General features: G+C 41.1%; 6 protein-coding genes and 1 long non-coding RNA gene across 14 annotated transcripts in view; 5 read left to right on the forward strand and 2 right to left on the reverse strand.

The window, feature by feature from the left end:
* The window catches only part of kcnk18 (potassium channel, subfamily K, member 18), a 40565-nt gene extending 16051 nt beyond the window's left edge, over positions 1 to 24514 (forward strand). Inside the window, exons 3-4 of one of the 2 annotated variants that reach the window (XM_042009630.1) lie at positions 16950 to 17510; positions 24432 to 24514. In XM_042009630.1, the coding sequence (XP_041865564.1) occupies positions 16950 to 17510; positions 24432 to 24496 (626 nt within the window). In that variant the 3' untranslated portion in view covers positions 24497 to 24514. Of the gene's footprint in view, positions 1 to 16949; positions 18117 to 24431 lie in introns of those variants that run through there. The other variant, XM_042009629.1, reaches the window with a different exon arrangement.
* A 5506-nt stretch (positions 24515 to 30020) lies between these two features.
* slc18a2 (solute carrier family 18 member 2) lies at positions 30021 to 84188 on the forward strand. Its single transcript, XM_042011199.1, has 16 exons — positions 30021 to 30084; positions 30196 to 30366; positions 37964 to 38297; positions 54269 to 54327; positions 54422 to 54505; positions 55923 to 56015; positions 56111 to 56200; positions 56336 to 56379; positions 61441 to 61501; positions 65235 to 65330; positions 67048 to 67126; positions 69023 to 69074; positions 69693 to 69756; positions 69829 to 69948; positions 71288 to 71421; positions 83129 to 84188. The coding sequence occupies exons 2-16, from the start codon at positions 30234 to 30236 to the stop codon at positions 83234 to 83236; spliced, it is 1551 nt and encodes a 516-aa protein (XP_041867133.1). The 5' UTR covers positions 30021 to 30084; positions 30196 to 30233; the 3' UTR covers positions 83237 to 84188.
* A 6912-nt stretch (positions 84189 to 91100) lies between these two features.
* LOC121655208 lies at positions 91101 to 96022 on the forward strand. The gene is made up of 3 exons (XR_006013098.1): positions 91101 to 91234; positions 92521 to 92527; positions 96011 to 96022. It is a non-coding gene; the product is annotated as an uncharacterized LOC121655208 (long non-coding RNA).
* A 4422-nt stretch (positions 96023 to 100444) lies between these two features.
* On the reverse strand, positions 100445 to 171734 carry pdzd8 (PDZ domain containing 8). Of its 4 annotated transcripts, none has more exons than XR_006013139.1 (6): positions 170712 to 171734; positions 150541 to 150666; positions 147564 to 147666; positions 106595 to 106757; positions 101782 to 106474; positions 100445 to 100461 (listed from the first exon to the last, which is right to left on the reverse strand). XR_006013139.1 is itself a non-coding variant. In XM_042009872.1 (5 exons), the coding sequence occupies exons 1-5, from the start codon at positions 171593 to 171595 to the stop codon at positions 104118 to 104120; spliced, it is 3633 nt and encodes a 1210-aa protein (XP_041865806.1). In that variant the 5' UTR covers positions 171596 to 171734; the 3' UTR covers positions 100596 to 104117. The 4 variants fall into 4 exon arrangements, 1 of the variants encoding a protein (XP_041865806.1); XR_006013141.1 differs by lacking the exon at positions 100445 to 100461 and adding an exon at positions 100596 to 101177 and having other exon boundaries at positions 102869 to 106474; XR_006013140.1 differs by lacking the exon at positions 100445 to 100461 and adding an exon at positions 100596 to 101180 and having other exon boundaries at positions 102869 to 106474.
* Positions 113571 to 115457, forward strand: LOC121655304. The gene is made up of 2 exons (XM_042009873.1): positions 113571 to 114080; positions 114292 to 115457. The coding sequence occupies exons 1-2, from the start codon at positions 113678 to 113680 to the stop codon at positions 115254 to 115256; spliced, it is 1368 nt and encodes a 455-aa protein (XP_041865807.1). The 5' UTR covers positions 113571 to 113677; the 3' UTR covers positions 115257 to 115457.
* A 34369-nt stretch (positions 171735 to 206103) lies between the features above and the next one.
* Positions 206104 to 229253, forward strand: edaradd (EDAR-associated death domain). Of its 4 annotated transcripts, none has more exons than XM_042009874.1 (7): positions 206105 to 206327; positions 212324 to 212407; positions 223158 to 223216; positions 223534 to 223576; positions 224890 to 224966; positions 227496 to 227544; positions 227766 to 229252. In XM_042009874.1, exons 1-7 carry the CDS (start codon positions 206294 to 206296, stop codon positions 228152 to 228154), a joined length of 735 nt encoding a protein of 244 aa, XP_041865808.1. In that variant the 5' UTR covers positions 206105 to 206293; the 3' UTR covers positions 228155 to 229252. The 4 variants fall into 4 exon arrangements, with proteins under 4 accessions (XP_041865810.1, XP_041865808.1, XP_041865811.1 ...); XM_042009875.1 differs by having other exon boundaries at positions 206106 to 206327; positions 224893 to 224966; positions 227766 to 229251; XM_042009876.1 differs by lacking the exon at positions 212324 to 212407 and having other exon boundaries at positions 206104 to 206327; positions 227766 to 229253.
* Positions 229254 to 234259: 5006 nt separating this feature from the next.
* si:ch211-125o16.4 (neuroblast differentiation-associated protein AHNAK) lies at positions 234260 to 244343 on the reverse strand. The gene is made up of 5 exons (XM_042011096.1): positions 244273 to 244343; positions 242648 to 242716; positions 242363 to 242483; positions 242096 to 242271; positions 234260 to 241382 (listed from the first exon to the last, which is right to left on the reverse strand). Exons 2-5 carry the CDS (start codon positions 242648 to 242650, stop codon positions 234717 to 234719), a joined length of 6966 nt encoding a protein of 2321 aa, XP_041867030.1. The 5' UTR covers positions 242651 to 242716; positions 244273 to 244343; the 3' UTR covers positions 234260 to 234716.
* Between the last annotated feature and the right edge of the window lie 23157 nt (positions 244344 to 267500).

Raw genomic sequence — 267500 nt, forward strand, 5'->3', positions numbered from 1 at the left:
GGAAATAAAGTAAGGCTGTATGTTGTTCATTTAACTTTGGCTTTATCAAAGGACAGGACTCAACCAGGACACATTATTTATGGTGAAAATCTCACTTTTGAAAGTATAAAACCAGCATGGTTTCAGCACAGGGTGGGTCAGGGGGTCCACGGTATATAGTATATGCATGAAGGGGGTCCCAGAGAAGCCACTGGTCTAGAATATGTGACATATTTTACATGGAAAGAAAATGTTTTGAAGTATTTATATCAGGAAGAATCGGTTTATGAACACCCCATGTCCACTAGGAGTGTTTCAGTTCACTGATCTACACCAATACATTGATTTAAGCAGATCTAAGCACTGATCTAAGCAGAAATCTGGATCAATCATGGATGCAGTAATCATCTATCAGACGTTCCTCATGTGGAATCATTTCTTTTCCTTTCTTCTAATAACCATAATGTCCATTTATAAATGTGGATATCAGCGGTGTGATAAATTCAGACTGAGTTTCAGGAAACTGATGAGCTGGTTATCCTGGCTGAGCTGCTCCAGACCAGGCTAACAGCTGGAGTTGTTTATCATCCCCCACTCAGAAAAATCTCCTGGAGAAATGACTTTTTGTACAGTTTTAAACCAATTTAATAATCTAGTCTGGTGATTTGCTCTTATTGATAATGCAGCTAAAACCCCTGGTCCCCATGGTAACAAGGCGATGGGACGGGACACTGAAATGAAGAGAGGAAGAGGATGTGAGGCAGTGAGAAGGGAAGGCAGGGTGGACCAGAGCAGACAGGTGCAGAGCAGCCAGATGATGGATGGCCTAGGATTTGAAAAGGATACAGAAACTTATGGGGAGCCAGTGAAGCTGTTGTAGAACAGAAGTGATGTGGGAAGAGGATGGTTTAGTGGTTATCCGGGCAGCAAAATTCTGGACCAGCTGAAGTTTATGGAGTGGTTTGTGAGGTAGACTGAAAAGAAGGTAGTCCAGTGTGGGAGGTGACCCAAGCTGTGGACATAGTGGATGGAGGGAGTGAGGGGCGGGGCGAAAGCGGTTAATGTTGAAGATGGAGACTGGAGTTATGTACTGATGTGGTGCTGTGGAGGGCGACACCCAGACTTTTAACCTGAGGGGAGGGGGGAACTGAGACAGAGAAGCTGTTAGTTGAAGGTGTGCTGATGAGAAAAGATCAAGAAATTATTTTCACATATGATTTTTTAGTTGATTTGCTTTCAAAATAAAGATCTTCAAGCTGTACACCCTCCAGTCCACTCAGCTGTCAGCTGGGACCTTGGGAGTGACTTTGTGAAAACATCACAGTTTAATGAACCCTGGTAGAAATGGCTCAGCCGGTCGTAAGGCCTACACATGACGGACACCTGTTTCTTCTCATTACAGTACCATCATTTCTACGTAACACACTTTTCATTTGAGGCACATCTTGGTGGTTCGTGAATGTTCTGCTGAAGCTGCCCCAGTAGAGGCAGAGTTATAAACAGTGCAGAGCAAAGGAAGCAGCAGCAGCTTGACAGTGTCCTCAAAGCTTCCAGATTCATCACCTGAGGGTTTGGTTCAGTTTGGTTCTTGTTGGATTTCTCTTTCTAGTGTTGTTTTTTTTTCTTTGTCTCTAGCTTTCATTTCCTGCTCTGCCGTCACACCTGGCTTCTCATTCATGGCACAGTTATTGAGATTACTAGAAGGTTTCAGTGTCCATGTTACAGGTTTATGTATGTGTTCAGGGTGAGTGTTTTTTAAGCTGCAGTGGTCAGTAAGTAACTGTACACACCTCCAGGGTGGATGGTCCTTTATAAGAGGAATCTCTAAAAATATAAAGACATGTCATGAGATAAGGTTAATCCAAAACAGACCTCTGTGTCTCTAGAAAAAAATGTCCAACAGTGTAGGAAAAAAGAAAGTAATAAATACAACAGGTAAACGAATATAAGCAAATTGAGACAGCAGAGGAATACTGAAAAATCAGTTTATGAAATTTGCCAGGTTTTTTTTTTTTTTCAGTTTCTTTGTGGCTTCCTCTTCGTTCCTCTCCTCGGCCTGACAGGTGGCTTCATCCACTGGTGGCAGAATCAGAGGGGATTCAAAGAATCTGATTGGTTCAGCCTGCTGTCAGTTAAAAAAAGAACCAATGAGCTGCTAGACAGAAAACAGAAAAGATCTAGTTTGCTGATGCACCCCAATGCTCGTAACAGTGCTCCTGGGTGTTAGTAGGATTTGTTTGTAGTTAAGTACAAATCCAAGATAAAAGATTTCGATAATTTTTTGTATTTAATGCATTTGTTCATAGGAACACTTAAGTCCTACTTACGAACTTTTTACCAAGATTGTGGCATCTATGAAAATCTTCGTATCTTGGATTTGTTGTTGGGTCAGAAGTAATCATAGAAACACTCAGGAGTACTCTTACGAACATTTGAGTACCAACATGTAAAAATGACTGTGTCGTTTTCTGATGTGTGGTTAATTAAAATGCAATAATGAAATGACAGTAAAGCTTTTGTCAGATTTGTAAAAACAACTTGGTACTTTACAAAGCATTTTTATTTTAAAATAAAATAGAAGATATTACAGATATTATCATGATAATTTCCATCAGGGAAAAATAATGTATGTTTGATTAATTTAATTCACTCAACAAGTCACAGTCAAGATGGATTTAATATCTATTGCTGGTTTAAATAAAACCGTCTGTGTAATAGACTGAACACACGTGCACACCAGATCTTTTCTGTCAGCACACAAGACGTCACTTCATAACGTCCAGGCATTACGACCATGTGGTCTCCTGCTTCCAGGATGAGAACTCCTTCATCCTGCACTGGGGCTTCATGGCATGAACCTCCACATGTAGCAGCTGGTGACTCATTTATACATGTCTTTTAATAACATTTTCCACAACAGTGTTTTTATTATGATTAGCTTTATTACAAGAGCGATATTGAAGTTCAGGAGGAATTAATGTCTTTATGACAGTCATTCCTCTTTATAGCTTGATATTCTATCACTTTGTTCATAAAGCTGCTTTTACATGATCTCCAGCTCACTGTCTGGTTGTTTATTACCAAGTTAGCACTTTACAAAATAAGGACAATCAGGTTTCAGTGCACATCTTTACTATTACTTACCTTTATTCATTCTTTGTCCTTATGTTTGTTTGCCTGTCTGTCTTACCTTTGTGGCTGCACATGCTCCTTCAGTCTCATGACCTTTTAGTGGTATTCTCATCCGTCTAAGAGGAAAGAGAAATTTTGCAGCCTACAAACACATTCATGAATCTGATGGAGACTTTTCATTAAACACTTCATAAAAACAACTTTAGAACTAATTAAATTAGATAAGAAGATATTGGTGATGAGGCCTGGTGTTAAGCTGGAAAAAAACAAAAAAAATGACCCATACAGTCTTTGTTTAGAGTACGAGAACTAGTCCACATAGTGCAATATGTGAACTGCAGTCTGTAAATTCTGACTATAACCGCTGGCATTTATCCTCATGAGCAACACCCTGTACACAGTTTGTGTGAAGTGGGGCGTCGACCCTGTTCACACTCATGTTGGTTTTGAAGTGCTCATATATTGAGCGCAGTAGAACTGAGAGAAGCGGGTGAAAAACTTTACTGCATTTAAGCATCTTTAGCAGTCGGCCATGTTGGAGCTGCTCAAAGAAAAGAATAAGAATGTCATCCTGTCAAGACGCATCCGTAATGGCCAAAAACTTACCCCCACATCTGTGGTAAGAATAAAATAAGGACATGAAGCGGAAAAATGTAAAGGTAGGGTAGGAGGTCGTTTTTCCAGCAGCATTTTTACTATATTGCTTAAAATCCCCTCTCACCCTGAGTGCAGACCAATTAAGTAAATGTTCTAACACAAAAATGAAAAGTAAAGTAGACACCTGTGGAACGGACAGGACTGAAAAACACCATCCAATCATTTGACCGATTGTTCTGAAAGACTGGTTGATGATGTGTATAAAACTCAGCTGGCCATGTGTCCCTCCTCCCTCAACCCCTCTTCGTCCACAAAATCACTGGCTCTCAGAGACTTGGAGTAGTTGTAGAGGCAACGAAGCCAGAGCCAGAGCCAGAGCCAGAGCCTTGCTAGCTTACTAACTAAAGATATGGTATAACACTAAGGGACATTGTGGCAAAAAGGGTGCCTCTATCGAGTCAGAAAAGAAGAACTGTTTAAGAGAAGGCTACTTCCAAGAAAAAAAGCTGAAGTTAGGGCCAAACAAGAGCACTCTCGAAGAGCCTTGGTGTTATGACCCCCTTTTGTCTAGGGGAAAAAGGGTCCATAACAAACCGGACCAGACTTCGTCAAAATGGTATAAATAAAAGTATTTATTAAAAACAATTAAATAAATACAGATTCCTATAACAAAATACAAATACCCGGGTTCAATAAACAAATAAAGGGTTCCTATAACACAAATATACCATGTCCTGTTACAAATAACATAAAGTGTCCCTTTTTCAAGTTTACTATACAAAAACAAAAATAACCAAAAATTACCACCTGAAACTCCTCCTATAACTTTAACTTTTAACAATGGAAAACAGGCGACCACAAAACTTCCTATAAACCAAACTTCGTGCATACGTATCAAACATAAACTGAAATATAAATAGTCTTTTCTGTAAACCACAATTTCTGTCAATTAGAAAAGCTCTCACAGATACTACAGCCACTTCTAACCCACACAGGGACAACACACGAAAGAGTCTATTCCAAGCCGGCGAACCTGTGTGCCCACGGTACACAGTCGCCCAGAAAGATGGTGAAGCTGGCTTTTATATCCATGAGGCACCGCAGAAGTGGGTCTTGAGTTGAGCAGCTCTGACGTGAAGGGGGAGATGTTCCACAGCTTGGAACACAGAGAAAGCTCTGCCGCCCCTGGGCTTGAGTTTAGCAGACGGGAGCTTCCGAAAGAGCTGAAGAGGACCTCAGAGTCCTGGCTGCAGCATGCTGGTGTAGCAGCTTTTACTGGGTCCTAAAACTAACAGGAAGCCAGTGCAAGGAGGCGAGCACAGGGGTGATGTGGTCAAGGTCTTCTTGTCCCTGTAAGCAACGAGGCAAGCAGCGTTTTGAGCTGCAGTCGGTGCAGAAAATGAATGGTCAATGCCATAATACAGAGTTGCAATAACCTAAGCTGGACATGATGAGCAGATGGAGGGACTTTTTCTAGGTCATGCTTGGGGAAATAAGGCTTTAACTTGCCAAGTAGCCTAAAAAAGGAAGAAAACGTTTTTTTAATACAGAAACTGACCTGCAGGTGGAAGTTAAAGGAGCCATCAATAATCACACCCAGATTTTTAACATGGGTTCGGCAATGCGAAGTAAGGCAGACCGAGAACACTAGCCATTTAGTGTACCAATTTAGAACTCAGAACTTCCAAAAACTACAATTTCAGTCTTTTCCTTATGTCAGGAGGAGTATGTGGTCCATCGTGTCAAAGGCTGCAGTCAGGTCTAAGAGAATCAGGACAGCAGGACTTCCAGAGTCAGTAGCTAAAAAAAATGTCATTAAAAACTCTTTTCAGTGCTGTGGAGGGACTTAAAACCACACTGAAACTTTCTAAAACTTTACTAAAATTCTAAGTGAGACTGTATTTGTATGTGCCAATTTTTTCCAAAGACTTTTGATCAAAAGGTAGTCTAGAAATCGGCCTTTATACCTTTAAATAATTTATTTATTGAGTTTGTTTTGTTTTTTTTATACTTAAATTTTTATTGTTTTTATGACAAGAAAAACAACATAAAACTTCAACAGCACAGTACAATAAAAGAGCCTCAGGACCGAGACCTCAAGATTAAGTAAGTAAGTAGGGTTTATACATACTGTATTCAATAAAATTTATACAAGTATCACCTGTAAATATAGCGCATGTAAATAACAGAACGAAAAAAAAGACCTTTAAAATCGAAGGTATAAATTGGTAGTGGGGGGGGTCATCAAGAAACTTCCTTATTCAGTCAAAAATTCTGTCCATCTTCTCCAGCTTGTCCGATACAAGTCTTTTCTCAATCTGAGTAAAAAGGTCAGTCTTTCCATCTCATGAATCTCTTTCATTATTTCAAGCCAATCGTTAACTATAGGTGGGTCGGTCTGTAACCATTTACAAGTTATTGCTTTCTTTGCTGCCACAATCATTATTTTCAAGAGGTATTTAGCACTTCCTGTTATCTCCTCTGGTACATCACGAAGATAAAGCGTTGTAAATTTCAGAGGAACCTGTTGTCCAATAATTTGCTGTGTAGTTGTCAAGATATTTTTCCAGAATGTTTGTAATCTTGGGCATCTCCAAAAGATATGATAGTGATTTGCCTCATCATCGCCACAATTTCTCCAACATGCGTCGCTCGTAGATACAAGATAAGTTTTCATTTTAGGGGTGATGAAAAAATGGACACGTCTTATTTATTGCAGTTTGTATATAAAACTACAAGCGTCACCACAAAAAGTCCATTGCTGATTAATCAACTTTGTTATCTCAGTTTTCTCTTCCCATGAATTGATATGTGAGATTCTTGTGATGATACATTACTGAGTTTCTTACCTTCTAAAATGCAGTAAGTGGTAAAAAAGCACGTCAGCTAATGGCTAATGGGTTAGCAGCAACAGGAAGCTCACAGCTCTAACAATACAAGGCACTCTGAGAGGAAAATGCCATTTACGTCACAAAAAGCTTGTTAGAGGTTTAGAAGCACATCCTCTTTAGTGTTCTTAGTTAAATGTTCACACAATCATTGTTCTCAGAAAAGTTGATTTAGACTAAAAACGTCCTGGAGGTTGAGGATTCAACATTATTTCAGCCTGAGTGAAACTACAGTATTTCTTACATTGTTGTAGTGTTGGTGTATGCTCCTACACTTCTGTTACATTCATTTACTTAGACTGAAGGTGAACAAGTGTTCTCATTATACTCAAGCTGAAAAAAATCTGTTTCCTCCTTATTCCTCCTAATTGCTTACAGGAGGTTGTAAAGAATGCTACCAGATTAGCCAGGTTAGATAAACCAAATAAACTATTTGGCTTTAACCTGTTAATCCCAGGAAAAAAAAACTAAGCTAAAAAGTAACTGAAGAATTACTCCAAAATAATAAAGTTGATATTCATGTTATTGGTGTCATCTAGAAAGCTCAGAAAAAAGATTCCCAGTGTGAAATGTTGTGGTCTGTTATGTCTGCGTAAATTACATAGAAATGTTTCTTTACCCCTGATGTGATAGAGGATAACACATCAACACAGATGCCATTGATTACCTTCAGCAACTTAGTAATTTATAAACCTTAATGTTGGACCTAGAACACACTTTGTCTGGTTTTATGAACATTAGGGTCTAAATTTTAAAAACTATTAAAAGTAACATTATTCTCCTGTTTTTGTTGCTGTTGCTGTTTAGGTATGTTATTGGGAAATTTTGTGCCTTTTTCATGCCATTTTGGCTTTCTGATTAAATATAGCTGAAGTTTCCAAAAAGATATTATACCTTATCGTTTTAGAATTTTATTGTTGGTTCCTTGAATTAGCTTAAAATTGTAAGATACACAAAAACTAACTAATTTGATGCTGAGGACAAAAAATGATCTATTGAAAACCAGATAAGTTTGGAACACTAGGCCGTCTATTTTAAATTTTCATATTTGTCCACTTTTTTTCATATTTATAGCAAGCAATTGGGATTTTTCATTTTTTTTTTTTCAGTTTTTTTTTACCATATAAAATGTGGTATTTGTAAACAAAATGACATTTAAAGGGCTCAAAAGTACAATTAATATGTGTTTTCTGATATATATCTATATATCTGATATATATATATATATATATATATATATATATATATATATATATATACTTCTTCCGGGGACTTCTTCTGGGGACTCGATCTGAATCCAAGTGGTGTTTTGATGCTGGACTTCTGTGCTCGTCATGTACTGTCCATAACGAACACCTTGTTCAGGCATAAGAGTGTCCACATGTGCACTTGGCACATGTGGACACTCTAGGCCGCAGTACGATGATCAACTTTGTAGTCGTGTCGTCGGCCGCATGTTCTGGACACTGGGGTGAAGAGAGGGGCGGAGCTTTCAACTGATCACCACCTGGTGGTGAGTTGGAAGGATGGAGCGGGAGATCAACAGGCGGATCGGTGCGGTGTCTGCAGTGATGTGGACTCTGTATCGGTATGTCCTGGTGAAGAAGGAGCTGAGCCAAAAGGCAAAGCTTTCAATTTACAGGTCGATCTACGTTCTTACCCTCACCTATGGTCACGAGCTGTGGGTAGTGACCGAAAGAACAAGATCGCGAACACAAGCGGCTGAAATGAGTTTTCTCCGCAGGGTGGCCGGGCTCTCCCTTAGAGATAGGGTGAGAAGTTTGGTGATCTGGGAGGGGCTCAAAGTAGAGCCGCTGCTCCTCCACCAGCCAGATGAGGTGGCTCGGGCATCTGGTTAGGATGTCTCATGGACGCCTCCCTGGTGAGGTGTTCCTGGCACGTCCCACCGGAAAGAGGCCCTGGAGAAGACCCAGGACATGCTGGATGGACTATGTCTCTCGGCTGGCCTGGGAACACCTCGGGATCCCTCCGGATGAGCTGGTGAATGTGGCCGGGGAGAGGGAAGTCTGTTTATATACATATATATATATATACAATGTCAGGCTGAAGTTGTTTTAAAAGACTAACTCATTTAAACTAGAAAAATATTAAGAATGAATTTTTTACAGCAGCTTTTGTCCTTTATTTTTTAAAATTCAGGAAAGGAATAAAAAGCAATTGGGCCTGACTCAGCAGGTTCCTGCTCTGCAGAAACATAGACAACAACACATAGATGGTACAATCACGCATTCTTACAGAGGGAGGAAACAATGGTCGGAGGAGACTGTGGGGCCACATCTTCGGTCACAGCAGTTACTGTTTGCCAAATGGTGGTTTTGTGTGGTTTTAAACAGTCCTGCTGATGTTCAAGGTGCTGAAATGCTGTGCAATCTTGTTCCAGGCTTTGATCAGCCCATAGAAGAAGGATCTTTGTCCATAGCAGTTCCTAAAGAGCGGTAATCGCATAAGTCCATTTGTAACTGACTGTAAATGGACTGTACTTATAAAGTGCTTTTTAGTTACAAGTTGACCACTGCACGCTTACAATGAACCAGTCTGGAGAAGGCTGGTGCAGTCTTTTGTCTCACCCCCAATTAACAAAAGTCAGTTTCCCCAAGGGTGCACAAAATGACTGACAAACACTTGTGATCGCGTGAAACAGCATCGCATGGTGAGTTCCCAAGTGTACATAGTGAGGGTTAGGTGTGTCTGAAGAGCCGATTCATCTCGCGTAGTAGGCCGATGCTTGCTTAGGTGGATGTTTTTTGCGGCGGTATGTTTATTTTTCTCTCACGTCGTGCAGAAAAACCAGATCAAAGCAAGTAGATTTTCATTCCCTCCTGCATGAGGCAAACTTATTTCTATAGCACATTTAAAATACAGCCTATTACAATAAATACAGTTAAAAGCAAAAGAGGAACAATAAGAGATTTATAAAAGCAGATACAGTAAAAGTAATAAAAATTAATAGTAAACAATTAATTAAAAATAAAAGTTTTTAAAAGATTAAGCACAGCCAAAAGAAAAATAAATTAGTTTTTAATTTAGCCTTGAATTAATTTATGGAGGCTGAGCTTTGGAGCTATTACAGAGAAAAGCACGACCCTCCCTTCAGTCTTCTAGATGCGGGAACAGAGCCGTTGATTTGTAGAGCGAAGACATCTAGTGGCAGAATGAAGGTCCTTTAAGTACAATAAGAGGTTGTTTGTAGAGACATGAATTTGTTTGTGGAGTGTGTGGGAGCACTAACATCCCATCAGTGCACTGAACACCCGGGTGATACGGTGATGACTGAGTCTGTATTATTAATGTGTCCATCACCAGCCAGAACGCTCAAGTAGCACTTTGTGTTTGTTACGAGTTGTTCTTGTTTGTGACTAAGAATCAATGAAAATTTCCGTGGATCTCATCCATTATAAAAGGTTTCTTCCTCCAGGTGCTTCTTTGTATTCACTTTCATGTTTGTTGCCTAAATAACAACTGATAAATAATTTGACCTGCACTGATGTGCGCTTGTATGTAACTAATTTCAAGTTGCATTTACTCTTTTTTTTTTAAGTAAAGGATTTACCTTTCTCTAAAAATTTCAGATTTATTTTGTTCACTTGATTTAACCATCAGTTTTATTATATTCTTTGTATTGTATTCTTTGTGTATGTATAATCTTTGGATAATATAATCTTATTATATTATCCAAAGCAAAACAGTGTGTTTTTTTTTTGTTTGTTTGTTTTGTTTTGTTTTTGTTTTTTTTGTTTGTTTGTTTGTTTTTTTGCTTTTTCTGTTTGCCTTCAGTGTTCTGAACTGTGATGCTGAAGAGCCAGATTACCAATTTAATTTACTAATGTAAATGATAACAATGAATTACATTATTATATTCGGGTGAGAGAGCAAAGAACCCCTAAACTTTCCCTGATGCATATTATGGTTAAACATGATAGCACAGGTCACAGTTAGTAAGCAACTCTTTGTGAAAAAATTAAAAGCTGTTTTAATTTCAACTCTTGTTTAATTATAATACCAAGACTTTAAAAACACAACTTGACAACCACCTTGTTGGTAAAATAAAATAAAAAAGAATCATCAGGACCCAGAGACACTCTGAGCTGTATAGTGCAAACTATGCACAACCATGAGGTTAACAGGAAACATGACTAAACAAAACCTGCCTCCAGTACACACACAATGCAAAGTAGGATCATCTGCTGACATTTAAACCTCTGACAAAAGGATTCATTAACTCCTTCAGGTGAGAGTGATCCCTATTTTATACATTAGATCCTGGGCTAATAATGAGACAGGGACATGTAGAGGGAAATTCCTCTCTTTATTTATTTATTCATATATCATTTTCCCAAAGGTGTGAAAGTAGAGTTAGCTCCAAGGGGAACTGAAGAGTTAAAGCACTAATAACTGGGGAAAATGCTGCTGCTGTCACATCAGTTTACTGGACTTTTGCTACCGTGAAAGAAACCTGTTTTCTTCTTCTAAAAATGTGGAAATTTAACAGGTTAGTCGAGACACGATAGCTTTTTTCCTTCTTTCTAACCTGTGCGTAAACAGAGCAAATTTCCACACTGGATCCAATACTGTGATATTTAGCAAAAGTTGGAGTCAAAGGAGAAACGTTTACATTCTACAGCAAATACAGTTTCCGTTAACACATCATGTGAATCAGGAGATAGCAGCTTCCTTCATTGCAGTGATCGTGTGTGTGCGTGTGTGTGTGTGTGTGTGTGTGGCTTTGTTACAGGGTTGTAAACTTTAATATGATAAAAGTTCACAACCTAATATGGTACTTCCATGCAATGTTGTGTTTCTCTTTGTAAAGAAGAGTCTGTTTAATCTCAGATTCTGCATCTCTAAGTTATTAGATGTGGTATGGAATCAGAACAGTCTCACCATCATAGCGTCAAGTGGTCACATGACTGCTTCCATCTCTGAGTCAGCACTGCCGTGGATCAGTCAGATGGCAAACCACCTTATTGATTTTATGTTCAATGACTCGTTCACCCCATCAGTGTTCTGTCTCTGGTCAGTAAAACTGAAACGTTTTCCCACAGGCCCCCAGCACCCTCCCTTCTGTTTGCCCCAGTCAGCCCAGCACCCTCCCTTCTGTTTGCCCCTGTCAGCCCAGCACCCTCCCTTCTGTTTGCCCCAGTCAGCCCAGCACCCTCCTTTCTGTTTGCCCCAGTCAGCCCAGCACCCTCCCTTCTGTTTGCCCCAGTCAGCCCAGCACCCTCCTTTCTGTTTGCCCCAGTCAGCCCAGCACCCTCCCTTCTGTTTGCCCCAGTCAGCCCAGCACCCTCCCTTCTGTTTGCCCCAGTCAGCCCAGCACCCTCCCTTCTGTTTGCCCCAGTCAGCCCAGCACCCTCCTTTCTGTTTGCCCCAGTCAGCCCAGCACCCTCCCTTCTGTTTGCCCCAGTCAGCCCAGCACCCTCCCTTCTGTTTGCCCCAGTCAGCCCAGCACCCTCCCTTCTGTTTGCCCCAGTCAGCCCAGCACCCTCCCTTCTGTTTGCCCCAGTCAGCCCAGCAACCCTCCCTTCTGTTTGCCCCAGTCAGCCCAGCACCCTCCCTTCTGTTTGCCCCAGTCAGCCCAGCACCCTCCTTTCTGTTTGCCCCAGTCAGCCCAGCACCCTCCCTTCTGTTTGCCCCAGTCAGTCCCAGCACCCTCCTTTCTGTTTGCCCCAGTCAGCCCAGCACCCTCCCTTCTGTTTGCCCCAGTCAGCCCAGCACCCTCCCTTCTGTTTGCCCCAGTCAGCCCAGCACCCTCCTTTCTGTTTGCCCCAGTCAGCCCAGCACCCTCCCTTCTGTTTGCCCCAGTCAGCCCAGCACCCTCCCTTCTGTTTGCCCCAGTCAGCCCAGCACCCTCCCTTCTGTTTGCCCCAGTCAGCCCAGCACCCTCCCTTCTGTTTGCCCCAGTCAGCTAGTGTTCTGACATCCAAAGTAGATGTTTTACAAATGTCTTCTTGATGGGGGGCTTGGGTTGGTGGGTTCGTGCTCTAGGATTGCTGCTGATGGCCCGGGTCTCTGGGCCGCCCTAGTCTGCCTCTAGCCTCCGTAGAGGTGTGGTCACATCTGCAGGATCACACTCATCTCTGATCCTCCTCATTCCTCCTCCTCTGCATGCTGACTCAGCACTGAGGTGTCCAGTTGGTTTACACACTAAGAGATGCTTTGGTTCAGGTGTGTGTGTTTCTAGTACGTTGTTGTTGTGATTCATGTTATCGGTCTGTGTCAGCTGGCGTCACACTCAGGATAGCCGCAGTCGATCGTTGGTTACATCCTCGTTGTAAACGACTCTGCGTCGCCTTTGCTGCGTTATCATTGTTGATAAAATGGGAGTCTCGTGTTGTGTGAAAGATGGCCACACTAAGTCACAAGATTAAAAAAAGGTAGAAAAGTAGCCATGAGGTTAGATTTTTTTTGGTTTCCCACTTTTAAAAAAGAGGCTTTGGACAGCAGGTTGAGGATGTAACTGAGACATCGGATGGCCTGGGTCGCAGCGGTGAGGGAAGGACATCACTTTCACCACCAGCTCCCTTCATGCTGTTTGCTCTCAGCATTTTCATAAAGGCAAGTAGGAGAGTTTTTGTTCTTGTTCTTATTGTGTAAGTAATGTTAATGAATATACTTCATTTGGCTTTTTAAAGTCACTATATTCACATTGGCTTCACTTGTAAACTAGAGGCAAAGAGGGAGGGAAATAGAAATTGGTTCAAATGTTTGTGTTTGATCAGTGTTTATTTTATTTAATCATCTTTATATAAAACGTCACAGAGTGAATGATTTTAAAGATACAGGTAAATACCAAGAGTGCTCTGTGAGATCTGATGGGATGTTAACTGGTTGGATGAAGTGGTTCAGATTGTGAAATGTAATGGAAGCATCCAGTGTTAACTAGTTTTTTAATAACAAATATGTGATTGCAGGTCAACCAGCTTAAGAAATGATGGAGGCTGGTTTAGATTGTGAACCATCCCTGCTTCTAGGACACACATCAGTTCCACCCACAAACGCTGCAGCTCTGCAGGACGAAGAAGACGATCAGCTGAGGAAAGAGACGCTGCAAGCAGCAGAGATGGAGTCCACCAAGATGCAGACCCTGGAGATCTACAGACCATGAAGAGGACACCTGATGCTGGAGAAGATGGTGATCAGCTGATCACAGAGGATAAGACACATGATGAAGATGATGACGATGATGTATGTGTACAGTCAGACAGTTGGAAGTTTTTTTTTTTATATTATTTGTGTAACAAAAATGTGCAGCTTTTTTTTTTGTTTTGTTTTTTTTTGTACATGACTTAAACATGAATAATAAAGTGTGTCAAAGGCATTTTTTAAGTATTTTGACTTTTCTTTGTCTATTAAGCACATAAATAACCAGTGTCTGTTTGATAATGAAAATAACATTAAATTTTAATTACATTAAAAACCTTGTGGAGATAAACACTGAATAGAAACATGATTGTTAACCAGATGAGAAGCTGGACAGTTCTATTTTTTCATAAAAGTTTTTATTGAAATTCTCAGTCAGAACAAACAGCAGCAGCACAACTGTAAACAGATAAAATTTCAATAAAAGAAAATAGAGAACATGCACATGTTATATAATAAAAACACTGAAGTTGTGGCCTAATATCTTCAAGTAATGTAGAGAGACAGTTTTACATCTTTGCATAGAAATTTCAACAATAACAATATAATGTGCAATTGTGGTAAAAAAAAAAAAAAAAAAACTATGTGCAAAGTTATGAACAAGAGGACCAATGAGAGCAGATCCAGAAATCTTTTTTATCTGCTGCAGGCTGTAGACCTCCATGATGATCCAGAGCTTCAGTGGAGAGTCGGTCAGGTGCTGGGAGTGCAGGACCTGTAGACACACACTGGCAGACAAACAACAACCGTTTACAACCGTGTTCAACCATTTGCTTTATTTAGCTTCATTTATAAGGACGTCTATATTATTACAGTTTCTGGTTTACAGGCTGATGCCAGACTGACGTGTTAGCTGAGTAACTATGTTGAATGAAAATGTGGGAGGATTATTAGATAATTTAAAACTTTTTCTGAGTTATGTAATAAAAATATGAAGTTGTTTCTTTTGCAACATTGTAATGCACATGAATCATTTATGCTCAGAGTTTAAATAAGTAAAGAAAATCAGACAAAACAAGTAAAGTAACCCTAACCAGCATCATAACTTCACTAACAGCAGGTGAGCTTACCTTTGCAGTGAGACTGTGTTGTCAGTCCTGCGGTGGAAATGTCGGCTAGTTAAGTCGCATGTCTGACACAGACCCATTGCTGTCTTGGTTAGTTTTTAAGGAACTCCTGATGATTGTCAGCTTAGTTTACCTGTAAAAGCTGTAGGAAATGTTGTGTTTCTGTACAGGTGTAGCAGCTGGTTGTCTGGTGTTAGGCTGGATTGAAGCTTGTTGCTTCTATCTGCTGGATCTTTCTCACTTCTTCCTTTTTTCTACTTTTCATTCATTACTCTTCATTCTTAATTCTACTCTTCATTACTCTCCTTTTTTTCTGTCCCCTCTAGTCAGGTCCAGCAAGATTACATAAATTCCATAATTCCAAATAAATAACATAAAACAATAAATTTAAATAAATAAAGAAATAAAAAATGACATTATTCAAAGAAACCTTATACCCATAAAGCTCTTAGCAAATCAAATTTGTTTGACACAACCCAGCAGCTACACCATCATTCTGCCGCCACCATGGCAGGACAGGGCAAGGTAAAAGAAAAAACAAAAAAAGAAAAAAAACTGAAGCCGTGATAGAGTTCCCTAGTTAATTCCTATTAAAAGAGGGTTGCAATAATCCAGCCGGGAGTTTATAAAAAGCATGGATTACCAATTCCATGTCACACCTTGAAAGAAAGGGTTTAACCTTTGAAAGATGTCTGAGATGAAAAAAGGATGATTTTACCACCCCACGTGGTTAACAAACCCAAGGCCTATCATTTATTTTACACCTAAGTTGGTGACAACAGACTTAAAGTATGGAGTCAGAGCTGAGAGATCAGCACAAATAAAACCACTTCAGTTTTATGTTCATTAAAATTCAAAAAGTTAAGATCCATGCATGACTTAATATTACTGAGACAGTCAAGAAGGAGTTGAGTAGAGTGACCATCAGACTGCTTGAAGGGAAGTAGATTTGACTGTCGTCAGCATATAAATGGAGTGAAATCTCGTGTTTGCGTAAAATAGTTCCCAGTGGCAAAAGGTGCAATGAAAAAAGAAGAGGCCCTAGAACAGAACCTTGTGGCACCCCCCATAGCAAGCCAGCAGTGTAGGAGATAAAAAACATCAATCCTCACACAGCTCCTGTCAGAGAGGTAGGACTTCATCCACTGCAGAGCTGAGTCTGTAATTCCCACCCATTGCTCCAGCCGAGAAACAAAATATCATGCTCTACCGTGTCAACAGCAGCGGGAAGATCTAAAACTACAAGCAGTAGTCATTAAATATACTTAAAAGAGCTGATTCTGTGCTGTGAAATACTTTAAAACCAGACGGAAATACTTCTGGAATTTTATGCTCATCCAGGAAGTCCTTCAGTTGAGTGTAAACAATCCTTTCCAATATTTTACTCAGAAAAGGTAACAAGGTAAGTTGTTACATGTCTTGTTCGAGGCTTGCAAAGAGTCAGGTTCATTCTCATTTAAAACAAGGTTCAATGTGTTATAAAGAACACGAGGATTATGTGAGTTAGCAGCAATAATATCAGAAAAATACTTATTGTTAGCAGCCTTTACTGCTCCCTGATAACAGCTCCAGCTGGCCTTGAGCATTTCAAATGAGAACTGTAGTCAATCTTTCTTCCACTTCCTTTCCAGCTTCCTGCACTCCCTTCTGATAACTCGTGTGTTGTCGTTTAACCAAGGCTTATATATATATATATATATATATATATATATATGTGTGTGTGTGTGTGTGTGTGTGTGTACATGTGTATGTATAATCAGTGATTATATATAATTAGATACAAGCCTACAAACAACTCATAGAGCAGTACATCCCAAATCATATAGTACTTATGACGTGAGCAGTGGCTGGCCTGTGGCCAGTGACAGTAACTGGCCAATTACAATCAGCTGCATGTCAGTCCAAACAATCTTGTGTACGAGGCAGCCTAAGAAGATCAAATGTAATCAACAACCAGGCAGTCAGACTGACTGCGCATCTGACTGGCCTGGTGATTGTCATAATTGTATAACCAACAACAGACAAGTCATACCTACATAACAAGTCGTACCTTACTAGCAAAAAGAGTAGTAGCGGAACCTTATTCACTGTGTTAAAATGTCTGTTTTTTTCTCTGTTGGTGCAGGATATGGGGATATCTATCCAGTTACCTCGCCTGGTAAGGTGGTGTGTGTCCTATATGCCATGGTGGGCATCCCTCTCATGCTGCTGGTAATCCTCGACGTGGGAGACTTCCTCGCTTTTCTGATGTCCAGAGCCTACATTCGGCTCCACAAGCTTTTCCAAGATTTCTGCTCCCGTACCTGGTCACCATGGAAAGCTCCAGAGAAGGTCGTGGACTCCAGCCATCAGGCCTTTGAAGATGCTACATTTGCTTTTAGCCAAGATGTAGTGATCCGTGAACCGCTCGACATCCGGCAGGTGATCAGCAGCCAGGCGGATGTTCGACACAAGTCCATGCAGCTTGAAAACAACAAAGAGATTTTTGAAAAGCTTCTTGAGAGGGAGAATTTAATCAGAAAGAGCCCGCTGCTCAGAACCCTGTCCTGTCCAGAGCTAGACCGCCTGCCTCCACCACCTAGAGGACATGCCATATGGGACTTCACCGGCTTAGGGGATGAAATGGAAACGCTGAACGTACCTTTTTTACTTATCCTCCTCATTGTATTTGCATACATCTGCTTTGGTGGGTTGATTTTGCCTCTGTGGGAAACTGAATTTACAGACTTTGACTCGTACTACTTCTGCTTCATCACGCTAACTACTATTGGTTTTGGTGATATCATGCCAAAGCACCCAAAGTACTTCATGCTTATCTCACTTTTCATCATTGTTGGCATGGCAATCATGTCCATGGCCTTTAAGCTGAGCCAAACGCGAATTGTAAGCTGTTACCGTAATTGCATTAAGTTCATCAGCAGGGGTAATGTAGAGACTGTCAGCAATGAAGAGACAAACTAAGACTTCAGAAGATTTTCAGAATTATCTTTAAAACTTGTACGAACTCAGTATCTTGGGTTTGAATCAAGGTCTCAACAGATGCCTGTTCAGCTCGACCGGTGCATTCTCTGTGCTATTTATTTTAAGCATGGGCAAAATTAAAAAGTGTGCATGTGCCAAACACTTGTAGCCATAAATGCAGGTATTACTCCAAAGAAACTCCATCAAAATGCTCAAATTCTGCATATTGACGAGTTTACTGAAGAACAGAATTATTGGACGCCTACGTGCTCTGCATATTTTAAGCTACTCTGGATAGTTTTATAAACTGATCAATGAGACGTTTGTCCAAATGAAAGGAAGTAAATGGACAGTGTGGACAGATGAGTCCATTGTTGAAGTGATTATTGCAAACAAAAAATTCATCTGTTACAGTGTCAGTGAAGTTATTGATTAAAAATCTGTTTTTATTTGTAATTGTTGCATTTTTTAAAGCAAAGATTCCAAGTAACAAAGGTTGTCGGTCTCTGTAAAAAAGTTCTCCTTCAACTACGTAGCTCAGTCAGTGGATCTAAGGACCATCAAATGATTTCATTTTTGATTGATTTTTGATTTTGATTATAGTTCAGTGAAACATTTGTCCAAATAAAAGTGAGTAAATGTATAGTTTGGACAGAGGAAGTGAGATGGCCCGGTGACCTGTCCAGGTGAACCTGCCTCTCACCTGCTAATTGCTGGGATAGACTCCAGCTTCCCCACGATTCTGAGCTGGAATAAGCGCCATAGACAATTGATGGACAGATGATTTCACAGAATTTTTGCTGACATGAAAAAATTTACACAAAGACTTAAACAAGTAGTTGTGTTGCATTAAAAAGCCAAAACCTACTAATAACAACTTGGTCACTGTTCAGGAAATACTCTGATAAAAATAAATGTTTTAATTTAATTCAGTTAATTTAGTCACCACCAATTCACAGCAAGTCATTCAAGGCACTTTTAGAACTCCAGTCCACTTCAGTTCACTTTGATCTGAATATAATTCAGCTGTAGTGGAGGTGGAGGAGTGACGCTGGCTCAGGAAGCTCAGTTCAGGTAACGCTGGTAACCAGCCTTATCTAACCTGTAGACATGAGTGGAGCTAGAGGGGTGTCTGGGGTGGCATTAGCCACCAGCAGACAGTAAACCAGAACTGGTCGCCCTACTACCACATCAAGCTCCACATGCTGTACCAAAAACAACCACCTTACTTTCTATGGACCTTTTTGAACTTGTAAATATTCCCACTTGGTGGTCCAGATCAATGTAAAGATGTTTTATTTCTTATGTCTCTCTAATGTGACCACAGTTATCACAGCCGTGTTAGAGAGGAACACAATCATTTCCTTTATTTAACCAGAGTTCATAAAGCTGCTATAATGAGGATGTTTTAAAGTCTCAATGTCAGCCAGAATCTTGTTTTAATAATTGGTTGTCTTTTAACTAGGGCTGTCAAATGATTAAAATTTTTAATCTGATCAATCACAGCTTACAAATTAATCACAATTAATCACCATTCGACACTATGCCTGAAATATGCCCAAATTTTTTACTGTATTAAACCAGAAGGAGCCAGTGCTTACGAATATTTAATGTTAACTGACCTTCACTTGGATTTTTGTTGATCACTTACTTCAGTTATAATAATTGGGTCAATATTTCATAAATTCTTAACCTTCAAAAAGGTCTTATTTGTGCGCCCCTTTACTTGGCCAGTGCCCCTACCAGACCTCCCCCCCCCCCCCCCCCCCCCCCCCCCCCCCCCCCCATATCAAAACTCTTTTAGACCTGCCCCTGCATAGCTGGAGTACAAACTAGAGCTGCACAATATATTGAAAATTTACCTTCATTGCAATATTATCATCAACAACTGCCTAAACCGCGATAATTAGTCTGCTGCATGTAGATGCTAACAGCTGCATGAAGATGCTAACAGCTGCATGAAGATGCTAACAGCTGCATGAAGATGCTAACAGCTTCAAGTAGATTCTAACAGCTGGATGTAAATGCTAACAGCTGGATGGAAATGCCTTAATTGCGAGTCCTAATTACCTTGTATCTACCTATAAGAACAGCAGCATGGACATCTGGACAGATGATGTGGACCACAGATAACAGTGGTCTACTGGTACTGATGAGGGTATTTATCTGGCGTTATCCAAATAGTTCTGTTTTTCATATCAGTCATCGTTCCATTCATGTCTAAAACTCTGCTTCATCAGACAGAAACTGCTTCAATCCACACCTTTATAATTTATCAAAATTGGTTTAAAAACATCTTCAAACTTTTACTACGCTAAAACACGCTACTAGCATTATTATAGCACAAGCTATAATGTCTGTGCGTGAGAGTTTAGCCAATGGAGCTTCATCTATGAAAACATCAAAGCAGCAGCTTCATTTTATTTATCGCAGGTCACATCGTCATTGCGACTTTCAGCAGTGGTTTCCTGAAATCATGCATTCCTAGTATAAATCCCTTCTACCACCTGTCAGCTGCTTTGTTAGAGAAGGACCTGCTCAGATTTATATCTCAGAACACGTTCATAATTTCTTTCTCTACATCCATGGCCCATAAATGATCGGACCTGTGTCTCCAACACAGCAGCTGTGATCTAGAGAACACGTCTCTTTGCTTCCTTTTGTTGTTTCATTCTCACTGGATATCTGAATCTGATCTTCATAGATGTGTTCATGGCTGTCTGATGACTAGCAGATTTTACAGCTGTGTCACTAGCAAACCTCAGTTCTGACAAGTTATGGAATAAAGGCAAACAAGCTGTTGTTATCAACATGTTTCATTCTTCAATTTCACATGACATGGATTTTATTAACTGATAAATTTAGCTTATTGCTTACTAGCGTTGCTAGCGTATCCATAAAACAACACTTTTGGGTAAATATGTGCTGGTACGAATCACAAACCGCTAGTTTCTTTCTTCTCAGCTGACCGATAAACAAGACAACAAGACAGAAAAGCCGATCAGCTGATCACCGACAGCCGGTGTGGTGATTCATGAAGCAACAGGAAAGGAGGAGGAGGAGGCAGCACAGACACATTTGTACAGAACAGCTGGAAAAGGTTCTTTTTTTTTAAATGCAGGAAAAGTGCAGGTATTGAACCCTCTCACCGGGAAAAGTGTGCGGAGAGGTCTGTTAATTCCGTTAAATATTTTAACGCAATAAATTACATAAATTAGTGGTTGCATTATTTTGACAGCCTTACTTTTAATCTTTTTTCACTCATTATTAATCTCAGATGGTGTCAGTTCTTAAAAATTAACTTTAGCCTCAGACAAAAATGTGTTCTTAAATCAGTGGATTTTTATTGATAAGCTGCTTGAATTTAAGATTTTCTGTGTGGTTTTGAGGCACATTTTAGTCTTGTATGAATTCTTTTCATTTGGTGATTTGCTCAGATTTTAGTAATATTTAGCTTCTTTCTAGTTCTGCTGTTTGTTCAGTGTTCATGACCACGTGTATATATAAAGGTGGTCTTTTTCTTAGGATAAACCTAATATCCTAATGTTCCTCCTCTGAAGTTGGAACATTTTTACAGCTTTGTTTGGCTCAGAATGAGTAGGGATATCTTATTAAAAAAGAGCTAGCCGATTTTCTAAAAATAAAATTAATTTTCTAAGATGAAATGTGTTTGATTAGATTTATTTTCTTTTTAGACAAATAAGACATGTTCTCAAAACAACACAGTACTTAATACATTATAGTTTTTTAATTGCTTTAAGTTTTTAGATTTCTTCTGTATATTTCAGAAATATTAATGTATTTTGTTTTTCAAGTCTTTAAATGTTATTTTTTGGAAAGAAAATTTCCTAGCTGTGTGTGGAACATCTGTGTTTCAATGTATATGTACAGCACATTGGTAACCATGCGTTTTAAAATGTGCTATATAGATAAAGTGGATTAGACTGGATTAAAGGAAGTTTTACTGACTACTGACTTTCGCAGTTTTAGCTCAACCAGCTGGAGATGGCACCTGAATGAGATAATTTTCTATCTGAAATCCACCATATGCTGTCTTGATGTCCTGCCAACAGGTTTTTTTCAAGAAAGGTCAGGATGCATAGCCTCAGATATTTTACAGACTTTAACCATGTCTCTGCTTTCAGGCATCTTCCCTCAGACCCTTTCCACTTCTGCAAAGCTCTCTCCGATCGATGGTCCAGCCAGATTACTTCCCCAGTCAGACATCATATACCCGTGCACATCACCTTCAGACTTAACAAACATCACTGTTCATATCCACATACTTATACTGTAGGACGTCTCCGTCCTTTTCACACAACTACTGTTACAAACCCCACATCTACAGTCTCACAACCAAACTTACCTGCATCACTCGAAACGGCTCGTTATGATGTCAAATCACTGTAAAACAAGTCTTTTCTTAATAATGATCTGATTTTAGATAATAACATTGACAGGCTCTTTTAACTGAAACTTAGCAACAATGCACCAGGCATTCTCACCGAGGCTTCCCGCCTAATTTTAAGTTTTTATTTTTTTTCAGGAGAGGTAAAAAAGGCAGTGGAACAGATTAACCTTTTAAACAGTATGGATTTTAAGTGTTTCTTTAACTGTTCAACTGTGTTAATAGGTCAGTGCCCCAAGTTCAAGTTATTCCCCTTTGTTTTTAGGAAGTTTACCCCCTCTTAGCTCGTAGTTCTTTCAATATCACAAGATTACTACTAAAAGATTACCTGATGAGCTGGAGCCAGTTAATGTCCTTTTAAACTGGATTTTAGATATAAAGTCATAGATGGCAGAGAACGTCTTACAGCTCAACCAGGACAAAACTGAAGTTTTAATCATCGGTCCTGAAGACAAGAGAGGGACATAATTTTACCTAAATTATTTTAATCCTTCTCAGTGTGGGAGAAATCTGGATGTTCTTTTCCACTCTGAGCTGGATTTTATTCCACACATTAGAAATGTAGCAAAAACAGGATTTTACCATCTTAAAAACATCACCAGCGTCTGCCCATTCCTCTCTCTGGACAGCACCGAGGTGCCGATGCTTTTATTTCTAGTAGATTAGATCACTAGAATGCCTGCTCTCTGGTCTTCCCAAAAAGAGTATTTCTAGTTTACAGTAACTTCAGAACTCCCCGGCACAAGTTCTGACGAGGACCAGGAGATTATGAAGTGTGTTTTTATATTGCTATGTTACATATGATGATTGAAGGCTCGATGTTAATATGCATAAATTGTTTTTAATATGATATGCATTTTGCGTTGCTGGTTGCATGAAAAGGGCTTTATAAATAAGGTTTGGTTTGATTTGATTTAGTAGTGAGAATGTATGTGTGTACTACTTATATATTCAGGTGGTCTGCAATACTTTACTACACTTTCTACTTGTGTTTTTTTTTGTTTTGTTTTGTTTTTTTTTTGTTTGTTTTTTGTTTCTTTTTCTTATTGCTTCTTTTTTTTTTTTTTTTTTTTTTTGGTCCTTGACTTCTTCATACACTTCCAGGAGGATTTTCTGCTAGGACGGAGAGAAGTATGTTGCCCTTGTTGCCATTAGATCAGTGATTCTGTGATAGATCCCAAGGGTCTATTAAGTAAGCCATGAGCACAAACTGATCCAGGATTGGTTTCACCTGGCTTTATTATTTATCATGGATGTCTGAATCCTAATTCTGTGCGATAGGCCTCAGGACAGGAAAGACGGGGGATTATAACAAGGATCTCACAAGGAGCTGAAATAACCAAGGGGTATCCATAGACTGGATTACTGTACTGGTCTTTTAACAGGACTTCCTAAAAAGGGTATTAAACATCTGCAGCTGATTCAGATGCTGCTGCTGGAGTTTTAACCAGGACTACACACATCACACCAGTTTGAACATCTTTACACTGGCTTGCAGTTTATACTGGTTTCCAGTCAGTCACAGAATGGATTTTAAACCCTACTGATGGTTCAAGAACGGTTTAGGCCGAGAATCCATCTGTGACATGTTCAGAGAATAGAAACCTTGCAGCGCTTTTACATTCAAAGACTCTGGTCAACTAGTCCAGACCAGAGTCCAGACCAGAGTCCAAACTAAATCCCACAGACCATGACAACATGCAACCATCAGCCAGCAGGTCTGTGGTTATTTCAGGTCGATGAGGACCTCATGCTGAATGACTTCCATCAGCTTCACACACAGAGTTTAAGATACTTAATGGACCGATTCGGCTCAAAAACTGAAATAATTAGTAACTGTGGGGTTTTTTTGTTTTGTTTTGTTTTTTATTATTATTTTATTTAATGTGTTTTTGCATCACATTTGATTAAGTCTAAAAATGAGGTTTTTGACTGTAATCTTGTACTTAATAGTATGCTCATTCACTGTTTCATTCTTAGTAAAGTGATTAAACTATCATTCAAGGTCACTAGCCTCATCTTCTTTTATTCAATATAATATTAATTTACTTATAAAGTTCTTACTTGGTGAGAAGTTATCTTATAAAACTGCTTGGTGAGCTGCTGCACTGGCATCTCACCACTAGATGGAGCTGTTTGCAAACCCTGAGGAAGTTCAGTGCAGATATTTTTGTCTCATTGCAATGTTGCAATTTTTCATGTTTATGAAGGATTTTTCTCTTTCTCTGTCAGATACAGGTTTACATACAGTTCCTTATCAGGACGGGACATTCTCTGTTAAAGCTGCACATGGAAAATTTTAAAATGCAAAGACACATCAGACATTTTACTTCACAGCATCAAGTGAGTCTAATGTTGCTTACATTGAAAGCTTAAAGCAACTATTGTTTCACTAAGGTTCACTAAACTGCAGTTACCTGGTTATATAGCTTAATTCACTTTTATTAATTCAATTCAACTCATGATAACCTCCATCAGAACCAGGAAGGAGGCCGTCTGCCTGGCCCAGTTAGGAGTGGAGAGGACAGGAAAGAGGACAGCAGAACTCTAATCCAGAGATTCCTGCGTAGAAAGAAGAAGAGAAACACGAATGAATGACAACAACGCCAGATGTTTCTACATGGAGAGTAAAGAGAGCAGAGAGGAGCCCAGTGCATCGTGGGATGTTCCCCTGCAGCCTCGGCCTATAACATCAGGACTAACAGGATGGCTGACCACCCCTTATTAGTATAAGATTTATATAAAAAAAGAGGGTTTTAAACCTGGTCAGAACGTAGAGAGGGAGTCTGCTACCTGAAGCCAAACTGGAAGCTGGTTCCACAGAGAGGGTCTGATAACTGAAGGTTCTTTCTCCCATTCTACTTGTAGAACCTCCAGGGACCACCAGTAAACCTGCAAGTCTGAGAGTGAAGCTCTGATGGAAAAATCTGGACTCTGAGATCTTTAAGATCCAATGGATCTGGGTCACTTAGAGTTTTATATGTGAGGAGGAGAATTTTAGATTCTGTTCTGGATATAACAGGAAACCGATGAAGAGAAGATAAAACTGGAGGAAATATGATCACTGATGATGATTGTCATCAGAACCGTTGCTGGCTCAGATGGAGGGTTAGTGGGAATCTCAGGTGGAAAACCCCCAGAGACGCTCCAAAGGATGTTTCAACCCCGAACCTTCCTGCTGTAATGCAGCTACTGCAGAAACCACAGTTTCATGATCTCGGAGCTCATTCTTCCATGTAAGTGCAGTACTTATGTCTGTCCACCAGGTGACACCATTTCATCATGATTAAACTGAACAACTTCTCTGTTCACTAGTCAGAAATTTCATGCGTAACCAGTATGTAGGGTATTCAAGTATAGTGGATACAGTGTAAAGTATAGTAAGTAATAAAATTAGTATAGTAGTAAAATAATGTATAAAATAGTTGTAAGAGATTTTATATGACAGAAAGAGGTAACGCTGCAACATCGAGATAGAGATGAAGATGACAGAAAACAGGCAGGCTGGGATATTAAAACAAATCAAATTAAAAATACTTTATTGATTCCCTGAGGGGAATTATAATGTTGTGGTAGGCTTTTTAGAAATATATATATATATTTTGATTGGTTTTTAAAGAAATATGTTGGCAAGTCTTATTCCTGAGGGTTATAGCATCTGGCAGGAATGACCTCCTGAACCTTTCTGTGTTCCAGCAGACCTGAAGAAGCCTCTGTCTGAACATTCTTTTGTTTCCTCACTCTGTTGTGTAGAGGATGTGAAGAATCCTCCATCATGTCCAGCAGTTTGTGCAACATTATTCTTTGGACAATAAGCTTCAGGGTCCAGATCAGTCTCCAGAACAGAACCAGAACTTCTGGATCGGTATTCAATTTCTTTAAGTGGTTGTAGCTCTCAATGCCTACTGAAATAGAACTTTAAAAAGAAAACAAGTACAACATATCTAAGGAGAGTTTCAACCTTTAGGAAGCCGAACCTCCAGTTATCGGACCTGTCTTCCTTAGCTAGGTATTTATTTTATGAGCTGGTTTATATGAACACAGTTATTGTAAATGTATCATATGATGAGTTAGTTTTAATTGGATAACAGTGAATTGGCTTGAATTGATCTTGTCTGTAAGGTGCTTTATGAAAAAGGGCAACAAGAGGTTATATAGGTAAGATATTATATTACAGCTGACTCATTTTCTGCTCAGGTAATTTTATTGGTGCAACGTCACATCAAAACCAGAAACTGATATCATTAAAGTCCTTAATCATGATCTTAGTCAGCTCAGTGTCGTGAGGCTGAATATATGAATACCATTTTTTGTTTATTTCTGTTGTTTCCATTGAAAGCCTGTGTTGCTCTGTTTAGGAGACATAAAACAACCTGGGGCAACTTCATGGGGGCAAAAGAGGAAAATTTAATAAGAGTTAATGGTACCATTTTACAATAAGGTATTTCTAATTTTACACATATGAGGAACAAACAGAGAAAACAACAGAACCGAGGATCAGCCTGATAGTTAATGCTTTGTTTACAGTCTGTCGACTGTTAACTAGAAGATTTACTGGTAACAATCCATGAATCTAAATGTGTGTCCAGATTTAAATCTGGATCAGTCATGGAATTGTTTCTATTTTCTTTGTTCTAACAGTCAAAATGTCTGATTATATTCTGACAAGGAAAACATGGATATAAAAGGTGTGATACAGTCAGACTGTACTAACCTGGTTATAATAACTAAGTAGTAAAATATTTGGTTTGAGACCATAGGAGGAAGGTAATATCCTGATTTAACGTCTACAAATACAAATTTAATCTCCATGATGTGAACATTTTAAAGCTCAACATCCAGAATGTGCTTCATTCTGGACACTTCAGGTGATTAATAGCTTACTAGAAGAGGAGGCCAATGATTTCTTCACAAGTATTACTACACCAGTTTGGTGTATATTTTAAAGTAGTTTCCTTATTATCCATCCTTTAAAAATATTGACATCCCTGTGCAGGCACAATTACTAATGTTATGGCTATTAACCTGATGTTAGCATGAAGCTACGTAGCAGTGCTAATCTAGTTCCATGCTAGCACTAGATTAGTTTAACGATAATGTGGGGAAACCAGGTCATATTTAGTTTCCAGTGAGTGTATTTAGGATCTACACATGAACTCAGTTCATCGGGATTTTCACATTAGAGCTGAAAATAAACTATAAAGATTCACAAAGAGAAGCTCAGTATCCACGTTACTTAGTGTTGACTAAGCTAGCGCTACATGGTCCAGTTTCATTTAAACAGGATGCTAGCAAGGCTGCTAGCTAGTTTTAAAGTAGCTACAGCATGAAAATGTGGAGAAATATATCCTGGAACCAGTCTGGTTTAGTAGAGGAAGATATAAGAATGAAGAGGAGTAGAAAGGAAGGACACATCAGGCACAGACACAACTAGACCCAGTACCAGCAGCCTGACAGCTCCCAACGTGCAGCTACCCATACCAGGATCCAGTCTACCACCACACAGTAGACCAAAATCGATCCCCCTACTACCACACCAGGATCAAGTCTACCACCACCAGACAGTAGACCAGAACCAATCCCCCTACTACAACACCAGGATCCAGTCAACCACCATCACCAGACAGTACACCAGAACCAATCCCCCTACTACAGCATCAGGATCCAGTCTACCACCACCACCAGACAGTACACCAGAACCAATCCCCCTACTACAGCATCAGGACCCAGTCTACCACCACCACCAGACATTAGACCAGAACCAATACCCCTACTACAGCATCAGGACCCAGTCTACCACCACCACCAGACATTAGACCAGAACCAATACCCCTACTACAACACCAGGATCCAGTCAACCACCATCACCAGACAGTACACCAGAACCGATACCCCTACTACAGCATCAGGATCCAGTCTACCACCACCACCAGACAGTACACCAGAACCGATACCCCTACTACAACACCAGGATCCAGTCAACCACCATCACCAGACAGTACACCAGAACCGATACCCCTACTACTGCATCAGGATCCAGTCTACCACCACCACCAGACAGTACACCAGAACCAATCCCCCTACTACAGCATCAGGACCCAGTCTACCACCACCACCAGACATTAGACCAGAACCAATACCCCTACTACAGCATCAGGACCCAGTCTACCACCACCACCAGACATTAGACCAGAACCAATACCCCTACTACAACACCAGGATCCAGTCAACCACCATCACCAGACAGTACACCAGAACTGATACCCCTACTACCGCATCAGGACCCAGTCTACCACCACCACCAGACTGTAGACCAGAGCCCCTCCTGCATGCCTTGTTTGTATCTTTTTGAACTTGTAAATTTTGTCCACTTGCTGATCCAGATTATTGATGTAAAGATGTTTTAATTTTCATGCTTTTCCGATGTTACCACAGTTATTAAAGCAGTGTTATAGAGGAATACAATCGATCTGGATCATATAGCTAATGGATTTGTTTTAATCGGACTATAATATGTGTTCTTTGATTTCTCAAGTGCTTTTAATACGATTCAGCCTGCTCTGCTGTGTGAGAAGCTGCAGAAATTCCAGGTGGATCCCTCCACAACCACCTGGATTTATGACTACCTCACAAACAGACCACAGTTTGTGAGACTGAAAGGTTGTGTGTCTGAGATGGTGGTCAGCTGCACTGGAACACCACAAGGGACTGTACTTTCACCATTTCTATTCACGCTGTACACCTCAGACTTCCAGTACAACTCTGAGTTCTGTCATCTGCAGAAATACTCTGATGACTCAGCAGTTGTTGGGTGTATCAGTGATGGACAAGAAGCAGAGTACAGAGAACTGGTCGGTCAGTTTGTGAAATGGTGCGGTGACAATCATCTCATCTTGAATACCAAGAAAACAAAGGAGATGATTGTTGACTTCAGGAGGAACAAGAACACACATAGAAGTGTTTCCATCATGGGAGAGGAGGTGGAGGTGGTGGAGGAATACAAGTACCTTGGAGTTCAGCTGGACAACAGACTTGAGTGGAAAAGCAACACTGAGTACATTTACAAGAAAGGTCAGAGCAGACTCTACTTCTTAAGGAAGCTGAGATCTTTTAACGTCTGCACCAAAATGTTGCAAATGTTCTACAGGTCTGTTGTTGAAAGTGCAATCAGCTTTGCAGCAATCTGCTGGGGCAGCGGCATCAGAACCAGAGACTTGAAAAGAATTAACAAACTGATCAAGAAAGCCGGTTCTGTGCTTGGAGTAACTCTGGAGCCGCTGGAGTTGATCATCAAAAAAAGAATTCTGTACAAGCTGACGAGGATAATGGAAGATCCTTCACACCCTCTACACAACGCCGTGACGAAACAACAGAGTGTGTTCAGTGGGAGGCTTGTTCAAGTCCGATGCAAGACAGAGAGATACAGAAGATCCTTCCTTCCAGCAGCTATCAGGCTGAAGAACAAAGCCCTTAATTAATTAATGTGATTGTTTTACTTTACTAAAAAAAAAAAAAAAAAAAAAAAAAAAAAAAAAAAAAAAAAAAAAAAAAATTACTACTACTACTACAATATTGAATTTCCCTTTGGGATTAATAAAGTATTTTTCATTTCATTTTTCATTTCATTCATTTCATTTCATTAATCGGACTACAGTCGTAGTCACATTATTTTGTTGCTTCCATCTCGTGACTGTCGTGTATGTTTTCCTCAGGTCTGGTGTTTAAACTGCGTTATTGTGTTGTGATGTAGGATCGCGAGGACAGGTCTGACGGGACGTAATAAAAGTGAGTGACGTCAGCAGCGGCTGGCTGGGTGGAAAGTCTTCATCTGGTCCTCCCAGTCCTGCTGCTGCTGGTGCTGCTGGTGGTCCCCGCTCATCTGAGGTAGGAGCTCCTCTAAGATCTCCCTGTTTCCTCTCAGACTCAAAACGCTCTTTATTCTCACTGGTTGAATGTTTTGTAAAATTTTGAAAGTTAACGAGCTGTCTCTGTCCAGGAGGACCGTTTTTCTGTCGCGGTGATCTTTTCGGGACTAACACCATGGGGGGACTAGATGCGCTCCGGCAGTTTAATTTGATCAAATGGCTCCGGGAAGAGGGACAGTCGAGGAAACTGATTCTCTTCATTGTTTTCGTCGCCCTGCTTCTGGATAACATGCTGCTGACTGTAGTCGGTAGGTATGCTCCCGTTTCCCTGCAAACTTTTATTCCTGCCTTTGCGCAACAAGTTGTGATCCATGTCCAGCCCCGTCCAGTCCTCCGCCTGCTGCTCAAAGATATTAAAATCAGAAGATCTGAGCAGTTTAGCGGAAGCAGGATGCCCAATATTCAGCCATACAGGCTCCACCTGACCGCACCGAGCCGGTGTTATTTTTAAAAGATTTTCCTCGTGTAAAATTAAAATTTGATGGACCAGATGTAATATCTGCGTTCAGAAACGCGTCTGATTCTGGCAAGAACTGAATATTGAAAATCCCTCAAGCCATTCATGTTCGCAGTAAGGAAAAAGAAATAAAATGTTACTCTGCATTTATTTTTAAATTTCTCTTGGACAATAGTAAGAAAACCAACATTTGTTTTAAATAAATGGCTATAATAACAGTTAATTAGTGAAAGGATCAGAACTTAAAACAGTAATGAGATGAAACACATACTTTTGATATTATATACACAAAAGTGACTTAGGCAGGTTTATTTCCACACATTTTTAATGATATCATTGTAGTCACGTTACCAAATGGTAGAGCAGGCAATTAAAGGGTTAATATGCAAATTACTAACCCAATCTTTGCTCCAGTTAATTATTACTCAGATCAGTTTATTTCTTTTGGTGACATGTGTCAAAATGTCCAAATACACCCCAGAGATATAACAGCAATAAGCTTGGAAAAAATCTTTAAGAGCCCGGATCAGCATCCCCAGTAATTTCCTGTAAATGTGTAGAAACTTTTTAGTTCAGTATTCGGTTCCCTCTGATTCAAAGTATCTGAGATATTTGAAGCGTTTTATGAAGGTGGCTTTTCTGTTTATTTGCTCCTTTCTGGTGGGTTTAAGATGTTACGTTTTACTATGATGATCATTTTAGCTTTTTAAACTTCTTTGATTATTCATTTAAGTTCCAGTATTTAAATGTTTTCTATTTTCACTAATTTGCAAATTAACAGGTTTGTTTTAGGTTGCATTGTTTCAATATGGACCAAGAAGTTAGTGAATCAGCTTTAGGAACACTTTATTCCAGCTGTGACAGACAAGAAAACATTTTTTTTTATTAAATTTCATTTCACATTTACTTTGTTTCATTCTATTCTTTTTTTATTTATTTGGATACAACAGTGCATATTAATGATTGTAGAATGTAGTGCCGCAGTCATCAGCATTAGGATCCAGTTCTCGACCCTCCTCTTTGTCATTTCACTAAAATAATTCCAGAATTAAAGAAGAACAAAAAAGAATGTTTGGCTAAAAGAGTTTAGAAAATGATTGTGCCATTGACAGTAAGAAGAAAATGAGATGAGAGAAATGACAATAAAATATATATTTATTATGCGAAGACAGTTAAAATGTTTATTTCAATCTTCAAAACATTGAAATATAAATAGATGTTTATAATTTTCTATAGAAGTTATTTTATTTTCATAGTGTAACTTCTGTTGTCAAAAGTATTATTATTATTATTATTATTATTATTATTATTATTATATATAATAATAATCAAATTAAGACCCAGTTTATCTCCAGCTTTGTGTATGAAAATATTTGCTAGCCTTAAGTTCTTTTTAATCCTTTGAACTCTGTTGAATGCGTATGATTCCTCCGTCTGTTTTACTCTGTTAAAGGGTTGTAGAGTTTTATGATACCATGAGGGCTGTCAGGGGCTGTAAGGCTGATCGTGCTGTTTCACCTGTTTCTTCCGCTGTCCTGGAACATGTTGAACCTGTGACTGTTTCTTAGATTTCTGAAATAGTTCAACATCTGAAGCCTTCATGCTGTCCAGGTGACACTTTTCCTCTCAGACTCTTGAAGAAGGTATTTTGTGCTGTAGGTTCCTGGTAGTCCTTTTAGTTAATGCCGCTGTGTTTAAATGTGCTGCTGTGCAACCTCTTCTTAAAAAAATCTAACTTGGATCCTAACGTTTTTCAAACTTTAGGCCAATTTCTAAGCTTTCTTTTCTTCTTCATTTTAGAGAAGGTGGTTTATCTTCAGTTACAGGATCATCTGGAACTACATGGACTCCATGAGAAGTTCCAGCCTGGTTTTAGGTCACGTCTCAGCACTGAAACAGCCTTCTCAGGGTTTGCAATGATTTGCTTTTAACTGTTGATTCTGGAGCTTCTGCTGTTTTAATTCTTCTTAATCTCACTGCTGCTGTTGATACGGCGGATCATGATATTTTATTACTACGTTTGCAACATTCTGTAGGTGGGAACGGCACAGTACTCAAGTGGTTCGAGTCTTGTTGGAGAAATAGGAGTTTTTCTGTATATCTTGGGCAGTTCTCTTCCTGAGAGGCCTCACTTATAAACGGGGTACTTCAAGACTCCATCTTGGGCCCTATTTTCCATTTTTGAAAACCATAATGTGTCATTTCATTGTTATGCAGATGACATCCAGCTCTATCTGCCTTTAAAATCTGCTGGAGATCAGTGTATTGCTTGCAGGACGTGAAAACATGGATGGAGATGGACTTCGTCTGTAGAAATGAAAATAAATGGAGGTCATCACTGCTGGGAAAACTGACCTGCTGACAAGATGCAGCAGTGCTGTTGGCTCTCTGGACTTATTTATCCGTCCTTTTATTAAAAATCTTTGGGTTTTACTTGATTTTGACCTCAAACGTGACAGCAGGTCAGTGCAGTACAGTCCAGTTTTTATCATTTGAGGCTTACTAGTAAAGCCACCTATCTTCCTCGTGATGCCCTAGAAAGGCACATTCACACTTTTATCTTTTCTAGACTGGACTACTGCATCTCTCTTTATTCTGGGAGTGACCAGTTTCTCCTCCTCCATCCACAGCTGGTCCAGAACTCAGCTGCCCACCTATTAACAGGGACCAGACGGTGGGGGAACATTAGTCCAGTACTGCCCTCCCTTCACTGGCTGCCTATGTTTTAGAATTTCTTTCAAATTTTACCTTTGACTTTTAAATGTTTAAATGGTCTGGCTCCTTTTTATCTGTCTGAGCTTCTGCACCACCACCGTCCTTGTAGAGCTCTGGGATTGGAAGAACAAATGCTGTTAGTAGTTCCCAGGACTGGACTCGGAGAGACAAAGCTTTTTCCTCAGCAGCCCCTAAACTCTGGAACGGTCTCCCTCTTTCTGGTCTGCCAGAACCATAAATGAAAATGTAAAGCTCTTTTAAAAATTCATCTTTTTACATTGGCTTTTAACTCCAGAGTATGATCTTTAGGCTTATTATTATTATTATTATTATTGTTATTATTATTATTATTATTATTGTTATTATTATTATTATTATTATTATTATTATTATTGTTATTATTATTATTATTATTATTGTTATTATTATTATTATTATTGTTATTGTTATTGTTATTATTATTATTATTATTATTATTATTATTATTATTGTTATTATTATTATTATTATTATTATTATTATTATTATTATTATTATTATTATTGTTATTGTTATTATTATTATTATTGTTATTATTATTATTATTATTATTGTTATTATTATTATTATTATTGTTATTGTTATTGTTATTATTATTATTATTATTATTATTATTATTATTATTATTATTGGTCCACAGCCTGGTCACCTCCCCTTCTCTTCCAACATCTCTTTTGTTCTACAACAGCTTCACTGGCTCCCCACAAGTTTCCGTGTCCTTTTCAAAATCCTACTTTTCACTTTTAAGGCCATCCATCATCTCGCTGCTCCGTACCTGTCTGCTCTGGTCCACCCTGCCTTCCCCTCTCACTCCCTCACATCCTCTTCCTCTCTTCATCTCAGTGTCCTGTCCCATCGCCTTGTTACTATGGGGACCTGGGACCTTATTTTTAGTTAGTGTAGAAACAAAAACCAGCATAAGCCATATATAGTCAACTTTGGGATTTATAAATACCAAACTTGATGGAAAAATGTTCCTACCTTCACGCAAACTCTGACCCATCTAGAAAATCTAGAAAAACGGGAACTGTGACGCCAGCGGTCCAGAATAAAATCAAGGAAATGATGTGAAATGTGAGACTTTTGTACACAATCCACTATTACCTTTCAAAACACATGTTAGATATTAAAGCTGTTTGCAGAAATGGATAGAAGCACACATTCCAAATTAATTCTCCTAAGAGCCACGCTCGAGGAAAAACAGGATGTTCAGGAAAAAGGGAGATGATATTAATAAGAAGCTCAACCACTAAAACATGTTCTGTCATTGTGAAACAAAACTTCATGTTATAAAACCATCCAGATAAATAAGGAGCCAGTCTGCTGCCAGCATGTAGCAGTCAGTGTGGAAAGTAGCTTTGGTCCTTCGTTCATAAAGGCTTTTATGTTTTACATGATTTATGTTTATGAATATTATTTCTAATCCAATATTGCCAGCTAACTGAAGTTTAAACATTTCCTTCCTCATCGTTTCTGAGAGGGTTTGATATACTTTTTTATTCTTTTTTTCTTTATCTTCTTATTTTTGCTACTTGTATGTGTTTGCATGCATCCATCTCGTAGTTTGCCTTTCCTATTAACCTTTAATACTGTTATAATTTTTTACCTTCACTTTATGTCTGGGTCAGTTTTGATCTAGATGTCCTAATAGGGACTGTTTGGAGTAAATCTTTAACTTTAGATCTATTTGGATAAGTAGTTTATCTTACAATAATAAATGTGTGATTAATCATAAAAAAAGTTTTTAGAAAGTCAGAAATACATTTTATGTTTTACATGACTTGTTTTTGGGGAAAAACATCCATCACAAAGTATCATGTTCTGTTTTTTAAAAGACAAAAACATAAAAGCCCAAATTATTTAAATATATTTTAGTACATTTGAAAATTGCTGGAAGACTTTCAACCTGTTGGAAGTTAAAATATTATTACAATAATTATTGGAAGGAGCATCTTCCTGCTCTGAAACTTTTAGGTCAGTATCAGCCTCCCCACCATGGAAGACCAGATCCAGGACTTGCTGGGTATTAAACCTGCTGCCTTTATGTCATTTACTAAAATGCATCCCAGGTGCAGATCTTACGTCTGTATCAAGGCCTCTGACCTCGGTATGACTCTGATCCTTATGGACATCACATGATGACGCCTGTGTTTCGTTGAGGTTCAAGGTTCAAGGTTCAAGATTACTTAAAACAACCATTTCCTCTGATCTGGTCAACAGTGGTCAATCTAAAATCCATCCAACCAGGTACGGATCACATTCCACCCCAAACAGCTTCAGTCTGCAAAAATTTGTAGCACCGGAATAAAATGTGTTAAATTTTGAAATATCTTAATTTTTTCAGTAATCCTGCTTTTTTTAAATGAATCTTTGAGGCTAAAATATGGTGTTTAGGATTACTGCTGTTACATGTAAAACGAGTCAAATTTGACCCTAACAGGTTTTATTCTAGTGCTTTGCCCTGGTTCTGTTCTAACCCTGAACCCAGCTGGCTCCACCAGTCTTTCATGTCTAATCTGCATTCTTCTATGTCTATTTTACATTTTTATCTTTACTTCAGAAACTTTCCCTCCGTCTCATACTGCAGATGTTGCAGGATGTTTAGTGACTCCTCTCATGAGTTCTGGACTCAGCTGAGACATTATTTACTTTTTTATTCCCATTACAATGACCGGTGTTAACAAATAAAGAAAAAAGAAAAAGGACTTAAAAAATTTTCACTTTTAAGGTTTAAGTTAAGGTTTTTTGGTGGGGGAGGGATTGTTTGTTCTCTCAATCATTGGGTCTTTTTTAGATGTAAAAATTTGGTAAATACTGTATTTTGCACTGTGTCCTTTCAACAAACAAAACCCATGAAAAAATGCAGCAGCAGCAGGTGCTGTTGATCAATGCACTGATTTATTGATCATCATCAGCGTAAGCTCCTCTGTGAAGGCAAAGTTTTCTGCTCTGCAGCATTCAGGTTTGTGTTAACACAGTGCCAAGGAGGAAAGAAATCAGGAATGATCTTAGAACTGTCTGGAGTCCGTCGTTCTACATACAGAAAGATTACAGCTGCCAGTCTTTCCAGGAGTGGACGTCCCAGCAAGATCAGTCTAGGATCAGACTGAAGATCTACATCTCAGACTCTCCAGGTCTCAGTTAGCATTTAAAATGTTAAAGTTCATGACAGGCCACTTACAAAAAGACTGAACCAAAGTGGACATGTTTGGTCACAAACACCTCATAGCAGCTGTGAGCACGGTGGTGGAGGGATGATGGTCTGAACAACTTGCAGTCATTGAGTGGACCATGAACCAGAGTCCTGCACGGGTCCAATTTTACCGACCCACACCCGCCCATACCTGATGATTACCCAAGGATATCTCCCAGTCATATCTGGACCCAACCAGACCCGTTGATGTATAACCCATGACCCGCACGTTAACACATTTTGTAACTGTAAATGCACCCCCGTCCTTCTCTTAACTGACTTAACTGTGGTTCTGTATTTCTTTAAGCTACAAAGTGATAGTGTTATTATCATTACCTTTGATCATTCCAAATTTTTTGCCAGATATTGTCCACAATATACAATAGAACTCACCACTGGCTCGTTCTCCTTTTATTTTTAAGCTTTTTGCTAGTTGCTGCACCTGTGTACTGTGTGCTGAGTGGCAGTGTGGCCTTTTTGGAGGGAAGGTCAACACACCTTGCAGGGCTTCACAAGAAAAGTGACCCTGGTGCCTGATGATTTAAATACCTGTCATGTCCATAAAAATAAAGAATGAAGAAGAAAAAAATCCCATTATCACCTGTGACTCGTGCGTGAGGCCTGGACTCTGACTGGTCCACACTGAGACCTCCTCCCCATCCAGCCAGATATTTCTAAATAAATATCCACCCAAACCCGTACCTGTGTCATTTTTTTTACCCGCAAAACAGTGTCTTTGCAGGTTGCCTGCAGGGTGCCCATTAGGGACTCCTCTGGATATCAAATTATTCTAGAGTCAGATGTGAGTCCATCTGTCTGTCAGCTGAAGTCTGGCTGAAGCTGTCTCATGCAGTAAGACTAAGATCCCAAACACAGCAGCAGGTCTACACCAGGACCACAGTGGTGACCTGGTCCAGGCGGTCTGACACCATCTGAAGCTGCAGTCTGGTCCTGGCTCAGCCTCTTCAGCTGCTTCTTCACCTGATGCAGGAATCAGACTGGCTGGAGGGGGAGGAGGTCTCAGTGTGGTTCAGTCAGAGTCCAGACCTTATCCTGACTGCAGGAACCAAACCAGCTGGAGGGGGAGGAGGTCTTAGTGTGGTCTAGTCAGAGTCCAGACCTTATCCTGACAGCAATACTGTGGTGGGACCTTCATAGATCTGTGGCGAAACCATGCTGCATACATGTTCTGCTTTGTTCTGCTTCTATTATCAGCTCTGTTCTACAGTGATATATATGATCTGATGTTGTATTTAACTAGTTTTAGGACCTGGTGAGGACCAGATGATTTGTTTTTTAGTCCTGGCAGAGAAATGTTAGAACTGAAAGAGAGTGTCTTTATTGCATAAATGAAGATTTATTTCTTTCACATGGGTACTCTTTGTGAGTCACCCTTGAACAAGCTGTAACATTTGGATTTTCCCTCCTCTTTGCCCACCAGTTCCCATTATTCCCAGCTACCTGTACAACCTGGATGAGGCAACAGACACGTCATTAAGGAACAGCAGCCTTCCACAGCAGAATCCTGCAGGACCTTTCCACACTGTCGTGTCTTTGTATGACAACTCTGTAAGATTGTCAGGCTCCAACTCCACAACCAGATCCACCAACGTGGTTCCTCCGACTCCAGGTGCAAAGCTGCTGCAGAACTCTTCCGACTGCCCCCAGTCCACCAGCAAGCTGCTCAATGAAAATGTGAAAGTAGGAATGTTGTTTGCTTCCAAAGCCACTGTGCAGCTTCTTACCAACCCCTTCATAGGACCACTCACAAACAGGTAGGTGCTGGTTTCTATCTGTGTGGAGATGTTTGAAGTTCATGTTTGTTTGTGGTTTTCTTAAACAAAACTGAACGGCGACATGTCCAGGGTATACTCTGCCTCTCGCTTGTTAACTGCTGGGATAGGCCCCAGCTCCCCTCATTGGACTAAGTGGTACAGGAAATGAATGAATGAGTTCCCTGCCTGGCTGAAAGGGTTGCTTCAGGTGGACAGCTGAAGGCTCAGGAATGTTATGTGCTCAAAACAGACAAGGTCAGCTATAAATAATGAATGACCAGGTTTTCCCACCAACAGATTTATTTTTCCGTTACTGATGGTTTGGACATTTTCTAAGACGACAGCTGGGACTGACCAGGCTAAAAGTGTCAAAGAGTGGCTGAGGGAATTTAGAGCTTAACCTCATCTTTGAGATGTTCTGTTGTACTTTCCCATCAGCAATTGGTTGGATGGTCAGAAGGTCCGCTAAATAAGATGAAGCTGATAGATTTAAAACTTTAAAAGTCAGTAATAAAATCTTAAAATCAATTTAAATACAAACAGGGAGACAGTGAAGGGATGCCAAGACCAGATTTATATGTTCATGCTCCGTCGTACCAGTTCAAAGACAAGCTGCAGCATTTTGAACTATTTGCAAATGTTACAGAAATGACTGATCCAGTTTACAACACGTCACAGTAATCCAGTCGAGGATAGAGGCAGAAAGAACTTTCTCTAAGTGTTGGAAGGCAAAGTGTGGCTAAATAACTCTAAGATGTAAAAAGCATTTTTAATAACTTCACTGACCTGCTTCTCCATCTCAAAAGAGCTTCTAAGATCCCATCCAGATTTCTCAGCTGTGTAGAGCCAAACCAGGCCACTCCAGTCTGACTTTCATCTCAGTCATCTCCAAGGCCATTTACAGACAAAATCAGTTTAAGCCAGTTCACTGAGATACAAGTTCACGTTAGTTCAATTTATAATAACCATTTTCATACAAGCCAGTTTAAAAAAATGATTACCTAGTTAAGGAAACCAACAGATTGCATCAAATTTAGCTTTTGATTCAGTCCTCCATCTGATCACTTTTTAAAACAAGTGTTACAAACATTTTCACACAGCAGCAGATAAAATCTAGTAAAAAATAAATAAAACAAAACAAAAAAACAGAAACATGCTTGTAGGGCAGCAACTCAACTAATAAATAAAATCTAAAACCCAAAGTGTCAAATAAAATCAGGAAAAGCTCTGATACGTTTTTTTAAAAGAAGAGATTCAAAAGAAAAGACCAACTCTGCTGATGTGATGTCCTCAGACAGCTCAATCTAGAGTTTAGAGTCTCACCTCTGGTCTCAGACCAAGTCTCTGGAACAAGGTAATGTTCTCTTAGGGGGTCTTAGACTTCTTACTGGTTCAAATGGTTCTGATTAAGATAGAAATCAGTTACACCTATCTGAGTTTAGTTTGAACTGAGTTGTAGAAAGTTCTGAGATATCCAGTTTTAACATGTTCTACTTGTTAAAAATCTGATCCTGCTCTGCTAAAAGGTAAATACACCTGAGTGTCATCAGCATAGAAGTGAACAGAAACGTAAAGCATGTAAAAACAAAAGGAGTCTTAAACGTAACCCCTGTGGAACACCATATTTTAACATTGAGAAACAAGACCTGTAAGTGCTGACTCCAATAGAGAACTTTTTGTTTGATAAACATGACGTGATGTGATGATTTATTTCTAAAATGAACTGGTGACCAGTAAAGACATGAAAAAACCAGTCATGTGTGATCTTCTGTTGGTTCCAGCTCAGAACCTTCTGAAGTATTTTGTAGAGTCTAAAGACGATGAACGGATTTTTGTTTTTTATTTAAACAATTAAAAATGAATTAAACCAAAGAAATTAAACATGATCATCTCCAGTTCAGAGCATTAGCCTTCTTAACCCCTTATGGCATAAATTTATATACAATTATAGAAGATTTCTGGTGAGGGTTGGACTCCGCCAAGGCTGCCCTTTGTCACCGATTCTGTTCATAACTTTTATGGACAGAATTTCTTTTTTTTTTTTTTTTTTTTTTTTTTTTTTTAACCTGTCTTGTCCAGCATCGTTGCAAACAGAATGATTGTCTGGCTGCTGTCTGGTGCTGGGCAATTTTACTCTATCAAGCAGGGATTTATACTACATGTATAAAGTCCCTCTTGATGAAAAACTTTATTAAATCAGACTCTTAATGCTGGACTCGACCGGAGGGGACAGAGAGAGAGAGAGAGAGAAAAGAAAGTAGAGAGAAGAGGGAGGGGAGAGAGAGGGACAGAAAGGGTGTGGGGAGTGCGGGTGGGGACTTGAAACATCATACAGAAGACCATGTAATCCATACTACTTACAACATATATAGCTACGATCATCCTAGCCAGTAAGTCATTACACAACTAGTTGATAATAGTAACAATAATAATAATAATAAGAGTAAGAGTAATAATAATATTAGGAACAGAAATAATTAAAAAAAGAAACAAAATATGATAATAGATATAAGTGAAACTGCTGTATTCAAGAACACGCGCAGAGAAACCTGTGTGGATGTGTTGGAGAACTCGGCCACACGGCGACGCAAAGACTGTGTAGAGACGTTCAGGAAGGAGTGACCATGCAGAGTGATCATGCAGATGCCACCTCACTTGAACAGAGGCCAGAGTCAGGCCAGCGGTCCCGAGACCCAGGCCACCAGCCCCCCCGCAGGCAACAGATCCCGACCGGTCCACAGAGACGACCACTCGCCCGCCCAGGAAGGCAGCAGCAGGAGACCCCAGCAGGAGCCGCCCCGCGGACCCAGGGCACCGGCCCCGGCGGGCCGAGGCCAGCAGTCCCCGACCCCCCCGGGCACCGGCCGCCCGGGACAGACGGGGCAGAGGGCCCGGGCCCAGGAGCGCCGGGACACCCTCCTCCCCCACAGGCCGAGGGCCAGCACGCCACCCGGGGGGACCCGGCCCGCCCAGACGGCCACCACCAGAGGCCAGCCCCACACCCCAGCGCCCAGCCGCACACCCCGAGAACCAGTCCTGCCCCCCCCCAGACCAACACACACACACACAAACACACACACTCTCCTTCCACTCCTCCATTTATCCTCCCACGCATACACCATTCAACCCTCACATACTCTGTCCTCCCACACACACACACCATCCTTCCACCATCCATCCTTCCACACACACACCATCCTTCCTCCCACACACTCACCATCCTTCCACCATACACTCTCCCACACCTATCCCATCCTCCCACACACACATCATCCCTCCACCACTCATCCTCCCACACATACACCATCCTCCCTCTCACACACCATTCATCCACCTTCACACCTCCCATACACACACACACACACACACCTTCCTTCCACTACCCATCCTCCCACACATACATCATTCTCCTACACCAAACATCCACCTTCACGTACCCCATCCTCCCACACACACACACCACCCCTCCATCACCCACTCTCCCAAACATACACCACTCCCCCACACACACACCATCCTCCCTCCCATACACCATCCATCCTCCCGCACACACACCATCCTTCCACCATCCATCCTCCCACACACTCCCCCATCCCTGCACCATACATTCTCCCACACATACCCCATTCTCCCACACATACATCATCCCTCCACCATTCATCCTCCCACACACACACCACCCCCCCTCCCACACACCACGCATCCACCCTCCCACACACCATCCCTCCACCACCCATCCCCCCACACCCACACCACTCTCCCACCCACACACCACCCCCCCCCCAACACACACACACACAAACACCATCCCCCCACCACCATCCTCCCGCCACCCCACGCCACGGGGGGACAGCCCCAGCCAGGAGGCGAGGAGACACGAGCCAGGCCCCCAACCCCCCACCCCGCCCCCCGCCCCCCACTCCCCACCCCCAAAACAGCACCTTCCCCCCAGGGCCAGCAGCCAAAACCCCCCGGGACAGCCCGCCTACGCCCCGGGCCAACGCGACAGGCCACCCGGCCCGCCCCGCCCCCGGGCCATCCATGGAGACAGGGGCGCTTGAAGACCCCATCCCCCCTCCCTCCCCCACTAGTGATGGAATATATTATGTGCTGTTTGCAATTAAAAAAAAAGAGGGTTAAAATTGGGGGGCAGTAACTGCATTGAGGAGGGGGTGGGGCCACCTGAGCAGTCCCACCCACCTGACCTCGCATGTTCCACCCCCCAAAACGTGTTTGTATGTTGCAAATGTTATTTGTGCTCAGTGACTAAGTGGAATTAAAAGCTGGGAGGCATGCTGCCGCTCGGCGAAGCAACAGGGCCACTATGATGACCCCCCTGCCCCGCCCAGCGCAACAAGCACACCTCCCACAGCCCTACCTGTGTATGTAGTGAAGAGTGGGGGAGGGGAGGGGTCAGGAGATGTAGGTCCAGAGGGGAGTAAGCCTCCCCCCTGGAAGACGACCCGCCAGTGGCTTAGGGCGCCCCCGTCCCCCGCCGGCCCCGAAGGGCGTCACAGGCCCGGAGCAGGCACCCCAACCCAGGCACGCCACGAACCCCCCCAGGGGCCAGCCACCAGCCCAAGGGGCCACTTTCCTCTTTCTGAGTGGGAGGGGGGCGAGGCAAAGGAAGGGAACCCCAGGCCCACGCCCCCAACACCCGGCCAGGGCGCCCCCCAGAGGACACGTCCTAACCCCCTGCAAACGCACACACTTTTTTTTTTTTTTTTTTTTTTTCCCCCCCCAGCCACTCACACACCTCTATACACCAACACCTCAATACGTGCACATACCTCCACACACACACTTCACGCACATACCTATAAACACACACACCGGTGCCCACATACACACACACTCTCATACCCCTCCATACACATACACCACTACACACGCACTCACATACATACCTGCATATACACACAAGCACCTCCATACATACTCACGCCTCCACCCACTCCTTCACTCCTCCACACATACCTCGACCTCCACGTGCACACACTCATATATACACACTTTCACACACACCCACACACACATCCCACATAGACCTCCACACACACACCCGCACCCCACTCACACACACATACACGCACACACCTAGACCTTCATACACACCCACACACACATACACGCACACACCTAGACCTTCATACACACCCACACACACATACAGCACACACATCCCTCTACACCCACCCACACACCCGCATACCTACAGACACACACACACACACACACACCCACCTATATACAAACACACCCCCACCCAGGTTCCGGGGCTGCGACCAAGCACCAGGGCACGGACCAACCCCCGGCACGGCACATCCGGACGGGCCCAGCCCCCCCCAGCAGCGGCAGACCCCCCACCCCCAGGAGAGGGGGGAGACCCGACACCCCAGAGCCCGGGGCCCCCACCCGGCCCACCCCGGGCCCGACCGGCCACCCTGCCAGGGGCCGACGGACACCGACCCAGGCACCCCGGCAGCCACCCCCCACCGCCACGAGGCAGTCCCACCCCGGGGCCCACCCAATGCCGCCCGCCCAGACCGGAACCCCCAGCCGACCCAGCAGCGGAGCAGCCGAGATCCCCACCCAGGAGACAACCGGAGACCCGAAGCCACCAGGGACCCCCCACCCATATCCACCCCCATCCCAGCGAAGCCGCAATCCTCCACCTACATTAGGTGATGTAGCCAGTCACAGGGGACCAGAGGGAATGAAAGTCATCTGATTGGTTCCTGGAGGAGGCAGACATTGTCTCAATGCTGATGTGATCTAACAGGAGATTTCTAAACTGCTGGATAGACAAATTATTCTTATCTTTCCAGTTCACAAGGATAGTTTTCTTTGCGATGCATAAGACTGCGAGGACCAAGTTTATGGAGTGTATTCCTATGTTAGTGTCACCCAGGTCGCCCAGTAGGCAAAGTGTGGGGTTTGCAGAAAAACTGGTTTTAAACCATTTTGAGAGATCTTCACACACCTTAATCCAGAACCTTTGGACAGGTGTGCAGGACCACAGCGCATGGATGTAGCTATCAGAAGTGTTCTCAGAGCAGTGTGGGCAGATATCTGATGGTGAAAGGCCCATCCTGAACATCCTGTGTCCTGTATAATGAGTTCTATGGAGAATTTTGAATTGTATTAGTTGTATATTTGAATTCTGAGTCATTTTAAACGTGTTTAAACATATTTGTGACCATCTTTTCTGATCAAAGTTATTAGATAAATCATCTTCCCATTTTGAAGTTGGGAGAGATATCCTGTCTTCTAGCTTTGCAAGTAATCTATATATTTTTGATAATAATTTTGGAGTATTAAGATTCAAGAATTCTGCTATTCTGACAGAAAGCTGCAAGTCTAACTGTACAGGGGTATACTTCTTACATATAATTGATTTTAGTTGGTGGTACTCTAAGAATTTATTGCTGTTGATTCCATACTGTGAGACAATTGTGTTGAAAGATACAAAGTTTCCATTTTCTATTATCTGTCCTAACTGTTGTATTCCTTTAGTCTTCCATTGAGTGAAGTTTATCATCTTTTTGTTCTGCAGGATGTCAGGGTTGTTCCAGATGGGTGTAAGTCTACATGGAAAGAGGGAAGATCTGGTTATCTTACAGAATTCCCACCAAGCCATTAAGGAAAAACGGATGTTAAGGCTTTTAAAGCACTTATATGGTTTAATGGTTGAGCTGATGAACGGCAGGTCAGAGATGACTAAGTCCTCACACAAAGCCTGCTCCACATCTAGCCACGGCTCATCCAGATAACTGGGTTTGAGCCACATTGAGATGTACTGCAGCCTGTTAGCTATAAAGTAGTGATTAAAGTTTGGTAGATCCAGTCCTCCTCTATCTTTAGTCTGCTGTAAGGTTTTAAGACTGATACGTGACGGCTTGTTTTTCCAAAGAAACTTGGATATGAAAGAGTCCAGAGATTTAAACCAACTGGTGGAGGGTTTAGTGGGTATCATTGAAAATAAATAATTAGCTTTAGGTAGAATCATCATCTTAATGGTGGCAACTCTCCCCATTAGTGAGATGGGTAAGCGCCTCCACCGTAAGAGATCATCTTCTATTGTTTTTAGTAGCTGAACATAGTTTAATTTTGTTAAATCTGATAATCTGGGGGAAATATTTATACCTAAATATCTAATGTTTCCTGTCTGTATTTTGATATTAGGGATGTTTTGTAGGTCACAGTTGATGGACATGGCTGTAGTCTTAGACCAGTTAATAGAATAATCAGATATTGATGAGAACTTATTAATAACTGTGATTGTCTCAGAGAGTGATGTTTGTGAGTTCTGAAGGAAAAGTAATATATCATCTGCATAAAGACTTATTTTATGTTCTATGTTTTTGCCCTGGATTCCTTTAATTTCTGTATTTTGTCTAATAGCAGCTGCTAACGGCTCTATGAAAATGGCAAAAAGTGAGGGGGAGAGTGGACAGCCCTGTCTGGTGCCTCTCTGTAAGCGAAAGCTTGGAGAAGTTTGATCGTTGGTTTTCACACATGCATTTGGGTTATTATATAATATTTTAATCCACTCTATGAAAGCAGGTCCAAACCCAAATTTGTCTAGTGTTGCAAATAGAAACTTCCAGTTTACCCTGTCGAAGGCTTTTTCTGCATCTAGAGAAATGATTGTGGATTCTAGATTATGTAAAGTAGAGTAATCTATGAGGTTAATTAGTCTACGCGTGTTAGTAGATGAATGTCGACCTTTTATAAAACCTGTCTGGTCCGGATGTATTATAAGAGGGGTTATTTTTTCTATCCTTCTGGCAAGAGCTTTACTAATTATTTTCAGGTCTACATTTATTAAAGATATGGGACGGTAACTGGATGGAAGTGTGGGGTCTTTGCCTGGTTTTAGCAATAGTGTTATATTAGCTAAGTTCATATTTTGCGGTGTTTTTTGTTTTTCCTGTATTTCTAACAACATATTATAAAATGTAGGAGCTAGCGTTGTCCAGAATTCCTTGTAAAATTCTGCTGAGTAACCATCTGGACCCGGGGCTTTATTGTTGGGCATATGTTGGAGAGCTTCGTGGAGTTCATCTACAGTAATAGGTGCATCTAAAGTTATTTTATTTTCATTTTTTAGTTTTGGTAGGTTAATGTTGTTTAAAAATTGTTCAATATGTTCATCTGTTGGATTAATCTGTGATTCATATAATGTTTTATAGAAGCTTCTAAACGTGTCATTTATCTTGTCTGGGTCATGGCTGATGTTTCCGTCTTGATCTTTAACAGAGGAGATTGTTGTTTTCTCCTTGTTTGTTTTTAGTTGATTTGCTAAAAACTTTCCAGATTTGTTACTATGTTCAAAGTTCTCCAAGCGAAGTCTTTGCACTAAAAACTGTGTTTTTTTATCTATAATTTCTTTAAGCTGCAATTTAGTTTTCCTTATATTATTCATTGTGTGCTCTTCGGGGGAAATGCGGTAAGCCTCCTCCAATGATTTAATCCTGAGTTCTAATTCTAAAACTCTTGCTGTTTCCTTCTTCTTCTTATGTGAGGAGAAGGAAATTATTTTCCCTCGCATTACTGCTTTTCCTGCTTCCCAAAGGAGACACGCTGAAGTTTCAGGCATGTCATTTTTTTCTATATAAATTGACCATTCTTTTTTAAAATAATCAATAAACTCAGGATCTTTCAATAAAGAGGTATTAAATCTCCAGCTTTTACCAATCGGTTTATTATTTTTGATTCTCAGACTGAATGAAACTGGTGCGTGATCGCTGATGCTGATTGGATGTATCTGAGTCTCTGAAATGTCGCCCATTAGTGAATTACTATTTAAAATATAATCTAGTCTAGAGAAGGAGTGGTGAACTGAAGAGAAGAAGGTGTATTCTCTTAGTTTAGGATGGTGAGAGCGCCAAGCATCGCAAAGACCAAAATCCTTCATGTACTGTTTGATAGTTTCTGACGACTGCCAGACTCGATGACTACCTGATGTGCTGCAGCGATCTTGTTCAGTCAAGACTACATTAAAATCACCAGCTAGCACTATTCTGTTATCTGAATAATTCTGGAGTGTAGCAAACAGGGAGTGGAAAAAGGAGGGATCATCTGCATTGGGGCCGTACACATTGGTAATACATAATTTGATATTACAAATAGATAATAAAGTTATCAGAAATCTGCCTTCCGGATCCACTACTGTGCTATCTATGTCAAAATTTAGTCTCTTATTAATAAGACAGAATATGGACAGAATTTCTAGGCGCAACCGAGGCGTTAAGGGGATCCGGTTTGGTGGCCTCAGGATTGGGTCTCTGCTTTTTGCGGATGATGTGGTTCTGTTGGTTTCATTGGGCCGTGATCTTCAGCTCTCACTGGAGCGATTCACAGCCGAGTGTGAAGCGGCTGGGATGAGAAGCAGCACCTCCAAATCCGACACCATAGTCCTCAGCTGGAAAAGGGTGGAGTGCTCTCTCCGGGTCGGCAATGAGGTCCTGCCCCAAGTGGAGGAGTTCATGTATCTCTGGGTCTTGTTCACGAGTAAAGGAAGGATGGAGCGGGAGATTGACAGGCAGATCAGTGTGGCATCTGCAGTGATGCAGACTCTGCATCGGTCTGTCGTGGTGAAGAAGAAGCTGAGCCAAAAGGCAAAGCTCTCGATTTCCCGGTCGATCTATGTTCCTACCCTCACCTATGGTCACAAGCTGTGGGTATGTGACCGAAAGAACCAGATCGCGAATTCAAGCAGCCAAAATGAGTTTTCTCTACAGGGTGGCCGGGCTCTCCCTTAGAGATAGGGTGAGAAGCTCGGTGATCCGGGAGGGGCTCAGAGTAGAGTCGCTGCTTCTCCGCATCGAGAGGAGCCAGATGAAGTGGCTCGGGCATCTGGTCAGGATGCCTCCTGGACGCCTCCCTGGTGAGGTGTCCCAGGTACGTCCCATCAGAAAGAGGCCCCATTGAAGACCCAGGACACACTACATCTCGCGGTTGGCCTGGGAGCACCTCGGGGTCCCTCCGGATGAGCTGGTGAATGTGGCCGAAGAGAGGGAAGTCTGGGTTTCTCTGCTTAGGCAGCTGCCCCCATGAACCGACTCCGGATAAGCGGCAGAAGATGGATGGATGGATTTAAAAGATTAAATAAATACAGTGAAGATTAAAAAAAAAAAACTTGAATAAAGTAATTACAAATTAATTTATAATTCTAATGAAATTTAATTATTTCAATTAGAAATTTAATAAATAACAAATAGATTAAGATAAATAATATTAATATAATACATAAACAAAAGTGAATAAAAACACATGAATAAGCAAAATAAACTAATTTGATAAAAATGCCAGTAGTTTGTAGCGAATTTGAGATAATAGGTATGAAGGCATTAATACTGAAATATTCTGCTGTTGAAACATCTGTTTGGAGCAACAGCATAAAGATATCAGCTGGTCATTTATTTATTTGTATGTTTGTATATTCAGACTTGTTGATCAGGTCATGTTGTCATCTATAAATTTATAAACTTGAATTAAAAGTCAAATTAATAACTTGGATTAAACCAGTGGTTCCCAAACTTTTTCCACCCCACCCCACCGCCTTCGATCCCACTACCACATGCACCCTGATGCTTACAAAGAAATGTACTAAGAAATGTGCCACAAAATAGTCTTTAGTTTCTGCTACTTCATTAACTATAGTTACAACCATATCAGTGGCAGAATGACTTATCAGTTCCTCTGCTGTAGTGTGAGGTGTTTTAAACCAGGAAACTCAGCAAACTCCTTCAGTTGAGTTGAGCTTTCAGTGAAATTGATGCTGCTTTAGTAAAAAAAAAAACTCTGCTTTAAACGACAATTGAGTAGTTTATTTCTAAAGCAATCAGTAGAATCACAAAGTAATTATTTATGTTCAGGATGAGAAGTCTCCAAGTAGTGTTGTAATTTGTTTGGCTTTACACTCTCAGATGCTAATATTTTGAGACATACAACACAATGTGGATTACCCACCATTGACCATTACCATTACCTGACCATTACCTGGTCAAGCCTGGGGCGAGACATGCCTCATCATATTTTATTCTTTTTTTTTTTTGGTAGCTGAAATCTCTGTTCTTCATTCATCATTGCTTGTCTACTGGTACTTTCACAAATTTGTCCATGTTTTTCTAGCAGTGCCCCCCAGTTTGGGAACCACTGGATTAAACCAAACTTCTGGGGGCATTGATTCAAAAAATATTCCAACATGCAAAGATTTTTTAAAAATAATAACTTTTCAAATTGAATAAATATCACCAAATTTAGTTTTTTTTTCTATCTGTTTTTCAAATTTAAAGTAAGAGGAAAACTTCAACAGTAATAGAAAATTCTTTTTTCATGTAATGATGTGTAGAAATGAGTTGTTATGTTCTACGTTTTAAGATTTACTGTTACGTCAATATTTCACCTGCTGCAGAAAAAATGTGGGAATAGATGAATATAAAATCAGTCTGGCAAATTTGCAAATTGTCAAACAACTGGTACAAAAATTCAAACACAATGAAACTGCTTATTTTTCTTTTTAATTATATAATGAATTTTCTTTGCTGTGACTGCCCAAGCATTAACACAGAGAGGAAAAGGAGGAAATCTGAGTTCACGAACACACAATCAAGTTACAATAAGGCTGCTGCAGTCATGCAACTCTCATCAAAGCCAGAGGCCCAATGTTCTTGCTGGGCTTTCTCTGAGGTTGTTATGTTTGGAAATGTTATCTTGCTTTGTTTCTGGAGGTTTTTTTTTATTTTATCTGACAGGCGTTTCTTCTGCAGATGCAGCCCGGACATCTGTTTTGTCCATGCTCCTTTCACTTCCCAGTAGATTCTCTGCAAGGAAAATTATCTTGGCTCTTATTGAAAGTGGAACATTCTAAGTAGTTGGATCTGAATATGAGGAACTTTAAAGAGGTATTTAATTAAATTCAGCTTTATTTGTATAGTTCCTTTTAAAGATAAAGTCCAATTCAATACAAATCATTAAAGTCCAGTTATAACAAATCCATAATATGATCCACATCAGTCCAATTTATAATAACTGTGCTCATATAAACCAATTAAAAAATAATGACCCAGCTAAGGAAACCAATGGATTAGATGAAATCTTCTCTTTAAATCAATCCTCAAATTTTAAGCTGCATGAGACGACGGTGGAGAGAAAAACCTCCATCAGGACCAGAACCAGGAACGAAAACCTCCATAAGAATCAGAACCAGGAAGAAAAACCTCCATCAGAACAGGAACCAGGAAGGAAAACCTCCATCAGAACAGGAACCAGGAAGATAAGCCTCCATAAGAATTAGAACCAGTAAGGAAAACCTCCATTAAAACCAGAACCAGGTACGAAAACCTCCATAAGAATCAAAACAGGAAGGAAAACCTCCATTTGAACCAGAACCAGGAACAAAAACTTCCATCAGAACCAGGAAAAAAAACATTCATAAGAATCAGAACCAGGAACGAAAACCTCCATCAGAATCAGAACCAGGAACGAAAACCTCCATTAGGACCAGAACCAGCAAGGAAAACCTCCATCAGAACCAGAACCAGAAAAGAAAACCTCCATTTGAAACAGGACCAGGAAGGAAAACCTCCATCAGAACCTGAACCAGAAAAGAAAACCTCCATTTGAAACAGGACCAGGAAGGAAAACCTCCATCAGAACCTGAACCAGAAAAGAAAACCTCCATTTGAAACAGGACCAGGAAGGAAAACCTCCATTAGGACCAGAACCAGGAATGAAAACCTCCATCAGAATCAGAACCAGGAACGAAAACCTCCATTAGGACCAGAACCAGGAAGGAAAACCTCCATCAGAACCAGAACCAGGAAGGAAAACCTCCATCAGAACCAGAAAAGAAAACTTCCATTTGAAACAGGACCAGGATGGAAAACCTCCATCAGAACCAAAACCAAAAAAGAAAACCTCCATTTGAAACAGGACCAGGATGGAAAACCTCCATCAGAACCTGAACCAGGAAGGAAAACCTCCATCAGAATCAAAACCAGGAAGGAAAACCTCCATCAGAGCCAGAACCAGAAAAGAAAACCTCCATTTGAAACAGAACCAGGAAGGAAAACCTCTATCAGGACTAGGAAGGACCATCTTACTGGACAGGTTAGGGGTGGAGAGGACAGGAAAGAGGGGTCAAAAAGCAGAATAACTAACCCAGGGATTTATTTTACTTGTTAAACTGTGATTTGTGTGTGAAATCATTGAATGAAGGCATACTTGACATGGTGTTATGTGTGATGTTTTCACCCATTTACAAAATGTTTTCAGAAGTCCTGAATTTCAGATTTGAGTCCAACAGAATGCAATACAATATCTTCTAAGAAAGAAGAAGAGAAACACAAATTAATGACAACAACGTCAGATATTTCTACATGGAGAGTAAAGAGAGCAGAGATCCCATGGAAGGAACCCAAAAAAAGTTGGTTAGTTTGGGTCGGATATTAGGGTACCCTTCCCAGTTTTTGCATGTGGAAACGCAAAAGAATTTGTCCTGTCCCGTACCCTTTGGTGGAAACAAGGTTTAAAAGTTTCATATGTGAGGAGAAGAATTTTAAATTCCATTCTGGATTTAACACGTAGCCAGTGAGGTAAAATAAAACTGGAGGAAAATGATCTCTGATGATAATTCTCATCAGAGGTTGATGATGCATTATTGTGATGCTGCAACAAATGTCACGGACAAAGCAAAATAATTTGTCAGAGGAAATTATTGATTGATACCATGAAGCAGAAAGATGAAGAGCAGCACTACATCAGTGTGAGAGGTTTCTTCAGAGGCTGCAGAAGCTTCCGGTTAGCCCAGGGTCAAAATTATGGTTCAGATTTCCTTTTATGTTTAGAGAAAACAGGATAACATTTAAGCTCTTATCTATGGCAACATCCAGCCCAAATTGAACAGAAAGACTCCCTGTGACAGACTCCCTGTTGGAGAAGAGAAAATCAAATGCTGCACATGGTAAACATATCAGCTGGATGTTATTTTGAGGGTTTAATGTCATGGCAGATACAACAGATCTAATCCAACTGAATTAAGTAGAGCAGAATTCCTGATTATGTGTGCTATGCATGTGCGTATGTCTGGTGGTGCGTGGATAACGGCACACTCGGTGAGTCACTCACATTTCAGCCATGTGTATGCGTGCAACAGGCTATGACATTAAATAAAAATCACCAAAATCTCAACTAAGCCAGGCATAAAGATGGGAGCAGTGGTCAATGGTAAAATGTGCGCAGAGAGTTTTTCTGACTTTGAATTTTTGAGTAATCTCTGAGTTCAGGATCAGTTTAGCTTGCTATGTGTGGATTTCAGCATTAGGAGCAAAAATATATTTTTACTTTAATGGATCAACAGAAAATTTACATTACAAAAGAGATGCTTAAATTAATGAAGCCAGCTCAGTATGACTGACAGCTTTCTGCTCTTACAGCTGGTAACTTTCACATTGCTGTAATGCTGTGTGGATGTAATCTGATTACTTTGTCAGCAGAAAAATGTTGACAGAGTAACTCATGGAGTGTTTAGCTACTAAAGACCAGTTCAGTCAGGACCACTTTCATCAAAACATGATGATTACCGTCTGTGGTTGTGATCATTTGTATTTGGTGGTTTTCCTTGACCTCCATGCTGGAACGGGGACCGCCTGAGGACAGAGAGAGTAGCAGCAAAGGTCCCTCCAGAGCACAGATGTGACACTGATTAAGTCAGACATAGTTTACAAAGGAGGAGCTGGGCTTGAGATGACCAGGCCTGAAACAGGGCACACTGTAAATGCAAGAAACAGCTGGTTGTTCAGTTGATGTTCTCCGGGTCTACCAGGAAGGCTGGAAAATTAAAAAAGGACTTTAAGCCTCCAAAATGATCACACACCAATGTTTGCATGTATTGACAGTGGAATTCCTGAAATAAGAGAAACCGTGAAAAAATTTACTCACCATCCACTATATCAGCTCCACCTGTTCCACTTCCTGTTAACCAGCCAATCACATGGCAGCATGTAGACGCATTGAAGACGACCTGCTGAATCTCAAACTGAGCATCAGAATGAGGAAGAAAGGAGATTTAAGAGACTTTGAACGTGGCATAGTTGCTGGTCTGAGTATTTACTGGAATTATTTACCCACAACCATCTCCAGGGTTTCCAGAGAATGTTCTGAAGAAGAGAAAATATCCACAGCAGCAGTTGTCTGGACCAGGATGCAGCAGAAGACACACCGGGTTCCTCCTGCCAGCTAAGAACAGGAAACTGAGGCTACAATTCACACACACTCACCAACACTGGACAATAGAAGATGGAGAAACGTTGCTGGTCTGATGAGTCTCCATTTCAGCTCCACATTCAGATGCTCGACTCAGAATCTGCTGGAAACATCATGAAAACATGGATCCATCCTGCCTTGGATCAACGCTTCAGGCTGCTGTAACAGGCCGACGTAGCCATGTCATCTGCATATTTAATCATTTAACACGAAGAGCCAGTTCGTTTGTGAAAAGAGAAAAGAGGAAGGGTGAAAGAATGAGAGCAAGGTTCATTAATCCTTGAGGGAGAATTTAATGTGAATGTTATTTTAAAAAGAAAAGATCCTTTTCAAATATATCTGAGACATTGTAGGGAAGAGGGAGGGAGTGACTGCATTTATTTCTAACCAGTATTTAGTGTCTCAGATGGGCACTCATACATGCTGGAACTGAACGCAGAGCTGTTATTGTCTGTTAGTCACCTTTACTCCTCACAGAGGACAAAGCAAGGCAAGTGAAGCATGCCGAGTTTCCACCGGAGCAGCTCCTCTCTGCAGCCTGCTCTGTACGCTAGAAACTATAAATGGTGAAAGACAAATTCTCCTTTTTGAAAAATTCCCTGCTTTGAAAGCTGAAATGTGGCTTGATTTTGTATATCTGCCTAAAATGTGATTGTTCTTCATACTGAGGAATGTGATGTCTGTCTTTTCCTTCTCAGAATAGGATATCAGCTTCCCATATTCGCTGGCTTCTGTATCATGTTTATCTCCACTATCAGTAAGTTGCATCAGATCTGTACTGATCAGCAGGAATTCCAGATGAGGGCCTGATGAGTCTTCCTCATATTTTTGTTGTTTTTGCTGTTGTAAAGTGTTCGCCTTCTCGTCGAGCTACACGCTGCTGTTCCTGGCCAGATCGCTTCAAGGCGTGGGCTCCTCCTGCTCATCCGTGGCCGGTACTGTTTCTGTTCCTCCGTAATGCACCATGCATGTTCACCAGCCAGGATCTAAATGTGTTAGCATGTCCTGTTACTGATATTGGAGGAGTTTGGCTCATTGAAGGGCATTATTTTAAAACCAGGGATGTCAAACTTAATTTAGTTAAGGGGCCACATACATTGCAATTTTTTTCTCTACTGAGCCAGACCAGTAAAATAACAGCATAATAAACTATAAAATAGGACAAACTCCTAATTTTTCCCCTTGTTTTAGTACACAGTAGTATACGTACTTCATAAAGATGTTTACATTTAATGAACAATCTGAATTTCTGGAGAAATTCAACTTAAATTTCAACAATATGTTGCCTCAATTACACATTTACATAGTTCATTTTATTTATTATATAGTTATTTTAATTATTTTATTTTATGCATTTTTAAATTTAAATATTATATATTTTAATAAATTACATTTATAGTTTATATTTTTATTTGCTTATTTTATTTTATTTATTTTCTTAATTTACATATTTAACTTCTTTTACTATACATTTACACAGTTCCTGCATTACAACTTACAGATTTCCAAAATCACATATTTTGCTGCATCAGATTCACCGTCAGCTCATATTTTCCATCACATGGTAACATGTCCCAGTGTCAGCCCCTGATCTGTTGTTGATCTTCTACTGGGAGTAAAAGATGAGTTGATTAGATTTGGAATTCATTGCTTTATGTTTTTAATCACATTTTATGAAGTGTCCCAACTTTCGTTTTCGAGTCGGGGTTGTAGTCTCTCATCATGTAAAGTCTGCACCGGCTTCCTACTCACTTCTTCCAGCTCAATAGAAATAGAAATGTATTCACATTCTGTACATACATCTATAGATACTTCTATTTTGCTAATATTTTTACTCCTAATTTAAAGCCTTACTTCTTATTGTTACATAGCTTATTTTTCTGTTGCAGTGTGGGGAGTGATTCAGTTTACACTTCACTGCATATTGTGTGTATAATAAAGCATGTAACAAATAAACAGCTTGAACGAAAAGCAGGAAGAATCACACGTATTTCTCCATCTTCTGCTGATAATGCTAAAAAAGATAGCAAGCTTCTCCTCATCCGGCTGAACTGACCACATCTGGATTTTTCAGGAACAGGGTGTGCAGTCTTATTTAACTCCTGATTAACGTCACCAGTAAAGACGCCACAAATATCAGATCTTGCCCCAGGCTTTGTCTGACCACAACAGACTTCAGAGATAAGGACACCAAACAAACACCAGAGGCTTCCTCACACTTACATGAGGTTTGCTCCTCAACCTTCTAAATGACAGTTAAAACGGGACAACTTTCCACTTCTACACACTGTGTTTTCATTTTCACATGTAGCTTTGCCTGTGTGTATTACACATACACTGTGTTTTTTTTAGGAATGGGAATGCTTGCGAGCGTGTACACAGATGATGAGGAGAGAGGTCACGCCATTGGGATTGCTTTGGGAGGTCTGGCATTAGGAGTGTTGGGTACATAAGCTTTATTCAGATGCTTCAATAAATCTTTATTTATGGTAATGTTACACATTTAAACCACAGAATTTATAGATAAATGTCTTCCACAGTTGGACCCCCTTTCGGCAGTGTGATGTACGACTTTGTTGGGAAAACGGCTCCTTTCCTTATCCTGGCTTTCCTTGCTCTGTTTGATGGAGGTACGGTTGATTTTTCTTTCACCCAAACCAGCTATTTTTACTGTAGAACAGAGAGAATAACACCTGACATGCTCTAACATGGATGTTTATCCAGATATCTGATGCTCACATTAAGCTGCCTCTTTCTTGTGACAGCTCTGCAGCTCTTTGTGCTTCAACCCACCAAAGTGGAACCAGAGGTGAGTGTGTTTGCTCCATGGCAATTTCCTAATCATTACCTCACTTCATTAAAATGACCTTTACAGCAACGGAACAATTTAAAGATTGTTTTCAGAGTATTTATTAATGAAACACATGGGGTGCAGAGAAGGACTAAACATGGTATTCATGCAGCCAAACACCAGAATTTGGATAAAAAGTAAATGGACCAAACAATATGAGAAATATTTCAGAATGAGATGAAGTTTAAGGATAAAAAGCATTAAGATAAAAATGTAAATTAATAAAGAGGAGAAAAAAAATCCAGCTCCAAATAGAGAAACAAAAATTTACCAAATTCAGTAATTTTAAGCCATTTTTACAGACAAAGTCTTATTCTTTATAGTCTAATTATAATCCAGTTAACACCAATCCATCATATGATCCACATTAGTTCAATTTAAGGAAGGAAAACCTCCATCAGAACCAGAACCACGAAGGAAAACCTCCATCAGAACCAGAACCAGGGAGGAAAACCTCCATCAGAACCAGAACCAGGAAGAAAAACCTCCATCAGACCAGGAACCAGGAAGATAAGCCTCCATCAGAACAGGAACCAGGAAGGAAAACCTCCATCAGAACCAGATCCAGGAAGGATGGCCATCTTCCTGGACCGGTTGGGGACAGGAAAGAGGGTTGAACCAGCAGCAAAACTCTAATCCAGGGATTCCTGCTGAGAAAGAAGAGAAACACGAATGAATGAACAACAGCAATGTCAGATGTTTCTACATGAAGAGTAAAGAGAGGAGCCCAGTGCATCATGGGACGTCCCCCAGCAGCCTTGGCCTATAGCAGCAGGACTAAAGGATGGATCAGGGTCACCAAGCCAGACCTGCTATAAGATTTATCTGGAAAGAAAGTTTGAAGATGAGCTGAAGTTAGACAAAGGGTTTAGATGAAGACCTATCAAGGAAAGTCTCCATCAGGAAAATGCATCATATTCAGAGATCAGCTGTTAAACAGTCACTGATGAGCAGACTCAGGTATCTGAACCTCTCCATCAGGATCTTGTAGAAGCTGCAGGTGCACTTCTCCATCAGGATCTTCTAGAAGCTGCAGGTGAACCTCTCCATCAGGATCTTCTAGAAGCTAGAGTTGTACATAAAACTGTGTCTGGACCTCGTTCAACCAATGATCACAAATCACCGTTTGTAGTGAAATACATGAAGTTCATGTTTTATTTGCTGCTATGATACACTGGATGGACCAGATGGATGAAGGTCTAGATAGACCGGATGGATGGAGGTCTAGATGGAACAGATGGATGGAGGCGTGGATGGGCCAGTTGGGTGGAGGTCTAGATGGACCAGATGGATAGAGGTCTAGATGGACCAGATAGATAGAGGTCTGGATTGACCGGATGGATGGAGCTCTAGATGGACCAGATGGATGGAGGTCTAAATGGACCAGATGGATGGAGTTCTGTATGGACCAGATGAATGGAGGTCTAGATGGACCAGATAGATAGAGGTCTGGATTGACCAGATGGATGGAGCTCTAGATGGACCAGATAGATAGAGATGTGGATGGACCAGATGGATGGAGGTCTGGATGGAGTTCTAGATGAACCAGATGGATGGAATTCTAGATGGACCAGATGCATGGAGTTCTAGATGGGCCAGATGGATGGAGGTCTAGATGGACCAGATGGATGGAGTTCTAGATGGACCAGATGGATGGAGTTCTAGATGGACCAGATGGATGGAGTTCTAGATGGACCAGATGGGTGGAGTTCTAGATGGGCCAGATGGATGGAGGTCTAGATGGACCAGATGGATGGAGGTCTAGATGGACCAGATGGATGGAGGTCTGGATGGACCAGATGGATGGAGTTCTGTATGGACCAGATGAATGGAGGTCTAGATGGACCAGATAGATAGAGGTCTGGATTGACCAGATGGATTGAGGTCTAGATGGACCAGATGGATGGAGGTCTGGATGGACCAGATGGATAGAGGTGTGGATGGAGTTCTAGATGAACCAGATGGATGGAGTTCTAGATGGACCAGATGGATGGAGTTCTAGATGGACCAGATGGATGGAGGTCTAGATGGACCAGATGGATGGAGGTCTGGATGGACCAGATGGATAGAGGTGTGGATGGGCCAGTTGGATAGAGGTCCAGATGGACCAGATGGATAGAGATGTGGATGTGCCAGTTGGATAGAGGTCTGGATTGACCAGATGGATGGAGGTCTAGATGGACCAGATAGATAGAGGTCTGGATTGACCAGATGGATGGAGCTCTAGATGGACCAGATAGATAGAGATGTGGATGGACCAGATGGATGGAGGTCTGGACGGAGTTCTACATGAACCAGATGGATGGAGTTCTAGATGGACCAGATGGATGGAGTTCTAGATGGGCCAGATGGATGGAGGTCTAGATGGACCAGATGGATGGAGGTCTAGATGGACCAGATGGATGGAGGTCTGGATGGACCAGATGGATAGAGGTGTGGATGGAGTTCTAGATGAACCAGATGGATGGAGTTCTAGATGGACCAGATGGATGGAGTTCTAGATGGACCAGATGGATGGAGGTCTAGATGGACCAGATGGATGGAGGTCTAGATGGACCAGATGGATGGAGGTCTGGATGGACCAGATGGATAGAGGTGTGGATGGGCCAGTTGGATAGAGGTCCAGATGGACCAGATGGATAGAGATGTGGATGTGCCAGTTGGATAGAGGTCTGGATTGACCAGATGGATGGATGTCTAGTTGGACCAGATGGATGGAGGTCTAGATGGACCAGATTGATGGAGGTCTGGATTGACCAGATAGATGGAGTTCTGGATGGACCAGATGGATGGCGGTCTGGATGGACCAGATGGATGGAGGTCTAGTTGGACCAGATGGATGGAGGTCTGGATGGACCAGATGGATGGAGTTCTAGATGGGCCAGATGGATGGAGGTCTAGATGGACCAAATGGATGGAGGTCTAGATGGACCAGATGGATGGAGGTATGGATGGACCAGATGGATAGAGGTGTGGATGGAGTTCTAGATGAACCAGATGGATGGAGTTCTAGATGGACCAGATGGATGGAGGTCTAAATGGACCAGATGGATGGAGTTCTGTATGGACCAGATGAATGGAGGTCTAGATGGACCAGATAGATAGAGGTCTGGATTGACCAGATGGATGGAGCTCTAGATGGACCAGATAGATAGAGATGTGGATGGACCAAGTGGATGGAGGTCTGGATGGAGATCTAGATGAACCAGATGGATGGAGTTCTAGATGGACCAGATGGATGGAGTTCTAGATGGGCCAGATGGATGGAGGTCTAGATGGACCAGATGGATGGAGGTCTGGATGGACCAGATGGATAGAGGTGTGGATGGAGTTCTAGATGAACCAGATGGATGGAGTTCTAGATGGACCAGATGGATAGAGTTCTAGATGGACCAGATGGATGGAGGTCTAGATGGACCAGATGGATGGAGGTCTAGATGGACCAGATGGATGGAGGTCTGGATGGACCAGATGGATAGAGGTGTGGATGGGCCAGTTGGATAGAGGTCCAGATGGACCAGATGGATAGAGATGTGGATTGACCAGATGGATGGAGGTCTAGCTGGACCAGATGGATGGAGGTCTAGATGGACCAGATGGATGGAGGTCTGGATGGACCAGATGGATGGAGGTCTAGATGGACCAGATGGATAGAGGTCTAGATGGACCAGATGGATAGAGATGTGGATGTGCCAGTTGGATAGAAGTCTGGATTGACCAGATGGATGGAGTTCTAGATGGACCAGATGGATGGAGGTCTAGATGGACCAGATAGATGGAGGTCTAGATGGACCAGATGGATGGATGTCTAGTTGGACCAGATGGATGGAGGTCTAGATGGACCAGATTGATGGAGGTCTGGATGGACCAGATGGATGGAGGTCTAGATGGACCAGATGGATGGAGATCTGGATGGACCAGATGGATGGATGTCTAGTTGGACCAGATGGATGGAGGTCTAGATGGACCAGATTGATGGAGGTCTGGATTGACCAGATAGATGGAGTTCTGGATGGACCAGATGGATGGATGTCTAGTTGGACCAGATGGATGGAGGTCTGGATGGACCAGATGGATGGAGGTCTAGATGGACCAGATGGATGGAGTTTAGGATGGACCATATAGACAGACCTGCAAAAAGGCAACTTTGGGAGGAGATTCTGGTCTCCTCAGTAAGATCCAGGCAGAAACTCTCTATGAACTTCCAGGTTTTGTGATGAGCGAGATGTTGAGGTGATCTCAGAAGGTATCCATGGTAACATGGAACTGGATCTAGAAGCCTGTTAGTTTTTAGTAAAATGATCTCCTACATAGTAAAAGGACAGCTCAACATTTGGAGTTCTTTACAACCTGTAAAATGTTTGTAAACTGTTCTGGAGAATAATCTAGAGCTCTGGATTTAGATAAAAAGAGCTTTTCTTCAATAATATCCATATTATAGTATATAGTTTTTGTATCTCAACAATGGGCCCTTAGGCCCAGTGTGGAGATGCCTTTTTTATCCTCTCCAGCTACATCTTACTCCCCCTAATGTTACCTTTCACCTATATCTAAGACAAGGAGCGCTGTAGAAATGGCTGCTCCGTCAGTATGCCTGTTCTGTTTGTGTCATCATATGTTGTTTTGTCTAGTCTTGGATGGGTTGTACTGAAAACATGAATTTCCCTGCAAAGGGATTAATAAAGTATTTTTCATTCATTTCATTTCATTATTATATGACCTAATATAATTCTTTATTATTTCTAAAAATCATATTCATTGTTATTTACGTTTGATTATTGAGAGTAATGACCAAAAACAGCAGATGCAGAATCATTTGGAACATGGTCTCCTTTTAGACTGAAAGACTTTTTTTTTCCCTGAACAGGTCTTTTTGGGAGCTATTAAAAACATATTTTTCTTTCCAACATGCAGATATTCCACTGATTCTCCTGACCAGTGGATTTTTTTTTCATTTCTTGGAACAAAATAAATTTAAAGTGTTTTCCATAGAATAACTGTCTCATTCCTTCCACACAGAGTCAGACGGGGACCCCTCTGCTGACCCTCATGAAGGATCCCTACATCCTCATCGCAGCCGGTAAGCAGAAGTGACCAGAGGTGATGCCAGACTCTGTGGTGGAGCTTCTGTCACATAGTGCTTCTTTTGATGGTGCTGGGGAAACAGCAGACAGAGATCTAGTTTTTGGTCTCAGCCAGACAAGAAGCTGGCAGCTGATTGGCTGGTTACATGGCTTCTAACAGTGTTGTGAATGCTGGATGTTGAGCTCCTGCTGTGTCTCACCTTTACACACAAATCCGCAGCTTTAAAACTCTTCCTGAAAGGGCTAAATGTGAGAACAATGTTAACCCCAGTCTTCCTGGAGATCAACTCTCATTTAGTTTACTTTGATTTACTTTAATCGCCAATATCATTTAGGTTTTCTTTAAGGAGTGGGATTTTAATGCGTTAACTACGATTAATTAATTACAAAAAAATTTAATGTGTTAAAAAAATTAACACGTTTAATCACAGTTTGCGTTTCAAACTTTGCGGAACGTTTGTCAGTGCACGATTTCCTGGTACACCGATTACAGTGATGCACACATCAGAGCTCGGCTTACAGTGTTGCCAGCTTCGGACCCATGTAGCGACTATTTTAATAAAGCGACTAGCGACGAATCTAGCGACTTTTTCTGGCGTTGTTGGAAGCTTTTGGAGACTGACGTGCAGCATCACATCCCGGCTTCCCGCTGCAGTCAGATCTGTTAGTTGAAGTATTTGACACTTGAACTTTAGGTCAGTTCAAGCCTGGCCAGGAAATTTTGCCTTTATTTTTTACTTTTCTGAATTAAAATGCAATTAAATGCATTTTCCAGACATTAGTAAAACTTGAATTTACAATATAAATGTTGTATATTTTAGATTCAGTTGTCCACTAAAATCCATTTAAATTTAAAAAACTTTGCTTTAGGGGCAAAATTTGTTATGAGATTAAAATCTGGGTAATCAAGATTAAGTAATCATAAAGCCTGTAATTAATTAGATTTTTTTAATCAAGTCCCACCTGTAGTTTTTATTTATTGACAAAACTGCTCAGTGTCACATTTTTGTTTATTTTATTTTATTTTTTTACTATTTTTGGCCACAAGTGTTGGGTTTTTAGTGATCGTGTTTTCATCAGAGAAAAAAATGTTATTAACAAAAGCTATGGAAAAAAACTATTAGTGGATTAAATTAATGCTGCATTCAGATGCAGAAATAGGAGCCATCATACAGCTGACGTATGTACTGCAACGCTGTAGATGACTGTTAGCTTGTTTGTCTTGTCTCAGTGAAAGTGTCAGTAACATCTGCAAGTCTGGTCATCCAGATGTTGTCACTGTGCAGCAGCTATGTGCACTTTAGTAGGAGTAAAATCTTCCTGACAGACGGGTGTAACTCCAGCACACATTACAAATCTCTTCCACATGAACGCTGTCAAGCCTCAGAGTGGTATCGCTGTGTCTTCTTCTCCCTCAGCAACACAGAGATGAGAGAAGAGACACATCATGTCTCATGACTCAGTCATGACATGTGACAGTTCAGAACTCAGGTCTTTGGCAACAAGTGATTCCCTGTGTAGCATGCAATGTGTCCGGATCACTTACAGAGTCGCATCCCATTCAAGCAAAATGAGTCCACTTTTAAAGCAGACACTTTGAAGGTAAATCCAAACTTCAGATTATTATCTGGATGTTTTCTGTCTGCTCTTACTTACCCTTACCAGCTGCTGCATGAGCAGCAGGAGCCGCCGCACCACTTACATTTTCACCAGTGGTTTCTCAGGTGGAGCATATCTCTCTTTCTGTCCGTCAACTTTTTGATCAGTAACAAAACTTTCTATTTTGGCTCATAAGAATGTCCATATAGTTGTCATTATAATGCAGTGACCTCAGTAGCTGGCTGTTGAGGATCAGAGCTGCAGTGTTTAGCAGGAATATCAGTATCTGATTGCTACAGAGTCCTGAAAAAAGTAAATGATGCTGTTTCATTCATTTGTCTTTGTTACGACGGCTCGGTTAGAGAAAGGGGACGCAACATAAAAAAAAGATGCCCAGATGGAAGGTGAAGAATTCCAGGTAGTTGGTGAAATAACAAGGAAACAATGAAACCAAAAGTATTATCTACAAAAAAAACCTTCAAGGCTCTAATACTAGACCTCACCTAAAGGTCAGTACAATTTCCAAAATCACAAAACCCCAGAGTCTCTACAAAGAGGGAAAGCTGCCTAACAGAACACAGCTGCCACTGACTGAAGGGATTGACTGCCCTATTATCTTTGGAGAGAAGTCTCAGTAGCAGCAATTGGTCCAGAGGGCAGCAAACCAGGGAGCAGGTGAGGAAGTTGTGGCAGAGTGCAGCCAATCCCAGCCAGGTGATGACACCTGGTCAAGATGGATCAATCAGTTGCACATGTGACAGCTGCAGCCGTCTTATTTATTTTACAAACTATCTTCTTTTAAAATAATATTGGAGTGTGCATCCTTGTATCTTGGATCAGTCGGTGACCTAATAGGCTCTAAACTGGACTGGCAGCAACCACCTGCATCTGGATGTCACCAAGACCAGAGAGATGGTGATAGACTTCTGGAGGAAGAGGACTCTTCTACCTCCACTGAATAACCTTGGGAAGGAGGTGGAGGTTGTTGAGACCTACAAGTACCTGGAAGGGACCATGGACCACAGACTGGACTGGAAATCCAACACAGATGCTGTGTACAGGAAGGAGACCAGCAGCTTTACTTCTGGAGATGGCTCAGATGCTTCAGTGTCTGCAGCAAATAGCTGGAGATCTTTTACCAGCCTGTCGTCTCCAGTGAGCTTTTCTTTGCTGCTGTGTGCTGGGGAAGCAGCATTGGAGCAGCAACATCAGCAGCCTGAACAACCTTAGAAAGAAGGCTGGAACTGTGGTGGAGAGGAGGTGCTGAACAAACTGGTCTCCATCATGGAGAACCCCAACCTTCCTCTCCACCACACACTGGTCAGACAGCGGAGCTCCTTCTCTACTCTCTACCAGACTGAGACAGAGTCACCTCTGGCAGACAGGGAACAGCCTGGATAGTCAACCGGTTCTACCTGCTGCTTTTCTTTACTTACCATTTTATTCTTCTCTGGGTTTGCATATTGTTTATTGCATCTGTTTGTTTTTGCACATCCTTATTTAAAATGTATATTTTATTTTCATACTTATTATCTTTTACTCTGTTGATTTATATATTTTGTTCTATTTTTATGTAGATCTCTATGTTTTGTTTGCGCTCTCGTGTTTGTCATTGCTTGCCTCAATGCAAAATCTATCTGTCTGTCTGTCTGTCTGTCTGTCTGTCTATCTATCTATCTATCTATCTATCTATCTATCTATCTATCTATCTATCTATCTATCTATCTATCTATCTATCTGTCTGTCTGTCTGTCTGTCTGTCTGTCTGTCTGTCTGTCTATATATGCAAACAATGTATCTGCAGGTATGAGTTGAAAAAACTCAGGTTGAATCAGAGGAAACATCTGACTCTCTTTGTCTTGGATGTCATGAGGTTGGTCCTTGTGGTCCTGAGAGTTTGGGGTTAAACAAACGTTGGCTGGCTTTGATATTGCTGTGTATGTCTGTGTATGAGCAAGCATTTTCCACTACATCATTACAAGCCAAGTGACCCTCAGAGAAAGAAAGCTGTGTTTGTATGTGTGCTCATAAGCAGGCGGTTTGGAGGCTGGAAGAATAACACACAAGGACCACAGAACAAAACCACCTTAATTAACACTGTAAGCACTTATCTTTAATCTTCATCCCCAGGTGCCATTTGTTTTGGAAATATGGCTATTGCCATGATGGAGCCAACGCTGCCGATCTGGATGATGGAGACCATGTGTGCCAGGAAATGGCAGCTAGGTATTTACAAAGCCCTGAACAACACAAAGAGAACACACATGACATACACCACATGTAAACATGCATGCAAAGAGGAAGTCCTGCACTAACACATGCATGACCAGATGCATGAAGTCAGAGTCCTGGGATTTATTCATTATGTCTCTAAGTAGGAAAAATTATTCTTTAGGTAAAATACAAGGATCTAGATAAAACCATTGTGGCAAAAAAAAAAAAACAACTAAAAAACAACAACAACATCAACAACAAAAATCATAACTGTTTTATATAAAATAAGCAAACGATATCTTGATTGGCTGTTTGGATATGATGGCTACATGCAACACACCCATAAACCAGGAAAAATTTTAATACATAAATTCACATATATGTTTAAAATAGCATATATATATATTGAAGTTTGGGATTTTTTCCACAACCTGTTAAAATTACATCAGAAGATGTTCTATCCCTTTGCCTATCAGTTTTTTTTTTTTTTTTCCTTAATGGGACTGATATAAATGTACACTTCTAATTGTTATTTCTGTCCTTTTGTAAATGTACTATGCATGTCATTAGAAATAAGTTATATACTCTGAGTGCAACTATGTCAAGGATTTGTTGTCTTAATAAAAGTTCAAAAAAAAAAAAAATTACATCAGAAGGAGTTTGTTCAAAAATCCACTTTTAAAGAAAGGCAGAAAACACCAGAGACTGAGTAGAATTGACAATTCTTTGTTTAGCTAGCAAAAAGAAAGCAATACATATCTCTTAAGAGGAGGTCTGTCTTAGCATTAGCTGCTGGGCTCTAGTACAGAAGTGCAGAGTCCTCAGGTTCAGCCAGAAAGACCCGCCTACCTAAGTTATCCTCCTCATTTTTATACTGATACAATGCATGTGGCTATGTGCGTGCATGTTGTGCACATTCATGCGAATGTGTTTTTTTGCAAGGTGTGTTGCTCCTCTTCGTCACTTTTTCTTTCCAGGCTATTTCTCCCACAGTCAGGCGTCCTCTTTGGGTGAGATCTGTAAAACAATTTTGATCCTCCCCATTTTCTGCATATTTCTCTATCACACTGTCTAAATTATCTTCTCGGTGGCTTCTCCCTTGCTGTTCACCCAGAACAGTTTCAAGGTCCCTTGTTTTTTTTCCCAGTATAGTGAATGTTGGATTCAGTAACCCTGTATGAGTTTGTGTCCTGCTTATGTGAATACACTGTCTGTAAGCTATGTTAATAATTAAGCTGTTTCACCTCAGCAGCACTATAATAATGTAGCTCTATTAATTAAAAGCAGAGCCTAATAAATGTCACTAGAATACAAGGATAAATTGTAAATGAGTAAATGAATCAAAATGTTTATAAAAATATTTACAACAATATATATATATATATATATACTTTAGGTTTAATGGAAAAATGTGTCCAAGCTTTTGACTTCTAGTTTATGTCGATGTAGACATTAAAAGTAAACCATATGACGTTATTCTTTCCAACTTTCTTTGCTTTGCTATTATTGCTTTGTTATTACTTTTCCCCTGCATGCTGTTGTATATGAAGTCTGGGTCAGATAAAAAGAATGAGAGGAGAACAGGATATTGGAGTGTCACATGCTGGCAGGTAGAAAGCAGTCTTCATTACTGACAATGTACAGCAGCTCAGTGATGAGGCGCTGATAAAAATCTGCTTATCTTACAAATCCTTCCCACACTTTTATTCTCTCTTCTCTTACTGTTCAGGCATCGCTTTCTTACCAGCATCCATCTCCTACCTTATTGGAACCAACATCTTCGGCACATTGGCACACAAGATGGGGAGGTAGGGAGGGAAATTATCCTTATCTTCCTGGTCCTGTTGTCCCACTGTGGATGTGGTATCTGTTTCCGCTCCTGTAAATGAATTTTCAGGGGGTTTAGATGTGTGTGGCTGGCCTTCTCGAAGCCTGGATGATTCAGGGTACTGATAAGTTCAGAAGGAACGCGCCTTCCCTCTGAATGGAAAGTCTTTTTGTTGTTGTCATCAACTGCAACTTTATTAACTAAGATCACAAACTAAACCCTTTTATTGTTAGAAAAAGTTCATTTACAAGGTTTACCAGGATAAACTGTCAACTATTAAAAAAAGGTTGTTAAAACTTTTGGAAATGCTGTTTTAATGCTACGAAATTACTTAAAACCAGCATAAAACTTTTTTGAATCCTGATTAAAATCAAAGTAAGAACAAGTTTTCCCAAGACCTTTAAAAGAGGTAGTTTAGAAATGTTTCAAATGGTTGTGGTGGAGCATCAGAGGAGAAAGTATGAGAGCAGCTATGCACAATACCACAGAAGCAGCACAGAGATGGTTGTGGCTGAAGAGAGGAGCGTGGTAGCATGGTAAACTGGTAATGTGATAACGTGGTAGCATGGTAATCTGGTAGTGTGGTAACATAGTTGCATGGTAGCATGGTAGCGTTGTAGCATGGTAACCTGGTAGTGTGGTAACGTAGTTGCATGGTAGCATGGTAGCATCGTAGCATGGTAACCTGGTAGTGTGATAACATGGTAGCATCGTAGCATGGTAACCTGGTAGTGTGATAACATGGTAGCGTTGTAGCATGGTAATCTGGTAGTGTGGTAACGTAGTTGCATGGTGGCATGGTAGCATAGTTGCATGGTGCCATGATGGCATGGTAGTGTGGTAGCATGGTAGTATGGTAACCTAGTAGCAAGATAACTTAATAGCATGGTTGCATGGTAGCATAGTAGTGTGTTAACCTAATAGCATGGTAGCATGGTGGCCTGGTAGTGTGGTAGTGTGGTAGCATGAAAGCCTGGTAGCATGGTGGTGTGGTAGCCTTGTAGTGTGGTAGCATAGTAACATGGTAAACTGGTAGCATGATAAAATGGTAGTCTTATAACATGGTAGTATGGTAGCCTGGTAGTGTGGTAGCAGAGTAGTGTGTTAGCAGAGTAGCATGGTAGCATGGTAGTGTGGTACCCTTGTAGCGTGGTAGCATAGTAGCATGGTAAACTGGTAGCATGGTAGCTTCATAAGCTTCATAACATGGTAGCTTCATAACATGGTAGCGTGGTAGCATGGCAGCTGAGTAGCGTGGTAGCTTGGAAGCATGGTAACATGGTGGTGTGGTACTGTGGTACCATGGTAGCCATCTGGTAACAAGCTGGGGCCTGATCTGCCCTAGGTGGGGTGCCTAGAAGAGGAGTGTATGATTTTGAATGATCCGAAATACTCAATTTAATTCAGTTTATTGCAGTTTTATTTATAAAGCACTAATTTACAACAAAGTTATCTCAAGTCACTTTACAAATACAGTCCAATTCAATTCAATTCAATTTATTGTCCAGTTCTAATCCATTCTATGATCCGTATTAGTCCAATTTGTAATGACTGTGTTCATATAAGCCAATTCATGAAAGTAATTATGCAGCTATGTCAGTGAATCCAGGAGCATCACTGCTGATATGTTAGATAAAGGTGCTCAGCACTTCACCGTCTTCATCCAGGATGTCTGACCTAAACAATGATTCTCACTGATATATTTATAATATTGTTGCACACCTTATTTGATCATTTTCTATCCAAATATTATCCCAACTGTAAGGATTTAAAGGAATAATTGACTTGAATCATCAGACAAATTCCTTTAACTTCATGCTGGGATGATTAAAGATGATTGGAATGTAAGTGTTTTAACTTCTTTTCTCTCTTCCAGATGGCTTTGTGCTCTCATTGGGATGGTGGTTGTTGGATTCAGTGTGATATGTGTAAGTATGATAGAGCTGCAACATTAGTGTGATTCAGATGTTAATCTGTGGAAAAGTGGATCAGCTGTAGGTTACTAAACATTAAAACAGCTGAAATTCTCCTGTTTAACAGATCTGGTCTTAAGTTTATTTACACTCATCTTGGTCACACATTTCATGGCAATGCTGTGCTTCCAGTGACTCATATAAACTGTGGGAGGATGTAACATTGTCTTTGGCTATGTCTTTGAAAAAGCTAAGGAAAACAATTTGCTTCTCAAGTTTCTATGTTTTTTTGTTTTTTTAAAGATTTTCTGAAACCTTTTATGTAAAACACAAACGCAGGACAATATAAAAATATTTGTGCAAAACACATTCATATTGTCCAAGTCATTTCCCCGTGGTCATGCAAAGCAGGATATTTGACGTGAAGTACATCTCATTAGCTTTATATTATTAGATTTTCATCTTTGTTTATCTTCATCAGTCCTTAAGCATACTGTATGAGTAGATCTATAATATGGAGCTCTGTGTGTATCATCTGTCCCAGCAGTAAGCTGACCTCTATCACCATGTGTGAACTTTATGGTAAAATTAAATAAAAGCATTAAAATTGGCTAAATACTTTGTCTGCTTTAGGTGCCATTTGCCAGCGACATCTATGGCCTGATTCTTCCAAATTTTGGAGTTGGTTTTGCTATCGGTAAGTCTGGTAAACTAATGTTTTCTGCTATGTGTGTGCAGTATTACCATTAATGATACCTGTGTGTTGCAGGCATGGTGGATTCCTCAATGATGCCTATAATGGGATATTTGGTGGACCTGCGACACGTGTCTGTTTATGGCAGTGTTTATGCCATTGCTGATGTAGCTTTCTGCATGGGATTTGCTTTAGGTAAGCAGAAACCAAAGACACAAAACCTGTTTAGTTACAGATCATAACATTCAAGTAGGAAGTGAATATGAACAGATCAGGTAGGTATTCAGACACAGTCCTGCAGTGGTTTTTCACATTTAACTGGCAAGACTTTCTCTCTTTAGATCAATGATGGGAGTAACGCCATTAAAATAAATACCTTTACTTTTTCCAGTAACGGGTAATCAAACTAATTACTCTTTCCACTGTTACAACGTTGTTACTGTAGATAAAACATTACTGACAGCGTGTTACTATTGTAAGATGAGATTCATTTTTGTTTTGTGGTGAACATATGTTCGGACCATATTGTGCTATTGCTACAGTGGAGGGGAGGCGGAGTGATACGGCTGAAACTAGAGAATACTATCAATGTAGAAGATGTTGTGCCGTGTTGTGCTGTGACCAGGTGCAAACTAAGTGGGTCCACACCATTTATCGTAGCATTTTCACTCTAAGAGCCTGACGTGACATATTTGTTACATACAGTTTCTGAGACATTTTGCTTCAATTTATGGTATAAACTTTGCTCAAAATCCTGTTGAACACAATCTGATACTTGTCTTCTGTCCCCTAATAGATACCCAGAAGCAGAAAACCACATTATAATATTTTTAATATATCACATGGTAGATATCCCCCCAAAAAAATACAAATTTTTTTGTTACATTTTGTTAAAGGGCCGAAAGAAAAACCTCATATTAAAAAAATTTGGACTTTTCTTAACATTTCTTCATGGGTCGGGCCTTAAAGGGTTAAACTGGGTGATTAGTCGGATCCAACAGGGTGAAGAGAATAACATCTATAGACTTACTTTTACTAATTCTGACCAGTGTCATTGACATAAATGAGATGCTAACTGCTCACTTTCGCGACCACTTCAATCATTTTGTGATCTTGAGGAAACAAAGCTTGTTATCATGTCATAATTAGTTGCAATATGTTTTTTTTTTTATCTCAGGTATTTTTAATGGCAATAGAAAATGTAATTTATCATGTGAAAACCAGCTTTGTGATCTGGAGATAACAGCATCAAAAGTAAAAAATTGCACAGATGACTGCTCTTGGCTTCTGTGCGCTGTCCATTGCATGTATATGTGTCCTGCACAGTTCTGCTTCCAAAAGGGTCACATGACATACTCACTCAAGTCTATAGAAACCAATTAGCTGATGACTGCTTGGGCTGAGCATGTATTTATGTAGTGGAGTAAACAAAAAAAAAATTACCACTAATAATTTATCTTGTCAGAGCTAAACTATGATGCCAAATGCTGCCTTCAGCCATATCAACAGCCTGATCTATCATTTCCTGTTGCAGGTCCATCCATTGGAGGATCCATAGCTGAGAGCATTGGCTTCCCGTGGTTGATGACCATCATTGGAATCGTGGATATTTTCTTTGCTCCTCTCTGCATCTTCCTCAGGAATCCACCAGGACAAGAAGAGAAAATTGTAAGATTGATAACACTTGTGAAGACAATAAACCACATCTTCCATATGCACACATAAACATGGAGGCTCGGGCAGGAAAGCTGATCAAATATACTGCCTGGCCAAAGAAAAGGTTGCCACCAGGATTTATCAAAGTAAATAGGTAGAAGCTTCCTATTGGATCATTCCTACAGGGTGATTGTCTTTCAGCTGCAACAAGTTATTTAACCCTCACTGATGCAATGAGCAGCTTCTCATTTCCTAAAAAAAAACATGTACAAAAGATGTTAGTCTGTTGCAGAAGGGTCAGATCATTGGCATCAAGCAGATAAAATATCTAAGGAGATGCAGAAACTACTAAAACTGGGTTTAAAACTGTCCAACCATTATTTGACTGGAATCGCCTTCCAGGAAGAAGTGTGGTCAGTAAAACTCAGGGCAACTCCCGATGGACTGGGCCTTAAGTGGCCTGATACACCTGCTTTTAAAAGAAAAGAAAGTCACAATGTTCTACATCGGTTCAGCTAATCAGCCTGCCTGGTGTTGGCATCCACCCACAGACTAAACCATTAGTTCTTATCAGCTGTCACTTAAAGGCTAATGCCATTTGGTAAGTAGCCTGATCAAGATTTTTTAAGATTAATCAACGAGAGCAATGCAAACGGAAGCGGAGAGGAAGAGGAACAAGGTTGTGATATTTTCAGTCCACACTCGCAGCCGCAACAGACTGGTTAATAAATGTGTGATACAGGTAAGATGGCTGGAAGCAAGCAGCAGATTTATATCTGAGCACCACATGATGAGCACTAGTTAAAATTTTTTACTAATCTTTTTATGTAGCTGTAATAATGACCCCGGTACTACTTCCTGTAATAATGACCCCAGTACTACTTCCTGTAATAATGACCCCAGTACTACTTGCTTTAATAATGACCCCACTACTACTTGCTGTAATAATGACCCCGGTACTACTTTCTGTAATAATGACCCCTGTACTACTTCCTTTAATAATGACCCCGGTTCTACTTCCTGTAATAATGACCCCAGTACTACTTCCTGTTATAATGACCCCAGTACTACTTCCTTTAATAATGACCCCGGTACTACTTCCTGTAATAATGACCCCGGTACTACTTCCTGTAATAATGACCCCAGTACTACTTCCTTTAATAATGACCCCGGTTCTACTTCCTGTAATAATGACCCCAGTACTACTTCCTGTTATAATGACCCCAGTACTACTTCCTTTAATAATGACCCCGGTACTACTTCCTGTAATAATGACCCCAGTACTACTTCCTGTAATAATGACCCCAGTACTACTTCCTTTAATAATGACCCCACTACTACTTGCTGTAATAATGACCCCGGTACTACTTTCTGTAATAATGACCCCTGTACTACTTCCTTTAATAATGACCCCAGTACTACTTGCTGTAATAATGACCCCGGTACTACTTTCTGTAATAATGACCCCTGTACTACTTCCTTTAATAATGACCCCAGTACTACTTGCTGTAATAATGACCCCAGTACTACTTTCTGTAATAATGACCCCAGTACTACTTCCTGTAATAATGACCCCAGTACTACTTTCTGTAATAATGACCCCAGTACTACGTGCTGTAATAATGACCCCGGTACTACTTTCTGTAATAATGACCCCTGTACTACTTCCTGTAATAATGACCCCTGTACTACTTCCTGTAATAATGACCCCAGTACTACTTCCTGTAATAATGACCCTGGTACTACTTCCTGTAATAATGACCCCACTACTACTTCCTGTAATAATGACCCCACTACTACTTCCTGTAATAATGACCCCGGTACTACTTTCTGTAATAATGACCCCTGTACTACATCATCTAATAATGACCCCTGTACTACTTCCTGTAATAATGACCTCTGTACTACTTCCTGTAATAATAATCCCGGTACTACTTCCTGTAATGATGACCCCGGTACTACTTGCTGTAATAATGACCCCACTACTACTTCCTGTAATAATGACCCCACTACTACTTCCTGTAATAATGACCCCTGTACTACTTGCTGTAATAATGACCCCTGTACTACTTCCTGTAATAATGACCCCAGTACTACTTGCTTTAATAAGGACCCCTGTACTAATTCCTGTAATAATGACCCCTGTACTACTTCCTGTAATAATGACCCCTGTACTACGTCCTGTAATAAGGACCCCGGTACTGCTTCCTGTAATAATGACCCCAGTACTACTTCCTTTAATAATGACCCCAGTACTACTTGCTGTAATAATGACCCCGGTACTACTTTCTGTAATAATGACCCCTGTACTACTTCCTGTAATAATGACCCCAGTACTACTTTCGGTAATAATGACCCCAGTTCTACTTCCTTTAATAATGACCCAAGTACTACTTGCTGTAATAATGACCCCGGTACTACTTTCTGTAATAATGACCCCTGTACTACTTCCTGTAATAATGACCCCAGTACTACGTGCTGTAATAATGACCCCTGTACTACTTGCTGTAATAATGACCCCTGTACTACTTCATGTAATAATGACCCCAGTACTACTTGCTTTAATAATGACCCCTGTACTACTTCCTGTAATAATGACCCCTGTACTACTTCCTGTAATAATGACCCCTGTACTACTTCCTGTAATAATAATCCCGGTACTACTTCCTGTAATAATGACCCCGGTACTACTTGCTGTAATAATGACCCCAGTACTACTTCCTGTAATAATGACCCTGGTACTACTTCCTGTAATAATGACCCCGGTACTACTTCCTGTAATAATGACCCCTGTACTACTTGCTGTAATAATGACCCCTGTACTACTTCCTGTAATAATGACCCCTGTACTACTTCCTGTAATAATGACCCCTGTACTACTTCCTGTAATAATAATCCCGGTACTACTTCCTGTAATAATGACCCCAGTACTACTTCCTGTAATAATGACCCTGGTACTACTTCCTGTAATAATGACCCCACTACTACTTCCTGTAATAATGATCCCGGTACTACTTCCTGTAATAATGACCCCAGTACTACTTCCTGTCATAATGACCCCTGTACTACTTGCTGTAATAATGACCCCTGTACTACTTCATGTAATAATGACCCCAGTACTACTTGCTTTAATAATGACCCCTGTACTACTTCCTGTAATAATGACCCCTGTACTACTTCCTGTAATAATGACCCCTGTACTACTTCCTGTAATAATAATCCCGGTACTACTTCCTGTAATAATGACCCCGGTACTACTTGCTGTAATAATGACACCAGTACTACTTCTTGTAATAATGACCCTGGTACTACTTCCTGTAATAATGACCCCTGTACTACTTCCTGTAATAATGACCCCACTACTACTTCCTGTAATAATGACCCCGGTACTACTTCCTGTAATAATGACCCCGGTACTACTTCCTGTAATAATGACCCCGGTACTACTTGCTGTAATAATGACCCCAGTACTACTTCCTGTAATAATGACCCTGGTACTACTTCCTGTAATAATGACCCCAGTACTACTTTCGGTAATAATGACCCCAGTTCTACTTCCTTTAATAATGACCCAAGTACTACTTGCTGTAATAATGACCCCGGTACTACTTTCTGTAATAATGACCCCTGTACTACTTCCTGTAATAATGACCCCAGTACTACGTGCTGTAATAATGACCCCTGTACTACTTGCTGTAATAATGACCCCTGTACTACTTCATGTAATAATGACCCCAGTACTACTTGCTTTAATAATGACCCCTGTACTACTTCCTGTAATAATGACCCCTGTACTACTTCCTGTAATAATGACCCCTGTACTACTTCCTGTAATAATAATCCCGGTACTACTTCCTGTAATAATGACCCCGGTACTACTTGCTGTAATAATGACCCCAGTACTACTTCCTGTAATAATGACCCTGGTACTACTTCCTGTAATAATGACCCCTGTACTACTTCCTGTAATAATGACCCCACTACTACTTCCTGTAATAATGACCCCGGTACTACTTCCTTTAATAATGACTCCGGTACTACTTCCTGTAATAATGACCCCTGTACTACTTCCTGTAATAATGACCCCTGTACTACTTCCTGTAATAATAATCCCGGTACTACTTCCTGTAATAATGACCCCAGTACTACTTCCTGTAATAATGACCCTGGTACTACTTCCTGTAATAATGACCCCACTACTACTTCCTGTAATAATGATCCCGGTACTACTTCCTGTAATAATGACCCCAGTACTACTTCCTGTAATAATGACCCCTGTACTACTTGCTGTAATAATGACCCCTGTACTACTTCATGTAATAATGACCCCAGTACTACTTGCTTTAATAATGACCCCTGTACTACTTCCTGTAATAATGACCCCTGTACTACTTCCTGTAATAATGACCCCTGTACTACTTCCTGTAATAATAATCCCGGTACTACTTCCTGTAATAATGACCCCGGTACTACTTGCTGTAATAATGACCCCAGTACTACTTCCTGTAATAATGACCCTGGTACTACTTCCTGTAATAATGACCCCTGTACTACTTCCTGTAATAATGACCCCTGTACTACTTGCTGTAATAATGAGCCCAGTACTACTTGATGTAATAATGACCCCTGTACTACTTCCTGTAATAATGATCCCTGTACTACTTCCTGTAATAATGACCCCTGTACTAATGCTGCAATAATGACCCCTGTACTACTTCCTGTAATAATGACCCCTGTACTACTTCCTGTAATAATAATCCCGGTACTACTTCCTGTAATAATGACCCCAGTACTACTTCCTGTAATAATGACCCTGGTACTACTTCCTGTAATAATGACCCCACTACTACTTCCTGTAATAATGATCCCGGTACTACTTCCTGTAATAATGACCCCAGTACTACTTCCTGTAATAATGACCCCTGTACTACTTGCTGTAATAATGACCCCTGTACTACTTCATGTAATAATGACCCCAGTACTACTTGCTTTAATAATGACCCCTGTACTACTTCCTGTAATAATGACCCCTGTACTACTTCCTGTAATAATGACCCCTGTACTACTTCCTGTAATAATAATCCCGGTACTACTTCCTGTAATAATGACCCCGGTACTACTTGCTGTAATAATGACCCCAGTACTACTTCCTGTAATAATGACCCTGGTACTACTTCCTGTAATAATGACCCCTGTACTACTTCCTGTAATAATGACCCCTGTACTACTTGCTGTAATAATGAGCCCAGTACTACTTGATGTAATAATGACCCCTGTACTACTTCCTGTAATAATGATCCCTGTACTACTTCCTGTAATAATGACCCCTGTACTAATGCTGCAATAATGACCCCTGTACTACTTCCTGTAATAATGACCCCGATACTACTTCCTGTAATAATGACCCCAGTACTACCTTTAATAATGACCCCGGTACTACTTGATGTGATGATGACCCCGGTACTACTTGCTATAATAATGACACCGGTACTACTTGATGTAATGATGACCCCGGTACTACTGCTCTAATGACGACCCCAGAACTACGTCCTATAACAATGACCCCGGTACTACTTGATGTAATAATAACCCCGATACTACTGCTGTAATGACGACCCCAGAACTACATGATGTAATCATGACCCCAGTACTACTTGCTGTAATAATGACCCCGGTACTACTTCCTGTAATAATGACCCCTGTACTACTTCCTGTAATAATGACCCCAGTACTACTTGCTGTAATAATGACCCCTGTACAACTTCCTGTAATAATGACCCCAGTACTACTTGCTGTAATAATGACCCCGGTACTACTTGATGTAATGATGACCCCGGAATTACTGCTGTAATGACAACCCCAAACTACTTCCTATAATAATGACCCCGGTACTACTTGATGTAATAATGACCCCAGTACTACTTGATGTAATGATGACCCCGGTACTACTGCTGTAATAATGACCCCGGTACTACTTCCTGTAATAATGACCCCTGTACTACTTCCTGTAATAATGACCCCTGTACTACTTGCTGTAATAATGACCCCTGTACTACTTCCTGTAATAATGACCCCGGTACTACTTGATGTAATGATGACCCCGGTACTACTTCCTGTAATAATGACCCCAGTACTACTTGCTGTAATGATGACCTCGGTACTACTTGCTATAAAAATGACCCCAGTACTACTTGATGTAATAATGACCCCGGTACTACTTCCTGTAATAATGACCCCGGAACTACTTGATGTAATAATGACCCTGGTAGTACTTGATGTAATAATGACCCCTGTACTACTTCCTGTAATAATGATCCCTGTACTACTTCCTGTAATAATGACCCCTGTACTAATGCTGCAATAATAACCCCTGTACTACTTCCTGTAATAATGACCCCGATACTACTTCCTGTAATAATGACCCCAGTACTACCTTTAATAATGACCCCGGTACTACTTGATGTGATGATGACCCCGGTACTACTTGCTATAATAATGACACCGGTACTACTTGATGTAATGATGACCCCGGTACTACTGCTGTAATGACGACCCCAGAACTACGTCCTATAACAATGACCCCGGTACTACTTGATGTAATAATAACCCCGATACTACTGCTGTAATGACGACCCCAGAACTACATGATGTAATAATGACCCCGGTACTACTTGATGTAATAATGACCCCGGTACAACTTCCTGTAATAATGACCCCAGTACTACTTGCTCTAATGATGACCCCGGTACTACTTGATGTAATGATGACCCCGGAACTACTGCTGTAATGACAACCCCAAACTACTTCCTATAATAATGACCCCGGTACTACTTCCTGTAATAATGACCCCAGTACTACTTGATGTAATGATGACCCCAGTACTACTGCTGTAATAATGACCCCGGTACTACTTCCTGTAATAATGACCCCTGTACTACTTCCTGTAATAATGACCCCTGTACTACTTCCTGTAATAAATGACCCCTGTACTATTTCCTGTAATAATAATCCCGGTACTACTTCCTGTAATAATGACCCCGGTACTACTTGTTGTAATAATGACCCATGTACTACTTCCTGTAATAACGACCCCAGTACTACTTGCTGTAATAATGACCCCGGTACTACTTCCTGTAATAATGACCCCTGTACTACTTCCTGTAATAATGACCCCAGTACTACTTGCTGTAATAATGACCCCTGTACAACTTCCTGTAATAATGACCGCGGTACTACTTGCTGTAATAATGACCCCGGTACTACTTGATGTAATGATGACCCCGGAATTACTGCTGTAATGACAACCCCAAACTACTTCCTATAATAATGACCCCGGTACTACTCGATGTAATAATGACCCCAGTACTACTTGATGTAATGATGACCCCGGTACTACTGCTGTAATAATGACCCCGGTACTACTTCCTGTAATAATGACCCCTGTACTACTTCCTGTAATAATGACCCCTGTACTACTTGCTGTAATAATGACCCCTGTACTACTTCCTGTAATAATAATCCCGGTACTACTTGCTGTAATAATGACCCCGGTACTACTTCCTGTAATAATGACCCCTGTACTACTTCCTGTAATAACGACCCCAGTACTACTTGCTGTAATAATGACCCCGGTACTACTTCCTGTAATAATGACCCCTGTACTACTTGCTGTAATAATGATCCCTGTACTACTTCCTGTAATAATGACCCCAGTACTACTTCCTGTAATAATCATCCCGGTACTACTTGATGTGATGATGACCCCGGTACTACTTGCTGTAATAATGACCCCAGTACTACTTCCTGTAATAATGACCCCGGTACTACTTCCTGTAATAATGACCCCACTACTACTTCCTGTAATAATGACCCCGGTACTACTTGATGTAATGATGACCCCGGTACTACTTCCTGTAATAATGACCCCAGTACTACTTGCTGTAATGATGACCTCGGTACTACTTGCTATAAAAATGACCCCAGTACTACTTGATGTAATAATGACCCCGGTACTACTTCCTGTAATAATGACCCCGGAACTACTTGATGTAATAATGACCCTGGTAGTACTTTATGTAATGATGACCCCGGTACTACTGCTGTAATGACGACCCCAGTACTACTTGCTGTAATAATGACTCCGGCAGTATTTGCTGTAATTATGACCCCGGTACTTCATTCTCTTGCTGCTGTGGTTTGTTGCCGTATATCTCCTATTAGCAGAAACATAAAGTTACTGGTTATTCCAACCTCAGATGTAAAGTAGGTCCTATACAGACTTTCTTGGTATCAGAGACAAAAAATTAGTAAATATAATGTTTGTGTTAAGCTGACAGGTGAATGTCGGATATGTCGGATGCTTCGTTTGTACACAGGTCCACATCTGTCCACATGAATCCACATCTGTCCTTGTCCAACTCAGTAACAGCTGTAACCTGTGCCAGTGATGGACTTTTGATTAGTTCAGGTTAAAGGCTAATGGCAGCTTGTTATTCTTGATGGTTAAATGTTGATGTTGGACGTTTTAGTTAGCAACTCCATATGGAGTGTGTGTTTGTGGATGTGTTTCTGTTTCCACAACATACCTTATTTTACTGCATGAAATATTTGGTGGGTCCTGCTGGACCAAACCTACTTTATGGATAATGCAGCAAACAGAGCAGTGCTGAGCCTGGATGAACATGAATTTCCCATAATGAACATAACGTTCCTGTGATGGATGTGATGTTCCTGTGATGGATGTGATGTTCCTGTGATGGATATGACGTACCCGTGATGGACATAACGTTCCCGTGATGGACATGAAATTTCCATGATGGAGGTGATGTTCCTGTGATGGACGTGATGTTCCTGTGATGGACATGACATACCCATGATTGACATGACGTTCCAGTGATGGACATGACATTCCCGTGATGGACATGACGTTCCAATGATGGACATGAAGTTTCTGTGATGGACATAAGGTTCCTGTGATGGGCATGACATACCAGTGATGGACATGACGTCCCCATGATGGACATGATGTAGTTCTGATGGATATGACGTCCCATGATGGACATGAAGTTACTGTGAAGAACATAACATTCCTGTGATGTACATGATGTTTCCTTGATGGACGTGACGTTCCCGTGATGGACATGACGTTCCCGTGATGGACATGACGTTCCAGTGATTGCCATGACATTCCAGTGATGGATATTACGTTCCCGTGATGGACATGACGTACCCGTGATGGACATGACGTTCCTGGGATTGACATGACGTTCCCGTGATGGACATGACGTTCACGTGATGAAGATGAAGTTTCTTTGATGGACCTGACGTTCCTGTGATGGACATGACATTCCTGCGATGGACATGACGTTCCCATGATGGACATGACGTTCCCGTGATGGACATGAAGTACCCGTGACGGACATGACGTTCCTGTGATGGACATGACGTTTCCGTGAGGGACATGACATTCCCGTGATGAACATGATGTTCCCGTGATGGACATGACGTTCCCGTGACGGACATGACGTGTCCATGATGAACATGATGTTCCCGTGATGGACATGACGTTCCCGTGACGGACATGACGTGTCCGTGATGAACATGATGTTCCCGTGATGGATATGACGTTCCCTTGATGGACATAACATTTCTGTGATGGACATGACATTCCTGTGATGGACATGAAGTTTCCATGATGGACATGACGTTCCTGTGATGGACATGAAGTTTCCATTATGGATATGACGTTCCTTTGATGGACATGAAGTTTCTATGATGGATGTGACGTTTCCGTGATGGACATGACGTTCCTGTGATGGACATGAAGTTTCCATGATGGACGTGACGTTCCCGTGATGGACATGACGTTCCAGTGATTGCCATGACATTCCAGTGATGGACATGAAGTTTCCATGATGAACGTGACGTTCCCTTGATGGACATGACGTTCCTGTGATGGACATGAAGTTTCCATGATGAACGTGACGTTGCCGTGATGGACATGACGTTCCTGTGATGGATATGAAGTTTTCATGATGGACGTGACGTTCCAGTGATTGACATGACATTCCAGTGATGGACATGATGTTCCCGTGATGGACATGAAGTTTCCATGATGAACATGACGTTCCCGTGATGGACATGACGTTCCCGTGATGGACATGACGTTCCCGTGATGGACATGACGTTCCTGTGATGGACATGATGCTCCCGTGATGGACATGACGTTTCCTTGATGGACATGACGTTTCCTTGATGGACATAACGTTCTCAGCATTACGCGGGAGCAGGAGTACTCAGGTGGTTTCATCTCCACCTCCCTGGTCCGAGTTTAAAAAATGTTGATATTTTTGTCTCCATGACCGTGTTTGCTAATGTCTGAAACGGTATGAGGACACTGATGTTTAAAGCGGACGTACCTATTTATGTACATCAAGGATGCATAAGAGGGCCTTATAAGCAACTCTTTAAGCTACAATCTAACTTTTTCTGTCAGAATTACTTTTATTTATTTATTTTTTCACATACTTTAGTTTTTTTTTAGTCTGGTTTGATAACCTGATCCATTTAGAATTACATAAGCACTTTCCATCCCATCGATCATCCAACCAGAATAAAAATGCATCCCATTAACACCTCAGCTAATCTGATCGGCCTTTATATCTGATTCAGAAGGGTGATTTAAACTTTTCATGATCAGATCAACAGAGTAAAAAAAAATCATTCTAAAGGTTTCTCTGGTGGTTGTTGTTTCTGCACATGCTTTAACCACATGGGGGTTCGGTGATGTGAGGTGTTTCAGGGAAAACCGGTAGAATTGGACTGGCGGATACAATGTTTTTGTTGGAAACTGTAAAATAGTTCAGGATTAGTGAGTGATTGATACAAAAGGCTCAAAACAACAAGTTGTTTCTGAGAAAATCTGTTTCTGAATCGGTCCACATTGCACATGTTAGAAGCATTACGAATGTATTAATTCTATCCATCATGGAAATACAATCGATCACTTTACCCAGCGTCCATGTAAACACGTCATCTGGAATCTCTGATCAGAGGAGGCTCCCCATTGTTCCCCTCAGCTGTTAGCCGCCTGCCTTCTGATTGGACAGTTTGAGTCATTATGCAGTCATCCAAAAATCGTCATTTCAACTTCAGTTTTGCAGGCAGTTTTTCATGTTTTTTACAACCATGCAGATCTTTTTCTGGTAGCAAAACTTGATTTACAAAATGAAATTATTTTCAAACATTAATTTACAACTGTAAAATCCTTATGGCTTTTATTGAGTCCAAAGATTTGTCTCCCTCAGCATTCCTTCCTCTTTGAACCCATTGAGTTCTGTTTTTTACCCCTCAGTTCATCTCCTCTTCTATTTCCCACTATCTGTATTTTTATCTTTTTTTCTGGGTCATTTCATGAGTTTTCCACCAGAGCTACTGTGATCTATATGAGATCAACCCAGTTTAGAGAGCATGTTGGACATGAGTCAGTTGTAACAGGTCCATATTAAAAACTCAGTGTTTCTGTGTGTTTGATGTAATAACCAGTGTTAAAGTGATCATCTGACAGGGTAAGGGTATCATTAACATTCTGCTGTATATAACATATGCAGGTTTAATATGAAAGACCAAATATGTTGCTTTTTGTACATCTCATTTAAAGAAATGAGGAAAAATGTTTCAATATTAAACAAGTAAAATCTGTCTGTCTCTGTCTGAACAGGCAATCTTGATGGACACCAACTGCTCAATGAAGACCAGGTCCTATTCTACACAGGGGACGTATTACCAGGGTGAAAACATAGATCCAGACTATGACGAATATGATTAACTGGACACCACCCATGCAGGTTAACTCTTCAGAGGATCTATTTTGTTGTACAAAAAAAGAGAGAGAAAGAACACAAGAAAAAAAATCAATGAAATAAAAGCCAAGATATTTCCATGTGAATGTTCAGCGTTCAGTTGTCACTGTTCAGTGTTCTCTTTGCAGTTGTTCTGGAAAAAACCAGTTGTTCTTGATTTGTGGTTCCAAATGCATCGAGAGATATTTATAGCCAACAGCCTTATTCTATAGCGAGATGTGTCAAAAGCACTTTTTAAAAGCAGCAAGGTGCTGAACAGCGAGTATGTTTACCTGCTGGATCCTGAACACTCATCTGTCTCTGTTCATGTTTAACTTCTACCTGCTGTTCCTTCACTTCTGTCCAGAGTATTATTAGCAGAATTTAGTGTTTGGGTTGGTGAAATAATGGCTCACTGTGTGCAATTTTTCTTTTTTTAAATCCAGGAAGATTAATCCATCTAATTGCATTGATGCTTTTACATGTTCTGACTTTTGTTTTTTATTTTGATAGCACCACCAAGAAAGATTATTTAACACCTCTCATGGATGCTGATGTTCATAAACAAATAAAGAAAGCCAGCATCCTGTTTCTAGAAAATATATCAAACTCTGCTGCAGACAATTATACACAGTCTGTCACAATTACGTTGACTCTCTGCAGGCTTCTCAGCCAATTCTGTAAGACTATAAGTGTGGATATAACTATTTATACATTCTCAAAGTGCATTACGTTTGTTTTATGTCTTCTCTATCATAACAGGGTAATGTAAATGTAAATGGTTCATCACAGCTCATATATCTTCCTCTGTGTTAAACACTTCTGTTCTTCATTCCCTCAGAAGTCAAGACTGCCCAGATGGTTTGAAATGTGTCCATGAAGTGAATTTGTGTCAGTATACACTGAAATTTAACTTGAATTAAAATATAAACAATTTAATTTGTGTCTCTGAGAAGATGCAGTTATTGCTGTCATGTATTCCTGTATGTAGATTTTCCTTCTTACTGGGCTTTAATGGGCAAAACGACTCGTTCGTCAATCAAATAGTCAAAATATCTCTTTCATGTCTTTTGTTACACAAAAAGCAGAAACATAGCATTTAGTCTCCATGATGTATATATATATATATATATATATATGCCAGTTTATAGCTGCACATTGTTTATGACAGATCTGGCACATCATGGTCCTAATAACCACATTCCACATGGTGATCATTAGCACAGTAATATTAATGTGCATCCTGGTTTACTGCAACAAACTGAGTGAAATTTCTCTTTGTTGAAATAAGATAAAACTGTGGCTGTATTTATTAATAGTTCAAAAAAACCTTTAACCTCTTAAACTCACACTTTTGATCCTAAGGACAAAAATGTAACCTGTCAAAAACTGAGTAAAAATATTGTATATTATTATGGGTGGGACTTGAGCGAATTGATTGCAATTAATTACAAAAAATTAAATAAAATTTTAAAAAGTAAATCGTAGTTTGAATTCCAAATAACACAGAATGTTTGTCAACGCACAAGTTCCAGTATACTGATTAAATTGAGACAGAGCTCTGCTAAATCAGTGTTGCTAATCCATCTAGTGACTCTATTTCAAGGAAGTGACTAGCGACAAATCAAGAGACGTTTTTACCAGTCGATCTACTTTCCCACCGTCATCTATGGTCACTAACTGTGGATAGTGACCAAAAGAATGACACTGCAAATACAAGCGGCCGAAATGAGTGACCAGGCTCTCCCTTAGAGATAGGGTGAGAAGCTCGGTGATCTGGGAGGGGCTCAGAGTAGATTCGCTGCTCATCCACACCGAGAGGAGCCAGATGAAGTGGCTTGCGCATCTGGTTAGGATGCCTCCTGGACACCTCACTGGTGAGGTGTTCCAGGCATGTCCCACCGGGAGGAGGCTCTGAGAAAGACCTAGGACACGCCGGAAGGACTACATGTCTTGGCTGGGAACTCCTTTGGATCTCCCCCAGACGAACTGGTGAATGTGGCTGGGGAGAGGGAAGTCTGGGTTTCCTGCTTAAGCAGCTGCCCCTGCGACCCGACCCCGGATAAGCAGCAGAAGATGGATGGATGGGTGGATAAAATGCATTTTTCCAGACATTACTAGAGCTTGAGTTTGCAATATTAATTTCTATGTCTATCATTTAATTCAGTCATCCACTAAAATCCATTTAAATTAAAAAATGTTGCTTTTTGGGGCAAATATTGTTACAGGATTTAAACTGATTAATCAAGATTAACTAATTATAAAGCTAATCAATTAGATAAATGTTTAGTTAAGTTCCACCTCTAATAATATTTTTTCCACTTTAAAAGTCACTCTTATGAAACAAATGCAGCCTGAAATGTACATATCAAATAATAATTATAATTTGCTGTTTTTAACCCTTTAAAAGGCAAATATGGTTACAAAACTCAAACTACAAAACAGTTTTTATGGGAAAAAACAAGAAAATTCAAATATTTCTTATATAATACATTTAAATAAGTATTTGCTTATTAAAATGATTAGGTCTAGGGATAGGTCAATGGTTGGCAGCAACATTGATTTCCATGCATTTGTATTTTTTATACAGTGTTAAAAAAATCACATTTTTCATCCCAATGACAATGATAATATGTATTTAATATGCTAAAGTGTTTACCTGACCTTCAAATAATATTTTACAGACTAAAAAACAGGTTTTTGTTTTGGTACAGATCCCTGAAAAAGTAGAATGTGCTTATTTTAAGCTGTTTTTAAATTAAAGTGAGAATAATGGTGTAAAAATGAACATTTCCTCTAATATCGCTAATTCTATCCAATTACAACAAGTCAAAACGACTACATGTGGATTGTAGCTGGTAAAGGAAATTGGGGTGCCATCTCGGATCTACTAGGGACCAGTATATGGAACCGGTGTAAAGAGAAAAAGAGGTATAAATAAATAAATAAATGGTAGAAAAAGAAATGAGTGAGGTTGAGATGAAAGGGAGAGGTACAGAGGCAGAAGAGGAAAGAAAGAAAAAAAACAGAAGAAAAGACAAAGGAAGAGAAGGAGAAAAGGAAGATGGAAAAAGGTAAGAGATGGGGAGGAAGGATGCAGAAATAAGGAGAGTGTCAGGCAGAAGGATGGAAGGTTGGACTAAAAGACAGCACATGGGAGTAGGGTGGGGACAGGGACGAGAAAGGGTGAGATGGGGACAAGAAAGTGTGGGGACTGGGACAGGAAGGGGTAGGGACAGATAAGCGGCAGAAGATGGCATGGCAATGCATAGCATGGCATGAACCTTATTACATAGTATGACTCACCAAAGATGTGAAGGTCTACTTTTTATATTTTTGGCCTTTCTTGGCTGCTTCCATTAGTTTTATTTGAGAGTAATTTCCTGTACACGTCTGTGCACTCCAACGTGAAGATGACAGATTTGCAGCTCTGCCTCGACACTTTCCACACGGAGATGATTTCTCTCATTTCTCCATGCTGAGGTCATCTTTGAAAAGCTGCGTTCTGTATGCACTGCTGCAGGGAGAAGATGTAGGCCCTGACTTTCCTTGGGTTCACCAGGTGGGACGTCTTCTTTGGAAAATAGCTTCAGATACCGTTCCTCACTGTGGCAACCTTCCATTTCTGGGGAGCAGAGAATAGCTTCCACCATGCCATATTCCTCATAGAGTCCATCCATCCAGTCCATCGCAGCTGTGAGGCTGAGCTTTGATATTTTGCTGTAAATGCTGTTCACAGAGAAGTCATACCTTTCCGTCACAGATGTCTTTGCTTTTTCATAGAATTGATGAAATCAGCCTCACATTTATTTATCAAATCAGGAGTTACCTGTTGAAATCTGCTGTTCACAGCAAAGCCAAAAAAATAATAAAAATTATAATAAATTGTCCTTTAGACTACTCTCAAGTTTCCCTTTAAGTTCAGTCATCACTTTAAACACTTTAAACCTGTGTCTAGTAATTCCAGTGCTGTTTGTTACTCCATACCACTAGGGGGTGTAGTGAGAACTGAAACTATAGAAGAAAAGAGTAAGATGGTGGATGTGACACAGAGTGTGGAGTGTCTCATTAAAGAAACTTTGTTCAGCGTTGAGTAGTGTTATTTCTCAACAACACAACAATTTGGCGATGAGAGAATCTCCATTTTTCCTTCTTTTTAACGGAATTTTGCTACTGACTGAACATGGCTGCAAACGTACATCTACAGTGTTTTTACCGTGTCCTGGAAACCAGCACTGCCCTTCGACATGTGGATGCGTGTGTTCAACAACTATTTGCTTGTTATTAATGTATCTGGAAATGCCTGGCCTGACGCCCGTAAGAGAGCAACCTTATTCCACTGCTTAGGAACTGAGGGACAACGGATTTTCTACTTTTTAGCAGATATGGGGGACACTTTTACTTCAGCTGTTACTGCTCTAGAGAAGCACTTTTCACCCAGAGTTAACTTGGCTGTGGAACGACGCACTTTCAGGAAGTGAAGACAGGCATGACACGAGACTGTTGTATAGTATGTAGCCGCGTTACGCAACCTTGCTTCCAAATGTGGATTCGAAGATAAAACAGATTAAATGATCCTTGATCAGCTAATCGAACATGTCACTAGCTCTAGCATAAGAGAGACTTTTGCTCGAACCAAATCTGACGCTAGATAAAGCTATTACACTTGCAATTCAAATGGAATCAGCAGCTCAACAAGCTAAAGCAATAGCTGCAGATGACAGTGCTCCAGTCCAAGCTGTGCAGCCTCATCTACACCCTGCTAAAAACAAGCACAAATGAAATACTAGTCAGTGTAGCTCTCCAGCTGCTTCCAAGCCTGCCCAGAACTGCTTTAGGTGTGGCTCAAAAAAACATCTTGCTAACTTTTACAAATGTCCTGCTGCTAAGGTTACATGTAAATCATGCCACAAAGTTGGAAACTTTGCTCGTGTTTGCCATTCATCCAAGTCCTGAACGGTCCGTGAAGTACATCACCTGACCTTACTGAGCTATATCTTACAGATTCTTTGCATGCACCTAAGAAACTACAATGTGGGATTAAAATCAGTACGCCTGCTTGCCCTGCTAAAGACATTGAACTGATCATAGATACAGACTCTGCAGTATCTATCTTGCCTCATCACATCTACTCAAATTTCTTCAGCGATGCACTACTGTGCCCTCCAGAACTTCAGTTATTAATATACACAAGGAAGAAAATTTCTGTAACAGGCTGTTTACGTGCCACAGTGACTAGAGATACTGTAACCACCTCAGCTACTTTCTTTGTCGTAAAAAAGGGTACATCTTTACCTGGACGAGGCCTGATGGAAGCCTTAAACATTTGCATTGAAGGCAAAAATGTTCTTTCTCCACATGAGGTTCCTCCTGCACCTGTGATGACCACAGACTCATCACCTCCACCTTGCATCCCAGCTGCTCCTGAGATCGGCTTTGCACGTGCCTTTGTGCATAAAGGGACAATGGACCCTTTAGTCAAACCTGTTCGCTAGAAACTAGGACGTCTGCCATTTGCTGTGAAAGTTTCTGTATCCGCAGAATTAGCCCACTTAGAAAAGGCAAATGTCATTGAAAGGATCAATGCTTCACCCTGGGTTTCACCCATTGTAGAACTGTAAGGAGCAACTCAGACCTGATGGTGTGCATCCAAATCTAACTGGATGCAGATTATTTGCTGCACACTTGTGTCATGCTGTTGGGATGGCAAACCCAAAACATGAGTATACCGATAAGAGCGAAGGACACATCAAGCAGCAGAGAGGCGATCAACCCCAGCTTTCCCCCCTCACTAGACCCTCTTCTCCACATCACCCAAAGTCCTCAAAGGATGTTTCTATCCCGGACCAGACCCCAGAGACCACCATTTACCAAGAAATACAGGGCTCCCCCTCCTCTTAGATCATCTGTCCTGGCAGAGCAGGGCATGGGAGGAAGGAGGAGGTTCAGGGAGCAGCAGCAGAATTCACAACAAAGATAACATGCCATGATGATCAGGGTCCTTGCTATAGGATTCCATGTTAGTAAAATTAGGAACATGGTCAACTTGTGGGGTGAATGGATCTGATCTGTTAACTGTACCTTGTATAACTCAGAATACAACAGAGACCAGTGTAAACTTCATAAAGCTGCTGTACTTAATGTTAGATCTCTGTCCAACAAGTCATTGTTAGTTAATGACTTCATCATTTCTCACAGTTTAGATTTTCTTTTTCTGACAGAAACATGGTTAACAGAAGACACAGGTGCTACAGTTCTTAATGAAACAGCACCCCCTCATTTTAGTTTTATGAATAAATGTGGAACCGGGAGGAAAGGGGGAGGAGAAGCTGCCTTATTTAAAGATTCATTCCAGTGTAAAGAAATTTCATTTGCTGATTTTACTTCTTTTGAATATCTTGGTTTTATTTTAAGGGGCATTCCTAAAATCCTATTTCTAATCATCTACAGACGTCCAGGACACTGTGTAAATTTTATTGATGAATTTTCTGAATTATTGTCAGTTGTCTCTACTGATTTTAACCATTTCATCATAACTGGGGATTTTAACATTCACATAGATAACATGACGGATGGTAATGTCAAGGAATTTTCTTCCATATTAGATGTTTGGTTTGTGGCAACATGTAAAAGAACCGACCCACATTCGAGGTCACATTCTGGACCTGGTTATTTCAAAGTGTGTTGATATTTCTTCTGTTGTGGTCACTGACTTGGCCTTGTCTGACCATTTTTGTATTTTGTTTGATTTACTGATCACTCAGAATGTCCAACCAACCTGCTCCTCGGTTAGGAAGAGGTACATTAATGAAAGAACAAGTGCTAAGTTTGTGGAGGCCGTAGCTATGTTACCAACAACCAGAGCAGAGTCAGTTGATGGACTCCTGGATCATTTCAATCTAAAAGTCTTGAATATAATGGATGCTGTTGCACCGATAAGAATCAAGAGCAACTTGAGCAAACAGAAAACACCATGGAGAAACACCACTGTGGTTAGCAGCCTAAAAAGAGAATGCAGAAAAACTGATCGGAAATGGTGGAAAAATAAACTTCAAATTCACTATGAGCTTTACAAACAAAGCCTGCGTAACTATAACAATGAGCTGTGCAAGGCCAGAGAGCTGCATTTATCTGGAATGATTAACAGGAATGTCAACAATTCTCACACTCTGTTTGCTATGATTGAAAAACTTACTAATCCTCCTAAACAGATAAACCCAGAGCTCCTTTCCACTGAGAAATGCAACCAATTTACCAACTTTTTTAGCCAAAAAATTAAAACAATTAGACAAAATATTAATTCCACACAGTCAAACAAGAAAACTAGTCTGTGTCTAAAACCCAGAAATAATTCTGCTGTCATGTCGCAATTTAAAATGGTTGATTTAAAAGTCCTGCAAGAAACAGTTTGGCATTTGAAATCAACAACACGCACTCTGGACATGATACCATCCGACTTTTTAAAAACAGTTTTTACCTCAGTAGAAAGTGATCTCCTACTGATAGTTAACAGCTCACTGGCATCAGGCATTTTTCCCAAGTCACTAAAGATAGCTGCTATTAAGCCACTCCTAAAGAAAAGGACTCTAGATGCCTCTATAATGAACAACTATAGACCGTCTCTAACCTCTCTTTTATTTCCAAGATTATTGAGAAAGTTGTATTTCACCAGCTTAATGACTTTTTAAATGAAAGTGGAAATCTTGATAAATTTCAGTCCGGTTTCCGACCTCATCACAGCCCTGAAACAGCTCTGGTCAAAGTGTTAAATGACATTAGGTTGAATACTGGTTCTGGTCAAGTATCAGTCCTGGTTCTGCCGGATCTCAGTGCTGCGTTTGACACTGTAGATCACAGAATCCTCTTGCACAAGCTGAAAAACTACGTTGGATTTTCTGGAGCGGTCCTTCACTGATCCTGTTTAGATGGCCGGAGTTATTTAGTTACGATTGGCAGCTATGAATCTGAGTGAGTGGCCATGACTTGTGGAGTCCCCCAGGGGTCAGTCCTTGGACCTCTTCTGTTCAACTTGCATCTGCTCCCTTTGGGTCAAATATTACAGAAGTATAGCATCAATTATCACAGTTATGCAGATCCTTGCCCCTTGCCACATATGGAGGAAATCTTTACAAACCTACAAGGTGTAAAAATGTTCTCCTCAACTGATCTGGCTAATGCATACTACCATGCATTTGCCCCACCATGAGGATAGCAGAGACTTTACAGCCTTTATCACACACGAAGGCCTATTCGGATTCTGTAGGGTTCCATATGGACTAGCTTCTTCCCCTTCTGCCTTCCAGAAAATGATGGCAGGAATTCTCAAGGGCCTCCCAGGTGTCCAAAATTACCTGGACTACTTCAGAGCATGACCAAAACCTCAGTGCTGTCCTCCAGAGGCTCAGAGAAATTAGACTGGTGCTCAGTGAGGACAAATATCATTTCAGGAAACCATCCCTGCATCTCATCTGCCATGGAAAGAGACTGTTATGGATTGCCTTCACGTCTACCATGCAACACCCCATGCAACTTCTACTTCTCCTCATGAACTCTTCTATGGTAGGAAAATGCGTACCGAACTGTACATTCTTCCCTTGCCTCCAGCTGAGTCTGCTCGATATGACTTTGCACGCCGCATGGTTCATAAACGACAGCGGAACATGAAATCCTAAACCGACGCAAAACAAGGCGCACGGAAGCCGCTTTTTTGGCCAGGAGAGAGGGTGAGAATAAGAAAACCACGTCATGTGGCTAAAGCACACCCTAGGTTCACACCTCCTGAAACTGTGAGGAAACCCAAAGGCAAACATTCCTTCTTGCTTAGTGATGGAAAGATGTGGAATGCTTCGCATCTTTCCCACTTCCCTACAATGACTGAACAGAACTTAAACATCAACAGGTTTTCACACACCAGTGACACTACATCTGCTTCCAAGAAACTGCCACATGCCAGATACAAGCCCAGTTGGCACAAGGATTATGTTATTCCATAAATTTGAATGTGTTAAATCAGTGTTTCCCAATCCAGGTCCTCGGGACCCCCTGCCCGGCATGTTTTAGATGTAACCCTACTTTAACACCTGAATTCAATGAATGGCTCGTTAACAGGCTACAAAGAACTGGATGAGGAAGTTCATTAATTTGAATCAGATTTGTTGGAGTAGGACCATGTCTAAGACATGCAGGGCAGGGGGTCCCAGGAAACACTGTGTTAAATGATGGTGTACACAGTCATTTTCCAGGACTGTTAGCAAACTTTGATTTACTTAAGGTTATGTGTTAGGGCTACTGATACAGGAGACTTAATTTTGTTATATTTGGTGGTAAAGCTACATATTTTTCCTGATTCTTCTTAGTTGACATTATCTGCTAATCCTTACAATGATGTGTTCTGGTTGCTAGATTGCTCCTTGAATGCTGCACTTACAAAACTGTTAAGTTTACAAGTTAAATCATTGGTTCTTACTGTTCTGCTAATACCACTTAAGAAAGTGTATTCTTTTAAAGAGAGAGGAGATGTTGTGTCTAGTAATCCCAATGTTGTTACTCCATACCACTAGGGGATGTAGTGAGAGCTGAGACTGTAGAAGAAGAGAGTAAGATGGTGGATGTGACCAGTACGAGTGTGGAGTGTCTAATTAAAGAAACCTTGTTTGACGTTGAATAGTGTTATTACTCAACAACACTACAGTTATGCTGAATGATTTGGCCTGAAGTGCTTGAATGCAGCCTGAGAACGTGACTGAGGAAGAGGAAGGACATCTGAGACACTTCAGTGCTGTCCTCTGCAAAGCACTGCCACAAACTCTTAGGACATTCTTGGTCACCCAGGCTCTGAAAAGAGCCGATCAGGGGCTTCCAACTCTTCAGCATTTGGTGGACGTCAGCAGAGACAACCACCTAGTTATGATGTGCACTCATCCACCTCCACAAACTACCAAAACTCCTTCAGCTGTGCTCTATGGGCTGAGATGCTAAAATGGCTATATACCTTTAACACAACATTTTCAAAGCCCAGATCCAAGTAGCCGCTGCATATCTTGTGGCATTGTGCCAAATGTGTGCTAAACAGTTTCCAACAAGCACGTCATTTTGAGCTAGTTTCAGCTTCTGATAAACACTGTTGTGTTTTGCATAGTTAATTCTGGTGTTGTCTGCTGTGCATGCTAATATTTTTTGCAAATACAAACCAAATGTCTCGAGTTTTGCCAGCAGCTAATTTGTTATAGCTTCTGATGTCTCGTTACTGTCAGTGTAAAAATCAAGCAGAGCATGCTGCATGCCCCTCTCAAAGCCAAAATATCTTAACACTATGTAGAAACACTTGGTTGCACCTTTGTTTGCCGCATCAGTCACCAGCGAATAATGCAGTTTATTTTGTGTTATGTAGTCCACATGCCCCTGGATGGAGAAGGGTGCTAGGACATTTTTATGCAAAGCTGTAGCTTCAGTTTTTCCGCAGGTTTCCCCTTTGGCTATTGATGAGTCGCAGTAGAGCCACAGTCCACGCTCCTGATGCTGGATGGTCTGACAAACTTCACAAAGTTCTGCAGCACATATTTGGTCATCCTGGGGAGACGTGGCTTCACGAAAAAAAGAAATAGTGATGAGGTACCGTGCTTTGATTGTTGCTCTTGGGCTTGTCTGTGCTAGCATGTCGATCGATGGTACCTTTATCTTTGCTGCGTACGTCCACATTACACAGCGAACAGTATGCATGGCGGTCATCCTTCCTACGTGTGAAGATCCATATTATATTATATCCTTTTCTCTCTTCATCACTTCCTCTTTAAATTTGACCAGATTTCAACAAAATCCAAGCTTGCCTCAAAATTTCCCTTAAGATGACACCCCTGTCCCAGCATGCAACACCGCAAAATTTCCTTCCACAATTTCCCTCTGGGATTATTAAAGTATTTTTTGTTCATTTACTGGAATATTCTTTCCGTCTTCATGCTAAGTTAAACCAACTGTTTCAGAGTTCCAAGCTTTCAGTATCCATGTGCAGAGATTCATACATCTGATTTACGGTTCTGTTCTGCCTGGTTGGCTGGTTTTTCACTCCTCTGCTGTTATTCCCAATGTTTCTCTGGAATTCACTCATTGATTGCAAAAAAAATTATTTATTTAACCAAATCTTACAGCAAAAAACTTTTTGATCTTGTTTAGAGAGAGATAAACTCAGCAAGAGCAGAATCTGGAAGATCATTAATTATGTTTTTAATTTATAACTTAATTACTAAATCCTATAATTGGTTATTTTACATGCATATCAAGTTAAATCATCACACAGGGACTATGTTTGAGATCATATTGTATTTTTCACACCCAATTTTAGCTATAAAACTTGTAAAACTAATTCACACTCTCTGGAAAAATGAGCCACGTTAATGAAAACGGCGAAGATCCAGACGATAATCAGGTGAAATAATCTGCAATAAGATGATTTGACCTGGTAAAATGTCCTCAAATAACAAGAATCATCTTGTTGACAGGCTGGTTATGAGGTCGGTTTGGTTTTTGTTCTTTACTTAATAAAAGGACTTGAAATGAGTGTTTCTCACTTGTTTACAGCCCAGATATTTGTCATATTTCAGAAAATCTTACCAAGAGTAATTGTCTTCCTGCACTGGCTGATTATTTCACTGGATTATAATTTGAATCTTAAGTTAGGCCTTTTTCTGATGATTTTTTGCAGTGCGGTCTGTGTGCATGGTCTTCTTCGGTGCTTTGAAACCTGTTAGGAGCTTTCATGTTGTACAGAGGCAGATTACTGGACAGTAGTTGCATGGATTTGCCCCCTGGTGGGTCCCATCCATTAGTAGCTGGTTCATCTGTGGTGCTATATTCATGAAGTGGTGCAGAAAATATAAATAATACACTGTACTTGTATGTATCTATATTTTTCCTTTTCATCTATTTTTCCTTCATACTTGCAAGAACACAGAATCTTCTATTAAATGTGGTTTACTCAAAAAAGCTGCTTCTCTCTGTAAAAATGACAACACAGAAAGTAAAAACAGTGACATTTAAATTTTCAGCACCATTAACTTTTGGTGCTTTTAAAACATTAAGCACTTACAAGTATTTTGGTGTTTGTCTACATATGGTTTGATGACAGCTCATGGTGAACATTAACATGCCTTCTTTCCAGTATGGTGGCAGACATACGTTGATTGTCTGTGCTGTGTGCTGGAAGACAGCACAATGAGTCTCCATGATCGGGAAATGTGGGAGCAGACACGCTGTAATCAGCCTGTCCATCTAAACATTGGCCTTCAATTACTTTGCAGATGCTCACACAATACCTCCTTTTCCTCTGAACCAACAACCAGAAGTCTTGCGCCTGCAATGTTTAACATTTTACTATTATTATTTCTAACAAAGAAATATTAAACTAATCAAGGACAACATAATTATTTCATGGTGTGAAAAGAAGTATGATCTTTTTTGTCTACATCGTTGTTACTAAGGGAAGAGAGAAATTAGCTCATCCATGCAGTTCAGCTCTAATGACGCAATGTCGCCTTGGAGACAATTTTTCACTGGAGAGGATCAAATGATTTTTGTTTAAAAAAAAAAAAGACATCAGATAAATATATCAGTTTTGTTATGATCCACATTAGTCCAGTTTATAATAGTTTTCATATAAACCAGATCATAAAAATATGATCTAGCTAAGGAAACCAACAGATTGGACCAGATCTTCGCTTTGATCCTGAGCTGCACCAGGAGACAGTGGAGAGAAAAACCTCCATCAGAACCACAACCAGGAAGAAAAACCATCTTCTTGGAGCGGTTGGGCATGGAGAGGACAGGAAAGAGGGTGAACCAGCAGCAGAACTCTAATCCAGAGATTCCTGCTGAGAAAGAAGAGAAACACGAATGAACAACAACGTCAGATGTTTCTACATGGAAAGTAAAGAGAGCAGAGAGAAGCCCAGTACATCATGGGACGTCCCCCAGCAGAGAGGAGCCCAGTGCATCATGGGACATCCCCCAGCAGAGAGGAGCCCAGTGCATCATGGGACGTCCCCCAGCAGAGAGGAGCCCAGTGCATCATGGGACGTCCCCCAGCAGAGAGGAGCCCAGTGCATCATGGGACGTCCCCCAGCAGAGAGGAGCCCAGTGCATCATGGGACGTCCCCCAGCAGAGAGGAGCCCAGTGCATCATGGGACATCCCCCAGCAGAGAGGAGCCCAGTGCATCATGGGACGTCCCCCAGCAGAGAGGAGCCCAGTGCATCATGGGACGTCCCCCAGCAGTGAGGAGCCCAGTGCATCATGGGACGTCCCCCAGCAGAGAGGAGCCCAGTGCATCATGGGACGTCCCCCAGCAGTGAGGAGCCCAGTGCATCATGGGACGTCCCCCAGCAGAGAGGAGCCCAGTGCATTATGGGATGTCCCCAGCAGCCTCGGCCTATAGCAGCAGGAATAAAAGATGGATCAGGGTCACCAAGCCAAACCTGCTATAAGATTTATCAGGAAGGTAGAGAGGGTCTGATACCTGAAGCCAGACTGGGAGCTGGTTCCACAGAGAGGGTCTGATACCTGAAGATTCTGCCTCCCATTCTACTTGTAGAACCTCCAGGAACCACTAGTAAACCTGCGAGTCTGAGAGTGAAGCCTTGATGGGAAAATCTGGAACTCTGAGTTCTTTAAGATCCAATGGATATTGGTCACTAAGAGTTTTATATGTAAGGAGGAGAATTAAAATTTTATTCTGGATCTAATAAGAAACCAACGAAGAGAAGATAAACTGGTGGAATCTGATCTCTGATGATAGTTCTCATCAGAACCCTGGCTGCAGCATTTGATCAGATGGAAACATTTTAGAACAATAATCAGGAATAACAGTTCTCTAGTCTGGAATAAGATGGTTCTAAAAACCTGTTTTATATGCAAGCAAATCCTGTTTTCCATAGCTAGTAGCATATTATTAGCATAGTAATTAGACATAGCATAGCTAGACAGAGTCTTCCTGAGGTTCTCAGGTTCAAAGGCAGCAACCTCAGTCTATTTGAATTTAGATGGAGAAAATTCAGTCATCCAGGTCTTTATGTCTTTGTAACCTAACAAACTGATTGGTTTCATCCGGCTTCATGGAGAAGTAAATCTGAGTGTCATCTGCATAGCAATGAAAGTTTATATCATGCTGTGTAACGATATTACCGAAGGGATGCATGTTCTATTCTATTCTATTCTATTCTACAGTCATTTAGCAGACGCTTTTATCCAAAGCGACTTACATTTGAGAGGAAGAACAACACAAGCATGAATTCAAACAAGATGGGACGTCATAATTAAGTGATAGTCAGACCGCTTTTGAGTCCAGTTGGACCCAGGTGCTGTCATGTAGTGCTAGTGCAGTGCATATAATTTTTTTTTTTTTTTTTTTTTTTTTTTTTTTTTTTTTTTAGTCATTTTATTTAAATACAGGATCACGATTTCATCACACAATATCAAGTAGGTCATAAGTGCATGATTTCATCACATAATATCAACTTGGGCATAAGTGCATGATTTCATCACACAATATCATCTTGGGCATAAGTGCACACAGCTTCTTCAGTACTTGGTTGAGCCAAAAAGCTGGACAAATCTTTCTGACTCATTTAGTTAAGCTAAATGTGGAAATGCTCCTTAAACAACTGAGTCTTTAGCTTGGTCTTAAAAGTGGATACGGACTCTGCGGATCGGACGGAGTTTGGTAGATCGTTCCACCACCGGGGAACAACAGAGGAGAAGAGTCTAGCTACTGATTTTGCGCCACGTTGTGGTGGGAGCACTAGGCGTCTTTCACTGGTAGAGCGTAAGTTTCGAGAGGGAGTGTAGCTCTGGATTAAGGAGTGAAGGTAGACCGGAGCCGTTTGGGTTATTGTTTTGTAAGCCAGAAGCAGAGCTTTGAATTTGATGCGTGCTGCAACTGGAAGCCAGTGAAGAGCAATTAGCAGCGGAGTGACATGAGCTCTTTTGGGCTGGTTGAAGACCAGACGTGCTGCTGCGTTCTGGATCATCTGCAGAGGTTTAACTGAGCATGCAGGCAGGCCAGCCAGTAAGGAGTTGCAGTAGTCAATGCGTGAAATGACCAGAGCCTGGACCAGGAGCTGGGTCGTGTGTTCAGTCAGGTAGGGTCTGATCCTCCTGATGTTGTAGAGAGCAAATCGGCAAGACCGGGAAACCGAGGCAACATGGTCCTTAAAGGTCAGCTGGTTGTCTACCATGACACCAAGATTCCTGGTAGAAGATGTAGGCACTAGTGTGATTGAGTCAAGCTGCACACTTATCTGTGGTGGTAAAGAAGGACTGGCTGGGAAGACAATAAGCTCAGTCTTGGACAGATTTAGCTGAAGGTGGCGATCCTTCATCCATGCAGAGATATCAGCAAGGCATGCTGATATTCGCACTGAGACGGTTGTGTCATCAGGTGGGAAAGAAAGGAAAAGCTGAGTGTCATCTGCATAGCAGTGGTAGGAGAAACCATGAGAGCTAATGACTGCACCGAGTGAGGAGGTGGATAGGGAAAAGAGAAGAGGGCCGAGCACCGAGCCCTGAGGCACCCCTGTTGTCAGCCCATGTGATCTGGACACGCCCCCTCGCCAAGATACTTTGAATGATCTCCCTGTGAGGTAGGATGTAAACCACGAGAGGACGGATCCTGAGATGCCAAGCTCTAAGAGTTTGGAGAACAGTATATGATGGTTGACAGTGTCAAAGGCAGCCGACAGGTCCAGCAGTATAGTGTGTATATAATATATATATATATATATTGTGAGAAGAATTGGTCCAAGTACAGAACCCTGTGGAACTGCATGACTTACTCTGGTGTGTGAGGAAGACTCATCATTTACATTAACAAACTGAAATATATCAGATTACTGTGACTTAAACCAGCCTAATGCAGTTCCTTTAATCCCAACATGTTCAAGCTTCTGTAACACAATGTGGTGATCAATGGAGTAGAATGCAGCACTGAGATCTAAGACTACGTTCACACGGCAGGTCTTAAGGCTCAAATCAGACTTTTTAATGAAATCGGATTTTTTGCGTGGTCGTTCACATTATCATTTCAATGCAACCTTCATCAGACTGAAGTGTGACAATAAAAAAGGAAAAGACAACAACATATCGTTTAAACAGCAGAACTGTGATGCAACTTCTGTGACGTCAAAGTCGGCTGAAACACGGCTTGACCGTTCAGACTGAGGTTGCTTCCACACAGATGGGATATGTATCCAATCTAGGACCACATATGAAAGTGGTCTGGGTTGAACTTTAAAAAATCAGATTTGCGTCGGTCAGACTGTTATTAAAAAATCCGATATGAGTCACATATGGGCAAAAAAATCGCAATTTTGCTGTAGTGTGAATGGAGCGAGATAAGTCCAAACAGGAGTCCTTTAACTGAGGCCACGAGTTCATTGGTATGTTTCACCAGGTCTGTCTCTGGGTTACGATGAGCTCTAAATCCCAACTAAAACTCTTCAGATTATTTCTACTCAAATGGTTTAAACCATTTTCTCCAGAATTTTAGAATAAAACACCCCTGGATCAAGAGTCTTAAAAGAAATTAGGTATATATCCTGTCAATAAATATGTTGATTAGATCCAGTACAGGTGTAATAACTAGGTTAAAAAAAAAACTTCCTTAACAGTCTGGCTGGGATGGGGAAGCTTTAGATGAAGCTGTAATTCTGGTTAACTCCAATCAGAAAATAGCTTCTACAGACGTCTCTAAAGCTGCAGCATATCAGACATCATCAGTAGTGGGAAGGGTATCATGGATTTTCTCTGGTAACAAACACTAGAGAAAATGTCCCCAGACAGGACGAGTCCTGATGATGTATCTGAAAATCTAAAATTTAAAAATGGAGCAGAGCTGGACAGTTTGTGCAGCGAGACCATGCAGACTGTTAGTGGTAGATGTGCCAGTACATGGAGAACAGGCAAAATAAACATTACTTCTATGAATTCTAAGCTAATCTTTAGGTTCATCTGACCCTTATGTGAACTGGTTGGTGATCAACCAGGACCTGATGCTTTAGTTTAGGTCCACAACTCTCCATTCACCCTTTCCATGGTCATGGGAGCTGGATCCATGGGAAGAACCAGCTGACATTCAACCCATCCCACCACCCTGCAGCCCCCTGTAAACTCAGCACATTTTTATAAAAACAATCCAGAAAAAACAGTAAAATCTAAATAAAACTGAGCTAAACTTGAATCATATAGCTTCATGAAATTTGTGACGTCCAGCAGAGTCAGAGCATCATTTAATTTATTCCGTTCTTACGTGGATCTGGATCCTGCAAGGCTGCATGTGTGTTTATGAAAGACCAAGGCAGAGTTAAGGGTATTTATCTGTTCTCGTTTATTTAAGTTATGTACAATAAAGCTTCATCACAAGCCTTTCTCAAAAAACAAATTAAAAACTGTTGTACATCCTTCAAAAACACACAAAGAGAAACGAAGAGCGTTTTAACCTGCTGAAAGCCTGACGGCCGATCAGCCTGTGCAGCCTCTAAGGTTCGGGCTGGGGGAGGAGGGAGGGGTTGAAGCGCAAGTTCTTTGGAAAAGCACATCATAACAGCAGCAGCGCCCCCGAGGCCGACAGAGGGGTCCAGGAAGTGGTTTTCATTGGTCCACATCATCCTCCGGGTTACATCAGCACACAGATGCACACACAGACGACAAACGGGAGAAATCACACACATGGTCTCATTCTTCATCGTGGCTTCCTTCCCTCACATCTCCGCGCCATTCCCCCCCTCACCTGCTGCTTAAAGCATTTTATTTAGACTAGTTTTTCATTTAATCAGTTTATCAAGATGCTTGTTTTTTTTGACCAAATTGACTTTAAAAAGCGTCTCAGGCTGACCTCGTGATCTACGGATGCTGCCGTGGTGGAAATGAGCAGCCCGAGTTTCTCCTGCTGGATAAAATAAGAAATAAAACCTAAATGTGTGTTCTTACTCGTGCTTATTCTTTGTTTCAGTCATGAATAAATCAAATCTGAATCACAGACGAAGGCGTTGCTGCATCTCACTGTAGCTCATTTAACCCTCAGGCATCACTTTCATTTTCAACCTTTTCGAGTCCTCAAAGACAAAAAATGTCCACTTCCAGAAAACTGCTATAAAAATTAAACACATTTATATTTTCCTTTTTTTCCGCAAAAATCTGTTAAACAACTTAAGCTCGGCTCAGAACTACCACGGAGGATTTCAACACCAAACACAAGCTTGAACATTTGTTACTGTTGTTTTTAATGTAAAAAAAAAAGTCCCACATAAAGACGGTCTTGCACAGGTTAAAGATTAGCTGAAATATTAGCTCTGGATGGATGAATAGCTTTGGTCTTAAAATGCACTTCACATCCCACTTAAGTCATTAAGAACAAAAAATGCTCAAACTAGTACAAGTTAATATTTTTTCTGCTTTTCTTGGATGGAATCTATTGATCAACTTCAGTAATAAGAATTTTAACCCCTTTTGGATGCCAGTTTGATTACATTATGCAATATTTTAAAAACCTATTTTCCAAAAGAACTCATTTTGGTTGGCAGGGTGTTTTTTTTAAATCTGTCCTGGAAAAGTCAAACACTGTCCAAAATACTGACTTTGATGCAATAATAGTTTTGGTGTAGCATCAGTTTAAAAATGTATTATTACTAAAAAAATTCTATATCCACTTTACAGTACAGCACAAATTCATATTTCTATGTTTTTGGAATAAATCTATTGATAAACTTCAGCTGTAATAAAAAAAAAAATCACATGCTTAACAATAGTTTGAATTTGAACCCTTTAAATACCAAATTAAATGATGTTGATATGAAAAAAATGTTAAAAATTAGATATTTTCTATAAATGTAATTTTATATGGGGTGCTTTTTAAAATTCATAATTTTTGTTCTGAATGACTTTAAATTTGACTTTTAAGAAAAACTAATAACGTATCAAAGTCCATATTTTAAATGTTTGACCAATCGATATAAGATTTAAAAATCATCCTCCAGCCACCCAAAATTTGTTTTATAGAAAATAACTCGTTCTTTGTCAGGTGAAAATATAAAAAGTTAAAACCCTCAAAATCTTTGCATGTTTGGTAGTTCTGAGCCGGACTGACATTTAAGAGCTTTATGCAGCAAAACATATGAATCTGTTTTCTAGCAGTTTCTGTCCTCCGTGACTCAGGAGGGTAGTGAGTGTATTCTGCTAACCTGTTAGAAAAAATTTAATGTCAAATTTCTCAGTGAGGAGATGTTAGGAAAGAAAAACTTGTGAAGATATAGAAAACTTTACACAAATGGCCAAAAATGGGCATAGTGTAGCATACGTGTTAGAAAGTAGCCGACGGTTGGACTAAAAAGCTGCTCAGATTCTCGTGTTTGAAGCACAACGAGGCCAAAACCCTGCTTATTTCTCAGAGAATGAGTAAAGCTGTGCGCATGGCGTTCTCACCCCGGAGGAAGTGAACACAGATAAACCAGCAGAGCATCATGCAGGAACTAATCTGAAACAAGCTTCTCTGCCAAACGCAGGCGGTTGATTTGTTTAATGTTTGCTGCTCAGCGCCGACTCGTGTGTGCTTGTGAAATATGGCAGACTGGTACTGACGTCAGACAGGTGATGCTTCTCCTCTTCATACATCCCCATAACATCCTGTCCTCACATGGAGCTCGCTAAGGATGAAGAAGAACGAAAAGCAGAGTTGTGGGAGCTGCAGCAGGTTATCTGATGGATCGTGCTTCGTGGTTTTAAAGAAAGGATGAAGATGTGTGTCAAACAGCTGAATGTACACAGAACACTGAAAAAGAACATACAGTACATTCATCTGGGCAAAAGAACAACAGAAGGCATGTAATCTGAACTAAACCATTTCTCTCCGTAAAACATGGAGATCATCTTTATACAAACACATTAAATCAGCTTAAAATATATCACATGGGCTCCTGCAAACATTCATTCAGAGATTAAAAAGAAAAAAAGTCATTAATGAGCTTTTTTTTAAAAAAAAATTGCACCTATGATCACTTTTATATAGAAGCAATGTGCCAAATGAAAGTTTTCTATGTTGGAGGCGAGATCTACGCAAAAAATGGTGCTGAAACATGAATATTATAATAATTTTAAAATGACTGCGAGGAGAATGGTGCCTTACAGCCAACACAGGACAAAGAAAAACTAACCACAAACTTCTAAACACAACAAGCCAAAAGAAAGACAATCATATTAGAAACATGTCACAATTACACAAAGCTTTGTGAGCGGGGGGCTGCTTCTAAAATTTAAATATAAATATGAAAAAGTGCCTCAAACTAAAGTTATGTGTGAATATCTGCAGGGTGCATTGACTTTATATGGGTTTGTTACTCAAGAAATACTCAAAGGTTTGGGCACACCTGCTCATTCAAGATGAACCAGTAGGAGTGTCCAAACTCATAGTTTTCCTTCTTCTAAGCTCAAATTCACACAAATAGACCAAAGAAGTGTGCATATTTTCCTTCCATCAGAGTACAGACAGGTTGGGAGGTAAGGTGACTTAGATGTTTGGTGTTTTGAAGCTAAAGAAACAAACTGGAGAATAAAGACGCAGCCCCACTGAAGGCAGGAAACAGTGCAGCTTTCAAGATTCCCTTTAAAATCATGAAAATGGCATCACATTGTGCAAATCACAGAAACACAAACACATGAAGAGGCCAGTTCTTCAACCAGCCTTTCATTGTCATGTAAAAATTAAAAGAATGTGGGGCTCGAATGCTGACCTCAACATCCCCGACATTTAAAATGGACTGCTGAAATTTCAATATCAAAATCACAGAGGACTTTATTTTCTGACGGGCCGATGTAAACATCTTCTGCTGATCTAATGGAGTGCTTCCACGCAGATCTGCTCCTCAGTAATGTTATCCAGTAGCTGCACCTCTACAGGGCTGCACATGTCACTGTCATACACCTCCGTTCCCATCAGAGCTTCGTCCTCCAGGCCCTCTCCTTTGCCTTTAAAGCCTGGCTGCTCCGACGGAGACGTGCTCTCCACCGACTCCAGGTCCTCTATTCCTGCCCGGTAGTGGATCATCAGCAGGGTGAGGGCCTGGAGTCTTTCACCAGACTTGGCCAGAGCGGTGCTGATGAGAGCTTTCCGTCGAGCGTCGGTGGCCTCCCTCTCCTCCAGCAGTAGGGCATTGTTGTGCTCCAGTTCCTGGTCGATCTCCTGCTGTAGTTTGTCCAGCATCAGCTCCAGTTTCTGGGACCGCTCGTCCGTAGGCAGCCCTCGGTACAGGTCGCGGCCTATCTCCTTCACAGCGATGAACACGCTGTCATCCAGTCCGCCCTCCTTTCGCACCAGCTTACTGCTGCCCCCGCTGCTGATGGGCTGCTTGGAAGGGCTGGCACCGCTGGTGTAGGTCTCGGTATCACTGCTCTCATTGTCGGATGTGTTGGGGGTATGCTTGGGTGAGGGCTCCACAGCTCCAGGTACTGCGTCAGTGACCTGCTCAACAAGCCGAGTCTTGGGCACCTGGCGCAGATTGAGAAGGCGGGAGCTGGTGTTGATGATGTGGCGCGTTATGCCAGTGGCCCGGTTTATGGTGGATCTGGCTTCTGGGTCGGCTCCACGACGTTCAGCTGCAGCCACACACAAAGGATTTTCGGCGAGGCACTTATCCTGGCACTTCTTGTGACAAACGTAGGCGCAGATCATGCACTGAGACGCTGCCTTGGTCCAGACCTTCTTCTTGCAGTACTCACACCAGGTAGGGTTCTGGAACTGGGTGTCCTGGAAGTTGTGACGGACCTCTGGCAACTGCATGGTGCTGTAGGCCAACTCATCTCGTGTTACTGAGGAAGTAGGTTCTTTCTCCCTCTCCCTTAGATCCTCATCATGGAGGCTCCCCTCCCGCTCCCTTTCCATCAGCCCCACTGGACACTCCAACTCACCTTCAGCTAGGTAACAGAAGTTTAAGGTAGCATCTCCATAGCACAGCTTCTCGTTGAAGCCCTTGTGATTCCCAAGACTTCGTAGGGCAGTGCGGCTGACATTAGCTCTAGGTTCTGGAGGCCCCAACCTAAAGGTGCTCTGGTACTCTGCAGAAGATGTGGCCATACACTCCATGGCAACGTGCTCCAGGTGGAGGCTGACATGACCCAAGCACAACAAACTGCCAAGCTTAAAGGGATCTTTGCACCACAGGGCCACATTAAGGTACTTATGGTTACTTTCCACCTCAAACACGACAGAGGCCTTGGACCAGCGTCCTGTCTGATTGCGGAACATGGTTTCTGGGGACTCCCACAGCGTGTGGTCATCCAGACTGTCTCGTGTGCTGCAGGAGCTCTCTGAAACTTTATCCTTTGCTTGATCAGATTTGTTGCTGGTCACAGAGGAAGGACCCAGCAACTCGTCACTGGACTCTGCTGGTTTGACTGACTGCTTTGCTTCCACTTGTTTGATGCACATCTTCTCAGAAGCAGCCTTATCTTCACCGGCTCCAGCAAGAGGAACTTTTTCTGGAGATTTTTCAGAAATGCTGATGGTCGTATTCGTGGTGGGAGCAATGGTAACATTAGTAGTTGGAGCAGAATCAACGCTTTCCAAAAGACTGATTTCTGAGGGTGCTGATGTCAACCTTATCTGAGGTCTTGGTGGGACTGGGGGACGGGAGGGAGGAGGTGGAGGAGGGACGTTCGGGCGTTGCAGACCTTCACCTGGATCACTACTGGTCTTATGTGGTGAGGGTTTGGGTGATTCTTTGGGTTGGGGCTTTAGTGGTGACTGCAGACCCACAAGGTTTAACTTGCGGTTGAGGATGGGTGATATGGTACCTAGGGGCTTAGAGGCCAAGTTGGCCACAGTCCTTTTAGGGCTTTGGTTTACCGTAAGTAAGAAATCCTCCTTGGTGTCAGTAGTGTTTGTGACACTGCTGCTAGGTCCACTTGCCTGACTAGGTTTGGTGTCCACAATCAACTCCTCAAACTCAGAGTCCATGTCTTTGCTGTCGGATATATCAGAAAGGGTGGTGATAGGGGCTGGGTCTTCCTCGTAGCCTCCTGGCTGAGGAATGAAACCACCTTCCTCTAGTGGCCCAAACCCTTCCTGCAGAGTTCCAAGGTTACCTAAAGAGGAGGTGTGATGACGAACTGGTCTTTCATATTGTATCGCCACCCTGTCTCCAGCCTGCTTCAGTAGTTTGGGCACTTGAGTCGAAGACGTCACTTTAACACCTGTCACCAGAAATAAGTACAGGGCAAAATTTTGACTTAAAAAATTTTAATGTTTCTAGACTAACTTAAGAAGTTTTGAAAAAGTTGGTAAAGTCACAAAGTGTTTAAGCCACTACAGACCTCCGATAGAAATGAGGCGATCACCCTTCTGTAAGTCGGCCAAGGCAGCAGGTGAGTTGGGCGTGACTGTCTCTATGCTGACATGGACTGCATCCCCTTCGCTGGCTGGAACATGTCTGAACGTCATGCCCACATTGCCACATGGTCCTTTGATAACCTCCGTCTAAAGCAGACATGGGATAAGAGGAAACTGATTAAGACCATCATTGGCTGATAGGTTATATCATTACATTAACCCTTAAACCTCCAGGCCAATTTTTGGTCCACTTGTTTCTTTTTAATAGAAAAATACATGTAGAAGCATAACCCTTTAATGCCAGTCAGCATGCAGACATGATGTTTCCAGGACAGCTTCAGCTGTCAGATTGGGAGGTAAAATGATGTAAGATGAATGTATGAATAGATTTAGCAGCATAAAGGCCGACCAGAAGAAGAAAGCAGAATTTATTACTAACAGAACTTTGTAGAAATAACACACAGATCAACAGTGACCAAACCTTTTCTCATCTGCATCATTCTCTCAAGTCTTGGCTTTCAGGAGAAAAAATATTGTTATTGAAACAAACACACAACAGAAACTATTTCCATGTTTCCACTTTTTCCTCATTTCCAGTTATTCCTGCTACTATTTACCTGCTATCCTCACTAAACCAACTCCAGCTCAGCTGCTTTGTGGCGCCACCGTGCATCAGAAACGTCTTCTTGGCTTTATTCCAGCCATAGAGGAGCATTATTTTTCTTCTTTTCACACACACATAGAACTTTCTGCTCACTGGTTAATCTTTGGCTGCTCCTGACTGGACGTTACCGTCAATCTAAGCTCTCTGATTGGTGGAAAGTCTGACAGGAAGTGGCTTCATCACCATGTCCAGGTCTAATAAGAGGTCTCTTAGCTACATAGAAGGTAAAATGGTAAATGGTCTGTATATATAGCGCTTTTCTGTACCTGGAATGATACCCAAAGCGCTTTACATTATACATCACATTCACCCATTCACACACACATTCACACACTGAAGGCGGAAGCCGCCATTACATAGTAGTGATAGTGATGTTTTTATGGTGAAATGTGATAAATAATGCTGTTATCATGGATCAATGTGGATTTACCAGATAGAGTCTCTGAATAAAACTACTTTTAGCAGCTGGATTGTAAACCTCATGGACGGGATAGAAATGCCCGGAAAACTTCCGTATGTCACCTAAAGGGTAAAATATCCATCACATTTACCCCACAGAGCTACACACTACTGCTCCTGAGATACTGGTTGTAAAAGACCGCTAGTTCGATACTATGGTCATGTGACACTGACGTCATCGACGCTACGTGCACCGGAACTAGTTCATATAGTGCATATCCTTCTCTCGGATGCACTCGCAGCATAAAAGACTTCTTTGTTACACGTAAGTTCTGTATTGTTGTTGAATATTGCCTCGTATGTGTAACATATGTTTACTTTAGTTTGGTTTCTGACTCACCTATGTCTTTGTTTACGTTATGCTTGCTTTGCGGGGTTACTTTAGCCAATGTGTGCTTACAAGCTAACAGTGCCACGTGTGGTTGCGGGTTAATGCAAGGCTCCTCAAGAAATAATTAGCCCCCTTGGCAAGCGGAGCGAGGTAGGATATAACTGTTTCTGCAATATAAGGCATGTTTGAAACATCATATGTGTTACATCAGTCACTCAGTTTGTGTTTGTGTGACGTAAATTGTTGTAAATGTAAATATCAGAGTTGCTGCAGTTGTGTATTTGTGTTGCAATACGTAGAGGGGAATTTACATGTTTTGTTGTGAATGTGCAGAGTATTCGACCCCCCTCTGCAACTTTATTCTTAATGCGGTTTAAGAATACAACTGGGTTTATTTTATTTACTTTATTTATAGTTTTCACGGTGTCAAAGAAAGGAAGCTGGAGTCGTTCAGGCTGTTCCTGCGCACCCCAGAAGGAAACAAATAAAGTGCTACACCCGTCAGAAGCTCTCTTCTCCTTTATTGAAGCCAAGGGCCGCTACAGTGAAAACTCGACGCTACAGATCAGCCTCCCCGCTATGCACCATCATCTTCATCCACCTGTGAGTAAGGATCTTCAAACAACATCGTCCAGGCACTACAGCAGGAAGAATATTGGCTAAATGAAGACTACAACTGACTTATAGACTGTGCGTGGAAAGGGTTCATTCATCAAAAAAAAAAAAAAAAAAGAAAAATCACTCTTGGTCAGCATTAAGCGTAAGCATAATATTCTGTTAAATCAGCTGTAATTTTATTGTCATTGTTGTAAGCATTTAATATCGTAAGGCTCAGAAAATTAAGCTATAATCAATACGGTATCCTACCATAGTATTGTAAGAGTTTGTGGGTAAATTGTCCGGTTTGAGAGTATCTGCAGCATTTATCAAGTCTTCGACATATTGTATAGGTTGTTGCTAACTGTAATAAGTCGCAAGTGCAATGTTTAATTTGTGGGTTTAACATTAAGTTCAAGCCAAATACTCACACAAATCAAGTACACACACTTGAAGGACAAACACGGCAATTTAACACAATGTTATCACCTGCGGAAGAAGCAGACAAACCCATAGAAACACCACAAGTGCGATCTAGCTCCAGGGAGCGTAGTTTAACAGAGAAGGGTCAAGAGCTGCTCGAGCAGACAGTTAAGAAAGGGGAAAAGGCCTTTCTTAAGGCTTACGACTCCTGGAAGGAGCGCGCAAGGGAAACCCGGACCACGCTTAAAACCTTCTGCTCAGCCGAAGATCTCAGTACGAAACTACAGGATATCAAAACCTTAGAAACTTTAGTACACCAGCTTTATGAGCCCTTCCGACGCAACCACAATGCTACGCCGGAAATTGTTAAGAAAATGGACGCATGCACTATTCTAACAGCTGAGATCTGCGACCTTATCAACAAACGCATGGAGGACGTCGACAAAACCTTTAACGAGCAACTCGAGAAGGAAAGAATAAGGATCATCTTATGTAGGAAAGAGTATGGTTCCATATTTGGAAACACAGAAACAGTAACGGTTCGTTCAGCATTATCGCAGGATTCCGATTCTTGCTCAAGGGCTACCTCAGATTCCTCCAGCAAACGTGCAGATGCAGAAGCAGAGCTCGCAGCCAAGATAGACCAGGCGAACGCAATGCAACAGGTTCACGAACAACAAGTAAGGTTAAGTAAGATAGAAGGTGAATTAAAACTTAAAGAAGCCCAGATGCTTGCAGAAATGAAATTAAAGCTAGAAGAAGAAAGAACCAGGTTGCAACAGTTGCAGGCAGAAAAGGAAGTTAAGGTAGCAGCAGCGCGTGTAAAAGCTTACAGCTCATACAACTGCGTTGAGAACGGTGAACAACAGACTAACTATCAACCTCAAATCCCCTGCCAAAACGGCAAGAACCAAACCCCTCTAGACCCCCAAGCCGCGCCCTTTCACCCACCAAACATATCATTCGAAGTACCAAGACACGAGGAGGCGGTTAGCCTAACTCCAGATCTCTCGAGCTTGCTCATCACCAACCGTCTGCCCATCACTGAACCCGCTGTGTTCACAGGCGATCCACTGAAATTTATAGACTGGAAGATGTCATTCGTGACACTGATTGATCAGAAGTTGCTCCCCGCGTGTGAGAAAATGTTATATTTAAAGAAGTACCTTGGAGGTGAGGCACGCAAGGCAGTGGAGGGTTTTTTCTATCGAAACACAGAGGATGCCTATCGGAGCGCGTGGGAAATCCTACAGGATAGGTATGGAGGTTCATTTGTCGTCCAAAGAGCTTTCAGGGAAAGGTTAATGAAATGGCCTAAAATATTAGCAAATGACCCTGCAGCGTTAAGAGAGTTTGCAGATTTCCTACAAGGCTGCGTTGAGGCCATCCCCCACGTTAAAGGCCTAGCCATCCTGAATGATTGTGAGGAAAATCACAAACTTCTTAAGAAACTACCTGATTGGATCGTGCGTAGGTGGAGCCGTGTTGTAGTGGATGAGCTGGATAGATCACAAGAATATCCGTCCTTTACCTGTTTCACGGAGTTCCTGCAAAGGGAAGCTAAAATAGCTTGCAATCCCATTGCTTCTCCTTACCTGCTAAACAATAAACCCTCGGATGAGAGGGTTTCCAAGAAAGCCAAAGTGCTCAACACGAGTACCCAAATTAAGTCGCCCGCCTTATTAGAGACACCACCCTCGAGGCCAAGGCCACCATGTTTAGTCTGCAAAAATGAAACGCACGGCGTTGCTAAATGCCCAGCCTTTGCAGCAAAGACTGTTGACGAAAAGAAGGCCTTCATTCACGAGAACCACCTTTGCTTTGGGTGTTTAAGAAAGGGCCACACCACAAGAGACTGCAAAGGGAGACACACATGTAGTGTATGTAGTCGACGTCATCCAACCTGTTTGCACATACAGAGAAACACAGAACCTGCAAGGGCACCAAACAGTGATTCAATGGCCACAGGAGACAAGTCAAAACCCGAAGTCCCAAAGGTTATGTCTCATACCTTGACGAGACATACTTCTGCCACATCTTGCATCGTCCCAGTACTATTGTCGACCAGTGCAGAGCCTGAAAGCGAAATCCTCACTTATGCTCTACTTGATACACAGAGCGATTCCACCTTTGTCTTAGCTGACCTAATGTCTCGACTAAATGTAAACACCCAGCCGCTTCAGCTAAAGCTTAGCACAATGACAGCGGTCGACATAGTCATAGCAAGCGAAGTTGCCCACGGTTTGCAAGTTCGTGGTCTCGGCTCGGGGACCCAAATCCAACTCCACCAAGCCTACACGAGAGACTTTATCCCCGTAGACAAGTCTCACATTCCTACTAAGGAGACCGCTCTTCAGTGGTCACACCTTAAGCATTTGGCGACCAAGTTACCGCCACTACAGGACTGCGAAGTCGGTCTTCTGATCGGTTACGACCACCCAGCAGCATTAGCTCCCTTGGAGGTTATTACTGGTACCGAAAGGGAACCCTTCGCTCAAAGAACTGTGCTCGGCTGGAGTGTCATAGGATCAGTGAATCCCCATCTTGACAGACAGGAGGGCCAGAGTTTCGTGCACAGAGTCACAGTTAAGGAAATGCCAATGCCCCCAGTCACCGACGTGCTAAAGGCTCTGGAAGTAGACTTTAATGAAAGAAGGTATGAGGAGAAATATGTGTCTCAGGATGACGTTCGGTTTGTGCAGCTTCTCTCCGAAACCATAAGAGAAAGGGAAGATAGACACTATGAAATACCCTTGCCTTTTAAGGAAGACAATCCGCCACTACTGCCCAACAACAAGAGATTAGCCACCATTCGTCTTCAACATCTTAAGAAAAGGTTGAAGGCCGACAAACAGTACCACGAACACTACACAGCGTTCATGGAAGAAACTATCAGGAGAGGTGACGCTGAACTAGCCCCCTCAATATCAGGAGAAGAAACTGTGTGGTACATCCCACATCATGGGGTGTACCACCCCAAAAAACCAGACAAGTTGAGGGTTGTCTTCGATTGCTCAGCAAAGTTCAACGGCACTTCTCTTAACGACACTTTGCTGACTGGTCCAGACCTGATAAATTCCCTAGTAGGAGTTCTCTGTCGCTTTAGAAGGGAGTCTGTGGCTGTGGTATGCGACATCGAAAAGATGTTCCATCAGTTTTACGTCCCACCCAAGATGCACAACTACCTGCGGTTCCTTTGGTGGGAAGACGGCCTGTTAGAAACAGAACCCAAGGAGTACAGAATGGCAGTCCATCTTTTCGGCGCTAGCTCTTCTCCAGGTTGCGCCAATTTCGGCCTTAAATATCTGGCAAAACAACACAAGGCAGATTACCCTTCAGCATCAACATTTATCGAGAAAAACTTCTATGTTGACGACGGTCTAACCAGTGTTCCAACAGTCAGGGAGGCCATCGATTTAGTCACAGAAGCACAAGAGCTATGCAGAACAGCGGGTCTACGGCTACATAAGTTCAACTCAAACCAGAAAGAGGTTCTGTCCTGCATAGCCCCCTCAGAAAGAGCATTAGTCAGTGAACCTCTCAAATTTAGCCCAGACTCATCACTGGAGGGGCAAGTACTTGGTATCCAGTGGTCAATCGAGAGTGATACATTTAAATTCAGTGTCAACCTAAGGAATCAACCCTCAACTCGTCGGGGGATTCTTTCGGTCGTGTCCTCTCTTTACGACCCTCTGGGCTTCGTAGCTCCCTTTGTCCTGAGCGGCAAGAGCATTCTCCAAGAACTTTGTCAGAAGGGCGTTGGTTGGGATGACATTATTCCCGAGAGCTTAAACCCAAGGTGGGAGGCTTGGAGGAGTGGCCTCAAGTTGCTCGAGGAAATCAAAATACCAAGATGCTACCATCCTCCTGACTTTGGCAAAATAGTAAAGGTAGAACTGCACCACTTTTCTGACGCTTGTAACGTAGGTTATGGCGCATGTTCTTATCTCAGATACAAGAATGACAGAGGTGAAGTTCATTGCAGCCTAGCAATGGCCAAAGCAAGAGTCGCACCAACAAGGATCATGAGTATTCCGAGACTAGAACTCACAGCAGCAGTAACTGCAGCAAAGTTGAGCGTTATGCTTAAGACCGAGCTTGAGTTACAGATTGATGCAGAATTTTTTTGGACAGACTCCCAGGTAGTTTTAGCATACATCAACAACGAGGCCAGGAGATTTCACGTATTTGTGGCAAACCGAGTTCAACTCATAAGGGAGATCACCAATCCAGCTCAGTGGCACTATGTGGACACAGCTCAAAACCCAGCAGACTCAAAACCCTAGGGGCCTCAGCGCAGCAGACATTTCTTCTTCAAGTTGGTTTTCTGGGCCCAGCTTCTTAAGGGAATCCAAACCACCTTCTTTCCCAAGCTCCCCCGTGGAGCTACTTGTAGGCGACCCAGAAGTTAAATCCCTCACAACACACGCAACGCAGGTCTCTGAACAAAGTGACATTTTAAGCCGTTCAAATCAGTTTTCCAGCTGGTCTCTCTTGGTTAAAGTTATCGCAAGAATTAAGAGACTAGGAACTGAGCCACGTCCGCGCAGCAGTCTTGTAACGGTGGAAGAGCGTAGAAGAGCCGCAAAGGTGATGATCGGTTTAGTACAACAGCAAGCCTTCTCCAAAGAGATAGGTCTTCTCAAGGGAGGGGCTAGCCTTCCAAGCTCGAGCCCACTTAGTCACCTCGACCCAGTTTTAGTTGATGGGCTTTTGCGTGTTGAGGGAAGACTGTCGAGATCTACTCTCAGTCAAGAACTTAGGCACCCTATTATATTGCCAAAGGAGAGCCACATTACCAAACTAATCTTGTCCCACTATCACACAGCAACTCGACATCAGGGACACAATCAAACTCTAACAGAACTTCGAGCAAATGGGTTCTGGGCACTTGGTGGGAGCAAAGCGGTTGCCAGGTTGATACATAAATGCGTGCTATGTCGAAGGCTCCGGCGCTCTACAGAAGAACAGCGTATGTCAGAGCTCCCCAAGGAACGTTTAGAGCACATATGTCAAACTGGTCCAGCAAAGGGCCGTGTGGCTGCAGGTTTTTGTTCCAACCAAGCAGCAGCACACCAGATTTGACTGATTCAATCAACTGATCTCAGTCTTCAGACAGCTGATTGGTCAAACTGTGTGCTCTTGGCTGGCTGGAACAAAAAACCTGCAGCCACACGGCCCTTTGCTGGACCAGTTTGACATGCCTGGTTTAGAGGCTTCAGCTCCCTTTACGCACTGTGGTATGGACTGTTTTGGTCCTTTTGTGACTAGACAAGGGCGCAAGGAGTGTAAAAGATACGGTCTGATCTTTACATGTCTGTCATCGCGCGCCGTCCACATAGAAATGCTTGAAGACCTGTCCACTGATGCGTTTATAAATGGCTTGAGATGCTTCATCAGTCTACGAGGGGCTGTGTGCAAATTACGCTGTGATCAGGGCACAAACTTTACAGGAGCTAAAAGAGAGTTAAAAGAGGCGCTGAGACAATGCGATACCAAGGCCCTGGAAACGTTCTTGGCAGACAAACATTGCGAGTTCATCTTTAATGCTCCATCAGCCAGCCATGCAGGTGGGGTTTGGGAGCGCCAAATTAGAACCATTCGCAACGTCTTAAATGCTACAGCAGCTCAATGTCCAGGTAGGCTGGACGACGCCTCCCTGAGAACCCTGTTTTATGAGGCTATGGCTATAGTCAACAGTCGTCCTTTGACCGTTGATGGAATCAGTGACCCTCAGGCCCCTGAACCACTGACCCCCAATCATCTCATCCTTATGAAATCTAAGGTTGCGCTCCCTCCGCCGGGAAAGTTTGTGAAGGAAGACGTGTATGCGACCAAAAGGTGGCGTAGAGTGCAGTACCTAGCGGAGCAGTTTTGGAGTCGGTGGAAAAGGGAATACCTTATGAGTATTTCCCTTAGACAGAAGTGGCACGCACCCCGCCGTAATCTGAAATTAAATGACATAGTTATCATCAAGGAAGATGTACTTCCAAGATGCCAGTGGCAGCTGGCACGCGTGGTTGAGACCATAGAAAGCGAGGATGGGGCAATTCGTAGAGTTAAGGTGCAAGCGGGGGATCGGAAACCAGCGAAAGAAGGAGATCACACGTCGAGACACTCAATAATCGAACGGCCTATTCAGAAATTAGTAGTTCTTCTGGAAAATGAATAGTTATCAGCACTGTTTACACACGAAGCTTACATGACATTGTAAACATTGTAAGAGTGTCTATAACTAATTTACTAGACCCTGTCTTAAGGCGGTCCATTTGTTCTAAAATCATGTACGTTTTGTTTACCTTATGGTGTTATAACATGATTTGGTGGGAGTGTAAAAGACCGCTAGTTCGATACTATGGTCATGTGACACTGACGTCATCGACGCTACGTGCACCGGAACTAGTTCATATAGTGCATATCCTTCTCTCGGATGCACTCGCAGCATAAAAGACTTCTTTGTTACACGTAAGTTCTGTATTGTTGTTGAATATTGCCTCGTATGTGTAACATATGTTTACTTTAGTTTGTTTTCTGACTCACCTATGTCTTTGTTTACGTTATGCTTGCTTTGCGGGGTTACTTTAGCCAACGTGTGCTTACAAGCTAACAGTGCCACATGTGGTTGCGGGTTAATGCAAGGCTCCTCAAGAAATAATTAGCCCCCTTGGCAAGCGGAGCGAGGTAGGATATAACTGTTTCTGCAATATAAGGCATGTTTGAAACATCATATGTGTTACATCAGTCACTCAGTTTGTGTTTGTGTGACGTAAATTGTTGTAAATGTAAATATCAGAGTTGCTGCAGTTGTGTATTTGTGTTGCAATACGTAGAGGGGAATTTACATGTTTTGTTGTGAATGTGCAGAGTATTCGACCCCCCTCTGCAACTTTATTCTTAATGCGGTTTAAGAATACAACTGGGTTTATTTTATTTACTTTATTTATAGTTTTCACGGTGTCAAAGAAAGGAAGCTGGAGTCGTTCAGGCTGTTCCTGCGCACCCCAGAAGGAAACAAATAAAGTGCTACACCCGTCAGAAGCTCTCTTCTCCTTTATTGAAGCCAAGGGCCGCTACACTGGTAATATAATTGATAGCGCTCTGGGGTGCGAGGGAGTTTTAAGGGTTAATGAGTCCTTGTGTAGAACTTCACAAGCTGTGCAATCAAGTGTGTTGCAGCAGAGAAACATCTAAAACATGCAGAACAGTGGCCCTCAAGTTTCAGGTTTTATGTTACAAAACAACCTCCTTTCTTACTTATTGGCCTCAAATAATTGAGGAACATTGCTAAAGGAGCTCCAGGGTTTGTGTCACTGAATCTTGTGTTGCCTTAGCATTATCAACCTCTTCATCGCAGGTCATATTTTTCTGCCTCCTGTCTGAAATGACATCCGCAAAATAAAAGACGTTTATCTTCCCAACTACCAAGGCTGTACATATAAACCTTGTGTCAAGCCCGGCTCGTGAGAGCTTGACAAACAAGGAAGCGGGACAACGAGGGATGCCAATTATAGTATAGTTTATTAAGAAAAGGTGACCAAAGTAAATAAACGAAGCGTAACAGTGTAGCCTATGTGTATAATCTGTAGCATCAGTAGTGTATGGGAGTGTTGGTTGTGAGGAGGTGTTGTGTGGGAAAACTAAAGTGAATAAACTAATGAGTGCACAAACAAAGGAAAAGGAGTGCTGCAGGGGAGCAGGCTGGCGCGAGCAGAGAGCCCCGCAGGTGGAGAAGGCCTGGTATTTAAGCCCAAACGGGCCACGCCCCCGCCAGGTACCGCGGGAGAACCGGAGCAGCATACTGGCCACCTGAGAAACGGAGGACAGAGGCGGAGAGAAGGAGGAGGAGGCAAAACAAGAGAGAGCGGGAAGCAAAAAGTAAAGTCCCCAGAGACGGACAAAATACAGCCCGCTCTGGGGTTGTCACACTTGTCTCTACAGAAAGCTGAGACATGTGAGATTCCTACAGAAAAGTCAGAATCAAGATATGTGTTACTGTGTCAGAGTAAATTCACATTTCTAAATGCACGTTTCCATGTGTATTTGTTATGAGAGCACTTTACATAATTTAATAATCTGTGAATATTCTCAGTTTGAATGCATTTAACAAATAACTCCATGGCCTAATAAAATGCAAGTTTCAAGTTGTCTGAAGAACTAAAAAAACATTTTAAACTAGTTTTATGTTCCCTCTCATTGCATGTTCCTTATCTCTTGCGCTGAAAAAAATTAATAATCAAAAGAATGGCAATGACAGTTCTTCATGCCAGACTCGACATCTTTAGCATTTTAATGAGTCTCAAACTGAAAGTGGCAATTCTCTGGAAGAAGAAAGAGCAGCAATTACATCCCCAGCAGCTTAAATACACAGTACAGAACCAGCCACACACCCCACAGCACACCTGTTGTGATGTGGGGATGATACGTCCATCAGATGTCCATCTGCACCGTGCTGAGATCTTTATATCTTCGGTTGATGACCAACTTAATGTTAGCTTATTGCACACATTTATGAAGGGATATCTCCAGGTAGAAAAAAGCAGTAATTGGGTTTGGTGTAGAGGAGAAGGATGAAGATGAAGATGGTACAGGTGGTTTAAAAGAGAAAGTAAAGGAGGGTGAAGGTGATGTGGGTAGACGGAGACGAATGACTGTAATTTCCCAGCTGTCATTAGTTACAGTCCAGCTGGAAGGCAGAGATCGAGTTAGTGCTGGCCATGAATAAGTAGATGATCTATACGGGTTGGCATAGTGAGGAGGTGGGGGTGGTGGGAGGTCTATGGCAAAGTCCTGATTTACTCTTCTGGTTGCTGTTTCTATGAACTAAAAGATAAGTAATTCCAGTTTTCCAACCCAAGAGGCTACTGTAGCGTCAACATCAAAGTCAAATGCAAATGGTGCTGTTTTTTTTTTTCTTTTTATCAATCACAGCATGCAGAGCATGAGTGTAAAAGGACAACAGATCCTCTTCATCAGGCTTTAATTCTGATATTTATATCAGAATCCTTCAGCCTTCAGACCATGATCAGTCTTATTTTGTCTTTGTACACCACCGCAGTGGAAGACTTTTAGCTCTAATCTGAAGGGTTTCCTCAGACATTACTCTGAGTGTCTAAAGGACTGCATCCTCCACCACTTCAACTGCTTCCACAACGAGACTCATTCTGATGTAAACATTGGACTAAGATCCGCAGTTCTACTGTGGCCAGCTGGGGCAGGATCTCCGTCCCATCCCAGAGTCTTGGATCTGGAGGTGTTCATCCTCATCCCAGCTGCTGACACACCGCATCGCAGTGACATCGGGGACAGTTCCCCTGGACTAGCAGACTGAGGTGGTGGTCCCACTCTTCAAAAGGGGGACCGGAGGGTGTGCTCCAACTACAGGGGGATCACATTCCTCAGCTGGTAAGGTCTCTTCAGGGGTGCTGGAGAGGAGAGTCCGTCGGATAGTTGTACCTCGGATTGAGGAGGAGCAGTGTGGTTTTCGTCCCGGTCGCGAAACAGTGGACCAGCTCTGCACTAATTGTGTTTGAGGGGGCATGGGAGTTCGCTCAACCGGTCTACATGTGCTTTGTGGACTTGGAGAAGGTGTTCGACCGTGTCCCCCGGGGACTCCTGTAGGGGGTACTCTGGGAGTATGGAGTGCCGGACCCCCTTGTACGAGCTGTCCGGTCCCTGTACGACTGGTGACAGAGCTTGGTCCGCATTGCCGGGAGTAAATCAGAATCATTTCTGGTGAGGTTTGGACTCTGCCAAGGCTGCCCTTTGTCACTGATTCTGTTCATAACTTTTATGGACAGAATTTCTAGGTGTAGCCGAGGTGTTAAGGGGATTTGGTTTGGTGGCCTCAGGATTGGGTGTCTGAGCTGAGCCAAAAGGCAAGACTCTCGATTTACCGGTCGATCTACGTTCCTACCCTCACCTATGGCTGTGGGTAGTGACCAAAAGAACAAGATCACGGCCGAAATGAGTTTTCTCCGCAGGGTGGCAGGGCTCTCCCTTAGAGATAGGGTGAGAAGCTTGGTGATCCGGGAGGGGCTGAGAGTAGAGTCACTGCTCCTCCACATCGAGAGGAGCCAGATGAGGTGGCTCGGGCATCTGGTCAGGATGCCTCCTGGACGCCTCCCTGGTGAGGTGTTCCGGGCACATCCCACCGGAAAGTGGCCCCGGGGAAGACCCAAGACACGCTGGAGGGACTACATCTCTCGGCTGGCCTGGGATCACTCCGGAATCTCCCCAGGATGAGAGGGAAGTCTGGGTTTCCCTGCGTAGGCAGCTTCCCCTGTGACCTGACTCCAGATAAGCAGCAGAAAATGGATGGATGGATGTAGTCAGTCAAAATAGTTATTTTGTCCATTATAAAAACAAACTAAACAGAACCAAATTTTGTTGAAGTAAAAACTTTTGACGATAGGGCCGTAGTTTCAGCTCAAATGTCTCGGTTTGAATTTGGGACTGAAAAAGCTGATTTTCTTCTTTCACAAGCACCTTATGGTTTGTTGCTGTTTGATGGGAAACACCTTTAAAAGCTTCTGTCTGCAACAGGATGATGGCTTATTTAGCCATTTGAGTGGGAGCAGATGAAAGCTGAGAACAGGTGGTGAGTTTCATGGAGGACAAAGCCTGTAGTTGTGTGTATACAGCTGCACATTGGCTTCACTGTGGCCACTGTTTCCTTAATAGATTTACAAAGTGAGCAAGTCCATTCTGCTCAAGTGCAAATAGCGGCAATCTCCCTTTTAGACACACACTTACAACAGCAATGCATGCTCTGTCACAGACTCGGTGTGGACCCAATTACGACCGCACACGCAGAGTCCGGTGACAACACTGCTGAGGAAAGGGAATATTTGTCTTCACCAAAGATCCAAACCAGTTTAAAAACCAGTTTAAATATATGTAATTTTATGGACAATAAACCTGTTGAAGGAATTACTTCCAAAAAATATTTAGTTAAAATTGAATTAACCTACAAAGCATTTTAAACACAAAACCCTGTGGAGAGATCAAGCTGACTATTTGTAAACTGCATTGAGGATGAGGTTAAAAATCTGTAATTGTAAAAATCTGTTTGAAGTCAACCACTTCTGGAAGCAATCTTTGCCAGAGGCAACCACTGGTGTTGGAGGATATAGATAGGCTGCATGCATCTTTGTTCTATGGAAACGTGGAAAAGTTAGGGTTTTAACTAAGACTAACGTTTGGATAAGTTACAGTCAAACGACCCCCACAGCGCAGATGCTTTGTATGTTGTTTTTAAATGACAACAGAATTTAATTACTCCAAATGCAGAAAACAGGGCCAGTAGCAGCCAGGAGCTCTGTATGATGATCCGTTGATCAGTTTCTGTTTTTCTTTACTTTGTTTTGAACAGAATTGTTATTTCTTAGACAATATAACAAAAGTTTAACAAAAAGAAAGAAAAGCACAGATAAAGAAGCATCAAAACCTAAACCACAAAGGGAACAAAGTGGATAAGCGAGTTAATATTATCTCATTATGACGGGGTTGAGCTAGCCGAGGAATTGTCCTGTTCACAAATTCAACATTAAGCTAACTAATTGGTTTTTATACATTTTAATGTGTAATCTAACATGATTTCCCTGAGACAATGAAAGTATTTCCAGTGAGACATTGATGTATTTTCTCTGCTTAGTTTTAAAGCGGTGGAAGAATATTTACATTATTATAATCAATTATGTTCTGTTGTTAGATCGATGCAGAATCGTCCACATCCACATCATGATGCATCGTAGAAACGATTAAATTCATCACCTCTATTGCTAAAGAGAGCAATTCACTTTCACGTACCTCAGTTCTCAAAACATTTTAAAAAGTTATTTTTTCATCGACTTCATATCTTTATTGATAAGCTCAATATTATTTGCAACCAACAATATGGTTTCAGGAACAACAGGACCACTTCCTGGCACTGATGGATTTTATTGAACAAATTACTGATGCTACTGAAAAAAGGGAACACAGTGTTGCAGTGTTATTGGATTTACAGAAAGAATTCAACACTCTGGCTCCAAATTAAATTATGTAAGTTATATAATATATATAATTATATATATAATTATATATCAGGGGACTCGTCCACAACTGGCTGAGAAGCTACTTAAATAACAGGTATCAATTTAGACATATTAATAATACAGAGTATGAGTTGCTGAAGGTTACATGTGGGGTGCCACAGGGTTCTGTACTTCGACCATTGTTGTTTACATTGTTTGGAAATGATCTGTTCAGTTTCTAATTCACTAAAATGTATTATATATGTGGACGATTCAACTTTTTTTTTCTTTTTTTTTGTTGTATTGGGGACAATCTGCAGCTTCTGGATACAGTGGAACCAACAAATGATGTCTCCATGTTGGAAAAACTAGATGCATTGTATTTAAAAACTGTATAACAAATAATAAAAATATCAAAATTTGTGACATTGCCAAAGAAATTGTTCTTGAAGCCAATTTCTTAAGGGGTTATTGTTGATAATAAACTGCAAAAGTCACAAAACTTTGTCAAAAATAAAATGTTTAAAACTATAACATTGCAGAATAAAACAAAAGACCTTTATGTCAATTATATCATTCATTAATTCATTAAGAGAAACTTTCTGTTTAGTGGTGAATGTTTTGCTACCAGCTTTAGCAATAAACGCCACACAGCTCTGCTAGTTCCAGCAGAGTCCCGTGTCTGCTTCACCACTGCTGGGAAAAGTGAAGGGAGCTAACCCTGAAGCTAACTAGCTGCTGGGCAAAGAGAAGGGAGCTAACCCTGAAGCTAGCTAGCTGCTGCTAGCTGCTGGGCAAAGTGAAGGGAGCTAACCCTGAAGCTAACTAGCTGCTGGGCAAAGAGAAGGGAGCTAACCCTGAAGCTAGCTAGCTTGCTTTGTGTTCATATTTTTCTGTTAAAAGAGGGAGGCGTTATATAAGCTTTTGCTTCTGCCTATAGCCTTTTGGTTGTTTTTGTTTAGCTAGCTTACTTTTGTAAAAATTTAATATTTTTCATTTTTTGTCTGTTATTATTGTATTTGCCTCCATTGGAAAAACCAATTAACAAACATTGGTTTGTTAATTAAAATAACAAAATGTAGGACATCTGATCCAGGTCTCAAACCTGTAGCATCCACAGCTTCCATTCCTCCAGTCCTACTTCCTGTCCACGGTCATTAAACATCATGTGACAGCTACACTCAGCTGTACACGGACTAATGTTCTATAAATGACTGAAACACTGAGACAAAAACAGAAAACAGTCCAAGTTGGGAAATGTCCTGATTAAGTGAATCCGGAGTTTTACTGAGTAGAGTCACGCTAAATCTTCTCAGATAACGTGTTGACGTAAATAAAAACTACAAAGAACATTGGAACCATTTTGAGAGGTAACACGACTCAGAAATTCCTACAATGACGTAGATTCCGCTTGTTCAGCTGCGTCTCCCTGATGGACGCGCAGTTCTCAGGTTGTCATTGTTCCAGCCGACCAGTTCACCTCCCTGGGAGAGTTTAGAAACCAGGATTTCTGTGTGAGTTACAGCTGGATGAAGCAGCTTGTGTCTCAGCATTGGAATGTGGAACAGTTCATATTTACATGTCATCTCGTGGTAATCCTGCATCTGATCTTAGAAATAGATTTCTGAATTAACATTGAACAGAAGCTGGAAGATTAAATCACAATATTTATCATAAAATGGCCTTTAGATGTTCTTTTCCTGTGGTTCAGGCCTCCAAACGACCGTATAATGGGTGGACGTGGACCAAACGGTGTGAATGTGTCCTGAACAGCTTATGTTTGCAAAGTTACATCTGAACAAACCACAAGACTTCTGGAACAACCTGGTGTGATTTTCCACAGTGCTGATCACAGAGAAGGCACATGAAGATCATAACAAATCATCAGAAGCCACACAGGTGTGCTTTAAAAAAAACATTAATGTAAAATCCATTACTACTGTTTAGGTTCTCTTTTTTTCTAAACTCTTTATGTGACTGGTGATTTATTGTTGGTTTGGGGTTATTCACATGACTGCTTTTTGTCCACTATGATCATTTCTGGTTAGTGGTTCAGTGAAGAAGTAAGGTAAAAGTCCTTCCTCACCTGACTTTCAGGAGAGGTGGTGGTTGCTTAGTGCTGCTCCAAACTGCAGTTTAATTGTTGTGTAGTGGTGCTTTCTCTCAGGGCTGAGCAGCTCAGCAGCGACTGCACTAACCTTGTTAACATCGACGACGACCAGCAGCTCCTGGTTTCTTGCCTCTGAGCAAAAAAGCCAAACAAAGAGCACGACGACCTGAAGTGGCCAGATGTAAATGGAGCAATTCACCATCTATTTCAACAAAGCCAGCCACTCTTTTATCTGCACTGCCACAGAGAACAAATGAAAGGTTAATATGTTCAAATTGCAGCCATCACGGCTTTAAAGTTCTCTCCTTTAGCTCCAGGGAAAAACCCAGACAGGTTTGTCTTTGATCCCTTTAAAAACAGCTTATTTCATGCTTTCTTTTACACACTGAAGCATGATGCACTTTTATTTGACTTACATTGTTTTCTACACAAACTGAATTGTCTTATCAAAACTGGAAATGTTTCCACATAACTAAAAAAGGCAATGGATACGATTTTATTGATACCAGAACCATCACTGATGCTGCTAGTCGATCACTTGTCAATTGAACTAATTTTCTATCAGGAAGCAAGTAATCCACCAGGTTTTTAAGTTTCTAACCACAAGCAGAATCTACTTTGGTTTAATTTCTTTGTCGACGCCACACAGAATCTGAATTAAAATCTAAACCAATTACAAAATCAAGATGCAACATGTCTAAATTAGTCCACAATGATCCATGATAACAGCATTTTTTATCACATTTCATCATAAAACGATCGCTATCACTACTATGTTGCTAAGAGACCTCTATTCAGACCTAGACATGATGATGAAGCCACTTCCTGTCAGACTTTCCACCAATCAGAGAGCTTAGATTGACGGTAACGTCCAATCAGGAGCAGCCAAAGATCAACCAGTGAGCAGAAAGTTCAATGTGTGTGTGAAAAGAAGAAAAATAATGCTCCTCTATGGCTGGAATAAAGCCAAGAAGACGTTTCTGATGCACGGTTGGTCAGCCTTTATGCCACCTGTCCCATCTGTAGGTATAAAGGGCTCGGCTTATTTCCAGCTTTATTCATTAAAAACAGCCATAAAATCAAACTGCATAGATACCAATGAGAATTTTAAAGAAAAGGTTGAAGCACATTATAAAAGATAAATTTCTGAAAACAACTTGAGCTTTATCCTGTCTGCAACACTGCTTACGACTGAATGAGGTACAGAGCTAATCTTTCCAAAAAATTCTGTCTGCCTTTGAGAACCTGAGTGTATATTCAATATGCATCTTTAACCGATGCTGGTTTGGTTTTGAGAGAATAAATGAGTTTTTTAAAGTAAAACATGGTTTAAGTGAACCTTTTAAGATAGGTAAAACAGGAAATAAGGTTCACGTTTCCAACCGCGGTCATGTCCTAAATAACATTGATCTGGGCTATAATGAACATGAGAGGGTTGTGTGAATTACTGGAACCAGTCTACAGGGAAAGGCAGCCAGCTGGAGGCTGATCTGAAACTCTGACTTGACGGATAGCTGGAGAGGAGCAGTGTCTCCTGTTGCTTGGCTGAACATCCCTCTGGTCTCAGGCAGGTCTGGCAGGGTGTTTTGAGATGGAGAGGTAGGGGTTGAGCAAATTCTTTTTCCTGTCACTGCGCTGCTTGGTAATTTAATCTAATACCACATGTCAGATCGATTTGTGTATGGTTATAGGGTACAAGTCGCTGCAAGGCAGGTGAACAGCAATTCCCTGCCACATCCAATTAGCAGCCCTGGTGGTGATGGGGGTGAGGTGCACTGAAGGGTGGGGTGCATGGCCAGGATCTGCACAGGTGTTTGCATGGCCAGGCAGTACATGTTCTCAGACACAGCATCAGAAACAGGTGTTTAGTTACAGCTGGAAGTCTGAACTCTCATCCTTTAAAACAATCCCTTTACACAACTGGTTGCCAAGACAACGAGATGAGTCCAGTTTTATCACTGCAGTGTTTGAAACACAATCACACCATAAAGGTCCTCACAGCTCAATTTAACTGGGCAACTACAGGATCATCCAGGGGACCCCCACCTAAATAATCTGCAGAGGTCCTGATGCCTGGTGTAGCACAGGACACCGTGTTTTAGGTGTAGTCGGCTGGAACAATGACACTACACCTGCGCTCCTGATAGATGACAAAGTTTCTGTCTTATCAGCCTGAACTCTGTGGTAACCTGACGCTCAGAATCACTCTAATGTTTGGATGCACCAATGGACAGATGGGTCACATGGGTTTTAGGGTGGCACAAAGACGTTGTTTATCACATGGAAATTAAACCAAAAATTTGTCGAGTGGGACAAACATTTTTTTTCTTGGTTGCACCGGTGAAGCTAACATTTCTCAGATCTTGGTACAGGACTCATCTCCCTGAATATCTTGTTATTCTCTTTTTTGTCAGGCACTACGTACATCAGACACAGATTATAGACTGGTCTACCAGCTTATAGCGCTCTTGCTAATTTCCATCGCTAGTTCTTTTGGCAGGCAGTAAGAAAATTACAAATCGGTTAATTAAAAATTATGCTAATGGGGCAGCTGTAGCTCAGGAGGAAGACTACCAGTCTCGGTGGATCGATTCCCTGACTACATGCCGAAGTATCCTTGGGCAAGACACTGACTGATGTGTCTATCAGGGTATGAACGGGTGTGGTTGAGCAAAGCACTGTAACAGTAGAAGTGCTGTGTGTGTGTATGTGTGTGTGTGTCTGTGACATGTGGTGTAAAGCTGGATTTATACTCATGCAGCGTTTGTTTTAGCTTGGTTAAGCTGTCACTGCCATAGGCTCGGCGTAGCTCCACAGAGGCTCGACGCACACCTCTTCCAGACCTGACGTGCACCCCTGCTTCGCAGACGGTCGCGCAGAAGTACTCCTTTGTGATTGGTCAGTTTATGATCACAAGTTTCTGGATCTTCTCGCTGAATTTGTGTGGTAACGCCGTTTTTAAAAACAATAACCAGTGGATCGAGTTGATGAGAGGCTGATTATTATTTCTTAATTTTCTTCCACAAGATAATAAAGACACTGAACCATACTGGACGCCATTGTTGTTTTAAAAAACAGAAAATAATTAAAAGAACTCAGACCTGGTGAGTTTACCGGCCGATACCACCCCTTCTGCCACCTTCAGGTTTGGAGGAGAAACTGCAACACAACACCAAACGACGCGTTCCCCCTACGCTCGAGTACGAAAGCAAACTCGCCAGCGTCAGCTATGCCGTAAACGACCGCACGCAGACGTTGTGTAAGCATAAATCCGGCTTAAGGAGCTTTAAGTGATCAACATATAACTAGAAAAGTGCTATATAAGTACAGTACATTTAATACATCTTGATTCTTACAGCATTGGCACCCATAATGATCTCAAAAAAGCAACAGCTCCAGGAAGGTATATAATGAATAATAATAATAATAATAATAATAATAATAATAATAATAATAATAATAATAATACTAATAATAATAACAATAATAATTAATAAATAAATAAATTCATCTCGTACTGAGCTCAGGATCTTGAATCCATTTGAGATCATGTAGTGGAAGAATCAGTGATCTGATACATCACACCATGGTCCAACTAGTGATTTACACTCCTACAATACACACCACCAACAGGTACTCTGTTAATACTGAGACAAGTCCGTCAGCCAAAAATGTTCCCGTCTCCTGTGATTAACTCAATAAATGCTGGACATATGACACCGAACAGAGGACAGATACCACTGGCTCAGAACAGAAGGACCATGTCCAACTTATTCATGTTGTAGAAACAATAAATGCGGCTCAGTGTTGTTGCTATCAGGCTTTTCTTCCTCACATTTGTTTTTGCTGTGCAGTTCAATCTGAATTTTTAAGTTGCCTTATTAATCATTGGAAGCAGGTTTCAAAAGCTTTAAGAACAAAGCAGTTGTCATGGAGACAGGCAAACAAAAAGGTGTTTAGGCTAATTTGCACTTGTATGGACAGCAGCGGTGGTTTGGTCGCCCACACACTCCCCTTTCGTAGCGCTGTCATTGTCCTGCCATTGAAATGTAATGATCTGTCATGATCGTTGCATCAGCCTCGCTGATTAAATGAAAAGTATATTTTCAACGATGCGAACAAGCTCAGACGGGAGACGCAATTTCCCATTTGGCACATTATCGAGTTGGCATTTTGGACTGAGCTCCGGTGCACGTCTGTCATGCAAACACTGAGCCTTTTCTTCTCTGAACTCACCAAGTCAAGTGTCATTTTGGGACCTGGAAGACCCAATCTCATCCTAACATTTACTTATCATTCATTTAACATTTGCACATCTCTCACCTAATTTCAGCACACAAGTAAACAAGCCTCTCGTCTCTGACAGCCCATTAAAATACAGTCATTCAAATCAGCCAACAACACTCAGTCCCAGAGGACACACACAACCACATAAAAACAACCATTATTTCATTTGGCTCTTCTGAAGTCCATTAAATCCTATATATTATCATTTTGTTATAAAATCCAAAGAGATTCCGTGGTTACCGTCACTGTAAATACCAGTGACACAGCAGAGGAAAACCAGAGGCGGGCCGACGTCATGTCAGATCTTTGGAGATGGAAACAAAGGTCATTCAGACTAATTTGATAAATTCACTAACATCTCTGAGGAACATGAAGATTACACAGAATTTGTGCAACGTACTGTGTGGCCACACTGCTGGAGGTAGGAACTACATAAAGAAGAAGAAAAAAAGGCTTATTTTATATATCAGTGATTTCACACCGGCGTGGTGTTTGGCTCCGGTGGTTGTGCTTTTAATCATTTTAATGTAATTTATTATTTTATTGTGATTATGTGTTGATTATGTGTTGATGCCTTTTACTATTCTAAATATCTGTAATGTCTTTGTTTTATGTAAAGCACTTTGAATTGTCCTGTACATGAAATGTGCTATACAAATAAACTGCCTTGCCTTGCCTTGCCTTGAGCGGCTCCATGTACAGAAGCTAAAGCTACTGGGTGCATGCTGGTCCAGGTTTGAGTCCCAGCCTGATGCTCTTTGCTGCAGGTCTTTCCAGCTCTCGCTCACCCCCATTCCTGTCCAGCTGCTGTTAAATAAAGGCCACTAGAGCACGAAAAGCCATTAAAATTTCCCTACCAATTTCCTGCTATGGTGGGATGAAATAAACCAACATATTTAGAAAATATTAGTATCTGCTTCTGGATGGATGGATTGATGGCTGGATGGATGAACGGATGGACAGACTGATGGATGGATGGACGGACGAATGGACGGACAGATGGACTGATGGATGGATGGACGGACAGATGGATGGACGGGAGGATAACTCACTGCTTAGTGACGCCCTGTGTTCTAACATAAGCTTTTAAAGTAAGATAAGAGCTAAACATTTTCCTCTAAAATCAAGTCTACCAGACTATAAACCACAAAAAAAGACTAATATAAAACCTAATATGTCTTTAAATGTGATTTAAGTTACTTTTCTGTTGTTTGAAAAATATAAGAGAAAAAAAGAAATAAAATGAATAATTGGTGAACATGGAGGAAATGAAAGAACATTCCTCTGTATGATCTGTAGGAAACATTAACGTTCAGGGGAAGTGGCTAATTCAGAAAGTACTTTATACTTTATTTTCTACGTTAATCTGACCCTACCTGAGTTACTGTGTACAGGTGTGGGGGAAATCCAGGCATTTTACTTACTGATGTGAGGATTTAATCATTCTGATGTTTATTATCTAAAAGCAGATGTTCTTGTATTAGATGAAGATTATCTTCCAAACATATTCATATCCGATCCATCTCTGGTATGAAGCTGTTTGTGTAGGTGTTGTTTGCAGTAATGGTTTCTGACTTTAACTCTGTGCAGGAACTAACAGGTCATTTCTCTCCTAATGAGAAAGCAAAAGAAAAACATTCCCAACAAAAAGGGTAAAAACCTGTAATGTGGTTGTGGCGCTGGCTGTCATGCACATGGCTGCTGGTCTATTGAGTTTCCTCTGAGGTGAATTGATCAGTGGAAGAACGATTAGGAACAAACAGCTTGTGGGACCAACCTCTCATGTTTTTAATCTGCTTCTGTCCGTGCAGCCAGCTGCTGTCAAACAGAGCTGGACCAGCTCAGCAACGTGGAAACGGATGATGAATGTGTCACCTGCTACAAGTCAATGTGCATGCTGGGAAAAATGATAGTCAGTGTGCTCCTTTACATGCGCTCATTATGTGTTTGAGGTGCATGTTAACAGATTATTTTAAAAATGCTGAAACATTTACTATAATTTCCTTCTCACGTCCGACAAGCAGAAGACAGAAAGAAATTCATACGTCCATTTTTTTTATCATACACCACTCAGTTGAACCATTTTATTTCACTTTCTCACACAATTTTACATCATTAAGTATTTTTGGAGAAGGCGTTCAACCGTGTCCATCGGGGACTCCTGTGGGGCATTCTCCGGGAGTATGGAGTCCTCGTACCCCCCTGTACGAGCAGTCCGGTCCCTGTACGACCGGTGTCAGAGCTTGGTCGTTTCCAGTGAGGGCTGGACAAACTAACATATTTCATACAAAGTGATCCTTAAGATGTCCCACATGCAATATTCTTGAGTCTAGACTTAAATTAAATCTTAGATTAGATGTGATTTATTTGTACAAATGACCCCAGAAGCCAAACTTCTTAATTTCTCTAAATAATTCATCGTGATTTACGGTGCCTAAAGCTGTCTTAGGGTTTAGAAATAATACAAATGCAGATGTATCAATACATTCAGTTTTCTCTCCTAATAAATCCATCATTTTAATAAAGTATTTCTATTCTATTCTATTCTATTATTCTGAATCCATACTGACTGTGACAAACATGGCAGGCAATGACGTGTTTTTTTTTTTGTTTGTTTTTTTGGGTCTAGTTACCATATTTAAGGCCCTCTTCAGAAATCTAGATCTTTATCTGGACTTAGAAGACTGGGCAACATGATGGTACATGATGAAGGTAGTGAAATTATTTGTATTATTCCTCACACATCAGAATTAGCTATGATCAGATACCCAGACTTCCTGCCAGATTCAACAACCAAAAGGTGTTTGCAACAGATGGTCCGACCCCCACGGAGCCCTGATCTCAACACCATGGGGTCAGTCTGGGACAACAACAGACAGAAGACACAGAGACTCCCTTCCCACAAGAACTGAGGCAAGTTGGCCAACATGTCCTATGGACAAGAAGGCAATCACAAGTCTGATTATGATCAATTTTTAAAAAGAGGAGGTCATGGTACATGTAGCACGTAGTTTGCTCGTCCCCCCTCTTGTGGTGTTTGTCTCACTTCAGTGACGTGACGGTTGGATAAAATGTCACATGACCGTTCAAACATTAGATATGGATCTGATCTAGGACCATAGATGAATGGATCTGATGCTGTTCAGACTGCCATAACAGTCTGCTGGGGGACACTTTTACCTGCATTGTGAACGTAACTGGAGTGGGAATCATGTCAAAGCAAAGACAACTTGGTCAAACGTCACTACTGTCAGAGACATGTACACTCGACTTATACTTCAAAATTTATTATTATGTTCCTGATTTGGCTGTGTGACTTGTCCATTTTTATTTGGTCATTTTTGGCAAGGTCTTTGGATAAACAGGGACGGCCCCAGCCCAAAAGCCACCCACGGCCCAGGGCAGAGGCCAACGGCAAGGAGGACCGAGCCCCCGGAGGTCACGCAATGTGTCGTGTTTGCTAACATCAGTGTTGGCCTCAGACCTTTCACCTAGTTTTGTGGTTTTTAGTGGTTCATGTCTTGATGCATTTTTAAAAATATGTGTCAATTACACAAATTAATCTCTTGCATTAATGTATTAAGTTTGAAAGCACTAGGTTTTTTTTTTTTGTTTGTTTTTTTGCATTGGTATCGGCTTTGTAGTATCGGAGCACTTTTATGAATACGAGTATGAGTATATGGTATCAGATCAATACCAGATACTCTATACTGGTACTGTTACTGGTATTGGTGCATCCCTAGTTTGGACAGTGTGTTTAAAGAAGAAACAGATGAGCAAGAATAAAAACCAGTGAGCTCTGCACCAGCAGGTGCTGCTATTCAGTTATAGACTTGTCTTGGAGAGACCACCTGCTTCAGCACTGGGGGGTTAATAAAGGGCTTCCCCACTTTGGCTCAAATATCACAGACAGCTCGCTGCAGCATGCAGGAGTGTGGAAAGTCAAAGGCTTTTCAGCTCAGTGTCTCACACTGTAGATGAAAAGCTGAACAAGTTGATAATGCAGAAAATCTGCCTCCTCACAGGCAAAAACTACAGAAAATGTCATTTCAGCTGCTCTGCCACAGTTTTGTTGTTACACTAAAATGTCAATCTTTCTTGCAAAAATACACACATTTAGCTGCATTTTGGTAAAAAAAGAATTTATTAGTACTCATATTGGTACTCCGTATTGTAGTACAAACGAAAATAGCTAAAAAAATAAAAATAAAATTTTAAAAAAAGCATTCACTGAAAATAAAGGTAGAAAAGTATAATAATAATAGAAAACATACTTTTAGTTTATTAAGATGCTCATTATTTTATAAACATTTATTTTCTGTAAACTTTTCTTTATCAAGTAAAATAAGTATGTTTTAAAAATTAATGTATGTAAATCACATTACTTTAATCAATGTAAAATTGTGTTTTTACATTTCAAATTTGGAGATCGAAGTTACTAAACTAATGTCCATATTCTCGCTCTGTAGAATTAAGGATGAAAAACTGTTTCTCTATAAATAAATACCTGACTTCAGGAACTCTCTGGTATCACACCTGTCCGGTGTGAATGATTATGCAGGAACACTAATGGGATGTTTAAACATTAGAAATGTCAGGGCTAATAAGAGAAAATTAAATTAAAAGGTTTAAAATAGTAGAAATGTTCATAGAAAATCATCAACATGCATCAAGTGAAAGAAAATTACCTCCGTAAGACATTTTTATACCACAGAAAGTCATAAGATTGATTCATTTTCAGAAATGTATTAATTACTTTTATCGCTGGGGTTTGAGATTTGTATAATATATCTTTTATATAGTAATAAATGATTTTATTCTTAGCACCTGACACTCCAACCAAGCAGGATAAGAAATGAGTGTGTGGCCGGTCTGGCTTTCAAACACACGATGACTCATTGTTGTTCATGGGTGTGTGCGTGAATGTTTGTGTGTGTGTCTCCTAAACAACCGGCTGTCTTTCATCGGGTGTCGGGGGCAGATTAAAGACACAAAGACACCCTGAGTGAAACATCAAACAACCACTGTAGTGTGGATGGTGCGCAGGTGGGGAGCAGCTAAAATCCACATGTGAACCGATCTCTGAATCCAAGCCGGATCAGGCAAGTCCTCTCCGGTCCGGGGTGCGCTGCCAGTTAAACTCTGAGGTATTATATATTATTATTATCATTATTATTTCAGAGAATCATAGTCATAAATGATAAATGGGGTGACAGCTTTTACAAAGAGCACCAGGAGAGGAGACCCTCCCCCTGATGTGTCTTCACACCAGGTGTTTTACTATCTTTCCATCTCACAAGGACGAGTCCTTTTACATGACTTCATGTAGTCAATCTGTCCAGATTAGGAAACCTAACCGTTTCTTTGAGTCTGTAATGCAACAGTCAGGGCTAAAGATACCATGTGCAAGTTTGTGCATGTCAAATTGGAGCTGTGCACCTCATATAATAATCACAATTTTATGATCATGATTATTATGCTTAAATCAGTTTCCCAGCACTATAATGTGTAAAATCACCTGAATACTTCTCATGTCTATTAGTTTTATTTATTTCTATCTTTTCATGCCAAAATAAAACTAACATATAAACTAAAGTCAAGTAACTAAGAAGTCTGATTCCAGCTAAATCTCCCATGTAAAGAATAAATAAATCTTACACATTAACCCCTGATTTCTTTCAGATGGAAATGGCTACAGGTCCTCTTCCTAGACCCTAGACCTGGAAGGCTTCTTTCTGTAAACCAACCTGAGTAGAGAGTTTAGAAACAGGAAAAACATCCAGCTAGCTTTGACTTGCAGCTGTCCTTTAGCAGAATGGCTGCTGTTTGTTGGGGACAGAAATAAAACTGTCCTGGATAACATGTCCTCAACATTGTCACAGCTTAGGCTGATTATCCCAGAAACAAGATACGAAGCAGAAAACTTCTGCTATTAAAGCATGAGGCGCTCGTCTTTTAGTGCTGGAGCGCGCAGCCTATCCACAGAGCAGTGCAACGTTATAGTGAACAGCACAGGGAAATGATCCGAAACACGCAAGTCTACACTGAAGCCACGTCTCTGTCAGGAACAGAAACTCCAGCTGCTGCGAATCCAAATTATTGTGCATTTAGCTTTACTGTAGCATAAAAGCTGCTGGTTATCCTGCAGGTGGTGAAACATGTTGGATGTATTTCCTCCTCTCTCTGCAGCCTATTACAGGCTGGTGAGCCGTCCTCCACCATCACACCTCACTCATCTTTTGTCTTTAACCCAAAAACAAAATAAAAAGAAAATCCAAAAAGCATGTCTTAATCCGTTTGTAGGGAAAAACCCTTCTTCTGCCATAGTGTCCCACTCAGGCCGCCGTAGTATCTCACTCAGGCCGCCACACCTCCCCTCCATGATTTCACCGCCTTGGTTGGTCCCTTCCCCCCATCCCTCCACTCCTGGGCGGCGGGTTGAGTCTCCATATGTATGTATATATAAATATATATACATATATTAGTGCTGGGCAACGAGTAAAATTTTTAATCGCGATTATTCGCATTGTTACGTGCAAATTGTCTCTTTCCTTTAAAAGAAGGCCTACAGCTATATAAAGAAAATACAGTAAATTTTGGTTTACAAACACGACATCGGGGGTCTCCAACCTGCGACTCTAAATATGTGGCTAAAATATTTTTTAAATCTATCTTTCTTGTCATTAGGTTGGAAACCAGGCTCTTTTTTCTTTTACATCATTTTCCACTAATATCTACGTCCCTTAGAATAAAGTCTGTTTATCCTCTTTTTTATCAAGGTTTTATTTTTTTCTTCGTTTTAAAACCTAAAAATGTCTATATGTATATATAAAAATGTGGTTCTTCTAAAATAAACATCCTATGGTGGCTCTTCATTAAAATATATATTAAGTTTCCTTTTTGAAAAGTCTGGTAACATCTGCGTCTCTAAAGGAGTTTTATTTAGCTGGCTGAGGGAAAAATGTCTCTTTGGATTGGAAAGGCTGCAGACCCCTGCACTAAACACATAAACAGGTTTAGCAGCAGTTTTCTCTTTAAACACCAACAGTTAAAATATTTCTTCATATATAAAACCACATATTTATGAGAAAGAAGGATGAAATATTCAGGATTTACTAACTAAAAGGTAAAAAGTCAGCAGGATGAGTTTAAAGGTCCCATATTATACACTTTATTCCCAATCTGAGACCATTCATTAATATCTAAATGAAATATTTCCGCCATGGTATGGACAAATCGACCCTCAGTTTGAGTGCAGCGGCTTCTCTTCACCTCCCTCTTTTTAGCAGCTTCAGAAATGTGCCGTTTATGGTGGGCAGAACCCTGGTGGAGCAGCTCAGCTGTTGGCTCCGCCCATCGCATCGCCCGTCATGAGGTGATTGACAGGTTAATATATTTTCAAGCTATCAGACTAATAAGGCCGAAACGATAAAATAACTGCCAGCTCTTACCTCTCCAGCTGTGTCACGGACAGTTGGTATTGAACCTGGCTTCAGCTTCAAACGGTTGGCGAAGCCTGCTTTCCATGCCCCATGTTGTGGAAACAGTCCTCTTTGAAATGCTGGCCACAGACATGCAAAACCTTTGGAAGTTTTCCGGGTACATTTCCTCCAAAAATAAAATTAATCTACTCAGTCCTCGTGGGTTCAGTGGATGGAAGTAAAAAAAACGTTTTCGTGTTCATTTATGCAGCCACAAACAGAACAGTGCTTCTGTCGCTTAGCCATGTCCGCTAACGAGGGTTGCCGAAGAGGGAAAAACACTGGGCGCTAGGTGATTTTTAGAGGGCGGGCTTTGAGAGCCGGTAGACGGGTCCATCGCTCTGTGGGGAGTGGTTATTGTCCCTTATGACGTCATAACGTACACGCTTTCAAACAAGCTCATTTCAGCGCTTACTTCCCTAGAGGTGGAGCAGGGGGGAGAGAGAGCGCCTGAAAGAGTTTCACACTTACGGGTCTCCTACACATGCGGGGGGACCAGTATGACTGTTCCAAAACCATTAAAAAGTGAATTTTGCATAATATGGGACCTTTAAAGCTGTGAAGCTGCTTCCTTCTAAACACAGAAGGAACAATATGTGATGAATATCAGCATCAGGTGAACAGACAGAAAGCAGGATTAGAATCTCACAGCTTCTAGATGGTGAGGAGAGAGAAATATTCACAATATGCACAATAACTTCCATCCATGCACCTTCACTGCTTCATTATCCACATTTCTGGATATAAATTCTCTAAACTTTCATTCTTAGCTTGACTGTTTAGCTTCACCTCTGCACCTGCAGCCTCCGCTACCGGGAGTTAAGGGTTAACATTTCGTTTCCGGGTGTAGCGTCAGGTCTGTAGATGTAACTATAAACATGTGTGGTATCCACAGAAAGTCCAGAATCTCAGCTACCAGCTCAGTAAAACCATTTCTATCACCAACACACACAGTTAAGACAACAAACAGCTCAAAGACCAGGTACACAAAGTCTGAAAAATACATAAACACAGATGATGTTTCCCCATGAACACGAACAAACGGCTCCTCTACTGAAAGCTCACATCTCACAGATTCCACAGCTGGAAGTTTCATCTCGCTACGACCAAGATTCACCGAACCAGAGGCAGAAGAAGGCCCCCTTCTCTTCATGTTAAAAAACCCGCTCTCTCCTGATTACATCAGACGCACCGCTGCAGCAGGGAAGAGCAACATGGACGCCATGTTTGTGTCATCAAAGCCAGCGGCCAGCAAAAGAAAAATCTTATTTTTATAATTATATGAATTTGTCTTCTACCATAAACACGAATATAAACAGCCTAAACAACTCTGAGAACATGGTGCAGTATCAGGAAACTATTTCAGAAGGGAACCATTTTCACTGCTGCGCCACTAAACCTGAAGCAGAGCAGCTGTTTGAGGGGGGGACCGTTTTCACTGCTGCACCAATAAACCTGAAGCAGAGCAGTTGTTTGAGGGGGGACCGTTTTCACTGCTGCGCCACTAAACCAGAAGCAGAACAGCTGTTTGAGGGGGGACCGTTTTAACTGCTGCGCCACTAAACCTGAAGCAGAGCAGCTGTTTGAGGGGGGACCGTTTTAACTGCTGCGCCACTAAACCTGAAGCAGAGCAGCTGTTTGAGGGGGGACCGTTTTAACTGCTGCGCCACTAAACCTGAAGCAGAGCAGCTGTTTGAGGGGGGACCGTTTTAACTGCTGCGCCACTAAACCTGAAGCAGAGCAGCTGTTTGAGGGGGGACCGTTTTAACTGCTGCGCCACTAAACCTGAAGCAGAGCAGCTGTTTGAGGGGGGATCGTTTTAACTGCTGCGCCACTAAACCTGAAGCAGAACAGCTGTTTGAGGGGGAACCGTTTTAACTGCTGCGCCACTAAACCTGAAGCAGAACAGCTGTTTGAGGGGGGACCGTTTTCACTGCTGCGCCAATAAACCTGCAGCAGAACAGCTGTTTGAGGGGGGACCGTTTTAACTGCTGCGCCACTAAACCTGAAGCAGAACAGCTGTTTGAGGGGGGACCGTTTTCACTGCTGCACACTAAACCTGAAGCAGAGCAGCTGTTTGAGGGGGGACCGTTTTCACTGCTGCACCACTAAACCTGAAGCAGAGCAGCTGTTTGAGGGGGGACCGTTTTCACTGCTGCACCACTAAACCTGAAGCAGAGCAGCTGTTTGAGGGGGGACCGTTTTCACTGCTGCGCCACTAAACCTGAAGCAGAACAGCTGTTTGAGGGGGGACTGTTTTAACTGCTGCGCCACTAAACCTGAAGCAAAGCAGCTGTTTGAGGGGGGACCGTTTTCACTGCTGCACCACTAAACCAGCAACAGAGCAGCTGTTTGAGGGGGGTACCGTTTTCACTGCTGCACCATTAAACCTGCAGCAAAGCAGCTGTTTGAGGGGGGACCGTTTTCACTGCTGCACCACTAAACCAGCAACAGAGCAGCTGTTTGAGGGGGGACCGTTTTCACTGCTGCACCACTAAACCAGCAACAGAGCAGCTGTTTGAGGGGGGGGCCGTTTTCACTGCTGCACCACTAAACCTGCAGCAGAGCAGCTGTGTTATTGGAGATGTTGAGGGATAAACTTGGTTCAGAGAACTGGTGTTGTTAATGGAAAAACTTATTGTGGGGTGTGGTTATTCTTAAAGGTCCCATATTATACACTTTATTCCCAATCTGAGACCATTCATTAATATCTAAATGAAATATTTCCGCCATGGTATGGACAAATCGACCCTCAGTTTGAGTGCAGCGGCTTCTCTTCACCTCCCTCTTTTTAGCAGCTTCAGAAATGTGCCGTTTATGGTGGGCGGAACCCTGGTGGAGCAGCTCAGCTGTTGGCTCCGCCCATCGCATCGCCCGTCATGAGGTGATTGACAGGTTAATATATTTTCAAGCTATCAGACTAATAAGGCCGAAACGATAAAATAACTGCCAGCTCTTACCTCTCCAGCTGTGTCACGGACAGTTGGTATTGAACCTGGCTTCAGCTTCAAACGGTTGGCGAAGCCTGCTTTCCATGCCCCCATGTTGTGGAAACAGTCCTCTTTGAAATGCTGGCCACAGACATGCAAAACCTTTGGAAGTTTTCCGGGTACATCTCCTCCAAAAATAAAATTAATCCACTCAGTCCTCGTGGGTTCAGTGGATGGAAGTAAAAAAACGTTTTCGTGTTCATTTATGCAGCCACAAACAGAACAGTGCTTCTGTCGCTTAGCCATGTCCGCTAACGAGGGTTGCCGAAGAGGGAAAAACACTGGGCGCTAGGTGATTTTTAGAGGGCGGGCTTTGAGAGCCGGTAGACGGGTCCATCGCTCTGTGGGGAGTGGTTATTGTCCCTTATGACGTCATAACGTACACGCTTTCAAACAAGCTCATTTCAGCGCTTACTTCCCTAGAGGTGGAGCAGGGGGGAGAGAGAGCGCCTGAAAGAGTTTCACACTTACGGGTCTCCTACACATGCGGGGGGACCAGTATGACTGTTCCAAAACCATTAAAAAGTGAATTTTGCATAATATGGGACCTTTAAATGGACTCTTTTTTTCCTCCATGGTATCTAAAATGTTATTGAGCATTTTCTTTGATATCAGTGTCAGCATCAAGTTTAAAATTCTAGTATTATGAGAAAAGCCGTGGAGGCAGGCAGTTGAATTGAAGGAATCTTACTGATCCTTGAGGAAAAAAAACAACAAAAAACCTGTGGTATTAAAAAAATGTGTGTGTGTGTGTGTGTATATAGAGTATTGACTGCCCTGTGTGAGGAATAGTTAATGGAGGAGGATAAGAAATAGTTTCGTGGCTGATGCTGAGGTCTGGGTGACAGCTGTGGACAAAACACTTGAATTATTTCAATTTCTGAGCAACAGAAGCCTGAATATCACCAGCAGACATATGAATGGAAGATGTTTACATTTTCTTCAGTGCAGAGCTGATCTGTAGAAACAACTTTAAATTCTTACTCAGATTAGAAAATATTCAGAACATCTTTATTATCCCGATTTTAGCAGCAGCTTTCACTTCACTTCAAATTAATTCATCTGTATCATCTGAACCAACAGAGTATATAGAGTTTTGGTTTACATTTTTATTGAAGTACCCAAGACAGAAAAAAAGGAAGTTGTTTTTATTTCCATTTCAAAGAAAAATAAACTGCCCGAGTTAATAAAGGATTAATATTAAAGATGTGTACTACTAATTGATAAGTCGATCGGCTTGCAAGTTCAGCTATTTTTATTTGGGTCAGGAAGCGAGTTAGACGGAGACGGGAAACTAACGTTTACATCATTGCATGCATAAATAGCGGCGTTTGTGTCAAACATGTTTTGCATTGCCATGGTTGCTGGCCGAGCAGACGTCAGTTTCAGACACCGTTTAGCAGCTATAATGCGTCGCTATGAAGTCGTTTCCAACCACCCAACACGCCCTAAACACTCATATAGTCTTTCTTCAAAAACCCACGCAGTTTATACAATAGTTTCCCCTCTTCTTTATTCTTCTTCTGCTTTTTTTCCCCCTCCCCGATTCTCTTCTTCTCTGGTTTGTTTATGCTTTGTGGTTGCATGTCAGCTATTTTGCTCAGCACTGTCCCCGCAATTTCCAGGGGTATTGCTCCGTCTTCTGCTCCAAGCTCCCTGAAAACAAACCAAATTACGCACGTAATTGATGCAGGAGATGAATAAAAATGTCTGGCCGTCTGCGTATCCGTCGTCTGCATTATACATAAATGGGCCTTAAGAGTGAGTGTTGACGAGGTGATGGAGTAACAAAGGGAGTGCATGAACCCTGTAAATAAGTGTACATGCATGTCTGATCAGAGCAGAAAAAGTTAGTAAGAAACTGTCTGAGTTTAAATGCTACAACTTCTCTGGTTTCAGCCAATTTCCGGGTCCACTTTACCACTGTTGTGTAAAGTGAAGAGCCAAAGCTAGCTTTAACTAGCAGATAACTCTTGAGCCGAAGCTAGCTGGAGCTGGAAGGTAACTCCTGAACCAAAGCTACCTGCAGTGTGCAGCTACTTCCTGAGCCGAACTTCTGAGCCAAAGCTAGCTGGAGCTAGCAGCCAATTCCTGAGCCAAAGCTAGCTGGAGCTAGCAGCCAATTCCTGAGCCAAAGCTAGCTGGTGCTAGCAGTTAACTGCTGAGCCAAACACCTTGCTGATCATCTGTTAGTGACACGTCCACAAATGTATCATGGCTGCCACGCTAGCATTTATTTGGCACGTAGGCCACTCACGACCCGAGGTAATGTGTCATGTACGTGAGTTGCAAATCTGACTTGAACGCGAGAGGCGCTCATGCGAACAAGAGCATGAACACAACAGGTCAAAGGTAAACACAATAGTGGGTAATTGTGAAGATCGTCTCTCGGACCTTGCCCGCAACTACCTGCATCTGTAGGATTTTTCCTCCCTGTTGCACAGTGATAAACACTCGTACCTGAACAACTGGCAACAAATTGGAAGCTTTTTGGGGGTTGATGACCTGGAAATACAATGTAAGCGATAGATTAACCTTTTCACTATTTCAGAGTCCAAGTGCTGTGTACGTCCCCTAGTGGTGACCTCCAGTATTGAGCGTTTTGACTGCGTTGTGCTTCTGTTGTTTGCAGCAAGTATAAACACAAACGTAGTGGATGTTGACATGTACGCTACCGTTTACAGCACGTATATCAAAGTCCTTACACGTGTATATGTCTTTAACTTGTGGTTGTCTTTTTTAATTTGTCTTATTCTTTGTAATGTTTCTGCCTTGACAGGATGCTGTTGTAAGACAGAATTTTCATCTGGTTATATAAAGGTAAATAAAATAAATAATAAATAAATTTCCCTGTGCTGCTTCCTCTTGGCCAGGAGCCAAAAGTCTACCATCTTTAAAGTTGTTTAAAAGTCTAATTATATACTTAAAAAAAGGAAAATTTTTAGCTCAGTCACAACATCCAGCACAAGATTCAGGTTCATGAAGAAGAATTCCCCACCCCATCCCCCACACGCAACCCGCAGAGAACAACCAGAGTTACACAAGAAGATACTGCACACATGTCCGTGCACACACACACTTCTCCTGCCTTTTCAGTCGAGCTGTCAGGAGGCATCAACACTGAGAGCCAACAATGGAATCGACAAGGCAGATGTGCAAACACGCCTGAAGTACAGTACCTCAACTCCCCACCACCCACTCCACAACACTAGACCACAAATACGTTACATAAAAATAATAACAACCACACCACCCCTCCACCTGGAACTAACGTTTACCAAACTGTGTTTGAGGGTGCAGTAAACTGACCAATGAGAAGAGAGCTCAATCATCATGAAGGAAAATTGGTTTAAATTTAGTTTTATGGTGCAATCCATCTACATCCACCTTCCTTTTTCTCTTGTAGTCACTCCCTATCAAAGTAAGAGATGTCGGAGTAATCAGATTACTGTAATAATCTGAAGACCTCACATCCACTTCTAAAATGCGATATTCGAAAATCCCTCATCCACATTTACCAGTCCACAATCAAATTTGTTTCGGAATACGTGTGTAGTGACGTAACTTCCTGTTGTTTTACAAACATTCGGCCTTGTTGAATACAGCGGCTGTGTTCCCCAACATGGCGGAGAAAACCGCAGCGAGGTCACATGCGCGTTCTCTATGTGCACATTGAACTAGAAGCAGCTGACCTAACTGGTTATTATCTGTTGCTTATCATTTATTTCATTCACCAAACAAAAAGACAAAGCTGTTTGCTTGCAAAGAGGAAACCAGTTCAACCAGTGACCATAAATAACCCCAGGCATCCTGTCTCGAGGGCAGCTGAAGGTCTCAAGTGTTTGTAAGAGCATAAATGGAAATTAGATGCACAACATTTCCAGGATGCCAGTTCTGGTGACCTTTACAGTAAGTCAATGCTTACATACTGGTTTAAGTGTTTTATAAACAACAATGTCCAGATTACAGAAACTCCTGCTGATGTGACACCAGCCTTAGAAGAAACCACAGCAACATCACAAGAAAGGAAATCGACGTCTACGTCACGTTTCCAGGCAACAGGGAGGAGCCAAGAATGGACACAACTGTCAAATCCATCAGCAACACTTCATTAATAACCAACGTTAAGTACCGGATAATAAAAATAAAAAAGCAGCACTGAACAAACAGAGAGCTGATTAAACAGCAGTCTGTCTCCCTCACACATTCAGCACCGCTAGGCCGGCGCTCCATTGTGTGGAGCCGAAACCAAACAGCGATAAGAATGAAAACCCATCCTAAAAGGAGTCGAACAAAGTTCAAGGGCCTCCGGGGGACGGCTGCGTGGTTTCTGTGAAAAACAGGCGCTCACTCAGGTCAAACTGGGAAAATTTATATGTTATACATGAAAGCTATTAACATACACAAGCAGCCACTGTTTTTTACAAGGAAGCTTGTATCTGGAAATCATCAAGGAAAAATGGAAGAGAAAGATGGTGAATTGACCTTTTGCAGATGGTATAGCCTTTAATCCTTACTACAGAGTCCTGCTGGGGACATGCAGACTGGAGAAGTCTGATAAATCAGGCTCAAATGCCACTGTGATTCTGCATTTGTATGCAGATATTAACAAAAAAGGGACACAAGCACTTTGAAGTGGCTGGAAAGGGCTGCCGGTCAACAGGGGAGAGAGAACCGATGGCATACTCATCACGTATTAAACCTGAAGGTTCTGTCCATCCTGGTATATTTCACTGTTTTTGCTTAGAGAGCTTCAGTGGTTTACAGCAGCTATGAAGGTTTTACAAAATAAATTGTCTGATTTATAAATGCATTCTTTTACAATTATTGAACGCCTTTTTTTCAACCCCAATTCCACAAAAGTTAGGACACTATGGAAAACGTGAATAAAAACAAAATGAAAAGATTTGTAAATTTCATACACTCATATTTTATTCCTAATATAACATAAACATCATCTAATATGTTGAAACACACTGTTTTAGATCCTGTTTGTCCCACATTGGTGAAGCTTTGTCCATCTTTCCATCTGAGAGACTCTGCCTCTCTGAAATGCTCCTTTTATACCAGTCATGTTACTGACCTGTTGCCAGGTAACCTGATTAGTTGTTAAATGCTCCTCCAGGTGTTTCTGGTTTGTACCAGGTACTTTTCCAGCCTTTTGTTGCTCCTGTTCCAACATTTTCCAGACGTGTTGCTGCATCATCCGACTTTTAAGCAGGAGACCCGGGTTCACATCCCAGCCGGGGCAATTACTAACACCTAGTGTGGGCCCTTAGGCAAGACCCTCTGCGCTACTGCCTACCTCATATGATTAGAGACAAGGGAACACAAGACATACCGGCTCAGACGTCGCCCAGTCAAACAAGGTCTGCGTCAGGTGCTGGGGAACAAGAGCAACCTGGCGAGAAGTGGGCTACTGGAACAAGACGGAAATGGACGAGAGGCGAGAAATAGGCTCTGTTGGAATGCTGCTACTCCAGTAACCCTCGTCAGAGGGGTTACATGCAGAGAATGTGGGAAATATGGAATCTTCTAAACCCACAATCAACACTCACTGCCAAACAACTAGTAGTTCAACGTTCCAACATCCACAGATGGAAACTGCTATCACAGCTTGGGATTGACGAGGTACAGCACAAATGCTACAGCAAGGGGGAGCCAGGACGCCAGGTCGGGGGGAGTTAACAACAACTCCCCATCCAGAGATTGGGTACGAAGCCCCAATAAGCACAATCACGCTGAGCGAGGCAGCAACTGACCTAAGAGATAAGATCATGGCAAAAATGAACATCAGGCAACCCGACGCCAATTACAGAGGCTGAGTGGAGCACCATCGGAAAGTCTCCTGGAAGAGGTGAATGCAGCCTTGAGAACGTAGAGTGCAGTCCTAGAAACAGCCAAGATACTGTGCAGAACCCTCAAGCTCCCAGGCCCCTGGTAAAGGACCTGAGCTTGGTGAGTGGTTAAGGGGTGTTCCTGATCTTGGCACACCTGTGTCTGCCTGTGTCCCGTGACTGCAAAGGGCTTTGGCTGGGGCCTTTCCCTGCCATGCTCTGGGTGGGTTCAAGGTGGTCTTCGTGGTGGGGTGGCTTGGTTTTGTGCTCCAGGATTACTGCTGATGGCCCGATGGCCTGGTCATATTTGCAGGATGACACTCATCTCTGATCCCTCCTCATTCCTCATCCTCTGCATGCTGACAGTCACTGAGGTGTTCTGTGAGTTTATACACTAAGAGATGCTTTGGTTCAAGTTTTTGTGTGTGTTTCTGGTTGTTGTTGTGATACACGCTCTGCTTCAATAATTAAAAATAAATAATAAGGATTAAAATGAATAAATAAATAATCAGATTATCAAGCGGAGCCTTGTACTCAAAGCTCATCTTGGCAAAGCAAATTTCCTAACAGTCCTAACAGAGACATTCTGAAAACAGCAGCAGAAAAGGAAGAATAGTGGCGTCCATCAGCAGACAGATGTGTGTCTGCAGAGAAATACACCATCCCACACTCCTACTGGGTAACGAGTGATTGAGGGATAATTCTGGTATGAATTCATGTCTCCTTCTGACCAGTCTTTCATCACATGTGTCAGTTATTTTTATTTATCTTTTTAACTTGACCTGTCCAGCATCATAGCAACCAGAATGATGGTCTGTAATGTGCCAAACAAATTTCCCATGTGACAATTATGACAAGTTTAAAATTTATACACGAGCTATGCAATGTTTTACTTTATTGTCTAATATTCTGGTCAATGTGCCACATTTCTTTTCCTTATTACCTGATCTGGAAACTTGAATCCTGGAAGAGCAGCTAATTATACTTTAAGGCCATTTAAAATCTATAATAATCTACACTTTTATCTTTAGAATACATCTCTATTCACAGCTTCTGCACCATCCTTTTGTAAAAGCATTGTAAAAAGGACAGAACTGTTTTAGGGAGAAAAGGTGGTAAGTCTGACATTTCACTGCCCCCTGCTGGACAACAATCCACTTATTGCAAAGTATTTTAATATGACATGAGAAAACAGAACAAGGTTATTGCTCTTCACCACAAATAATCTTTGAGCCATTGAAAATGTCATTCAGGAGTGTTTGGAGAGCACAGTGGCATCAGGCTTTGCTGGAGCCCCATCCAGTAATTAGGCCTGACATTTCCCTCTAAAACGGTCATTAGTCACCACCAAACATGGCTGATGTGATTACTGTAATATCTCTAAATTGCAGCAATTAGAAAAGGTTTGCTGGAGGGGCCTGAATATTTTCTCCGCTGCTCAAAATGTCAACATTGGGCCAATCTCATCAATGCAAGGAGGATGAAAATAAGCTTCTATTAATGTGTCATTATGACTAGATGTCCAGTGTGCTGCATGTGGACAGAAATCATCTGCTACATATCTCAGTTTTAAACAAAAGGTCTTTAACTCAATTTCAAAGGGTAGATTTTATTTTTACATTATATTTGCGAGTTGCTATGTTCACATGACAAATTCTTCTAAATTAAAACTGTAGTTAGAAACAAAAAGGTGGAGCTTGCTAAGATGGGTCCAGTTTACAGCGTAAGAACACCAGTTTGAGGTGGAGCAGCAGAGCCCTCTGCTGGTTTGTTCATATTACTGTTAGAAATCATGTTTCCTAGTATTTTACACTGAGAAACTAACATGACAAAAAAAGAGAAGAGACCATGTTTGAATCATCAGTTTGCAAATAGTCACCGTTCATTTGCTCTGAAATCATTTGCAAATCAAATGATTTACTTCAAACATCATCCTCTTTATCAGCTCTTATCACCTGTTCAACTTCCTGTTGTTCTGCTTTTTCATATTTATTTTTATTTCCATGCTGTATATATGTTGTTTAATGTTTGTTTACCTTTATTTAATTATATATTTTGTTGATGTGTCTGAAAGATGGCACAGGAAAAAATGTCTTCTTTGCAAATGTGTCTGAATAATCCCATAATAGAGGGGTGGTTGGACAGCCAGACACAAGAATAAGAACATTCATTCATTCATCCCTGTTACCACAAACACCATGTAAACACAAAAACATGGTGTTTTAGAGCGGATCTGGTCCCAGTTTACTGTCATCATGGTGTTTACAGCGGGTCTGGTCCCAGGTTACCGTTATCATGGTGTTTACAGCGGGTCTGGTCCCAGTTTACTGTCATCATGGTGTTTACAGCGGGTCTGGTCCCAGGTTACCGTCATCATGGTGTTTACAGCGGGTCTGGTCCCAGGTTACCGTCATCATGGTGTTTACAGCGGGTCTGGTCCAAGTTTACCATCATCATGGTGTTTACAGCGGGTCTGGTCGCAGTTTACCATCATCATGGTGTTTACAGCGGGTCTGGTCCCAGTTTACAGTCATCATGGTATTTACAGCGGGTCTGGTCCCAGTTTACCATCATCATGGTGTTTACAGCGGGTCTGGTCCCAGTTTACAGTCATCATGGTGTTTACAGCGGGTCTGGTCCCAGTTTACAGTCATCATGGTGTTTACAGCGGGTCTGGTCCCAGTTTACAGTCATCATGGCGTTTACAGCGGGTCTGGTCCAAGTTTACTGTCATCATGGTGTTTACAGCAGGTCTGGTCGCAGTTTACAGTCATCATGGTGTTTACAGCGGATCTGGTCTCAGTTTACAGTCATCATGGTGTTTACAGCGGGTCTGGTCCCAGTTTACAGTCATCATGGTGTTTACAGCAGGTCTGGTCCCAGTTTACAGTCATCATGGTGTTTACAGCAGGTCTGGTCCCAGTTTACAGTCATCATGGTGTTTACAGCGGGTCTGGTCCCAGGTTACCGTCATCATGGTGTTTACAGCGGGTCTGGTCTCAGTTTACTGTTATCATGGTGTTTACAGCGGGTCTGATCCCAGTTTACCGTCATCATGGTGTTACTAACTGCTGGCAGATGAAGGGTGATTGCTGATTTTAAATTCCTTGGACATTATAATGCATCTTCTAAGCAGAGCCAACGGCAGGTGTTGCATGGCAGATTACTCATTACAACCAAAAGTGACTTGTGACTTGACTTGGACTTAAGCAATAAGCCTTGAGACTTGGACTTATAAAAAAAATCTATATTGTATATATAAATATATATACACACATACTACAAGCAAGGCTTTATTTAGCTGTACGCCTTATACCAAATCAGGTAAACAATGGATGGATTTTACCGAGGCTGTTACTTCTTGTTTGGATTAAGACATCAATATCGTCTATGATATTATTATCGAGATATTTTGGAAAATGTTTGATGTTTGCCCACCCCTAACATGAATTTATACATGTTTGTGGTGGTGAGAACAGGCTACTAACTAAACAACTGATAAAGCAGTAAATATCAGCATGTTACTGAACTTTCAATGTCTTATGTATTAAAAGATTCAAGGCAGAAGGTAAATGTGAAAACCCGGTTTTGTTAACTGTCAGTGTACAACACACAATCACCAGCTGTTGCGTCGGTGCATCTGCCATCCACATAGAAAAACACCAGCCAACAGTCCATCAGAGTAAAAGGTCATCTGAAGCTTTGCAGAGAACATTGGATGCATGACTGCTGCAGTAAAGGAAATCAGGAGAAAACCCACCCCTTTGATGGAGCTGCGAGTCTTCTCCTTCCACTCTTGGCTGCTCAGCTCCAGGGTGCAGTGAACATAGGTTTCTCTGTCGTAGGAACCCAGAATAAACAATCTGCAGGCACAGAACAAGAACCATGACAAACACACTTTTACTAAGATATTTATAAGCGCCAGTATTTTTTAGTCTCCACACAAGGATCTAATATGGCCGTTTGCATCTCAACTGTTTTACAGCCATACTCATCTAAATCATCCTTGTGTTGTTCGTAGTTTAAAAAAACAAAACAAATAACAACTACAGGACTTCCAAACTGAAAGAACTGGCAGAAACCTGGTAATGCTCATCAGCTGCCCAGTACTATCCCAACAGTGAAGCACAGTGGAGGCAGCATCATGCTGTGTGGATGTTATTCAGTTTTATAGATATATTTTAATTTGCTGTTCATGAAAATCTGGATTTTCATAAAAACTAAACAAAATAACTCAAACCTACAGTTTAGTAAAGTCTGTGGTAACTGCTCTGTTAATTGAGTCTTTAATGTTGTCTGATGAGTTCTTCACTGATTCATTGTTTAATGCTTCTTCTCTATATTATTATATGTATTTACAGTAATTTCAATGTAATTTTGTTGGGTTTTTGGCTGTTATTTGTGTTTTTTTGGTTGTTATCTTGGCCAGGACACAATCATCAAAGAAGTTCTTTAATTGGTTTGTATCCCTGGTGAAACGAAGGTTAAATAAAGAGTCTGTGGAAAATGAGTTTCCCCACAGAGTCACACAAACAAAACGCAAACATGGCCGCTGGCAAAGATCTTATTCCCAAAAAGTCACTGTTTCATCATTTATCAGGAGCCGGTTCACTTTCACCAGGAGCTGGTTCAGCTTCATCATTTTATATTAACAAAAAGCTCGAATCATGTCGGTTGTTCACAAGTTGTTTTTGGTTTGCTTTTTTTTTAAATACATGATGCAAATTTACAACAGTTTAATGTTGTTTTTAATATGTTTAATATGGTTTTAAGGAAGAAAAGGGGCATTTTTGTCAATTAAAATCAGAAAATAAATATGGTCCCAGCTTTAACCCGGCTGAACATCTATGGAAAGACCACCACCAGTGTTCCCCATCTGACCAGACAGACCTGAGAGGATCTGCAGAAAATCTCCAAATCCAGGTTTGGAAAAACAGCCGGACAGGATGGAATATTTGAACAAGTTTTCTTTTTATTGTTATTCAGTTTGCAGCCGTTTCTATAACTTTATGTTTGTGTTGTCCTTAAAGAGAATAAACTGATGTTGTTTTCTAGCCAAAAACTTGTTTATTCCAGCAGAGATGAAAAATCAGATCGCTCCAACATACCCTGGAGTTTATCACCACTGTGTTTTGGTTTTAGTCTGATTCTGATCTGAGCATAATGACTAACTTCCCAAGAAATACAGAGCATTTCTAGAAACACTGAATATTTCAGGAGTAGCAGTATGATGATCATAAGAAACAGGATACTGGATGGGTATGTGCTGCCCCCTGGTGGACGTTCATGATACATTACAGCTGATGGGTTACTGCCGTGCCCTCTAATAATCAACAACATAGTATTCTCTTACTGGTCGCATGGGGGGACTGGCCCCAAACAGGCCTCATACAATAATGTGATGGAAGCAGCAGGAAAAAACAGACTGGATGATTATAATGGGAAAGTCTCATTATTAATAGATGAGCTTGATCCGATCAGCCTGTGGACTAAAAAGCACAGCCAACCACAATGAAGTGTTGTCAACAGAATTGTAACGCGGCTGAGGACAGAAGGAGCTTTAGCTAATTGATTTGACTCTTCACAAATTAAAATTTAAACAATTCACCCTCAGACGAAGGAGTGTGTCTCATTCTGCTGGGGTATGACCGGGGCTCTGGAAAGGCTTAGAGCTTTGACAGGTCAGACTGCATTCCCAGTCAGACTCTACAAGAAGTGGACAAAGCTGCCATGACAACGTCTGACACCATCTTGTTCAGGATGGCTGGTTTTTCAGAGTGGACATTTATACTTGCAGAAAAACTTCAAAATAAATCCCCCCAGTTTTGACTTCCGGCTTTGGTCCCAGCACACAGAGATTCCTACTGATTCTCTGACTCTTCTAATGATATTCTACACTGTAGCTGGTGGATCTTCAAAGTCTGAGGAACAATATTTTTAAATTATTCCACAGTTTTAGATCCTGTTTGTCTCAGATTGGTGAAGCTTTGTCCATCTTTCCATCTGAGAGACTCTGCCTCTCTGAAATGCTCCTTTTATACCCAGTCATGTTACTGACCTGTTGCCAGTTAACCTGATTAGTTGTCAAATGCTCCTCCAGGTGTTTCTGGTTTGTATCAGGTACTTTTCCAGCCTTTTGTTGCTGCTGTTCCAACTTTTTCCAGACATGCTGCTGCATCAGATTCACTATCAGCTCATATTTTCCATCACATAGTAAATAATAACAATGGATTAGATTTATATAGCACTTTTCAAGGCACCCAAAGCACTTTACATTGGATCCATTATTCATTTACTCCTCATTCATATTTGTGTACTTATGTAGAATTGGCTTTGCAGCGAGATAGACAATAAACTTAATTCAGGATATAAAATCAAGAATAAAAATAAAGAATGATGTAGATTACACTGTGTTAAAATATTCATAAATCTGCAAGAAATCGTAGAAACAAATCTCATGCACAATACCACAAACAATATTAACATAGAGAGATAAATGATTGTCTGGGTGACCGTTTAGAAGAATTGATGTCATGATAGGTAGACAGGAACCTTAAATGTTGCATAACGACAAATTGACAGACATGGCCACATGATATGATATCAGGTTTCTGTAAAGGAGCAGAGCACTAAGCAGGAGAGACGGCCTTCGACCAGAGTGAACCAGAGTGTGTGGACAGAGATGTTGAGATCAGTTAGGAATGTGAGGAATTACAGACAGAAGCCGAGTGTCTTACCTGCTGCATTCAGTGAGCGTGACTCTGAGTCGGCCTTCCACCAGCTTGCTGTCCTGGACCGACAGGTCCACATCACAGGCTGACCCCAGCGGGGGCTGCACTTGGAAAGGAAAGAAGGGCTTGTATCTGCACACAAACATAAAATACACAGAAATTAGACCTACTTTGTACTGACACGGTAAAAACAAGTGTTTGTTTTTAATGAAATGCACTTTAATCTTAAACAAAGGAAATCAAGTAAGCAAATTCAGCTCGCAGACGCTTTGTGAGGAACGTGAGCAGGCATGGAAACAGATGCTTTGACCTAAAATGAGACATTACTGCTTTTGGGTTTGGTACCTGAGAAAGAACTGGTCTATTCTATTCTATTCTACAGTCATTTAGCAGACGCTTTTATCCAAAGCGACTTAGAACAACACAAGCATGAATTCAAACAAGATGGGACGTCATAATTAAGTGATAGTCAGACCGCTTTCGAGTCCAGTTGGACCCAAGTGCTGTCATGTAGTGCTAGAGGCAGTGCATATAATTTTTTTTTTTTTTTTTTTTTTTAAGTCATTTTATTTGAATACAAGATCACGATTTCATCACACAATATCAACTTGGGCATAAGTGTACACAGCTTCTTCAGTACTTGGTTGAGCCAAAAAGCTGGGCAAATCTTTCTAACTCATTTAGTTGAGCTAAATGTGGAAATGCTCCTTAAACAACTGAGTCTTTAGCTTGCTCTTAAAAGTGGATAAGGACTCTGGGGATCGGACGGAGTTTGGTAGATCGTTCCACCACCGGGGGACAACAGAGGAGAAGAGTCTAGCTACTGATTTTGCACTACGTTGTGGTGGGAGCACTAGGCGTTTTTCGCTGGCAGAGCGTAACTGTGGAGAGGGAGTGTAGCTCTGGATTAAGGAGTGAAGGTAGACCGGAGCCGTTTGGGTTATTGTTTTGTAAGTCAGAAGCAGAGCTTTGAATTTGATGCTCTGCAACTGGAAGCCAGTGGAGAGCGATTAGCAGCGGAGTGACATGAGCTCTTTTGGGCTGGTTGAAGACCAGACGTGCTGCTGCGTTCTGGATCATCTGCAGAGGTTTAACTGAGCATGCAGGCAGGCCAGCCAGTAAGGAGTTGCAGTAGTCAATGCGTGAAATGACCAGAGCCTGGACCAGGAGCTGGGTCGTGTGTTCAGTCAGGTAGGGTCTGATCCTCCTGATGTTGTAGAGAGCAAATCGGCAAGACCGGGAAACCGAGGCAACATGGTCCTTAAAGGTCAGCTGGTTGTCTACCATGACACCAAGATTCCTGGTAGAAGATGTAGGCACTAGTGTGATGGAGTCGAGCTGCACACTTATCTGTGGCGGTAAGGAAGGATTGGCTGAACAGACAATAAGCTCGGTCTTGGACAGATTTAGCCTAAGGTGGCGATCCTTCATTCATATGGAGATATCAGCAACATGCTGATATTCGCATTGAGACGGTTGTGTCATCAGGTGGGAAAGAAAGGAAAAGCTGAGTGTCATCTGCATAGCAGTGGTAGGAGAAACCATGAGAGCTCATGATGCACCGAGTGAGGAGGTGTATAGTGAAAAGAGAAGAGGGCCAAGCAGAGAGTCCTGAGGCACCCCTGTTGTCAGCCCATGTGATCTGGACACGCCCCCTCACCAAGATACTTTGAATGATCTCCCTGTGAGGTAGGACATAAACCATGAGAGGACAGATCCTGAGATGCCAAACTCCAAGAGTTTGGAGAACAGTATATGATGGTTGACCGTGTCAAAGGCAGCCGACAGGTCCAGCAGTATAAGGACTGAGGATTGACCAGTGGATCTGGCAAGCCGTAGGGAATCAGTAACTGACAGGAGAGCAGTTTCAGTAGAGTGACCTTGCCTATATCCAGATTGATATGGATCAAACAGGTTGTTGTCTTGGAGGAACTGTGAGACCTGACTGAAGACGGCACGCTCTAGTAATTTAGACATGAATGGAAGCAGTGAGACCGGCCGGTAGTTTTCAACCTGGGCTGGGTTGAGTGTGGGTTTCTTCAGCAGCGGGGGAACCTGAGCTTGCTTGAAGGCAGAGGGAAAGACACCGGATTTAAGAGAGGAGGTGATAATATGGGTTACTGCAGATTTGACTGTAGATAAAATGCTCTGCAGGATGTCAGAGGGAACAGGATCAAGAGGACAGGTTGTGGGTTTTGAGTTGACTAGAAGTTTAGAGACTTGGTCCTCATTTAGAGAGCGGAAGGAGCAGAGTGAGGCACCAGTAGCTGGTTTGGTAAGGCTGAGTTGGTCAGGCTCAGTGAATTGGTTACTGATGGTAGCGACCTTTTCAGTGAAGTAGGAAGCAAACATTTCTGCTGTCAGCACAGTGGGAGGCTGAGCAAGTGGTGGAGATAGAAGAGAGTTAAACGCCATGAACAGTTGTCGTGTGTTGGGAGCATTGCGGATCTTGTTCTGATAAAAGGTTATCTTGGCCGCCTTTAGGCTGGATGTGAAAGTTACAAGTTTTTGCTGGTACTCAGACAAGTCAGTGTGCTCTTTTGATTTGCGCCACTTTCTTTCTGCAGCCCTGAGTCCGGCTTTGTGTTCTCTCAGAACCTCTGTGAGCCATGGACTGGGAGGGTTTTGTCTGGCTGGTTTTGACACCAGAGGACAGAGTTTGTCCAGAGAGGAGTCGAGAGAGGAGCAGAGTGTTTCTGTAGCCTCATTAACAGACAGTAAGGAGAAGTCTGAGTGGGAAGGGAGGGTAGAGTAAACCTCATCAGACAGCTGTGTAGGTCTGAGGGATCTCAAGTTTCTGCGGTAGGACGCCATTTTTGGAGCTGTTTGAGTGACATGAGGAAGGAAGACAGAGAATTTAACCAGGAAGTGGTCAGAGAGGTGCAGCGGGGTGACGGACAGGTTGGCTGTGGAGCAGTTTCTGGTCAGCACCAAGTCAAGAGTATTACCAGCTTTGTGTGTTGGAGGAGTCTGAACCAGTTTGAGATTGAAAGAGTAGATGAGAGCCAAAAAGTCAGTTGCCTGTGGTTTGTCAATGTGAATGTTCATGTCTCCCATGACAATTAGTGGTGTGCCATCATAAGGAATGTCAGAGAAAATCATGTCCATTTCAGAGACAAACTCATCTATACTGTAAATGACCAGAATGTATGCAGTAATGGGTGTAGAGACCTTTACTGGTGATACTCAAGTGATGAGCAGATAGCCATAGGACGGAGAGGTAAAGTTCCACTTTTTAGAAATAAGAATGCCCGTTCCACCTCCTCGTCCAGCTGAGCGAGGTGTTCGGGTAAATTCTGCATTGACAGAAAGGGCAGCTGGTGTAGCTGTGTTTTCTGGACGGATCCAGGTCTCAGTCAGGACTAGGACCTGAATGTCAGAGAGATTTGTCAATGAACTGATAAATTCTGTTTTGTTCACTGCAGACTGACAGTTCCAGAGACCAAAGGTAACAGAGGGTGTGACTGACGTGCATGCCATTGGAAAGGACAGGTTTTGTGGATTGCGGTGTCTATGGGTGACACGCCTTGGTCTGTACCATGTCTGACAGGGATGGCTTTGAAGCACATTGTGCGTTAATATAGTAGTGAGGAGGTTTAAGCTCGTGCCCTTGCTCAGTGGACTCGAGCAGGTAGACTCGCAGGTCTTTACCCTTTGTGGTCTTAACCCGACGTGGGCTGACGCCTTGCTGACGCTTCAGTGCACCATGCGTGGTAAAGTACCAGGAGCTGACACAGCTGATCACACTTTGCTTGATTGCAACCGGCTGAAACCCCCTCTATCTGCTTTGTCCTGAGCAGTACACAGTGGGTGTGACCCGCGTCACGGCCTCAACTGTTTGAAGAGAGAAGGTGCTAACGACAGAGCCCCACACTAGCAATGTAATCAATAACCTGAAACCAGGACAGAAACTCAAGCACTAACTCATCTAACTGACTGTACCAACCCTGATAGAAATCAAACAATTAAATTAAACAATTAAAAAGTCTTCCTGGGGTCCCCACTTAAAAAAAAAGAAAAGAAAAAAAACACATTCAGTGAGAAAAATGAGAAATACCATTAAAATACGAAGAACACTATATATTTAATTTATTAGACTTTATTAATCCAGCTGGGTAAGGCCACTGCTGGTAACAGCAAGCCTTTTTTTCCTTTCTTCTTCCCCTCTGTGCTCTGTTGCAGGTTAAAGCTAATGCTAGCCTTTTTATATTACATGTGGACAACAGAATTTAACCTTTTAAAACGGGATGCTGTTGCCGGCAGCAGAAAAAACATACGTTGAAATACAGTAACTCTTCAACCGTTTACACGACCGACGTATTTCCACTGGATTGTGAAAGCAGAGGCGCAGCGTTGCGCTGATATCTGGCTTATTGCACCGCAGCTGCATCCGCTTTTAAAGGGTTTTCTGGATCTTACAAAATGAATAAAAATGTGAGAAAGAAGATGAAACTGATAAAATATTGATTAGTTGTGTTGCATAAAGGACAACAGGGTCCAGGACAAATGGAGCTGAATACAGGCAGAGTTTATTGCAATATTTAAAGAGGTATCTACTCTGTGGCATTTCAGTCACAATACCTTCAAAGGAAAGGGAAAAGCTTATTGGAATAATCAATAAATCGCCGGATTTTAATGGCATATTAATCGATTATTAAAATTAATGTGTAATACAATTCATGATCTTGCATTAAAAACAATGTCAGCTAAATTAAAAAAAGTTTAAAAATAAATGTACTCAGGCTCTCTGGTAAAACCTGCGAACTGTGTAATCATGCTAAATGAACAGGAAGAGGATTAGTGTCTATTTTTGATGGAACATGGCATGAAGATGAAGAGTGATGAGGATATTAACAGAGCGGTCAAACCCAATAACCTGATGACAGAGGTGTTGCTAGACGTGGGGCTCTACTAGGGCACCACATTTCTCAGATCCCATTCTTTTTGTATAAACACCAGCTTTGTTAATAAACCCTGACTGTTACTGATGCTTCCAAACAACTGCTGCTGAAACAGAAACACCAAATAACATTAATATTATAGCTGTAATAGACGCTGAGAAAGAGATCCTCCTTCAATCAAACAATCCAGGTTTATTTCTGTAGCACCTTACAGCAACACTCAAGCTGACCAAGGTGCTTAACATCATAAAACTAGGAATGAGTAGTCCTAGAATGAGAAGAGCACAAGCCCCAGAATGGATCCCTGTGGTACACCAGAGGTCAGCGGAGTGGACGAGGAGGAAAAGTCACCTATCAGGACAGAAAAAGACCTGTCCGGCTCCCTGAAGGCCAACCTGCTGAGCCAGACCAGTGATGTGGACTGGATGGTCTACAGGGTCAAACGCTGCTGTAAGGTCCGACACCACCAGTAGAACAGGCTTTTTGGCATCGAGGGACAAGAGAATATCATCCTTTTGTGTTACCAACCAAAAGTGAAACACACAAAGAGACTTTATAATCTAATCAAATGTAGAAATTAATATGGATTCAAGTTAGAAAACACTTCCAACTGATTATCAGATTGTTGTGGTAAACACACATTTTGATCTCTGACATGAATTTGGAGGTTTTTTCTGAAAAATCTGCATAATAACAGTAAATTATTATTACAATAAATAACTGACAGAATAAAAGCCAGTAGTCAGGTTTTACTCATGTTTATGTATATTGGCAGAAAAATATTACATGTGGAAATTTATTTAAATATGTATAACAAATTATGTTTGAATTTATTGTTCCTGAACCTGCTGTGAGTGTAAATTTCTACTACAAGAGATCTCATAACATGCAGGGGGATTTCTGGAGTGAAAACTTTATTTTCTACTTGATGCATTACATTAAGTAATTAATTAACTAATGATTCCTACATTAAAATAGATAATATAGTTTATTATTAGACATTAAATCTGACTCATATACACAGACAGCAGATCATAAATATAATTTTCATTATTAATAATTTATTATTGACTTATATTTAGAATATTCCCCAATTTGCTGTTTTATTTTTTTATTTCATGTCTTTGCATTTTAATCCTTGTACTTCATTTGTGCTTACTGGACTTTTCACTTCCAGATAGCTGGGATTAAATGTTTATTGGTTTGGAAGATCCATTATGATGGAAATGGTAATGCACATGAAAATAAGTAAATATGTAAATGTGTAATATATATTTATACATAACATAGTTGTACGTAAATAGAATAAAAACCGTATTTCATACATCCTGTACATAAATGTACAACTTTCACCAGCATAATCATGGTCTTTTATTCCAGTTTGCCTGAGCTAAGATGTTTCTCGCTTCTGGTTTTTTGACAGAAGGGCTGGTGCTCTGATGAAGGAAATTGTTTCTGTGATCAAGACTTTAGAGCACCATTATTTATCAGCCATGACATTGGACGAAGTGAAAGGCACATTACAGGGCGGCTAATTGCCATTTTTAAACTGTGGTGCAACTTCCAGGCACCAGGTAATTACAGCCATGTTGTTTTACAAACCTCATCATCTCAGTACTCGGCCAAAACAAAAGCTAAACTACACTCAACAATCCGATCGATGAAGAAACCTCCTCAGCCTGTGCTACAATCTGAGTGCTAAAATGGAACTGGACCACGTCTGAAAAGGCCATCATCCTCCCCATCTGACAGGAAACAACATGAGGAAATGGGTTAAAGAGGAGTCACAGCTGATGTCTACACTGCAGTTGCATAATATCTGATAGAGCTGCAAATCATACTGGCATGAAAACGAACACACTAAGAGGAAATACAGAAGGAATAGTCTCCAGTTTATTTTTTCTTGCTTTAAACCTTCGCTCCTTAAGCAAAATTACACAGCTGCATCCTCACATGCAGTCTCTGCAGAACACCCCTCAAAGTTGCAGTGCATGTATGAAGAGGGTGGAAAACTCTCCAGGCATGAGAAACGTCTTCTTCAGTCTGCCATGTCTGCACATGCTCCATGTTGCCTGCAGTGTTAAGATGGTGCAGATGGATATTTACTGCACTAAAATCAACAATAGTTCATTAACCCTTAAATCTCCACCCGATCTCCGGTGTTCCTGAGCACCATCACTTCTACCATCACCAGTGTCTCAGGAGCGGTAGTGTGTAACTCTGTGGGGTAAACTGATAATAGCTACCCTTTAGGTCAGGGGTCTCCAAAGTCTGTCCTCGAGGGCCGCTGTCCTGCAGGTTTTCAATGTTTCCCGCTTCAACACACCTGACTAAAAAGAAATGGATCCAACAGCCTATTAAGTTTTGCACAAGGACTCATCAATTTGAGTCACGTTGCTTTAGGTGATCTATGAACATTTTCCAGGCATTTCTATCCCATCCAGGAGCTAAATGTAGTTTTATTCAGACTCTATCTGGTAAATCCACAATGATCCATGATAACATCATTATTTATCACATTTCACCATAAAAACATCACCATCACTACTATGTTGCTAAGAGACCTCTATTTAGACCTGGACATGATGATGAAGCCACTTCCTGTCAGACTTTCCACCAATCAGAGAGCTTAGATTGACGGTATCGTCCAATCAGGAGCAGCCAAAGATCAACCAGTGAGCAGAAAGTTCTATGTGTGTGTGAAAAGAAGAAAAATAATGCTCCTCTATGGCTGGAATAAAGCCAAGAAGACGTTTCTGATGCACGGTGGCGCCACAAAGCAGCTGAGCTGGAGTTGGTTTAGTGAGGATAGCAGGTAAATAGTAGCAGGAATAACTGGAAATGAGGAAAAAGTGGAAACATGGAAATAGTTTCTGTTGTGTGTTTGTTTCAATAACAATATTTTTTCTCCTGAAAGCCAAGACTTGAGAGAATGATGAGATGAGAAAAGACTTGGTCACTGTTGATCTGTGTGTTATTTCTACAAAGTTCTGTTAGTAATAAATTCTGCTTTCTTCTTCTGGTCGGCCTTTATGCTGCTATATCTATTCATACGTTCATTTTACATCATTTTAGCCTCATAATCTGACAGTTGAGGCTGGAAACATCATGTCTGATGCTGACTGGGATTATAGCTCCAGCTGTTACATACTGGTTTATACTGTAATTAAAAGGGTTGAGCAAACATGCATTTTTATATTTAAAAAAAAAGAAAAAGAAAGAAAAGAAACGCATCAAAACTAGCTACAAATGGCTTGTAGTTATAAGTGTTAAAAACACCCTAAACATGACATGCTGTGGGTAAATGTAGCTGCTGCAGTTGATAAATGGCTTTCTGTGGGAGTCTAACATCTGAGGGAAGCACTGACCATATTTATTTAAATTTTTCCCATTTATTGCATCAACCATCAATGCTTCATTCTACCAGCTGACTGGGGTAAACCCAGCACAGATTTCCCTGTGAACATACTGTAGTATTCCCCCATAGCTGGAGCTGATTGCATGGTTGCAGTAATGCCTGGATTACCTCCAATGGGCTGCAGGCCCAGCCCTCCCTTCCACTGAACTACCATCTGTACCACTCAGCAAATCCCAAGGCCCAGCTTTCCATGTCCAATTCTGCTCTTCATTACATCATCTCACCACATTCACTCTGCACGGCTGTGGGTGATGAACTCCCAACATGCAAGTATTATCTGTTTGCTGCAGTTCTCTCCTACACATATCTCTGCCAGAAAAATAGCAATTTAATGATTGTGTTTAACGGTATTTAAGCATGTATGACGTACACACCGCCTCTCCAACCTCCCACACCACATGATGGTGGGCTCTCCAGAGAGCCAAGCAAATCCTCTCAGCCTCTCCTGACTTGCGCTGATCTATAGAGTGCTTTGGAAGCTGATTTTAACAATACCAGCTCAAATATTAAAGTCATAATGACTTAAAGCAGTGGCTCCCAACCCATTTTCCTTGGAGACCCCCTTCATGCATACACTAAAAAGCCACGGACCCCCTGTGCTGAAACCATATTTGGTGTAATGTTTTCAAAGTGAGATTTTTACCATAAATGTATTCAGGCTGAGTCCTGTCCTTCAATAAAGCCAAAGTTAAATTAAGTTAATTAACATAGAGCCTTACTTTTGTTCCTTAAAATAGGGACAATGTTTGGACATTAATCACAATGGCTCTTAATGTTCAAAGCCTCAGGGACCCTCCATGCTTGTCGGGAGAACCCCTTGGGGGTCCCGGACCCTATTTTGGGAGCCACTGACTTAAAGGACAAGAAATCCTGGAGTTTTACTCTGCAGCAGAGGCAGGCAGCTGCACAGCAAAGTCATCCTGCAAGTTAAGAACAGGACACGAGTCATGTCTGAAATTCATCCTTTTCATGTTATTTCATTTGTCAAAAAACAAGAAATATTTTAAATCCCAACGCTAAAAGTTAGAAGAGAGATTCGGCTCAGAGATTCAATGTTTTCTAAAAATGATTCAACAGTGACTCACAGTTAAATGTTTCTCATCAGAGAAACGTCAGTGATAAATTCAGGAACGATGTGTGTTTCTGGGTGTATTCCTATCCAAACGTCACGTTGCATTTTTATCATCCTGAGATTTTACACAAGAGATTTCACCATTCTAGAAGTTCCTGGTAAAATTCTTGACAGGGAAGTTCACAATTATTCTACATTAATGAATTTTCCAACAATATAAATGTGTCAAACCACATAAAGACTTCCTATACTCCATGTAGGTCTTTACATGTTAATTATTTCTTTGATGTCAACATAAAAAAGTAAATAAACCTCCTCTGCTGTGTAAAGAATAAATGAATCCTACATAATAACTGGATTTCTCTCAGAGAAACCAGATGAAAAGGCTCCAGGACCTCTACCTGGACTCGGGAGGCTTCTTTGGAACCTACAATATAAAAAAGCTTTTGAACATTTCTTTAGGAAGCAGGACAAGCATCCAGCTAGCTTTGACTTCCAGCTTCCTTTAGCAGAATAGCTGCTGTTTGACACAGAAATGATCCTGGAACAGTGGAAATAAAGAAAGTAGAGCACATATGTGGAACTAAATACGCTTTCTGCTCCAGACCATCAAAAGCTGACCAGTAAGAGACTTCACGGTCAGTCGCTGATGCTGGAACAGAGAAAATATCCGTCATCCGTACAATTTCTCCTTCAGTAAATGAACGCATCACATTGCTGTATAGCCTCGTTTCCACCAGCGAGGCAGGTCAGGACAGGTAAACTGTCTGTAAACTGTAATCTGGTTGTGTTTCCACAGCAACCGTAACCTTACCTGAGAGGCGGAGTATCAGCCGGATAGCGATAGATGCCTCAGCGACGTAGCATGACGCCATCACATCGCAGCGCCTTCCTTAGAGTAGAACCAGAACATGACTCAGAAACAAGGGAGGATGGAGGTCATCCACCAGTTTGTGTTCTCTCTTCTTGGCAGTGCTTCATGATGCCGTTAATTTAATCTCTTGCTCTGAACAAAGAGCCGTTCCTGCTTTGTTTTTATGCAGGTGGGAAGGGACGTTTTTTCCTCAACCAATCAACGGACTGCAGTGTGTCAAGCTCCACCCTTTCAGGTCAGGTTGGTTGGATTGGTACCCCAATGGAAGGGTCCCTGCAATGGATGGGTAGGATGGGTCGGATATTAGCGTACCCTTCCCAGTTTTTATGTGTGGAATTAAAAAAATGCGTCCCAACCCGACCTGCCCCGGCGATGGAAACGAGGCTTAAATCTAACCAGAGTCAGACAGAATGTAATCAGGAGAACACTTAAAGTTAGAGTTATGTTAGTTAAACATCAGCATCATTTAAGCAGTTCCTGAACGTGTCCTTCGTGCTACAAGCTGCTGGTTCTCCTGCAGGAGGTGAAACATGCTGGATGTTTATCCTGTTTCCTGTCCTGCTTCCAGGCTGAGACGTCCTCCAGCATCACACCAGCCTCATGTTTCATCCCACCAGGAGGATTTAATCCATTAGTTTGGAGGGAAAAACTTTTCCTCTGCCGGACTTTCCCATGACAACATGGAAGTGGTAACACACACGTCACATGATCCCACATGGAAAATCATGATGTTGAGAGTCTTTGCAATAAATTAATCGTGGTGCTTAATACCACAATTAACTGTGAAACCATGTAATTATGACATCCCTATTTTAACGCTGTGCTTTTTTTCCCGTAAACAATTATTTTAGTTATGCTGGTTTTGGTAGCTTTAACTTCAGAGTGATTTCTCACAGACTTAGAAGTTCATTCAGCTTTTCTTATTTAGCAAAAGAACAACTTTAAACAGTTTTATTTAACGGCTAAGCACTTTGTTTTTGGAAAACATCTAAAAATCGTTGCCATGGTTTGGAATTCTGACTGAGATGGTCTAAAACCCCAACAAGCTGAGGAGGAAGCGCAGACAAAAACACAGCAGCATTATCAGAAATGCTGCGTTCACGTGTTTCACCAAGACATCCAACACCTGAGCAGACACCACCGGCAGACACCAGAAGTCAGGCTAGACGTTGCGGTGGAGGGGATTAAACTGGTGGCTTTGAGTTCCATTTTATTTCCAGAAAAAATCTGATTTATTTTATGCACTGGGAAAATCCGGCCCAGATCAATGGGACTAGGAGGCTCAAATGTTTAAGTCACTCGACTGTTTCACACTTCGTATGGTGAGTGAGGTGTGTTTAAATCCTGTGGGAAATGACAAAATAAACTTAAAGCGTGAGAAGCTGGAATATCAACTCATACATGCAGCAATATGTTACGGACGGAATGGCTGCGTGATGTTTGCTTCCAGTTTAACTCGTAGTTAGAATTTTGACTTTGGAGATCATCGTATTTATCTATCGATCTGTCTATCTGGTCTAATAGAGAGCATCAAAGAAAAAATGGCCACGTATCCAGTTTCAGATATACAGATGCCAGCAGACGCTCTGAAGTAAGAGATAAAAAAGTTGTTCATAAGTTTGTAATGAACTGAACATGCTAGATAAGTTTTACTGCAAAGGAACGATAGCATAGAAATGTTAGCATACAAGAACTTACTGTACAACACACAACAGCAATGATTTCATTCAAAAAGAATTCTGCGCACATGTGAATTTATTTAGAAATTTTCTTTCTTCCACATTTAGTCAAAAATTATACATACGGGTCTGAATATATCCATACCTCCCACCTAATATTTAGTTAGATTGCCAACTGCAGACACTAACATCAGCTCAAACAGTACAGGTTATTCAGAAGTGTTACGGCTTTGGATCGGTCTGGAAGAAGACCCAAACTGCCACAATCAGATGAAAGAACACTAGTTAGGATGCTCAAGAACAACGTGAAACCACCAAAGCTCAGAGCTGAATGAAGTGGAATCTGCTGGAACATCAGCGTCACAGCAAAGCCGGTTTTACTTGGACACCTTCCTCCAGAATCAGCACCATCAAGCCCACATGGACAAGCCACAAGCCTTCTGGAGAAAGACTGACCGACTTTCTGGCCACAAGAAGAAGAATGTTTGGAGGAGTTGAGATGAGGCTTTTCGTACCATCAGTCCAACATGGTGGTGGTAGCATCATGCTCTGGGGCTGTTTCGCTGCCACTTGTACTGGTGGACGACTGTCTCCAAATTCTTTGCTTCAGATCAACAGCTAGATGGTTGAAAGTTGGACATAACTGAGTTTTCCAACAGGATGGTGATCTGGTTACTGGCTGGATAAAACCAGCAAGCAGTAAGCTTCTAGAATGGCCTTCCCACAACCCTGAACCATGATGAAAATGTGTGAACCAGCAACCAGAAACCAGCAACTGTAAATTGCTGTAAACTGTAGCTTGTTGATACAAAAAACATCTGGTGAAGGCTAAACTTGCTAAAGCACATTTAACCAAATATTAGATGGGATCTATGCATATATATTTCAACCTGTATGTGTTAGATAAGATCCTAAATCAATTCAAACACCAGTTCTTGTTTTGAGGAAATGACTGAAGTTGTATGTTGTATAAACTTTCCGTCCAGGAAACAGTTCAATTAAATTAAAAGCCCAACATTAAAGTGACGTTCACACACATGATGAGTGTCTGTAAAACACACATACAGATAACTGTGCAGCTTAGTGCACCAAGCTCCAGCAAGATGAATGGAAACTGTTTTATATTCAGAGGGGTTCACATCCTCTTCCCAACAACAGAAGATGACTGTAGATCCAGGCTGCTAAAGGGCATCAGGCGGGAATACTAATGGTCCTAAAGAGCCTCAAGTCTCACAGCATCCACTTTATTTCCTGAAATAAAAACCTTCCCTCTTCAGATGACCAAGGATAAACTGAAGATATACAGCTATATAATAAAAATGTGCAAACAAACTAACAGCAAAAGAAATGAGAGGAGAAATGTCATCCTACGAGAAACGATGTTTATTTTAAACAGAAACCTGAAATTAAGATTAAACTTGTTCTTTCAACCAGTCCCAGGTCTGACCTGAATCAGTAGGCCAAACTACAGAAGGAACAAGAACTTCATATGGATGAAGACACCAGCCTTTCCATCTTAACTAAGACGCGTCAGCTTCATGGATGACCCAGCAGACATCAGGCTTGTTGTCGTGAAGCAGAACCACGACAAGCCTGATGTGTCTGCTGGGTCATCCATGAAGCTGACGAGTCTTAGTTAACATGGCCGTCATTCCTGGTTCAGATGGAGGTTTTCCTTCCTGGTCCTGGTTCAGATGGAGGTTTTCCTTCCTGGTCCTGGTTCAGATGGAGGTTTTCCTTCCTGGTCCTGGTTCAGATGGAGGTTTTCCTTCCTGGTTTTAGTTCATATGGAGGTTTTCCTTCCTGGTCCTGGTTCAGATGGAGGTTTTCCTTCCTTGTCCTGGTTCAGATGGAGGTTTTCCTTCCTGGTCCTGGTTCATATGGAGGTTGTCCTTCCTGGTCCTGGCTCAGATGGAGGTTTTCCTTCCTGGTCCTGGTTCAGATGGAGGTTTTCTATCCTGGTTTTAGTTCATATGGAGGTTTTCCTTCCTGGTTTTGGTTCAGATGGAGGTTTTCTATCCTGGTCCTGGTTCAGATGGAGGTTGTCCTTCCTGGTCCTGGTTCAGATGGAGGTTTTCCTTCCTGGTTTTAGTTCATATGGAGGTTTTCCTTCCTGGTCCTGGTTCAGATGGAGGTTTTCCTTCCTGGTCCTGGTTCAGATGGAGGTTTTCCTTGCTGGTTTTAGTTCATATGGAGGTTTTCCTTCGTGGTCCTGGTTCAGATGGAGGTTTTCCTTCCTTGTCCTGGTTCAGATGGAGGTTTTCCTTCCTGGTCCTGGTTCATATGGAGGTTGTCCTTCCTGGTCCTGGCTCAGATGGAGGTTTTCCTTCCTGGTCCTGGTTCAGATGGAGGTTTTCCTTCCTGGTTTTAGTTCATATGGAGGTTTTCCTTCCTGGTTTTGGTTCAGATGGAGGTTTTCTATCCTGGTCCTGGTTCAGATGGAGGTTGTCCTTCCTGGTCCTGGTTCAGATGGAGGTTTTCCTTCCTGGTCCTGGTTCAGATGGAGGTTTTCCTTCCTGGTTTTAGTTCATATGGAGGTTTTCCTTCCTGGTCCTGGTTCAGATGGAGGTTTTCCTTCCTTGTCCTGGTTCAAATGGAGGTTTTCCTTCCTGGTCCTGGTTCATATGGAGGTTGTCCTTCCTGGTCCTGGCTCAGATGGAGGTTTTCCTTCCTGGTCCTGGTTCAGATGGAGGTTTTCCTTCCTGGTTTTAGTTCATATGGAGGTTTTCCTTCCTGGTTTTGGTTCAGATGGAGGTTTTCTATCCTGGTCCTGGTTCAGATGGAGGTTGTCCTTCCTGGTCCTGGTTCAGATGGAGGTTTTCCTTCCTGGTTTTGGTTCATATGGAGGTTTTCCTTCCTGGTTTTGGTTCAGATGGAGGTGTTCCTTCCTGGTTTTGGTTCAGATGGAGGTTTTCCTTCCTGGTTTTTGTTCATATGGAGGTTTTCCTTCCTGGTTTTGGTTCTAATGGAGGTTTTCCTTCCTGATTTTGGTTCAGATGGAGGTTTTCCTTCCTGGTCCTGGTTCAGATGGAGGTTTTCCTTCCTGGTTTTGGTTCAGATGGAGGTTTTCCTTCCTGGTTTTGGTTCAGATGGAGGTTTTCCTTCCTGGTTTTGGTTCATATGGAGGTTTTCCTTCCTGGTTTTGGTTCATATGGAGGTTTTCCTTAGGTAGGTCAGAATTTTATGAACTGGTTTATAAGAACACAGTTATAAACTGGACTGATGTGGATCATATGATGGATTTGCTTTAATGAGAAGTGGACTATAATCAACTGGTTCGTGACTGTAGAAGTGACTAGACAGAACTGCCTCAGCTCCTGCAGCTAAAACAGAGTGAAAGCCACTATTGAAAGAAATCTCACATGGCATCTGGACTGCTGTTTGCTGGGAGGCATGTGGGAGTCTGAAAGAAGTGGAGGAAGGTCCTGCAGCGTGGAGGTCTCTACAACAATACAGAACTGGAACATTCACCACAGCCAAGATTAAATCAGCTTCCACACATTCACTTTGTTTGGAAACAACACAAAAATAAAGATGTCTTTGCCAATATTCTAGTTTAGAAAAACATGAATTTGCCAACTAGATTGTTTAGAAAGAATCAAAAGACATGTAAAGCCGTTTACTATCATTATTCGACTGGATGGATGGATGGACGGACGGATGGATTCTTTATCATTTTTGAGGCTGGTCGTGTTTCTTTATGACTCAGACATAATAATTAGTAACAGAATAAACATAAGTAGCGCCTGAAAGTGGAAGGAAAAGAGTCTAAAATGTGACCTGCAGTGAAGAAGAAGAAGCAGCCATTCCCAGAGAAAACCTCTGCAGCGGATAAAACCCAACGTGTTGTCAGTGAACATGTAAATGTGACCTACTGCACTTTGTAAGGATGGATCAGAGTGGGACAGTTTAACATAGCTGTAGATGAGGGGGAAGAGGTGGAGGGACACAGGCAGCTGTGGTTGCTGCAGTGATTGGTATCTGCAGTGGTTGGTATCTGCTGTGGTTGGTATCTGCAGTGGTTGGTATCTGCTGTGGTTGCTGCAGTGGTTGGTATCTGCAGTGGTTGGTATCTGCAGTGGTTGGTATCTGCAGTGGTTGGTATCTGCAGTGGTTGGTATCTGCAGTGGTTGGTATATGCTGTGGTTGGTATCTGCAGTGGTTGGTATCTGCAGTGGTTGGTATCTGCTGTGGTTGGTATCTGCAGTGGTTGGTATCTGCAGTGGTTGGTATCTGCTGTGGTTGGTATCTGCTGTGGTTGGTATCTGCAGTGGTTGGTATCTGCAGTGGTTGGTATATGCTGTGGTTGGTATATGCTGTGGTTGGTATATGCTGTGGTTGGTATCTGCTGTGGTTGGTATCTGCAGTGGTTGGTATATGCTGTGGTTGGTATATGCTGTGGTTGGTATCTGCAGTGGTTGGTATCTGCTGTGGTTGGTATCTGCTGTGGTTGGTATCTGCTGTGGTTGGTATCTGCTGTGGTTGGTATCTGCAGTGGTTGGTATCTGCTGTGGTTGGTATCTGCTGTGGTTGGTATCTGCAGGGGTTGGTATCTGCAGGGGTTGGTATCTGCAGTGGTTGGTATCTGCAGTGGTTGGTATCTGCTGTGGTTGGTATCTGCTGTGGTTGGTATCTGCTGTGGTTGGTATCTGCAGTGGTTGGTATCTGCAGTGGTTGGTATCTCGCTAGGTCACGTTGCAGGAATCTTCCAGGCTGCTGGAAGTGTTAGATTCCTGCATCCCTACACCTGACTCATGTTCCTTTCTGCATGTTACCGTTGAACCACTTTCACATGTCTGTTGTTTTAAGGTATCCATCTGTACTAATACCTTGTTGAAGCTTTCATAAGGCTTATATAATAGGCTTTTATAAAGCTTTTATAAACATTTTGTTCTGTAGGTTACTGCAATATTTTTTGATTGCTTAACTTGCTAAAATCTCGGGTCAGTTTTCTCAGTGCTGAAAAAGCTCAAAAAAGACCTGATTCTAATTATGTTTATGTCATTTAGTTCTAGTAGAAAAATATTAAAATAATTACAAATGCAATTTATATTTAAAAGTATATAAATAAAATAAAATTGCTCGTTCCTGGATGGTCGGGCCTTGGCCCCCTGCCCCCCCCAAAGCACTGGGTCTGCGTTTGCCAATATTACAAATCCTGCCACGATCCAGTTCTGATCATACTGGATTTAGCATCTGTCAGTCAATATGAGAGGATATCACAGCTGATTCAACACTTTAAAATGCTCACATCATGGAAAATACATTTCTATTTGTAGACACTGAATCAGGATTTAGTGGAAACCTTCCTCCCATTTAGAGTCAGTTGGCGTATCACTTCATTTGAAAATTATATTCAAATTCATCTATAACTTTTTGAGTTATGTAGCTAACAGTCAAACCAACACAGCAGAACACGTGACCTTGGTGGAGGTAATAAATTTTACAAAGATGAGTCTTCGGTGGTGATTAGACTCTTGGAAATATCAAAGATTAGCAAAATTACTAATTTAATGTCATTTGTATGTTTTATATAGCGTCAGATACTCCAATGAGAAACCAGTTTAATCCGGTGGAATCCAGTAAAAATGTCAGACATGACTTTTGAAATGCTGACATTAAAGAATGAATTATTTTAAACTGGAATGACTATCAGATTAAATTGTGTAGTTTTAATGGAAGTCATTGGGACAATTTTGGCCACAAAAGGTCCCCAGAGGGAGTTTCTGATCCTAAAAAAAATGCAATCAAATTAATTTTGTTGCTAATCTTTGACATTTACAAGATTTTAAATCACCACCAAAGACCCAGCCCTGATATTTTAATACAGAAAATAATTGATGTTTTGTGCATTTTTTAAAATGAATTTAGAATTCAAATAATCAAACTGGCATTTAAAAGGTTAAAATCCTGAAAGTGACTGTATATTTGGAATTTTTGAGCAGGTCTCGGGTTGTTACAGTGATTTAAGAATAAAAGCAAAAAGAAACTGTTTTATGATTTTATAGCAGTTTTTGTGTGTGGACATTTTTTGCAATAAAGGTCACCAGCGGATACAAAATGCATCAAGAGAGTTTAAACATCATCAGAAAGAAAAAGACCAGACGGTTGGTGGAGTCAACCCTTCAACAACAGAGGCTGTGCAACTTTACGTACTTCCTCTGTGCCAATGTCTGTTTCTACCTCTGTTTCTACTCCTGTTTCTATTTCTGTTTCTACTCTGATGTTGTTTTTGTTCTTTTCAGTCTCATATGTTGTGTTATAGTTACTGAACATTTCTAAAGTTTCACTGCGTCAGAATTTGTCCATTTAGCATCTATTTGAAGCCATTTGGTTTATTTGTTCATTAAAATAATGGAAAAACTCCCACCAACAACTACGGCCAAACAATACTACTCGTTAAGTACTGCAATGACAGTATGAGTATTTGAATGTATGCTCATCGTCCACTTCATCAGTTCCACCTGTTCAACTTCCTGTTAACCAGCCAATCACATGGCAGCATGTAGTCATGGAGACGTGGTGAAGACGACCTGCTGAAGTTAAAACTGAGAATTTTAAGAGACTTTAAATCCTTTAATAAACGTGGCATGGTTGTTGGTCTGAGTATTTACTGGGATTTTCACCTCCAACCATCTCCAGGGTTTCCAGAGAATGTTCTGAAGAAGAGAAAATATCCAGAGCAGCAGTTGTCTGGACCAGGATGCAGCAGAAGACACACTGGGTGCCTCCTGCCAGCTAAGAACAGGAAACTGAGGCTACAATTCACACACACTCACCAACACTGGACAATAGAAGATGGAGAAACGTTGCTGGTCTGATGAGTCTCCATTTCAGCTCCACATTCAGATGCTCGGCTCAGAATCTGCTGGAAACATCATGAAAACATGGATCCATCCTGCCTTGGATCAACGCTTCAGGCTGCTGCTGGTGTAATGGTGGGGGGAGATTTTCTTGGTCCACTTTGGGCCCCTTAGTACCAACGTGGCCTGGTTTAACCACCACAGCCTACCTGAGTATTGTTGCTGACCATGTCCATCCCTTTATGACCACAGTGGAGCATCTTCTGATGCTACTTCCAGCAGAATAATGCACCATGTCACAAAGCTCAGATCATCTCCACCTGCTTTCTAGAACATGACGATGAGTTCACTGGACTCCAACGGCCTCCACAGCCACCAGATCTCAGTCCAGTAGAGCAGCTTTGGGATGTGGTGGAACGGGAGATTCTCATCATGGATGCAGCCGACAAACCTGCAGCAACTGTGTGATGCTGTCATGTCAATATGGAGAAAACCTCTGAGGAAGGTTTCCACCACCTGCTTCATCTATCACACCAGGATTAAAAAGGTCCGACCCGGTACTAGAAGGTGGTCCTGATGAAGAGGACGACCCGGTACTAGAAGGTGGACCTGATGAAGAGGACGACCCGGTACTAGAAGGTGGACCTGATGGAAGAGGACGACCCGGTACTAGAAGGTGGACCTGATGAAGAGGACGACCCGGTACTAGAAGGCGGACCTCATGAAGGGGATGACCCGGTACTAGAAGGCGGACCTGATGAAGAGGACGACCCGGTACTAGAAGGCGGACCTGATGAAGAGGACGACCCCGTACTAGAAGGTGGACCTGATGAAGAGGATGACCCGGTACTAGAAGGCGGACCTGATGAAGGGGATGACCCGGTACTAGAAGGCGGACCTCATGAAGGGGATGACCCGGTACTAGAAGGCGGACCTGATGAAGAGGACGACCCGGTACTAGAAGGTGGACCTGATGAAGAGGACGACCCGGTACTAGAAGGTCCTGATGAAGAGGACGGCCCCGTACTAGAAGGCGGACCTGATGAAGAGGATGACCCGGTACTAGAAGGTGGACCTGATGAAGAGGACGACCCGGTACTAGAAGGTGGACCTGATGAAGAGGACGACCCGGTACTAGAAGGCGGACCTGATGAAGAGGACGACCCCGTACTAGAAGGTGGACCTGATGAAGAGGACGACCCCGTACTAGAAGGTGGTCCCGATAAAGAGGACGACCCGGTACTAGAAGGCTGTCCCGATGAAGTCTCAGATGTGCAGTTAGTTGAAAACAAACCTCAATAATTCACCTGTTTAATGTCGGTGTATATTCATTACACTACCTTTTCTAGCACCAACCAATAGGACCTCTGGGTTAGCAGCAAACATGTCAGGTTGTTGTTGTTTGTAAACATTGTTGTTTTCCAGCCTACCTGATTTTGTAGTTGGGTAAGGTGTGCTTCTTCTTGATGACCCGCTTCAGCTGGTTAACTATGATTGACGTCAGCTGGGGCAGAGGCCTTCCTTCAAACTGGGACTTCACCTCAAAATCCACCAGCGGGTCCTCCAGAAAGGAGAACGACCAGTGGGAAAAGGGCATGCGCGTGAACTGCAGCCTTAATCTGCCCACCACGCGCCTCATCTTGACGAACAGGTAAGCAGACTTTCCAAACACCAGGTCCACGTCTATGGCCAAATGGAAGCCGCCATTGTACTCGATGTCCACCTCGAAGTTGAGCTCCTCGGGCATGCCGTCCTCGTTCAGGTGGACCGGCTTCATAAGTTTGGCCGTTTTAAAGACCGGGAGAGAATTTCCCAGGGAGATGTCCCTGAGACTGAGCCCCTCCAGGAGCCGGCCGGCTGTCTTGGTCTGCAGCAGCTCCTCAAACTCCACCTTTATTTTCTTGGTGAGCCAGTGCCGAACCACAGGGGTGTGTTGGAGCTCTCTGAACAGGAACAAAAATATTGCGTTTAGGAAATTACACGTTTCGGCTTTGCCCGCATCGATGGGCTCGGTAAACGAAGGCGGTGGCGGCTGCTGCTGCTTGGGGCTGCCGCCGCTGACAGCCGCGTCCTGCTGCTTTGTGACGGCGGCCTCTGGCTGTCTGGATGCAGCAGATGCTGCGGTGTCCTGCTGCTGGCTCGGTTCGGCGTGCGGGGTATTAAAGTAATCCCTCAACGCGTTATCGGGCACCACTTTGACATACTGAACGGTCCTGCCTATGGGCTCGGGGTTCCTCCTGTATATGAGCAGAAACTGTAACACCAACGTGACCACCGCTCCGCAGAAAGCGGAAATCAGAATTAAGTAAATCATTTCGAGCAGCCGGTGACTCTCCGGAACTCAGACGGTTTTCATAACAAACGTTTAGCCGCGGTAACAAAGCAAGTTCCACCTGGTCGCTCTCAAAGCTGCCATATCATCTGCTTCTTTCCTGAGCTTCAGGCTCCTCACCTCATTGGACAAATGGTCGTTACGTTGTGGTGCGTAATGACGGAGGCAGGGTGCGTTCCTCTTGATGCGTTCAGGATATGTCGGATTTTGTAACTACTGTGATTTTAAAAAAAAAAAAAAAAAAAAAAAAAAAAAAAAACTGTGTGTGTGTGTGTGTACGGAATATCTACATAGGTGTACAGAGACCCATTTTCAGCAACCATCTCCTGTGTTCCAATGGCATATTCTGTTAGCTAATCCAAGTTTTTCATGTTAAAAGGCTAATTGATGATTTGAAAAGCCTTGTGCAATCATGTTAGAACAGCTGAAAACTGATTAAAGAAAAAAATGGTCTTCCTTTGGCCAGTTCAGTACCTGGAGCTTCAGCATTTGTGTGTTCAATTATAGTGTCAAAATGGCCAGAAGAAAAGAACTTTCTACTGAAACTCGTCAGTCTATTCTTGTTCTGAGAAATGAAGGCTATTCCATGAGAGAAATAGCCAAGAAACTGAAAACCTCCTACAATGGTGTGTACTATTCCCTTCAAAGAACAGCACAAACTGGTTCTAACCACAACAGGAGGAGAAGTGGAAGGCCCTGGTGCACAACTGAGCAAGAGAATGAGCTTGTCAGAGTCTCTAGTTTGAGAAACAGACGCCTCACAGGTCCCCAACTGGCAGCTTCATTAAATGGTACCCGCCAAACACCCGTCTCAACGTCAACAGTGAAGAGGCGACTCCAGGATGCTGGCCTTCTAGGCAGAGTAGCAAAGAAAAAGCCATATCTGAGACTAGCCAACAAAAGGAAAATATTAAGAAAACACTGGACAGAGGAAGACTGGAAAAAGGTGTTATGGAAAGATGAATCTAAGTTTGAGATGTTTGGATCACAAAGAACAACATTTGTGAGACGCGGAACAAATGAAAAGATGCTGGAGCAGTGCTTGACGCCATCTGTCAAGCATGGTGGAGGAAACGTGGTGGTCTGGGGATGCTTTGGTGCTGGTGGAGTGGGAGATTTGTTCAGAGTAAAAGGGATTTTGAATAAGGATGGCTATCGCTCCATTTTCCAACGCCATGCTATACCCTGTGGACAGCGCTTGATTGGAGCCAATTTTGTCCTACAACAAGACAATGACCCAAAGCAGAGCTCTAAACTATGTAAGAACTATTTAGGGAAGAAGAAGTCAGCGGGTATTCTGTCTATAATGGAGTGGCCAGCAGAGTCACCAGATCTCAACCCTATTGAGCTGCTGTGGGAGTAGCTTGACCGCACGGTGGGTAAGACGTGTCCATCAAGCCAATCCGCCTTGTGTGAGGTCCTTCAGGAAGCATGGGGGGAAATTTCCTCAGATTACCTCAACAAACTGACAGCTAGAATGCCAAAGGTCTGCAAGGCTGTAATTGCTGCACATAGAGGATTCTCTGATGAAAGCAAAGTTTGAAGGACAAAATTATTATTTTAAGTACAACTCATTATTTCTAACCCTGTCAATGTTTTCACTAAATTTTCTATTGATTTTGCATCCCATTTGTTTAATAAATGTGAGTTTTCATGGAAAAAACATGACATTTTTGGGTGATCCCAAACTTTTGAGCGTGTGTGTGTGTGTGTGTGTGTGTGTGTGTGTGTGTGTGTGTGTGTGTGTGTGTGTGTGTGTGTGTGTGTGTGTGTATGTATGAGAGAGAGATAATTGTCACTTCCTGTTTGTTTTTTGGTCTCACATTTGCGGCACACTGGTTTAAAAACATTTTTTACACATTTGAAAGAGATATACCGTACATTACTACATAACCATGCACATATACCTCATTAATTAACAAATTCAATCAAGTATTTAAAAACCATGTGGTCTTTGGCAAAAAGACAAGTTTAAGTCCATTTTAAAAGCTTCCAGAACCAGACACATTTTTAAGAACCATGAAAGGTTTTAGCCAGTTTTGATTTTAAGTCAAATTTCTATTTTAATTTTCTATATGAAAGCAAAATGTTATTTGAAAAGTTAAAACTAAACAAGTACTTTTTTTTTCATTTCTAATAAAAGTACTGGTAATTGCAGGATATTTGGAATCTAAATTTTCTTTAATTTCTTTTGGTTTTTGTATCTATTGTTTTTTGTTTTAGCTTTTTTTTTTTCTTTTGTAATTTACTTTAAATTGCACTTTTACAGATGAGGTTTTCTGTGGGGTTCCCCTACTTCACTTCTTTCCGTTACACATTTTGCAGCTTAATAACAGAGAACATGTTAAAATGAATAAATAAATCAGTTTGTTCCAACCTTTGATTTGTTTTATATAAAACATTTTCCCAGTCCTTTCCTAAAGTCTCTTCTTTCATTTTCATTTTCTAAGTGAGTCGCTCCATGGTTACGATATCTTCTGCACTACTCAGCCATCGTCCGAATGCTGCCGTTTCAGTCTTAAGCCAGCTCTTGGATATTGCTTTCTTTGCAGCCACAAGGAGAATCTTTAGCATTAGGGCTGCAACGATTAGTCGACAATAGTCGACAATAAAAATAGTCGACAACGAATTTAGCCATCGACTATTGTCGGCAAAAAAAAAAAAAAAAAAAAATCCTCTTCTAATCCTATCTCTGCTGAGAGTTGCACACTGCACATGCACAAAGAGGGGGAAAAAAATATAGAGTGAGACATCGTCTTCTTTTTTTGTCTCTGCTGAGAGTTGCGCATGTGCAATAAAGTCCACCAAGGGGAAAATATGTTGGTGGTCCAGGGAGGAAAACCGCGGCGGAGAACGTTAAAAGTCTGGGATAACTTCACGTTAAACTTACAAAATAAATTAAATACATGTGAGATTTGTAAAGCGGACCTTGTGTACCACAGAAGTACGTCTGCAATGCTCGAACATTTAAAGAGGAGGCACGTCGGACTTACTTAACAACCTACAAGATTTCAAAGCTGAAAGTGAAATAAGATCCATTTATAATAATCATGAGATACATAATCCGATTGGTCGACTAGTCGTTTTAATAGTCGGTGACTAATTGACCATCAGAATAGTCATTAGTTGCAGCCCTATTTAGCATAATTTGGTCTTTTTTATATGTACAGTTTTGTCCCGATATCCCAGATACAAGACAGGATCGAGGTCTCGCATATCCCAGATACAATATAAGATATTCTTAAACCCAAATCTCCTCAATCTTTCATGTTCTGAATTTGGCAGATTTCCCTCTTGCAGAAAGTTTATCTGCATCTATTCTTATGTTTGGTCATAATTTTGGTTCTTTTGACTGGATTTCCCAAACTGTTAACATGTAGAGACAAAATGCTGTATTCCTTTGCTTTAGGATCCATGAATGTCTGTAGTGTCTTCAACACATCTCACCCACAGGCTTCCAGATGAACATTCCCCAACCAGACAAACAAAAATGTGGAACACATCTTAACTACATAAACGGTGGCTCCTTTCATGCTGGCTCCTTTCTTGTTTTGATGGGAAATCTTCGCAGAGAGAGAGGGCCTTCTAGTGGCGAGTCCCTCCACTCAGGGTTATTGTCCATCCTAGTCTTCAAAGACGTGTCTATTCCCTCACAACCAACATTTCTGGAGTCGGTACCCCTCCAAAGCAAACAGTATTTTTAGTTGTAATTCAAGTTTTTAGGTCTTTGGCAAGCTTTATTTAAACCAGCATCCTACTCATCCTTTTTATTTCTCTTGCGCTGAAACTCCTGCAGCTGTGCCCACGCTCGTCTCGCTGCCTCCCCTGGTCTCTCCTTCCTGCTCGGCTTCTACGTCGCATTAACGGCAGCCCTGCCACATGAGTGGATTCCCCGGTGTGACCCGCAGGATCTTCCACCTCGTATCCTCTTTTTTTCAGGTTGCTGGTCACTCGACCCGTGTACGTGCATTATGTTGACGGGGCTCTGGAAATGAATTCTGTCCCTCCAACACTTTCTTAAAGTTTACATGTGCTTTACGTTGCTGCAGCATCCTCTCCGAGTAATAATGTTTCCCCAAACATGACCGATTATTTCTCCCATGCCTTTTTCAGTACTGTTTCTTTCACAGTAAACTGCTGGAAGCATATGATAATAGACATTGGTGGTGGTCCTGCTTTTAGGCTTGGGAGCTAAATCTCAGTGAGCTCGTTGAATCTGAAGACCTGAGTTTGATAACTCCCTTCTAAGCCACTTGTCCATAAAGTCTGCCACCAAGTCACCCGCTGCCTCTGCGTCTTCCTCCATGCCATAGATTTGCAGGTTATTTCACCTTGATCTAGGTTCCAAGTCATCCAACTTGTCCATCGTTTTCGTTAAGTCTGTCTCCTCTGCACGTGTCATGCTTGCATCTGTCTTCTCACTTTGCTCACCCATCTCTGTTATATTGGCAAATTTCTGATAGATATCCTCCCTCATTTCTCATTTGAGTTGTGATGTTTTCTTTGAATAATTTCAAGTCTGCTTTCATCTCGTTCTGCAAGGACTGAATTTCTTTGCTAATGCTGTCTAGGCTACTTTGAAAGTTAGCCATGTTAGCTTCTGGTGCTAGCATGTTTTATTTAAATTCTTCTGCTTACATATAAAGCTCTCAGTGACCAAGATCCACTGGATCTTCAAGATCTCAGAGTTCTAGATCTTTCCATTAGACCACATCACTCTGACTGCAGGTTCCTAGAGGTTCTAAAAGTAGAAAGGAAGGTAGAACCTTCAGTTATCAGACCCCTCTCTGCCTTCAGCTCATCTTCAAACTTTCTTTCCTGATAAATATTTCAGTAGGTCTGGCTCGGTGACCCTGAGCCATCCCTTTAGTCTTGCTGCTATCGGGGACGTGAACATGATGTCACAACATTGGCCAAGTGGTGGCTGATGGGAAAAGTTGACATACTTTGAGGCCATTGTAAAAGGACTAGGTAAACATGGGTAGAACTTGCTGTGTAGTCAGCTGAAATGTGTGCACACACGATCGATCAAGGAAAAAATAGCAAACGGCCTGTCTTATAACTCTTTTTCAACATGGAAACAACATCAAGGGAGTCTTGTATCTGATGTAACACGGAGGAGACAGATGGCATGGATATTTTTTATACTTTACATTTTATCCATAGTCATTCACTCCACATCCATAGTTTAGTGATGGTAAACTACATGTGTAGCCACAGCTGCCCTGCAGCACACTGACGGGAACACAGCAGCCAATGTGCACAAGCGGACTCTCCGACCACCACCGAACAGCACTCAGCTGAGCTCCTCAGATACTCTGAGAAGCTTGGTGCGACCCAGCCAAGAGCTCATTTTGATTGACCTCGAGAAAGAAAATGCATACCTGAGGGGAAAAAGTGGAAGATTCTGAAAGCAGAAGTCGATCATCCAATCTTCCTTTTGTCGGCATTCCAGAGCGGAGTAAGGGGAAAGACTTGATCATATTTATTAAATAACTTATTCCAGCTTTCCTTTGTCCGGAAAACTTTTCCTCTGTGCCTGACATGGAGAGAGATCACTGCTCTCCTACTTCCAGTTCCAGTTCCAACATCAGATTTCCCAGATCCATCCCGGTGAAGTTTCTTAATTTCCAGGACAAAGTAAAGATCCTTCGAGTGGCCAGGGAGAAAGCAGCACTCAAAGTTCAGGGGTCTCGAGTCTGTCTTTATCCTGACTTCACTGCTGCTTTGATTAAAAAAATGCTGACAGTTTAATGCTGTCAAAACTCTTCATGATGCTGGTATGAAGTACTCTTTGCTGTATCCCTTCACGTTACGAGTGATGCTCAATGGCAAAACTAAGCTGTTCTTTTCTCCCTTTGTGTTGACTTTGTGACCATATGTGTGGGTAGATGCAATTAGGCTTTTTTGTTTGCCGTAAACTGTTAATATGACATCTGGCTCAAATGTTCAAAATGGAGATTGGTTGCAAATCAAATTGGCCAAGGTATTGTTCTTACTAAACTTACCCTTATTGTCTTTTATTTATTTTTATTACATCCATATTTTATTATGGAATGAGGATCTGTTGCTTATATTTGTGTTTATTATGTAACAAGGGTCTGTTGCCCATATTTTGTTGTTAGTTTATTTCTGATTAATCCTTCTTTGTGTTGTTGGTCTATTAGTGCAGTCAATATAAGTGCCTTTAGATTTTAATTTAAAGCTGCAGTCTGAGGCCTGCTACTAAAGTATTAATTGCTGTTTGTTTGTATTATTTCTTGTCTTGTTTGGTTGTTGTGTGGGTGTTTGTGTGCGCGTTTGTGCGTGTGCTAACTTGCTCTACATTTGCTGTTGCTCCCCATTTCTCTCAGCTAAAGGTCTAAAGGTTATCCATGTAAATATCAGGGGCCTTGCTCCTAGAATTGATCTCCTTAGAGCCTGGGTTATTGCTTACAAACCTGATGTTATCACCATCTCTGAAACTTGGCTTCATAGCAATATCTCTGATTTAGTATCTGCATCACTCCTACAGGAGAAACAATGCACTTTGAATGTATCTTTGTTTTGATGAAAAAGAATATTTACAAACATCTTAACATCGTAATTTTTATCGGCCTCCGTCTGTCCCTAGTGATTCTACAAATTGCATTCATACAAATATTAATTCTCTTACGAGGCATAATGAAATGATTATTCTTGGAGACTTTAATAGGAACTGGCCTGACCTTCTTCCTCTCATGATAGAACCTTATTCAATAGTGTAAATCTTACACAGTTAATCTCTGATTGTATTCATATGTCTGATGTCATGTCTGACTCCTTAAGTGATCATTCTATTATCTTCTTGGAAAATTAAAACCCCTAGTCTGCCCTAGAAACTCACTACATTTAGTCAACATAAAAATATGAATATTGACTAATTTATACATGACATCATTAATATGAACTGGGATAGATTTCATTTCTTTTTGTTGAAGATGCCTGGAATTATTTTCTATTCAGAATTTTTGGCTGTGATTAACAAACATGCTCCTTTAAAAACTACCAGGGTTAAAGGGAGGCACTTGCATAGATTAATTCTTAGCTTATTAATCTTTCTTTTAAAAAAAGGGAGAAAGCCTGGAATAAATATTGTTTATCCAAAGAGGCTGGGGACTGGGAAATTTAGACGGTTAAGGAATTTTTGTAAATCTGAAACGAGGAATACAAAATCCACTTATTATAAAAACAGTTTCTCAGGACTTTCATAATCCTCGTCAATTTTGAAATAAATTCACCAGTATTATGAATATGACGAACTCATAGTCCAGTAATCTGATTCATATTAATGATGAAACTATTTCAGACCCATCACTCATTTCTAATGCCTTTAACAAGCATTTCACTTCTATTGGCAGCTCCCAGCACTTTAATGCCTATGACATGACATGATGCGACATACTTCCTTCCAGTACTTTTTCCTTTAAGAACATTTTGCCTCCTGGCGTCTTTAAAGCTATATGTTCTTGAATGTGCAATAGTGCTGGTCCTGATGGTCTTGAAACCAAATTTGTGATTTATGTATCCCCTTGCTGATTTATTTAATTTATCCCTAGCAACAGATTAAATCCCATCACTTTGGAAATGTGCTTTTTAACCTCTGTTTAAAAATGGTGATGCCTCTGATGTCAGAAATTATCGACCAATCTCCATTATTTGCAATTTTGCTAAAATATTTGAGAAATTGGTATTTAATCAACTTCGCAATAATTTCTCCACTAACACGGCTTTACTAAAGTTCTCAAATGACGCATACTCATCCTTTAAAAAAAGGACATCTTACTGGTGCAATTTTTATAGACCTCTCAAAAGCTTTTGATATGATTGATCACTATCTCCTTCTTGATAAACTTTTTTCTATTGGTCTAAGTCAGGCATGTCAAACTGGTCCAGCAAAGGGCCGTGTGGCTGCAGGTTTTTGTTCCAGCCAGCCAAGAGCACACAGTTTGACCAATCAGCTGTCTGAAGACTGAGATCAGTTGATTGAATCAGTCAAATCTGGTGTGCTGCTGCTTGGTTGGAACAAAAACCTGCAGCCACACGGCCCTTTGCTGGACCAGTTTGACATATGTGGTCTAAGTCATAATGCTCTTCTCTGGTTTAATGCATACCTTCATATTAGACATCACCATGTTGTTTTCCAAGGTTCTGAGTCTAGCCTCTCAGTTATTGAATATGGTGTCCCACAAGGATCAACCTTGCATCCACTTCTTTTTTCCATATGTCACAGGTGTGTGTGCACGTGTGTGTGGGCATCCGCAGGTGGGCACCTTGCCCTTCCCACTGTGTGGTGATGGCAGATGAGCATCAGCTGTGTGGGAAGACATGAGAACAGCGACTGGCTTGTGGGTCCGGCCCTTTATCTTTTGGTTGGCGGACTCAGGTAGGGAGAGGAAGCTCCAGGAGGAGAGTTGCAGGAGAAGAGCAGCGGGTGGCAGATGACGGGCCAAAGCACGGCGGACATCTGGCTGTCGGACCGGAGAAAGCATAGTGACGGGATGCAACCAGTGAGCATGGAACAAAGCAGCAGCAAGGAGGAAACCACGCCAGGAAAGACACAAGAGAGGACGCCCAGCTGGATACGTGGAGGGGTGAAGTACTCTGTGACCTCTCCCTTTTACTTATATTATTATTATTATTAATAATAATAATAATTCTTTTTTTTTGTTGGTGCCTTTCTACACCCAAGGTCACCATACACAAAAGGAAAATAAATAAATAAAAATAAATTACATGAGAGTTAAAAACAGATTAAAAGACATTGAGATAAAAAATGACAGTCAGTTACATGATTTATAGGGAGTAGGCCAGTTTAAACAGGTGGGTTTTGAGTGCAGATGTGAATAATGGAAGAGAATCGAAGTTCCAAATCTCGGATGGGAGTGACTTCCAGAGCCGGAGAGCAGAGTGACTGAAGGCTCTGCTCCCCATGGTAGAGAGACGAGCCGGGGGAACAGTAAGGTGAGTGGGGGAGGATGACCTAAGGGCCCGGGAGGAAGTGGCAATATGGAGGAGATCAGATAGATAAGGAGGGGCCAGATTGTGAATACCTTTGAAAGTGAGGACCAGTAACTTATAGTTGATTTGGTATTTTATTGAGAGCTAGTGGAGCTGTTGAAGGACAGGGGAAATATGTTTAAAGGAAGAGGTGCGAGTCAGGATACGAGCAGCAGAGTTCTGGAGAAGTTGCAGTTTTTGAAGTGATTTATTAGGAAGACTGAAGAGGAGTGAGTTACAGTAGTCGATCCAGTCATCATCCGTTGGCCTACTTTTATGAGCTGCCCTAGCTGGATTTTATTTGTTTTAGCTTGGTTTGTTGATGGCCTTGCCTGTTGTTTGCAGTGGATTTTAGCCGGGGCAGCAGAGACTCTTGGTTGGGACAGATGAGGACTGTATCGCCAACAGGATACTCCTCTTTCTATTGATCCTGAGGACGCATCGAAGAGGACTGCATCCCCTCTAGTTGGCCTTGAGGGTTTAAAATTTTTTATTGGTTTTAGTTGGACATTTTTTAATTGTAAATAAATTATTTATATTTTTCTCCAACCTGGCTTGTTGACTGACTGCCTGCTCCTTAGAAAAACAAATCCTTCACCATTCACAGGGGCAGACGGTTGTCTTGCCAGCCAGCTTTCTCCCTCGTGACACATATTTAATAATGATCTTCCCCTGATCAGCAAAAATTCTTTTGTCCATCTGTATGCTGATGATACTGTTATCTACAGCTCTAATTCTGATTCTAGAGTAATACAGTTCTTTGCAGTCTGACTTTAATTTATTACAGACATGGTTTTATAATAAATTCTTACTAAACAAAGTACTGTTGTATGGTGTTTGGTACACATCATATCTTACAACTTATCCCATTGTTAACTATTAAAACACTTGATGGCTCATGTCTTGAGAGGGTTGATTTGTTTAAATATCTTGGTGTTTGGTTAGACCCAGAGCTTTCATCTAAGCCTCATGTAGACAGTATAGCCAAGAAAAGCCAGGCCTGTTTGGGGTCATTGTACCGTGCTATTGATTGCTTTAACTGATACTGTTTTGCAGCCTATCAATGTACTTTTTAAATTAATTGTGTAGATTTATTTTGAAGTGTCCATTTAGAACTCACCATTGTTTTTGTGTATAATTTTTTAAGTTGGCTTTCACCCAAATCAAGAAGGCTCTATTACTGGTTTCTTTTTATATTTAAATGTGTGTACTTCAAATGTCTCTCTTACCTGAAGGACTTTTTGGTCCCATGTACAACATCATATACACTTAGACACACTCAATACCAATACTTTTTTGTTCCTAGAATCCTTAAAGTTGTTGACCATTGGCCATTTCAGTATAGAGCCCCCCATGACTGGAATAACCCCCCACTTGATCAATTGCCTCATTTCAGTGTTTTAAATCTTCTCTGTTTTTTTCATCTTCAAACACCATGCTCATATTTCTAATTTATGGGTAACTTTATATAACTGTTAGTTCATGTTTGTTTTATTTTATTATATATATTTTTCTCATTATTCATTATTATTGTTGTTACTATTATTATTATTATTATTATTATTACTCCTATAACTTGACAATTGTTTGAGTGAGCAAGTTGTTCTTAAGTAGTCTTTTTTGTTGTTTGTGGTGGTGTGAAGACAAGACAAGCGCCGGTAGCGGAGGAACGTGAAGACCAAGCGGCGGGAGCAGAGGAAGGTGAAGACAAGTAGCGAGAGAGGAGGAACACGAAAAGAGTAGAGAACAGACAGAAATGGATGAACCAGCTGCAAAGAGACAAATAACAGAATGTCAGTTCTGTAATAAAAACAGTGAAGAAATAAACAGTCTTCTGCATGAGAACAGGAAGCTTAGATCTGAATTAAACAAGTTAAAATGGATGAGGATTTTTTTAAAGATAATACAGAGAAAGTACGGTATTATACAGGACTGCCATGTTTTGCCATTTTGTTGTTGTTTACCACTGTTTAGCCATTCCTTCCAGTTGCAAAGAAATTGTCACAGTTTGAAATGGTTTTACTGACATTCATCTGAGGATTGATCCTCCAGTGCAGCATCTTTTCCACATTAATGTTTCACGTAAAACTTTTTCCAGCACCTTTGCAGACACCACAGATGTGTTGCATGCACGTCTTTCCCCCCTGTTCTAATGGCCTGCAAGACACTGTTTACAGGCCATAATGCCACATCAGTTTTTGGTAAGCAAGTTGCAATTGTTGGATGTTTTAAAAATACGCACCAAGAGGCCATTAAATTTCAAAGCACATGCACAATCCTTTTCCCTACTACAAAGGCACACACAGAGAAATACCTGATAGGAATCACACCCCAAGGTCAGTTGTGGGCTTCTAAACAATCTGTTGCCTGGTGATTTACGGCCCGTCCCCACGAGGCCGGATTGCAGCAAAACTGCAAAAGTATTTTAGTGAACCACCCTTTCATCCCCACGAAGCCAGGGATTAGCCTCCATGAAACCGACCATGTCTGAAGCCAGGTACCAAAGTGGATCGGTTTCAGTCCTCTACCATCTGCGGTACTGTGCATACAGCAAAGCCGCACAATTCGAGGATATGACGTCAATGTGATGAATGCACCGATTCCAAATCCACCCTTCCTCGAGTTTTTTATGCTTTATAGTCCAGCATTTTTTTAAAAAGAAGCTCGACTTCTTAATTAGTCCAAAGAAATGTTGCTCTTTTGCTTCGGAGTGAATCCTCAGCCATCTTCTCTTCTCTGCTTCCATTGTGTACTTCCTGCAACACGCAGTGAGCCTTTATCTGCACATGTGTTGTTTTGCTCTAGCTTTGGAGTGTTACTCTTTAGCGCCCCCCACAGCCTGTACTATGTACTACAGCGGTGTTGTGGGGATGTTGAAGCCTTTCTCCTAGTTTTCTCCACTGTTTTCACACCTGAACCAGCTTTGGTGCCATGTGGACATAGCCTTAGTGTTAGAGGACCATGGCTTTGATCGAGGAACGTGTGGGAATGATGTGTGCAGAAGTTAAAATTCTTGCGTTCACTAAAGGCAAATGTCAACTTGATGCTAAGGATGTGGAAGACGCGTGTTTTAGCACACCTTAGGATACATGTAGAAAGAGTGATGGGCAGCTTGTGCAATAAGTATACACTGTTACACAAGAGACTTCCAATATGTTTGTTGCTTCATTGTGAGGATGAAGAATTTACCCTCTGCGACTGTAGCTCAGGAGGAAGAGCAGTCGTCTTCGAACCGGAAGGGAAGGGAAGGGAAGGTAGGTAGGTGGATCAATTCCAGGCTTCCACTGACTACATGTTGAAGTGTCCTTGGGCAAGACACTTAACCCCATGTTGCCTCCCGATGTGCCTATCAGGGTGTGAAGGTGTGTGTGTGAATGAGGTATGTAGTGTAAAGCACTTTGAGGGGTCAAACATACTGGAAAAGCGCTGGTTAAGTACAAGTCCATTTACCATTTTTACCCTTGATAAGATTGTAAATGTTTGTTGTACACTTGTTGTAAACATGTGCCCAGACCTGATGAAAGTGAGAAGTGTGCATGTTGAAAAATGTGTGTGTGTGTGTGTGATTGTGTCAAACCTCCCACTGAACTCACTGAGACCAAAGGCTTCTGTCTGATTTATAATTAAAACAGATGATTGTAAAAGAGTTTATTAAATATCTCACAAAGTACAACAGAGTATATTTTATTGCTTCTTACTGAATACTTCAAGTTATCCACTTTGATTCAAGTGAAAACAAACTAGTTACAAATTTATAGAACACACACACATACGTACACACACACACACGAAGAATTTAGAGTGAACAGTAAGCCTAACATGCATGTCTGTGTAACGGTGGGAGGAAGTCAGAGAACTTGGAGAGAACCCATGAATATTTACCCCATCAAGAACAGTATAATGTACAACAATATAATCTTTGTGGAAGTAAATTAAAAGCTGCCTGTGACTGAGAGCACCGTGTAGCAGATGTGTTTTTCACTGCATTCAGGATTTTCTTTCATCGCTGGGCTCCACAGCCTTCCAATAATATTTAGCCAGTAGCTCTGGCAGGCACACCCTCTTAAAGAAGTCTCAACAAAATCCTGTTCTTTCCAAACAACCAGGTCACAGATTGGACTGAGCAACAAAAATATGTCTGCATCTGTGTGTAGACTCTGGTTCTTATTCACCTGAGGGTCATTTGTTAGAGACAAAAGTCTTTGTCCTTCATGTCCATTGCCTGCTGAATGGTGTATGTATGATATTTGAAGGAGCATTTCACTTCCAGGCAGCCTTTTCCACAGCACTCACACATAATCAGGCCATCTGGTGAATCTCCCATCTCAGGGAAATTGCTGTTAATGGTAAAACCACACTGTTTAGCTTTCAGGTTCTGTGTTGTGCAGCTCTGGATTCGGTGTAGGCCTTTTTAGCATCCCACTCATGACTGATACCCCACCTGGTCTGGACAGTTGGCACTGATGTCAGTGTGTGTGTGGGTAACACACCTGCTTCACAACAGTTTTGGCAGGTATTTCCAGAGAGGTAGCATACAGCATGCATGTTTTAGGCTGTAATTCTGTATTTGAATCAAGCAGATGGCTGATGCTGCTGCCTTGTGTACATTTCTATGGCTGCTGCCTGTTCATCAGTCACACTTGCAGCATGTTATTTTTTTAACAATGCTGCAGGATAACAGACGGGTCACTGGCATCTACACTGCCATCGTACAGGTTTCCTAGGCTCTGAGGTGAAGCAGAGGGTGGCGTGGCAGCTCTTTGTTCTGGTATTGTGGTAGTATTTTTCCATGCCTGATAAACCAACGGCTCGCTATGATGAAGTAATGTGTCCAGCAGTGGTGACATCTCTTCAAGATTGCCTGGTGGAGTTTTGCTTTTCTGTGTTCAACTCCTTATGCCTGATGTTGTGGAAGGGTCATTTATTTGGCTGTCCAGCTTCTTCCTCTGTGCCTATTTTATATCCCACTTCTGGTTGAATCGTTGTCAGGTTGTAGGGCAAAACCCAGTAAGCTGGCACATCTGTGACAGTCTTTGTTCCACGGATGCGAACAGTTGCCTCCAATTTAAATAAGAGAGCACCTAATGCATGTACAGGTCTCGGCTATTCCTGCCATGCAGGTGCAGTGGCCACATCCACCTTCCCAACACAGCTCACTATAACCCCGGGCCTGAGAGGAGGCTCGTTCAACCTCTGACTGCACAACCTGTCACGACCCAAAGAAAAAGGATATGAAAAAGCAAACTATTTTTTTACATAACATTTATTTATTAATTTAAAATAGATGTATGTATATTTATGTATGTGTGTTTTACTTGTTTTTTTAAATAATTATTTCAAATGATGAAAAGTATCCTAAATATGTATTTATTTATTTATTTATTTTTTAATTAAGAAAGGTATGTCAGATATGTGTTTCACTGACCATAGGTCAGTAAACAAGATGATTTACAAACCTTGGCAGGAACAACGGTGTTTTCAGAGCTCCTTGGTTTGCACACTTCCAAGTCATGGACCCAGCCATTTGTGAACTGTACATGAGCTTCCAGAGAGTTGTATTTGTGAAACTGAGCCTCAGTATAGGCACTCACACCACAGACCAGACACACAAAGATATCAGGAAATGTCAGAGGAGATAAGGCGTCGGGATCCCGGGTCCACTCTTTTGTTGACATTTCATACAGGTCATTATCTCCGATCGTTGCAAACTTTTCAATATAGCATCTCCTTGCTTCAGGGAGAGGTTTGTCCCTGCACCGTTCACTGTTTTTCATTTGGAACTTTAAACGTTTTTGTTGTTAAAGTGTTATTTATCCGGTCTAATCAACACTAAATATATCGCGGATGATGGAATTCTATATGGCCTCAGAAGATGGCTGCTGGGACATGTCCCATGATGCACTGGGCTCCTCTCTGCTGGGGGACGTCGCATGATGCACTGGGCTCCTCTCTGCTGGGGGACGTCCCATGATGCACTGGGCTCCTCTCTGCTGGGGGACGTCCCATGATGCACTGGGCTCCTCTCTGCTGGGGGACGTCGCATGATGCACTGGGCTCCTCTCTGCTGGGGAACGTCCCATGATGCACTGGGCTCCTCTCTGCTGGGGGACATCACATGATGCACTGGGCTCCTCTCTGCTGGGGGACGTCGCATGATGCACTGGGCTCCTCCCTGCTGGGGGACGTCCCATGATGCACTGGGCTCCTCTCTGCTCTATTTACTCTCCATGTAGCAACATCAGACGTTATAGTTTTTCTTTCATGTTTCTCTTCTTCTTTCTCAGCAGGAATCCCTGGATTAGAGTTCTGCTGCTGGTTCACCCTCTTTCCTGTCCTCTCCACCCCCAACCGCTCCAGGAAGATGGCCATCCTTCCTGGTTCTGGTTCTGAGGGAGGTTTTTCTTTCCAGTTCTGGTTCAGATGGGGGTTTTACTTCCTGGTTCTGGTTCTGAGGGAGTTGTTCTGGAACTATTTAAATGAAGCTGAGGGGATTTGAATTACTGATAAATACATCCAGTTACCTGCATCATCACATCTTAGTAATGATTACCTGTATTTAGCTGCTTCTAGTAGTAGTAGTAGTAGTAGTGATAGTAGTAGTAGTGGTAGTATAGTAGTAGCAGTGGTGGTAGTAGTTGTAGTAGTAGCAGCAGTGGTGGTAGTAGTTGTAGTGGTGGTAGTAGTAGTAGCAGCAGTAGTGGTAGTAGTGGTAGTATAGTGGTGGTAGTAGTAGCAGCAGTGGTGGTAGTAGTGGTAGTAGTAGTAGTAGTAGTAGTAGTAGTAGCAGTGGTGATAGTAGTAGTAGTGGTAGTAGTAGTAGTAGTAGTAGTGGTGGTAGTAGTAGTAGTAGTAGTAGTAGCAGTAGTAGTGGTAGTATAGTAGCAGCAGTGGTGATAGTAGTAGTAGTGGTAGTAGTAGTAGTAGTAGTAGCAGTAGTAGTGGTAGTATAGTAGTAGCAGTGGTGATAGTAGTAGTAGTAGTAGTAGTGGTGGTAGTAGTGGTAGTAGTAGTAGTAGTAGTAGTAGCAGTAGTAGTGGTAGTATAGTAGCAGCAGTGGTGATAGTAGTAGTAGTAGTAGCAGTAGTAGTGGTAGTATAGTAGTAGCAGTGGTGATAGTAGTAGTAGTGGTGGTAGTAGTAGTAGTAGTAGCAGTAGTAGTGGTAGTATAGTAGTAGCAGTGGTGATAGTAGTAGTAGTAGTAGTGGTGGTAGTAGTGGTAGTAGTAGTAGTAGTAGCAGTAGTAGTGGTAGTATAGTAGCAGCAGTGGTGATAGTAGTAGTAGTAGTAGTAGCAGTAGTAGTGGTAGTAAAGTAGTAGCAGTGGTGATAGTAGTAGTAGTAGTGGTAGTAGTAGTAAGGCAAGGCACGGCAGTTTGTTTGTACAGCACATTTCATGTACAGGACAATTCAAAGTGCTTTACATAAAACAAAAACATTACAGATATTTAGAAATAGTAAAAGGCATCAACACATAATCACAATAAAATAATAAATTACATTAAAATGATTAAAAGCAAGATGAGTTAAAAAAAAGTTAACATGCAGATTTTTATGCATAGGTGCATGAGAAAAGAAATGTTTTTAACCTGGATTTAAAAATGTCTGCATGTGGTGAAAATGCTGCTTCTCCATGTTTAGTCTGGACTCTGGTCTGGACTAGTTGACCAGAGTCTTTGGATCTAAGAGATCTGCTAGGTTTATATTCTCTGAACATATCACAGATGTATTCTGGGCCTAAACTGTTCTGGGATGTAAACGATCAGAAGGGTTTTAAAATCTATTCTGTGACTGACTGGAAACCAGTGTAAACTGGAAACCAGTGTCAAGATTTCAAAACTGGTGTGATGTGTTCAGATCTCTTAGTCCTGGTTAAAACTCTAGCAGCAGCGTTCTGGATGAGCTGCAGATGTTTAATGCTCTTTTTAGGAAGTCCTGTTAAAAGACCAGTACAGTAATCCAGCCTACTGGAGATGAACGCATGGCTGAGTTTCTCTTGGTCTTTCTGGGAGACTAAACTTTTATTTCTGTTGATGTTTCTGAGCTGGTAAAAAGCTTCTTAGTGAAGCTTTGATGTGGCTGCTGAAAGTCAGGTCTGAGTCTATCAACACTCCCAGGTTACGAACTTGGTTGGTCATTTTAAGAGCCCGAGTCTCCAGGTGTTTACTAATGCTGACCCTCTTCTCTTTGCTACCAAACAGAATAATCTCCGTTTTGTCTTCATTTAATTGGAGAAAATTCTCCTTCATCCAGGTGTTTATTTGCTCCAGACACTGACACGATAAGTCTATTGGACTGCACACATCTGGTGACAGAGACACATAAAGTTGTGTATCATCTGCATAACTTTGATAATTAATGCTATAGTTCTGTAATATTTAACACAAAGGGAGCAGATACAAGTTGAACAGAAGAGGTCCAAGGACTGACCCCTGGGGGACTCCACAAGTCATGGCCACTCGCTCGGATTCATGGCTGCCGATCGGAACAAAAGAACTCCGGCCTTCTAAACAGGACCTGAACCAGTTAAGAACCGCTCCAGAAAGTCCAACCCAGTTTTCCAGCCTGTGCAACAGGATTCTGTGATCTACAGTATCAAACGCAGCACTGAGATCCAACAGAACCAGGACTGATACTTGACCAGAATCAATATTCAACCTAATGTCATTTAACACTGTGACCAGAGCTGTTTCAGTGCTGTGATGAGGTCGGAATCAGTAGAGATAACTGACAATAATTCAGAAAATTCATCAATAAAATTTGCACAATGTCCTGGACGTCTGTAGATGATTAGAAATAGGATTTTAGGAATGCTCCTTAAAATAAAACTAAGATATTTAAAAGAAGTAAAATCACCAAATGAAATTTCTTTATACTGGAATGAATCTTTAAATAAGGCAGCTTCTCCTCCCCCTTTCCTCCCGGTTCCACATTTATTCATAAAACTAAAATGAGGGGGAGCTGTTTCATTAAGAACGGTAGCACTTGTGTCTTCTGTTAACCATGTTTCTGTCAGAAAAAGAAAATCTAAACTGTGAGAAATGATGAAGTCATTAGCTAACAGTGACTTGTTGGACAGAGATCTAACATTAAGTACAGCAGCTTTATGAAGTTTACTCTGGTCTCTGTTGTATTCTGAGTTATACAAGGTACAGTTTTTTTTTTTTTTTTTTTTTTTTTAAATATTATACAGCACCTCCACCAATAATCCCCCGAATCCCACTCAGCCCTCCTTCAAACCCCTGCACCCCCCCTGCCCCCGGGCCATACCCTGGGTCCCAGGGCGTCAACCAGACACCAGGGCATGCACCAACCCACACCACGGCAGCACATCCGGGCAGGCCCAGACCCCCGGCACACACGGACCTCACCACCCCAGAGGGAGGGGTGGGGTCCGTTGTATTCTGAGTTATACAAGGTACAGTTAACAGATTAAATCCATTCACCCCACAAGCTGACCATGTTCGATTCCTTATTTTACTAACTAACACAGGAATCCTACTGGATCCAGGCTTGATCTCAGAACAGCTGTCAGTAGTAGCAAAACTACAGCAAGGACCCTGAACACATCATGGCATGTTATCTTTGTTGTGAATTCTGCTGCTCTGGGAACCTCCTGCACCTCCTCCCATGCCCTGCTCGGTCAGGACAGATGATCTAAGAGGAGGATGAGGAGGGGGAGGAGAGGGAGCCCTGTATTTTTTGGTAGATGGTGGTCGCTGGGGTTCAGGCCTGGATAGAGACATCCTTTGAAGACCTTGGGTGATGTGGAGAAGAGGGTCTGGTGAGGGGGGAGAGCTGGGAGTTGATCACCTCTCTGCTGTGTCCTTCACTCTTATCTGTACATCATGTTTGGGTTTGCCGTCCCAACACCATGACGCAAGTGTGCACCAAGTAATCTGCATCCAGTTAGATTTGGATGCACACCATCAGGTCTGAATCGCTCCTTACAGTTCCAAAAGATACTGAAGTTATCAATGAACTTTATCCCATGGGTGTGGAAATTTCTTCTGTTGATGTCACTGACTTGGCCTTTTCTGACCATTTTTGTATTTTGTTTGATTTACTGATCACTCAGAATGTCCAACCAACCTGCTCCTCGGTTAGGAAGAGGTACATTAATGAAAGAACAAGTGCTAAGTTTGTGGAGGCCATAGCTATGTTACCAACAACCAGTGCAGAGTCAGTTGATGGACTCCTGGATCATTTCAATCTGAAAGTCTTGAGTGTAATAGATGCTGTTGCACTGATAAGAATCAAGAGCAACTTGAGCAAACAGAAAACACCATGGAGAAACACCACTGTGGTTACCAGCCTAAACAGAGAAAGCAGAAAAACTGAGCGGAAATGGCGGAAAAATAAACTTCAAATTTACTATGAGCTGTACAAACAAAGCCTGCGTAACTATAACAATGAGCTGTGCAAGGCCAGAGAGCTGCATTTATCTGGAATGATTAACAGGAATGTCAACAATTCTCACACTCTGTTTGCTATGATTGAAAAACTTACAAATCCTCCTAAACAGATAAGCCCAGAGCTCCTTTCCACTGAGAAATAAAACCAATTTACCAACTTTTTTAGCCAAAAAATTAAAACAATTAGGCAAAATATTAATTCCACACAGTCAAACAAGAAAACTAGTCTGTGTCTAAAACCCGGAAATAATTTTGATGTCATGTCGCAATTTAAAATGGTGACTTTAAAAGTCCTACAAGAAACAGTTTGGCATTTAAAATCAACAACATGCACTCTGGACATGATACCATCCGACTTTTTAAAAACAGTTTTTACCTCAGTAGAAAGTGATCTCCTACTGATAGTTAACAGCTCACTGGCATCAGGCATTTTTCCCAAGTCACTAAAGATAGCTGCTATTAAGCCTCCTAAAGAAAAGGACTCTAGACGCCTCTATAATGAACAACTATAGACCGTCTCTAACCTCTTTTATTTCCAAGATTATTGAGAAAGTTGTATTTCACCAGCTTAGTGACTTTTTAAATGAAAGTGGAAATCTTGATAAATTTCAGTCCGGCTTCCGACCTCATCACAGCCCTGAAACAGCTCTGGTCACAGTGTTAAATGACATTAGGTTGAATACTGATTCTGGTCAAGTATCAGTCCTGGTTCTGCTGGATCTCAGTGCTGCGTTTGATACTATAAATCACAGAATCCTGTTGCACAGGCTGGAAAACTGGGTTGGACTTCTGGAGCGGTTCTTAACTGGTTCAGGTCCTGTTTAGAAGGCCGGAGTTATTTTGTTACGATCGGCAGCTATGAATCCGAGCAAGTGGCCATGACTTGTGGAGTCCCCCAGGGGTCAGTCCTTGGACCTCTTCTGTTCAACTTGTATATGCTCCCTTTGTGTTAAATATTACAGAACTATAGCATTAATTATCAAAGTTATGCAGATGATACACAACTTTATGTGTCTCTGTCACCAGATGACTGCAGTCCAATAGACTCATCGTGTCAGTGTCTGGAGCAAATAAACACCTGGATGAGGGAGAATTTTCTCCAATTAAATGAAGACAAAACGGAGATTATTCTGTTTGGTAGCAAAGAGAAGAGGGTCAGCATTGGTAAACACTTGGAGACTCGGGCTCTTAAAATGACCAACCAAGTTCGTAACCTGGGAGTGTTGATAGACTCAGACCTGACTTTCAGCAGCCACATCAAAGCTTCACTAAGAAGCTTTTTACCAGCTCAGAAACATCAACAGAAATAAAAGTTTAGTCTCCCAGAAAGACCAAGAGAAACTCATCCATGCATTCATCTCCAGTAGGCTGGATTACTGTACTGGTCTTTTAACAGGACTTCCTAAAAAGAGCATTAAACATCTGCAGCTCATCCAGAACGCTGCTGCTAGAGTTTTAACCAGGACTAAGAGATCTGAACACATCACACCAGTTTTGAAATCTTGACACTGGTTTCCAGTTTATACTGGTTTCCAGTCAGTCACAGAATAGATTTTAAAACCCTTCTGATTGTTTACAAATCCCAGAATGGTTTAGGCCCAGAATACATCTGTGATATGTTAAGAGAATATAAACCAAGCAGATCTCTTAGATCCAAAGACTCTGGTCAACTAGTCCAGACCAGAGTCCAGACTAAACATGGAGAAGCAGCATTTTCACCACATGCAGACATTTTTAAATCCAGGTTAAAAACATTTCTTTTCTCATGCACCTATGCATGAAATCTGCATGTTAACTTTTTTTAACTCATCTTGCTTTTAATCATTTTAATGTAATTTATTATTTTATAGTGATTATGTGTTGATGCCTTTTACTATTTCTAAATATCTGTAATGTTTTTGTTTTATGTAAAGCACTTTGAATTGTCCTGTACATGAAATGTGCTGTACAAACAAACTGCCGTGCCTTGCCTAGTAGTAGTAGTGGTGGTAGTGGTAATAGTAGTAGTAGTAGTAGTAGTGGTGGTGGTGGTGGTAGTAGTAGTAGTGGTGGTGGTGGTAGTAGTAGTGGTAGTAGTGGTATTAGTAGTAGTAGTAGTAGTTGTAGTAGTGGTATTAGTAGTAGTGGTAGTGGTAGTAGTGGTAATAGTAGTAGTAGTAGTAGTAGTGGTGGTGGTGGTGGTAGTAGTGGTGGTGGTGGTAGTAGTAGTAGTAGTAGTAGTAGTAGTGGTAGTAGTGGTATTAGTAGTGGTATTAGTAGTAGTAGTAGTTGTAGTAGTGGTATTAGTGGTAGTGGTAGTAGTAGTAGTAGTAGTAGTAGTGGTGATAGTAGTAGCAGTGGTAGTTGTAGTAGTAGTAGTAGTGGTAGTAGTAGTGGTAGTAGTATGGCAAGCCGTTTGAGCATTTATTCCATATCCTTGATATCAAACATCAGTTTCCTTCACTAGCTTGCATTATGCACAAACTAGTTAACATGTGCTCACATTTTATGGGCATTTTTAATTAACTAGTTGAACTCAAAATCTGACTAGTAACAATTTTTTAACAACTAGTGACACTTTTGTGCAAGTAGTTTGAACAGAAGCCGTACAAGTGAGGCCACTTGCTATAATAGTCGGATAAAATGAATATTTAGTCAGCGTTTTAATGCACTAGTAGGATCTTGGACCAAACTAGTTGACTAGTATGTTTTACTAGTTAACTAGTGAACTGCACAATATCAGCATGTTAACTAGTCAACATTTGGTCTTCTCCTCTAGTTAACTAGTGGCCAGCAATAATCTGCACTAAATAACCAGGTGAAGACCAAATGTTTAACTAATTATCTAGTAAATATTAAAAAAGCTTACTATTTAATTAGTAAATGCCAATTTTTATCTTACTAGAGAACAAGTGTGACTAAAGATGGATTACTAGTTAACTAGTGAACTGCACAATATCAGCATGTTAACTAGTCAACATTTGGTCTTCTCCTCTAGTTAACTAGTGGCCAGCAATAATCTGCACTAAATAACCAAGTGAAGACCAAATGTTTAACTAATTATCTAGTAAATATTAAAAAAAGCTTACTATTTAATTAGTAAATGCCAATTTTTATCTTACTAGAGAACAAGTGTGACTAAAGATGGATTACTAGTTAACTAGTTAACTAGTTAAGCCAAAATACCCTCTAGTAATACTAGTGAGTGACATATCTTCTCAGCTTGTGAACACCCGCCTGACGAAATCATCACTAGTGGACTAGTTAAAACGTAGCACTCCCTAGTTCAACTAGTTGATTTTATGCAAATAAATGGGTGGGGGAGAGGCTTATTGAGGCATCCTATTGGCTCCCCAATTCAAAATTTAAAATGCCTACGAATCATATCTCCAGGATTTCATAACAGCCCACCCAGTTCATTACCATTTGAGATACTAGCTAACATGTGGTCCAGTGAACTGCAAGTAGCCACCTAGTGGCTGCAAGTTGCAGCTTACACGTAAACTTGTAAAGACGAAGTGCCAACTAGTTGACTAGTTGAAGTATACTTTGATGTTACATGTTACTAGTGAGACTAAAAACCATGAACTAATTAACAAGTGAGGATCTAAATGGTTACTAGTTAAACAAGTTGGTATCTTGTTTGATATTACTTGTTAACAAGTAACACATAAACTATCTTTTACTTGTAAACTAGTTCAGTGGAAAAAAGTATCTACTTTACCAGTGAACCTAATGTGTGTCTTACTTGTTAACTAGTGCAGGGCATTTTTATCACTAGTCTGAATATTTTCAAAAATGTAGGGTCTTAGGCTGAACATGTTGCTAATTGTTCTGACATCTTGGACTTTTACTTTAACTTGTTGCTCCTAATTAAGCACAAGTACACAACTATAACGACTAGTGAGAGTTTGTTTTCAACATGTGGGTTTTTTGTCTCACTAGTTGATATTATAGATGAACTGGTTAACATGCATACCTTACTACTTCAATAAAACTGCTAACTAGTCAGCATGCACCAACAACTAGTCAACTAGCAAAGTGCTGCACGTGTTGCACATGTTAACAAGTGAAATGATATTACTTAAACTAGTTAACTGGTTGCAGCACATGTTGACTAGTGTGCACTTTTCTTTGACTGAGAAGATTTGAATGTAAACTAGTGCAAAGGAAATGTTAACAAGTGCAAAAAAATGCTAACATGTAAAAGAAATGTCTTACTAGTAGCATATACTTATCCACAAGTAACAAGAAATGAATAACTAGTTAATGGACAGATCTAACATGTAAGTAAAATGGCCAACATGTCATGCCAAAGGCTTTACATGTTTGACAAATAGTCTGGCTGGTAGGAGACAACACTCTCTACTTGTTTACGTGTGCAAAACAGAATAGGTGTCACTAGCTTACTAGTAACTGTTTTGGTAGCTTACCAGTTCACTAGCAAAATTGTAATTGTGTTACTTGTTAAAGAGTGAAATCACAAAAGTGGAACTCAAACAATTTGTGCCTCACAAGCTAACAAGTAAATCTTTATGTCTTACTTGTTAACTTGTAAAATAAAAAGTGAACCTCAGCTAGTCATCTAGTTGGCATTTTTGTCTTGATAAGTTGGCATGTAACCTCTTAAAACCTTATCATAATGCTAGATCAGTAAGAAAAGACCGTAGCTAGTGCAACTAGTAAGGATTTGGACCTATAGTTAACATGTAAACTGAAATAAGCTGCCCCTAGTTAACTTGCATAATCTTAAGGTCAGCAGGTTCACTTGTATATTGTATGTAAATTAAAGAGGCGGGAGAAGGATTCTGATTGGTCAGGGATCAAACTGTGTGCTTCAGAACCTTAAAGGGCCCTTTTCTAATAATGTGATATAATAATAATAATAATAATAATAATAATAATAATAATAATAATAATAATAATAATAATAATAATAATAATAAAAAAAATAAAAAAAAATAATCATCATCATTATCACCAGTTGCTGTTTATGTGCACAGTGACAGTGTGTGAGGGAGACTATCATTAATTTATTTTTTAAATGGCTATGTATGTATTTATGTGAAGGTTTGTTTTATTTTTATATGCATGAATTGCTTTTGTTTTTTATCTGTGAAGCACTTTGTGTTGCCTTCGCTGTGAAAAGCACTTTATAAGTAGAGCCTTGATTTGATCTGATTTGATTTGATTTGATTTGATTTGATTTGATCTGATTTGATTTGATTTGATTTGATTTGATTTGATTTGATCTGATCTGATTTGATTTGATTTGATTTGATTTGATCTGATTTGATTTGATTTGATTTGATTTGATTACAGGACCACACCTTGAGTAAGAAGCAGCTCACTTTGCTCCGTTGTTATGTCAAGATGGGGTCTTGCAGTAGGCAAATGACTCAGTTATGAAATATTAAGATACCAAAACTAAATTAATTTCAATTTATTGCTGTGTTGTGATAGGACAGTTAACTTTTGCATTCACTCTTGAAACCACTCTACCCATTGACCACGTCTCCACAAAAACTGCACAGATTAGGACAGGATGGGGTCCACACCATGGCCATAGGAATGCAGTATGGTATCGGCCATGTCTGCCTTCAACTTCAACACTTGCTGTAGTTTACAAAAAAAAACAACTTTAACGCTGCATCAACGAGTAATGAAAAAAATGGTTTCTTTCCTTGAACTCCGCTATTCCCACCTCTTGATGAACAAGTGCAGGAAATTTGAAACTGAACTGGTGTTACTAGTCATACTAGTGTTACTAGTGGCACTAGTGTTACTAGTCAATTTAACAAGGGAATTTCCTTACTAGTTTACTTGTAGGAAATTTGTGCAGTTTAAACTGCACTAATGTTACTTGTCATACTAGTGTTACTAGTTGCACTAGTTAAATTTAACAAGAAAAAGTTCTTACTAGTTTGTTTGTAGGAAATTTGTGCAGTTTTAACTGCACTAGTGTTACTAGTATACTAATTTAAATTAAAGTAAATTCTTCACTTGTAAACTAGTAAAATGTTAAAACTTCACTGGTATTACTAATGTTATTTGTGGACAGCAGATGAATGACGTAAGGTGCTGTAACAAGTGTTTTGATTGGTCAAAACACAATTATTTAACAGTTTTCTGAGAACCTGCTTTTAACAGTTGGTCAAGACTGAAGCAATATGTTTGATAACATATTGATTAGACATCATTATAAAGAACAACAGCCTGTCCGAAACATCACGTCGAAACACACAGTTGAACTCTGCAAAGGTCTGTGATCATGGCCGGTCTGATCAGATCACGTGACATCTTTACAGCAAAGAATAAGGAAAAGAAAGAAAGAAAAAAAAAAAAAAAAAAAAGAAAAATTGGTCACCTTGAGGCTGCTCTCAGCTGCACAAGAAAGCACTTATTCAGTTTTTTTATTAGAGATATGATGGACCAGTGTTGCATTTCTCTCTATATTAGTAATTTTTGCTATTTAACTTAACAAAATAAAATGATCTTTGGGTATTTTAATAGTAGTACATTTATTTTTAATTCAGATTTGAAGACTTTTCTACATTTTGGGACTAATATGTTAGTAAAGAAAAGGATACCAAACATGTGTTTGTTAAACTTTTTTGGTAGTATAAAAATGTAAAGTCAACAGTATTCACAAAACCAAAATACAAATCAATATATATAAAAAACAATCTTGATTATGTGAATTTGGCTGTTTTTTTTGTTTGTTTTTTTTTTTTTTTTATGTTTACATATGTAAATAAGAGATTTCTTTGCCTTTGCCTGGTGATCTGTTAATGGTGAACTCTTGCTCAGTGATAGCTGGGATAGTGATAGCACCATCATCTCTGTGGATGGATGGATGCACGGCTGGTATTACTTTGCCAATATATTTCTAGTACAGACATCAGAACACCAGAGATGGTCAGGTTCAAAGATTTCATTTCTTGTTAACATGCTAGAGTCAAAGGTTTTGTTTTGTTTTGTTTTTTCAATGTTAATATAATTTTTGTTTATTCAGTTTTACAGAGAAAACTTGTTAAATAACATAAACATAACATGTTACCATCCTTTTTTTTAGTTATTAATCACATTGTAAGTGAGAAATGACCAAGCTCCTTTCCAAAAGCTACTAGAACATAGACAATAAATTAAAACTAGAAAGATTTATGTGTGTAATAAAACTGAGTTTTTGATATATAGCATGAGGAACGAATTCATTTAAAGAAAAGGGGTTTAAAGATTTGGATTGTCACATGACAGTTCCTGCTAATCATGTTTGACAAAATTAATGAATAAATTAATAAGTAAATATAAAGTCTGAAATACATTTTAAAGTGACCAAACCAGCTAACTGAAGACTATTAATACTGTTTGTAAGTGGATACAGTATGTTTTCAGGTAATGATGAATTAAGGGGCAACACTGCAGGTAGCAGAGTAAAAGTCCTACTAAAAGACAACACCAATAAACATCTCCAGTAAAACAGCTTCTTCTGCATTAAATTTGTAGATTTGTCATTAGAAATTTAAATGATGTGAACACAGTCTTTGTTGTACATTATGAACAAAGAAGCACAGGAAGCCATCGTTACTTCACACACTTTGTAAGTAGTATGTGATTATTGTTATTTGTGTTCTTACTTTGAATTAGACTATCTTTAGTTCCTTTCTGGGTATTTTCATGGACAACATGTTTTTTTTGACCAAGTTAAAAAGGAACAAAGGGAAACTTATACAGATGGTGAGTCGTTGTGTTTTTTCTGCTTCTATCAGAAAACGATAAAACTTCTTTGTGTTTCAGTGTTAAAAACAGCTAAAAATAAAAAACACAACAGTAACTCTTTTAAAGCCAAAAACCATGTAACATGTTTTATTTGGCTGTGCTGAATAAAATAACTTATTTTTGTTCTACATGCTCTGTCAGACTTTCCTCTGCAAACACAGTGAAAATGTGTCGGGCTTTAACGGGTTAAATATCCACTGGGTGGAGCTCCAGCTGGAGATCCAATCAGATCATTCTTCTTACACCTCTCCCCGCCTCCTGATTAGCATTCAGTGCAACTAGTGTAACTAGTGACAGCTTAGATCTTTACTTGTCAACTAGTAAGCATTTATGGTACATTCAAATAACTAGTAAGATCAAACCATGCTTTAACTAGATAACTAGTAAACATGTTGGACCTGTCTAGTTGACTAGTAGTGTTAGATTTTTATTTAACTTGTGTAACAAGTAGACATTTTGGATTTTACTAGTTAACAAGTAAGCCTTTTTGTCACAACAAATAACTAGCTAGACCAAATAGGCTTTATCTAGTTAACTAGTAAACATTTTTAACATCTACTAGTTGACAAGTAAGCACTTATGCCTTTACTTGTTAACTAGTGGGCATTGTCATGCTCACTAGTTAACTATCCCAGGAAATTATAAGTTAGTAGTTAACAAGTAAACAAAAATTTTTTTCTTGAACTGTGCACATGTTAGAGTTTTTGTATCTCACTAGTTAACAAGTGTGGCATACAAAGTTAATAGTTGAGCTCATGGGGCCACTAGTGCATAAAAAAGGCAACTAGTTTGTTTTTTTAAGGAGCTTGTATGGAGCTTTGTTTTACTAGTACAGCTTCTGTTGTAACTAGTAAAACAAAGTGTCACTAGTTGTTGAAAAATTGTTACTAGTCAGATTTTGAGTTCCACTAGTCTATTAAAAATACCCATAAAATGTGAGCACATGTTAACTAGTTTGTGCATAATGCAAACTAGTAAAGGAAACTGATGTTTATTATCAAGGATATGGAATAAATGCTCAAACGGCTTGCCATAAGCTTCTTTCTTGTAAAGTTTTGGTTAAGTGTGTTTTTCAGCTTGTGGAGGGGATGAGTATTCCCCGAGAGGCTTAAAGTCTAATTATACACAGCAGGAAAATAAAGACGAGCTTTTATAGTTAAAAAGTCTGACTCTTTCTTTCTGTTTTTACATGAAATGTAAACGCCTTGAGTCTCAGTGTTTAACATATTCGCACGTTTACTTGCAGTGACTCTTCAGTTTCTGTCAGGCTTTGTTCACATGATCTCCCAGCCAGTCTGGCCAAAGGGTGGCCTCTGGTCTGGCGTCCTGACAGGAGATAACGTCTGCTGCATGGAGTTATCAGGCCGCACATGTGCTGGTGTGCAGCTCTGAGAAAAGGACAGCAGTTTTTGCTGTTTGCATGGCTTGGTTTGGTGTCTGTTTATCATCTAACAGAGAAACTATAATTACCAGCTGCTAGTATATATCAGCCTCTTTAACTTGTAAATTCTAGCCGGTTTTTACCAGCTTGACTTGCTGAACAGAAAACAATCTGTGAATGTTACCAGGATGAATCCGGTCCTTCAATTAAACATATAATGGCTCGTTTTAATGCGAGTGCCTCTGATGTTTGAGTGACGACCTGGGACGTTCACAGCTGAGAAGAACAGACTGAATCTGATGTTGCAGAATGAGCTCATGGACTTTGATCGCCTCCAGCTGCAGAACCAACCTTCAGATCATGACGTCTGATTTGACGACTGGCATCTTTTCTCCGGCTTGTTGTGTTGGAGACCGCCCAGCAGAGGTCGCTGGTGTCATTTGGTTTTTCCGGGTGACCCAGCCCTTCCTGTATGCTGCATTCAGTAAACACAGTTGTTTACAGAAACTTAATGTTTTTACTTTCATTTCAAACTAAACCAAGTAAATTACTTTCATTGGATGTGTTTACTTTCATTTTGTATGGGAGCATGAATGAATTATTAACATATTAGATTAGATTATCTATCTTTTTCTTTATTTAAAGTATTTATTCATACATAAAAACATAAAGGTAAACATTCATGTAAACAAATGTCGCACAAATGATATTTTAATATAAACTAATGTGTTCACAAAGGTATTTATAAAATAAGACATGTAAAAATAGAGATAAATGTGCATACATAAATATGTTAGATGTTTGCTACTGAAAAATATAAACGAACTTTCAGGTGATCAACAAATTATGTTATAAATATTGATTATTGCAGTCTTGAACCATATACTAAATATAAATAAAATAATAAATAATACATGCAGTATATATGTTTTGTTATTAAAGATAATCCACCATGTGTACAACCACACATTCTCTTAGGGAAATACTCACATGCTTCCCCGCTGCCCTCCCCCTTCCATGCTAGTGTAACTTTCAGCGTCTAAATGAGAGAACAGCATGAGGAAACGATGCTTTGGACTGATTAGACCTGGCACAGCATCGCCTTCCTGGTACCATCCCTGTGCTGAAACGTCGTTCGGCAGCACACTGGTTAGCAAACAGGGACTAATCAATGCAACAAAAAGAACCTCTAAAGGACGCTTCTTCCAGAGAGCGCTGACCTTTAACCGAAGCTGCAGTTCAGCTTTCAGTGCAGCAGCAAACAGCCAAGAAAGTACTAGCCAGACTGGACTCAGCCTGGGAAAGTTCAGCCCAGTTGATCAGAATCTGCAGATCCGCCAGGAGGACCAGGGTTTAAAAGTTGCTAAACTGGAGCTAACAGAGGATTTTCCAAACCTGACGGTGATTTCGAGCAGGGATTCTTAACCTTCTTCATGTGGAGCCCAACTTTTCCAGTACAAACTGGTCTGGGGCCAGTTCACATATTAACATTGTTTCAGTTCAAACCATCTCTGTCTTTGTCTACTTTGTATTCAGTAACTAAACCAAATCCATGACATGAGCCATGAGATGTTCATAGGCTTTCATCTATCATGTATGTGAACCTGCACAGACAAGATGGCCAACACGCTAACAATCTATGGAAGAAAACCTGCTGCTACAAAAACACACTTAAAAGCTCAAGTCAGGATTATTCACAAAAACAGCTAAATATTACAATTTGCTACGGCAACAAAAAGAGGGATTAACAAAAAAAACAAAAAAAAAACTGATCATTTAAATTCTGTAATTTTAGAAAATATGGATTAACAGTGAAACTACTGCAGCTTGCTCATATTACTTTATACTGGTGAAATAGTCCTTAACACACACAATAATCACAATAATTATCACACTAATAATCATATGTATCTGATGTGCAAATTTAAGTGCTACAGCAGTACAAAATCTACGATATCGTTAAATAGAAATGGCTCAGAATGTAGATTTTACACAGTATTTAGAAACGCTTTATTTTGAAACATCATACAATGGAACTAACATCCAGTGACCACCATCCCCATGCATGTACACACACACACACGCACACACATATATATATATATATATATATATATATATATACATACACATACATACATACATATACATACAGGTGCTCATCATACAATTAGAATATCATGAAAAAGTTGATTTATTTCAGTAATTCCATTCAAAAAGTGAAACTTGTATAATGTAGACATTCATTCCTCACAGACTGACACATTTCAAATGTTTATTTCTTATAATTTTGATAAGTGAAAACTAATGAAAACCCCAAATTCAATATCCCAGAAAATTAGAATATTACTGAAGACAATGAAAAAAAAGGATTTCTAGAAATGTTGGCCAATTGAAAAGTAAGAGCATGTAAAGTATGAGCATGTAAAGTATGAACATGAAAAGTATGAGCATGAAAAGTATGAGCATGAAAAGTATGAGCATGAAAAGTAAGAGCATGTAAAGTATGAACATGTAAAGTATGAACATGTAAAGTATGAGCATGAAAAGTAAGAGCATGTAAAGTATGAACATGTAAAGTATGAGCATGTAAAGTATGAACATGTAAAGTATGAGCATGAAAAGTATGAGCATGAAAAGTATGAACATGTAAAGTAAGAGCATGAAAAGTAAGAGCATGTAAAGTATGAACATGTAAAGTATGAGCATGTAAAGTATGAGCATGAAAAGTATGAGCATGAAAAGTATGAACATGTAAAGTATGAGCATGAAAAGTATGAGCATGTACAGCACTCAGTACTTAGTTGGGCTCCTTTTGCCTGAATTCCTGCAGCAATGCGGAGTGGCATGGAGTCCATCAGGTTGCTCTGATAGCGGTCTTCAGCTCTTCTGCGTTGTTGGGTCTGGCGTATCGCATCTTCCTCTTCACAATAGCCCAGAGATTTTCTAAGGGGTTAAGGTCAGGCCAGTTTGTGGGCCAGTTAAGAACAGGGATACCATGGTCCTTAAACCAGGTCCTGGTAGCTTTGGCACTGTGTGCAGGTGCCAAGTCCTGTTGGAAAAAGAAATCTGTATCTCCATAAAGTTGTCAGCGGCAGGAAGCATGAAGTGCTCTAAAACTTCCTGGTAGACGCTGTGTTGACCGTGGACCTAAAAAAACACAGTGGACCAACACCAGCAGATGACCTGGCACCCAAACCATCACTGACTGGAAACTTTACTCTCCACCTTAAGCAGCCTGGATTCTGTGCTTCTCCTCTCTTCCTCCAGACTCTGGGACTTTGATTTCGTAAGGACATGCAACATTTCCTTTCATCAGAGAACATAACTGTGGACCACTCAGCAGCAGTCCTGTCCTTTTTGTCTTTAGTCCAGACGAGACGCTTTGACGCCGTCTCTTGTTCCAGAGTGGCTTAACACCAGGAAAGCGACAGCTGAAACCACGTCTTCATACGTCTGTGCTGCTGGTTCCTGAAGCTCTGACTCCAGCTGCAGTCCACTCTTTGTGAATCTCCCCCACATTTTAAAATGGGTTTGGTTCCACAATCCTCTCCAGGGTGCGGTTATCTCTATTGCTTATACACTTTTTTCTACACATCTTTTTCTTCCCTTCGCTTCTCTATTAATGTGCTTGAACTCAGAGCTCTGTGAACAGCCAGCCTCTTTAGCAACGACCTTTTGTGTCTTCCCTTCTTGTGCAAGGTGTCAATGGTCATCTTTTGGACAACTGTCAGGTCAGCAGTCTTCCTCATGATTGTGTAGCCAACAGAACTAGACTGAGAGACCATTTAAAGGCCTTTGCAGGTGTTTTGAGTTAATTAACTAATGTGGCACCAGGTGTCTTCAACCTTTCCACAATATTCAAATTTTCTGGGATATTCAATTTAGGATTTTCACTGGTTTTCAGTTATAATCATCAATATTAAAATAAATAAACATTTGAAATGTGTCAGTCTGTGAGGAATAAATATCTACATTATACAAGCTTCACTTATGTATGGAATTACTGAAATAAATCAACTTTTTCATGATATTCTAACTTTATGACGAGCACCTGTATGTATATGTATGTATATAAAATCTTGATATCTCTCCTCTACTCCTCCTCCTCCTCTCTTCTTCTTCTTCCACTCCTCCTTTCCTCCCTCCTCCTCTCCTCCTCTCTTGCTCCTCCCTCCTCCTCCTCTCCTCCTCCTAAACAACAGCAGCCTGTTGTTTCCACTGATTTCATATTACTTTTCATTATTAGCTGAGGTTTGGTGGAGCCACAGCTGAAACATCTGCTGGTTATAAAACAGCTGGACAGATCAGGTTCAGATATCTAGTGAGAGGGAAACATCAAGAACAAGGGGTGTCTTCTCTAAATCATGGAGCTTTGTGGATGCAGGTTCATCTTTTAGGGGTCATGAATGTGGTGAATGACATGATTCAGGTTCTGAGATACAAATCCACTCTTCCAGGTGGCTGACAGGTGGTAGGAAGGATTTATACTGCAGGGGCGGGTCTAGAAAGTTGTGATGGGGGGGCCAATCAGGGGCTCTGACCAGGAAAACGGAGGCACAAATAAGACCTTTTTTCTTTTTTCGTTATAATTTAATATCATTTATAGTCAACATATTTCATTTCTTTACATAAATGCTAATGTAATTGCTTAAATTAACACAAATAAATCCAATTAGGCAAAAACACCACAAATAAAAACCAACAATATCAAAAACAGAAGACAGAAAAACAACAGCATAAAAAAAACAACATACATATAGGGAGTATAATTTTCTTCAAACTTAATCTAATCATTTGTGAAAAAGAGACCTTTGCGACATAACATAATTAATCCATTTTTCCCAATAAGATGAGAGTAACTCCAGTTTGAAGTTGACGAAGGCTGTCATCTTTTGTGTATTGTAAATGTCCATCCTTTCATTCAGGGCCAGGCTTTCTTGTGAAAGCCATTTCCTAGTGATTCCAAAATACATGCCCTTCATGTCAAAACCCTCAGGTCCTTAAAAATGCCTTGCAGTGTTTTATACAACCCTTCCCAGTAGTCTTTAATGGCCAGGCAGTCCCAGAAGACATGATAATGGTTTGCATTTCCTCCAGCAACTCCCAGTTCTTTCACCATAGTGAGTTCTGAGATGGTGTGATTAAGAAAGTAATCCCTCCATTTCTGACTAGCAGTTATATTTAGCCCTCTTTCCTGCCCCAACTTTCTCTTAATATATGTAGATGAGTGTGTTTTAAGATTTGGCAATCCCTGATATATACCTGAAATTATTCAAGCCATTGCCTCTAAATTGTTTGCTTTTATAAATAATTGTAATAAGTGCATCCTGGACTCAGTTACCTCTTTTATTTTTTTATGAATATAATGCTGAACTTGCAGGTATCTGTAAAAATCTTGTTTTTCCAGAAGAAATTTCTCTGAGTGAATCAAAACTTAACATGGTTGCTCCTTTCATTACCTGACATGTCGACATTATTCCTTTAGATTTCCAATCTTTAAATCCTGCATCTAATCGTGCATTTAGTCATTCGGTGTAAAATCTGAATCATATCATTTCATGTCATTCAAGCCATTTCAGAGGTATAATATCCTCTTCTAATTTGAATTCTTTTATGGTAATCTTCCACATTTTAAGTGTCCATTTCACCCAAGTACTACCAATACTATTTATGTAACTTTGTATCTTACTATCAGCTAAAATAGCCTGTATAGGGGTGTCACACATCCTCTCTACAATGGATTTCCACTGAGCATTATAATATGGATAGCACCAGCATATGATTACTCTCATCTTTGCTGCAAAAAAGAAGAGAGGGTAAGCCCCACCCTCATGAAAGTTTGAACCTAAAAGGAGCGGATATCCAGGCGTGAACGCGCCACTTTCAGGGTGCAGATTACGAGGGGACCGTGAATGCAGCATTAATCGTGGTTAACTTGTATCACTGAAACGTCTCATTTGTATGAGTCGCCGCCGCGGGGCTGGCACCGGATCTTTCTGAAGGTTTCCAGCCGAACATGACTGAAGGTTTTTAGCCGTATTTTCTCTGTAAAGAGACTTTTCTTCCAGCCGCGTTCATTTTTCTGCACGGGAGACGTTTCAGCCTGAAAATGAGCAGTTTATTGGCGTGTAAGGAACCGTTTGGTAAGTTCCTTATCTTCTCTGACACGTTTGAAATGTTTTAGTTAACACTAACACAACCAAGGTTACGGTTGAAGATTTAACTTTAGCCCATCTCTTGTCGTACTTCTTATGTACATATTTTTTAGTTCACACAAAATCTTTTACTAGTAAAATATCTGTGTAGGCTTGCCGTTGCACTGGAGAGGAAATCATCAGGTGGTGTTTAAACCACAAATAGGGTTTCCACCACTCTGAAAATGTCACAATTAGACACTGGAAAATCCAGTGACCTTTAACCAGTCAGTAGCCCACTTCACATTGTCCAGTTCACTTGTTTCTGACTGTGTGAACTAGCTGGTTTAGTTTAATGAGCATCCATCCATCCATCCATCCATCATCATCTATCCATCATCTATTCATCCATCCATCCATCCATTATCTATCCATCATCCATCTAACCATCCATCCATCCATCCATCCATCCATCCATCATCTAAATGGTAAATGGTCCGTATTTATATAGCGCTTTACTGTACCTGGGATGATACCCAAAGCGCTTTACATTATACGTCACATTCACCCATTCACACACACATTCACATTCACATTCATTCATCTAGCCATCATCCATCCATCATCTATTCATCATCCATCCATCCATCCATCCATCCATCTATTCATCATCCATCCATCTATCCATCATCTATTCATCATCCATCCATCCATCTATCCATCATCTATTCATCATCCATCCATCCATCCATCCATCATCATCTATCCATCATCTATTCATCCATCCATCCATCCATTATCTATCCATCATCCATCTAACCATCCATCCATCCAGCCATCCATCATCTAAATGGTAAATGGTCCGTATTTATATAGCGCTTTACTGTACCTGGGATGATACCCAAAGCGCTTTACATTATACGTCACATTCACCCATTCACACACACATTCACATTCACATTCATTCATCTAGCCATCATCCATCCATCATCTATCCATCATCCATCCATCCATTTATCCAGAGCCACTGACAGAATCATGTCCGATGCTACATTTTGCTGATGTTATCTAAGTGCTGATTTTGTGCTATGGTTGCTATGGTTACGTGATTTTCTGACATAAAAATAGAAAAATGTGAGAATGAGAGCGGCTTTATTTGGAATTTGACTGAACTGTTTTACACTTTACTGTTTATACAAAAAGATGGATAAATATGGAACTTTTTAGCATCTGCAGAGTACTTTGGTTCATATGATTTCAGTCAGATTAACACGTATACATCCGTTTCAAAGTCCAGCTTTTGTTAGACTGATGCAACAACGGTCATGTCACGTTTCACATCACTACTATCATCATGCAAACATCTTTTAGCCAGGTTTGCTAGCTCTTGTAATTGAAGGTTTACATAGTTTAACGTAGTGGTTTTTAAACTGGGGGTTGGGACGAGATCATTTCCAGGGGTCACCAGATAATTAAAAAATATATATGGCCTAAATTCATAAAATAATTTTTTAACCAGGGCTGTCAGAATTAAACCATTAATGAAGAGAAAAATCTTTGAAATTAGCACATTCATTTTTACTTTTCTTTTTACACATTAACGTATAATCAACAAAGTTAGTACACATGCCACATTAAAAATCTGAATTTGACATTATCTCAGCGGAAGAAGCTGACTTTGGGCATTTAGGCGCCTTCTTGCAATGGTGAACCACCAAAACCAGTTTATCATGAGAGTTTTCCAGCCTTACATTTAGAGGATGCTGCTAAATGACCCATCTGATACATCACACAATTAATCACCTAAGCCTGGTACACACATAACGATTTTTTTTTTTATCTGGTCGAGACCTCACACATGAAGATAAAAAAAAATCAGTTTTGATCGTACTTTGTGTGGTGTGCTCCGAACATGTAATCACGCAACAATCACACGTGGCGATGCTGTCCAGCAACTCATCTACAATCTAGTCCTCCGAGCCTCCGAGAACGTTGAAACATAGAAGAAGAACCATAGCAACAACCGGCAAAAAACGTACAAGAAGAACCATAGCAACAACTGGCAAAAAACCTTACAAGAAGAACCATAGCAACGACGGGCAAAAACCGTACAAGAAGAACCATAGCAACAACCGGCAAAAAACGTAGAAGAAGAACCATAGCAAAAACCGGCAAAAAACGTACAAGAAGAACCATAGCAACGACCGGCAAAAAACGTACAAGAAGAACCATAGCAACGACTGGCAAAAAACGTACAAGAAGAACCATAGCAACAACCGGCAAAAAACGTAGAAGAAGAACCATAGCAACAACCGGCAAAAAACGTACAAGAAGAACCATAGCAACAACTGGCAAAAAACCTTACAAGAAGAACCATAGCAACGACGGGCAAAAAACGTACAAGAAGAACCATAGCAACAACCGGCAAAAAACGTAGAAGAAGAACCATAGCAAAAACCGGCAAAAAACGTACAAGAAGAACCATAGCAACGACCGGCAAAAAACGTACAAGAAGAACCATAGCAACGACCGGCAAAAAACGTAGAAGAAGAACCATAGCAACAACCGGCAAAAAACGTAGAAGAAGAACCATAGCAACAACCGGCAAAAAACGTACAAGAAGAACCATAGCAACAACTGGCAAAAAACCTTACAAGAAGAACCATAGCAACGACGGGCAAAAAACGTACAAGAAGAACCATAGCAACAACCGGCAAAAAACGTAGAAGAAGAACCATAGCAACAACCGGCAAAAAACGTAGAAGAAGAACCATAGCAACAACCGGCAAAAAACGTACAAGAAGAACCATAGCAAAAACCGGCAAAAAACGTAGAAGAAGAACCATAGCAACAACCGGCAAAAAACGTACAAGAAGAACCATAGCAACGACCGGCAAAAAACGTACAAGAAGAACCATAGCAACGACCGGCAAAAAACGTAGAAGAAGAACCATAGCAACAACCGGCAAAAAACGTACAAGAAGAACCATAGCAACGACCGGCAAAAAACGTAGAAGAAGAACCATAGCAACAACTGGCAAAAAAAACTTACAAAAAGAACCATAGCAACAACTGGCAAAAAACGTAGAAGAAGAACCATAGCAACAATCGGCCAAAAACGTACAAGAAGAACCATAGCAACGACCGGCAAAAAACGTAGAAGAAGAACCATAGCAACAATCGGCCAAAAATGTACAAGAAGAACCATAGCAACAATCGGCAAAAAACGTAGAAGAAGAACCATAGCAACAACTGGCAAAAAATGAAGGAGAAGAAACATAGAGTGTGTCTCAAACCGCTCACTTACATGAGTGCACTGGAAGGTAGTGTGTAGTGCACACTAAGCACTACCTTCTGTAGTGACACTATCGTGGGTAAGTCCTGATCCAAACTGAGCACTAACTTTTTGCACTTTCCGGTAGTGACGTACCAGCTTAGCAGCGCCACTCGTTAATATACTTTTTTTTTTCTTCCAAAATCATGTTAACATACGTGTTTGCATGTCATCATACTTTTATGCTAATAAATGCCTTTTAAAAGGCCTCGTTAGTAAAACAAAGAACCGTGGCCTCCACTGTATTAATCTATCTCAGTAGATAACAATAGAAACCATCAGCACACGTTCATGTGTCTTTGCGTGTCTCCCCCATACCTGTTAGTATAAAGTGCAATTTAAAACACTAATAAAACAGCTTTTAAATAAGCAAAGATATCTTAACTGAATTAAAGTACTTTACATTGTACATCTGTTTTATTGGTGTTTACACTGATACCGTTCACGTCTGCAACAGGAAACCGATTTTACTAGAAACCATCATTTAAAATATGAAATGCAGTAATGAAGACGCTAAAACAGGGATGCAGAAAACATTTTATTTAAAATTTTTATTAAAACATTTCTCTCTTGCTGCCTTCTCTTCTCCACAGCAGCGTCCCAGCCCGCAGGTGGCAAATGCCTCAGTGCCACTGCTGGCTCGGTGGTTTGATGCCACAGTGACCTACGGTGAACACAGAATGGCAGGTCATATAAAAGCAAACATTATTATGTACTTTATGGGTACTTTGCAGACGCTTATCTAAAGTGATGTACAATCAGCTACGGCTTAGTCAACGGTACCATGGAAACGGGCCGGTTCTCTAACCAGCGGTGTTTCCTAATCAGTTTTCAGATCAAGGACCATTTCGTTTACGCCAGAGGACCGCAGTGCTTAATCTGGAGGTTCAACAATCATGAATAAACATACGGAACCTACAGCATTAATCATTTTTAACACTTATATAGCCCATCTACATCTGCGAAATCGGCTATAAAACTGCTAAAATTTACGTTGCTAACTCTACTGCAGCCTCCAACAAATGATCAGATCCATAACTGTCATCAGGGATAGAAGAGATAAGAAGCATGCTGCAGTTTATATTAGAATTATGATCAAATAACTTCATACTTACAACAGTAGAAAATACCCTCCGTCTGCATCGGTACCGCCGAGTCGGTGGCTGCCAGCTCTGAAAAACTGGTTGAAAGTCCCTCCCCTTCCGCTACGTCACCAAGATGGCGTCCGTTTAGTGCGTGTAGTGTCCATCGTTTCGCACTAGATTTTTGGCCGAGTTTAGGGCAGCATCCGGGTACTTTCAGTGCACTGAGTTTTTACTGAAATTTCTGTGTCAGCGCACTAAGCACTTAAATGTAGTGTTCGAAGTATAGAAGTGCGCGGATTGGGACACACCCATAGTGACAATTGACAAACACAACACACAACATGGAAGGGGACATATAGGACGAGGGAATGATGGAGGTTTTGGGACTATCGTTAACAGAAAAAACCAGAACTGAAAAAATAACAGACTGGAGACGGCGTGAACACAGACTTTATTTACTTCCTTGTTCCCCAGCCAGCTCACTCTCTGATTGGCTACATTCCATGCCATTTCACCACCCACGCAGTCACAGTGCACGAGTCGTCGGTGTTCTTCAGAAATCGGCACTGAAATATTAAACATGTTCAATGTTCATAATTGTCGACGATGACCCGTTTTGGAGTGTATCATTCTACACGCCCATATGCTTTGGTTGTGTTTACCCACAATGCCCTTTGCTTTGTAGTCATTTCCTGTATTTGGTTCGCTTGAAGTGAACCGAGACCTGCATGTATAGCTGGATTAGAGTTCATTCCTTTGATTCTTTCGTTTGTTCATTCAAACCTCCCGAAATGATTTCCAAGCAGAAGCCTCCATGGCCTCTCCAAACTCCTCCCATGCCCGAGTTCATAGCTCCTGGTGGGGTTAAATAAGTTGTTGCAACTGAAAGATAATTGCACTAATTATCCTATAGGAGGCTTCCATGTTTGCTTAGTTAAATCCAGGTGGCAACTTTTTTATTTTTATTTTTTGGCCTGGCAGTGTCTATTTTATTTATCTTTTAAACTGCTTTCCTGTTTGAAACTTCGGTGATGTAAGGTGTCTATTCTCAGTTGCATGTTGTCAGCAGAAAGCCAGAAACCTGCTCGTTAAGGACGTTTAGACTTCCTGCTGTCTCACCTCAGATCGCATGAATGTCATGGCTTGTTTGTCTGTCTGCACATCCCTGTTTACACCTGACAATATCATTTCCTTCAGATTCCGCTGTGATCAGCGTTGTTTTCCTGCTTGTAGTTATATCCTCTTGTAGTTAACTAAACCACTTTCACGTGCACCCTGTGTTTGACTGTGTGTGATTTTGGTCACACTGCAGGTTAATGGTTGTTTATGTGTAATCCTGTCTAATGCAAGTATACACTGTAGTTCCTTTAACCATCATTTTACTATAGTTTAGAAGACCTTGCATATAAATCTCAAAGCATTATTGAGGTATAGTTTTTCATTAACCATCCGTTGACATCCCGTTGAGTCATATGTAACTCACTGTATGTATTTTCGTGTATATTTCAGTGTGATGCGATGTGATATGATCTGATACGATACGATGCGATACGATACTAAATGATATGACTTTATTGTCCCTGTAGGGAAATTTGTCTTGGACTCGACAGCTGTTACAACAGCTGCCTTGACAACATCAAATCACTGGAAACAACCATCCAACCACAAAGGTAAATCATATTGCATAGTACTCATTAAATAAATAAATAATCGACATAAACAATAAAAAGAATAAAACTTGATGCTATTTGATGATTCCAACAGCTCCAAGAGGGATGATGCACCATCCATGAAACTATAAAAAACATTATCTAGACTTTTGATAGAAAATTAATTTTTAAAATGGGCCAGGTTGCATTTTGGAACTCGATGCTTTTCTTCTGGGAGGGAATAAAGGCGGATTTATGCTCGCTTGGCGTCTGCGTGCAGTCAGCTACGGCGTAGCTGACGCTGGTGAGTTTGTTCTCACGCTCTAGCATAGGGGGAATGCGTCATTTTGGTGTTGTGTTGCAGTTTCTCCTCCTAACCTGAAGGTGGCAGCAGGGGTGGTATCGGCCGCTAAACTCAACAGGTCGGAGTTCTTTTGATTGCTCAGTTCAGTTCGGTGGTATTTTCTGTTTTAAAACAACAGTGGCGTCCAGTATGGTTCAGTGTCTTTATTAGCTTGTGGAAGAAAATGAAGAAATAATTCAGTCAGCCTCTCACAACTCCATCCACTGGTTAATGTTTTTAAAAACGGTGTTACCACACACATTCAGTGAGAAGATCCAGATATCCGGCAACGCGTGATCCCAACCTGACCAATCACAAGGAAGTACCTCCATGTAATCCTCTGCGTAGCAAGGGTGCACGTCAGGTCTGGAAGAGGTGCACGTCGAGCCTCGGTGGAGCTACGCAGCTCGGATACGCAGACGCCACGCAAGCATAAATCCGCCTTAACTCGTACTCAGGATTTTCCTTCTGAATTTATGATTTGATGCAATCTAAACCAGAATCTGGTTCTGGTTTTCCTTCTTTTTCTCTCCACTGTTCCCCCTGTAGCCCTTTATGATAACTTGATCTAATGTGGATCATTTTCATTGGATTATAACAGGACTACAGTTAATTAGGTTGTATTTTTAAAGTATGTTTAGATGATTTTGGTGCTGTGAAAATTAAGCTGAATTGAATAAAAATGAATTGGTATCTGCAGTAAGTCCATGTGCAGCTCTGAGAATGGGCTGATCCAGACTTTTTATCAACCTGCAGAGAACTTTAAACTCTTCACGGTTCATTTTGATGTGCCATTTAAAGAGTGGGTTCAAACATTTATAAATGTATCTAATGCGGTGCAGGAATAAACTCCGTGACAGAGACACGTTTACCACCCACCACCAGCCATGAATGTAGCTAAGTTTGTACAAGGTGTGTGTATAGCTCCTCTCAGTCTAGACATTGCGGTGGCCTGGATCAGGTCCTAGCATGCTGTTCACCTCCAGTCATGTATGGAAGCAAGTTCATGACAAAGCCAGGGCCCGCTATGCTGCAAAGAAATAGTTTTATCCTTTCATAGCAGACCTGGGTGGTCAAAACGGAGAAAAGCTGGGTTCACCTGTGTGGAATTATGGCCCCTAAGCAACGAATTATGATGTGGTTTATATTTCATCTCTTGAACTTTATCCAGAGCGTGCAGCTACATGTTCCTGCATTCCCAGGCAAGGAGTAACAATGCTCAACTGATCTCGGGTTCGACTTGCACTTGATAACTGGGTGCTGGGCTCTAAGTCCTAATGCTTAATGCACTGTGTTTAAAGGGACTTACCACCCAAGGGTGTAATGTCAAGTTATGTACATCTTTAGAGTAAATTAAAACCAGCTGTTTATGTAAAATGTCTGCCTTCTAACACTGAGTCTGGTACATGAAGCTGTACCCTGCTGCAGGGATGAGAAGGTTCCTGTTTGTCATGAGATAACTTTCTTTATTTTTCTCCCTGTTGTCAAGCTATCCAACTTTTATCCTTCGTTTTTCAGATTGTTGGATTTTCTCTGCACAACATAATATTTAGGAAAATTGTAAATGAAGGCTTTGTTCTTGTATTTCGTGCATTATTAGATTGTAAACTGTTGAATCTGACTGACTGCATTATAAAGAGAAGATCTGCTGTTCTGCCCCAAACCAACATTTTAAATAGTTCGATTTTACTTTACTGCTTTTTGGGGGTTAAAAAAAAAGTATTTTGTCTTTTAACATTAGACAGGCCTTAATGATGTCTTAATTATGAACTCCAAGCCATTTTGCCTATTTTTTTTTTTTTTTGGCTACTTTTTCTTAACCTTTTTTTTGTTTGTTTGTTTGTTTTAGCATTAAACTGTAACAGCTGGAGCTTTTAATCCCAGTCAGCATCAGACATGATGTTTCCAGCCTCAGCTGTCAGATTATGAGGCTAAAATGATGTAAAATGAATGTATGAATAGATGTAGCAGCATAAAGGCCGACCAGAAGAAGAAAGCAGAATTTATTACTAACAGAACTTTGTAGAAATAACACACAGATCAGCAGTGACCAAACCTTTTCTCATCTCATCGTTCTCTCAAGTCTTGGCTTTCAGGAGAAAAAATATTGTTTTTGAAACAAACACACAACAGAAACTATTTCCATGTTTCCACTTTTTCCTCATTTCCAGTTATTCCTGCTACTATTTACCTGCTATCCTCACTAAACCAACTCCAGCTCAGCTGCTTTGTGGCGCCACCGTGCATCAGAAACGTCTTCTTGGCTTTATTCCAGCCATAGAGGAGCATTATTTTTCTTCTTTTCACACACACACAGAACTTTCTGCTCACTGGTTGATCTTTGGCTGCTCCTGATTGGACGTTACCGTCAATCTAAGCTCTCTGATTGGTGGAAAGTCTGACAGGAAGTGGCTTCATCATCATGTCCAGGTCTAAATAGAGGTCTCTTAGCAACATAGTAGTGATAGTGATGTTTTTATGATGAAATGTGATTAATAAAGCTGTTATCATTGTGGATTTACCAGATAGAGTCTCTGAATAATTTAGTGGCTGGATTGTAAACCTCCTGGACGCATAGAAATGCTGGAAACTTCCGTAGATCAGCTAAAGGGTAAAATATCCATCACAGTTTACCCAACAGAGCTACACACCACCGCTCCTGAGACGCTGGTGATAATAGAAGAGATTAAAACTAATGACTGCAGTCTAGAAATGTTCCAACAGTAATCGTGAGTCAGTCGTCGTTTCAGCTCCTGTTCTGTGATGGAGAAACAGAAAAGTCAGTTAGAGCAGTTTTAATTAGGAAAATCACACAAAACCAAGGGCCGCTTACTTTTAGCTGTTTTGGTTTCTCCCTTAAAAAAACACTTGTTTTTTCTGTTTTTGTTTCCTACACCAAATAAAACGAGATAATGAACCCTTATCTGTTTTCTGAACTATGCTCCGAACATCTGAGAGAAGTCTGATGACTCAGAAGATCCTGATCATCATGATAAATCCATCCAGGGTAACATTTCCTCTCTGTTACAAGTGCTGTAAGAAAATAAAAATCTATTTGATGTGTTAGAGAATGTTTTAGTTTACGTCTGTATCCACAAATACCAAGCAGGTGGATTGATGGTTTTTCAGGGTTTTTTTTTTTTGTTTTGTTTTTTGTTTTGTTTTTTTATCTGCACGGTGATTATTAATACCATGATTCTGACAGACAAGATTAAAGACACTTATTGTTTTGTTTTGTTTTTTTTTTTTGTTTTCTTGCTGTTGACAGAGACGTAGCTGCAGCAGCTAACGTTAGCTCTGACAGCTCAGCTCAGACGTTCTGCTCAAACAGGGACAGTGATGAGTGATCTTTCTCAGACAGTAGATGAGTCACATTCCAGGCGGCTAGGGCCTTTTCTTCTCTGAGATATAGAAAACTAAAATGCTAAAAAAAAAAGTAGTTTCCTTAGATGTCAAGCACCTTTCAAACAACTGAGGTTGACTTAAGTGCTTCACAGAATGAAAGATTAACAATAACACATAATACAGAAGCAGGTGAACACAGAGGGAACACAGTGCAGGTGTAACCTGATGCGAGACGACTGATCTCAGGCCGTTCACTAGAATTATCCTGAGCAAGACACAAACTTATAAAAACATGAATCACCCTGTCCACATATTTATGAAAAAGATTAGCTTTTACTTCAGCTGTAACTCTTACTTGAAACTGGCCCTAACAGCAGAAGAGATCTGAAAACTGTCAAATAGAAGGTGAAATTATATAAGTTGCATATTGATATTCTGTGAAGCCACTTTAACATGTTTTTTTTCATCTGTATGGAGTTGCTCAGATAGTAAGCAGCTGTGTTGATGCTGAAAGTGTGTAGTGGATTTTTGTTCCCTGAAAATTGATAAATAAATACAGGAACTGATAAAGAACCAGGTTGGAAAGCATAACTGATATTAATGACATCAGTATCAATAAATTCATGTCAGCTCCCATCCCTGTAGGATCATTCATGTCTGTCCCACAGGGTGGGAATCAAATAGTTCAGTGTCATCTGCATAGAAAATAGAAAACAGACATCATGATGACATCAGGAATAAGACTTTTTGAATTGATTAATTTGGCATCGTTGCAGAATATATCACATAGCAGAAGCAGCTTCACCAGTGCCCACGTGCACGTTGGAGGCTGCTTCAGGTTGCTGAAGGGCAGGTGGGTGCGTCACAGACCAGCGGGGGGATGCTGCTGAACACTCCAGAGAAAGTCTGCCACATAATCCTGTCCTGTGCAGTCCTGCACACCATGCTCTGGGTAATGGAGGCTTCTGATGCCCCTGTGCAGCCAGAGGACCAGATGTCTCTTACATGTAGTGTTTTTGTTCATGCCTCTGACTCCGGTATTCAGGCTGCCAAACAGCAGCTTCTTATTCTTTTCCACCTCACAAGTGAGGCATCTCCACCTCCTAAAAGTATCTCATGTGGCAGAACATCTCCTTGCCATGGTTTGAGCTCACTGGGCGTGGCCTCTGGAACACAAATAATTAAGGGCGTAGCATGTGAATGACGATGGATTTCAGCCGCTGCATTTGTTAAGGCCCCGTCATTCCTACGCTGGGATCGGTCAGATACCAACGTTTCATAAATCACACGTAGATCCAATCATAAGATCATTCCTGTGATCCGATGTGTTCATTTTCACGTTCGTTTGATAAATGAGCGGCCTCATTTTTTAATCTGGCTTTTTTCAGAGACCTGACCACACAGGCTGTTGAGCGCTCGTGAGTGATTTTCATGCTCAACTTTAAGCCTCTTGTGCCGATGGATGCGCCAAGAGGTCTAAATCATATGATGATGTGACAGATTTAGGATGCCGTCGCAGCAAGACAAAAGTGCAGACATCAGACTTCCTACCACTTTTTATATTTTGTTGTTTGGCCAATCATAAGCACAGTAATGAAAAAAAAGTATTAGTCACGTTTGGTACAGGAAGAAAAGAGTAGAAACAAACAATTCGGAAAAAAAAGCCTAAAAATCAGACCTTCATCCCTACTGGTGGAAAACGCATCACATCAACTAGTAACTAACAACGTAACATGTTTGGTTGCTAAGGAAGTTATGGAAGTCACGGTTCACAAAGTCCATCTTAAGCAGGTTGAAGTGTATTTAACATTCAGGCTTTACAGTGAAGGGAAGGGAGCTAACCCTAAAACTATTTGCCAGTTTAACAGAAAGTAAATCGTGCTGTTGAATGCCACAAATAATTTTTAAATAATTGGGACATCCCTTGTGGACCCTGCAAAAACCCTCAATATAGGGCGTCATTATAAGTGAGTCAAAGAAGCTGCTGTCCCAAACAGAGCACTGGGATCAGGACAAGATTATCCTGAAGTGCTTCAAATATGCGATTAATGGAGGGCCGTTCATAAGAAGAAGAAGAAACGGAAAAAGCTTTGATCGGAGTAGTTTAGTTTAATCAGCCTTGCTTCCAAACCAGACTGACTTTATGAACTTGTAGAATTGGAAAATGATCAGTTTGCTCTAGCAGCCTAGCTTTATTTCTTTCCTCTCTCATTAAAAAGTTGTGGATTTTTACGTACACAGTAGGTTGTTTCCCTCTCATGACACTGATGAAAGCAAAGTGCAACATGTCAACATTTCCTAGTAGGGATTAGGTGGGCGGACATGTTGATGGGGATTTACCTTTCTTTCCCTCCTAAAAAAGCTGTTTGCCCTTCTGTTGACTGATGACAGTCAACAGAAGGGAAATTAGGAGTGACAGTTTACGTATGTGTTAATAATCTTTTTGAATGCTGATGTAGTGGAATACAGGAAATAGTGAAATCTCCAAGTCATAATGAGAGAAACTAACAGGCTCTGAGGAGTTTTTTTTTCTTTTCTTTTTTTGTTTAAAAATAAGTGAGTTGTAGATCTTGAGATCTTGACAATCCTCTTGTTCTCATTAATGATCATGCTTCTTAGGCTGCTCAGAGAATTTCCTGAACCTTAATGAACCATCCTCTTCATTTGAAACTTTGATGTTTACACTGACCCTGAACTGAAACAGAAGGTTGATGTTTATTAGTCACCTGCATGTCGACCACACATCCCACTTCCTCATCACCTTGGTGATAACTGGGTACCAAGTTGCCAGAACCCAGACTGAAGGCTGTGATCTGCCTTCAGATCAGCTATGACTCAGATTGTTGGAAGAATGAACATGTTGTGGGTTTCAGTGGTAGGTTCTTCCATATTTGGTAGGGAGGGGCATTTTAGTTGAGTTTCATGTCAATTAGTTAGGCCTTTAAAATTAATTAGCCAATTACTTGTGACATCAATAATGAAATAAAAGATACTTTTATCTCTTAAGGAACATTGTAATACATGTATGAAATGTTAATATGTGTGTTCCATAAACACGTGCTTTTTACATTATTATATTTTCAACATTGTGTGAGCTCTAGTGTCCTTTATTGTTCAGCAGAAAGATGAGAAAGTGGGTCAGGAGAGCTGGCTATGGGGCAGCTGCTATGCTATGTGAGCTAAACACCGCACCCATAGAAGCGTTCAGCTCCAACAACAAAACCAGTCATTTTCCTCGTCTTTCCATCTGGTCTTTTTGCTCGTGAAGCAACATTTCTGAGGGGTCAGTAGCCGTGCTGCTCTGGTCTGTTGCCTCCACCATGGGTCAAAACTCCAACAGAAACAGCTGCCAAACTATCCTGCTTGCACCTCCAAACCGAGCTTGGGAGACAGAGGCGAGGTGATCCTGGATGAAGCAGTAGCTATCTTTAGGGTTAGCTCCCTTTACTTAGATAGATAGATAGATAGATAGATAGATAGATAGATAGATAGATAGAAATACTTTATTAATCCCTTCGGCGAGCCCTCAGGGAAATTTGGGTACCAGTAGCAATACAACACCAACAGTAAAGCAGGACTTTACCTAGCAACTAACTTCAGGGTTAGCTCCCTTTACTTTACCTAGCAGCTAACTTCAGAGTTAGCTCCCTTTACTTTACCTAGCAGCTAACTTCAGGGTTAGCTCCCTTTACTTTACCTAGCAGCTAACTTCAGAGTTAGCTCCCTTTACTTTACCTAGCAGCTAACTTCAGGGTTAGCTCCCTTTACTTTACCTAGCAGCTAACTTCAGAGTTAGCTCCCTTTACTTTACCTAGCAGCTAACTTCAGGGTTAGCTCCCTTTACTTTACCTAGCAGCTAACTTCAGAGTTAGCTCCCTTTACTTTACCTAGCAGCTAACTTCAGGGTTAGCTCCCTTTATTTTACCTAGCAGCTAACTTCAGAGTTAGCTCCCTTTACTTTACCTAGCAGCTAACTTTAGAGTTAGCTCCCTTTACTTTACCTAGCAACTAGCTTCAGTGGGCAGTGGCTAACCCTAACCCACATAACAGTTTTTTATAAATCATGTGATATTCAAATAAATTGATTGTACACCAGACTATAAACGGCAGAAACTCGGCTAATAGACTCCACCAAGCATCGGCATCCAAAACAAACACAGTTCAAACCCCAAGCAGTTAGAAGGGAATGTGAAAAAAACACGAGAACAGCTCTGTCCACTTTAGATCTGCTAATTTCTCCAATTCAAGAAAAGGCAGCAGCTAAAGACTAGCAAACAAAATGGAGATGATGATACATATTTAATTGTACTGGTTTACATACATTCTTTTTTTAGACATTTTTCTAAGGTGAATGTGGGGGCCACCCCTCGATTCTCCTGACTCTGACCATTGATAGAGGGCTTGTGAAACCAGTGGACGGGGTGTGGGTGATGCCAATGGATAAGTCAGTGGAGGAAGATAAATGGTGAAATGGTGTTAAAGGTCACTCTGAGGTCAAGGAGGATAAGGATGGAGGGTAAGCCAGACTTTACTCATTCCTAGGACTACTTTACTCATAGGACTACTTTACTCATTCCTAGAATTACTTTACTCATTCCTAGGATCTTATTCATTCCTAGAATTACTTTACTGATTCCTAGGAGTACTTTACTCACTCCTTGGATTACTTATTAGATTAGATGATTAGATTAGATTAGACTTTATTATCTCACAGTGGAGAAATTCACTTGTTACAGCAGCTCTTGTTATAGAATAAAGTGCAGAAAGACAGAATAGGGTGAACATGCATCACAGCAAGAAGGTGCAATATAAATTATTTACAAGAAAAAGTCTAAGAAAAGCAAAAATATGTACCATTATAAATATAAAAGATATATATATATATATATAAAATATAACATCAACTTCACAGACTATATACATATTTACATGGTGATGGTGGGATATGAAGAATATGATGACATTGATAATGGGGGGTATTACACAGTAAAATATAAATAAATATTACACAGTATTATGACTATACAGATAAGTTGTACAGTCTGACAGCAGTGGGAATGAAGGACCTGCGGTAGCTCCTTCCTACACTGAGGGTGTCTCAGTCTGCTGCTGAAGGAGCTGCTCAGCCCCTCCACAGTGTGGTGCAGCGGGTGAGAGGTGTTGTCCATGATGGATGTGAGCTTGGCCAACATCCTCCTCTCACCCACCTCCTCCACAGAGTCCAGCCCAGGACAGAGCTGGCCCTCCTGACCAGCTTGTTCAGTCTCTTCCTGTCCCGGTCAGTGCTGCTCGCTCCCCAGCAGACAACGGCGTAGAGGACAGCAGAGGCTACCACAGAGACATAAAATGTCCTTAGCAGAGGCCTGCATACTCCAAAGGACCTCAGTCTCCTCAGGAGGTGGAGGCGACTCTGGCCCTTCTTGTACAGGGCGTCTGTGTGGTGTGACCAGTCCAGTTTACTGTTGAGGTGAACACCCAGGTACTTGAAACTGTCCACCCGGTCAATGTCCTTCCCCTGGATGTTCACCGGTGTGTGGGGTAGTGTCCTTCTCCAGAAGTCAATCACCATCTCCATGGTCTTACTGGTGTTTAAGCACAGGTGGTTGCACTCACACCAGTCCACAAAGTCCCTGATGACTGACCGGTACTCCAGCTCGTTCCCCTCAGACACACAGCCCACAATGGCTGAGTCGTCAGAGAACTTCTGGAGATGACAGCTGCTGGTGTTGTAGGTGAAGTCCGAGGTGTAGAGGGTGAAGAGGAACGGTGAGAGCACTGTTCCCTGAGGGGCCCCCGTGCTGCAGACTACCACCTCAGATACACAGTTCTGCAGACGCACGTACTGTGGCCGGTTGGTGAGGTAGTCGATTCATTCTATTCTATTCATTCCTAGAATTACTTTACTCATTCCTATGATTACTTATTCATTCCTAGGATTACTTTACTCATTCCTAGGAATATCTTCCTCACTCTAGAAGTAATATGCATATTTCTAGAAATAGAGAATGAGCATTGACATCACCACGCCCAGATTTGTGTGAGTGATTGATTTGCCGTTTTAATGGCGCCCGTGTTCTGTATTCACTTCAGTGGTGGCTCTCGTCTATTTAATCTGTTTTATTCATAATTTCTGACAAGTATTGAATCTTAAATTCTTATAACCGTTCCATTTTCTTCTGTGTTCCATGTGAATTTACTCTGACACAGCAACACATTTATTGATTCTGACTTTTCTGTAGTAATCTCACATGTCTCAGCTTTCTGTAGAGACCAGGAATATGTACAGCCCTGGTAGTTGGGGAGATATACTTTATTTAATTTGGGGATGTCATTTCAGACAGGAGGCAGAGGAAATAGACCTGGTCATGAAGAGGTTAAGTATTGTGCAGACAGGAAGGCTTGTTTCACTCTGCGGCTGATCTCTACACCTGGAAAGCTGTGTGTTAGAAACACTTGATCACTTAATCCTAATTCTTGCTATCCCATGCAAATGAAAGTTTTCATCCTCGCAGAGTGTAACCCAAGAAAGGCCAGAGTGGGTCTTTATTTAGAGCCCTTTGGATACAATGGCTTCACAGTGACGTAGACTGATGAGGGCCCACATTGCTCTTTCCAGGTATTTTCTGGAGCTGAAAAGCTGCCTTTGTGCAGTTCTCCCAGCTCATCCATGAATGTCCTTGTTAAAAATATTCCTTTAAGGAACGAGAGTACTGATTTGTATGTTGCCATGTTTGAACTGAACAGTATTCCTATTGTTTCTGAGAGGCGTCCTGCCCTTTTATAAGCAGATTTTACATTTTCCTCTTTATATGAGATCATATAGCTTATGACATAATGGAGTATAAAACTATAATTATATTAAATACATTTCACCTCATTTAAATGTTTAGTTCCACTGCCTACGCTGCTGGCGTGGACTGCATCGTGCTCCGATAACTGGCTGGGATCCTCGGCAGCAGGAAGTGGCTTTTCTGTTTGTCTCTGTGGCTGATACTTTGAGATTTAAAAGGAAGTTTGTGAAATGAGTATACATGACATCACAATTCACAATATTATGACTTCTATTATTTTTTCTCTGAACAGGCAGAGCAAGCTCTGAGCCCGTGGAGGACACAGACACCACAGACTTTGAGGCAGAATTTGTAAGAAAACCTTTCTTTCTTCTCTCCTCCAGTTGTGTGTTTGTTTTAACTGTTGCTGTCTTGACTTGCCGCCTGTCCAGTTTGCTTTGTGCTGGTTGTTCTTCATTAGAAGGCTTTGTAGAGTCTTACAGTAATCTGCAGAAATGTACCATAACTGAACGCACGGTGCTGGGATTGCGCCCAAAGGCTCATCCAGGAGCAAGCCCCAGCAAGCCGTTCTGTCTTCAGAGAGGAGTTCAACAAAGCAGAGATCAGCTTGTTGTTTTCAGCTCTGTTCACCTCTGATATTGTCCTGTTTGCTTTTGTATCTTCCACAGTCCTTGGAGGCCAATTATCCAGTCCAAGTCACAGATCCTCACGGTAAATAAGGCGTCCTTCCACTTTGGTTCATTTTTTATCTGTTAGCTTTTAAACAGATTTACCTTCTACTTTAAATACTGTCATTGAAAGAACTGCAGAGTGGCTGCCACAGTCAGCGTGGTGGGGAGACACTTGTGAGTAGAAATAGCCAGATTAATGCTGAACTGCTCTGAAATATGGCTGTGATGTATGTAGAATTGTCTTTTCAGTTTCATCTCCAAACAGTCACAAAAACAGTCTATCCATGAAAAATGATTATCATTAGAATTATTCTGGCATCCATCCTGGCTTACAGGATGATATTATCCATGTAAAAAGTTTACAATGTTCATGTTTGACTGGAACCCGATTAAAGAAAACTATAGAAAGCTATTATGTGCTTTTTATTAACAAAAATAGGATTAATACAAATAATTTATAATCTATGAATATTAGTCATTTAAAGTTGTGTAAATGAGAACAAATTATTATTATTATTAATAATAATACTGTCATTATTATTCCTAATATTAACTTTAAGTGACTAATATTCATAGATTATAAATTATTTGTAATCTTTTTTTCTTAAAAACATGTAATATTATTATTTCCCTTCAGATTGATGAAGTGTTTTTTTATTTAATGTCATTTCATTTTTGTTTAGTTTAGCCTAAAAAGAGCCCACTGGTAACATCGTCCCAACATAATAATGAAAGCTAAAACATAATTTAAAAAGTAAAATATTCCATTAATGTGAGCCTCTCATGTTTTTATTTATTATTTATTTATTTTTATGATGTTTCATTATAATTTCTGCTAATATTGGGCTCTTGTAAGAAGAGGAGTTTCTACTGATGTTCAGGATTTCCAACGCAGCATAAACCTTTAAATCTCGCATCTGATTGGCCAGCATGTCATTCTCTGACTGGATATAATGCTAACTGTACCTAAAATATATGGTTTGATATCAAACGTTTGAGCTGAATGTGCGCAGCTAATATGAAGGAAAAACAAAATTCAAATTAAAAAAATGTAGAAAGAAATGGACAGAAAGTAGTCATTGTTGTATCAGCCAACAAGAGGGGGTCTTATTTGGACAAATACTAAAATAAATGACCAAACAGAGAGTACAGACTGACAGGAGAGACTAAAAACAGCCGTGTCATGCCATACTAATGGAAATAATTTGTTCTGTAGATGTGTCTCTGAAGCCGATATGGAGGTCCAGTTTCTACACAGGAAGAAACCATGAATCATTTATCAGTAAAATCAACCATATTGGTGCCGCGTTGCAGTTTGATCAGAACACACTGATGACAGACGTTTTTCTCCAGCAGATGCCGTGACACTCCACCTGAGCTCCATGCCTACCGGATACCTGAGCCCCTCTCCAGAAAGCAGGATAAGACAGGTCAGTAGAACAGCTCAGGGACTAATCTACTCATCTATCCACTGTTTTTCACAATCCCACCACTCTGGTTGCCAGATTCTTCTCCTGAACTTCTTTCTGCATCAGTCGTCTAATAAGGTCCTTAAAAATAGTGTTTTACCAAACAAAAATCAGTGCAAACATTTTCCCCACACACACACACACAATGTCCAAGGATCAGTAAATGCAACATGTAATGTTCTTCTACCATGTTCTAGATCATAATGCAGAATTCATATATCATCATCTCACCAGCCGTCTCCATGGTGATAATTTCTGTCCTAAAAGCAGCAGATGTGACGACTGAAGTTAAACAGCCGACATTAGTTACCACCATTAATGTGTTATTTTTGACAGCACTATTATTTATTTATTTTACCCAAGCCATGACGATCACCAGTAATAGAGCCATCATGATTAAGATACTTTGCCACAGCTCAGAGTATGAATGCCCTAATTTTAACTGTGAGCATACAGGATGTGGGTTTTTTTCCACTGCGTAGTTGCAAATGTTACTAATAACAGAGCAGGAACACAGAGACTCACTTCACTCTGTATTACACCCTTTGTTGAAAAAGGAAGAGCAGCTGCATGTGAAGAAGATAATTTGACCATTCCAGTGTCTGTTCATGACTGATGAAATGTTCACAACCACCTCCTACCCACCTCACCCCAAACTCCCTGCGCCGGAAGGCAGCTTCTTTATTCAGGCCGTGATGTACTGTAGACTGCTACAAGGTTTATGTTGAGACACGTTTTACCATCAGTCATAAAAAACATCTCATCACAAAGTGTTGCTGCATAACTTCAACTACAAGAAAACTGCTGGAGGTGGAAATCAGAAGATGGAACAAATTTCATGCTGCAAGACATGTAGCAACAGCTTATTTTCACAGTTTGAGGTGTTTAATTAATTCTGCAATAATTCATTATACACTCAAGATCCTCTTCATCAGGACCGCCTTCTAGTACCGGGTCGTCCTCTTCATCTGGTCCGCCTTCTAGTACCAGGTCGTCCTCTTCATCAGGTCCGCCTTCTAGTACCGGGTCGTCCTCTTCATCAGGTCCGCCTTCTAGTACCGGGTCGTCCTCTTCATCTGGTCCGCCTTCTAGTACCGGGTCGTCCTCTTCATCAGGACCGCCTTCTAGTACCGGGTCGTCCTCTTCATCTGGTCCGCCTTCTAGTACCGGGTCGTCCTCTTCATCAGGTCCGCCTTCTAGTACCGGGTCGTCCTCCTCATCAGGTCCACCTTGTTTTACCGGGTCGTCCTCTTCATCAGGTCCTCGTTCTAGTACCGGGTCGTCCTCTTCATCAGGTCCGCCTTCTAGTACCGGGTCGTCCTCTTCATCTGGTCCGCCTTCTAGTACCGGGTCGTCCTCTTCATCAGGTCCGCCTTCTAGTACCGGGTCGTCCTCTTCATCAGGTCCGCCTTCTAGTACCGGGTCGTCCTCTTCATCAGGTCCGCCTTCTAGTACCGGGTCGTCCTCTTCATCTGGTCCGCCTTCTAGTACCGGGTCGTCCTCTTCATCAGGTCCGCCTTCTAGTACCGGGTCGTCCTCTTCATCTGGTCCGCCTTCTAGTACCGGGTCGTCCTCTTCATCTGGTCCGCCTTCTAGTAACGAGTTCCAGAGTTCATGAAGGCGCCATATCCCTCTCTGTGACGATGTTAAGGACGCACTGGAGCCCCGTGTGGAGGTCCAACCTCTGGCTTTCTATCAGAATGAGGGACAGACAGGACGTGTGGTGAGGGAAAAAATCATTAGACATTATTTCTGACAGATTCTTTTCTGATTATGCAGCAAGACTGACAGGAAGATTATTATATTTCTTTTTTGTTGTTAACAGTTTATTTTGTTGGGGACAAGGTGATGTTATGTGTTATTTTTGCTGTACTATGCTGGCTACGCCTATTTAACCACTTTATCCCTGTAAAGGTTAAACAAGTCAGATGCAACATAGAAATATTAGCATATGCACCGAATAAAAAGTTCTATTATTTGTTCAAATCTGAGGTTTTACCGCAGTTTCTTCCTGAAATCCACCTTGTAATCCTACCCTCTGTTGGGATCAGGATAATCCAGTTTTCTTGGATCGAAGTTATCCGGATCCGACTCAGAAATTTTGAACAACCCAAACTGAGGTTTTTATCCGGATAACAACCTGGAATGGATTACGTGTTCCAAGCCAATTTCGGAATCCAGCTTTCCCTTTTGAGCAACCTGTTTTCAAGATTCGATGGTTGTGAGTGGAAATCCCAGTTAATTACTCAGACCAGCAACCATGCCACATTCAAAGTCTCTTTCTTCCTCATTCTGATGCTCAGTTAGAAGTTCAGCAAGTCTTCTTCACCACGTCTACATGGCTACATGCTGCCGTGTGATTGTCTGGTTAGATATCTGTTGAGCAGGTGGAGCTGATGAAGTGGGCGGTGAGCGTAGAATGACATGTTTTGTTTTTCAGGTTTTTTTTTTCTTTTGCTAATGTGATTATTTCTGTTTCTCTGGTTTTAGCCAGTTGAAGATGTGGAAGAATGCACCTGCCCAACATTTTCTTCACCGGGTAAATTGAATCTTTTATTGACAGCAAACTTGTAGTATGACAACTCTTTTTCCAATAATGTTTATCTGATTTTGCTGCAAGAACACAAATATCACAGAGTACATTAACGTTTAAAGGTTCAGACACACATACTTAAAGTTACAAACTCCTCAATAGAACTGTAATATAGAAAAATATTCCTTTGAGCGCTCATTTTATCTTCCCTTTTCCTCTTGAACAAGACTGCCCCAAAGAACTGCAGATCCTGAACAGCCCCTGTGAAAAATGCTGCTGCCCTGCACCTCCTCCCAAGATCAGCGACCTCATGAATGACAAAGACCTGCTGGACTTACTGCGGCTGAAATTGGATCCAAACCACTGCACCATTAAAAACTGGAAGAACTTTGCGAGTCGCTGGGGGATGAGCTACGATGAACTGACCCTGCTGGAGCACCGGACCCAGGGCTCCTTGTCCCACAGCCCGACCCAGGAGTTCCTGCTGCGCTACAACCAGAAGACAGTCACCGAGCTGACGGAACTTTGCCGCATCTATCAGCGCATCGACGTGCTGAGACTCCTGCAGAGCTGGATAGAGAATGACTGGCCATCACGCTGGCAGCAGACTCACTGACCTGCCAGTATATTTATATGGTTTTACCCTTTATGGGTTTCTCCTTTTTCAAGCTGACAACTTTTAGTAACTTTAGTAAATTAAAGTAAAAAGAAAACAGCTGGAAACTGTAGAGAATATCAGATAGTCTCAAACCTTATGACCCTTTGTCTTTCAACTTTCAACTGCAGCTACAAACTAAAGTAAATACAGGAAACAGTGACATTTCTGACCTTTTCACACAGCCTGCTGTACATTTCTGAGCTGGAAAAACACATGCACATTCATAAAGGTGATATGATCCATCTGAGTTGAGGTCTGATCATACGGTGCGGGGGATGAGTTGGCAACTCACCCACCACACACCAGCCTAAGCCAGAGCATCACTAGTGTTGTTTAGCTTAGAGTTAACTTCTGATTCCTCCTGCAGGGACGGCTTGTAACTTCTCTGGTGAAAATGTTCTAATTGACCAGTACTACAGTGGATGATATTCAGTTATTTACATTTTTGATAAATTAACCAGATGACTTTCCCTGACGTGGTCTGGAGACCGCTTTATCTACTTGAATTATAGAACATCTTTCTAACCTAAAAGCATATCTTTTTTTATGGAAGATTTACTGGTCATCAAATCTAAAACCATTTGTTTGATCATAAAGCTGGACTATATGTAAGATGATCTGGATGGATGTTATTATGTAATGCTGTTATGAACATATAAAACGGATAACATAGTAGGAAGATCAGTTTCATTTTCTCTGCTGTGCAAGCATCGAAGTGTCAAAGTGACTTTGAGCAATATTGTTATTTTCCAGGTCTGTTGTTTGTTTATTATATTAAAAATACTGTGCAGATATTTGCTAAGGAAGCAGCAGCAGATGACACAACTCACTGGAGGCTAAAGAATAAGCCTAAACCAGGGTAATGCCACAGTTCTGCTGGCTGTTTATTTATTTACAACCCCAGTTCCTAAAAAGCAGGGTCTCTGTGTAAAATGTAAATAAAACTGAATGAAATTATTTCCAGATCGAGCTATATTTTATTCCCTGTAGAACATAAACAGCATATTAGCTCTTGAAACTGAGACATTTTACCATTTCATAGAAGTCTGCTGTCCAAGTGCAAACCCAAATATTTGTAGCCATCCACAACCTCCTCACCCAGTATCCTGTAATCTTCTGACTCATTATGAGCTTTTCAGAGAGAGACTTTGCATTTGCAACTCAGAATTAAATAAGGCCAGACAAGCATTTTTCTCTAAAGTCATAAAGAGCGAAATCAATAATTCTCATGTTCTGTTTGCCACTGTTGAGAGGCTAACCAATCCCCCAACACAATTGGCCCCTGAATTCTTATCTCAAAGTAAGTGTAATGAGTTTGCATTCTCTTTTAATGAAAAAATCAAAAGCATCAGACTGGCCGTATATTCTTCCATGTCAAATAATGCAACCAGACCTCCGTTACATCCACAGACACAATCTGGCTAGAATGTCAACATTCAGTGCTATCAGTCCTAAGTCACTAGAGGACATAGTTATGTCTCTACGTTCATCTACTTACTTTCTGGACACCCCGCCAACCAGCTTCCTCAAAAAGGTTCTCAGTTGCTTAGAAACTGATGTGCTGAAAATTGTTAACAGTTAGCTGCTGTCGGGATTTTCCCAAAATCCCTGAAAGCTGCAGCTGTTAGGCCCCTTCTAAAGAAAAGCAACCTGGAACCTTCCGTATTCAATAACTATAGGCCACTCTCTACTATTCCCTTTCTTGAAAAGATTATTTAAAAAGCAGTCTCAATTCAGCTGAACAATTTTTTAAACATAAACAGCCTCCTGGACAGATTTCAGTCAGGCTTTAGACAACATCACAGCACTGAGACTGCATTTGCAAAGTCGTTAAATGACATTCGCGTCAATTCAGACTTAGGTAAAACATCAGTTCTGGTGCTACTTGATCTCAGTGCAGCTTTTGATACCGTGGACCATAAAATCCTCCTCGACAGACTGGAAAAGTGGGTGGGATTATCAGGTACAGTTCTCAGTTGGTTCAGATTGTATCTTGAAGGTAGGAGTTATGGTGTTTCCATTAGTGATCATAAATCTAACCGGATCACCATGACTGCTATTTAACCTGTACATGCTCCCTCTGGGTCCGGTCATACATGACAATGACGTGGCCTGTCATAATTACGCAGACGACACTCAGATTTACTTAGCTCTGTCATTGAGTGACTATGGTCCCTTAGACTTACTCTGTCAGTGCTTAGAGCAAGTAAACTGCTGGGTGCAATCAAACTTCCTTCAGTTAAACAAAGAAAAAGCTGAAGTTATTGTTTTTGGCAACAAGAAGGAAAGAATGGAATTTACTGACCTGATTGAGTCTAGAGGAATAAAGACAAAAACTGAAGTTAAGAATCTTGGGGTCATATTTGACTCAGACCTGAACGTCACCCGTCACATCAAGGCCATAACCAATTCAGCTTTTTATCATCTAAAGCAGCGATCACCAACTCCGGACCTCTTGAGCCAGTGTCCTGCAGGTTTTCAATATCTCCATACTGCAGCACACCTGACTCAAATGAGTCGTTAAGAGGCTGGTGTAGACCTTGACTATTGACTATTTCATTTGAACCAGGTGTGTTGCAGCAGGGATGCAGTGAAAACCTGCAGGACACTGGCTCAAGAGGTCCGGAGTTGGTGATCCCTGATCTAAAGCAAATAGCAAGACTCAGAGGTCTCATGTCCAGACAAGATTTAGAGAAATTTATTCATGTCTTCATCTCTATTGTAGAAGTATTTTGTCTGGTTTTCCCAAAAAGGCTGTTAGACAACTTCAGCTCATTCAGGATGCTGCTGCCAGAGTTTTAACAAGAACCAGGAGAACAGAGAAACGTCACTCCTGTTCTTAAATCCTTGCACTGGTTACCAGGTACCTACCCACAGAATTAATTTTAAAGTGCTACTGTTAGTTTATAAATCACTCAATGGTATGGGGCCAAAATACATATCTGATCTCCTTGAAGCATACAAACCCAGCAGGGCTCTGAGATCCTTAGGAAGCAGTCAGCTGGTAGTACCCCGGGTCAGAACCAAACAAGGTGAAGATGCTTTCAGCTACTATGCAGCACACAGATAGAACCAGCTTCCTGATGACCTTAAACGTGCCCCAACTCTAGCCACCTTCAAATCTCAGCTGAAAATGATCCTTTATGCACGTAATAGGTACGTATGTTTCAAGCGTTGTCATATGTCGCTGCCCTTCATACTTCCATGCGTCTTTTACGTTGCCATGGTTATGAAGTCAATTTATCTACTAGTGGGCAGTGCTGAGATCAGAATTCACTCCCATGTTCTGACACCAGTTCCACACACAGTTGATGCACCACTATAAAGTTGTTTGCAACCAGCTGACACACTCACACAGCCTTTCTTCAAAAGCTATCGCCATCTTAACAGTTGTCCTCTTCATCGTTATCTTCGTCATCACACTGACCCTGAGGTTTCCGGTGGTATTGCTCCGTTTGCTGTCTCATGCGACAGATTCACAAGGCCCCTAAAAAAGCACCAATTACGTGCGTAAATGACGCAGAAGACAAACAAAAGTGTCTGTCCATCTGCGTATTCGTCTCCTGCAGCGAGCATAAATGGGCATTACGACTACAGGTCTGATGATACAATTTCATAATTGGTCATTGAGCACTTGTTGACAGCGACCTAATACAAAGTAATGCAGTTAACCACCTTAAAGCCCATTTATGCTCGACGTAGAAGACGGATATGCAGACGGATGGACAGTTTTGTCCATCTCTTCCAGTTATGCACGTAATTTGGCCCGTTTTCAGGGAGCTTAGCTATCCATTGCTTGATGCACAAAATGGAGCAATACCACTGGAAATCGTGGGGGCAGTGCTGAGCAAAATAGCTGACATGCAAGCAGTGAAAAAAAACAAACCATAGAAGAGGAACAGGAAGGGAAAAAAGGAGAACAATGAAGACAAAGACAACAACTGTAGAAATTGCACAAGCTTTTGAAGAAAGACTATATGTGAATGTTTAGGTTGTGTTGGGCAGAGTTGGCAAAGCATTACCGCCGCCAACTCTGAACTCAGCACTGCCTACTAGTGGAGGAATGAACTTAACAACCATGGCAATTAAAAGACGTATGGAAGTCTGAGAACGGTTATGTATGACGACATTTGAAACGGACGTCCCTGTTTAATTATGTAAGGGAGCATAATTGGGCCTTTATGCTCTAACATTTGTTATGGAGAATCTATAGCTAGCACAAGTTTAACAAGAGAGCACCACTTGGGTTCAGATTTGGAGGGCGGTGCCTCCCAACGCCCCTGCATGTTACTCCACCTTTTCGCACATGGATGTTAAAGACCCCCAGGAGAACAATGGAATCCCCAGTTGCCACCATTCAAGGAAACTACTCTCCGAGAAGCTGGGGTACTCTGAGCTTTTTTTTATTTTTAACCTGTCCTGTCCAGCATCATGGCAAGCAAAATGATAGTCTGGTTGTGGTATCATGCTGAGCAAAAGACAGAAAAAGAAGGAAGACAGCAAAAAGAAACAAACGGGAAGGAAGAAAGAAGAAAGAGGAGACAGAAACATCACAGACAGAAGCAAACTCAGTAATGATGTGCCAGAACAGGAGTGCCACTGTATAAGATGATTGTACCAAAATGACCTGTTATATAGGTTGGTATTTAGTTTTTTAGTTTTATAGAGGCGCTCACACAGATGATTAATTATTCAAGAGTTTTGGATTAGCAGCAGCTGGCTGTAACTTGTTCTTTTAATTTCTGTGGAAATAATAAGAATGGGTTTAGTATTTATACACTTTAAGCATTTGAGCTTAGATTTTATTAAAATAAGGCAACGACCCTTCAATCCACACTATCACCAGACAACAAACTGTTACTCCTGTACATAAACACACCAGAGAGTTTCTGAGCTGATGTTGAGTGCATAATGTATAACCTATAGTTAGAGCCTTCCCTCATGTAACTTGCAGGGAGGCAACTCTCTTGCTCATAGGGGAGAACCCCAACACTGAAGTGGTCAGCTGAGGGCTTGTGTAGTGGTATTCTGTAGTTTCTTTAGGTTGAGACTGAGAAACAGAGAAAGAGAGAGATAGAAAGCACAGAGGCACAGATCATGGCCACACAAGAACAGATAATGAACACGAGAACATTAGAGATTGGGGTCTACAACACCAGACCAAACCCCAGTCGCAGTCTGTGCAAGCAGGCCTCCAAGTCAGTCTAGACTTCGAGGTCCAGACAGATAAACTACCAAACCACTCTGACATCATGATGCATCCAACAAACACTTTTCTCTTGAAACTTGTTAAAAATATTTGTTTATTTTATTTTGGGTTTAACAGAGCTTCTTATGTTGAGGAAAAATTCATCTTAGAGCAGGAATCTTAAACTCCAGTCCTCACTGTCCTGCTGAATTTAGATGTTCCCTTGCTCCAGCACATCTGATTGAAATTATATGGATCCAACAGCATTTTGTCAAGTTTTCCACAATAACTCATTAATTTGAGTCAGGTATGTTGAAGCAGGGAAACAAATAAAACCTGCAGGACTGTGGTCCTCTAGGACCAGAGTTTCAGATCCCGTCTTAAAGGTAGCTGGCAGAGTGTCTATCTAAAAACACAGTCCTTGCAGGAAGTCTTCAAACAAAAGACTAATCAGTGCAAGTAGAATCCTTGATACATAAACTCCATGATACACAACCAAAATTATCTTTGACCCAAAATTACCCAAAATTCAACATGAAGAGATGTCACCTTCAGTGTAATTTTACAATGAGGGGAAAAAAAACTGTTCAGTAGTATTTGACACATTTGATTTCATGTTGTTCTGTCTTACAGACCCTTTAGTAAATGACATAATGTAAGGCTAAGAAATTTGATAAATAATTAAACAAACAATTAAACTTATATTGAGTATTTGTTCCTTAAATGAATATGCATTTGAGCTTAAATCTCTATAAGGAAATAATTTTCAGATAAAATTTTCCTAAGAATTAAATAGAAAAGTCTGTAAAAATTGTATTTACATGCTATTTTATTCATTTTCATTCATTCTCACTCTTTGCATGCAAATCAGCAAGTGGTCCATTTTATTTTAATTGTAATATTAGTAAAGATTCACAATCATATTGAAAGCATTTGGTTGATTTACTGAGCAAACAAAAAGAAACATTCATTCACACAGTTCACTGATTCTTAAAAATATTTAAGCTAAAGTTCCTCTCAGAAACGTAAATAGTTAAGTTTCATCATATGCAATTATTTATTAGGAATCACACTTGCAAATTAACTATGTTTATAGGGAAAAAAAGGATGTATAAATAACACAACATACATACAGTCTATAAAACAGTTTTCTTCATTTGGTAAAGTTATTGCACAATAATAGTACTGTAACTGACATCATCTTTCAATACCCTTTCTCTTTGTTTTTGATTACAAACACAAGTGAGGATTTGTTTTAGTTACATGTATATACAATACTGCAGGACAGAAGCTTTAGTTCTCAGATTAACCTTGAAAGAATCAATTAGCACGTTAATCCTTGATGTTTAATCCAAGCATATTTGAGAGGCCAACAGACAATTTTTCATTTTCATCGGATGTTGAAATTTCCGGAGCTTGTAGACCCAAGTCAGACTTTTCCGGCTTTTCTACTTTGAAAGTACCTCCTCTCACCAGAGAGGAATCTCCTGCTTCTGTGGAGGCACTTACATTAACATTTGGGGCAGAAAGTTTCAGATTGCTATCATTTTTCTCTTCGGTCGGTGAGATGTTGGCTCTTTTTTCCTTTGCCATTTTCAATCTCTCCATAATGTCAATCCTGTTTCCTGCCGTTATTGCTGCATTCAGTATTGGCAATCGTATGCCTTTGCTGACAACATAATCCTTTTCCTCTGTGTCAAGTTTTGATAAGCCAATTGCTTCTGCAATATCTCCAATACCAGGAATGGTGTATGTAGGCAGCCTGTGGAATTTAAATGTTGGAATCTCCACTTCAGTATTTGACACATCATTCTCAGAGTCAACACCATCATCTTCCATAAGGTTTGCACAAGTATTGACCTCTGGAGTTTTCGTTGGAAACTTGAAAAATGGCTTGTATTTCTCAGTAATGACATCCACATTTGGAGCTTTTATTTCAACATTGGGTTCATAGACATCTCCCTCTATCTTTGATGCACTCAAACCTACTCCAGGAACAGAAATGTTGGTGTCTGCTGGGCACATGTTTACCTTGGGTGTCTCAACTCTTTCCTCGCATGAGGCATGCACAGTGGGAATTTCTACACTAGGACCTTTGAGATCAGCTTTTGGTAAACTGATATCTAAATCCGGAGCATCAAGACTGCCTTTGACTTTAGGTGCTGACAAGGAAAGATCCGGTGCTTTAAGGTCTACTTGAGGTGCATCAACTCTGGGCAAGTTGAGACTGGCACCAATGGCTGGTGCTTTAAGATCAACCTTGGGTGCTGAAAGTTCTGCTTTGGGCAGGTTTGCATCTACATCTGGAAGAGACAGATCCAGGTCTGGACTGTTGATGTCAGCATCTACATCAACTTTGGGTCCTTTTACCCTTGGTCCCGACAAGCCAAACTTTGGTAATTTAAATTTTGGTAGCTTCATTTTTCCAGCTGAGGCATCGATGTCTGGAGTTTCAATGTCTACATCAGGACCTTTGAAATCAGCTTTTGGTAAACTGATATCTAAATCCGGAGCATCAAGACTGCCTTTGACTTTAGGTGCTGACAAGGAAAGATCCGGTGCTTTAAGGTCTACTTGAGGTGCATCAACTCTGGGCAAGTTGAGACTGGCACCAATGGCTGGTGCTTTAAGATCAACCTTGGGTGCTGAAAGTTCTGCTTTGGGCAGGTTTGCATCTACATCTGGAAGAGACAGATCCAGGTCTGGACTGTTGATGTCAGCATCTACATCAACTTTGGGTCCTTTTACCCTTGGTCCTGACAAGCCAAACTTTGGTAATTTAAATTTTGGTAGCTTCATTTTTCCAGCTGAGGCATCGATGTCTGGAGTTTCAATGTCTACATCAGGACCTTTGAAATCAGCTTTTGGTAAACTGATATCTAAATCCGGAGCATCAAGACTGCCTTTGACTTTAGGTGCTGACAAGGAAAGATCCGGTGCTTTAAGGTCTACTTGAGGTGCATCAACTCTGGGCAAGTTGAGACTGGCACCAATGGCTGGTGCTTTCAGATCAACCTTGGGTGCTGAAAGTTCTGCTTTGGGCAGGTTTGCATCTACATCTGGAAGAGACAGATCCAGGTCTGGACTGTTGATGTCAGCATCTACATCAACTTTGGGTCCTTTTACCTTTGGTCCTGCCATGCCAAACTTTGGTAATTTAAATTTGGGTTGTTTCAGTTTTCCAGCTGAGGCATTGATGTCTGGAGTTTCAATGTCTACATCAGGACCTTTGAGATCAGCTTTTGGTAAGCTGATATCTAAATCTGGAGCATCAAGACTGCCTTTGACTTTAGGTGCTGACAAGGAAAGAGCCGGTGCTTTAAGGTCTACTTGAGGTGCATCAACTTTGGGCAAGTCAAGACTGGCATCAATGGCTGGTGCTTTCAGATCAACCTTGGGTGCTGAAAGTTCTGCTTTGGGCAGGTTTGCATCTACATCTGGAAGAGACAGATCCAGGTCTGGACTGTTGATGTCAGCACCTACATCAACTTTGGGTCCTTTTACCTTTGGTCCTGCCATGCTAAACCTTGGTAATTTAAATTTTGGTAGCTTCAGTTTTCCAGTTGAGGCATCGATGTCTGGAGTTTCAATGTCTACATCAGGACCTTTGAGATCAGCTTTTGGTAAACTGATATCTAAATCCGGAGCATCAAGACTGCCTTTGACTTTAGGTGCTGACAAGGAAAGATCTGGTGCTTTAAGGTCTACTTTAGGTGCATCAACTTTGGGTAAGTCGAGACTGGCATCAATGGCTGGTGCTCTCAGATCAACCTTGGGTGCTGAAAGTTCTGCTTTGGGCAGGTTTGCATCTACATCTGGAAGAGACAGATCCAGGTCTGGACTGTTGATGTCAGCATTCACATCAAGTTTGGGTCCTTTTACCTTTGGTCCTGCCATGCCAAACTTTGGTAATTTAAATTTGGGTAGCTTCATTTTTCCAGCGGAGGCATCAATGTCTGGGGTTTCAATGTTTACATCAGGACCTTTGAGATCAGCTTTTGGTAAACTGATATCTAAATCCGGAGCATCAAGACTGCCTTTGACTTTAGGTGCTGACAAGGAAAGATCTGGTGCTTTAAGGTCTACTTGAGGTGCATCAACTTTGGGCAAGTCGAGACTGGCATCAATGGCTGGTGCTCTCAGATCAACCTTGGGTGCTGAAAGTTCTGCTTTGGGCAGGCTTGCATCTACATCCGGAAGAGACAGATCCATGTCTGGACTGTTGATGTCAGCATCTACATCAACTTTGGGTCCTTTTACCTTTGGTCCTGCCATGCCAAACTTTGGTAATTTAAATTTGGGTTGTTTCAGTTTTCCAGCTGAGGCATTGATGTCTGGAGTTTCAATGTCTACATCAGGACCTTTGAGATCAGCTTTTGGTAAGCTGATATCTAAATCTGGAGCATCAAGACTGCCTTTGACTTTAGGTGCTGACAAGGAAAGAGCCGGTGCTTTAAGGTCTACTTGAGGTGCATCAACTTTGGGCAAGTCAAGACTGGCATCAATGGCTGGTGCTTTCAGATCAACCTTGGGTGCTGAAAGTTCTGCTTTGGGCAGGTTTGCATCTACATCTGGAAGAGACAGATCCATGTCTGGACTGTTGATGTCAGCACCTACATCAACTTTGGGTCCTTTTACCTTTGGTCCTGCCATGCTAAACCTTGGTAATTTAAATTTTGGTAGCTTCAGTTTTCCAGTTGAGGCATCGATGTCTGGAGTTTCAATGTCTACATCAGGACCTTTGAGATCAGCTTTTGGTAAACTGATATCTAAATCCGGAGCATCAAGACTGCCTTTGACTTTAGGTGCTGACAAGGAAAGATCTGGTGCTTTAAGGTCTACTTTAGGTGCATCAACTTTGGGTAAGTCGAGACTGGCATCAATGGCTGGTGCTCTCAGATCAACCTTGGGTGCTGAAAGTTCTGCTTTGGGCAGGTTTGCATCTACATCTGGAAGAGACAGATCCAGGTCTGGACTGTTGATGTCAGCATTCACATCAAGTTTGGGTCCTTTTACCTTTGGTCCTGCCATGCCAAACTTTGGTAATTTAAATTTGGGTAGCTTCATTTTTCCAGCGGAGGCATCAATGTCTGGGGTTTCAATGTTTACATCAGGACCTTTGAGATCAGCTTTTGGTAAACTGATATCTAAATCCGGAGCATCAAGACTGCCTTTGACTTTAGGTGCTGACAAGGAAAGATCTGGTGCTTTAAGGTCTACTTGAGGTGCATCAACTTTGGGCAAGTCGAGACTGGCATCAATGGCTGGTGCTCTCAGATCAACCTTGGGTGCTGAAAGTTCTGCTTTGGGCAGGCTTGCATCTACATCCGGAAGAGACAGATCCATGTCTGGACTGTTGATGTCAGCACCTACATCAACTTTGGGTCCTTTTACCTTTGGTCCTGCCATGCTAAACCTTGGTAATTTAAATTTGGGTAGCTTCAGTTTTCCAGCTGAGGCATCGATGTCTGGAGTTTCAATGTCTACATCAGGACCTTTGAGATCAGCTTTTGGTAAGCTGATATCAAGATCTGGGGCATCAACACTGCCTTTGACTTTAGGTGCTGACAAGGAAAGATCCGGTGCTTTAAGGTCTACTTGAGGTGCATCAACTTTGGGCAAGTCGAGACTGGCATCAATGGCTGGTGCTTTCAGATCAACCTTGGGTGCTGAAAGTTCTGCTTTGGGCAGGTTTGCATCTACATCTGGAAGAGACAGATCCAGGTCTGGACTGTTGATGTCAGCATTTACATCAAGTTTGGGTCCTTTTACCTTTGGTCCTGCCATGCCAAACTTTGGTAATTTAAATTTGGGTTGCTTCAGTTTTCCAGCTGAGGCATCGAAGTCTGGAGTTTCAATGTTTACATGAGGACCTTTGAGAGCACCTTTTGGTGAACTGATATCTAAATCTGGTGCTTTAAGGTCTACTTGAGGTGCATCAACTTTGGGCAAGTCGAGAATGGCATCAATGGCTGGTGCTTTCAGATCAACCTTGGGTGCTGAAAGTTCTGCTTTGGGCAGGTTTGCATCTACATCTGGAAGAGACAGTTCCATGTCTGGGCTGTTGATGTCAGCATTTACATCAACTTTGGGTCCTTTTACCTTTGGTCCTGCCATGCCAAACTTCGGTAATTTAAATTTGGGTTGCTTCAGTTTTCCAGCTGAGGCATCAAAGTCTGGAGTTTCAATGTTTACATCAGGACCTTTGAGATCAGCTTTTGGTAAGCTGATATCAAGATCTGGTGCTTTAAGGTCTACTTGAGGTGCATCAACTTTGGGCAAGTCGAGACTGGCATCAATGGCTGGTGCTTTCAGATCAGCATCCAATTCAGGACCATTTACTTTTGGACCTTTGAGTTTTGGCAATTTAAATTTGGGTAACTTTAGCTTATTATCGAGGTCAACATCTGGACCATTAAGATCCACATCTGGACTTTTAATATCAGCATTAGGTATGTTGATGTTGAGGTCTGGAGTCTCAATTCCACCTTTAATTTTTGGTGCAGAAAGATTAACTTCTGGTGCACTCAAAGCCACTCCAGGCCCTTTGAGATCCGCATCTGGTACCTTTACATTAGCATCAAGGTCAGCCTTTGGTCCTTTTAGTGTAGCAAATTTGGGTTTCTTAAAGTTGAGCCATTTGGCTTTCCCGGAGGGACCATTAACATCAACCTCTGGAGAATCAATATGTAACTTGGGGGCTTCCAATTCTGCTTTTGGTAAATTTACATTGACATTTGGTGCATTTATCTCACCATCAATTTTTGGAGCAGAGAGATTCAAGTCAGGAGCTGAAACATCAGCATCTAAATCAACATCTGGACCATCAACCTTAGGTCGTGAGATTGACTGCTTTGGCTTTTTCAGAGTGAGCCATTTGAACTTACCAGATGGAGACTTGATGTCTACATTTGGTGGTGTGGCATCAACAGTGGCTCTGGGTAAATTCAGATCAACATCTGGTGAATTAATCTCACCATCAGTTTTTGGTACTGTGAGATCAACATCTGGGGCATTCAAATTTTCACTCACATCAACTTTGGGGCCATGTAATTTGTTTTTTTTCCATTTCAGATGAGGCCAGTTGATTTTTCCTGAGGGAGAGTCAATATCAAGATCTGGGGCGTTAACATCTACATCAGTACGTTTAAGGTCAGCTTTTGGGAGATTCAGCTCAGCATTTGGCACATTGATGTCACCCTCAATCTTTGGAGCTGTGAGATTCAAATCAGATGTTTTTAGGTCTGCATCCATGTCTAAGTCTGCTTTTGGGCCTTGAAGTTTGGGCTTTTTCCATTTCATATGAGGCCAGTTGATTTTACCAGATGGAGCTTCTACATGAATATTTGGGGTTTGCACATCTACGTCAGGACCTTTGATATCTGCATCTGGCAAGTTAATATCAACCTCTGGAGTATTCAGCTTACCCTCCACTTTTGGAACAGAGAGATTAACATCTGGTGAATCAATGTTTGTATCCAAGTCCAGATCTGGTTTCGACCCATGAATTTTTTTCTTCCGCTTCAAATGAGGCCAGTTGATTTTACCAGATGAGGCATCAATGTCAACCTCAGGGGTTTGAACATCTACATCAGAGCCTTTGGTGTCAGCTTCGGGCAAGGTAATGTCAACATCTGTTGTGGGTGTTTTGATATGAGGCAGATCGAATTGTGGCATTTTAAATTTGGGGGTCTTGTCATTAAAGTTGCCTGTGTTGAGCTGGGGAACTGAGACACTGGCACCAGGAGCTTTAAGGTTGCCACTTAGATCTGCATTTAAATCTGGTCGTTTCAGCCCAATGGAGGGTGCTTTGATTGCAGCACCAGCGTCACCTGAGGCTTTATTTAGGCTGAGTTTGGGTACGGCACCATTGAGAGCAGGACCACTAATTTCAGCTCCTATGCAAGGTGCAGCTTTCAGCTTTCCGTCCAAGCCATCCACAGAAACAGTCGGTGCTTCAGCGGATGCCTTTAGTGTTAGATCCTTGTCCAGGAGGTCCTGCAATACAGATGTATTTTAAAAATGAAATTTAAAATGTAGGTTTGCATATAATTCTAACTTTCTACAGAAAATTCAATGGCAAGCGATACATTACATTTCTTAAATTAGACTGCTTGCATTAACAGTAATGAAAGATCACATCACTCAAATTAACATAAAAAATTATTCAATGTATTATTTCTTTATTATTTGGTTAGTTAGTTAGTATAAAGCCAAATGGTATTAATTAAGTTTAGAGATGTATAGTATCCACTAGAGTGGCACTATACACACACATATAAATATACGTATACACATACACACACACACATATATACATATATATATATATATATATATATATATATAGTGAGAAACAGGAAAAGAAAATGATACAGCTATATTATAGAAATATGATAAGACATTATGTTATAAATCATGTTTTAGAAAAGATAAAAATTAAATTAATAAATGAAACGTAAATATGATCAATAAATAAACAAAAGCCTAATTGTACATGTCTGTAGAAAAGGTGAAAAACATGTTGCATTAGTTTTTAGAAATGAATGCATGAAAGAGCTGAAGTGGATTGTTTACATAGAAAAGGATCACTATCAACTAAATTTTGTTTTCACTGCAGTGGGACAAAAACAGAATAACACTGAATGGAGATGCTTGTGTTCTTAATGCATTTAAAATATGTGTTGCTCAGGTTGGACTGTGATTTTTACCTCTGTAGGACCCTTGAGACCTAATCCCAAGGGACCCAAACTAGCGCTGGCATTCAAGTCCTTCTTTGTCACAACTTTCACATTGTCTTCACGTGGTTTGAGGCTCTGCAGGAAGTCCAGAACTTCTTTCTTGTTGAGGTCATCTACTTTTATTGTGACTGCAACAATCTCATCCTCTGGAGCAATAAGAAACCGTTTCAAATCATCTGACTTACACACTGATTATGTATTTAAAAGGTTATTTTTATTCACAGGCTTTTCTCTCACCAGCTTTCAGACCACTTTTTGCAGTGATTGTGTCATCTGTGTTCCCGGTAATGGCAAGTCCTTTCCCAGAGTCTTCCAGAACCAGTCCTTTGGTAAGACTTGCACTGTTGCTTTCTCCACTCTTTGTTTGAAAGAGGTTCAGACAAAGAAAATGAGACATGTTTGCACCATAATCATGCATCCACTATCCCGTTTGTTGTGGTCCATATTTTTATTGTGTATTTGGAACCCTTTCTTTATAAAGTATCATTTTAACTGTTTTATGTGCTGGTTTGTCTTACTTACCATTTTTAGGCTGTATTTTATGCCCACATATCAGGATTGTAGACCAACAGAACGCTGCAGCAGAGCTATCTGTAAAACAGCAGAGAAGAACTTTGTAAGTTGTAATGTGACAACACTAAAAACTAAATGCAAAATGAAGACACAGCACACCACAAGACTGACGTGATAAGAAGAGATGGCTTGTCAGATTATTGTAATAATATCGTTGTTTTTTTTTTTGTTTTAATTGTCTTTTATACTTTTACATTAAATGAGAAAGGGACAGATCCTAAAAATGGTCCTGTTACCACTAATTTAAATAGACATATAATTGATCTTTTTACGCTGCTAATTGTTTGGATTAATGCCTCATTTGGTGTTTAATATTATCTCTAATAAGCTTTTAGGTATAATGTAAATTCTTATATTCGGCCTCAGTTGGAAATATAACAGGAAGATGGCAACAATATAAACAGTTTCAGTATGAACCAAGCAGAAGTCGACCTTCAACACTCATCGCTGAAATAACTCCAGTCTGCAGTGTGTTTTACTTACAGGAGGTAAGGTCACACTGAATGTGCTCGGCACTCTTTACCTGCGTTTACTTGACTGACAGCCAAACAACACCCACACACGTGTTGTCTCACTCTTCAGGAATCCAAAACTTCTGCCAGGCTTGTTCTGGGGAATGTATGCATCTAAACCAGTTGGTTTGGATGCATTAAGTCTGACACACACAGCCCTCCCTTCAACCACACCTCAACATCTTCATGTGGAAATGCTAATTCACTGCAGCACAGTTGCACTGATGCCGATGGTGCAGGATCTGAGTGAAGCTACGCTGGATTGTGTCCTCAGAGGGGATGAACTTCAACTAAGACTGAAACTGTTCACCTCTGCAGGAATTTGTTAGACAACTTGGTAACTAAGTGAACAAATCACAACTTTTCTTCTCATTAACAGTCCTGTAGGCATCTGATTCATTAAGAAAGAAGGAGCCTGAAACACATCAGATATCTATAGTAATTGTGACTGCGGCTTTGTTTCTGCACAGGTGCTCTAGATCACTAATTCAGTCCAAAACAGAATGATGTTTGTGAATCCATCTGTTTCTACAGACCTCCTTCAACCAGAAACCAACAGAAATTCTGAGTAAAAAGACAGTAAAGCCACATAGAGATTAATGGGAGTATCGCCTAAAAGAGGGCGGAACCACCAGCACACACACACACACACACACACAGCACAAAGCAGTACATCAGCAAAACATCAACAATGCTCAATATAAATGCTGAAATATTTTATATTCTTCACTTCCAGTTTGCTTTGGCTCATTTTAACTCTTGAACTGCTGTTAATGTTGGAAACCTCAACACTCGCAAAGATCCCAATTTCTCAGCTGGACAATGACGCATCAAATCAACATTTTGATCCACAACACTGCAACATGAAAGAAATTTCAAGAGTCTATCAAATAATTCCCTCCCCATCCAAATCTGTGGTTACATTTTAGTTTTGCCCTGGAACTTTTAAACAAAACTACAGTAACAAACATGTCCTGCATCAATTTTACATAAGCTAATTTATTAAGTTTCTGTTTTTAAATGAACTCGGCCTCTACCTTACCACCTGAGTTTGAGACTCACCAGGTTGCGCTTGCAGAGACGACTATAGAGAGATATCTCCTCCTCAGTGTATCGCTGCTGCTCTGTCAGACGGGACGGGACCAATCTGTTAAATGCCTGAAATCTCAAAGACAGCCAGGAGAACAGGTTGGGCAGCATCAGTACCGCCTCTCCTTTCAGCCCCACTTACAACACACACACATGCCTTGACTTCAGACTGGACTTTTCAGCAGCCGAAACCTGCCTTGAAAGTGTAAAAGATGTGGCAAAGAGACACATACCACTCCTTAACAGGACTAACCAGGTTAACAGAGGGAGACCATCACACACAAACACTGTAGTTGTTCCTTCATTTCATGTATGTTTCTTTCATCTTGTTTTTTTTTTTTGTTTGTTTGTTTTGTTTGTTTGTTTTTTTGGCTTTTCATAAAATAATCTTTTATTTTTATTCAAACTAGAAAGTTTGTGTTGAATCAGATGCTTGTTTTTATGCTAAAATAGTGTTGATGTAAGCGTTTCCTGTCAGAGACCCCACTGCATTCAAACACTGACTTCCTGCATTGCTGCTTCGTGTAACGTTAGGAAGCTAAAGTTTAACAACAGTGAGAGGAGCGATATCTTTATTTTTTTTTAACTTCCTGTCCAGCATCATAGCAGCAAAATGATAATCTGGTTTCTGTATCGTGCTGAACAAATTTGCTCTGCCAAGGGGAGGCCTATGGGTAAGGCTCCTCTTGATAATCTGATTCATTTATTAATTTATTTACTTTGAATCACGGAATCTATGTAATCTTGCTGGACCTGACCGGAGGGGACAGAAAAAGATGGAAAATAGCAAAAAGAGCAAAAGGGAAAGAAGAAAGGAGACAAAAAGATCACAGACAGAAGGAAACGACCCTTCAATCCACACCATCACCAGACAACAAGCTGTTACACCTGTACATGAACACACCAGAAAATTTCCTACAACTTTTACAAAAACAGAAACACACACACAGAAAATACAGGGCTGCCAGTCATTAAGAGTTTTTAAATAATAACCAAATCAAAAAGACATAACAGCGACCAGATACTAACTCACAGGGAAAAAAAAAAAAAGAATTATCGCTTAGTATAAAAAAACCACTAGATTACTCAGTGAGTGAGGAGCTATAATTATAATGTTTTTCTCTCAGCCCATAAACTTCGCAGCCAGCTGTAAACGACTCTGATCAATTTTAAAACTCAGTAGATGTTTGATTTGTGTGAATGTTGTTTATAATAATAATAATAATAATAAACTGTATTTAATAGTTAAGAATTAAATTAGCAAAATATATAAAAAAAAATTAGCTGTGATTTATTTTAATAGTATCACTGGAGAAAAAAAAGGACATTTCGTAGATCATCATCATCATCAAATTCATTAGATAAGTAAACAACCTTCGAATGTTCATTAAATGAAGTAAAATATCAAATAAACACCTGCGAAATCCCAAAAAGGTGCTTAGTTTGGATCAAACAGCTTGTTTACCTGGAAACAATGATAGTCTTTTAACCTCTGATTGGTTGGACTCAAAACTCACCTGTTCTAGAGCATTCTCTCTGTAGTTACATATTTAATTTATCCCATGCTGTTGTTGTGTTCATTATTTTTGTTTCTGTTTTATTATACAGCATCTTTCAGTGACTTGAAAGTATTATTATGTAATTGGTTGATTGATTGGCTGACTTGACTTGGTTTATTATAAATGGTAAATGGTCTGTACTTATATAGCGCTTTTATCCAAAGCGCTTTACATGTACGTCACATTCACCCATTCACACACACATTCACACACTGATGGCGGAAGCTACCATGCAAGGCGCTCAACCATGAGCCATCAGGAGCAATTAGGGGTTCGGTGTCTTGCTCAGGGACACCTCGACATGAGCTCGACGGGCCGGGCTCGAACCGGCAACCCTTGGGCTGCAGAATGACCACTCTACCCACTGAGCCATGCCACCCCCATTATAAGAATGAGTATCAGTACACTGATATCTGCCAGTAGTACCACTGCAGAACTACTGTGTTTGTTGCTAATTATTTTCACTGAGCTTTTAAGGCAAGAAACTACAGGACATTACCGTCCCAGGTGTATTCTTTCCATGTCTTTCTACTCACTTTTGTTGCAAGCAGTTCAGACATTAATGGCTGTGTGTTGAGTTATTTTGAGGGGAAAGTAGATTTACTCTATTAAATGAGCTGTACACAGACAGTGTCGTTCCATGAAGAGATATGATTAAATATTTGCAGAAATATGAGGGGTGGAACCATTTCCAGGGTGGAATTTCACCATGTTGGGACGTTCTGGAGCAGTGGCTGGATCTGGATCTTGCTTTTGCCCCATATTTATATATATATATATATAGTGAAATTCCACCCTGGAAATGGTCAAGCACAAGCAATAAAGAGGCAGTGAAAGCAACCCTGGAAAACCAGAAGCATAAACTAGTGCTAAGAACAGCAGAATAGGACAAACTCCAGCGACTGGAGACTCTTCCAGAGCCATGCAGGTGAACCAGCCATTGTCGGGTTGATTGAGGCTGAAATTAAATGAAGTCAAATGTTCATCTACTTTTAAACATAGGTTGCCAACTCCTGTTCTAATATTCTACTTAATGTTTGTGTTTTAGAGTGTGTGTGTCTGTTATTACATTTCAGGTTTGTAACTGAGCTGCTGCGTGGGGAGGCCTATAGCTTGGTACAGTACATATACTGTACTGCGAGAAGCAAGAACTTTGTTCCTGTTCTCAGGGCCGCAGGAACAAGAAAAAAGTTCTCACTTCTCACAGCTTCTATGTAACAGCCGTAAGTCTCCTGCTCTGTGGTGCTCACTGCCGGTCTTTCATCCAGCTAACATGGGTGGTCACACTCGCAAGCCAAACCTACCAGCAGGTGTTAACACAAGGCTACGTTCACACTGCAGATTACATCTGTCACAGCTAGAAACTAGCAGGCAGAATAACAGAGGAAATAAAGGACTCAACAGCAGAACTGAAAGACAGACCGGGTTTATTTGTTCACAGGGAAGCCAGGACATCGGGTCCAGGTACCCAGATCTTGGAGGAGAGGGAAATGATTAGTGAAGGTTCCAGTGAGACAAAAATACCAAATTATCCTATATCCAAAAGCGTACTGTGTTAAAAGGGTAAATTTGTTTTTAATTTCGGTCTAGGGTTTTAATGTTTTTATTCTTCTATTTTATTTTATCTTATTTTTTATTTCTCTTTTATTGTACAGCACTTTGGTCCACAACATTGTTGTTTTTAAAGTGCTTTATAAATAAAGATGGTATGGTAATAATATAATATAATATAATATAATATAATATAATATAATATAATATAATATAATATAATATAATATAATATAATATAATATAATGTTCAAAAGTTTGGGGTCACTTTGCCATGGGATTCAATAGGGAAGTGACCCCAAACTTTTGAACGGTAGTGTAATAAGCTTATTAAGTGGCACATGCCTACTGTAGACCACCATGCGTTTAACATCCATTTGTGCGTTGACTTTGCTGGAAATCCTCCACCAAGCGGCACAACGAGCGGATGAAGCTGTTTTCCTTTTTCTGTCATTTACACAGTGATTTCAGGGCTCAGTGGGTGATGCTTTCTGTAGGTTTGCACACACTGGCTTAACCAACACAGGGTTGTGATAGCTACTTCATAGCCGGTGTTTTGGAACCAATAACTCAGGTTAAGACATCAGAGGAATTAGCAACCTTGAGCACAGGATTTGTTATACCCCCTTCCTGGAATACCCCCCAGGCCTGCAAGTTATCTAACAGGAAGTAGAATTAGGTATGTGGTTGTTCTATATAAACATTTAATATTTTGTATCCAGACAAACTCAGGAGGAGCATGCGGTCATGGTAACGTGCGTCATGCCCCACAGCTTTGTGTCTAGAACAGCACAGTAACTGGAGATCAATACAATTACTGCTCTTCATCGTTGCTTTAACTCATCATCGTCATGATTTCTCTGTTGGCTGAAAGGACAAACTTTGTATGTCATGTCTTCAGGGCTTAGCCACCCCCCACCCCGTCATTCATTCATTCATTCATTCATTCATTCATTCATGTGTTTATGAGCGACTCTAATGATGTGTAACGTTTTGTCACTAGCGGTCATCACTGCAGCGTGTTGCTCTTCATCAGGTTAAATGAATGAACCCTGAGAAAGAATTTCCACTATGACAAATAAACAGAACTGAATGGAATAAAGTTCTTCCGGTTGTTAATGTGAGCTCCACCAAATAAGAAATTATGCTTGCGCTTTGTGACAGGCCTTCACTGAAGCGAATATAAATGTTTGAAAGGACTGGTAATTTGATGAATGACATTCATGTGTGGAATTCCTTTTATCTTTGAATGGAATAAGGTTAAACTGAAGTCCAGAAACTACATATTTAAAGTAGGGTTATGCTGATCTGGTTCCCTGTAGCTGGGTCAGTGATATGTGGAATCTTAAATACCTTTGTTTCATGTTGATGAGCCAAGCTGTCATTCTGTTTGAAGACTGAAACACTCTTCTTACCTCAACGCATGCCAAAAAAATGTGTGAGTCACCACCCAACCCATCCAACAAATTAATACAATGTGATGACTGTTTGCCAAGGACATTCAAAAAAGGGTGTAGACATGATCAGACCACAGCTAAACAATGATTTATAGAACCTGGAAATCTCAAAAAGAGTGTCATGATTCACGGTTTATGTTCCTTGGTTTGCTTATTTTCTTTTTTCATGTTCTGGGTTTTCGTCGTGTTTTTAGTTTATGTTCTTGGTTTAATGTATTTAGGGTCATGTTTGGTTCTGTGTTGCTTTTTGGTTTCTGCTCTTTAGTTCTCCTGAGACCTGTACTACGAAGCGTGATTAACATACCCCGGATTTCTCTCATTACCAGGGTTGACATACCCAGACATTCAGGATCTGGACAAGTTGTATCACAAAGCTGGTTATGAACTCGGTGACTCAACCCAGGGTTTTCCAATTAAGATTTGTGCTCGTTCACATAAAAGGGTGGTGTTTGGAGGTTCTGACCAATCGCAAACATGAACAAACCCCGCAGAGCCGTGTATTTTACCATGGAGGAGCAGACTATTATTCTTCAAAAATATGAAAAATTAAAAAATATAATTCAGGCTAAAAGCAACACTGTTGCTGCAGCAAAAGTCAGGAAGGAAGGCTGGCAGAAAACTGCCGTCTCTGTTAGTGCGTAAATTCCTCAGATTATCAATATTAATTAATGGGACAATATAAACTGACAGCACTGAGATCACTGTATTACAGCACAGACATTTCTGGGAATGCTTTATTTACGTCATATTTCCCAGTTCTTTAAAGGATCTGCTCCCATGTGAGCACGTTATATGTTTGAATATCAATTCCTCCACCATGAATGCATGGATAGTTGTGCTTTCCATAACTCAATGCTTCTGTACTTATGTCATGTGGGAAAAAGAATTATCACTATTATTAACCTCCATTTCAGAAGCAACCCCAGTGGAGCTAAAAGGTCTTGAGAGCAAGTAAAGAAGAAATATAAAAACATAACATCTGTTGTATGGATGAAAGGAGCACAGTTCATCTTCGACGAACACTGCCTGCGGGGGAATAAAAGCCCGACCACGATGGGTCACGGTTGCTACAGACGCCTCCAACAGCTGACATGTATCTCAGGCCATTTGTTGAAAATCTGTACCTTTGGTACAGTAAGTCATCAGGAAAGTCCAACGGGTTGGACTGTCCCTCAAGACTCTTTCTCTCCTAAGCGCTCCTCTCACTATCCGTGCACCAACGTCAAGGGGATCTTCTAAAAATGGGCAGGCCATTTTTCATGAGATCTGATTGGTCAGGAGGAGGAGCTTTTATACTCGCTGATCTCTTATCCAGAACATAACCTGCTCTGGAGCAGGCCGTTCAGCGTCTGTTGCTGCGGTGATACAGCTTGGTAAGATGTGAACCAGTGTCGTAGTCCAGAAAACCCAGAGTTAACCCTGAAGTCACCCCGATAAGAGAAAATCCAGCTTCATAGTACAGGCCTCTGGTCTGATTAGCTCATTCACATAACCTGGCCCTTGTTTATCCTTCAGCATATTTAAGACATTGGTTTCAGTTCCGCCTTGGTGAGTCCATTGTTTGCTTGTTGTCAGTTAGATGTTGTCCATGTCATGTTTGCCATTGTTGGTCCCGTTGGTGAGTTAAGTTTATTTTTTTTTTATTAAACCTTATTAAACTGCCTCATCTGCCTGACTTGGGTCCTCACGCCCACGGTATCTTGACAGAGAGACCTGAGTTAATGTAATGTATTAATGAATTTATCTAAATTTATTTGATCTTCATCATGATAATTAATTTGTAAAACTAATTAATAGTAAAACTAGAAAGAAGTGTTTCACACTTGTCCACATTTGGCAAAGTACTTTACATGTGCAGCACATTCACTGATGAGCAGTGTGAGATTTAGGGTGGAGACGTATTTAATAGTCTGCTAGATTCGGTATGATGTGGGGGAGGTGCAACTTGTAACTGATCCAAGTTTGCTATCACATAGCACTTTCTCAAATGAACGGACCTTTTAAATAAGGTACTCCCATCCTCACCTGAGGCGGTGCTCCATCAAGAACTACTGAATAAATAAAGTCAAACAGAGAAGAAGAAAATTATTGGTTAATGCAGAACAACATAAGTTTCCAGAGTAAAACATGGAGCTGCATCAGAACCTGGCGGTCTTGGGTTAATTGGATTTTTTTCATAACTTTTACAGAGTTCTTCCACATCTGACCGTGGGACATTTCACCCATCCAGAGCTGCCTATTGTTTGTGTATGTTTTCGTTGTCTTTACCAAGCGGCAGCCTCCGACAGTACAATGTGAAACCTATGCGGAAGTGCAAAAAATTGCAGTTCCCCCCTCATCCACTAGGAGCTGGCTCCAAAACAGAGCAAATCCCCATAGACTCCCACGTTAAAAAGACCAACTTCATAGCAGAAATAAACATGTTTAAACTGGTACAAAATCCATTTTAGGATTTTTAGGTCAAGTTTACCTTGACATGACATGTGGTGAATTTTTTCTAACTCATCCATTTGGATGTTATTTAATCTTAAAATTCTGCATAATTAGGGGCGTGTCCTTTTTGTTGACATGTGTCAGAAGGGACAACAACTGTGGTTTTTAGCCAGCTAACAGCACGCCTTAGCTTTAGCCCGCTTACCTCCTTTAGCTTGGTTAGCTCTTAGCTACAGGCAGATCGAAGTTTGATGGATGTCAGTTATCCACCTCCACCTTCACAGTCCTCCTCTCAGCTGCACCTCTTCGCCCATTTTTTGATTTTCCTGGAAATGACGAAACACGTGACGCTGCCATGATGCTGATGGTGGGAACCTGCCCAATGAGCTTCAAATCAGCTCTTCAGAAAACTACGGTGACATTCTGGAGACTCCATCCATCTTTTATATACAGTCTATGCTTTACCCACAATGCTGTTTGCTTTGTAGTCTGCTTCTTGTACTTGATTTGTTTGTACATTTATACCTCCCCAGTAGACTGGAACTTCCAAACAAATGAACTGGGATTTGAATCATATGGGCTGGTGTGAATGTATCCTTATTTTCTTACCCAGTAATGCTCTGTGGAATTCTACAATGGTTCCTAGAGGTTCTAGAAGTAGAATGGGAGGCTGAACCTTCAGTTATCAGATCCTCTCTTTGAATCCAGCTCTAAGTTTGGCTTCAGGTATCAGAGTCCCTCTCTACCTTCAGCCCATCTTCAAACTTTCCTTCCTGATAAATCTCATAGTAGGTCTGGCTTGGTGACCCTGATCCATCCTTTAGTCCTGCTGCTTTATGTCAAGACAGCTGGGGGAAGTCCCATGATGCACTGGGCTCCTCTCTGCTCTTTATTCTCTCCATGTAGAAATGTCTGACATTGTTATCATATATTTGTGCTTCTCTTCTTCTTTCTCAGCCTTTGTCAAAACAAAGGGCGGTCATGCAAGAATCGGACAGCTCGTACAAGAGGGTCCGGCACTCCATACTCCAGGAGCAACCCCCACAACGGACACGGCTGAACACCTTCTCCAAGTCCACAGAGCACATGTAGAAAAAAAACCACACTGCTCATTCTCAAGCCGAGGTGTGACTATCCAACAGACCTTCCTCTCCAGGACCCCTATATGGACCTTACCAGGAAGGCTGATGAGTGTGATCCCTCTGTAGTTGGAGCACACCCTCCATTCCCCCTTTTTGAAGAGGGGGACCACCACCCCAGTCTGCTAGTCCAGGGGAATTGTCCCCGATGTCCACGCAATGCTGCAGAGCCCTTCAGCATCCAGAGCATTTAGGAACTCTGACAGATCTCATCCACTCCCGAGGCCCTGCCACTTAGAAGCTTTTTAACCAGCTCAGTAACCTCAGCCCCAGAGATGGGAGAGCCCGCACCAGGGTCCCCAGACTCTGCTTCCTCATCGGAAGACGTGTTGGTGCGATTGAGGAGGTCTTCAAAGTATTCCCTCCACCAACCCACAATGTCCCGAGTCGAGGTCAGCAGCCCCCCATTGACGGAGCACTGCTTCTCTCTCCTGAGCCGCCAGATGGCAGAGCAGAATCTTCTCGAAGCCGTCCATGGCCTTTCCAAACTCCTCCCATGCCCGAGTTTTTGCCTTAGTGACCACCGAAGCCACGCTCGCTTATCCTGCATCAGCCTGCCAATACCCATCAGCTGCCTCTGGAGTCCTACAGGCCAAAAAGGCCTGATAGGACTCCTTCTTCAGCTTGACAACATTCCTCACTGCTGGTGTCCACCAAGGAGTTCAGGGATTACCATCACGACAGGCACCGACAACCTTATGTTCATGATATGATTATGATTACAAAGTTGATCATCGAACTGTGGCCTAGAATGTCCTGGTGCCAAGTGCACATGTGGACACTCTTATGCCTGAACATGGTGTTCATTATGGACAATGTGTGACAAGCACAGAAGTTTAATAACAAACAGATCAGGAGGAGTGTTATTTGAACACAATTATCATAAACTGGACTGATGTGGATCACAGAATGGATTTGTATTTATTGGAATATAATCAGACTACAATTTAATTGATTGAATTGGACTGTATGTGTAAAAGTGACTTGACATGATTTAGGTAAACCCTAAGGTTCTGGTAAACATTGGAATTTACCAGAAACCTACAAACAAACCAGTTCCAGTAGTTTGACCTGCTGGACATCTTCAGGATTTAACATTACCATGTTAAGGCAGCAGGAGGTGGAGGCATTCCTCATAATCACAGTTACAAACAGAAAGTAATCATGATGGCCAGGTAGATATACAACCTGAGTCAGACACGCGACTCAACAACTTTCAGGGTGTGAATGACACCATACAAATGTAAATGTGTTGAATTCCCCACTGATTAGAAAGGAAAACGAATCAGAAACAAAGAGAAGTTTTATCTTTTTGTTTGATCACATTAAAAGATGAAAGCATTTCTTTGAAAATCTTCCCAGAAAAATGCTTTCATATGTGTTGGATAAAGACACAAATAATCCTAATCTGAGCTGATCTGAAAACCCTGGTATTGACAGTATTTTCTATAAAATCATTCAGTCACGTAGAGTATTAAATATGTCATAGTGCAGCTCTGTGAACACATCACCTAAAATAGATCTTTTCAGACTTCATCCTCACCTCCCCCATGCTGCCACGATATGAGTGTGTGAACAGTTATATTAGCATCTGTAAGCTTTAAATGGAAAGTGTATTTCAACCATTTGTGAGACCAGTTTCTATCTTAGAAAAAGATTTGACGAACCTCCTGTCAGTGCTCAGCATGCAGGTTATCAAGACCGATTCCAGGTAAATTCTGGGTTTCTCTGTATTTCTGTGAAACACTACAACTCGTGATCAGAAAACAATTTTTTTTTAAATAAACAGAGTCCTTTTATTCTTAAGGCATAGTTACTTTATTGTTTAATTTCTGTATGAGTTGATGTCCACATCCCCTCTTCTGTGAGGGCCTCTTTCCCTCACATTGCATCCCTCTATCATTTCTACCCTCCTGACGTCTGTGTCCAGCACCAAAAAGCAGAATATCCCTAATTAACATTTTCATTGGGGAGTAATTTTAAATATTATTTTTGGCCAAATCAATTTTCCTGTGGCTTTCAGACTACACAGTTACCCACAAAAGTAAGCTAAAGTTAATACAAACTGTTTTGTTTTATTTTATTTTATCCATTAAAAATTGCACAAATAAGCAGTGGTGAAAACTTTTGGGACCCTTAGCAGAAGTTCATGTTCAGCCCCTGAATTTAAACATATCCATGTTGTTTTAGCTTAGAGTGGGAATCTCATTCCACAAACTCCATGTTTTCTCTTGATGCTCCAGCTTCCTCCCTACGTACAAAACACAATGATTATTGATTGTAAGTTGATACTCCTGTGATGGACTGGCAACCTGTCCAGGTGAACTTGTCTCTCACCTGCTAGTTGCTGGGATTGACTCCAGCTTCTCCGGGACTAAGCTGTACAGAAAATGGATTGATGGAAGTTACTAGGAGTGAGTGTGAGTGTGCAAAGTTGTTTGTCTTGTTTGTCTCTGCACTGAGCCTGTGATGGACTGGCTACCTGTGAAAGGTGGGTCCAGATGGCAGCTGGGATAAAGTCTGCATGAATATTTGAGCATTAATACTCAGCTGATAAAATAAGGTACACATACATTGTTTGGTGTTGACTTTCCAATCAAACAATTAGTGAGAGAACAAAGAAATATGCAGGTGCTCACATGTAGAGAGTGAATGCCTGATGGGGATTTTGTATGTACATGTCTGTTAGCCCAGGGAAAGAAAAAAAAACAGGATTCTTTGAGTCATGTTTCATTCGCTGCCTCCTCTGCAGCTCTTCAGGTCTAAACTTGTGCCTTTTAATGAGTACCTGTGGAACAGTGTTGAGCAGGTCGGGGTCTGTAAAACAAAGATGCACTCTAACACAACACACACACCTCTGTTGTTACAACACAGCAAATATTTTTGCACAGACATTTCAGCAATTTGCTGCTTGCCTCAGTTTCTGTAGCGGAAGATTTTGTTGTCCAGTTGTAGAGTAGCATTCCCTTCATAGCTGTCCTTCTAAATTCCTTATTTATCAGCTCTGAGTTGCAGCCCTGCATGACTGCTGGAAGGCTGGGGGTGGGGTGAGGTGTACATGTTGATAGGTGACAGCATTGACTTTGTAATTCTGGTTATTGTGTCGCTGCATTTTCAGCTAAGTGCTACTCATAGTGAGGAAAGGCATGTGGAGCATGTGGAAGAAAGTGCTATTCAAGCTAGCACTGAAACTGACACACATATTTGTAGAAAACCGAAGTGTGCCACAGGTTACATACCACATGTTTGTCTCATTAGTGGTTAGTTCAGAAATGTTGAAGAGTTTCAGCACATTAGTCAGCTGTAAAAACTGTCCTGCAGTACATGAAATGGTCAAATTCACTGAAGTCAGGCAGGAAACAGAAAACACAGAACGCTAATAATTTATAACTAGTTCTTTACTCATTAACCTGCTTCATATGTTATGTGACTCCAAATTTTTTTTCTTCTCTTTTCCTTTTTAAGTGATAGCAGATTTTCAACAGAAGAGAGTTTGATCCTTGATCAGAAAGACTTGTTTAGGAGCAACTGTTAGCAATGTGCTAGGAAACTAAGCCAGACTTGTCAGGGGGTGGTGTATGGAGCCAAGGAGTGAAGCGAATGGAGAATGATAAAGAACAGTTTATTGAATGTGCTGAAGAGATGCAGGGTTCGCTGGACGGACGGACTGGAGCGGGCAGACTGGACTTTCCGGGATGCAGGTGAAGTGCGGACAGATTCTTGGGAGAGAGATGTCAACAGGTTAGTCTCAGTTTTACACGACAGAATCAGACAACGTACACGACTGGTTACCACGATGAGTAGTATAATCCAGCGATGACTGGATGTCTGTGTGGTGGTTATATGGAGGTGAGGTGATGATCTGATGTCTTCCAGCTGCGCCGTCCTAATCGCGGTGACAATAGGCAGTCCAAATATGGGCAACAGGAAGCACTGATTGCAGATTCGCACGGGCCGTGACAAGACTTGGCTGCAAACCAGGATCAAAGAGAAGTTCCAGTTTCTGCTATACAGTTTACAAAAATTTTGGGACACTGTAAATATGTAAACTCAGAATTCAAAGATTTGCTAATCTCATAAAATTATTTATAATCAAACATGGAAACAGTCAATAAAAACAAAGATTTGATCTTGGATCTGATGGCAGCAATATGGAAAAAATTAGTTCCAGGGTGATGTTCAGCACGGTGTAAAAAGTAGTTCCAGGGTGATGTTCAGCACTGTGTAAAAAGTAGTTCCAGGGTGATGTTCAGCACGGTGTAAAATGTAGTTCCAGGGTGGTGTTCAACACGGTGTAAAATGTAGTTCCAGGGTGGTGTTCAGCACGGTGTAAAAAGTAGTTCCAGGGTGATGTTCAGCACGGTGTAAAAAGTAGTTCCAGGGTGATGTTCAGCACGGTGTAAAAAGTAGTTCCAGGGTGATGGTCAGCACGGTGTAAAAAGTAGTTCCAGGGTGATGTTCAACACGGTGTAAAAAGTAGTTCCAGGGTGATGTTCAGCACGGTGTAAAAAGTAGTTCCAGGGTGATGTTCAGCACGGTGTAAAAAGTAGTTCCAGGGTGATGTTCAGCACGGTGTAAAAAGTAGTTCCAGGGTGATGTTCAGCACGGTGTAAAAAGTAGTTCCAGGGTGATGTTCAGCATGGTGTAAAAAGTAGTTCCAGGGTGATGTTCAGCACGGTGTAAAATGTAGTTCCAGGGTGGTGTTCAGCACGGTGTAAAAAGTAGTTCCAGGGTGATGTTCAGCACGGTGTAAAAAGTAGTTCCAGGGTGATGTTCAGCATGGTGTAAAAAGTAGTTCCAGGGTGATGGTCAGCACGGTGTAAAAAGTAGTTCCAGGGTGATGTTCAGCACGGTGTAAAAAGTAGTTCCAGGGTGATGTTCAACACGGTGTAAAAAGTAGTTCCAGGGTGATGTTCAGCACGGTGTAAAAAGTAGTTCCAGGGTGATGTTCAGCACGGTGTAAAAAGTAGTTCCAGGGTGATGTTCAGCACGGTGTAAAAAGTAGTTCCAGGGTGATGTTCAGCACGGTGTAAAAAGTAGTTCCAGGGTGATGTTCAGCATGGTGTAAAAAGTAGTTCCAGGGTGATGTTCAGCACGGTGTAAAAAGTAGTTCCAGGGTGATGTTCAGCATGGTGTAAAAAGTAGTTCCAGGGTGATGTTCAGCACGGTATAAAAAGTAGTTCCAGGGTGATGTTCAGCACGGTGTAAAAAGAAGTTCCAGGGTGATGTTCAGCATGGTGTAAAAAGTAGTTCCAGGGTGATGTTCAGCATGGTGTAAAAAGTAGTTCCAGGGTGATGTTCAGCATGGTGTAAAAAGTAGTTCCAGGGTGATGTTCAGCATGGTGTAAAAAGTAGTTCCTACCTCCACGTGATGCAACGCTAATGAAACACACAAGAGGAGGATTTCCTTTTATTTATTTATTCTTACACAATGTTTTTTATTGTTGTCCTAATTTCTGTCCAGACGGTCTTTATTTCCCACAACTCTTTGTCCACCTGATTAATAGCGGTGATAGTGTCCCTCTGCACCATCCACCCAGCTAGAGCACTTCCCACCCAGCTGGAGCCCCGCCCACCCATCTGCAACACTGCCAACCCAGCTGAAACACCCAGCAACTAGATAGAAATATTATTTAACACTAAATAAACTGCTACCAATCTCAGATGTATCTGTGCATATTTATTTTATCAATAAGACACTTTTCTCTAAAGTGATTCACCCCTCCGGGATTCGAACTTTGATCTCCCGAATAGCAGACGAATGCTCTACTGACTTAGATATCTAGCTGCATGTTCTGATGCCTCTGGTGTGTCTTCCCTTCTGACACTGTGATGACAGCATCTGCTGTTTGAAGTGTGCCATATTTCCTTTAAGGCAAAGCAAGGCAAATTTATTTGTATAACACATTTTATGTACAAGACAATTCAAAATGCTTTACATAAAACATTACAGCAGGGTGCAGAAAACAAAGTGTATTGAAAAACAAAGATTAAAAGAAATAAAAATAATTAATGAAACAGAAAGAAAAGGTTAAAATAAAATAGATAAAATGCAAGAACTAAAGTTTCAGTGTGGGGAAAGAGTATTAACACATGATCAAGTTTAAAGGTTCCAGCTTAAAAGAACCAGATGCAGATCTGGACTCCAAATAAAAACTATTTAAATGCAGCAGAGAACAGGTGGGTCTTTAATCTGGATTTAAATAAACTCAGTCTTTCAGCTGACCTGAGGCTTTTTGAAAGTTTGTTCCAGACATGTGGAGCATAGAAGCTGAATGCAGCTTCTCCATGTTTGGTTCTGACTCTGGGAACTGATAAAAAACTGGATCAAGATGACCTGAGGGTTCTGGTAGGTTCATACTTGATGTATTTAGGTCTTAAACCATTCAGAGCTTTATAGACCAGCAGCAGAATTTTAAAGTCTATCCTTTGACAGACTGGCAGCCAGTGTAAAGACCTCAGAGCTGGACTGAATAGCTTCACTCTGACCTGTTCAGGCAGAATCCATCCGTCTTTAAAAAGTGCATGCAGTCCCAGATAAAGTTGAAGTTGTCTATGAAATGAACTGGATATGTGGTACATGCAGCCGACAGCCAAGCATTCAGACTAAACAGCCTATTGAATCTCTCCACTCCTCCTCTGATGGGAGGGAGAGGCCATTGATGAATATCTGGACATCCAGACAGCTGATCGCATCCAGCAGTTCAGTAAAATCCTGCTTCAGCACCTCAGATTGTTGTTTCACAACATCATTCAACCCCACATGCAGGATGAGGTTTTCCAAAGTTGGGTGCGCTGCCACAATTTGTGTAATTTTGTCTCTTACATCTTATACCATATCCTTGGGAAAGCACAGCACTTTTGTACATTTTCCACACACATTTCTCACGTCTTTCACGCCAAAGTCACCACCCTGGTGTGTAGGGAGATTCTAACCCGATCATCAGATGTAGATCCAGAATCCTGCAGCAGAGGAGCAAATCTGTTCTGTAGTTGCATGTCTGGTTGTTGAGGAGGAGACTTGTTTTTAGTTTTCCTTTTGACAACTGGTCATGTTTGTGTCTTGCTAGGGAGAGGGGTTGAAGAGGTACTCCTAGTTGGCAGAGCAGGCCAGCCGGTTGCGTCACTAATCTCAGCAAACTGGGCTCTGCCTGTTACTCTTCCTCCCATTTCCCTGTGAGATGATTTACTCTTTGCACCAAGAGCATTGCAGAGAGGACTATCAGTAAAAGAGTTATTACCTTGTACATGCCTTTTTCTTTCCAGTTAAGTTTGTGCTAATTAGTTGTGTATTAGCATGATCTTGTCCGCAGTTTTTCATTAAAGGCAAGGTTGCTTGTTTCCACTCAATCCATTTACTTCCACATTCACCTCAAGCTGTTGAATCTTTGTTTCCAGCATGTTGATCTTCTGTAGAAGTTTGTAATAGTCGTCTATAGAGAAAGGAGGCATCTTGCAGCTAGTTAGCTTTAGCTTCTGAGTAACTGTAGATAAGGATTCTGCTATTTGTAGGCCACACTGACATGACACTGACAAGATTGTAAGAGTCTTAAAAATAGTAGTATCCAACCAAATCTACCACAAAATACAGTCCTAGTGATTGATGATTATCCAGGAGCCATTGCTCATAAATTTCTTAAGTAGAAAAATAAGAATATTGGCAGAAAAATGCAAGCAGAGGGGAGAGTGAAGCAGCGAAGCATCAGCAGGGGACAGAAGCAGGAAATAGGCCTGTATTTTCCTTTGCTACACACAGCTTGATAAATGAGGCCCCAGGACCTTGGTTTCTGGATTTCTGCTTCCACGATGCTCCAGATGTTGTGTACTGGTGAAAGGTCTGGACTGCAGGCAGGCCAGTTCAGCAGCCGGACTCTTCTCCTGTGACGCCATGCTGCTGTGATGGATGCAGGATGTGGTTCAGCATCGTCTTGCTGAAATCTGCAAGGCCTTCCCTGAAAGAGACGTAGTCTGGATGGGAGCACATGTTGCTCTAAGACGGGGATCACCAACTCTGGTCTTGAGGGCCGGTATCTTGCAGGTACTGGATGCGTCCTGGCAGCAACACACCTGAGTCAGATGATTGGGACATTAACAGACTTGTGCAGAACCTGACAAACAGGGTGTTGGAGATCTGTTTTGTGAATCAGGTGTTGCAGTAGGGAAACATTCATTACCTGCAGGACACGGCCCTTGAGGACCAGAGTTGGTGATGCCTGTTCTAAAACCTCCATGCACTTGTCAGTGGTAATGGAGCTTCACAAAGGTAGAAGCTGTCAGTTCCAAAGACACTAGTGCTAAGTGTTCCTGAGCCCAGACATTGCTTTCTATTACAGAATCATCTTGGTTTTCAATGCAGCGCTGCCTGAGGGCCTCAGGATTGCAACATCTCACACTGATTTTCATCATCTCTAGATCCACTTTAGGCCCATTTATGTTCCTTTTATGTGCATTAATAGGCATGTCTGTCTTAAACAGCATTGTTCTCATACTCTAATTTCCTTTATGTTGGGTAAAACATCTTCCAGAGGGCAGTGCAGGATCACCTCTGAGATCTGACATCAGTTTCAGACAATAACAAAAATGGTGACAGTGGAGATGACAATGGTGTTCATTCTCAGAAGGAGACCTAAAAATACACAGTGCAGCAGACAGTGGTGTTCTGTACAGCCATTAAATGTATCACAGTTTCATTTTCTTTGTGCCTTTCTCTGGTCTCACATCAGCTATACTGTAAAAACTGACTAAATATAAAGGATGCAGACGGAGAAATAGCTCTGTATCTGTCTTTACCGTAAAGCATAAATGTGCCTTATGTCTGTAGATGAGGGAATATTTAAAGAATTTACAATTTGATGTTAAATTTCTATAGAACTGAGATGTTTTTTTGCAGATTGCCCATTTTTACGTCTGAGAGACTCTCCCTTTTTATAGGTTCTCTTTTTATACCCATTCATCTTAGGGCGCATGGTGAGAATCTGACTATTGAAAGCATAAACCAGCATGGTTTCAGCCCAGAGTGGGGAAGGGGGTCCATGGCTTTTCAGTATTTCAGGAAAATAGGCTGGGAACCCCTGACTTAACCTGTAATTAGTCTACATGTTTTTTTTGTTTGTTTGTTTGTTTGTTTTTTGTTGTTTTGTTGTTTTGTTTTTGTTTGTTTTTTTGTTGTTTTGTTTTTTTGTTTTTTTTGTCACAAACTATGCTGTAGATGTTGCAATTTCCTTAAATCTCTTTTGTACTAAACTCTATGCAATAACCTTTTTATTCCCACATCTATCTATCTATCTATCTATCTATCTATCTATCTATCTATCTATCTATCTATCTATCTATCTATCTACCTATCTATCTATCTAATAAAGATGCAGTGTGTCTAACACCGGTGTTTCTGATACTGTTTGTCCACTGTTTGTCATTGTCCCAGCCAGAGTTAAACGCTGTGATCTGTAGTGAATTCTTTACAAAACATTTATTTAAAAAATGTATTTAATTTGTTAGTTCTTTTATTAGACAGAGGCAGTGAACAGTCTGCACTGGAGCTGGCCAGTTTGCAGATACGGTCTTCTATATGATCATTGAACAATGTTAGTCCTCTTCATAATGGACCAAAACTTTGTCATTTTGGTTTTTATTTTATTTTTATTTATTTATTTCAATAATTTCTCTGCAGAACATTTCATAGTCCTGTTTTTCTTTCAAAACTATATAAATATGTATGAATAATGTTTAAATCACAATTAAACACAACAGATGAGAATATTGATAAATTTCTTACTAACATCAAGCTTCCAGAATGAAAACATGAAAATCAATCCCAATCACGCCCCTCCAGGTCTCACTGTCATTTGCCACATGGGCATTGAAGTCCCCCAGCAGAACGAGGGAGTTCCCGGAAAGAGGGCTCTCCAACACCCCCTCCAAAGACTCCAAAAGTGTGCATACTCTGAACTGCTGTTTGGTGCATAAGCACAAACAACAGTCAGAACCCGTCCCCCCACCTAAAGGCGGGGGGAGGCTACCCTTTCATCCACCGGGGTAAACCCCAACCGACAGGTGCCAAGTCGGGGGGCAATGAGCATGCCCACACCTGCTCGGTGCCTCTCACCAGGAGCAACTCCAGAATGGAAGAGGGTCCAGCCCCTCTCAAGGACAGTGGTTCCAGAGCCCAAGCCGTGTGTCGAGGTGAGTCTCAACCTCTCGCACTAGCTCAGGCTACTTCCCACCAGAGAGGTGACATTCCACGTTTCTAGACCTAGCTTCTGCAGCCGAGGATCAAACCGCCAGGGTCCCCACTTCTGGCAGCCACCCAGCTCACACTGCACCCGACCCCTATGGACCCCCCTGCAGGTGGTGGGCCCACGGGAGGGGGGGCCCATGTCACCCTTTCGGGTTGAGCCCAACCGGCATATATATAATTACAGATGAGTTATATCATCAAATTAGCATCATTAGGTACAAGTTTGTCACGAGCAGCTTATTACAGCATGAGCTCAACTCAGACAAGAGGGAAAATAAATAAAACAGCCATGCAGGTCGATGGTGGATAGATCTCTCTGCCAGGATGACAGACATGCAGCAGATAACTGTGCAAAGGAAACCACAGAGCAGATTAACAAAGATAACATAGACAAACTAATGTAAACATATGAAGAATGTGATCTGCTAAGATGTCATATATATTCTAGGTGTTAACCCAAACAGGAAAAAAGCAGCTTAGAGCAGTGAAGTTGGTGCTTACACTCTGGTGAAATGAGAAAACAACCCTTCTTTTATATTTTAAAGACATGTTTTAAAAAACGGGTTGTCGAGTTGAAGCAGTGACAGTAAAAGTAACTCCACCAGTAACAGACTGTGGAGAAAAAGAAGCCCACAGGAGTATGCAAGGTGTTTGCCACATAAAATAAGCTGGATTGTAACTTTTAATTAGGGTAATTTGATATTTGACCAGATACACAGTGGATGATGACACCCTGGAAATCTGAAAGAAATACTGTAGTGGGAGCCTGTATTATTTATAGATCTGGTGTCTTTACAGTGAGAGATTAGCAAGATAGTGATCAAACTGTAGGTGTGCAGAGCAGCAGGTGTTAAGGTTCCATGAAGCTGACATGGAATTTCACATCAGCCCTAAATACAGAAATAAGTCTGTGACATACAAATGTCGTCATCTACTCGCTCTAAATGTAACAGCTGAAAATGAATTACTCAGCTTCTTAAACCTTACTTATCACCAAAAGGATCAAACAAATATTAATTATACAATTAAAATGTTTGAATTAATAAAAACCCTGAAAAGTTGGATGAAGAAGAGAAGGCCTGAGAATTAAGACTTATATCTAGTTTATTTTCCTTGATTTTTATTTACCACCATAATTCCAAAAAAGTTGGGTCTGTACTGTGTAAAATGTAAAATAAAACCAGAAAGCAATTATTTCTGCTGGCAGCAACACGTCTGGAAAAAGTAGTTTCAGGGTGATGTTTAGTATTGTGTAGCATCCCCTCTTCTTTTAACAACTGTACAGTTTTCTGCTTTGCCTCAGACCATTTTAAATGGAAATCCACCTTCAGCCTTGTTCCACGTGCACAGAGATTCCTCCTGAATCTCTAAATTGGTAGATGAAATTATACACTGTAGATGATGGGATCTTTGTAACAATTTTATGTTGAGGAAGTTTTTTACCACATATTTATAGATGCAGTTTATCTCAGATTGGTGAAATTCTGGTCAGCTTTCCATCTGAGAGACTCTGCCTCTCTGAAATGCTCCTTTTATACCAGTCATGTTAGTGACCTGTTGCCAGGTAACATGATTAGTTGTCAAATGCTCCTCCAGGTGTTTCTGGTTTGTGCCAGGTACTTTTCCAGCCTTTTGTTGCTCCTGTTCCAACTTTTTGCCTTTTCCTGGACAGAGGTTATGTTGGTTTGTCTGTCTGTCTGTTAGTAACAAAATTTAAAAACTAATGGAACAATTAAAGGAGTCATCACCTGGAAATTGCACTTTTTCAAGTTAAAACAACAAGTTAAAACCAAAAGTATTGGTTTTGGACTGAAGGATAAACTCCCGCAAACACATGATTTTAATTTGCTCCTGGGATTTCATCATCACAGGAGGCTATTTGAATAAGCCAGTCCCTCTTTCACACCTAAAGTCATGAACTCTCAGGAGACAAAGTTGTGGTTTGAGCAAAGAACAAGCTCTATGTTTGATTTTTTTTTGTTTAATAAGTTTTCAAAAAAATATTTAAAGACACTTAGAGGACAGTGGATACATGAAAAGACCAACTTGCACTCGGGAGTGTCGGCTAGGCCCCAGGTGTGCAGGGTGGCCAGGCTTGGGAGGACGTCATAGACTGATTGGATGAGAAACTTGATGCATGATGCTTTAGCCTTCCCTTCCAAGGCTCTCTTAAGGAATCGAGTGGGATTCTGCCTGCTCCCATTGAATTATTGGCAAAAATAAAAACAAGTAAACACAACGGCCTGACGGGGGCCTGCACTCTGATGGCTTCTAGTTACGTGTGGAATGTGAAATTTAGCCAGTAAATGTTTCACAATGAAGTCGCCGTGTAATTGATTTTTGAAGTGTTTGACTTAGATATCAGTTAGAAAACAAATCAATCAGGAGGGTAAAACCTGATACAGTCGCTGCTCATTTGATGTGGTTAACAGGGAATGTGGTGCAGCTGCATTCCCGACATACTCTGCTGCAGAGTGAAGACGCATCATGTCAATACTTCACTTCATAGTGTTACAAACTTATCTAAAGTACAAACAGAGTTCTAGCTTCAGCTGTAAAAACTCATAAACTATATGTTTAGGACATAAAGAAAACCACTTAAATGAAAATGTAAATAAGATTTGCTTCATGTATCTTAGTGAAAAAGCGTATTCCTCATAACTTTAAGTAGCGTAATCTTAATTTCTGATGGCTGATGGTTTAATCCATCCCTTTAACTCCTCACATAAACAATCATTTTGAAAAGGAGCCAAAAAGTTGTGACGTATCAATAAATCCGTGAGTATGGATTATACATAGACTACAGACATAGACCTCAGTTAATCTGCGGGCCTCACAAGGAAGCAGGTGGAGCTGCAGCAGCAAGGCCCTCGTGCAACGCGAAGTGGGAAGGCCGAGACATGCCTGGTATCTGGATTAGCTGTGGTATTCTGCCCCGCAGCAACACTGCTGATGACTAACCTCTGAAAATCCACGTCAGTCTTCTTTGACAAACCTCACACACCGTGGTGACCATGACTGACTTTAGAGGGCAGATGAAGGCAAAGCTGCCGCACAGACAGCAACAATGTGTAATAAATACTTAATTACAAGGAAAAGTTTCATACCTTCATTTCCATCCAATCATTTAAGGCGGGGAAAGTTATGTGATAATTATAGAGCTAAGAGGACAGAAGAGAGATTTATTTATTTATTTTATTTTGGATTTAACTTTATTGTTGCTTACAGGCGAGATATTGTCTTGGGCCAATATAAATGGCTTATAAATATAAAAACACATTTTACACATATATTACACCAAATTGAGAAAAAGAGAAGAAGAAGAATGGACAATATGCTGCGTTTTTTAAATTACTTTTTTTCTTTGGCACTGTCGCTCTTTTCACTCTTTACACTTCTTCTCTCCGACCCTTTAACAGTTAACGGTAACACTTGTCATTATATTATATACACATCACCTCTTTTCATGATTCACAGGAACACACACAGAACAGCACAAGCGCACACACATCCCTGTCACAACAAAAATTTTAATCAGCTGCAAGAAATAAAAGCAGATATAATATTACTCCAAGAAACTCATTTATCCAACTCAACAATGGATCTTCTCTCAACAACCCAGTTTCCACACGTGTATTCTGCATGCTGACACAGTCACTGAGTTGTCCAGTGGGTTCATATACTAAGAGATAATTCTTCTTTTTATTTTTCCTGTGAGTTAGTATCTGGTCGCTGTTATGTCTTTTTGATTTGGTTATTATTTAAAAACTCTTAATGACTAGCAGCTCTGTTTTTTTGTGTGTTTTTGTTTTTGTAAAAGTTGTAGGAAGTTTTCTGGTGTGTTCATGTACAGGTGTAACAGTTTGTTGTCTGGTGATGGTGTGGATTAAAGGGTCGTTTCCTTCTGTCTGTGATCTTTTTGTCTCCTTTCTTCTTTCCCTTTTGCATCTTTTTGCTATTTTCCATCTTTTTCTGTCCCCTCCGGTCAGGTCCAGCAAGATTACATAGATTCCATGATTCAAAGTAAATAAATTAATAAATGAATCAGATTATCAAGAGGAGCCTAACCCATAGGCCTCCCCTTAGCAGAGCAAATTTGTTCAGCACGATACAGCAAACAGATTATCATTTTGCTGCTATGATACAGGTTAAAAAAAAAAAAAAGGACAATATGCTGCCGCTTACAGAATTGGAGGGAATGTATACCTTCTCATTAATACTGCTCTGAGCTTGTGCATGTGTCATCTCTCACATACAGTGGCTGTCTTGTATGTGTGTGTGTATATATATGTGTGTGTATTTTTATTTTTTATAAACTGACAGTTAGGTGGCTGCAGGGAGGAGTGAGCTAGGATCAGGGATTAGGAAGGAAATATAAGTTATTACTTCATCCTGCTCCTTTTCAGACTTCTTAGTAACTGTCATTGTATAACTGTTGTTTGTTGTTTCTAAAAAATATAAACAAACACCAGGACCAGTAAGGTGTGGGCACAACGCAGGTGTTAAATCTTAGTCCCTGATCATGCACGTCCAGGACCAGGACTTTATGTTTGCGACCTGAACATTTCATCCAGGTAGGTCTTTACCTGCGAACAGACTGAGCAGGAACTCTGTTTAGTTGTGTTCTATGAAAAATATGGACACGCATAGCTTTGTTTTTAATGAGCAGGTGTGTCCAAACTGGTATTACATGTTTATGCATTCATTATTTGTTTCTGTTAATGGTTGTTGCTTCTTCGTTTAACCTCTTAAGGCTTTTTATTCTTTTTACGATTATATAAAAACTAAATCAATGCAGTAAAAAAACAAACAAAAAAGACAAAAT

This window comes from Melanotaenia boesemani, chromosome 16 (genome assembly GCF_017639745.1).
Source record: "Melanotaenia boesemani isolate fMelBoe1 chromosome 16, fMelBoe1.pri, whole genome shotgun sequence".
NCBI classification, from domain to species: domain Eukaryota; kingdom Metazoa; phylum Chordata; class Actinopteri; order Atheriniformes; family Melanotaeniidae; genus Melanotaenia; species Melanotaenia boesemani.

What these genes read in the sequence shown, in the direction of transcription:
- slc18a2 (XM_042011199.1), top strand. Translation starts at nt 30,234, where the DNA reads ATGGGGGGACTAGATGCGCTCCGGCAGTTTAATTTGATCAAATGGCTC. An exon ending in TCTGGCATTAGGAGTGTTGG is followed by an intron (nt 56,016 to 56,110) that starts GTACATAAGCTT and finishes TGTCTTCCACAG; the next exon opens with TTGGACCCCCTTTCGGCAGT. An exon ending in CTGCATGGGATTTGCTTTAG is followed by an intron (nt 69,949 to 71,287) that starts GTAAGCAGAAAC and finishes TTCCTGTTGCAG; the next exon opens with GTCCATCCATTGGAGGATCC.
- LOC121655304 (XM_042009873.1), top strand. Translation starts at nt 113,678, where the DNA reads ATGATCGGTTTAGTACAACAGCAAGCCTTCTCCAAAGAGATAGGTCTT. An exon ending in GTCAGAGCTCCCCAAGGAAC is followed by an intron (nt 114,081 to 114,291) that starts GTTTAGAGCACA and finishes TTGACATGCCTG; the next exon opens with GTTTAGAGGCTTCAGCTCCC.
- pdzd8 (XM_042009872.1), bottom strand. Translation starts at nt 171,595, where the DNA reads ATGATTTACTTAATTCTGATTTCCGCTTTCTGCGGAGCGGTGGTCACG. An exon ending in TTACCCAACTACAAAATCAG is followed by an intron (nt 150,667 to 170,711) that starts GTAGGCTGGAAA and finishes GTTTGTGTGCAG; the next exon opens with ATACAAGCCCTTCTTTCCTT. An exon ending in TCGCCTCATTTCTATCGGAG is followed by an intron (nt 106,475 to 106,594) that starts GTCTGTAGTGGC and finishes TTCTGGTGACAG; the next exon opens with GTGTTAAAGTGACGTCTTCG.
- edaradd (XM_042009874.1), top strand. Translation starts at nt 206,294, where the DNA reads ATGAGCAGTTTATTGGCGTGTAAGGAACCGTTTG. An exon ending in GGCGTGTAAGGAACCGTTTG is followed by an intron (nt 206,328 to 212,323) that starts GTAAGTTCCTTA and finishes TTGTCCCTGTAG; the next exon opens with GGAAATTTGTCTTGGACTCG. An exon ending in CAGAAAGCAGGATAAGACAG is followed by an intron (nt 224,967 to 227,495) that starts GTCAGTAGAACA and finishes CTCTGGTTTTAG; the next exon opens with CCAGTTGAAGATGTGGAAGA.
- si:ch211-125o16.4 (XM_042011096.1), bottom strand. An exon ending in AAAAAGTGGTCTGAAAGCTG is followed by an intron (nt 242,272 to 242,362) that starts GTGAGAGAAAAG and finishes TTATTGCTCCAG; the next exon opens with AGGATGAGATTGTTGCAGTC. An exon ending in GTCTCAAGGGTCCTACAGAG is followed by an intron (nt 241,383 to 242,095) that starts GTAAAAATCACA and finishes TCTGTATTGCAG; the next exon opens with GACCTCCTGGACAAGGATCT.